Consider the following 210461-nt stretch of genomic DNA (forward strand, 5'->3'; position numbering starts at 1 on the left):
TAATGTTAACGGTACAATAAATTGCACCCATGTAGCACAATTATACGTCAATTAATTTTTACATAAAAGTAAATAAATTCGTAAATTCAATAGTATTTTATTTTTATTCATTCGTTTTGTAGATTATCCAGAAATTAAACAAAATTCAAAATCAATCTATAAAATTAACTTGCATATTAAACATCCATAATATCGTTTGTTAGGTATACCTTACATATTTCTACCAAAAAATATTTTCAAAGTATATACGTTAAAGTTAGGTTGTCTGAACACAATATCTATGGTCTACGTATATTATATTATAATATAATAGATTATATTATATTATAAATTTAACCTTTTTACTTCTCTTCACTTATATCTCAAAAAAATAAAATAATAATAATAATAATAATAAAATAAAAATGTTTCGTTTCACATTTATTTCTTCATCTAAAAATACCCGTTTTCATATATAATAATATTATATTATATTACTTAAATTGTTTGAACCTAGTCCGAGAAAAACCACATAATGTGTACACTATGCTATAAATTTGGGTTACTCCAATATCATATAGGTAGTAGGTACAGTAAAAAAATGGACGATTTTCATTAATAAAAATGTGTGTTTTGTTATGATTACTTTGGAAAATGTTTTCTCCGAATTAGGGTTGAGGCTTGTAGCTTTAACCGTTCGCATTCGTTTATTCGATGGTATCGGGATATACAATAAAACTATTTAGTATAGAATTGTATATCGACCGAAGACTCCTGCACCATAGGAATGTGTATTTCAATAAAATTCCGAGCGTGTTCTAGGTCATATCGAAATAAAAAATCTGTTATGTTTCTTTGAATATCAGGATAAAAAGGATAAAGGGTAAATCCGGGGTATAAAATATTGTATTATATATCTACGAATAGTAATTAATGGGGACGTTTTTATTTTTGAATAGGTACAGCATTCCGAATACTTACTTATATATTATTATATGTTATATACCTATGTATCATAACACTTATTACATTATGTATCTAACTTAATTATTACATAAAAAACATTTTCACTCTGAAAATCGTATTTTATTACAATTTTTTTCCAGGTATTTAAGGACATTTATACTATAAATATCGATTTTCAGTGGTTATTGACTATGTAAAAATACGAAAATATTTATGTGGTTCTTAATAAATTATGTTATCGAAGTCAGTTATTATTGTTTGAAATTCACCTGTATAAAATAATACTATTACAGATAATCTAAGTACTCTTGAAACGAAACATAAACGAACATAACTTGTAACGAATTTATAATGTATTGTAATGGACACAGTACAACAGTACTTACATAATACAGTTTATTTAAAACAAAAAACGGTGGGAAAGTAGATAATAATATCACCACTGCATAGTAGTGTAACTTATAATTAATTAAGTCACCATAATACATATTATATTAAATTTGAATTTATTGAAAAGTCGTTACACACGAAAAACGATTCTGAACGAGGACGGGCTGTCAGCCTATACCAAGTAATTGTATGATGTATTTAAATTGCTATTATAATTAATTATTTTACTAGCAGTAATACGGAAAGTTTAGTTATTTTTTTCCGAAAACGTTACATTTATTTTATTATAAATTTTTAATTATAATAGTATTATTCATAAATATTATTATCAACATATCAAAAAATAATTATTGTTATTATCTTTTGAGTCAATACCTACTTTCTGTAAAACGAAGTGTAAACGTTTGAGGTAAAAATAGAAAATAGCATAAAATGAATCAAAAATTATATGTTATTGTTTAGGTATAAATATATTTATAATTAATATTATTTATATTTACAATTTTATTATTATATATCAAATAATACATACAGTTTTCAAGTTCCTAAAAATAATATTTTTAAAATCCAACAAAATAACTAAATTCGTTCTTCTTGATTTAAATAAGTATCTAATCTAGTTTAAATTTTTAAACTTCAAAGAGTCTATAAATGTTATTATATATTTTTTAGAATTGTTGGTTTCCATATGGCCTATTTATGAGGAACGTTGAATACAATTTTCAAACTTTTCATGGATTTTTAAAAAAAATTGAAAGATCAAATTTAATGTCTATAAATAACTCAAAAAAGTCATAATACTTTGAAAATTAGAGAATTTATAAAGTTCTAATATAAGCATTTTTTGAAAATTTCAAGTGTCTGCAGCTATATTTTTCGAATTGCAACACAATAAAAAAATCAGTTTTGCGTAAAAATATCTCCCCTTTCCGATTATTATAAAAAACTTGAAATTTTTCACTTTTGGCTCACCAAAGTACCAACTAAATTCATTTTCTTTCTATAAAATATGCTGAATTCGAAAATTCAAACATTTTTACTACTCCAAAAGGCAACGAAAGCCACAATAAAAAAACATACACACAATACAATATACACCATTGTAAAATCAATATTTTCATCGGTCCATTCAAATTCTAAAATGTGCATACGTTTTAATCAATTATGATTTATGGTTTATATTATTATTTATAACTTATACTGTATAGTATATTGTAATGGTATCTTATGCTTGTACCTGAAAAACATATTGTTTTATTTAATGGTCGACCCGTAATTTATTGTGCGTTGTAAGGTAATAGTTGCCCGACTTAATATTATCGAACTAGTCTATCGATCAATGGCATTTTTTTACTTAAATATTATAATTTACCGTTAGAATATTATGTTTTTAAAATTTCCGGATTGATTGATATAAATGTTATATATACAGATTACATAAGGAAATGGGAACGTTGATGGGACATCTCGTGTTATTATACCTTGAATAAATTTACATATCACACCTTTGGTACGCAGTTATCGAGTAAACTTTTTTTTATTTTTATCGAGTATATTATGTTAAAGTATATTAAGCATACATTATTCGTTTATAGACTAAAAAAAAAAAAAAACTAGGTCATATTGTAAACGAAATATCTTTATGTTTCATTATAATTTAATACGTATAATATTATTTATTACTACCAGTACGTTACTCAATTTTTTATTTTTTTTTTGTTATTTCATCGTTTTCTACTCTGTTCTTATCAATACAATAATATGCGATGTAGCTTAAAATGTAAATCGACCATGTGGCAATATTAATATCTGTTATATTTATTCGTTAATGTTTTAAATTTCGTTACAGAATTCGGATATTTTATCGATGATATTGTCAAAAACATTAATTTTTTCATCCCTATCAGCTATCACTCTAATCACTACAGCATAAAACACAGTTGAAATGCACTTATTTTTGGATAGGTTTCAATTCATATTTTATTGTTAAAATAATCGTGATGTATTTATTTAAATATTTAAAAACTATAAAATGTCCAGAGTAAATTAATAGTTAATATGTCATATTAAAAAATAAAGCCGAGGAAACCTCTTTGTTGTATTATAGGTATGTTCCTGGTCATCGAATAGCCACTACCCATTGTGCAATGAAATGTAATAAACACTTATGCTATACATTGAATTAGTCTAACTGGAATCCGATTTTCTACCATAAATTGTTCTCAAAGTTTATGACTGAAGCATCCTTTTGACTATAAAAAAGTGTCTTGATAAAAAACGCATACACGTAGTTTTAAAACCGACGCATTTAACACTCCACTCATAATCTAAAAATCAATATTCAGTACATTATATTATTAGGAATCATCATAGAATAAACCCGTATGCGCTTATCATCACAACATAATTTAAAAACGTTGCAAAAACTGACAGGAAAATTATAGAAAACAGAATTGCACACGCATTTGTCATATATTTCAGCATCAACAATATTGTATACGCATGTTGACGATGAAATAATCATCTTATGTCTATAGAATTTTAATATTTTATGGTTTATAGTTATTTATGTAGCGTGTTTTAATGATTCTCGTCGGTTCCCTTTTGTATACACTGTTGTACGCGAATTCGTTGACGTGTGTTAAGTACGGTCTAAACCGTCATTCATAAATGAGAAGTGCCAAATAATATTGTCACACAGAAATTACGTCATCAATAAAATAAAACCCATTCGATTTATAGTTTTTTTTTATACTCCGTTATTATTGTATTATTTAATTACACTTGAATATAAATTGTGACGCGTTTTATACACCTTCTGCGCTCTTTTCACCCCTAACGCATTCAATGCATTCCGCGGTTCGATTTATACGTCACATTCCCAACAAACAGCTGAATTATAATTTCATATGAGTTGGGTACGTCACATGTTTTAGCGGTTTTCAAATTCGCCAGTGGTTATTACTCACCAAAGTAAAAGCAGTATTTAATTGGTTAAATGGTCAGATACCTCTTTTATTGATTCGACTTATTTGAATTTATTTTAGAAATCCCCTTATAGATCAAATAATACTATGTAGCTTTCCCATTAAACTTATGAGGCCAACAATTATAATATTTCGAACAATTAGTGTATGAAATCTTAATAACTGATGCTTGACCGTATATCTTCACTGTAGGAGAGGTTAAGTTATATGTTATATTTGAAAGGTTGTTTTGACTATTAAAATTCATGAAAAATGCTACGAAAAATTATGGACATTTAAAAAAAAAACCGTTTAACCACTGTGATAAATAGTAGATGTCAAAAAAACCTTGTCATTGAGTTGACACTGTAATAGATATGTCAAAATTAAATTCAGTGGTAAATCATAGTATACTATTTGTTATTTTAACAAAAAGCTTTTATTTAGTTTTAGCTTGAAAAATACAAAAAATAGAATTTTATTCCTTTTCTGAAAGTCAATATAGTCACTTTGATAAAATAAAAATAATCAGTTATATACTTATATTCTGATAATTACGAGAGAAAAGAATTCAAAATAAAGTTTACAATCATAATGATAAAAAACTTATATTTGTAAAGAATTACTTTTCATCATACTCCCCATCAAAAATAGTCAATCGAACATTTTATACTTTCATCATTTTCCCGTGTAAACATAGTTGGACTGAAATTGTTCAAAAATACGATTTTTCTGACTGTAAAACTAGGGACTGCCTTTATAAAACATGCATCCTCTCATCTACACACCAATTCGCTGCATTACTGAGTGTGTTCCGAAACACATAATGGACAAAATGCCTGTAAGCCTGTGTTTTTATTAGAAATTTCGTGGAAAATACAATATAAACTCACTATTTATTTGTTTTAGTACTAATTTATCTTTTCATATATATATGCATATTATACTTACATTCAGAGTGGGCGTGTATTAAGATGGCTTTTTAAATTATCAATTTGTAACTGCAATAATTCCGTACGTGGGTTATTAATATCGCGCGTATAGCCAACAGACTCCCACGTATCTAGTGTACATAGACGAAAACGCGGTAAAATTGGCTAGACCGTACACGTGGGTCGAGGGGGATGGTTCCCGTTGAAAGTATGTAACATAATATTATGTAATGTTATATCTAATTTAAAACGTTTTATTCGCACAATAGTCTTGATTTTTTGTCAAAAAAAAGGATTTATTATTTATTTGTAAGAAAAAAAAACATATAAGAATTGAAGGAAATCTACTTAAAATAATCATAATCGACGTTCGAACTTAACCTTCACCGATACTATTCAATAGGATACATATTGTACGTTTTGTTGAGAAAAAACTAGACGCTCTTACTTGAACTTTAAATGAACTTATTTACTTATAACTAGACTGTATACAGTATGTAAAATAATTTACTAATATCTATACGTTAGGTATATTACGTATATATTACGTCACATATATTGTATAATATAATATCATCTAAACAAATGATTTTTATTTAAAAATAATAGTTTTTTTTTAGTAAAGCATACGCGTTGGTCCAACTAAAACTTAAACAAAATGTACGTGTAATTTGGACATTAAAATTATTTTATTATTATTATTTTATTTTTTATTTTTACTTTCCTAAAGACAAATATATAATAAAAAGAAGATGTTCATAAGTACATAAAGTGTTTAAAAATGCAAACGTCTAAATCAAAAACATCATGGAGGGTTCGGATATTCATAAATACGATAAACTACATTATATGAAGTGTGCTTTATGTATTTCAATAGTTAATGAAATTTATAAAAGTTAAAACAAGCTTTTATGTTTTAAAATAAACGGTTTAAACCTGATTGATAATAAATATTTTATAAATTACAATTTTTCAACCAATAAAGCTGGAACAAAATGTTACTCTTATTATTGTATTTAAAGTATTATTTTTAATAGTAATATTATGAAGTATGAACCATTCTAGCTCAGAGATTGATACCAATGAATTATTAATTAACTTCTCAATGGCAAATTAATTTTTACTCTCTGAGAGTATATATTACAACTTTCAGGTTTCACTGTATTTATAGGCAATATAATATATTATATATGAAAAACATTATCAATAAGACATAAGTAACCTAAAATAATTCAGCTATAACAAAAGGCTAAACGTACACGTTACAACTGACAGTTGTTGTGAATATTATGATACATTTAAAAAATATACATTTGAAAAAGTACGTTATATATACCACACTTAAATTTAGTTATTACGATAATAATAATTAATTTTAAAATGTTTAAGACTGAACTCTTCTACTTTTTGCACAACCTTATATATTATAATGTTTCTTTAATGTGTATGATTGATTTATATCATAAAGTATATAAGTACAAAAAAGGAAAATTCTTTTTCCTGAGTAATAATCAAATATTTATAAATAAAAATATTACGTGGAAAAAATCACTATAACAATATAATTGAGTTTGTTAAATTTAATTTCATATTATTATTGGCAAAGGACAAACGACCAGTAACAATAGGTACCTATTATTTTATGTATTTTTTATATTTATTATACAGTTATAATTGAATTTATTTTATCGAATTTACTAAATCAACATATTATTAATAAATTAAAAAAACTAATAACATACTACCGAAAAATTGGAAATTATAATGCTTACTATTAATTTATTAAAGTGCGGCAATAGAAAAATTTAACAAAAACCTACTAAAGAATTCTGCAAATTTAATCTGTCGTATCAATTAACATTGATGATTTTCATTTTTTTTATATAAATATTTTAGCTATATAAACTATTAGAAGGTATATTATAATATATTCTACACAGTATAATTAATAACTCGAAGGTTAGATTAGGATATGTATAGATAATGTTAATGACGTTAATGTATTAAATATAAACGAATGTAAATTTGTATTCATTGCTGTGTATATTTATAATAATTCCTTGTAAGGTGAGTAAGTCGACTTACAAACTTTTTCACACTCGAATCACGTTTTATTTTATAATCTACCCACAATCCCACATTTTTAAAATCTGAAATTATATATTATAATGCCACTCTAAATAATTTTTCTTTACAAATTAGAAAAATGCATTATGCACTATTGCACTATGCATTATTAAGTATTACTCAATATCATACTCGAGAAGGCATTATTCACTGGATACAAAAAAAAAAACAATTTATTTTATTTATAGTTATTGACTTATTAGTTGAATTGAAAGTGTATAACAAGAAAACGTAATTTGATAAATAATATTCTATTACCTCGCATATAATTAACCTATAGGTAACAGGAACAAATTTACTTATGACATCTTGTTTTAATAAGTTAACAAAGCACTGAATTTGTCAAGTATAATAATTTAATACGATATTTAGAATTAAAATAAATTTTTAAATATTTATAAAATTACTTTCTACTTATATAAATGTAATGCCAAGGTTTAATATTATATCATAAGATAATATTTTAATCGATTGATTAAGAAAATAAAAATGATTTACTTTAAGAATATAATAAAAAAAAATTGACTAGAAAATATTGTGATGAGACGTTTTATAAATATTAATAATTTGAATTTTTGATCATTATTTTAAATGAATTAATCTACATTTTGTTCGTCAGTAAAAGGAAAAGGTACCTTAAAATCAAAAAATTAATAAAAATACTATTTCATTCAAAGTTTACTGAATAAATTTAAAATTGCTTTGATTAAAGTCAAAACAATACTATATAGTATATTTTAATATTTCATTATATATATAGGTAACTATTTATATGAAGTAAACACCTAAAACATCTGAAAAAAATGAAATTTTCAATTTCATAGTGTGGACATTCAATTACATAAATTATTCTACATCCTGAGAATTCTTAAACAAGTTACTACAGTGTGACCTCAGCAAATATAATTACAATTATTATACATTTGCAATACATTTTGACTTATATTTATAAAATTGTAATTATACTAAATTAGTATAATTATTTTTAATCGTTTAGTTCATGCAATATATATCATTATATCCATTAGTGCAATTTTAATCTTCATATGTTTGTTTTGTACAATTATGTACACAAATTAAACAAAAATAAAACATAAGTAAATATGATTTAATCTAATACAGTTATAGTTTGAGATATTCAGATAAAAAATAAAATAACGATGACTGCAAAAAATCTATAATAAGAGATGATTTTTTTTTTTAATTTTCATTAGACCAAGTTTGTACTCCATATATAATATAATATTATATTAATTTGTCTAGTAATCATGTTTTTATAAGTATAATTGGTTTACGATAACGTGAAAATGACCAGTAATATTATGTATAATAATATTTGTTGACTACCTACCCGTTATCGGACAAAAATACTAGGTAGGTATATTGAACATTTTAATAATATGGTCGTTACCGAACTACGATTTATTTATTAATTGATAATAATTATCAACCGAGCGAAAAAGGCACGTCAAGTGCCAAAGGGTTCGGAATTTTAATCGACAGCAAATAGGACACTGTAGAGTACGTAGTTCGTGTATCAATAATAAATAATGATTACCTACACAATTTAATAGGTATATTATATTTTATTATATTTGTTAAAATAGATGAAATAATAAAACAGATCCAAACGATTTATTCGTCGATGGAAGGAAAAAACGATGAAGTATAGTGCGTATTGAAAATTTAGTAGCAATGAACATCATAAAACCACGTAAAACATCTTACTAATAATAAATAATATCGCTGCAGCGTGCGTTTACTAGCCGTTTAATCGAGACCGATTCTTTGGCCGGCGTTCCGATTAGGCAATTCAGGCACGACAATGTCAAGGGCTCCTGGCGCCATTAACTCACTCCCACCCAACGCCACGCAGTACACGCCTATACCTGCAAAAGTACAAAACAATATAATATTGTAATTTATAATAATAATATAATTATTGCAATTATAATATATTATACTATTTTGCGAAAACAAACGATTATTGTTTATGTTATAGTTCGTTTAAACGACGAATTATATAATACACAGTAGGTATTACGAAAGTAAGCTGGAAGTTTGCCGTAACGATAACATTCAGGGCCAAATTAATACAGGTGATAAAAGAGCTGCGTTTGGTCCAGGACGACAACTTTTGAGGGCCACGAAAATTTAAACTACCAATTCGAAAAATATTATTTAATTATTATTATTTCACATTTAAAAAAATAATTTATAATTTTAAATATGATGGTTAATTATTTTAATTTCAATTTTCTATTTTTACTTCTAATTTAGATTATGAATAATAATATTAATACAATCTAAAATCATTGTATTTCCCATCTGAAGGAATATTATCATTTTCTTTATTATATAAAACAATCTTCACGTCGTTTTTAGTGACATCGTTACCTATTTTAGAAATAGTATTAAGAGGACGCTTCACCCGCATGCGTCGTCTCTGTCTTACAAAAGTACAATAAAGTAAAAAACTGTTATACGCGGGTAAGGACCACTTAGGTTGTAGTCCGAGTTAAACAATCAAATTTTCAAACTAGAAGGGGAAATTTTGGACTGTGCTACATCGGCTTTATTCTTTCAATATCAGAACTACAAACAAAGTCATTCAAATTTAAAAAACACATAAATAATGGATTTTTAAACGATATGAACTTTTTCCGTATTGAATGGTAATATCAAAAAATTTAAAACGATGTTACACTGCCAATGTTTTCCTTTTTATAGTGTGAAATTTGGGTTGTTTAACTAGGACTACAGCCCCTAATAGTTCTTGCCCGCGTGAAACGGTTTTTACGATGTTGTACGTTTGTAAGACTAAGACAACACATTCGGATAAAGCGTCCTTTTTAAGAACTATACTAGTATACTCTAACAGGTATTGTACCTGCTATACAGTATACTTGTGCAGTTAGGTGTTCCTTAACTATAACAGTTAACAATCGATCACGTAACGACGTAACAATGATAAATTTATTGATACCGCTATCGAATGTATGATCGACAAAATTTTTTATTATTAATTAGTGTTAGTATATAATAATATATATTATATTATTAGTCTGACTATTATAAGTTTTTATAAATAACACCTTGTATTTTATTATTTATTTTCAGTATAATTAATTTCTTAATAAATAAAAATCAATGAAAACTAATATATTATTTTAAAAAGATATTGTATGGTGAATTGGTGAACGGTTCGAAAACCTTGATGGATCAAAACCCTCCCACGGATTTTAGTTTAGAAACCCTTGCTCTACCTTATTCAAATGAAAGTGTATAATTATTTTTGTCTGAAAAAAAATTACTTGATTTCATCATTAAATTCATGAATAATGTCAAAATTCACGATATTGAATATTGAATTTGATTTGGTTAAAAATATGAAGCGAGTAAAAATAGTACACTTTTCCATATTGATTTTTTTTTTTTTTTAGCGAGGATATCAAGGAGTGGAAAAACATATTATAGAGTAAATTATTGATACAATTTACTATATATTATGTTTGTTTTGTTTATACTAAATTTGCATACTAATCATATTATTATGTATACAATATATAAACTGTGTTACTATAAATCATAATATACATTGATCAGCATCTTGGCTATTCGTGCAGACGTCATATTAATTAATAATTTTTACCGATTTAGCCTTCCCAAAAATTTAAAATCATATTTAACATTAAAATAGATAATAGTATGAAATAATATTAAAAGCAAATTTAATAAAAATATTATAATTGTTCTATTATAACTTAATATTTAATGTGTATAAGTATATTTTTTATTGTAACTAGTAGATACATTATTTGTTTTTGGTAAAAAAAAAATATAAATATTGTATATCTTAAAACATAATATAGTACTACTAATTCAAGCAGAGCGTGGACATTATTTCTATAAGTTATAAAAGTTTCTATGATATATTTGACTGAACATGAGATTATTGGATTCGGCTAAATGATTAAGCGGAAAAAATTCAGGGAATTCATAGTCATAATTCGCTGTGGTCATACGAAAATAAGCCATCTGGAAAAAATAAAATCATACCATTTAATCAATCAAAAACGACTTAATCAGAAAAACAATTACGCCTCGTAGAATAGTTAGATTTTGAATATTTTAAAGAGAAAATTAAATCCGGGTCATATTTGACTCCGAATATTGAACTGTAATTTGATTATAAATTCTAATAATCGACTATTTTAAATCGGAGTCATGAACAACCTGTATAAAATCTTCAGAAAAAAAAAATTAACAAAATTTGATTATTCCATGAGACTTGACAGAGTTTTTCTATGAGGTCAGTTTATGTATTAAAAATGTGTTAACTCCAACAGTCAGACACCCTTTGCAGCCACTAAATTAAAACAATATTTACACTAGGCAGGGTCGTTCCTTCGTTCCTTTTCTCCGACGCAGATTGTTTTGGTATCGACGCGAAAGGTAGTAAAAAACGTAGGTAGTCATTAACCGGGCAGGTAAAAAGAAAGAGACGTAGAGAGAGAAAAGTGTATTCCGCTGCTCTCGTCGAGGATATACGCGAGCATTTTTTTTTTTATTATTATTGAAAAAGCACGACGGTATACGTACAACGAAAATAAAATATTGATAATAATAATGAATTAGACGAGTGTCAGCGTGCGGAGGAGTAGAGAGAAACGGAAAAATAAAAAAATAAATAAATAGAAGGTAGTGCTGTTCGTCCGTTGCCGGCCTTCGTCGGCCCCACTCGACCAGTCGATTCCCCCGTCGCTCACGACGTGCCGCCGCCGCCGCCGCCGCCGTGCCACCGCGCGACCGCGTTTTCATATCACAGTGATCGCTCCGTGTGCGCGCCGTGTCCGACTAACCACTCGTTCGCTTATCGAGTACTCGAACGGTTCCGACGAAATATTGTTAACCGTTTAATTATTTATATTACATTATTATTATTATTATTGTTAATTTATTTTTTCGCTTAATATACTCTTATTTCAAATAATATATTTTCATATCATCATAACATACATTTACCATAGTGTTTAATTAATTATTTATTTATTTATTATTAAAAAGTGCGTTTTTCTGTGTTTTTGAATTTCGCCAGTGTTGTTTTGTATTTTTACCAGTATATTATTGTCTCTTTTTTAATTGTGCGCGGTTTACGACCACCCGCCGTTTGGATACAACACTCTCTGCAGATTCTACACACATTGACCGGATCTATTATCTGAGTAAGTTTCGATCTTTCATATTATTATAAATAATGCTCGGCGTAGGTTTAAGCTCCGTTAGGGTGTGGATATTTTAAATTCGAAATTACTTTAATAGTGTATCTAGTGACAACAATTAATTGATAAATTGTATCGTTTCTCTAAACTATGATTATAAAATTGATCGAAACATTTTTCTAAACGACGACGGTGAACATTTTGACCGACAAATGTCGGTGCCACCGAGGGGTCAAAATCTCGGAAAACGTAGTAATACTCCCTTAATATCCAGTTGTCGTGTCTTAGTCAATAAACCCTGACGAGTCAATAACCTTTGAAAATGTAGATAATTACGGTGTAAGTGTATGCTTTTGCGTATATGTGTGTGTGTGCGTGTAGTCTACCATTCAGTCGATTTTATGAATACGTTCGAGTCATTAGTGCAAATATTAATTAAGCTGTTTGATAACGACAATGGTGTGTTTTCCTCACGCGCACGCGTCTATGATAAGAGCAGTGCATGAATGGACTCAGCCGTACTCAGGAGTTCTAGAATTAGTTTTTCTTTCTATCTTTTTTTTTTATAAAGTTTGAAGTTTGTTGTTCTTGCGCATAGACATAAAAACAAAATAAAAACAAATGAGTGTTTGGCGGCAGCGATCGTCCTTGAGCACAGTAAACCATATTATTCTTGTATAATCATTTTCCCTCGTAAAACGGTTGTCTTATATATATATATATATATATATCGCGTATTTCGATCGCGGCTCGCCTTCGTGCTGAGGGTGCCTTGAACTTCCAACCGTCCAAGACCTTAAGACGCACACACACGTGTGAGACGAATATACACAGTTAGCGGCAACTAGTAGGTACACTCATCAGTGAATTCGCACCCCAAGGTGGTCTCCAAAATATCCATGTCCTTGGGGGCGATTCGTGTGCTCCATGAGATTTGGATGATAGAAAAAGGATCCATGACGTCACTGATGTAAACAACAACTAGTTTTCAGTGCACAATATTAATCGAATTGATATGTGCTCGTAGAGTGGATATTTGAGTCACGCACTTGGACGTGTGTGTACCTATGTATATTATTCGAGTACATAAAAAAAAGCACCGCGTACCTATACCTCCGCTCCACCTCCAAGCAAGTTTCACAAGGTTTAACAACGCGGAAGGAATGGTCGCCTTGATGATAACTCGAGTTCTACCTTGAACATTACCTTGATTACCACCATCGCTATACAATTTTTACATTTTTATCATTGATAGATAGTCTATCTCTTATTATATGGGTTCGAGAGTGTGAACAGAAAAAATATATACAAACAATACGACGCGATACCTATTATATACATATATAGGCACATAATATAGCACGCATTAGTAATAATTACTATTATAATAAAACACGAATGTTTATGTTGGTATAATAATATGTATAGCATAAAATAATATATAATATGTATAGTATATTATAATAAAGATTCGTTAAGAGCTCAAAAGCGGCAGTGTTTGACCAACGCGGGTTTGATTTTTAGTGTCAAGGTCATAGCAATGCATTATCGATGTTTTCGCGTAATGTAGACCGATACAGTTTTATATATCCCGCGCGTTTTGTTATCATTCTGTCTTTGTCAATGTTTGTAAAAACAATTCAATTTTCACAGAACGTGACTATAATATGGGTTCGAAATGTTCGATCGTACGTATATTGGGCCTTGAGCGCGTTATGAAGACGCATGACACACTTAAAATAGACAGTTTTTAAAATTTAACGAATTTATTTTTTATTTGTGGGGGAGGCGCATGTACCAACTTAACAACGGTTATAATAAAAATTATGTTTTGAAAACAATACACTAAGTGTAATCGTTTCGCCGTGTAGAGCCTCTTTTCGATATTTTCATTCCATCGGCCTTGACAAATACGAGACCTTGCTCTGTATCGAATTATGTGTGGTGTGCATTATTTTTCTCCGATTAGCTAATTAAACGATGTCACGAACGAAAATGGTTTGATGAAAATATAGGTACTCTCGATACTTTTGTTTTTGGTTGTAAAATCTGACCTATTTTATTATAAACCCGGGAAAGACGTAATATCGATTGATTTTGTTACCGAAAACACTTATATTATTCCTGTCATCACTCCCTTAACGTCTAACACAATTATATTTTGGTCACTTCATACCTGCACGACGTGATAACAATATACTATGTATTTTCTTTAAGTATTGAAAACATAATAAGTGGTGCTAATGTATGGTCTATGTTGTATCTCCGGTTGTGTATAGGACGATATCTTTGATTCGTTTTTCAGACAGTTGTTGTTTTTTCACATTTTTTGTATTACCGTTTCAAGACGTTTTGACGCATTGAAAATGAGCGGAAAATACAAGTTTAAAATGCAGTATGCACAATGACGGACGACCGATGCACCAAAAGATGTTCAAAGCGATTTGTACAAAATGCATGCGTCATATTATTTTAATCACACGATTTCATAGGTGACGGATATAATATTATAAGCATCTAACTTCTATGACGTATACTAAATACTTGGTGAAATTGCGGAACCGTTTACGGTGCACACTGGTTCACTCACGGATCGAGAAACTGTGGCCTAGAGACCACGTTACTGTCACGGTGATTGAATAAATAAATGGAATATAAAAAACCAACAAATAAGTACGATGCGAGGTTTTTCATTTTGTCGTTTTAAAGTTAAATACAGACAACGCACAGGAATAATTTCATGTATAAAAATACCTCTTACGTCATTTTCAAATTGGAGGGTGCGTAATACAAATGCATATAATATGCGGTTGGTTAACATTGGCGTGCAAACAAAAAGCAAGACGTCGTTTGATAAAAGTATACATAATCCTTTCGTTAAGTGACGGTGGTATATAAATAAATAATATGCTGCATAAGTACAATACACCACCTTCGGGGTGGTAAAATCATTTTTTAAATTGACCTATTTTTGTTTTAATTCTCTTATATTTATATGGAAAATTCTATTTCTGTTTGTCTTTCTGTTGAATTTCCATGAAAACTGATATTGAACACCATGACGTGCCAGATTTCACAGAAGTACGACGTGGATTCCCCGTTAATATAAATATAAATCAATCCTTATATAAATGTAATATTATGTTCCATATAAATATACATATATCCGTATGGCATAGTACAATATTTGGTGTTGTTAGCTCAACCGTAAAATATGACTATAGAGGATTTGACTTCTGTCCGTTAAATTACGATTTCGTAAATTCAATTAGGTACTGCAGATCATTATATAAAACAATATTAATTAATTAACATTAACATTTATAAATTAACAGATATATAATATTGCAATACAGTATAAACAATACCTCCATCGTTGTTATTATTATTATTGAAACAAAATTTATTTCGAACGACTAAAGTCAGTATATTATAAAAGTTTTAAAAGTTATACTAGAGCAATAATCGAATTACGTCATATTGTACAAAAGTCTTAAAATTGTATTGTAAACAGTACAACTTCAACCACTAATACCCAACTAATCTGCTTTCATTCAAACTACTTAATAATATTATACATTCCACGGCATCATTTTTCAAAATTATAATTCAAAACTATTTTTATAAAACATATCGTTTTCAAGCGATTTTTCTATAACAATTTAATACCAACCAATCGAATGTTTACATTTAATGCTTTTACTCTACTTTGTTTTACGATTAATATATATATATTCTAATGTTCTATACATCGAGATCAATTGTCGCTTCTTCTTTAAATACGTATAATGTCGTGCGCGTGAAAGTATCACGAATGACTTATCCGCCTACCTTTTTTATTGTGTATATTTGCGAAGACACGAACTTGTCTAAACGTTAAGCACACACGATTTCCCTCGTTATTTATTATTTTTAACGGTTATATATCGCCATAAACTATCGCAAAAGTCGAATCGTAAATATGGATAAAAAAAATTAATTCACTCTTTTGTTGATATTTATATTAACCTAAAACACATACCTGTATACATTACTAGCTCATATAAACGATTATGTATAAACTTCGAGGTTGATATTATTAATTAAATCTAAATATATTTGGAGTGATTATCAAATCAATATAGTACGTAAAATCATTTAATAATGTGAAATAAATTGTTTACTTTAACCAAAGTTTTAGGTAATACATAACACGTTATTAAACCACTAATGTTGTTATCACGATCAAACATAATATACCCGTAATTTATATAAATTACTATGTAAGTACATTATAAAATTGTGTTTCTAATTTAATTACTAAAATCAATAAACATCATTATAGTGTAAAATAAATGAACTCGATAAATGTCTGACAACCACTCTTAAATAATAATTATTATTATTATCATGTATAATAATATTTTAAAATGTAGGTATACACACTATACACGCTATATAAACTTTAACGTAAACATGTGTTTTATACTTTTATCGTAAACAGCAAGTATCTATTCAACAGTAAATTGAAGTGTTTCTTACACAACAATGCATTTAAAATATATAGTTCACCAAAAGTTTCGGTTAGAAATTAATAATATTTCTTTTTTGCTGCACTATTTGATATGCCTGGAAGACCTTAAAACGGTTTCCTCGATCATGTGCTGAAAAAATATGTTCTTGGCGATTACAAAATTATTTTCTGGGCCACGTTATACTGCTCATATCTAATCGACAGCACGGCCGCAAAGACGTCGCACAACCACGTAATGTCCTCCAAACGTGCGCGAGATAAATCCCGATCGATACGAATAGGCGCCATAGATCGATTAAAACCGCGTTTATTTCTGGTACAAAAATTTTAATAGGACGACAATATCATAAGTGCCAAGACGCATAAGTTCCACCATATCATTTTTACAATATACAGATAATTCAGTGTAGCTACTCTATACAAATGATTATACTACTCTCGCGCCATATCCATCCCGCTGATACCGAATAATTGTTGACTAAGTCACATATATTTTAACATAACATAGTTTAGTTATATATGTTAGCGTCTAGACATTTTTAGGGTAATTTTTTTTTTTTAGCGGTGATACGTTCAGTTGTCCGATTTATCTAACTATCTGCAATAAATATTACCAAATATTATGCTAAATAGTTATTAGATACGCCAATCATAATTAAAACAGAAATTCTCGCCTTTGTCGAAACACCGATGGCGCTCCGCCAAACACCTATATAGTGCCTATACATAACATATGAATATTAAAAAATATTCTTAAAATATTCTTAGAACATTCAATAAAAATCAGATTTAATATATAATAAAGTCTTTGTTTTAACAATATTGACGATTTTCGTTTGCGACACCCGAGTCTCCAGATATTAGGGTTATTGGGTGATTCATCCAAAGTAATAATGTTTAAAATATAAATAATAACCTTAATTTATTTTTAAATAAGTATATTGTGCCTATTTAAACGCACACAATTGGACGTTCTGACACACGTAGAGCTTATTTAGTATCTATTTGAATGTATATAACAACATGTATACACATATAAAATATACATGCATTACACATCATATTATACAAAGCAATCCAAACTCTCATTTTTCGTTAATTTTTTTTAACCGTTTTACCGATTTTTCACACGCCATTTTCGTTTGGTCGCTTTTCTTCGTACGTATTGCCTATTGCCGTTTACACCTGTTTTACACTCACAACCGTGTAAACGCGTTTCTTTTTATATAATCTACACGGCGATCTATAACGGTGAACGGGCGGCGGGAGAAGCACACACGCGTGGCGAGGAGAAAGATATACGGCGGCGGACTCCGCTATAATATAGCCGCGATGGATCGGTCTCCGTCGCGGACGCGCGCTCGACCGCGTGTTATTTAATTCTCTCGAAAGACGTGAAAGCGAAAACGCTAATAACACCGTTAAAAATGCCGATTTAACGAGATGGCGTTGTTGAGTGAAAGTTGGCTCGCCGCTACGCAGAACCACCGGGAACATCGTTTATATATTATTTATATATATAAATAGTTAGGTATAATAATATACGTATATAGTCGGTAGAACCGTATATTTGCCGTTCATTGTGCGATTTTTCTTCTTCTTCTTCTTCTCATTCTCGTCAACGTTTTTTTTGGCGAGAAAACTGAAACGCTTCGTACGTCCCCGATAAAAAAAAACACTATTTTTCAATTTCCATCGTTTTTGATCGATATACCTAAACAATTTTCCGTTACTCGTTGTAATATGTTCTATATCCTTGGCGCATAAAAAAAAAATACCTATAAAAATATAGTTTGTACTGATATAATTTACCGCAGATTCTTTTAACTAACCACACTAATATTCAAAGTCAAGTTTTTTAATTTTAAAAATAATTTCTTGCATATTATTATACAGAAAGAATTTATAATATTACATTTTTACAAAGAAATAGAGTTTTTTTTTTAATTTTACTCGAAAATGAGTGTAGCCATGTAAATGGATCACCTTTTTTACGTCAAGGACTATGGTAGCCTTACTCAATCATCACGATCTAAGGACATTAATCATACGACGCTGTACCCGCGCGCATATGTTATCTCCGTTTTGCTAACGCATAAGATGAACGATTTAACGTTTAAAAGAATCCGTTTTACTCTATCTTATCTTATTTTTAATGTTAAAGTGAATTGCCCTATTATAAAATTTAAAGGTACAGAGCACCTCACAGGTCTTTTTTTATTTTTCAATTTTGAAGCAAATTATAAGCATTTTAAAGTTCACAGTCATACAGGCGTGCAGAATCGCGTATAGATTGTAATATTGCAGTGCAGACATCACACACACAGAAAAAACCTCATCAGTCCGCGACCTCGTTAATTTCATTTATTTACTATAAGTTTAATATTAATGGTTTTTTCGTTTTCTAAACACAATTTATTTATTTCAACTATCTATAATTAATCATTATTATACGAGTATTATTATTATTATTATTATTATTATTATTATTATTATTAATACAGTATGTACAGCATATAGATAGTTATAATATATAGTAAAATAGACAATACTACGAAGATTTATAACTCACGTGCACATTAAACGGATAAATTACAGTCGCTAATAATAATATATATATAGTGTATTACTATTTCATAAATATATAAATTTATATATATATAGGTACGAAATAAAACCATAAAATAAACCCGAATGTCGCCTTACAACGACTACCTCCTACCTACTGTTATTACTATATTATTATATACTGTATACACATATTACTGCTATTGCCGCGTCGTACAAAAATATGATATTATATTATATCGTTGTATACGGTCGTGTGTGGACTTCGAAAATAAAAAGCTAAACATTCGTGAGAGTAAATAAATATTTGTTTCCCTTTTACCAGCCCTCGTCGGGCGTACAGAATCGAGAAATATTATTATATTCTCGACGTCGGGTTATAAAATTATTGAATACTTTACTTATATAGGTGCGTGCTATGTATATGTTTATACCTGCTTACAGTATGAGTATACGAAAACAATATGCACACAACAATAATATATATTAATACCACTTTAATATTGACACCGTATTCGTTGCAAAAATACATTATAATTATTTTGTATATGTAGGTAGGTACTATTCGAGAAAGCAGTCGCGACGATATGGTCGACAGCGTTTATTGAGCGGTTTTTGTTTTGTTTTGTTTTGTTTCGATAGTCTTATCATCGGTAAATGAATGTCTGACTTCGTGTCTAAATGTATTGAAATGGATTTCTAAAATACAAGCCGAAGATTGATCGTCACACAACAGCAAACATACGAGTTTCGATTACGATCGCATATAATATTGAAAAAATTAATTCAGCAGTTCATCCCTCGGTTGCATATCACATTATATATAGTATATCAATAGTCGTAAATATTCTGGAAAATCTTGAAATAGGTCGTCACTTTCAACAACTTCGAATGAATTCTCCAGTATTATATAGGGTGGAACCCCATGCATACTCAATCCCTTTTTCTTCAATAACGTAGTTCTAAGTATTCTAATTCTGATTTTTAAAATTCTTAAATATACTTAAAGATCATATTTTAAATTCTTAAGATTTTCGATGTTACTAGGGGGTATTCTATAGAGATATAAATTTCTGTTTTTCAAATTAACGTCTCTTCCTTTCCTAAACTAGAAATTATTTTGTAGATTATTTTTCTGAAAAATATGTTAAAGCAACAAATCAAAAATCAAAAAAATGTTGTTTTTGATGTATTTTACTTTATACCCTAAGGATAATATAAGTTTATGATAATGGGCTTGAAAGATTAAGAGGTATAGCGAATTGAAAATGTTAGCAATTAATATTAATCAATCCTGAGTAATTAGTATAACAATTTTAACAACTGAGAAACTTGTCATTCCAATTTTGAATTACACATAACATTTTTCAAAAAAAATTATTCACAAAATAATTTACTATAAAATGGGAAATTTTAATTTAAAAACAGACATTTTATCGTCACAAAGTACTCCTTAAGTAGTAAGGTTTTTTAGCATTTAAAATTATGGTCTTTACGTATATTTAATATTTCTAAAATTCACAATTTGAATAAATTTATTATTTTATGAGATTTGAAGGACTTGAACATGTTTTGTGAATCACCCTGTAAATGTGATGCGAAGACTAATAATATATGCGTTATGTATACCATAAATTAATGTATTATCGGTTGTTATGAATATTATACACTTCGACCGCGGTTTACAACGACACCATACTATATAATAATATATTATCAAATCATGTGGCACGTTAATACGCGATACAATATCGATGTGTAATGTTTATTGGTGCCTAATGCGTATCGATACAGCCAGCCGATTTGCTGTTTTTTTATGAAAAATTAAGAGTAACTGAAAGCATCCGAACTCGGAATCATTTCGGCTTATCGAAAATAAGATAACGTATACTCGTTGCTGGTTACAAAATAATATTGATGAATAGTTCGCGGTGGGCGTCGCGTGACTTATGGTATTCATCATGAAAACACCATCATGGGTATATCATTATGTTATTCTTTGCGCTTTGCCGATGGCTCACTGCAATGTGCAATATGATAGACATAAAATTATTTTGTAATACGGTCGTCTGTAAATTTTCGTGATGACGAAATGAAAAATATATCCTCTTTTTAAACTAAACTATGATACCTACTGCCACTCTACGTTGGACACTCAACTAAACGGTTAATTCCACGCATCCGCCTCCGCGTATTTGTTTCACGGTGGTAATAAAATGCACGATAATGGAGATAGTATTATGTACAACCGAAAATAAAATAAACATTATAATATTATATTTTAAATGTGTAATGTTGTTGTGCGGAAGACGAGAGCTCATATTATGATAGCCTAGACCCCATCATATGGTGCATCCGTTACGAGGTATGATATTATTGATAAATATTCCGTTTCCATAAAAATCTAAAAGTGGAAATTATTATAAGATTGCACAACTTTAAACATCGCCACACGCAAATTTCAGACTGCACTGCACAGGAAAAATATATCCTTTCTTATAATATTCACATCGCACGAGTGCATGATGCATGTTATCGTATTATGCAGTATGTCTATCGTAATATTAAAATTAATATTATGCGCTCATATCGCGTAACAAGTATATATTATAATGTTATCAACAATGACAATAACAATTGCGCAGAAAGTAGCTATTATTATTATTATTAAAGCTGTTTTTTTTTCAAAACAATTATAAGCAAAAATAAAAATAAAACTGTAAACATCTTAGCGATTGTAAGTGCCAGGTAGATAGCACGCGTATATAATAATATAAACGTATATTATATATATATATATATATATATATATATTTGGTATATATCTCACGGAGAAGATGAAAACACGTGGACGAGAGTGAAAATGAAAGTATACAAAATGCAATTAAAACTCGACCGTAACCAGAATATTGTTGGCTACAGTAAAGACGAAGACTTGCGCTTTCACATTGAACGAATCCGATTTGCGTATATATTTAAATATCATGTGTTTTTTTTCTTTTTCTTTTAAACTGTACTCGTATTTATATGATAGATTAGTCGCCGAAAGTAGTCACTATATGTATCTTTATTATGTGCATAAAATATTCGGAGTGATCCATTTATCGTAAGACACTAATTATTTCAGAAAATATCAACGTTTTTGAAAATATTTCTTGTACATAATTTTAAGTTGTTACAAAACAAAATTTTTGGAAGTTTTTACTATTTTTATCATTTTCATCTTTTTAAGTTCTTAATCTTTTAAATGACAGCGTATATTTTTAATACCCTAAGCAGAAAATTTCGACGTATAAAAATCAAATTTCGGACGAGTAGTTTCTTAGTTGTAAGTATTAAAAATTTAGATGAGCGAAGTGTAATATATAGAACCAACATTTTGTGAGACACCCCTGTACTAACTGTACTTTACTAAGTTCAACTAAATTTTAAAAATTTTTAACTCGTAAACTACTCATACGTTTTTATATAGTATATGTACTTCAAAAAATATTCTGCTTTGGATTTTAACAATTCAAAATAATGTAAAAAAAAAAATTCAAAATCGTTCATAGATTTTGAAATAATCAGTGTCTTGCGTTAAACGAATCTCCCGTGATATGTAGGTCTTCGAATAGGGTCTTTGAGGATTTACGCGTATTGTTTGTGGACGCATTGTTAAATGTATTCGATGACCGAACAAAAATCTTAATTCTACCACCGAAATCAATCGATATAATTCTTGTTACAACAATGCCCGAACAATCGTCATTTTTATACTTTAAATTTATTATACGTACCACCCACCTATAAATTATTACGGTATATAACTATTACAGCTGTACGATTTCTTATAGGGTAATGACTTTTGAACCACGCGTGTCTCGAAAATTGTTTTCACTCGAATAATACAATATATTATTATATATTATACTATATTATATATTCTTTCGTCACTCTACTCAAAACAGCGATTTTCCGGGTTCAACTCCCCCTTCTCAGAAATTATTTTTGCAGTACCTCCCTCCCACCCAACCTAATAGATGGTTTTTAATAGCCAACAAGTCAATTCCATCGTCCTATAGCATTTTGTCACTTATAATATTATTGTATAGGTATACGAATGCCTTTGGGCCGTTAACACACTTTAAAACGCATAGATCGCCTTCGCCCCACACTATCAGAACGGCGAAACAATAATATATTAGCAAGTACACGCTGTGTCGTATATATACCTAATATAAAGCGCTGCATTGACGGTTTTGAATTTTAAGAAATAATTACTGCACGCGTTTCGGGGGGGGGGGGAGGCGTAAAAAGTTTGATGATAGATACGAATACACGAACACGCCGGGGAGACGGGTGCGTGGGCGTTTATTATAAACTTACTATTTTTCTGACACCAGTATAATATATTATATTATCATAATTAAACACGACGGAGGCGTGAAATATGTGTAAACGGACGCACGCACACCATAATAGCGACAAGCATATACACGTGTATATATAATATATAATACCGCCGCTGTTGTGATAACCCGGAGTACACAATGCACAATCGTAGGCGGTATTAGAGACGATCTGATATATTATTTTATTAGGAAAAGAATATTATTTACTGCCTTCACGAGTGTAATAAGATGAGATGACTAGAAGGTGACAAATTGAAAATTAACTTGAACGGGAATACATCCAGCATTGTCACTCGACCAAGGGTATTTTTTAGGAATACGATATACGGAGGACAATTATTGCTCGATTAAATGATTGATGTGTGCGTGATTAGATTTGAAAGATATTTGGCCAGTTTAGCGAGTGAATTAGTATTGGTGGAAGTTTTCATCAAGGGGCAGACTCATTGGAAGGTTTGCAAGGTTCTCATGTAGGACGATTTGGTGCAATACCCCAAAGTCGGATTCCGTATAACCAGGCCTGGTGGATTATTGACATTATATAATTATTTCAAGTTTGTTAGTCATTGACGGTATATAGACCTTAAAAGAGCCAAGAGGCTTTAAGATATTGCATTATATAGAGAAGAAATTTTCGCGTGCGTTATTATTACACATTATAACATATATATATATACGCGTCGTGTGAAATAAAACAACGTTACTCTAATCGAATTACCATCTAATGCTAATGACATTGTTCGGACGACGACAACCTTCGGCGCGTTCATGGCGGCGGCGGCGTCTGTTCGACGCGCGTCACCTTCACATACACCTTGAATTTTGAGGCTACATTATTATTATTATTATGTACACGCAACATAATATATACCGGACAATGACGTGTATGTGTGTGGATCGTGTGTGTGTATATTAATGTTAATATCATATCTTGTGAGCGTGAAATATTACGTACCAATATATATATATATAATATATTTGTAGGTATATATTGGTACAGCTTTAATATTCTGCAGCCCGTATATAATACGTGTAGCCCGGTTTTATACCATAAAATTACGCGTTCAGTTGTAATATACGATAGCTATACATATAAAGATTATTATACGTATTTGGTACTATTATTATTATTATTATTATCTTCTTTGCTATGGTCGGGGGGATGAGGACATGGGGTGTCTGTGCCGGGTCGTCACACACACATTGCACTCTATGTACTTTTTTTCCATCTCTGTCGGACTCGCGTGTGTATTATATTATTCTACACCTCTATATATATATATATATATATATATATAACGTCCGGATTTTGCCGTGGTGAATTTATCGTAAGTATATGTATATAATATCGTACGAATGTGTATAGTGTATACACTAACGTAAGTAAACGTGTAATAAAAAACATGTGTGTGAGAGGGTGCACTATATATGTGATGGCGACTTTATACGTCGCGCACGGTACTGTATTATATATCGACTTGACCCGATTCGCGAGTTCCGAAAAACACGTACACGCGGCTATGGAGTACCTATATATATATATACGTATACGCGATCGTGTTTAAGTCGTATACATGTGTACAGGCGAAGAAGACGTCCGGATAATATAGTATAACGGTCGCGAATTAGGTGACCTACATATTATATGAGAGGATATATCCGAGGATGGTGTCCACCACTGCCCGTATATACCACCCCAGCGGTTTACGGTTGCACGGGGACCACAACCGCGGATACCGCGCACGTCTCGTCCGGTGGAGCGTATATATAAAAATACGGTAGTGAGTCGGTAACGCTAAACAGCAGGCATGTTCTACACCTATAATATATATGTATAATATGCGACGACGGAAAAATGCATTTACGCCGTTAGTATACATTATATTATATAGCTATACCACACCGCGACGCACACAAACTAGCTAAGTCCTGTCCCGCGTGATTACATTACATAATATTATATGTTGTCTATGCAACTATATAATAATATAATATCACATATTATTATATGGCTTGTTGCGAAAACCTTTTGTAATTGATGGATACCCTACATTTTTATATATTGTAAAGAAAATTATTTTTCATAAACATAATATTATCATCGGACATTATTATATCAACTCACCGGTTCGACGGTAAACCGTGCGCCACCATCCGCGGCCGAGTCTAAATAATAATAATAATAATAATAATAATAAAATAAAAACGGTAAAAAAAGAGAAACGCGAAAATATAATCGAAAAACAGTTGTCCAGTGCGTACGAGTAAACGTAGGTACTTTCACCTTCGACACGATTTTGTTTTCGGTTCGGCACAAGAGTCTCAGGTATATACATATATATTATATTATACACCTTTCCTTTTACTCGTACTCACGCGCACAACTGCAGTAGTGCGGCTGACGGAAAATTTGCTTCTCTGTTTTTAATTTTTTTTTTTTTTTTACAAACGAATGTACCGTTGCGATTATCGCTTTCGTTTTTTGTTAATTTTTTATACATTTATTTTTTGTCTCCGCAGACGGTTTCGTTGGTGCGACCTCTGCGGCATCGCGGCATCTCTAACCACCACCGCAGCGTCGGAATACAGTTAACACTAAACAGTAGATATACAAATACAGTAATTGACGGGCGAAAATCGCAAAAGATATACGTCTATATTCACAACGTTTTTGTAATTATGTATGTATATATTACAATAAATTCGTCGATTATAATCGTCAAACGGTTGATCGAGTACCTGTTGGTGCAGCCCGAAAGATGAAAAATGTGGGTCTCGGACGAGACGTTCAATCGGGCTGAACCACGTCTGGGGACACGGCATCCGCGACGACGAGGACGCTCCTTCGACACCATTTCTTTTAAAACGCATATCGGAATCTCGGTTAATAATAAATTAATTAACATAAAAACGCGGTCATATTTTACTAATTTTTGGAAGTTTCCAGACGGTTGCCAATGTTTTCATGAAGGCCTTCGCAAAAAGACATCCAATTTTTTTGATATTTTCACCGATACAACAATGTCACGCTATATAATATGTAGAGGGTTCATATACTTATTTGCATATTAAGATTTAAAAAACCGGAAAATATTGATTCAACATTTAATGTTTGTTTTTCAATTTTTTACATTATATGGTTTCGAATTACAGTTATTTTGATTTGAATCAATTAAACACATTGATTCAACAATTTAGTTGTGCTTATTTATACAAGGTTAATTAATTAAATAGGTATAAATTAGTCAATTATTTATTTTATGTTTGTGTCTAAATATCTCAAAAAGATTCATAATATACTTACTTAAATTCTAACAATGTGCTCTCGCGATCGTTCGATATTATTGTATTCGTGGAGTTGCTCCCTTTATTCTTCGGTCATCATATCTGTTATAGATCTGCGCCCAGGTATGTACACTATAGTGCATAACCTATACATTATGCCTATACTTAACCTAACCTCACCTATAGCCATAGGTATTTTGACATCTAATATCTACTACAGTAGGTATACCGCCCGATGTTTATAATACATAATTTATTACCACGGTTTAACGCGTGTCGTTGTCGTCGTCGTCGTCACCGAGGACGATATATAAATCACTCACTATTATCAAAACAATTATATACGTTCGTCGCGACAGCGCATGGTCATAAATTGTAAATATATTTTTTATCTACTATATAGTTGTCGCGAACAAACCAAAAAATTTATGTTCGGTTTCGATATTATTTTTAATATACCTATATGCGTACAACTTACTGCACTAACAGTGAAATCGTCATGACGTATCAACTATAAAACGTCGTGAAAATTAAAAAAAAAAACTTTTTATTCAAAATGAAATATCCAAGTATCCATGTATAATATATATTTTTTTAAATTGAAAGTAAAAATAAATTATTAATTTTATCTAAACATATGATTCAAGATAGATGTATATCAATTTGTTACATGTCCCGTCTATTTTAGTCGGACGAAAGATGGATATAATTATTAATTACCATTCGTCTACAAACTATAACTTGTTATAATATATATTATATAGGTACTATTCAGACCGTCGAACCGTATATTTTGATTTTCTTTTTACTCATAAGAGTTCTGTCCTTGGAATTATGAACATTTATTTTTTTTAACATTTTAAATTGACTTCTGTCCTTTTGTCCTTTCGTTTTGTTATCTATACTGCAGATTCATGTTCTGTATATCTCGTCAAGCGTATCACAGTCAATCCGTAAATATAGTTTTTAGACTGCTTTCAAAATTTGCAAGTGCTTTCATGATAATATAAACCGACGCAACTGTACCGCACTTCTCTTTATTGTCAGAGAGGACCGTTGTTATGTTAAGCAGCTAACTATATACATGGTTAAGTACAAGTAGTTGTCATACAACAACCAATAGCGATTATTTATACATATATAATATGTATATAATATATTTTCATAGTCTGTACCGATTTAAATACTGCATCGGCGTAGACCACACTGGTTTAGTACTGAGACTTTGTAAAGAAATTTCCGGACCTTTACTTACATAAACTTCGAAGTTCTGCAAGCCTAATCTAAGTTGGAAAATGCAATTTTTTGTAAACCGTATAACGTATATACCTAATACAACATGTTCAAGGCCCGATAATACAATATTGTTAAAAAAGAATAGTAAAAAGTAAAAACTATAAAATAAAAAATAAAAATAAAAATTGTAATATTTAAACGTCTATTATTAGTCGTGTCTGTGTAGCACGGAGGCGATTATTATATTTTTATCGACGTACGTATATTATTTGATAGTATTGACGCTATAATATAGCTATATAGCTTTTCGGTAAAACTATATATGTAACAACATGTAGGTACGAGACACGATGCGTCATCCCGACGTCCGGTCTAGACGAAGCACGTCAAATAAAAACCATTTAAACGTACCTTATATATTAAATATTAATTATATGATATAATATATAGATTATGGAACGACAGAAAAATAAAAACCAATATTTATACGGTTACAAAAATTATCTTTGCAAATTATAAAATAATATGTATAAATTTATTTATTTAATGCATTGTAAGTCGTTCCCGTTTCGCCGTTAGTGAAAAAAAAAAATTTCGAATTCATATTCAAAGACTAATACAAGGAGAGTATAAAAAAAAATCGCAATAACGATAGTGGTAATTATAAATAATATTAATAATAATACGAGTATATTATAATATACCATATGTGGAAAGAACCTTTATAATATTATGAATTAGGAAAAAAATGTATCTCCGGGCGCGTGCGAATAGTGATATTATAATTTCGGCATAGACATTGAACGAACAAGGACGCGGACCTCGACGAACTCTCCCCCCTCCCCCGTACATTTACCTTTCCACGCACACGCACCCGCACAGGTACCCACACTATAGCTGCCGGTTTTTCGAGAGCCTTCGGCGCCAAACGCGTATATACGAATCTTCGCACGCGCGGCGGCGGGGGACACCCTGTATGGTAATTCGCGTATGTGCCGCCGCCGCCGCTGAATCTGACGAATATTCACGACCGTCACCCACACACACGCACGCACGTCCTCTCACCGCTCTGCCGCCGACACCGAACGGCCTTGTCCACGTGAAAGTGATCCGGCCGAAGGCTGCGACCTTCTTTTGGGGTCATCCGTTTCGAAAATATCAATTTTATTCTTTTTTTTTTTTTTTGTTTAGGAAAAAAAATAACATAATATTTCGGTTTCTTTTCGTCCGCCGGTTTTTTCATTTTATACTATAATTGCATGCCCCGTGGACAAGCAAAACACAACGAATTTCAGCCACCCGTATGCGTTCAATATAATATTTAGTATAGTTTATGAAAAATATTTTGAAGTTAAGCTATAAATATACGTCACCTACGTAAAATTTGAGTTTTATGTAATTGATTTTAAGGTGACAAGTAATTTATTTTTAAACGTCAGTTTCAAACTCCACAATTTTGTAAACGACCCTCAAGTTTTTGAACGAAAAACAACTTATAGAGACATGTATTCTGCTATTGTAATTATTCGCACCGTTTATATATTACATATACAGAGAATGTATTTTATTTTACAAATGGCAGTGACGCAAATTTTCTCCGGAAAATCGAGAACATTTATGCACCGTGAGAAAACCCACGCCGAACAGCCTGTACAGCACCAAACTTTGTTTTTCGACAAACGCATTTATATTGTTATGTATGATACTCACATAGATATTATATTATATTATCATATTTGATTTTCAAAAATTATCAATTGGTATGGGCGGCGAATTCTAGTTTTCAGCATACATTATTATATTAGACTTGCTATACAGACATTTGAATACAAGGTTATCGTTTCACGAGGTTAATAACAATATAATGTTATGCTGCATTTATATATATATATATACTGCACGATAAGTACTATGAAAATAATTATATCGTTAATTCACCGGGCGTTAATTAATATCTCAAAAGCAGTTTTTTTTTATTTAAGAAACCGATCGGCTTTATGGGGTTGCGTGATTGCGACATTCGCAGATATTATTCTTATTTTTATCATATTATTTTACGATACCTATACCGGAATCACTACAGCGTGAACCGTGAGCGCAGACAGTCGTTGTGACTTTTTATACAATAATAATGTATATTATAAAATGTATAATTGCAACGGTCTGCCGCACGTCAAAAGAGCTACTCTTTGCCGCGGTAGTGAGCATAATACACTCTTATAATACATTATACACGCACGCACCCTTGTCGACGCGTATAGGAATAATAATTTTAATAATATAATAACAATATTTTTATATAATATCAAACTCTGTTTGTCCAACGTCTCGTCGTGGTCGCACAACCGCTGCACCGCTTCATCTAAAAGTTCAATGGCTTATCGTAGTTATTATTATTTTCTTCACCACCGCCACCACCGTTTTTCCACACCCGTCTGGCACGGTGGTGTGTACAGGTGGCGCGACAGCGCCCACGGCCGCCGCCACCCCCCTTTGCCGGGGAGGGTCGTCGAACCTTGCAACATCCCTTACTCAACACAATATATATATATACATGCACTATTTTACTACTACTACTACAACTACCAGTGACTACTACATAATATACACCCATTACACCCTCTTGACAGACAAACGACAATAAAGCGTACTCCCTGCGCACCTCACGCTCACACTGTAGAGGTATTTTAATAATATACATATATACTATGCCGTGTACCTTGTTTTTCTGTCTGTTAATTATTATTATTTTCACCCTCTCACCCTTCCATCCAATAATAATTAATATTATTTTTAATACATTTCATTGTGGCTATATAATACTATTGCACGCGCGACGATTGATTAACGCCATTGCCGTCGTCATCAGTGACAAAAATAGTAATATAAAATACGTACGAAATATATTATTACATAAATAAGGGTTGAACGAACTCGCGGGAAAGTGTTGCGCCGCGGTGCCAGCTACTTACGGGAGCGATAACCGCGGTTAGCCATACGCAGAATATTGTATTTGGGGGTTGCAAGTACTTATCATTATCCCTTATATTGTATGTAATTGGCACCGTACATAACAACACGTATATAATTATCTACACTCTACAGTCTACACCATTATGTGACTTGAAACCGATACGAATTTTAATACAAAAAACCGCGCCGCTATATGCATACTTTATACATATAGATAATATTTAGGTACATAGGTAACAGGTACGGCGTATACCCGTTTTTAACAAGTGCACCGTACACTTATATTATTTATACCTATTATTTTAACTTTATGGAAAGGTTCGTTCACTGCAACCGGAACAACTTATTCAATAAAAAATGTATTGTATTGTTTTTGATTGAAATTTAATTTAAAACTAATCATCAATAGTTAAAGTGAATATTTTTACGCACAATTTATTCAAATAATAAATATAATGTAAACGTTTCTTTATTATGCTTTTATCATTATATTTTCATCAATTTCGACTTTTTAAAATTAATTTGTTGTTTAAAAGTTTTTATTTTCTTTCCGGAAGTCTGTATACACAAAATATATTTGTTTTCATTCTGTTGCGATATAAATCAATCCACATATATATTTATATTATATTATACCAATGACATTATATGGACGGTCGCAGACGCACAAATATTTGTGTTTTGTACCTAAAAATCACAAGAGTGTTTGCACTGACTCGTAATATATATTTCTTTAGCTGTTCAAACTCTCAATAATGAGAACGATACCTACTATACTTATTATATACACATACACGATTGAAAGACACATATCGAATAAATGCAATCGAACACGATCGAGTAAGGTGATTGGACTGTCATTCACATTAATTAGGTGCTCATAGACCATGTTTCAATGGTTGTGATTGTTATTGTAATTTTTATAGAAAATAATATATGTTTCTAATAAAAAGTCGATATTTTCCCCAATGATAAAAAGCAGAGAAAAAATTTGAATTTATAATAGAAATGTAAAGTAAATAGAAATCAAGCAAAATATCACAACGTGATTATCTGATAAACAAATGGATTCAAAACTCAACCATTATAAATTATAATACAAATTAATATAATTTTGTTATTATTATTATTATTATTATTATAAACTCGTAACTTTTCGTACGTCAAATTTAAATTACAATTTTTATCATGTAGTAATAATTATACGTTATTCGTATTTTCTACCGTTGATATTGTTCTTTTTTATTTTTATTATTATTATTATTACTATTATTAATATCATTATCGATAATTTTATTAATTTAGCGTACTTTGATTTGTTTATTTGTTGTAATCAAATAAAATGTCTTTAATATGTTATTCGCGGAATGGCGGTTTTCTATACCGGTCGAAGATTAAACGTAAATTAATAACTAATTATATGTGTTGATCGATTTTTGCGCGATCGTTACGATGTTATGAATGTTTTAAGTTATTTAGTTTCTAGGACGTGCATTATACATGTATGTAATAAAATATTTATGTTCTATAGATTTTATATACCTAAACTTCTTGTCATCATAGCCGTGGTATGGCTAGAGAGAACTGAACGGACCGGACTGGCATAATAATAACAACCATAATCGTATCGTACCTATCGTAATTTATCGCATTTTTTTTTTAACTTGCGTATTAGAAAACACTGGAAATCAGTGTTGTGATTATAAAATATAAAATCACTTAATTATTATTTATCACCCAAGCGGTTTTACTCGCGTCAAAATAATGATACACACACACACATATTATGTATTATATAGCTGCAGCCGCGAGCCGCATGCGCACACTCATACTGCCCCACTATGTACCACCCTAGATCGAAAACGTTTCACCAAAATATTAAGATAAAACATATTCCGAGTAAACTCTATCCCCTTTGCGTCTGTAACTGTTCTAATTATGACTTATGAGTTATGACGTATACACGCCCACACACGCGCATAATATGGGTTGATCCATATTAAGTGTCTATGTACACATTTAGTACCTATACTTCCTACTTTAAAAACTGAACTTTTTTGACAATATTATTTTCATATACGTAAACTGATGTTATTGCAAAAAACGTTTTTGAATAATAAATTATATTTTTACAATATTTTATCAGTATCATTTTTAACTTTTTAACTTTTTTCAATAACACGTACTTACACATTTTTAATTTCATATTACGAATGAGAATGTATTTTCCAGAGCACTTTGACATAAAAACAAAATATTTGTTTTCGACAAGCAGTTTATTTATTATTTAAGTAATTAAGTTAAAATTAACGGATTAAAGAACAAACATTTTTCGACGTGCCCTCTTCCCTCATGTGCCACACTACACTACTCAACTTAACCTTAAATACTTAAGACGTATTAACTACTTGTAAGTAAAATATTTTTTGAATATAGTGAAAAATAAAAGAACAGTGGACCACGAATGTTGCGTTACACAAAAGTCGATAGTGGGTTCACCCGTCATCAACAGACTGCACTGGGTTAGAAAGAAAAGTCAAGATAAAATCTTTATTACATTTTTCGAATTTATAATAGCCACAGAAAAGTCAATAATATAGTTATCTAAAATAATGACTGTTTACAGTTAAAATAACCCAATTACCTATGTGATAGACTCGCACTTCACTCGCGTAAGGTACTCACGTTAAATTATTATTATAATCTATGATTTGAGGTATACTTTAATAGTGTGCGCTCACGTCAGTTTGCGACGATGAAACAGTTTTCGGATTTGTTATTGTATATTTAATTTTCGACCGTATCGGAATAATGGCCAACTTAAAATGCAAGTCGTTCGCCCAATTTATTAAAACAATAATATCGACCCGATGACTAAACGCTGCAGACTCGAGTGCGAATTCGCATCGCAGCTAAAAAACAAATACAATATAACAATTTGAAATCGTTTATGAATATTTTATAGCGGACCTATCTATCACGACATGTAAACATGGTAATATGGCGTAATGATGTTACGAATATGACGTGCCAGACGAGTTAGGTTGGGTTGACGAGTTCTCCACGATTATATTATTATTATTATGTGCACGCGTAGAAATTGATTATCGTTTTATAATACAAGTTTATACATCCCGGCCAAAATCGAATTATATGTCGTATAAATGCACGTTAGTTCGATTTTCTCACCTGTCCGGGAAGCGTAAAACGCTTTCGTTTCTACGATTCCGAAACCTGCAATCATAGGAGATCCCCACATTATATTATTATCTATAGTTATTAAATTATTAAAATTTATTCATTTTGCGGAGATAAACGTGGTTAGATAGTATACTATATACAGTACACTCTACCTAAACCTCAGTTATTTATAATATTATTAACATTTATGAGTGTACAAAAAAAACTTATCTAATGATAGAATGTAATAATACACGTGTATTGATTTGTATGATGAGAAATCGGTTCCAAGAAAACGAATATTAACAAAAAAATTATTTGACAGTCGAACGAATTATGAGACATGTAATGGATAACAATCCGTTTTCTTTTTCGCGGCATACGAGATGCGACGAATTAGACATATTACTTGGAATCATTTTTTCCATCGGTAGGTAATCGCAGATCGTCGACATTGACAACATAATTATTTATTAATTAATTCGCGCCAAAAATGATATCAAAGTAATATAACATTGTCGTTGTAGTCCTCATAATAATATTATTTTGAACTGTCGACTCTCGTCATCAATAATGCAATAGGCCAATAAATGAATAGGCATTACAATATTTTGCATAATATCCTATTATTTCAAACTATTTACTATTTACGCTAATTATTAAATATTTTAAATCTGTGTGCACACAAATTACTAAATACACTAACCTTACCTAACCTAAATATTAATTACACTAACCTAACACATATGCATGGTACATGTAAGACATAATATTATGCAATATACATAAAATAATAATATTATGAGTTGTTAATTTATTATGACTATAAAACTGTATCATTACATACTAAGTCAATAAGTCATCATAAAATTATTCGTGATGTTCACGTTAAGCGTTAAATAATAATAAGTATATACTCGTACTTACATATAGCGCGGAGCATCACGCACGCAATCACGAAGATTTTTTTTCTTCACTCATTTATTTCGCGCGAGACGATACCGTATCGTATTTTGAGGTGGAGTTAAATTTGTATTTTTACACAATATACAACAGTCCAGTACAATTTTTCTTTGCTCTCTGATCAATTTGAATATCTAACAATTATATTCAATAGGTACTCAATATTATATTGGCACAATAGAGTTGAATAAAATTGTGCACTTTAAACACTTTGGATAATAAATATAAACTATACATATATAGTTAAATGGTTTTAGTACTGAAGGGTATACACTAATACTAAAATATTATACTAAAGCAAGTCACGATTGTTTTGAATATTTGTTTTTATTAAATAATTAAAATTATTGTATAGGTACTCGAGGTACCTATTATTTTATATGCATAGTTTAAAAAAAACCCGTCTGGTATCCCTTGACACTCCGCCTCTTCGTATCGTTGAATAAATACGTCTATAAACTAAGTAGTAAAATTAAATAGGTACTAAAAACTAAAAAGTATTATAAACAATATAAAGCACAATAGTAATATAATTAATAAATTAATATAGAGTATAGACTATACTATTATAATAATATAGATATGCAAATATACAATCGGTATTCGATATCAATATAATTTGTAGGTAGTTTTTATTCAACGTTAAGACACTATATAATTGTGTACAATATGTGTTTTTCAAATTAAGTACCGGAAAAAAAAATAATAATAATTTTTTTCTAATTTTTTTAGATTTTTACAATAATAGATTTTTAATTCTCATTTTATTTAACTAAAATAGATCCATTTTCCACAACTCCCCCCCCTAAATTTAATATTCAATTTTTTCTTCAACCCTCGTTTGTGAAGTTTGAGTAAATACGTCTGACCAAGACGATAAATTAATAAAACATAACTTAGCCTTAGCTAAATAGACGAGCCATATATAACGTACCGATATATAAAAATAATATCGTTGTTTCTCAAATATTATATAATATTATAGTACATAATATTATATTACAAACAAATTACATCTGTAAAAATTCAGTGACGACAAAACCGCGCTCTCGAACCGCGATGACTCGCTTCATATTATATATTATAGCCCCGTTGTCGCCATGGATACGCGTGCGCGCTTTATAATAATAATAATAATATAAACGTAGTATACCGTTTCCGACGACCTCGGTCAAAGGCATTCGTGTTGCGACCGCTGCCGCCGCCGCCGTTGCACCCACTTGATGATATTATATTATTTTTGTATAGGCCATAGCACTATATACGTATACTATCAGACACCGCTTAATACGCCGTACGGGCGGTGTTGAGGTCGTCGTAACCACTCGCCGCCATCTTTTAACGACATTATAATATATTATTTTGGCTCACTTTGTCAACTTTTCATCACTACAGAGTAAAGGTACTCAACGTAAACTTTATTATACGTCATGGTATATAAATATGGCCCTTTATACTTAACTACTCAAGTAAGGCGCCAGTGCGTCACCAATTCGACCGACGGAATCCTTTTTTTTTTTTTTTTGGTTTAATTGTTCACGAAAATTGACTCGCCGACAATGAATATTTGAGTACGGAACCTTTTCACTTGCACTAAGTTACTGTGTACTTAATATTAAATTACCTATTATATTTTATATTTTTAACCGTATCACATCCCCCGATATTTAACATGGAAATACATTTTTTAACAATTTTTTTAAACCTTGACCTACATATTATTATTTTTAAAGTGATGTTCCTGAGCAGAATAATTTTCTTGGAATTTCGGAAATCTAAATATTGACTATCGAACCAATAGTTAATTATTTACCTTCGGTAATTTAAAGTTAAGTCAAAGCGAAGTGTAGAAGTAATGTTTAATTCCCCACAACCGTTTTGGAACACCACACTCACTTTAAATGTTTATAAATAAAGATGCGGGTTCAATATTCGTTATTTGTTTACGGAATTTCTCAGAAAAAATATTCCACTTTCAAATTGTTTATTAAATATTAGATAATATAAAGTGCTAGAGATTGGAGCATTTGAATAAAAATAAAAAAAAACTTTAAAAATCATTATCTACGTCAAATGTACATATACCTATATAATATAGGCGAATACGCGTGCGCTTAAGGTAAAATTGTTTTATAGCAGATAACTCGCAGTATGTAAAATAATATGGGGGTACTTTTTGTTTTGTTTTGCAAGTATGAAATATTTTATGTTCAGTTTGTAATTTTGTTGTCAGTTGCATTAGTATTTGTATGATATAATAAGTATGTAATATATTAAATTAGAATACCTTTTTTTATATAAAAATTATATAAAGTTTGAACGGTTTTATCTTAAAAATGGAAATCTGATTACCTATAACAACATTTAACATGCTTATATTATATACATAATAAATATACCTATTTGTAATGTTAGGTGTAACATAGGTATTATATTAATTATTATTTATTATTAATATGAAAGCTATACGGTCACACAGCATTGAGTCATAAATTATATGTAATCATTTTTATATATTCTGCGGTACACGTACACTCATTATAAGTCATTAAGTTGAAAGAAACATCTTGGAAAGTTTTTTTTTTATACAAAATGTACAATATTTATTTAATATTATTAACTGCCCTGTCCCATCCTTGTAGGATGAATTTAAATTCGCAGGTTAAGAGAATTTTCGACCATTTGGTTTTCATTCATAGAAATAATTAATAAGTAGGTCAAGATAGGTATACCTACGAGAGAGGTACAAATGCACTTTGACGATATAAATTATTGTAAAACAGACACGGAAAAGAAAAGAGACGTGTTTGTGCCTATATTTATATATATATTATAATGTAGGTTTACATTTTTTTTTACACGCAGTAAAACCGTCTCATTGTACTTAATAATATAGTTTTATGTATTAAATAAATATGTGATAAAAACATTTTGGCGCTACACGCTTAGAAACGTATTTCTCGATTAAAAAGTTTTTGCATGCGTCCGCGAGAGATTAATATTGTTGTGATTATAATTTATAATATAGGGCATATTATGACATGGGTATTTCCTATGGTATTTCTATATAATGCAGAATACAATTTAACTTATTTGTTTATGATATATAAACGTTATATCTCATTCCGTATATAAAGAGCTAATACATTATTTAACATTATAGAATATTAAACGCGTACGTGGACGTATCAAACGCATCGCACAGACTGTTTTTGAGATGTCAGTACCAACTCAATATATATTGTTTACTTTTAGATCAGAGAACGAAGTACGTTTGGTTTTTTTTTTTTAACGAAAATGGTATATGAAACGTTTGTAACCGCACAAAGGACTCTGCATGGTGTTGTCATTTGTTATAAATTATTAATTATTCCGTCAATAATTGTTTATTCAATCGGTTCGTATGATATTATCTTATGGTGGACAAGAAATCATTAAGATACCTATACGAAACAAATGGAAACATCTTGCAAGCCCTTGGTAATTAGATAATAATCATAATTCATAATACAAATACAATAATACAATATTATTCTTGTATTATCACCCGGCCAGGATGTTTTTCATTAACCGACGCATTATCGACGTTGTAGGAACGTGCTAAATAAATTTAAAATACACACGTTGATGGACGGTCGAGGGTTATCGGGAAAGGCTAATTATTGGAAATCAGCAGCGGCGATTTCAAACGGATATGTTCACGATTAAATGTTTAGGCATATACTCGTATTATGTAATCTTCGCATTCTCGAACTTTATCCTGTGAGAATAACGAGAGTAATATTAGTATAAAAACATTTTTTTTTTTTTTAATTCATTATTTTACACATGATGCGTAATATACGTAGTCTTATACCTAAGAAAACGATAAGTTATCTGAATCTAATTTCTATATAATGTTAATTATATTATTGTTATTATATACCTACTAATGTATTACCAATCAATAAATTGCGAGAATGATAATTAAAGTATAGGTATAGGCAAAACAAAATAATATTGAGTTGCTATTGTAGTGTGCCGTTATGTAGAAAGTCAGTAAAATTTGTTTCGATTTCGTTTACGCGTATACGCGTATCGTGGAGAGAAAAAAAATAATACGGTCGGTCGTTCATCGGATTTTGTGCCGGGGGATGCTGCAAGAAGAGGCGGCATTACGCGCTTGCGTTTCTAACTGTTTTCTTAGTTTTCATGTTTTTTCTATACTAATTTTCGTGCGGTAAAATACGTGACGAATTTTTTCCCACTACAATTTCAACACTGCACTATGATAATATAGATACAATATTCCGCCGACGCATTAAACAAGCAACGTGATCATCCGCCGGATTTATTATAAAATTGAATAAGTTGCCCGGCGGCGGAGATCTCGGTTTTTTTCTTCCCTGAAAACGATTCGCATATTATATGTATACCAAATATTATGTATTATATAATCTGTAACCTACCGAATGATTTAATATTATAAGAACGTTGCTGCCACATCTGCACAAATTTAGGTCAACCGCAGCTACAGAATAGACCCACGGGACTCCCGCACTCGGCGATATATTGTCATAAGTATTTCAACGAGCGACCACCGACTAATTAACCATCCGAATAATTGATTATTGTTCTCCGTACAAAAAGAGAATATATTAAAATAATATTATATACCAACCAATAATGCATAATAATTATATTATATCGATAATAAAACAAGTAACAACACGCGTGAATGTGTACAATGTACATATTATTATAATTGAATGCGCGACCACGACCACAAATTCTTGAAATTTTTCTCAAATGAACCACGATACGCCTGCTTTATAATAATTATATTCACAAGATGGTAGTTTTCTCATCGCGATTCTTAAAACCTCCCCTGCAATGCATATAATATAATAATATAGACAGCATCATACGGATCACCAAAATAAAATAAACCTAATTTAATTCACCAGAAAAAAAATTATTTCTTGTCAGCGTGCCAGATAAAGTTTGTCCGCGGACTTTTGGTAACTTATCTAATATAGGTTTCTATACTGTAGTAGACGATTATTTTTTAGAGCGACTTGGGTACATATGAAATCTCTATATATGTTTCTGGTTATGTTGTCATAAAAAAGTACCTATTAACATAAAATTTAAAAAAAAAATCATTAATTATATTGCAGTGTTTCCTGAAACAGCTCAAAAGTCGATTGTAAAAAAACTATTTATTTTTCCTAATCTTATATTTCGAATCACCTAAACAACATAAACAATCGGTCTGTACATATAAATATAATATAAATGACTGTAGTACCTATGCCTACATATGATAACACGCAATAGTGTGTATTGTATAATATATTATATTCATTATAATATTATAATGATGATGACGATGATAACAATAATAGTCTGGTCGAGGGCCGCACGGGTCATCTGGCGGGCGATTTAACGGGAAACGTCTTTCGCGCACAGCCAACGGACCCGAGTAAAAAAAAAGCTCTTCGGACCCGTCCGGTTCGCGGCATCATCACTTATCGCGAGCGCGCGCGTGAGAGAATATTTTACTAAAAAAACAACTATAACTATACAGCATTGTTCTAATCTATATTGTACATTAAACATTTATACAATTAACTTAATTGGGCCCCCGGCATCGTTATAAAAATATTATGTTATATACCTCTTTTATTTCCATTATTCGCGGTGCGGCACTCAGCTTGTAGTATTTAATATTATATTATAAACATTAACAACAAATACAACAAAACAAATCATATTATAAAGCAACGATTTTGGGACGCTCACATGCAATGCTTGACATAATTAATATATTATTAAATTGTAATTTCGTAAATAAGCTTACGAATTGATATACATAATATAATATGAATAAACACATTTAAAGCAAATTTGTTATAGGCGCCAGTTTCCAAAGGATTTTTACCATAAATTTACCTATTCAGTACTTTATTAAATACAAATTGAATTTAAATTTATACTATTTAAAAAAATCTTTAGTGTTAGAAAAACATGCGTAGGATCAAATACTTACATTATTTTAAACGTCCTCTTTTTCTTGTTTTTTAACTTTAGTAAGCATAAACTCATTTAAAATGCATTTATAGGTATCATTTTATCTAAATCAGTGGTATATCTATAACCTATAGTAAATCATAATAGGTGAAGAAAGGTGCTCGATCTTTCATCTGACATGTATAGACGCATATTATAGTGAATAGCTTCAAATATTATTAGTTAGTATGAATATGTATCAGGTATACGAGGTACCTATAAGCATTATGATTTATAAATAAGGTTATTTGTTAAAACGATTTTTAATTGTATGTTATTATATCACTAATATTATTAGATAATATACTACGATTGGTATTATTACTTATTAGGTACCTACACACAATTTTCTATTGCAGTATAAAAAGGCTATGGTAGAAATTGGCTATTGATAAGCTTCAGCTTAAAACGAAAACAATATTATACTGAATTTTGAAGTACCTATTATTTTATTAATTATAAAATAATACTAGAGAAAATCCCCCCTCCTCATTGCATAGTCCTAGGCACGTGCCTTCCTCGCGTTAATTTTACAGTATACAGTAAGTTGTTGTCGCAGTTAGGGACAATAATCGAAAATCGAAATCAAAGGCTTTCCATAATATCGTTTTTCGTGGTATCTATTGCGAAAAATCATCTTTGAAAAATATATAATATATACGTCAAATTTTGGAATAATTAAAGTCACGAATATATCCAGTCATCACACGGAGTATACGCTTAATTAAATTTCGTTTTCGAATAATTAGTAGGAAAACAAATACCTTCAATTCACTACGGTCGTATTGAAGGTACCGAGTGGCAGTAGGTATGTATATTTCGTTGAATCTCGTTCCAGTTATCCGGCAAATGTATATATATTATTATAGGGTATAAATGTATAATCGACGTTTAGTGTGAAAACCGTGAATGCCGTTACATTAATAATAATAATAATATGATATCACACCAGTTATAGTAAGACCGAAACCGGTGAAAGTTTTAGTGCGTTTACTTTCACTGACGGTCGCCGAATAATCCCAACTGTGCAGAATGCGAACAAGCGGCGACGGGCATATTATTCTGGTTTATTTTCTTCTTCTGCAGCGCGCGGAGAAAGTACCGTTATTCAATTTTCCGCCTATATATTATAGGGGTCCGACGACCATGCCATTTATATACTATTATTATAAAAAGCGGTTTACCGTTTACCTTATACTGTTTTCATCGTATAGCCCCCTCCCCCAATGGTGCATTTTCTCGGTTGACATTGCAACAAAAACAATAATAATGCACAAAATTCAAAAATTTTCATTCAACAAAATATTGCGACATCTGAAATATACGTATATTTTCGTTTCTTTCGTTATTCTACTATACAATATTTACAATCTGCATACGATTTATCGCCGTAGTTTATTCTCTTTCCACCTGGACTAAAGAGATAGGTTTTCGATGGGATTTATTTTGTTTTTTCGTCCCAAACTTAAAATACTGTAGTACTGTACGCAAAAATAAAAAATATACATTTATTTTAACATAATCATATTGTTGTATAGTATCGTTATTCAAGATCGACATTTGGCCACTAGAACAATCTGCTCTCCACGGACCAAAAATCGGGGTACGTGCCTCCGGCACACTTGGTGTCCTCGAATCCTCTTGACGACTGCGTACGGTTTCTCCACGGGATCAACAAGACTTTTCGCGTCGCCTGTACGGGACGAAAACAAATCCCATTATTATAAATATTATTATAAAACACGGTACACAATAATAAAAAAAAAAAAATACAATAAAATCCAACGCGCAATAGGTTAACGCTATCGTTTTAAAATGCTATACTATAATATTACCATGTATCGAGTGCGAAAAAAACAAACGGGCATGCACGATACAGGTAGGAAAAAACCACCTACAGTTTTTAAGGTCGACTACTGTGCAAACTGGATACAAATATACTGCGACTGCAGTATATAATATGTAATTAAAACAAAACTGTCCAGCCAACACTGTCAAGGTATTCCGCGGAAGGTTAACGATTGCGGCCGTCAAAGTGACGGAGTCGTTGCGAAAATAATTATAATATACTTACTTGATATATATACTAATATACATATTATACGTACGCAAGGCATTTGCGCGCCAAAGCGGAATAATAATAATATACCTAATATAATTTCGCCCGTGAAAATGTTCCGAAAAAAATCGTTGGCCGGGCAAACGGTTTTGAAATATTATAATATACCTAATAAAAATAATATGTAACGTAATTCGCGAGACAACGCCGCCGCACGTCGTTGTCGTCGTCGTCGCCCGTAACCTACGCACTGTGTCAAGGTCGACGAAGGATTTCTAGAAATCGCGTGTACGTTGTACACATACAACAAAAAAATAATAAAAAACATCACAAAAATAAACCCAAATATAGGTGTACACCCGGCGCATGCATACCGTATATTATTATTATACTTTAGTGGTAATATACATTATACAGGGTGGTCACCATATTTTCACTTTTTTTATTTAGCTAACACAGGAAAATCCAATGGACCCCTCTGTATAATACTATGTATGTATGTGTAGTGTTGTTTTATTCGCAATTCCAGGACGATGTACATTGCAAATAAACACCGCATTACAATAATAATATAACCGCCGACGTAGCATTCCGAAATATTAGATTCAATAGCAATTGTATAAACAAAAAAACGGTCGGTACGCGTAAGACCATAATTTTGTATACGATGTTTTATAACTATTACAAAGAGTTAAAAAAAAAAACCAACAGATTCGAAATTTAAAAACAAGTGATATTCTACAGGCAGAAATGAACGGATTCACTAGGTAATAGTAGTAGTGTAGTACTAAAGATTATATACGATAATAATATTATTTACTATTATTATTATCATTATGAGTTGAAGATGTGTCTCAAGAAGAGAGACCTCTCTTTATCCACACATGCAGTATACACATATTGTATTATTTATATAGTAAAAATTTTACGGTTTTGATTGAAAAAAATAAAATGTAAAATACACGCGTTAAATATATGCCTAAGAAATAGAGTATTTATATTATAAAATAATTATTCATTTTACATAATTATACACATAATATTTACGATATTTTTACTAAAACTTATGTCTTGAATTTGATAACTTTTTTTACGGTCTGTGACCACAAATTTTAATTTGAGCTTTAGCTGCTATTATCAAATAGTAACATGCAGCGCTGGCACATACCACTGTGGCACTGTCGCCTAAATTACTATAATAATAGTATGTAATATAAAATATTATATTATAATATTATAATTTGTTATAAAAAATATATAAATATATATTACCAGATATTTTATCATCAGAGTTGTGGTTATCATTTAGTAGTTTCTACATAACAGTCATTATGTTTTTAAATCTAAAACCGGAGTAAACAACAATCATACCTAATATTATTATGTATGCTATACCGTCGTCAAGCAGTATAACATATTTTACTACAACGTATAACGTATACTTTTAAAGTCATACAGATATAACTTCTGATCTAATGGTGGATTATTCTGCAGGTCTAAGCTATTTCACTTTAGAACCGTATTTAAGTATCATAGCAACAAGTGATACATTTTATATTTTATAATTTTGTAATAGAGGTATTAATGTACGTTGTATAACTTGTGGAAATAATAATACTATTTACCTATCTATGGGTACAAAAAAAAAATGTATAAATATATTATCCTCCTCAGAAAATGTAAAGTTACGCTACTGGTCCAACCTACTTCCCATATTTAGGTAGTTAGGAATTATAGATATAGTACCTAATGGCGAGTAAACACAGTTCAACGTCGTTTTATAAAATGTACAAAACAATATTATTATAATATAATGGGCGAAGCGAGGGCCACTGCACGTGGCACACATAAGTCACAACAATTATTATTATTATCACTATTTATTCTAAACCCTTCCCCGCACCACCACCCTAGAATTTGACCTAGATAATATTCATGAGTAGTTTTCACGAACACAAATACGGAATATCTTACCGGAAATCGGTAGTGCTTATAATAAATAAATAATGATATTATATATTACTATAATACTATAGATATAATAATAATACGTATACTATCATCTGCAGCTACCTTGTAGATACCGTGCGGTTAAGCATATAATGGTATATGATATTTGTGCTGATACAATCGAGAATCTATCGTATATTATAGTCGTCTCACTTGCATATCGTCAATGTTAACGACGTTCTGTGAACGGGTTCGAGCCCCGCGGGCCGCGCTTAATGTTATACTTATAGCCTTCAAGTTCAATAGCGCACAAAACTCACATTATAATCGTTCCCGATCGCCGACATCCAACATTACGTTTCTAACTTATTTTATGTACCTTTGTACACGCGCACAATAAATTGTGTACCGACCACAGACAAACACAAATTTATTCTTCACGCAGATTAAAGAAACAGTTGCACAGCTAACCACGCGGGCATTAAAACGTTTTAAGTTTAAATTCAGTTTCAATATTATTATATTTTATTATTAAATGAAAAATATAACCTATCTTGGAGTTGTGTGCCTATAATGTATCAGGTGATATTTTTATAATTGAAATTTTTTTTTACTTACAAATTGAATTTTATATTGTCACTGTATTATACATAAAAATCGATGATAGAAGTTATTTTTAAAATTAATTAATATTTACCACATTAAAGAAAGTTTGTGTTTATGAGTACAGTTATAACTTGTCTTATATTGTTTAAATTAAATAATCTAAAAATATATTATAAATTAATTTTTCTCATCAATGATCACTTTTATATATTATTCATAATATATGAAATAATTAGATGTACCAAAGTAATTATTTATAAACATTTAAAGTTATAAATAATTAACAGTATTGGTTCAATATTCGATTTATTTACACACATTCAGAAAAAATTTTATAATTAAATACCTAACATAAAACAAAAAATATGTTGCCGTTATAAAAAAATAGTGAAAAAATCGCCTTGATAAAAAATAAAACCAACAAATAATATTTTGCTGACCATATGCTTATACAATTTTTGTAATACAATATCAATTGAATGTCGTTAACAACTACATATGTCTTATTGTATATATACATATACAATAATAACAGTAAAAAAAAAATGTGTACATACACAGGATATAGATGAATTTCAACCTTTCAAACACAGTAATTATGTCAACCTACTCAGATTGAAAATGTGGTGTTGTGCATTACCATTTTTTTTTTAGAATGTAAACAGTGAATATATTTTTAAAAATCCAAGCCAATAAATCTTAATTAAACAGCATTCCTACTATATTACTATTATTATTAAATATTAATATTATAACAAATTGTTAATTCACTTGGTCATACGAGCAAGTGCAAGTCATCAATGTTAATGATAATGTTTAAAGCATTCTATTTTCAGTCCCATTCTATTAAGCTACCAAAAGGTTAAACAATCGACTCAATTTAAATGCACTATGTAGATAGAAGCAACTATAAAAAAAAAATACACACATAATAAATTATAAATAATGCATTATACCCTAGTAGAGTACTGTAATGGTAATTTTATATTTTTCGTCGGCAACTCAATAGGGCAGTGATCTGAATTTAGGTGAACAAGTTTGTAATGCATATTTTATACTACTTATAAGTAAACAAAAGTTTATTGATAATTTTTAAATGCAGTACCAGAATACTTCTAATTTACTGATTTATACTTTATATGAATTATTATATAAGTAAATGCAAAATTTCAGATTATCATAAAGGTAGTAAATTTATTTAATATATGAAACTAAAATTAGTTTTATGTAATAACGATAAAAAAAAACAAAATTGTATTACTGTTTTAAAAAATGTAATTTTGTGAACATTTTTAATGTATTTACAAAATACATTTTATTATGTAAATAAAATTAAATGCTTATCATTTTGAATGCATATTAAAAATCAAGCACTTTGTTATAATTTTGTTGTATATTCTTTAAATAAAAGTATTTATCCAAATGTTGTTAGTGAATAATAATTTCTTAACAAATAGTAAGAATATGGAATACCTAGTTCAATAATTCAATCAAAATAACAATCAGTATAAATCTTAAATGTCATTAATCTTAAATTAACCAAGCATTTTTTCAATAAACCATTTTAGGTATAAATATTTTAAAAATAGAATTATATTCTTCACACAATTTTATGTGATATACCACTCCCCTATTAATACATTGAAGCTAGTGCATAAAGCACATATAGTGCCCATTAAATTCTGCCTTACTAATGCATATTAAATTACCAACAAACTCTTCTTATTAGTTACTAAGCATTTGAGATTCATATTTTAAGTCTTGATTATTTGTATTTTGTATTACTACCTATGCATTTAATTTGAAAAATAATATTTTGCCACAATTTAATATATAGTTAAAGTTTAAAGTATAGTTGGTTATTATAAGTTACATATTAAATATTAATATGATAATGAATATTAATTTATTAAAATCAGATATAAAAAGTTCAATATTTAGTATAAAGTAAAAAAAATGATAATTTAAGCATTATTATTGAAATGTATAATGTAGGTGGGTAGTATACAAAAGAAAACCTTACCGAACGCTAATGATTTGTATTTGTTTTTTCTCGTCCATACTTCATCTACATCATCCATCACTAAGTTCCAATGTTTGTCATAAGCAATAATGTATCCTTCACAGTGACCTCGGACAGACACAGCCGATCGTATGTAGACTTTGACACGTTGTTTTGAGTAACAAAACGTTGCAATACGAGATAGTGGCCCACGAGATTTGCTAATTTCTGACATACGTGCCAATACAGTTCGTCTCTGTTTAATAATCCGTTGAACTAATGATACTTGAGATGTGCCGGCCACTAAAACAAACTATCTGCAGTATTTTATAATTATTGATATTTATTGAGAACTTACCTCCACTTAAATCACGTTTTATTGGTTTGATGTTATATTCGTTAACTTTCTGCAAAATTCAAGTGTTAAAAAGAATACTAATTTGTTACGATATAGATAATACAATTTAAAATTACTCTGATTCTATCAGGTTTGATTAAGACTTCTCCTGAAGGAGTAAGTTCAAATTTTGATATATTGTCTAATGGTTGAGCAGTCGTGCTAGGCACCTTTACGTCTTTTGCGTACAGAGCTTTGATCGGATTGAATGAGGGCGACAACATGTCCAATTCTTCATCTGTACTAGATGACATTGCGTTTTCGTCTGAAAATAAAATTAATGTATTATATAAAATTTGTCCAAAAAGACATTGCGTTGTGTAGGTGTCTAAATCAAAAAAAAAAACGGATTACTGTTCAGGGTATATAAAACTGTTTACTAACCAGTTGAACAGGAATTATAATACTTTGAATATTTCAAACAGCAATTTATTGTAGACAGAAGCGTATAATTATTATTTAATATTCATTCGTATATGAAACGATTTCAAAAAAATAAAAATTACAAACGTTTAAAACGTTTAAAACTTTTTTTAACAGTCCGACAATTATAGGTGATAACAGTGATAACGATTTATCATGTAAAATATTATGGAAAATAAAAAACACAGCTGACGTTTTGTCGAGACACCCGAGAGCGAGATCTACACGGAGCGTTCAGTACTTCAGTCTCAGGCGGACGTCCGTGAATGACGGACCGTTAGAGCACGTTATAGTGATAAAAATTAAAAAATTACATTTACGTTTTTTTTTCTCATTTTAGACACGAAAATGTACTTGAAAGAAAAATGGAAACGAATCTCCGTGAGCAGACAATGAACCACAACGGAAGTGGAACATCGCATAAGGTGAGAAACTATTTATTTATAACATTTTATACTACAGAAGTATCTGTACCGACGGAATTATAAACATTAACCCTTTCAGTCCCGAATTCTTTTTTTTTGTAGCTAATATTTTTTTAATTAATATCGCAAAACATTTTATAATACGTAAAAATTCTATCGTTCGACTACCACAAAATATCTACCCAGGTAGATACATTTATACCACAATTGTATAGAACTACAGAATATAAAGTTATCTATAACCGTAATGTTTACTTACTATTTATATATTATTTAACATATCTGATCGTTTTACGTCGATCGGTATCGTTCTCGAACACGATATTTTCTACTGATCTTTTTTCATCTAAAAATTTGCTAGTTTTATGAAAAATTGGCCAACAAACTATAATTATCGGTACCAACTTACAGCGAATCGTCTAGGTATGTCAATGTTGATAATTATATTCATGTAAAACTATAAACTCGAATATACATTAAACCACTTTTAATACGTTTATTATATTAGTCTATGATTCGTGTTTAAAAAAAAAAACGCGGATAGATAACTATAGATATTAGAATATTATAGTATATATTAGCCTTGAAACGTTTCACGAAATAAAATATATATTTTTTAAAAAACACGTTTTAAACACACCGACCCTGTCAATTACCATGATCGTAGTTTTTAAAGGGACATTTGCGTTCTGGCAAACGGTAATTACAATATTGTTTAGCAGTTGGATTGGTTAACGCGTTTCATGTTCTTCAATTCTTGGCTAACATCCACGCGTATTTCATTGAAATTTAATTATGAAAGATTTGTGTCAAATAATTAGCATCGGTACAACTACTATATAAAACGGTTAATATAAATTACAATATCAATCCGATGAATGTTTGTTAAAATTCAATCAACAAATGTTTTGATATTTTTATTGCCTTAATATTAAATTATAATATTAAGTAAAAAAAACTAATATCAAAACAATAATACGTAAAACGTAAATTATTTTTATCAAACAATATTTCCGAGATAAAAAAATTATTTTTTGAAAGCGGTATCTAATGTATCTTGTACTTAAAATGTTTATATATGTACGAGTATTACGTGAAAGTAATAAGTAATAAATTACTGTTGTATAAAACACATATATTTATATATGCAAAATAAAAAATCATGGTTGTATTAGGCGAGTACGAAAATATCATGATACCGGTTTCAAAATATAAAAACTCACAACAATACTATATAAATAAACTGAACGATGAAAATATAGACATGGGCATCGTGGGTATATAGTCTGTGCATTATATATAGTATATTTTATATAAAAATATATTATGTTAATACAAGTAAACATAAATTATTGAAATGCGTGTGGAGGTAGTTTATTTTTTTATTTAAACTAAAGGAGTCCATCGGCTAGATAAATTAACTACTGATTGATAATTTAAATATTATTTTTATCTTGGTAATTTTATTTCTCAACAATTATTATTATTTATTTATAATTTAAAGATGAGTTCTTACTTACTGTATTATACATTTAAGACATGAAATACAAATTTTTGGAAATATATAAATATTTATATTACAAATGACTAATTAATAAAAGTAATTTAATTATAATATAAAATTAATTATTTAACAATTGTGTTTAAATTTCTTATTATTGTTGTAGATTATCCATTATATTACTTAATTAAAACCGTATAAAGTCCTTAATGAACAATCACAAACATAATAATTTACTCTTTGTTGTAAGACATCAAGCCAGTTTAGGTATAGATTAGAGAGTAATCAAAATTATATATTTATTAAAAAATAAAATGTGTGAGTTTTAATTTATTATTTGAAAAATAACCAAGCGGGTCCAAGGTTACATACATTATTGTCATTACTATTTTAAAGTATATTAAGTTCTTAACTTCGAAATTATGCAAATCAAAAATTAATTTACTATAAACACTATAAAGTTTATCTATAATTTAATTATTTCAGTCAAATAATGCATTCTTTGATGGGATTTTTTTTTTTTTTAATTTTCTAGATTATATTATAACGTGTAGATTTATTAGTAATAGCCGAGGACGCTCAAACGTAAAGTTTTAATGTTCTTAAATTGAATAAAGATAGTAAGTAGTATAATATACTAAAATATACCAACATAATATTATGTTGGTATGGTAATCTTCCAAGGTAAACAGCTGGATATTCGATGGTCCAAATCGCACAGTTAATAAAACTAAAACCAAATTTTAAGTAATTTTATGAATACTAACTTTAATGTTTTTGATAATATTTTTAGAACTTAGAAGGCAAATAATTTTAAAAATGTATATACCCGCCAATCTGCTGGTTAGTAGTTACGTTACACTAAAAATAATAACTTTCAAAAACAAGGTAATATTTTTAAAATTAAAAAATCATGTTTGCAATTTATTTTTAATATTTTCTTTAAATATTTTATTAATACTTGTACTGTAATAAATTTAAAAAAATTATGCATGACTATCTAATCATGTATTGAATGAACATTTAGGTTAGTCTTTTATATGGTCGAGTTGATCAAACAATTACAGTTTTATTTTAAAACTGTGAACATGTTTTGGAATTAAACAAATTGAACGTTAGTACGTCACTGCATTATTCATTTTTTTTTATTTCCTGTTGTTATTAAGTTGATAAATACTACTTAGTGCCAAACATGTTCAATATTTGTATTGTATATAAAAAGCGTTAAAAAAAAATTATATTCAAAATGAAACTGCCTATAATATTTAGTATTATATAATAGGCAGTAGACGATTTAAAAATATATGCATGGAATATTCTATAACTACATACAACCTATCTATCTTTAAAAACACATAGATTGTTTGTAAATTTTATATTTTTTTATAAATAATTTAATTGTTTACAAAATAAATAATAGTAAATAAATGTTTTTACACGTTATTGATCTATTGTGTTTTATATTACCTATATATTATGTATACTAAGGATTTATATTTATTTTATTAAAATAATATTCATAAATAATAATCTAATGGACCAAAAAAATTTTAAAAATTAAAAAAATCAATAGATTTGTTGAAAATATTATTGTTATTTAGTAATATAATATTGTCGTGCGTTATTATAAAATTAAATAGAATACTTATAAATTGTACATGTACACTTATACTTAATCGTATTATATTTATCATTAAATTGAATTGGTTCATAATATAACACTTATTTGAATATATTGTGATTTCAATTTTAGGTATCGAAGAACCGTGGGTCCACAACTCAGTAATAATCATCCTGGCTTTTGTGAAGCCAACACTACCCGATCCACCACTGTCAGCTGGTGTAGTAGTTGCTGGAAGGACATCGGTCATCTCAGGTTCAGGTATGCCTTTCATGGACGATGTGTTACTCTGGTGTCCAGAGGCCGAGACGAAAATTGACGATTTTACCGAATGTCTTGTAAGTAGTTAAACACCATTGTAAGGATATATCTAACGACGTTATCGATGTATTAGCTGAATTTCCATATTTGTTTTAGGGTAACGAGGTTTCCAGTCTCGGCGAACTACTCCAATCGGAAATATCCAGTGAATTAGACAATGCTTTGGACGGAGGAGGAGCAAGTAGCCAGGATGGCGGTGAACACTCTGGCGATGATGACATTTTCAAGCAGCTATCCGACTCGTCCGCGTTACTTGAACAGTTTTTCGATTTTGTTAATTGTGATATAAAGGTAAACGGCGGTTCATTTATGTTAAAACGTTCATCAAATATTCGATCACATTATCATTATTGTATTAACATCTTAATAATTTTTATATTTTCTGTTTATTTTTCGTTTTTATTATTAGCTATTTTTTATTGTATTATTTAAACACCAAAAGTACAAAATAGTCAAGTCGTGAAATTGCCTATATTTATACCTTATTATAAAACAATATCTCTTATAATTATAAATTATTTATAATAATAAAGTACATATTACCCAGATATTAAAAAAAAAAAAAAACTTAACTATTATCTTTTAATTACCAATCATACATTTTTTTTACTACCATTAATGATGTCTAAAAATTAAAAGTATATTAATACATTTTTATTGTTTGTGTATCTTAAATTGTCTATACCCGACGCCTGACTATTAAATACAGTTAGTATAATTATATGCTTCTAATTCGTCAATTGAGTAAAATACTTTTAACTTTGTATACCTATTTAACAAATTTAATATTCTTCGCATTAAAAGATTTTAGATTATACAAGTCTTATATTTTGAATCTTATTATTTTTAAATTTATAAATAGAAAATAAAATATTTACAATTAATATGAGTAATATGACTTTTCAGTGTCAAATCTTCTTATGATGTCTCCATCTTATAAATATAAAGCATAGACAATTTACATCCAACTGTACAAATTTTATGTACTATATTTAATAAAAAATCTATTATAAAATTAAAAAATGAGTTTATTACCTGTTGTAAGTTAGATTTTTAAAATTTTCAATTGTTTTTATTATTTAAGTAACAATTATATGTATGTAAAATATTAAAATTTTAAAATACTTATAACTTATTTAAAAATTTATATTGTAAAAACTGACATACAAACAGATAATATTCTCATCTTTAAGTTTAATAATACTATAGATTAACTTACTTTAAAAATAGTTTAAATTATAGCTAACAATGAAAATTTGCTATATTGTTCAATGAATACATGACTACATGGCTACATTACTTATTATGTAATTATTACTCTTCTATAAAATATTTTAGATTTTAAAATAATATGATTTATTTTCACCTCTCTTAATTGTCAATATTATTTCCTGTATTAATTTATCTAGCTTTCTTATTTTAATATTTTATCACTTTTATAAATTGTTAAATGTAGAATCATATATTTTTTACTGTGCCATTATATGTAATTAATAAAGCAAACTATTTATGTTTTGGAATAAAATTAAATAAAATATATTTTTAATTTTACAGGAAGAAAATAACAACAATGTTATGTCAACGGGTAACAAAAACCATGCTGCAGTTGCATTACTTCAAGAACTACAACGAACAAATGCTGGCAAAAAATTCAACATAACCACTGCCAATCCTTTGCTTGCAGGTACATATTCGAATATACGATTATGTAATATGTACCCATAAATTAAAAAATTAATTTTTGATAAAGAAAAATTCAAAATTCAAATCTACAATTTGAAACCTATGATGTACCTGCCAGTAAATATATATGTATAACTTTAAAAAAAAAATGTATCCAACTCTAATAAGATTTACTTATATAAGTAATTTAGTCTACTGTTTATTTTTGTGGAATCGATGACTCATATATTATGTTTAAACTTACATTACTATCCCCAAAAATAATAATTAATAATTCAAAAGGTTAAGAGCAATATGAATAATATAGAAAATAAAACAATAATGCAAACAATTATATAAGATAATTATAAAAAAAACTTGGTCAACACTTATGTATGTAAAATAATTACCTATTGGCTATTACTATAATATATTATATCTAATAGATATTAAGAAAACATAATTGTTATGTAATAATTCTAAGAATTGTTATTTTTGTTTTGTTTGCTGATCAGAAATTTAATAGGTAGGTATATAGTTTTGTAATGAGTTCAATATTCTAAAATATACATTATAACAGTCAACTTTGAACTTAATGTATAATAATAATAATAGCATAGCATAGCATAATAACATGTCCTAATCATTTTTAAATTGTTAACTACCTATGCCTGCCATAAATTTAGTAACAACGGGGAGAATTTTTTAAATACTATTCACTAAACAGTCTAAACATATTATTATAATAGGTAGGTATTTAATTTCATATTTATTAATTATAATAAGTAGTATTATATGTATAACTAAAAATTAAATTATAAACATGGCTTTAATTAAGTGCTCACTTTTTGCTAGTAGTTAATTTGAATTAATTACAACTTTTTATAATACCTACCAAATTTAATAAATTTAAAAATGGTTTAAAATTTTTCAATTTCAAATCATTAATCTTCAAAACATCAGGTATAAGTATATGCCTAACTATAGTACATATTAATGAAAGGTAGTTATATTTTTTATACTAGTCAAGTTTAACACCACCATTTTATACGGCATTTATTCAAATTCTGATATTTTGAATTTTAAAATACCTAATTAGATTTTTATATTATATATAATGTTATGAATTGACACAAACTTCGTTTTTTTAATGAGAATAGTTCTTTTATTGTGTGGTTTGTAGATGATCATAGATTTTGTAATTTAACAGATTCAAAATTTGTACAATTACTTACCTATTTTCTGAATTATTAAACTTTATATTATAAGGATTAAGAAATATAGTCCTAATTATAAATTATAAAATACATGTTATTTTTAAACTAAGTACTTATTATTTTCAGAAAATGTTTACAAATAAAAACTTACATAAAAGATTAATCATTAATAATATTATTTACCAATCAACATTTTCAAACCCTCATATCTAATTCCAATATAATAATATTATCTGCTAAGCATTATCATTAACCTATATATAAGTAAAATAAATAATAATTCCATAAATACTTGTTCAAATTTTGATTTACATATATAAACATTATATGCTTAATAAATTACAAAAAAAAAGAATGAAAACAATAAATTTGTATTGCTACAGCAGTACAGTACCTACATCCTACATTCCTAAAATAATAAAAAATCTTAAGTATATAAAAATAGGGAATTAAAGGATAAAATGGGAGAGCATGGTTATTGAGACATTGTATAAATTATTCTGATATAGGAGGTAATAATTGTAAAACATAGTTAATTAATTAGACATAGCATTGTTGAACTTTAATTGAATACTTGATGTTAAATATATTTAATTACATATAATTAAAAATCATTGTCACATTAATGTATATTGCAATAATGCATTGTCATTCATCAACTAAATACTGGATACTCGTTATAGGTACTTACCTAGATTTTTATTGTATACATTTTATATTATTATGTAGATACAAATAGCAAATAGGTATTTATTCTTCTCAGTTACTATAAATTAAATAATTTATTAAAAATATAAAATTAAAAAAACAATTGTAAATAGTTAAGTACTTTTAATTTAAGTATTAGAATTATTATTGTATGGTCATATAAAATTACAATTTATGAAAACAGTCATTAAAAATTATTTTAGTTAATATAATAATCAATATATTTTAAATTAAATTAATATGTGTATTGATTTATGTTTTAGAAAAACTTTTGAATCCTGTGTCTCAGCTGAATCCAAGTTTAAACCAAAATTCAGATATGTTTATCAATCAAAACAAGTACATCAAGACAGAACCTTCAATAAATGATACAGGTACAATTTATTATATGTTATAAATGATTGAATGATTGTCTTGATCAGTAAGAATTTAAATATTAAAAATTGGTTAGAAAACTTATTTTAAGAGTCTCATCCTTAGACCATTAGTGTAATTATCTTATTTAACTTTTGAATTACAAAGATAATCCTCTTTTTGTTAAATCTGCTGAAAAGAAATTAGAAACAATAATAATATATCTAACAAAATCACAAAAATATTGAATTAGTAGTTAATAACAGTTGGTTATAATTTAATAACGTTTTAATCGTATTCAGTAATAAAGTATAGATAGCGCTAGTTGTTCCAAAGTGTATTAAAATCTGTAAAATACTTCAAAATTATGTATACATGTTTTTACAAAATATTCGTTTGTTAGATTTATCTATTTATGGGTAAAATTTTTAAATTATCTGAAGCTTTAGAGGTAGTTTCTATATTCTATATATTAAAAGCTTATTTTGTTATTATTAACATTAAATAAAAAATATTATAATTTATTAGCGATATAAAAAGGTTGTTATTTGGGAAGTGAGAAGTTTTTATGTTATTTACCAATCATAAATAATTAAAGATGTGTATTTATATTTACAATTAATTGATAATATCGTTACATATATGATAATAACCTACACGCCTATGTATCATGGTAGATTATTGATAGATAAACTATTATCTACAGCGATACATACTTATAGGTTGTAATAACATATACCTAAATAAAATACTGATTCTTTATTTTTATTTTATTTATTAATTTTATTAATTAAAATCTACTCTGCTTATTATGAAATAATTTATTAATTATATGATTATTATTATGGCAAATTATAATTCTTCTTCTTCCTGACTAATTATTAGTATTGTACGAAGAATAGACTATATAACTATGTACCTACTATTGATTGATATTATATTAGAATTTACCAATATTGGAATATAAAAGCGAGGAGTTCAATAATAGTCAAACCTATAGGTTTCATTGGTATTTGTACAGTATGAAAATTAATTATTGGTAGATTTTTAGAAGTATGGTATTTTTTTTTTTTGCTCTTGTATTTTGATACATTATATATTATTCATAGGCGTTGCCAGGAATTTTGTCAGAAGGGTGCATCGTGCATAGTATACGCTGACTTCTAAATAATGCTTAAATTATTTAAGTTAAATACGTAGAAATATTTTTTTCAAATTAAATGACGATAAAAACTTATTTTAGTTTTTTTCAACGGCTACTAAGTAATGCAGGCTAATGGCTACGATTAGAAAAATATGTAAAATAAGTATTATAATAAATATAATATAGGTAATTATGCAAAATTAAATAATTTTCAATACCATTTAATTTAATATATTTTTTTATTTTTTTGAAAGGCCAGGGGGGTAAAAGTTCACCCCCTTGCACCCCCCTCGCGGCGTCCATGGTTAGGTTCAGTATTTATCTAATAATCATAACCTTTTTTTTTAGTTCTGGAGTGGGAGGTCTTAACCTCAAAACATCCATCGTATGTGCTATGTATATATTTATATACATAAACTCCTACATTATTTCGTTGCAAATTGCAATACTGATTATTGATTACCCCGATATGAGAATTAAATTAATAAATTATAGTTATATGTGATTAAGCTAATAGAAAATTATTTCAATTTGTTTATTTGAAATTGATTTTAATTTAGATTCAGTTAGAAGTTTAGTTATAAGTTATGATACACTGATGGCATTTAAACAAAAATAAATATTATAATGATTGTGTACACAACTAATATTTGTTTGGCTATGATTGGGTTTTAATGATTGTTCTACTAAAATCAGTAACATTCGTTCTATAATAAAGAATAAAGCATATAAAAAAAAAACATTCGTCCATAATCATAAATAAAATAGTATAATACACTCGAAAATTCAAAGTATATAAATTTATAGTATATATTTTGTGATAATAAAACGTTTAGTCCATATAAATTAAGAATGAATTTCGATAATAGGTACAATACAGTTAATAGTTTATTATTCCTAACAAAGATTTTAAATAATTCTCGTATTTCCGATTTGAATTAAATCGGCTACATGATATTGGGCTCTTACATTGAAACATTGAATTTTGTATTTTCTACTATAATTTCGTATTCTCATCAGAGAATTGTAATTTATAATATTATAAAATACAGGATAACACATTAAAAATTATAGTATTATATAAATTTCCATTAGTTGCACGAAATTTTTTATTTAATATTTAATAATATACTACCTAATATCTATAGATAGTATAATAGTGTACGTATATTTCCTACTCGTGAATTATATTCAAAATATTGTAAAAACTGTAAGTGTTGATTACTAACATTAAACGAAAATGTTACACGAATGTTTAAAAAAAATCGACTTGGTCAGTATTAAAATTAAAAATATAATGATAATACCTACACTCTACAGTCTATTACATGTTGACATTTGCAATACTTAAATACTTAATATACATTTATAATTTATGATAATATTATAATATGTTTATAAAAAGACGGGCTAAGTGCCCCGACTATAATATCCGCTTAATCCTTTTAATCATTTATTATTTTAATAATTTCTGTTTCTATATATGATTTATCTCATCTACATAGTTGTTTTATACTTTATCGTTTAAAAATAAAAATTACGGTCTTTAAATAAAAACCCGTATCTATTATATACACTATACGTTCTGGAATAGATTTGAACTAAAATTATGAGGATTTTGACGAGCGTTTTAAAATAACAATGTTTTTAAGGTTTAACATAATATGCATCATCATTCACAATTCATCATCACAGCTAAGTAGCCGGCACGCGCAACAGTCATCTGGTGCATCATTATCCGAGTATATATAACTATAATATATATTATACTATTACAGTATTACCAATGAGTTTATTATGAATTTCAACAAGCCCGTTGGCCAAGTTTAATAATGCGCTTAGCTTTTTCCACGTATATAGTTAATAGTAATACATTTGTTATGTAAACTTATGTATATATATATTATATATATATTTCCATATACTATATTATAGTATAATTCAAACAGATTTTTATATCGTACATAAAATCATCATATATTTAATATTATATTATTATAACACTCGTACATTAGGTATACATATTTATCGATTATTATTAATAACTTCTTAATTTAATTTTTTATCTATAATCGTGCGTTACTTATAACTTGTTTATTAAATTTATAGAGTTATCGTGAAGATAATAACTGGGAATTATGTAACGATATTAATTTAAAAAATAATTTCTTCCCTTACATTTTTATCATTTTTTAATCAGCATGAATTATTTTAATAATAAAAGTATGTGAATAAGGTGCACCACACATTTATTTAATTGATACTTTATTATCCGAAAAATCTTATTTCGTCACAGTTGAATTATATACGTTATTGGCCATGGGAATTGCATGAATTTGTCATTTTAAGAATATTTTCCTAATACATATGTACAAGTACTGTAATACATTATCCACCATTAAATAAATGTTGATTTATTTAACAACCTCATATTATGTTCGTATTTATAAGAATTATTTTCAGCGTATCCTATCTTTTTACTTCGTACCTTTTTTACAATGATTTGAAATTATAATACATAATAGTTACATACGATTATTTTTATTTATTCATTTATTGTTAGTAACACCCGTTAGCGCGAAGAATACAGTTGATACATATAAGATATAATATAGGTTAGAAATACAATAACCATATACATATAGTATAAAACTAATGAACAAATAATAATTTTTTTTAACCTATAACGGTCATCAAAGAAAAGTTCAATTAGATAAATGTTTTTATTATAATGTAAAATTTTATTAAAGGGACTATGAACAACAAAATTACGTTTAGTTGGTGCTATATAGAATAAGCTGTTATGCCTAGTTTTTGTCAGAAGTTTGGAATAAATCTATCGATAAGACGCGCGTAAGACTGTTCATTATTATATAACGCATAACGATTCGAATAAATCGAGATGGCTGGATTGCAAAATTCTTCCGCGCACGTTGCAGCTCTTTGTCTGCAAATATCGTCTATACAATACCTATGTATGTGCACATGCAGCCATTCACCGGAACTCGCAGTGCGCCGGATCTGGCGCTAACGACTTTTCGTCTGGCTTCCGATTTACGTCCGGAATGTTTCTCACTGCAGTGTATGATACACGCGCCACTATACAATATACAATAAATAATACGACTATTATATTCTACACTTACGAAAAATATATAGGTGGTATACCTACTTATTACTTATACCTATCTGATGCTTACAGACTACAGTCTGCTAGACCGAGTGTATTGAAAATGTGCAGCGTATCTATATTTTTCGTACACGTTCGTCATCAGTTCATTCATCTTGAATTTTCTATGTGCAATATACACGCCATGTAAGAATAGTGGCGTTCGCGTCGGGTTTAATTAGCGAGTAATTCGCCTCGGGGACGGAATCCATTTCAATCGGGTGGACACAATAGGGACTCTGGCGGACAATGGGTTTCGTTCGATTTCGATTTGCCGCACCGTCGTGGAGCGATTATTATTATTATTATTTCTTGTGCGATGGATACACATTACGACGACAACGGCTGGCGGTGGCGCATGCACGTGATTAGATTCATGAGAAACCGGTTGCCAATCAACGGCTGCTGCATATTACAATCTTCTTTGCTTCTTCTTCGTCGTCTATTCGTGTATGTGTCTGTGTATGTGGTATATAAAATATAATATGTTCGCATTGTGTATCGCGGTAACACGCGTTTGCGCGGGGGCTACCAGATGCCCGGGTGCCGATGACCCTGCAATAAACCAAAATTCTATTCGTTGCCTGGGGGTCTGCTGCTGCAGTAATCGAAAGAATACAACATCGAGTATACACATAGGTACACACACGTGCGCGCATAAATATGAGTTTGATCTTGTCAGGTTCTTATTAACGTCGTTGCATAAAAAGGCGAACAAATCGATGATATAAACTACGGTGGTTATAAAATAATCTACTCGCTTGTAGTTTATTTGTAAAGAGTTTTTTGTTGTTTTGTTTTTCGATCGGTCAATCTTTAAAACAGTAAAACAATTTACTTTGTGGAAAAAATAGTAAAGGGTGACAATAGCCATCTGAATTGAAAGTCGTCTCACAAAAAATGTTCGGTACATAATCACGTATACGTAAATGAGATACAACATATAGCATAGCTGCTATTAGAGAAATTAATAATTATATAGATAAAATTCGCATTACTAAAATTGAAGATAATAACCTTTTGAAAGGTATCTCTTCTTAATTTCATGGTATATTATTATACTTTATTTAAAAATTATGTTAAATAATATTGTACAATTTAAAAAAAAATTAAATAACATAAAATAAATATATTATTAAGTTTGATAATAGATCAATTCACTATATTATGTTATTAGTACGAGTGTGTGTGCATCCTCTTAAATAATTAAATACCGAATCTACCTCCGCAAATTGTTTCAGGCACTTCATCGAAATTCGCACGGAAAAGTCGGACTCGATCACGTGCACAAATATTGCAAGATTTCGGCGTGGTGGCGAAAGAACTTTTTATAAAATTCTATAGCCGGTGTTCTATCTTAAACCGGTCCCATAAATTTTGTGTAATACATTTTTGATCGTTTGGGCTTTACAGTGGCTGTATTAGCAGTAACGCCTATACCTATGTTTTGTGTAATAATGTGGCATGCGTATATACTGATATAATCGAACTCACATCTTAGATAGGCGTTACATAAATTTAGCACAGCTGTTAAAGCGAATATTAAGAATACGAACCCTGTTTCATGTCTACCGAACGTGCGTATAGTGTATACACACGATAAGGCACCAAGTCATTTTCGAGGATTTTATAAAAATGTATCGTACGCTATATGACAGCTTGCTTATGTATACACAAATATGTGATTATACAAGGCTTACGAATGCCACGAGGATTAGTAAGCTTTTAGAACGATACTAAACACTATATATGTGTTATATCTTATATATATATATATATATATTGATTCTGTTTACGCTATATACAGAGATATTTGATTTATCCAAACTGTTCAAAAATAATATAAATATATATACATTAATTTATCCGAATCTCCTTGATCTGTGAGATTTGTGTTTCACGTCAAACCTACTGGGTGTATACTTCTCGTTTATATATAATATATATACAAATTATTTGTTTAATGTTAATTTCGTTTTTTTATCAAATATTTAAATTACACGTGACGCGTGTAAAATTAAGATAAATCCAAACTCGCATATTCAAGAATAATATTATGTATATATTTATGCAAATATATACATCTATGCCAACGCGTCTGCAGCAGCGTTTAATTAATATATATGTTACATTCTTAAGCTCCGTAGCGGTCGATACGTTGTTTTAGTTTTTACAACCTGCGCGATAATACCTACGTCATCTTATTTAAACCCTCGAACCGGCAGTGTAGTTGTTTATTCAATGGACCCGGTCATTATCAATATTTTTTACGTATCGCACTGCAGCAGACATCTGCAGCGGGTTGTTCCGGTCTGTTTCCGTTTGTTCTTCATGACGCATGTTATGTATTATTCATATTATACCTATATGACTGTATACTATGTGTATATTGTAGTGGGATTATTTTGTTTCGCGCATGCTGCCTCAGGAAGGACTTCGCGGCGCAAACGTGATTAATAGGCGTAAAATCCGCGTGTGTTTGCACAACACCGACCGACATGCATTACATTTCCTAAAATAACGATCACCTTGAGACTAATGGTGAAAGCCAGCAGATTTTGGGGCAAGGATAACTACAGTTGATTTTTTTTAAAGACTTCGGGTTCTTGGTTCTTGCGGAACTTTTTTGTTAGTTACAATAAGTGTATATTCTTTTACTATACCTATACCGTTCGTTACCTCCTCGTCATCCAAAACGATTATTTATTGAAAATAATATATCCTTTCCCTTTCATCTGGCCATTTTGCGCGTTCACTAAGTACCTACACCTATTATGTGCCTATCCGTAATTACGATGGTAATTTGATTGTTGTTATTATTATTGTTCAATTCAAAGACAAAAGACTACAATATTTGCCAACATATCAAACATATGATAATTTTTAAACAACATTATATACTAGCTAGTTATGTAGCAAACCTACTATACAGAAATTAAGACTTCGGTAAATAACCTAACCGAATTATCGTATAGTAACTATACTTTTGATGTTTAATAGTTGTTGTCATTTTTAATTTCAAATCCATCAAAGTGTATTTAATTGATACTATTAATCTCAATTATTTAACTACAGATAATATTATAATATTCTTTCACATACTATATTCATACATTTCTTTCTATTCTAATTTATAATCTTGTCATATTTTCAATGATTTACATTATCAATAATACATTATAGTCATTATACATTTAAAAGCAGCATTGCGTCAATGTTAAAAAGCGAATTATTAAAATAGTAATTTTTTCCTTTTATTAGTATCAGTGAACTTTCATTTTGTTTTTATGCGTTTGTTAAAATAATTAATAATGTTATGAAGGAACTTACACAATTTTTTAGCACAGGTTTAAGCACTTTGAGTTTGTTATCAGATTACTTGTATAGTTATATACGCGCCTTAGTGTAGACATACCACGTGTTTGCGAAAGTAATAAGGAACTGGTTTCTATATGGTTTCAAAAAAACAGCTTATATTATATTATGCATGTATAATGCATGAAATATTATTGGGCACATGGCCGACTGTTTTAATATTACTAGACTAGATATTTAAGTTAAATTTTTGTATTTCGATTGTTTACGCAATGATAAAAAGTGGATGAATTAATACTTGTATGATTTTTAACAAACGATATTGGATTTTACAATTTGTTTTTAAATTTAAAATTGTTATAATCTTATTAATTATATCATGTTAAATTAAATATTTAAATGTTATAGTTATATACTGACATAGTAAAGTAGCACTAAAATAATAATAACTAAGTAGGTAGTAATTTACATACTGTGTATAATTATTAATTATGTTGGTATTATTATCGACGTAAATATTAAAAAAAATATTTCCTATATAGTAATAATACCTATGTAGAAAAAAATTATAAGCTGATGTTAACTTCCTCATTTTTAAAACGTACTTATCTTTGTATCCAACTACCTTGAATAAATAAATAGTATTTTAATAATTTAAATATTTTTATCATTCTAACATAATATTTTAATACATTTATTTGTTTTGTTACAGGTAAGAAAAATCGAATTGAAAATTTTTTGTACTCACGCAGATCCACCTAATTAGTAAGAATCTGTATGTATACTATTATTAGACTGTTCTCTACAACAGTTCCACAGACGATAAACACGTGTGGAAAAATAGATAGGTAAACCATCAATTATTTTATGACAGTGACGTGCTGAACCATTTTCAGACATGATGCAAACTATCATTTGAATCACCCATACACCCACAGCTTTTAATATACATTTTTTTTATTTAATAGTACCTACAAAAATTATTATTAAAATCGTTTTGTTATACTAAATCCGTTTTCCGGTTCCCACTCCCTCACTTACCTGCCCATTTAGGTTTTTAGACGATTGCTTCAAAAAAACCGCCACTGTTAATGGTATCATTTACTTAATTACATTTTGATAGCTATAAATGTATTAAAATCATATATTTTGTACATGTTATTCATGATTACTTTGTCAGATAAAATACGCGTGTTTTTACATTTTTGAAGAAGCTTAAGAAGCCAACAGAATATTATTACTTTTCAGACATTTTATCTTCAGTCAATATTTTAACAATGTATTTTGTAGGTTATATACATATTTATATAGGTTGTTTAAATATCAGTCATCACACACACTTTTAAAAGCGAAATAATACATATTTTAATAATAATAATTGTCTTAGTAAATTGTTTTATGATAAAAATGCTATTTTGCTCATATTTTTTGAAAAATTTTCACAAAAATTATTTGTGATAAATTTCCATGAAATTCCTAAATACTAAGCTATAATTTCATAAACCATATTGTATGACTGTTAACAATGAAACGTTCGTTTATTTTATTGCCGTTATTTCATAATCCGATAATTTTGTGTTATTACAGAATAATTTAGTCTATATGCATATTATACATAAGATATAACAATTAAATAATAAACTTTGGTCAAATTAATAAAAAATATCATTATCATGTAAATAATAGTTTTTATTGTAAATAAATTAATCGATAAGTGTGTATCGTAAAGCTTTTTTTTCTTACAATTAAATAAAAAATAAAAAACAAATATTTTATCAACTGAAATGAAATTAGCGGGAACTTTCATAATCATTTATTTGTTGGTTATCAAAAAAAAGTATAAGAATCGTGTTTATAAATATGATTTTTTGTTGATTTATACACAAATACGCACAGTTATGTTTTTATAATTTTTAGTTGTTCGCCATTTGAAACCTAAAATAATATACAGCATATTCAATAATCACACTACCCAGATGTTTAGAGTTAGACAAGTTTATATGTTTTTAACAAACGCTTAAAGACCAGATACAAAATATTTTTTTCTTGAAAATCCAATAAACAAAATATATATTTTAATTTTATATTATGTTGCATTTTTATAGTATGTAGTTTACGCATACAAAATCATGTGCTGAGAAAAATAAAATATTATAGATAATGTAGTATGCGAGTACGTGCACCATGATATATTGCGTACTGAAAATTCGGTGAAAAACTTTTAAGTCCCATACATAGTGTACCTTTAATATAGTGACTATTGAATAGTATTTACTACAGTATCCAATATTATAGAATATTATATATTATAATAATTATTTTGAAAAATATTAAAATCTCATGCGACGTGTTAAAAAAACAGTAAAAATGTTTCGTGTATTTTTTTGATTAAAATATCTATATTTATTATTTGATGTATATTCTATAATATATCTAATAATTTTTTAAACTTTTCAAAAAATTAAATCTCAAAATATTATAATATAATCGGGTTAATTTTTATTTTTTGGAAAACGCCAACGTACATCAAAAACCGGTCGTGTAATCATGTCTAAAACCCGCACTGTATAATTTATATTATATATTATTATACATCGCAATTTATCACCACTTTGGGTCGTTTGCGCAATGCGTGAACAGATGGGGATCCCTCTATATAAATTCACGTCACAAACAGCCAAAAAAAACTAGATACCTAGAGTAATAGTGAAGATTTAGTGATAACCATTATAATTTTCGAGTGTATTATGCAAACCAAGGATAACATTTATATTACGAGTATATTATAATAAATTAGTTTTAGCATATTTTTTTTACATTTTTCTTATTAAGTACCTATGATAATATACGGTATATTGTAATTTTTTTTTTTTAATTTCTATACAGTTTTTGGGTTCTACTACCGCACTTATAACAGTCATCAAACGTGAATCTAACTAGAGTTTTACTTATAATCGAAAGGATAGTATTATGATCGTATGTTGGACTATAATATTTTAAACATGTAGTTTTATAGGAAAAAGTTTTTGTAACCTAATTATTTGCGGCTTATACTCTATAAGGTTGAATAAGAAATTTAATTAAATTCGCCGTCCCTGCATCGCTTATTATCACGACTGAAACCCATGTGACCGTCGTAAAAATTTCTGCAACGTAACGTGCACATAAAATAGCAGTATATTAGCATTTGTCAGAAATACATAGATGAAATTATTTTTTTTGTAGAAAATCGATTTAAAAAATTGACAAAAAAAATCTTAAAATTTCTTCAACATCACACTTCCCTTGCTACATCCTGCAGTAAGCAGTTCGGTCGCCTACCCACATCTCTGACTGCAGCCTCCACGTTAACGAGCTTTAGTGGAGATGACATTGACTGAGTTATACAATATGTATAATACTGATTAGTGGAATCATCAACAAAATTTATACGTTTTTCTATTATGCAATCTCAGATCGTCCGAAAAGTATTCAAAACTCTACTTTACACCTTTGCTCATCGTCTCCCATATTTATGTATTGCGAGGTACATTGTCATCGCCGTCTTATTACCGTGTGGCTGGTCCGCGGTTGGAAATGGTTTTTTATTTTAAATTCGCTTATTTTTTTTCTCTCTCTCTCAATACCACACTACCACTCACATGTATCCCATTATTATAACTATATATTGCTATACATACGCATGTTATTGTGTGTGGTTTTTATTGTCACGTCGTCTTCGTCGTCGGCCACATAGCGACCACCTCCGCCGCCCCTCATACGTGCACAACCGGATCATGCACTCAGACCTCTCCTCTTCTTCTCTTCATCTTCGTTACATACGCTCGCACCTCGGTCATTACCCTCCTCAGATCTATAGAGGTGCACAAGTGCATGCAGGTTTTCCGACCAGCGATGAAACCGAGAATTTTCACCACCTGAGCTGATGTTTCGAAAAACGTTCCAAGTCAATTATTGATACTATTATGTAATAATACATCATTTAATAATTTTGCAATTTTCAATGTTATCAAGTAATCATAAGTACAATATAGTACAGCGAATTGCGTCTGATAAGATTCGTCATAAATCTCTACAGTTATTAATATTATATTATGTTTTCATCGTTTTTAAAAATTCCAGCTTATTCAAACATGATATTTATCGATAATATAATAATTGTCTTAAGCTGTATTGAATGTATTCAGTATTCACAAGATGTATTTATTACTATAATACTATTTCAAACAGCTAACATTTTATTTTTATGCACAAATAATTTAAGTCTCTTTGTTAAAATACATATATTTAGCAATTGGAATTATATTATGAGTTATGAAAATGTGCGAAAATGAACAAAATTATTGACAATAGTAAAACTGTAATACGCTTAGAAAATTCGTCATATTTTATCAGTTCGCAGTGTTAATGTCATAAAAGAAGAATATTATTATAAATTATAACAATATTGAATTAGTAAAATATATTTTATTAATTCGCAATAAATGTAATTAAATTCCACTGGATAAAAGTGATAAATCAATATAAGCAACAGCTATATTATGTATGATATATAGATATATTGTATAATTCGAATTAATTCATTATTGAATATAAAATCACATATTATTATATTATAAGTATGCATATAAAATCCGGGTAATTAAATTTACTGAAATTTTAGAGACAATTTCAAAGATACTTTTTATTCAATTGAATTAAGGGCGTCTTTTTAGTTTAAATATTTATATCACAGACAAAACATTCAGGTTTCTTAAAATAATCATATATTAATAATTTTTTAAAGATTTATATAAATCGGATTTCGACTGAAAAATCCTATTTTCAGATGTTATAATAAAGTTTAAATGATCTCATATTTTGATAATAATAGTTAAATGCAGTTTGAATTAAGTTTTTCTCTTTTAAATAAAAAAAAAAAATAATAATTAAAATCTGACAATACTACGAGGCATAGTCGTTTAGGCTAGAATATCGTTTTTGATCGCTGAAACGATTTAATTTTTTAATGGCATGTATTACCGCCATGTAACTTAACTAAAAATTTTCCGAATTTAAAATAACGGTTTTGATACCCTTAAAAATATATTTAAAAAAAAAGAGAGAAATTTAAAGTCAATCGATTGAACAGCTGTCGGTATAACACCTCGTGCGTATACCGCGAGTTGCAAGTTTCCGCGCAGAAAAGCTTTTGATCAATTTCTACATCGCAAGCGAAAGCGCACGCTCAGGGTCAAGGCCTCGGCGCGTTCGTCATTACATCATTATCGTTATATATTGGACCTGAGTGCAATCACCTCGGCTTCGGGTAGTTTGGGATTTTTCGATTGCGACCGTGCCGCGCTGGTTTGCCATCGCCATGACGACAGCTCCGAGCGCGGCTATAGCAACAGCCCTGCAGGATGAAATTTCACTAATGTCAATACCAATTCTTTTTCTTTTATTTTCCATCTCACTTTTTTACCCTATTTTTCCATATTTTACATTACAAATGCAAACGAATATTGTTAGTATCTTTACTAATATAATAATACGTAAAAGTAGGAAATAGGTATGCTATTATTATTTGCTTATAACTAATAACTATTATAGACGTCATTCCTAAAAACATTTATACATTTTGTCTTGAGTAGTGGTATTAAAGTATCTTGTCTATTATTACACATTTATACTGTATTTCAAATAATATAAAATAGTTTTCGATATTGTGTGAAACATACAAATTGATTGATGATCCAACTTGATAAATATCCAAACCAATCTTAATATTCATGTCTATTTATTTATATCTCGTCCGCAATTGAATTTAACATGATAATTATTGTAGAATGTTTTTCCATCGAATAATTTTTTATGAAAACCTATAAGAGTGAAACACTCAAACGCCCAGAAATCAGGATATATAGTTATCCGGTATATATTTTATGAACACTTGTTGAGTATACTATGATACGAGTATTACCTACTCCTAACGATTTGCCCAATTTACATTTAAATATCACGTCATGATGGATATATCAGCTGACAGTCAGTGACAGCTGATTTATAAAATGTATACGTACAACGTGTCTATATATCTGTGAATTATTCATCTAACGAATTAAATATTGATTGTATTTATATGGAGATTAAACAAACACATTTTAAATATCAAACGATATCTATATATAGGTAATATATCGACATGATAAAATAACAATATACCCATTTAATACATTTCTGAACTTCATTTATTTATAATAGTTTAAGACTATCGAACATTTTTTTATGTAAAATAATTATTTTTGTGTATGATTATAATACCATCGCGAAAAAAATCGCCGAGGGTGTGTACTGCATAGCACAGAAATTTTCAAATCAATAATAATATATAGTTTCTTCTCATTTTTACGAATCTATAATATATTATAAAGTGTTATACGCTTTTATTGTCCAATATTACCTTGTTACAATCTTCATTAATTTATCATTATTTATTCTTTTAAAACTATTATAGTTAATGACATTAATCTTTATATAATTAATATACAATTATACTCATAACTATTTAACTACCCGTCTAAATTAAATATTTAAATCAATTTTTAGTTTTTAAATAGACACGACCATTTTGTTTAATGTATTACCCCACATTTAAAACAGTTCTGCATTTCTGTATTTAAAATTAAATAATTTGTTATATCCTTTATTTTAAGCTAGCTGCTATTTTATTGTATAATTTGCACTTATATTAATTAAAATTCAAACCCAGAAAATACTCGCATCAAATAAATTTATTTTAGGTTTAATAAAATGTATATTATAAATCAACTAGGTATATAGTACGTATCAATGTGATAGAATATTGATATGTACCTATATAAAACGTGTAAAAGTTACCTACTATAATAGACATTAAAAATAATATGTATTTTATACAATTATATCGATGAAGTTTCGATGTCACATCGTAAACGTGTCTAGTTTTGGATGGTATGAAATATATTTATACCATGAAATATTGTTGAAACCCTTCTTGTGGTAAAGTTAAATACCTATATTTATTTTTCAATTTAGCTCTTTCGCATTTGTACATATTTTATGCCTTAAATTCATAAAGTCTGCAAATGTTGTGCTCACGTAAAGATTATGTCTGAATTGTTTTCGTCATTCAAAGATGGTATTGGGGTTGATTCTGGGAATTTCTTAATATTAATGACGTGTTCAATGCACACATGGTGTTTATAAAAGACAATGTAAGACGATTTATCACAATTTACATCTCACGTACGGGAGTGTATTATGGGTGTATTTTTTTCACGTACCTAATTAAAGAATAGCAAAATAATAATATACCAATTGACATTGGTTCTAATGGATGAAACTATTTAAATATTTCGATAAAGTTAAGCGTATTTTTTGCTGAATTTTTATAATATGAAAATACATTCAAATAATTAATATTAGTATTTATAGAACTACGATAACATTCAAAAATTTATATCGTTTAGTATGACGAATTTAAATATTAAACATACAAGTATGTTTATAATTATTAGTTTTTTTTAACAAATAAATAACGTATATATATATATACAATTTAATACATCATCCAAACCATTTCCTGGACAAAGTCCATGGTTTTAGTCAACGATGATTTTTTTTCAAATACAACATTTATAATTATTAGTCGAATTGACATTAATTTAATTTAATTTTTTTACTTGTTTACGTAATACTATAATGTATTATTTTTGAAAACTAAAAAAAATTAATGTTAGTTTGTTTTTTATTGTCAAATGTGTTAAATATAAATTGATTCTTTATTTATCGGTATTAAAATAAGCTTAGGTATATATTATTATGCTATATGAGTATTTTTCTGCACTCACTATAAAATTATATTTATGATATAAATATATAATAGTGCGTAATTTTACAATAAATGTTTTGTATGATACATTACAAAGTATAAAATATTTAATGTACTCGTATTAGACTATGTGTCTATAAAAAAATATATTTATTATACCAATTTATATATACCTCCATAATATAAATATATATCATGTTACCTTAGGTAAATATACGTATATTGTACGTGAGCAGCTTTGTATAGATTCAAAAAATATCCCTAGTGGAAAAAAGCAAAGTATCAGAGGTTCGCATTGTTTCCCGCGAAAATAATTCAAACCAAGCCCGATTGGAAAAACATTTTCAAATGTATGAAAGTTTCCAAAAGATGGACAGTTTCAGTTTTAAATATTTTAAATATATAATTTATATATTGCAAACTACAACTAGTCGTAGCTTGATACTTTATGCTGTAGAATCTACAGTGTAGATAGTATTCTTCAAAATGATTTAGTATGTATTTCGTTTATATTATGTGTTATTTTAATATAATTCTGTTCACTTCGCTACTTTATAAATAATATTACTAATATTACTTTAGAACAAGCTTGAAGCATCTAGTACTTCTACAAGTACACTCGTGTATATCAATAATAATTATAAATTAATTACTTTAAAAATTAAGAGGACGTCTCACCCGCATGTGTTGTCTCCGTCTTACACACGTACAACATAGTAAAATTTCGTTCACCAATTTCAATAGTATGCTTTTAGTTTTAATATTATAGTGAATTTACCTATTATCAAACTTAGGCAAGAACATTATCTGTGTTCTCTCGTTGGCTTTTTACGATATTTTAATTTTTAGGTGAGTTATGAGTATGAAATTATTAAATATTTGAAAATGATCATAATTCACTTAAAAATTAAAATATCGTAAAAAGCCAACGAGAGAACACAAATAATGTTCTTACCTAAAAAATTGATAATAGGTAAATTCACTCTAATATTAAAACTAAAAGCACACTGTTAAAACTGGCGAACGAAATTTTACTATGTCGTATGTGTGTAAGATGGAGACAGCACATGCGGATGAGACGTCCTCTTAAATGGAATATTTTAAAAATTTTAAAGGAGCTATTGCTTGAAAAAATACCGTGATTGTACGAGTTAAATGTAAAGCTAGAACTGGATTTAAAACGCATCTCATAACATTAAGACATTAACAATGGTGTATATGTGTTAGGTTCCTACTATTATACATTTATACGTATTTATATTAAACGCGATAATTCCAAACCGACATCATAATGATAATCATTACGGTGGATAACTGAATAACAAACATAATAACCATTATCGATATACATACAATCAATATATCGTGATCTGAATTTCGAATTAGAATTAAGTGATTCGCTTGAAATCGTAGTGTAAAATACGATTGAGAACAGAATTTTTGGTAACATGATTGAGAACGCTCGATTTTTATTTTTTTTCCAACGTTGCCTAATTTAATAATTGTAGTCGACCGATAATTTGAGCACGATAATGTGTTATTGATATTTATCTTTTTTTATTTTCCTGATGTATTAGTCTTAAATACCAAGATACGATATGATATACCGTAACTCATTTGTCAATAATTATTTATTACGTTTTTATACATATATATTACATAATTTACATTTTTTTATGAATAATATATATACTAAGTACATATTTTTATAAGTTCATAATTATTAGTTATAATAATGGATACTGTTCCAAATCTTTTTATTTATTAGATAATACCCATATATTTGTATAAGATTATTATAATTATAATTATTAATTTATGATTTCATTCAAAAATATTTATTTTATGTTTATATTAATTATTGAATCGTTTAATAATAGTCAAATAAATTATATGGCTAAATTCGTTGTCAATCGTATTATTTTTGGGCGAGCGGTTTAAATTCTTTGATAATTTTAAGTGTTCTCAATCGTTCGGAAAAAAAGGTATAACGTTCTCAATCGTTTGATAGTCAAATCATTCACTATTTATCTATCTATTTTCTGTTAATATATTGACTCGCTCAAACATCATTAGACAATAATAATGATAACAAGGTAATATCTTATGCGTATAATTATAAAAAACGGCGATAAAATATAAAACAACAAGGTTTTTTCGCAAAAGTAATGATTGCTTATAATCTTATCGGTTTATACAGAAATGGATAGTATTATAATAGAATAAGAGCATCGGGCATGTATCATGATTGAGAGGACGATCAATACGAAAATCGGTTTGGTTAGGTATAATAATGTCTTAAAAGTTATTGTGCGGGGAGTGTACCTCGCGTGAATATATACTATTTTCCGTAGATCGGGAGCGATGTGGAGAGCGTTTTACGTAAAAACGAAAAAATTCGCGAAATACGCATTGCCGCACCCCCTGTCCAGTTAAAGAATCCTTGGCTTGAGCGAAAGCGTAAATGGATGTAAAAGGGTTGAATCCTCGGATTCGGAAGAGAGCGCCGCCTCGCGCTCGCACACACACGCGTACACGTGCACGTATGCCGAACTTACACATACACATACACGCGTCTATTACTATGGTAACACTCGAACGAACACTTAGAACCACGGGAGGGGTACGACGGCGACCTTGAATCTCGCGGGGAACGTCGATATAATTGCCGGGCGCCAGGCCGGTCGTTTGTCTGCGCGCGTTATTACACACACACACACACGCGCGCGCACGAGTATAAATTATAAATCGCGAGCTCGATCGGCTTACGGCGTACCCTACGCCCGACAGCTTTGACCCATTTCGCGGCCGTCATCCCTTCGCGGTCGTGTAGCAGAAGCACGTGCCCGGCTCGGACGGCGGCGGTGGCGCCCGCGGACTACTATGATATTACGCAAGTCTATATTACACTATATACACTACCGCCGTACTTCGCCGGATCATCGTCGCGCGTCGTTACGTATTATATATAGTATAATATCGTCGTTAGACACCGTGAAAGTTTTACTAGACTAAAAAAGTCGTAAAAAATTATAAAATATCAAGATTCTTATTGTTGAAGAACACAACATAATACTACTTGAGAAATTTGCGCAGCCACTTAATTTGACATATCGCTGTGAAAACATTTTTTTTTTAATATATTGGGTTATTCACCCCCTACATGCTCACCCTATTTTTATCTTCAATAATACAGTTATTCATAATCTGATTTTTGATGATTTCAAAATATATACCTTATTCAGACTAAAATTTCAAATTTTTGAGGTTTTCGGTACTATAAAAAAGGAGTGTCCTGTGGGCTGTGGACAAACTTCAGTTTTTTAATTGAAACTCCCCTTTTCTACTATAAAGTATTTAGCAGATATTTTTACCCAAAACGTAGAAGAGTGCTTTTTGAATAATTTTACTTTTTGTACTAAGGATAAATGATAATATGTTCATGACAAAAATGTTTGATGTATTCAGGGATATGATTATTTGAAATTTTTAATAATTAATAGTAATTTATAACATTAATTATGATTTGTAAAAATCTATTTCCCCTATAAATATATATATATATATAATATATATAATATAAATTTTTGTAAGATTATTTTTATGGACTACTTATGGAATACTTTCCTTTGGATAAACATTTTAATAACTAAGATACTAACCGTTCGAATTTTAAATTAAGTTCATCAACATTTAAAAAAAGAATTATCTACTAGGTAAATAAGTTATAGTTAAATACGAAATCGAAAGTAATAGATAATTAAATTAACTTAATAAACCAGATGATCGAATGTTTCTTTTTATAGGTAGTTACGTTATAATGAGAGACCACTTGTTGTATTTTTACGGTCTTGTGCATTGTATTAACTATCGAAAAGGGGAAATATTCACGTGATTTTATCTGATAGCGTTAGATATCCGATATCGTATGGTTTCATCGTTTAAAAAAAAACACCTATATAATATTAAGTCAATTAAAATAATTGATTATTATAAATTAAAATTTCACAGTTGTCTTTTTTAGTTATCTTATTATTTATAATGATTATATAGTTATACAATCATATTGTTCTAAATTCTGTTCTTTTATGCATTAAAATCGAACGAGGTCTGAACGATCGGCGGTTATAATATTATACATTTCTCTCACTCATTCACGCCCATATAAAATATTGAATATTATTAAATTTACGATAACTTTTGTTCATCAAGTGCGCCTGTCCATTATAATAATCCCGCAGGTCTCGAAACGAGTTAGGTGCAATCTATATGTCATCGCGTTTCAATTGTAGCGCTTGGTCAATTCACGCTATTTATCATAAATGTATAACCCTCTAATACTGTTTTTAGTATATGTTATATGTTTGACGCGTCAATACGAATTAAAGTAATTTATAAAAAAGATTAAGTGTGGAAATCGTACAAATTAAATAAAAAAGATTACTATCGTTTATTCTTATTTGCTTAGAATATAATATATTATATTTTATATCCCATTGTCCCATTAAGTAAGGATTTGTTTGTTATTTTAAATATATAATATTTGTTTTAATAATATTTTAATGTATATTTAATAATTTTCTTGTTAATAAAAAATCAAAATTGATAATTAATCCTTAATAACAATATTTTATCCTCAACATAATTGTATCGATATTAAACAATAATTGAATATAAATGTATTAAATACATGGTATTTATTATTTTTCGTTTGTTTCAGGTAAGAAATAAAAACACGTCATTGTGTCATCTACTGTGTTTGAGTAAGAATTTTGGTATTTATATATTATGTATATTGTTATAATAGTTTTAAGCAATCGTGTATGTTATAATAATGTGGTACGCGCATCGCGCATGCCATTTATTTGGCGAGCTGACATTTTATTTGCGCGCGCGGTTTTAAAACCTGATGATGATGATCGTGTGTGCCAAAATAATACGTTATTACATACAATTCCCGCAAATCAAAACGCCTATTTTTATTTTCTCAATAAATTGTATGCACACGCAATCGAGACTATTAATATACAGTTTGGTATCTAATAAATAAGTATCTAAACACAGCTGCAGCAGGTATTTAAATGTTTTAGGCATTTAGCTGATTATAATACAATGAAACCACTATATTATTGTAAAATATATATTTAATTTTTATGTTGTACGGACACAGTCAAAATTATAATTTTCAAAAAGCAGCAACTCATAATTTAATCATTTTGTATTACAATAAATTAAAGATAGTAAAATTGTTAGATTTTAAAAATATTTAAAATCTTAAAAAGTTATCGGCTTAACTTCGTTAAAAAAACAACTACCCTTCTCACAAATATACCTAGGTTAGGTATCTGTAACAATTTTATAATTTTAGTTCAAAAAGTAATACTTGTTTCAATACAGATTAACGTGGAACAAAAACCATGTACAATATTCGTTGAGAACATTTTAGTGTTTTAATTTCGTTTTTGTTGAAATTATTCGCAAAAATGTAATTATTATGTCGTTTCCTCAACTTCAGTATCGGTTGTGCCATATAAAAACGTCGTTGTGCGACTGTTCCATTCATAAACCGGTTTAATTTATAACAAACTAATGAAGGATTTATAAGCATTTGTTTTATAGTACTATATTTTGACGTTTAATTGACACTGCTAAAGCGTAAATAGGTAAACTTGTAGATCACGTGACTGTAAAGTTTAATATTCTTCACACGTGTGACGACGTGTTGTTGGGAAATGTCACGTTTGCTGTATAGCCAATTAAATGTCTTAGTAGTATACCATTTTTTGGCGTGTTTACGTGTGTATATTATTGTATATTTACTTATTATTAACTTTATATAATACATCATCATATTGTATCTTGTGATTGTAATTGTGTTGGTTTTATATTTCCGTCTACATATTTGCAATACTCTTCCGTTTTTACACTAAACACAATACATAAATAAAACTATTAAAAAAAAAAATATTATTATTCTATTGATTTATAGTTTCTGTTTTTATATTTAGGTTAAAAAAAACGATAAAATTTAATGTTTGTGTCGTTTTAATTTTTGTTCCATACAAATTTAAAATACAAAATATTTTCTCCTCAATATTTGAATTTCAAAAATAATAAAATTAATTTTTTTGGTTGAAAAACAACCACCTATATTCAGTGAAAAAACTGTTAAATCCAATTTAATATATTTATTTATTTGTGGTAACTGCTAAAACGATGCCAAATTTACGTTGGTTTATTTTATCGGTCATTGTTCCAAATGTTTTTTTTCTTCTTTAAATTGTGTACAAAATAATTTATTAATTTCCACCATAATTATACCGTCAAATCAATAATATGATATGATAAACTATTATAGTATCTTATTTAAATATTTAAAATATGAACCATAAAAGTATAAATATATGTATATATATAATAATTTAATAATGTTATATTAATTATAAATAACATACCACTACACCTTGGGTTTTTTTTTGTTTTCATATAAAACTGACACAATAATAATTAAGCTTCAATCGTAATTGGATGATTGATACACCTATAGTACGAATTATAATGATGTTAATAATTGACTGCCTGAACATAATACTTATACAATATATTAAAATACTATAATATAGGTAGTCTACATATTTTTAGCCACGCGCTTTTTACTTTTATGGTTATTTTAATATTCGTACGTGCGCACTGCGTGTTGTTTTAAAATTATATATCGCTTGGACTTGGATTTAATCATAGAACCGGATACGCGCGAACGACAAAGTGTTGAATTTCGAGTTAATTTGCTATTTTTTTTCGTCACGACCAATATAGTACATTGTACGTTTTAACTTTTAGTGCAATAATTTTACAGATATTTACGCATTTGTTGATCATTTACTACAAACATTTTCATTTTCGCAATCATTCATAATGAATCATTAACTAATAATTAATAATATACCTACGCAATCATGGGTCCTAGTGACTTAGCCTTAACATTGGAATGGTAGTGCTACTCTGCTACAATGACGAATCAAAACAAAAACACTACATAACTGTAAGCCGTTGACATCATATATTATAATATATAATATTATTATGTGTGCACGTGCTCGTTGAGTTTAATTAGGTACTGTCTTAAATTTTGCGTTTGTTCACCGCAAACATGAACGACGGGGAAGCTTAAATTTAATATCCACAACACGCGTAAATATCAAATGATTTTGTTTATCTACAAATACATGAGTGCGATTTTCTCGGGCTTTCCCGACTTTGCACAATGTACACCTGTATTATAGGTATATGTATGTATACAAATACGTACGCGTCAAACTGCCTGTCTAACTGCCGCAGGAGGAGAAGAAAATCGTCTACACTTGTTGGTGTTGTTGTAATATGATCGAATATAATAGGTATTGAATAACCGTATTGTGTACAGCCCAGCAAACTATTGTCGTTCTCAACTGACTGACTGCTACAGCGACCAAACAAAAATTATATTTATTATTATAATATTGTGTACGTTAATATTATTATTATTATTATTATTATTATTACTATTATATACATCGCTAGTGTATATACACATATATATAATATATATACGGTGTATTATATATTGTACGCATGTATTGGAGACGTTTTCCTTTCAGGATGCGTTCGGTGTACGACGGCTGAATTTTCCACCCAACCGGTCGTCGTATACTTTGCTTCGTGGTATTGACCGCTGCAGCGGCGGCGCGATCGCATTAATAATTTCATTTGGTCCGGCGACGTACATATAATAACGCGTATGCTTCAGCATATTATAAAATACATATATATATATGTATTTACTTGTGTGTTGTATGTGTGTAAATTTGACGAGTAATATGTACGCCGGAAATTTTAACAAAAAAGAATGAACTTTTATCATAAACCTGCTGACAATATCTTAGGAAATACATGGAATTTTTAATTTTTTTTTTAAATTTAAAGAACAATTAATACTGATACGTAATCATAAAAAAATGTCAAATACGTCGTAGTTTATAATATTCTTAAACGTTTAAAAAAAAAATTAAAAATTCCCCGTGTTTCCTATCAGATTTCGCCTGGTTTACGATAATAGTAGAATTACTTTGGCAGTCGTTTACCTGGCCCTCATTGCATGGTATATTATCTTATAATGCATATTACAATATATCAAAACGTTCCTAGTAATAATAAAGTTTAAGAACTCGATGACGGGTTTCCTCCTCAAATTTGAGATTTTTAGTTACACACACATAAGGTTATTCAATACATTTTCATTATATAATATTATATATCCTAGATGGTACGGATCCGCAAAACTCAACGCAAACAAATGTTAAATGTTAAATGTTTGGAAAGACATGCATCAGTTCAAAAAAAAGGTGCCCTCATTCTGATTAGGTGCTATTCATCTATAGCAGTCCACTACTGTGTGTAGAATTTAATTGGGAGGGGGGTGACTAAGTCCCAGAAATAACCCCTATACCAGTCAATTATCATATATTATTATTGTTGTTGGTGAGATTTTCTCATCAGCTTGGACATATAATATTATATTGTGAAACAGCATGATTTTTGAAAATTTAAATTTTTAAAAAATATTACAGTTCACACTAATTTTATTTTAATATACACACCATGTCGCAATCCGATTGCGTCGGTGGCGCTCGTACGTTGTAACAATATTGCTGGCATCATAGCCGTATAATTTATACAGGTTAATGAGTGCGATTTTTGTCGTTTAAACGTTTCGTTTTTTTTTCATTAACTCCATACGTCCTATATTCAATTATAAGGAAGATACTACGGGTATAGTATAATATTGTTATTTATTATTATTAACGCAGACGCGTGTGACGCATTTCAATCTCGCGCGTTCAGATGTCCGGATAGGGTCACATTCGTCGTCGCGGTTTACAAACTCAGCGGTGGCATAGTAGATTATTATTATTATTCCCATTATTATTATATATATATAAATATAAATACACGTGCGATGTGTGTGTGTGCGCCGTGTACGCTATAAACCTTGGCATACTTAAATAGAAGCGAAAAAAAAAGCTACACCACGACTGTGCAGCTCACGTCCGAACACACTACACCGTCGTCGCGGTACTTTCACTTTTACAACGTCGCCGTATAAACACAAACGGGACGGATATTCGCACGCCGTCTGGTGTATTTTAAAACGCGCGCGCACACGACACCGCAGTTACACAATCGCACAAACGTGTACTCCATCGTTCTAATAGGTAGCAGGCAAGCGGTTGTATATAGGGCGATCCGCGACCGGAAAATATCTTTATTATTGTTAAGTATACATGGTATGTATAACCAACATATTTCTTCGCAGTTTCTTGCTTCTCACTTTAGTTAACTCCTCAAAAATTGGCAAGTACATTTTTTCAACTGATTTCTAACAATGTCTGTATACAACAAAATCGAATTTGTTTATGGCAATTATTATTAAACGAAACGAACATCATTTGGTGTTATCATAATATTATAATAACGAGAAAGAACACGACTTTCATTATTGATTATGATGTATTCTTCAGTGTTTTGGTTAGGGGTGACATTAAAATAATTAAGACCACGTGTGGTACATCACCCATGTGTTCGTTAATGTAATAATATAATATATAGTAATAGACGAGAAACGATAAAAATTTATGACCGGATTTCTTCCGTTCGCTCGTCCTAGTTTTCGGTTTTTGTTTTGTTTCGTTTCGTTTCGTTTTTTTTTTTTTTTTGTTGTTTCCGCCGCCACGGTTTTTTATACGCGTTACGGACAACAGCGTTCCATCTTATAATAAAAAAGCGATTTCTTCGCGACCTCGCTGTACGTTGCACCGTGACAATGTACCGGGTGAAAAACATATATTATTATGCATATATATGTATATAAATATATATATGGGTATTGAATACGATGTATCAAAAACTGCAAATGATTAGCGGACAAGCGAACATAATATTGCAATAAATAATATTGTTACATTATTACATCATTGTAACGATTATAAGACTATTAAACATATTATAATATTTTATAAAATATTGTAAACACAGAACTTTCGTAATAATACGTTTGTTCACGCGAAACTCGGTCAGTGTCCGTCTGCGGTTTTTGAGCGTAGCCTGCCGCAGACTCCTGTATTATAATATGTATATATCACGCATAATAGTATAGTATTATATACACTATATATATATATACTCGAAACAGCGATAGTGAAGTATAATTATGACGTATATTATGATAATATATACACGCACAAATAGTTACGATCCGTGCGGATTATCGTATTAATACTATTAATATACAATCGCGTGTAATCGTGTGTACGAAATTCGCGAGCCGCATTGAAATCGAACACTCCGTATGCGTGCTGTGTGGGTAGGTGATTCCGGTGCGGTGTACCTGTATGCCTCCTGTACGCATCCTACTCACAGACTGGTGCACCGTTAATGTTTTACACCGCACCACTCGCTGTATGATGTATATTATTATTATTACAATAAATTTACAATGTGGCGGGCTGCACGAGACGTCGATGACCGCAATGCCTTTGTCGAGTGCATTCGCGTCTATAACCCTATATTTGCGTGTAAACTGGTTGCACAGATAAAATATAAATAATTGTCTATTATATAGTGAGACAAGTGAGTAGCTATAGGTAGGATTTTTTTAGTAACGTGTTTTAATTTTTCATTTAAATATAATTTTTGGGGGTTTTACATACGCTCTCCGCTAGCCATCAATCTGTATACTAATAAGTGATAATATATATTAAACACGATCGATAGAACTATATTATGACAACATATCTTACAGAAATCTGAAGCATATTATATGTATTGAAAGTATATTTTTTACATAAATACTCCCCCGATTTCATCCCTACCCCGTCTCATTTATAATAAATTTTCTATACATATTTCTTGATCATTTTTTTTTTGGTTTATTATTATTTCGTTTTAGCATTCATCCAGTACAATTTCTGAATATATTGGTAATATAGTGCTGAGGTTTTGAAAATTCAGACCTTAAATGCGATATTCAACAACCTAATATTATTCGCATCACACGTTTTTGTGTATGCCCGTCCCCACTACTTGTTCTCCTAACCACCCGCAGAAGCCACAAGCATTGCACCCTTCCGCAAAGAACCCGCAAAACTCTGTCGTTGCGCAAAACCGCACGTCTCGCTCTCGTTACCGCGCGAAGTTAAAGGAAATATATACAAATAATAATTTATTGCGTGGCTAGACCCCGTCGCACGCGATATTATTATATTTACACGCACATACATAATTGGCGGAGGTTTAACACTGTACATTACACATCATATTATACAGTATATGTGTCACGGTCGATTCGCTTAATAAAAATTATAATTTTTCTTCTGTGATTTTTTGGTAACGTAAACACGATTCCCCAGCTAAACCGACAATTATTATATCATAATATTATATATACAGCGCTGCAGCGTTCCGCGTTTTGATACGGCGAGAATACAACAATATTATAATAATGTATTACCCACCTACATAGCAGATGAGGGCACACCCGAAACGAAACATACGCGATAAACTTGATTTTTTCTCGATTTCTTAATCAACGTCAACGGTATAGAGAGGAGGAGTAACTACACAAGACATTACTATCGTACCTTTAATACTAAGTCTCGTGCATTGTGTATATTATAACAAGAGACCTGCAGCGTGCGAGTATTATAACATTCACTTTTACGCGTAGTATTGCTGCACATTGGCAAATCGTAGTACACACATTCAGGACGACGTCGTCGCGTTTTATGTTATCGTAATTATGTCATTATTATGATTATGATATTTTCGTGATGGGCATATTGTATTACCTATATAGTATATATATACACACACGACATTAATCAGTAGGCTAATGATAGTTGTACCACATGGGCAGGACGGGTAGCAGCAGAGACCATTATAATAGTATTTGGTGCTTATTCAATAATTCATTACTATGATAGTCGATATATAGGTACGATAAATGTACAGCATCAATTTAAAACTGTAACAGCTTAAAATTTATGACTTCTGATATTTAATTACATAAAATTATCGTTATACACCTATATATTGTAATTGAAATGTAGAGAGTATATTATAGTTATAGTGATTGCAACTTTACATTTTATTGAAATCGAAGAAATTTCAATAAGTTTTATGAAGTATTTGAAATAATTTTCAAATATGAATTATGGATGATAACCTCTTCGTAAATAATCCACTGCAAATTTATAAAAATAATATGGTTATACTACTGCAGGATGACATAAATTATTATTACAGTAAAAATAGATAAAAGGTCCGCGCGGGTCGAACGAATATTATTATTTTAAACACGGTCAAGCCGCGCGAACATAACCTTCGTACGGAGTAGCTATTACTACAGCAGCTTTCATTTCATAATTTCAGAAATCCGTTATACTTTCAATTTTGCGTCCAAACAATATATTATATTTACGCTATTTAGTTAATGCCAACGTCCTTCGCGCCCTACAGTTGATGTGAAGACGCGCACCGTCTGTTCTCAATTTACCTAACACATAATGCACTGCACGCGCAATTGCTGTTTAAAGTCGTGTTTTTTTTAAATTTTTCTCCAAAATGCGTTGCGAAATATATAGGTAATAATACATTACGTACAGAGTAAAATATGATTATAACATGATTGGTGCAGTTTAACGACGGCAGTAGCGACTCGCCCAAATCACGTTTTTTGTAATCAACATTATTTTCCTACGGTTGTATGAGGATTATAGTAATTGTACGCTGATCTTACCCCACAGCTGATGGCAACTACAAAGATATTTGCACATGACGTATATAATGAGCCACTGTCGGCATGATTAAAATAACAATACTATCGTAGCAGTATCGCACATTTTCAGCAATAAATGATGACGATCTCGTGTGTAGAATGTATTTTAAAAACAATATTATACATTCATACGCAATATTAATATGATACATATTACACCTTTACGATTTGACGACGATTATTTACATGTTACGTGTGCACAGTTTCAGAATGAATACAGAATAATACTATAGATGCCAACAACTAATTAATTTCTTAAGTATGACGCCGTTGGCGCTGGAAATTATTATTCCAATCGAGTTCGTCTGAGGATTATCATAGTTTGTTTATTTTGTATTATTATATGTACTATATATACGATCTGACCAAATATTATTTCGAGCAAAATATTATAATATTATATCGCATATGCACCACGGCGCGATCGAATGAATACCAGTTAGTGTGGGTGCCTAGATATACGCAGTGTTTATCACATATTCGCTGAACATTTTAACACAGCCGCGGTATGTCATAAACTCATGAATCATAATAATTTATAATATCCTCGTGCTCAACCCATTATGTAAGTCATATTATTGTGAATAGGGATATTATTTTTGCGACATAAACCGCGGTGAAATACCTTGGAAATATGACCATTTAATGATCACGCCAAAAAGTTAAAATATAATATTTTAGATCCTATATGTATAATATTATATTATATGAACATTTCTGTCGAGATTTAATAGTTATTATGATGTGCAAATCAAAGCACTACGAACTGCAACGGTCCAGTCCACAGTATAGCCGCGGGCAGACTTACGCGACAACTGCAAACGAGATGTGTGAAAAGTAATCGAAGACCCAGTCGTCGACATATGTGCAGTGTGCGTACGTAACGGCGAGACATTTGCAGTATAGGTCCTAAACTTATCTAACCGGATTATATCAATTGCTCAATAATTTCGTCATTTTAATCGATTATATATAGAAAATAACGTATTATACACTTCATAATAATTAAATCCATCATATTCCATCACACATTCAAACATCACCAGTGTATCATCAAAAAGAATGGTAATTTCAATCCCTTCTTATCTATTTATTCAAATTCTAATAATTTCAGAATTATTTTATATTATAAATACTTTAAGTAAACTTAAAGATCATATTCTAAAATACTTAGATATCTTATACCCATTTAACATTTTCTGCTGTAACTTAATGATTTATATTTTTCAAATGAAAACCGCCACTTTTTATTATGAATTATGAAACAGATTATTTATTTGTACATTTTTGATGCGTCTAAATAAAAATACGAATAAGAGCAGTTTCTGAGTTATTAAAATTTATGTATGTATTTACTTTTAATAGTTTTACATAAAATATAAATAATTAATAGTCTGAAACACCTTTAGAATGCATTTAATTGCATATTATATATACAGCGTGTGTTTGGCGTGAATCGAATATAAACTCAAAAGAAACTTTGATAATTACGCGTGTATTTTAATAATATCTACAGTACGAACCGTAGCTGACGATCCGATTCGAAGGATAAAGATTACATTTTAAATAATTTCCGTAGACTGATCACATGTTTATGTATGTGATACTAGTTTAATGTTTTTACTTTTCACTCGGTCAACACAACTCGTGCGGGCGACGCGCGCACAACGCGTTCCTTTTTCCGGTGAGTGTGTTGCGGCGGCGCACGCAGTTTTTATATTTGTATACATTTTTATTTTTCCCATTTCAATTTCATCGATGTCATAATCCGCACGACGACTTCCTGGCCTCCACGGGCCAGGTAGTTTCCTAACAATATTATACATATATATACGGTACGCGCGCTCCATACCTGCCGACCGAGCCGGCGCGCGCCCGTGTCAAGGTGTACCGGTCGCCACAGTCGTTTTCACTATATAATAATAATATGAAATGTGTTTGTGTGTGTATGTATTACCTATGTATACATTCTCCGCGCACTAGGAATTAGCTTGTCGTTCATGTATTATTTATACACATACATATAAACATAATAATATTATCATTATAATATCGTCGACTATAATTAGGTCGACTCCTATATACTACCTACTACAACAACTATTACTACCTACTACAACTACTACTGCGTCAACTATACTATTACTATTATTATTACTATACGGTCTACGAGTTGCGACTTGCGGGCTTACGGCTAACCGTCGAATGAACCAAATACTGCGGGCGATCTGCGTATAGTAACATAAAAAACAAGAAATAAAACAAATCTTTGTGGAGAAAGAAAAAAAACACGGCCGGCTGTAAATTTATATTTCATTGTACGCATAGAGCGTCTCGATGAGTTTGTCACAGTCTTGATAAAAAAAAATACGTTATTCTTATCCAAAATTTATGAAATCATACTAAGATCTGGTGTATCCATATATCACATCAGTTACTATAACGCTCAAACAGTCATACTCTCGATACCAGAAATAAAAAATAAAACAAATATATAGCTGCCTTCGGACGTTCCTCGTGGAAAATTCAGGACATATTTCACATGAATCACCGATTATACTTTTGAGTGTGTTTGGTGCGTGAAATGACCGAAATGGTCGAGAAAGTTTTAAAAGTCTATGTTTTTAATGATTACATAATATATTATTATCAGTCGGACATTGGGTTAGGTTAGGAGACGAGCACCACGATAGACAATACTCTGTAGTATACACGATGATGATATAGTTTTCCCTCTCTGTTTTTTTTTTATTTTGCGACACCGAAACCAATAGCGACGGAAATTGACGCGTGCGTATAATTCGTATACATTAAGTAGGTACTACTTTTACTGTACGCGAAAGAAATCGCTATTTGTTTTTGAGTATTTTTTCCACGGTCAGGAAATGCGCACTGCAGTGACCTATATAAATAAATATAAAAAAAAACATTTGTGGTAAAAATATATACGCGTTCTGGCGTTCAATCCAATATAATATCATATTGTATAGTTTGTAATATCTCGTCGAATTGTTTAAAAAATAACATGGAACATTGCGCGTCGGTGATTTTGTCGGTGATCACGAAAAACACGAATAATAATATAATTTATACAAAGCATAATAATGGTTATATTGATTACGTATATGATATTGATTATTATTATTTATTATCGCGATTTACTGCAGTGAACTGGTACATTATGTGATATTGTATAAAATATGTCAAATTGTCGACTGAGAATATATACATAAAAAAAATATATCAAGAAAATACAGAAAATTGGTAAAAAAATCGTAGACCCCTTTCTGTCAGTCAATGGGGCGGGCGATCTATTATGTTCATACCTATAATACACGATATTCCCTCTTATGTGTCCGTTTCGAATTATCAAAGTACAACAATGCGATACCGCTCGAAAATATTTTCACCCTTCCCGAGTACAGTTGTAAATCTTTTTTTCGGCGTCCGTCGTGTTTACACTCTCAAACACCGTTTTATGGTTATTCCTCATATATGTAGGTAATAGTTGGGTAAGGTCACATGCAATAACAGTACAACTTCAAATGCCGCTCACGGTAAAAGGATACGCGTATGCCGTATTTATAACCTATATACGCTTATACTCATTTCCTTTTATTTACTAAAAGGTATATGCGTATATATTACTGTATCATACGTTACATATTGTTGTATGTGAATTATCTTTACGCGTTTCCTTGTTGTGTTCAAGCCTCACGTGCTAAACACTATTATACTACGTATACAAATACAACAGTATACGTTCTCTAATCCTTATCTTTAAGTTTTGAATGCTACAAAAAAATAGAATCGTTTAGACGTTATTAAGAGGCCGCCAATATAAATTAAAGGTGTCGTACAATTTCAATAATAATAAAAAGAACCGTTTAGTGCCACTCTGTTTTCTATATTACATATACTTACTGGCAAGTCAATGTAATATGTGGTATTCCATCGGTGTATTGTTCGACATTCGACGCGTTAATAACTATATTATAATGTACTATAATAATATATTGATTCGTATAAGATGTAGTATAGGTATATTGTGTATGCGAAACCGTTTGCTATATCAAGTTTTTTTTATCATTACTGCTAAAAGAGTGAACACATTAATGAATCACTTCATATATATATATATTTTTTTTTGGAAAGAGTAATAAGTACACTGAAAGGGAAAGACTATGCTGTACAGAAAAGCGTACGTGAAATGTTGAAAATCGATACGGTGAAAAATGTATGCGGCGAGCGAAACGAGACCCGTCGAATTCATCGAATCACGTGACGTTTTTTCAAAGTCTTGCTTCACGTATTAGAATATACAGCTGTAGAAAATTATGATAGGTGGAAATGAAACATATCACCGACTGCTTTGCTACACCAGCTCCGAGAGGGACGAGTGTTAATTTTGCCGTTTGTTGCATGATTTATTGATGTCATTCTTTCAAGAAACAAGGCAAAGCTTACATAAATAAGGTGGACTACCTAGATATATTCTTCATCATGTTTCCGTATGGAACCCACAAAAAAAAAACGGGAAAATACAGTGGCTCAACCGCCGTATGTAGTATATAATATTAAATTATTACACTGAAGGTCCTTGAATATATATATATATATATATATATAATATTTCAACGAAGGAGGTGTGGCGAGTTGACAATGCAATTATATAGCGACGACGAGTGAAAAGGAACATTTCCAAAGGTACCTCCCGCTATAATAGATACATATTACATTATATATTATTATTATATATATATATAAATGTGTGTGTACGCTAGACGAGTTATACCTATGTTACATCGACGATGACGATGGCGATGATATACAATACGATTTTTCTCGCCACCAGAAAATGGATATATTTTATTATTATGAATCGCAACTGCTTTTACACGTAATACGTATATATAGGTACATGTTATAAGTGTATAGAGGCGTGTATACAATAATATTATGTGCACTTCGGCAGTGGCGCGATTGTTCGACTCCCGAGTCCGGTGTATTGTTGTCTCCGCAGCAGCAGCAACAGCTCCTACGGACTAGACACACTGCGGACACGGTGTGTGCGGCGGAGGCGATACGTTATTGTATACATATGTATTGGTTTATAGAATAGCGACGCGCAAAACTACTAACGAGTGTACAATGAGAAAAATCGAACCGGAGAGTCGCGCGCTTGTGCGTGTGTCGATGCGAAAGATCACAGAACTCGTTCAAGGCCAATAGCACCTTAACGACGACCATATATACATAAATATATTGTATAAACATACCACATACGGCGACAGCGGACGTTTCATTATTTTTTCTTCAACCCTCACACACGTGGGAGGAAGGGCGATCCGGAGGAAAAAAATTTCCATGACCGCGGTCAGTGGGCGGTACATTATGTCGTCGTCGTCATCGTCGTCGTTTGGGATTTTATTCGGAAATATGGGGTGCATGTGGGCGCTGGAAATAAGGGATGAGAAACTCTGGGGTTTCGGTAAACAGCCGGCGGTTGAGGGAACCGATGAAAACCCGGCGCCACGCGTACGCGAATCAAATCGCGTGGTCGTGTGGTCGCGCTGCGTGCGCTTTATAGGAAGAAAAAGAAAGTGTGTCTGTGCGATGATTGTGTGCGTGTGTGCGTATCTATGACGACGACGACAACGCGAGTGTAATATATAATATTATTATTATTATTATTATAAAATAATATAATGTATACAAATACAACGTTCGCGCACAGTCTTCCGCCGACCAGATTTCCTTGACACGAAACCAGATTTCCAGAGTCGTCGTCGGTTCGCACATATTAATTTCATACCTATAAAAAAGTATGCTATATGCGTACACCCCGCGCTTGCAGCACATATTGCGATGATAATATACAACAACGCGTAACGACGGCAACCTAGTTTTTTACTATATATTATGCAAAAGTGTTATCCGTTTTTAAATATTATTATACTGTAATTTCGCGATATCAGCACCTACCTATATTATTATTATATTCGACGTACACATATAATATAGTGATATCATTTATTAGGTAAACAGAGATCGCATTCAGATACTACCCACCTATAGGCTGTAGCCAGTAGCGTGTGGAATGATGAGGGGATCCCCATGTGCCATTTTTTTTTATATAGTTTAAACATGATTTCGATATTTAGACCTCCAGTTTGTCTACATGATATTTAGTTTGTACGTGCTTATTAAAAATGAAATTTCTCAGCAAAAACGTTTGCTGTAATAATAAATGATAAGTTATCTCAATGAAAAATGACAATAATTATAACTTCTGGTCCACAAATATAGTTACGTATTTCATTATTAATAAATACGTATTAGTACTTAGTAGTAAATAAAAATATTTAATAATTACAAGTTTGTTAGTCAAAATTAATAAATAGGTACCTACTTATAACTACTGGTTACACTACTATGTAACGAGAATTATAGTAGGAACAAAATAAGGATAATATTAATAATGAAATATTTTTTTTTAAAACGTAATAAATATTAGTGTTTAGCTTAATGATATCCCCAACACTTCCCATTTCACCACCATATCAAGTCGTTGCTCACGCCACTGACTGTACTAAATAACAAATATTACGGATTGGATAATAATATTATCAATTGTGTATGTAATTATATATAAGAATTAATATACCCAATTAATTATCGATTGCATGTTTATTGTTTAATAATAATAATAATAGTGTCATAGTGAGTATCGCACCGGCGGAAACGATGTAAAATAATAACAGTTTAATAGTATTATATTTGTATATTGTATTTTAGCTGCGCACAATATGATATTATTATTATATATATAACAATAATACCGTTTGCGGCGAGTTTAGAGCGTCAAAAATAAATGAAATAAAAATAAATCGGATAAACAATCGGCAGTGAGGGCGTGTAGTATGCAATAGTGTATAATAATATGTGCGCACGTCTCCGGATTTCGCTGACGGTCGATAATAATAATCACAACGGTTGTTTACGCGATACGAACGGAATGAAAAAAAATTCGTACAAAACACAATAAATAATTACCGCATCAACACGTTGTTTACGCTGGGGCGATGGCGTGTACGCGTCGACGACGTTTGGAAATCACCGCACAGCGACTTACACACATACACATAGTATTTTTTAAATGTTACTACATATATTATTATAATATTATATTATTATTATTATTGTTATGTTTAGTGTAGACCTGCGCAACGGCAGTGACGTTCGATTTTTCGAAACATCGCGTTAACTACGCGTGATGTGTATAATTTCGTGCTTGCCTCGAAATATGTAGAATAACCTACCTACTAACAAAATGTATACGCACTTAAAAAATGTCGTATTATACATGAAAAAAGAATTGGCAATTGTTTTCCAATAATGCTAGTGTGAACTACAACGTTATATATGCCGTGTGGTGTTGATGTAGCGATCGTAGGATCTAGACTCGTTAAAATTTGCTGACCAAATGATATATGATGTTGACCAGAAATATTTTGTATTTCGTTAAAACGCCTGAAGTACGCGCCCTAAATGAAACATGCCAAAAAACAGTAATTTAATCACTATGCCGTGAAACTTGTAGAATATACATAATTTAATGGTACAACTCGGCACTCGCCGACTTGGCATACACTATCGTAAATAATTTGAAAAAGTATGCAATAAATGCATATAGATGTGGTGGACTCGAACTTTAAAATAACAATAAGTATACGTTTTTATAATAGTAATAATATTTTATTTCTAGAATTATATGTGTTTTATTCCAAATAAATATCATTATACAAATAGCAAAAAAAAAAAATATTGCATTGGTCACCATCAAGGTAAAACCTCTAAAATAAATAATAAGTGATAACTGCAGTAGGTACACACTATTAAAGTATATATAATATCTTAAGTACGAACTTGCAAGCTCTCGTGAAAATCTGCAAATAAACGCAGCGCGTTACCTGTAATATTATTGTTTCTAATATTTTGAATAGATGCGCACGGTGACGTCATGGAACTACGGCGCGTTTCAAACGAATATGGGGGAATGCCGATAGGTATATAATGCGTTTTTTTGTGTCTTTTTACCCTTTTTCCATGTGAACGACTGACTCGGGGTGTGTACGTACGTCATCACACCAACAATATATATATATATATATATATATATAATATGTATATAATAATAGTATAGCTTATACGACGGTCCGCCCGAAACATTTCCCTCGGTAGGTATACAATATATTATATACATGTATATCGACTCGTTTTTGACGGAATAATCGGTAACAATGCGCGTTCGTTAAGTCCAGCGCGATGTGTGTGTCGTATAATAATAAGAAGAATATATATTATGTACATATACCGTGTGAGCGATGTATATATTATAAACATAAACTATATAATGAACGTCTCTCGCGCCACGATTACTACAGTATTATATATTATATATGATGATAATTAGCGTGTTAACAAAATACATAAATGACAATAATATATTATAATAATCGTAAATATAACAATTATTAATGTTTTGGTTTTTTTTTCATCTGTTTCAGGTAAGCAAACCATCCAACCGTCATCATTCCCACCGCCCACCACCACTACTGTCGGTAATTATTGTTTTTGTATATATTATCATCTCGACCTTTTTTCCCCTTTTTTCGTTTCACATATTTTATTACTCGTATTCGTATAATACTGCTTACGTAACAGTATATTTATTATACTTTATAAGCGCATACGGTAGGTGTAATCGCATACGTGTGCAGCGACAAAAGATTATTTCGTCTGCAGCGCATCGTGTCCGGGTCGTCGGCCGCGTCTTTAGATGCAACGGTATAATAGTATTTATTATGTATAGGTATACTGAAATATAGTGCTGCAGCGTGAATAGGTATATAACAGGGTCTTTCAAATTTCGTGAGACCTGAATGGTGTGGATTTTGTTAGTTCTTACGTGATCCCCACCATTTTTGTCACTCACAAATTGGAAGTCACTATATTATATATATTATTATATATTTTATGCATACACAAAATACATTATTACTAATATTATTATTTTTCAAACGATATCTTAAATCAATTTCCTAATGATTAAGTGCGCGGTTTTTCAACAAATATCACAATCTAAATTCCCTACAATATACTGTTAAGGAAAAGAAAAAATGTAATAAAATATCTATAGTATTTATAAGCTACCTATAATATATTTTGTACAATTAATATTAGTCTAAAATATTATTATACTCATTTAATTGGTCTGAATTTCCTAAGCTTATTTCGCACTTAAAGCGCTATTATTAAATTATTAATATATAAAAAAATAAACAAATTATCAAAATTTTTTGAAAAATATTTAGCTTCTGATTATATATAAAATTAAAAATACATAAACTGTAATTTATATTATTTATACAATTAATAAAAAAAACACTATAATAAAAAATAGAATCATTTTTATGATTTATTGGCAAAAATGTTGTGTTTTATTTAAACATATACTTTAAACTACCTATATAAAAACATTTTTTTTTTCAAAAACAAAAATTGATTGAAGATGAATGTAACCATATTAAATCACCCTTTCTAACCGTCGATGTTGGGGTGAAATGAGTGAATACGACCGTGTCGAATTGTTGCAGCCAAAAAAAAGTACGATATCGCCGGCAATATAAAAAATATAATAACTGCGCATACAAATCTATGGGCCGAGGTCTTAAAAAATAAAGTGCACCTACGGTTTATACACAACACTCGTATATTAATATATTAAAGTATGTATGATGAACTATGGTGGTCTGGCACAATCCGAAATTAAATTTTTCAAATACTGTCTTAAAACTATAACGAATTTTTCGATTTAGAAACGATTTATATTATCATAGCGTATGTAAAAAAAGTTATAGTTCACGGACACCATGCTTGATTTATATTATTTATTCTTTTTTTATTATTATTATATTTAGATTAATAAATATAAACGTTCTTCCTGATAACATTAATATTTTTTTTATTTAATACAATTTACAATTCGTTGGCTATAATAAGCCTATAAATAATTGTATATACACATTGCGTATCTACCTTACATATAGGTCGGAGAATATAATTCGAAAATCTAACGATTTTTTTTCTGCCAAACGGCATTTATTTTTTACGTCTGGTATTAATTATATTTATACGGCATTTTTAGCGTGTAATAATAATACGCGTGTTGCGTGTATTGGATATCGAATATTGTTTAGTATTTTAGTATTTTTTTCATTCAGAAAACGCGTATTACGGGGTTTGCCGAAACATTAGTCATATTAATAATAATAAAAATATTAACAACAATAATATGGGCCTAATTTTTTTAAACTCTCGTATGCCTAAATCGATACCACGTTCGTCGATTTTCCCATGGCGTAGACATGCTATTTATTATTTTTGTTTATATTCCAATATCGCAGGAAGTCGCACATATTTCGTACACCGTAGGAGAAACAAGTCGTAATAAATACAAATATATCATATTAATACGCATTACGTAGGTATACAGGTTCTAACTTCTAGTGTATGTTATTGCAGATTTCCATATAACCGTACAGTGTTTGCATAGGCAATGATTGCATTTTAGGGGAACTAAAATCTTCCTACACAAAAAGTTCCAATCAATAACATAAAAAAATTATTATTATTTTAATTTTTGGAGAACTTTGAATGTATTATTTGGGGTCTCGGTTTTTTTAATCTCTACCTATGAATGATGTTTAACCGTGTTTCCCGTGCAATAATTTGGCGGATAATGGTGTAGTTGCTCGATTCCGAGGAAAAATCTCTTGAGCATTCTATGATTTTTTTTGTGTGAAAAATGTTACACAGCAGCTATCATTATTTGCAACGCTGCTTATTGAAAATATTATTGAGCCTGATGTGTGAATTGTGTGATGTCAATCAATCTAGCCTATTTCCTAGAATTATTCTAACATAAGATTACTCGAAACAATCTGTCTCAATATCTGTTCTTTATAGGTCCGTTTCCGTATACGAACAAAACCACGTGTAAACCAAGCATTGTTCGATACATTGTTTTGAACAAAAGATATTATCATTGAAATAATTTCATAAATGTTCAGAACATTTTTTGGAACACAATCCAATAAAAATTGTCATTGAGGTACAAATTTACATTAACCTAACCTAGGTGGGTGTCAATAGTTTATGTAGAAGTGTCTAATGTCATAGGTTAAATTTTGGAGTTCGGTGCCACTGAATATAATATTATAATAGAATGGTAATTTTTTTATAGATATTTGGTAATTTTTATAGAAATAGTATGACTGCCTCTTTATTTTTCAATTTTGATCTAAAAATATACATCGATGAGGAGCTTCTTTTTTGACCATCATGGATTAGTCAGAAATGTTCTATTCGGATGTGATTTATATTAATTTCATTTTTCTTTTGGATTTGAGGTTTTACAATCATGTGTTTTAATTTAGTTATATGTTATTTTCCTAGTTTTTTATTAATTTGTTTGTTCGTAGGAAACATAACCTTAAGGGTATTTACGACGTGTGTATTTATTATTTTCGTGCGCGTCCGCATAGTATATGATAATGTTATAAAATAATATAATGCAAATCGACGTGAGCCAATTGCACATACTCGTATTTTTGCTATTATTATTTTAACGCGCGTGCGCTACACAAGCGATAATAAAATATACACTATTAATGGAAATAAAAGGGTTAAATTAGCATATTATTATATATGTGTACAATCTATTATAACTTAAAACGAATATCGTTCGTGGCGGAAGAGACGCCCGCGCCCGGCGGGGGCAGGAAGACGCAACCGGTTTGTTTTTTGTTTCACCTCCATATACACTTATATGCACACTATTTTCTTCCCCCAACGCAATAAGTAAAAAAAAAAAAACCAAAACAAAACCCAAATAACACATTATAATAATTTATACGCGACTATTATACATTTATAAGCGTACATGCACACCAAACCTATCTACCTATACAACAGGTATATAATATGACGTGCAGGTCGCATAATATAATAATATATACGTTCACATATTATTATATTGTAACAATGCATATTAAATGAACGCGATCCCGTGCTGCGCTGTTGTACCTATACCTATGTCATAATAATAATATGTAGCCGTTCATTTAGTATCCCTTTACCGTCCGGGCCCTTTTTCGTGAATGATTCAGACGGTGGTGCGTCGGCGTATTACGATTTTTTTTAATGCTCTTATTTACACGCGTTATTTATAGAAAATTATCCGCTCTATTGTCTCTCATTTTTGTTTGTGCGTTTGTTTGTTTTTAATATCCCGCACCAAAAAGGCGCACTAGAAATAATATACTGCGAACGAGCGATATTATCAAATAAACATGCGCGCGGTCATTAGGAAATATCGGTGTGAATAATAATAATAATGATAATTACGTGACGTGTATATATTAAGCAGTACGATGTCGTGTACATAATATTATTATTATTATAATCGTCGAACGCAATGTAAACTGCAACGAGCCGTTTTCAGCCATTATGCACGCACTGGCGTCGTTTCCGTCGGGGGTCGATCGTTCTAATTTTTTTTTAGTTATTCGCTACTCGTCCGAAAACGATTATTGTTTTGATTTTAATAATAATAGTTATTGTTTAAAATCGCGTTGTCCGATATCTCTGCTGTCGTACGTTACCTATAGCTAATCACGCGTATGTGTTACGCATTTGAAGATTGAATTCCTTTATACTCGTACGTTGAACAACCAACGCGTCGTGTAAAATGTTTACCTCTATAAATAATAATATATTATTACACTACTATCATAGTATCGTACAATATTTTGACCGATGGCGGTTGGCGAAAATTTAATTTTATTTGGTCCGTATAAACGGAGTAAAATCTAAAAATATAAATAAATTCGAATGCGCGTTATCGAATCGATATGCGTATAATACATTAATATATTTTCATTACGTATACACAGGGCAGCTTATGTACTATTATTTTGTACAGAAACAGCTTTTCGATGGCATAATTACATAATGATATTATTATTATTAAGTATTTAACATTGCGAGCGCGAATACACCGCAGCAGAGATAATACTATAATATATTATTATACGTAAATAGCCTTCCCGCGACGACCGCGATGCGTTTTACTATAGTATACATTATTTACATTGTTTTCAACAAACGACCACGGAAATGTGTCGATTCCGAATTAGCTGCTGCTGTGAAGTCGCGCGCGTTTAACGACTCGTACCTATTCCTGTCGAGATAATATGCGAAAACGAGAACGAACGAAAAAAAAGTGAAATCCCAGACGAGATCGACGACTCTCGTTGCGGCGTTAATGCTTAATAATTAATATTCGTTACTCGTTTCGTCGGTCTGACGTACACTCTGGGATGTCAAAATAATAAACGCATAATCTACAATCCGATTAACACGGTTTAACGTGGTACCACCAATGGGACTCGCGACCAGACGTATATTATTATAATTGTATGTATATATAGTTATGGTTGGATGTAAATCCGTGCGCGAAATGCAACGATGATTCGGCCGTAGATCTCTATTATATTGACCTAGTTTCGGACTAAATGAGAGCGAGAACGAAATACTTTAATCGTATATAATAATAATATAATCATTGGTTTATTGGTTCTATACTGACCGCAGGAGGTAGCCCGAAAATATGCAACCGCTGCAAAATCACTATACTCTGGCCCTGCCGCTATGATTTATGATTTATATAATACATCGATCGTTATTAATTATCAATATTTTAATTTGTTCTATGCATTTACACCGAATATTGTTCAAAAAACTTGAAAAGAAGTACATAACATTTTTGAACGTTTAAAATGTGTGAACGCACATATTATACATAATTATACGTGTTTTGTGTATAGTGTGTCAAGTTGAATCTATAGTAAATGGCAATAAACTAAATAATTTTGATATTAAAATTAAAAATAGGAACAATCAAACATTTGTTTTATTTAAATATATTCTAGTTGTTACCTTAATTTATAAAATACTTTAATATATTAAGACAAATCAAAAATAATTAAATAATAAAAACTTAGATATAACACTTCACATACATTATTACTAATGATAAAGAATTCTTAATTTTGTACTACAATTTTTTTAATGAAATATAGTTAATACAATTATTAATGTGTATAGATAATAAAGTATTTTTTTTTTTAAAAAAGCGATTTGATTTTTTTTTATTAATATATATTATAACCGAAAAATCAAAAAATTTAAATATTTCATATTTTTTATAATAAATAATAATATATCAAATTTCAAACATACCAATCATACACATCCTGCAGGAATCTTAACTATATGCACCTAATAACAAATGTAAAACCGTTGAGATACGATACAATATTGATATTGTATTTAGAGATAGTAATATATCAGTAGATGATAATAGGTGTTTAATGGATCAATTTTTTAAATTTTTTTCTCACCATTTGGTACTCAGTTGAAACAATACGATAAAGTTTTATCATAGTATATATGACAAGCGTTGCACATATCGAAATATGTAATAATATCAAATCGATATAGTAACGATTATTATAAACGAATCGTAGAACACGTGTGCCCTTGTACGTGTTATTATTAATTAATGATCGGCTGTCTGTACGTTATTATGCAGTAGACACCCATTTTGGACGAAATTATGAGATAATTATTATACGTTTTATCGTGTACTGCACATTACAATGATATTATTTTGTGTACGTTATGTCGTTTGGAAATAAAAAATGACATTTTAAAAATAACTGGCAGGTCGGGTGGTCGGCGGCCCTTCCGCAGCTATACACTACGTGTACATGTGTTCAATGAAAAACACTGTTCATTGGTCAAATTGCAACATCACACACGTTTATTATTATTTGAATAATATAATACGATCATCGTGAAACAACTCGATAATTTTTTATCTTCCTTTCTTCTTATTACTCATAATCTGGTGATGTGTATGATTTATAAATACTATAATTTATCCGATAATTTGCTACAATACTTACGTACTTAATATAATATATAATATCATATCTATGCGAACGAAATCGACAGTTAATTATTAAAATTATCATATTATTGCATTGTATAATATTCATTGTTTTATATATATTTATATTTTATATATAATATATGTATAACACAACTACACGAATTACGTATATTTTTTAATATCGCGTTAAGCGATAAATATAGTATTTTTATTTTGTATAAAAAAATGTATATTAGGTACATTGTGCGAAACCGATACCGCCGAGAAGCAGTGGATACGATAATTACCGCGCGCATACGGTGTTTTTAGGTCGCGCCGCCCGGTGCACACTGCTCGGGGGGGAAACGCCGCCGTCGCCGGCGCTGCCGCCGGTTGCCCGTGGTCTTGTATAGCTTCTCATATTCCGGCGCTGGCTCATCGACGTCGGGTACCTACCGGCTGGTCATGCGTTGTAGTACGTGAATTTATTGGCGGTGCTCGCGAACGTAGTAGTATTTTATAATATTATAATTTTGTTTTTCGGTTTTTGATTTTTTTTTTTTAGTTTTCGCTATTGATTTATATGAATTACCGCGTACGATAAAGAAAAAAAATTATCCAGAGGAAAATTTGTTTTCGTATTTGTATTCAAATTTTTTTTTAATTCATTTTTCGTCGGAAAATTTTTTAAAATATATAATACCGACTTTTATTGTATTATTAATAATAGTATTATTACTATTGCACTTGCGCGCGCGTGCTACATACAGTGACCGTTTTTCGTGTGTTTTTTTTTATCAATCGGATATCGGTTTACAAATTGTATTAAACTCGAGAACGGATAAAGACGTAATCGTCGCGATGATTAGTGAAATCGAGGCCAAACCTTTGGACCTGCGGGTAAAGTGTGAACCGGACGAGACAAATTCCGAATCGGACGATACTGAAGATATTAAGCCAATCTACAAAGGTTACAAAAAATGCATTATCAAACAATTCCGTAAGTCTTGCACATGATTTTATGATATTGGACCTTGAGTGCTCCTGATGACTAGCGTTAACTCGTCATCTGGATTTCGCGAATAACATATAATAAATAAAACCGGAAATCATTTTTGTATTATACCAAGTCAAATCTCCGATTCTATTTATTATATTATATCGTTATACCTGTTACCCTCAACTACAGCGACGGGAGGAGATAAAAAAATAAAAAAAAATGTATTAAATAAAAGGATAAAAATATAACACAACGACGCAAAATTCTTTTGTACCGCCGCGGAGAAAGGCGAAAACAAGGTAACCTGTTAAAGTGGGTCAATCGCGTGTGCACCCTCGTCAGAACCGCGTATATATACGCACTCATCATCGATGTTTTGTGCGAAATCATTTCCTACACATCTGCCTCTTCGCCTTCGTTTTATTTCATACAAATACATTATATAGGATTCTTTTTTGGGGGTAAAAACACCTTTTACCCGACAAAAACGTCCATCCGTTCGTTTTACCCCCATCGGTTTCTCACAAGGATTACGTGTCATCATCGCGCCACGGTTTTTTTTTCTCCGTACAGTATGCTAGCTAGCTGTGTAGACATCTACGCGCGGTATATAGTAATCGTAAAAAATATTTTGCCGAAGACCTCGTAGGCATGTATACGAGCCGCGGCAGCTTCAATATTGCAGCGGCGTTCCGTCCCGTTTATTATTATTTACGCCTCCCCGAAGTTCTTTTGGCCCCGGGCCAGACGGTTTTCGCGACGTTTCTCGCGTCCGTTTATCAAACACGTTTTGCTCAAAAGTCCCTCGGACGACGTAGTTTATCTCGACGGCGTTAATAATATTAATATAATGTTCTGAAATGTGGTGCATTTGCGCGGTTTGTTGAACCGACGGCGTATCGCGTATGTCATATATGCGGATACGAATTTTATTATAATTAGACGAGCGCGCACGCGTCAAAGAGAATCCAAAATAGTGAAAGTACAATAACGAAACCGTCGCCGTATACGCGCGCGCGCATGTGTGTATGTGTACGTGTATACGAATATAGCTGACGTATAGTGGCGGGGGCGGGGGTCGATGGGGTACCGTCGGCGGAGAAATCGCTGTGGCCTTGAACAATCGGGCGCGTGAAAGTTCACGGCCAGTCGCCCAGGCGTCTTCGTGTCCGCCTCTCGTCCAGGAAGTGTGTGTGCGCTCGTACATCGGGTCCCGGAAATAGGTCACGATTATAGGCAACGACTGTGGCTGTGGCGGCTCCCCTTCGCATCGCATCGGTCATTGTTTTTACACGCGTAAAAAAATTCCCCGACCGTTTATTGTTATCGTCGACGTTGTCTCTCCGCCGGTTTTTCGAATAGGATTTCTAAAGAGTAAAACAAAAAAAAAAACCTTATATTATAATATAATATATACGCCCACGCGCGTCTGTCGCATTTTATCGTTATTAATTTATTATGTAGACGGTTTCGGCTACGGTGCAAGCTTATTTCGAATTCGTTATTCGTTCGTCGGATCTTCATACAACAAAACCAACATTTATTTTACCATGAACTCCGTTTATAATACTTCGACTCGAAGAGGTTTTTTACGACTAAACGTAATATTATTGAGGATTCAATTTTTTTTTAATCCAATTCGAACGAGATCATTTTTTGAGTAACAGTTCTATAAAATATACACAACACTGAAAATGAACACATTATTATATAACGTATATTTTATTATTTTATTATTACGAGCACACTGTAGTAGTTGCTGTCAGTTGCAAAATATTTTTCCTCGAAACTCGTTATTGTATAATATATTGTATATTTGTGCTGAAGTTTATTTAGATAAAGTACTTTTGCGGCCCTACTTGAGTATTTATTACGAAATTGTATCGTTCTCCATTTCCAACCGACAAGAGTGTGCAGATTATATGGTTTTTTTTCTCAATTTTAGGAAATAACTAATATATAATATATTCTGTGTGTTAAAACAATCGAATAATTCAATAATATATAGCTTATATATTTTAATTAATAGACGTATTTATGCCGCATAAATTATGCGATTATACACAAAAAAGCTAGAAAAATATACGTATATAATATGTGCAATGTGCTTACAGTTGTTTCTCAGAATCATTAAATAGTGAATATAAATTATAAAAGATACTACGGATCGATGTATAATAAATTGCTGTAATGATAAAACTTCGGAAATGCTGAGCGGTATACTACGACTCGTGATATGCAGTAAGTCCGAATTTCTTCCCAGAAAATATATTAAAAGGCGAGGACCACAGGAAATATCCATTTTGACGTACAATGTTCCTCGCGCGCACTTATAATAGATACATATTATATATAAAAGGAGTCTCGAAGGGCTTCCTTCCATTTTGAGCGGACGGGCTTGTAGCGGGTGCGGGGAGACGCTCGTGGTGACTTAAAGTCAAAGGAGAAGTAGGAGAGAAGTGAGGGCGTGAGAGAAGTGAGGGCGTATATATATAACATACAAGCGCATATATAGGTCGTTTCGGTCGTGGCAGTAGCGGGGGTGTGCAAGAGTATAAAGTGAGTAAACGACCTTTGTTCGTCCCAGGGCCACGAGCACTTTATCAAGCACACAAAACGTGCGGCTCGTGGCAAACGTAAAAGTCTCCACCACCGCCGCCCCGCCGACGTACGACGTTAACGCGCCGGGGTCGTCATCCCCGGCGGGCCCGACGCCGCCGTCCGCCGGCGCCCGGCTCACACCCCCTTCGTCCCGGCCAGCCACCACGCTGCCGCCGTCGACGCCGCTACAGGGATCGATCACCGGGCGTCTACCCCCGCGTCCGGACCGACCCGTCATCGTACGATGCCTATATAGCGTTTTACCTCATCCACATATATATGTTACGCTGTAACAGCTTGCGCGACACCGCACTCGATATAATATTATACCTTCGCGTTCACATTGACGTCATCGTGTGACTCGCCACTCGCACCGTATTGTACATCGTATAATATCGTCAGTTCACTTTTATTGTCGCTGTACACAATATATTATAGTATTATGTAAGAGTACAACATATATTTACTTTTCTTCTTAAATCAAATGTACACAGCATTATATACGCGTATAATACTATTATACCAACATATATAATAATATGTATATATCGCATATTCTAACATATCACGCGCGTATCTGCGGGCGCCGAAATCCGAGAGAATTATCGCCGAGTTGACGGATTCCGTCAATTCCGCCACCATTGGCTCATCGCCGCCGTCGCGACTAGCGAAACAAGGTCGTTTTCACTTTTGCTCCAATTTACATAAATTATTGTATTATTATAATATATTTTATCACAATTATTACGACCCCGCGAATTCGTTCCTTTTTCGTGATACGATATCGACGACGTACGATGGCTGACGCGGGTATTAATATTATATATATATATATATATGTGTCGTACGCCCTCGTCCAGATATCATAGATGAGCGCTTATATCGTATATATATATATCACGTATAAAATATATAATTTTATTCGCCGGCGGCCTCGTCGACGTTTTCCGGGCACCGGTTGAATGGGCCGGCGCGTGGCGCGGCTGGCGGACGAACCGGAATCAGCTGTTATCGATTGCCGGCGAAAAAAACGCCTCGGTCGAAGGGTAGGTACCGGTGGCAGCGGAGGCGACGGGGCTGGCGGCGGCGTCGGCGTCGACGGTTACCCACACACCGCGTCTGTCTCCGGTACGTCTGACCCGCGCGCGCGAAAATAGGGCGAGGGCGGAACGCAGCCTTGAGACTAGCGTCTGCCCGCCGTCGTCGCCCGTTCGTCCGCTCGTCCACCCCGCGGCACGCGTCTACTCGCGCGGGCGGCGGGGGGCGCTTGCTCGCTGAAAACTCCCACGCAAAAGTCGTTTCAGTGAAAGTCCGCGGACCGATTTATATATATATATATATATATATATATATATATATAGATTGTGCCATTGTGGAGATATGCGGGGTTATTGCGAAACGTCGTCGTATGACCCAGTCGGCATTTCCGATTTACGACGACGATAGTAATACTATAATAACGTCGTAGTTATTATTACGATATATAGCTGTAGTAGAATCGTAGCGCGTGTATATTATATATACACTATTTCTATAAATAATATATATATTGTGTATTATTATAACAACATCGATAGTTTTATTGAGGTACAGCACCGCACCGAGTTTATAATATATATTGTATAAGTATGAAACCATTTTCGGAAACGTCAATATTATAATGAAGTCGTTTTCCGGACATTTCGGTCGATTAAAATTCGCAATAATAATTTTCAAATACAAATATACATAATATCTACTTTAATTGCTTTATTTAACGGACTTGGCACTATGTGCGGTGCGGTGCGTTTTGTCTCGCGTCGACATCTCGACGTACGTACATAATATGTCGAAAATATCTACATATATAACGTAACGATAACGACGACGACAACTTGCTTACTGCTGTACGTGTATATATTATAAATTATAATACATAATATTTTAATATTACACATATAGGTGTACGACGGGGCGTTTCTTCGTGTTTGCGTATACATAACGTCCTATCACATAATAATATACGAGATAGAGAATTGGGTCAGCGCGCGCACCATAAGGTTTAATTTTTTTGCCGTCGCGTCCCTCTTCCCGCGTGCGGCAGCCGGTCCGCGATCCTTCCTAAAACACCTATAATATTATAATTCAAACGTGATGTATATATCACTGTTATATATCGTTATTCGCGTGAACTACTTAGACGCCACGACCAGGTGGTTATGTTATACAGAACCTTACGTAAGCGCATTGTCAAAAAAAAATCAACTAACACCATTAAAACAACACGATCGTCGTATAATCGACGTGCTCGGATTGTGTCGTGTCGTGGTCCGTCGCGTCCCTATCGTCGTTGTCGTCGTCGTCGTCGTCGTCGTCGTCGTCGTCGTTGGTGGCGTGTCGCAACGTCATAATAACCGATCCGTTATTATATAACGTCATCGTCTTTTTAGCACTACAGTATAATAGTGTTATTATCTCACCGCGGCTATGCCGTGCAATGCTTCGTATTATAATAAATTATTATATTCCTATGCGACGCCACCTCCAACAATTATAGAATCTCTACGAAAGAAAAAAAAACGCTTAACGCCAAAATATATGTAAAGAAATACCTACCACCACACTATTTTTTTCATAATACACTGTCGTCCCACGACGTTTTTCGGATCGGAGTTTCGGTTTTTTTCGAATACACACGGGTTAGTTACATAAATCCATAATATAGGTAATATATGTTCAGATATATATAATATTATGTACAATAAAATAATATACCCCTACAAGATTTATTATTATGTTTATCGACGTTGTGGTCTGCTTCAGAATTCCCAAAACCGATATCCTTTTCAACCCCAAGGCCGTGGCAAGACATTTACGAGCATGAGGCCGTAGACCTCAAACCCCAAACGACGGGACTATTATGTTATATCGTCGACGATCGTAATATAAAACAAATAGTATACCGAGATAATAATATATGGGTCATACTCGCACGACAATTGGTCACATCCCTTTATCTCTCTTATACGTTATAATAGATATGTGGTATCCCATAATATGCGTGTATTCTTAAGATTTCTTCTTCAAACACTCGTTTGTTCCGGTCAATTTAACCGTTTTAAGAAAGAATATTATATTATATTATATTATACACACGTGTTACAACAGTTTAGTGCACGGAGAAAAGAGTTAAAAAAAAACTGTCTACAATGATGATTTAGCCCCTTACGTGTACGTGACCCAATTCCGAAACAACAGTTGGTCACGGGTATTTTTTGTATAGTCGGCCTCTTTCTTTTTTGGGTCTAAGGGCGTTTGACCTAGTTTTGTATTCGTCGTGTACCGCGCGTTGATGGGTCGTCCTCCCGCACGTTTATTTTCGGAGAGAATCAGAATTTTTCTTTCTTTCATTCTTTTTTTTTACTCTTCTTTTTTATTCGTTTTTTTTTGTTTTTTTTTCTTCATGCCAAAACACACGCGCTGACCCGATTGCCGCGAGAAATTGTGTTCACCCACTATTTTCTGGCATAGGTTTTCCGGTCCCTTATAGGTGGGGACTATAGTGCTACACAATAATAGATACATAATGCAATTATATATTTAAGCCGTTCAAGGCTAAGACGCCGGGGAACATAATATACGCTTTATTACGAAAAAAAAAACACAAACACAAACGCGCATGGACAATGTTTTATAAACGGCAATGGCCGCAATTTTACAACCTCTTGATGTAATACATAGATAATATTAATATTTAATATTTCAATTTACAACCAATGTCACGACGTAATATAGGTAGGCTAGACGACAAATTAATAATAAAAAAAAATCACACTGAAAAACAAAACGTTTAACATTGTATCAACTTCCGACACCGACGGTATAATAATCTATACATATAATAGATTGAAAGGATATAATATAATGACGTAGGTATAATATACTCGATAAAATACGTGCCAGTGGAGCGGACAAAAAGTGCGCGTAGTGTGAGTTATAAACATTGAAAGTGGATTCGTTTTCAAAACGACCGCCTTATGCGGTTTCAGTGTGCGTTAATACTGTATACATATAAAGAGGTATACCGGAACAAACGCGAAATTCGACGTCGTCACTTTCTTTGTTCCGGATCGTATATACGGGGCAACCAAAAAAAAAAAAATCGTCAGCGATCTAATTTTCACCATTGATAATAATAATAATAATATAATCATGGTCGATCGAGTTATTATAATATAGCGTATGGAGTGGGGGTGATCTATATCGATTGTTCGTATAAACATTCGATACTGTATGTTATATACTATATAGTGTACTCGCATGTATATGTATATAATAACTGGTTAAGTACTTTATAATAAAACGTCCGACAGTAGTGTATATGTATTATTAAAATATGTACGCTCGTGCGTTTGCGGGGGAGACGTGTCTTTTGGGAAGCAGGTGAAAATGTGGGTCAAGGAAACGATGTGGCAACCGTGCGGCGGTTGCGGCGGCGCCTCAACCCACTTTCCCTTCCGGTGCCGTATCTGCCGGTCAATTATTCCCCCTCGTACCGGCGGCCCCACCGCCACCACCCATCCCCCGGCCATAAATCCTGGCAGTGCGGTGAGTGAGGGTCGCTACGGTGCCGGGACCTAAGTGTCTACGATTTATATGACGTCGGCGGCGGTGTCTATGTACCTATATATTAATTATTTTTATCGAATCGAATTCGATTTTATATTTTATTAATCGTGAAATTTATTAAACTTAACCTCATCACGCAGTCGATGCAATACATATACATTATTAATCATTTAATTGGTATACTAACGGGTTATTTATACGAAAAACGCCGAGAATAAAAGATGTGATCAAATATTAAATCGGTTGCTCGAACAGCACAACAAAAATTATAATTATATATGTAGCCGATTTCAATAAAATATCATCGATATTTTATTATATACGTATTGTAGATCACCGCAGCATTTACATTTCTCATAGCATCCTTCGACTGCATGTATCATATGATATACTATAATCATTATTCATGTGCACGTTTGTAATACCTACCTAACGTAAATGTTCTTTTGTTACAGGTAATGAAAAGGATGAGAACATCGACTTCCTGGATCACCTCCGGATCGCCGGCAACGGCGGTGTAGGAAACCCGGGAGCGGCCGACCATCTGCCGCCCAGGCAACAGTTGTCGTTTGCCCTGCCGCACGGATTCCATCATGCTGGTGAGTATTTAATGATCATAATTTAATAGTGTAACAGCAATCATAATCCCATAAATAAAATATTTCTTAAGTAAATATTATTATGTAGGTCACTAGGCGTAGGTCACACGGAGTATATAGGTACTTTTACGGTTTAATAATACATACATTAATATTTTAATAATAATAATACATTATCGTACCTACATTGTTTATGAAGGTGCTGCAGAAACCAAAACTGGTGCTCGCACAGCAGCATCAAATCTCAGTTTATGCATAAACTATTACGTCGGGTCGTCTATCACAATGTAATTCACTATCTCGGCGGACGGAGTATTCGCATAATATTATATATATGTATATTATTCTACAGCATTATTACGATTTCGTTTCGTCAAAACGACGCGCTGCTGTGTCGTCACGACGTCTCGTCATCGTGACCTAAATCTGCCGGGCGAAGCGCGTGCACACCTATAATAAATAAATGCATATGTTTAAGCAATATAATATATATATACCCCTTCGATTCCGACCAGTGACTTTCTATTGTTTACACCGCGGCGATGGTGTTATCCTGACTCTCGCGCATAAAATTATATCTATTTATATATTCCACATATATAGCTAAGGCTGCCGCGTCACGAGACCGGAAGAGCCGGTTCAAAGAAAGTCCGTTTTCACTTTGCGATTCGGAAGTTTCCGGTACGTATGTACATCGACGCGATCTTTCGCCATTGGCTTTTTTCGGAGCATTAAACCCGTGACGACGACAATAAAAATATATTAGATATACCTATATGAATAACTCGTTCGCATTATTATAATGTATATTTTATTCGTCTGGTTGATTGCCATTAGAATTTCATTCGGACAGATAATTAATATTATAATACGATATACGCATGCATCAATATTCAATATTATGATATAGCAATAATAATAATATATAATATGATCTTTGACCGTATTCAACGAATTATATTGTATTATAATTTATCGCATCATATAGCTCTATTGTCCTGCGGATGGCATTATATATTTTATCAGGAAAATTTCCATCGGTACTAAATCATGATTTGATAATACATAATTTTTTTAATTTATAATAATATATTAAACGTATGTATGTCAAACGTCACGTTCAATATAGAATATAACGCGTTAATACAGCCAATTATATACTCGAAACCTTGAAACCCAAGACACCACGAATCGTATACATGATTTTCTCGCCAAATAGTTTCGTAAAAATAAAATTTCACTTTTGCATCGTGTATTTTTAACGAATATTATAACGACGCGCGATGACTACAACACAGGCGTTTAATGCCGATTTCCTCGACCCCGTCAACCGTTTATTAAATAATATTAGAAAATAGTTTATCGTTAAATTCAGTTCCCATCGGTGCGCTCCCGGGAAAACACTATTATTACCCCCTGTTCTTGACCACATCGGTAATATTCGTCCGATCGACGGAAACCACTGCGTATGTATATGTTAAATATTATTATTTCTATTATTCGCGGGGTCAATCAAAAATCGTCTTCTGTAGCACACACCCCTGCTGCTTGTAACGGCGATTATCGTGGGTTTGCTTGCAATAAAAAATTCTGACCACTGGTCATTCCTTGGGAATCGTCGGTTATATATTACAATATTGTATGCGTACATTATATTTTGCGTGGCGGTCAAACCCGTTCGACCGCTGGACGATGGTCAATATCGATGAGGGATATAGCCAGCCCGTGATATCGTTTCTTCGCTATCCCCACCACCGTGGTCAGCGGACCATGTTTTGGTACACGATGTGGACATCACCGGACACGACCGGTATAAAAATATAAGTATACACCCCGGAAACCGGTTCGCCTCCCCCTGACCATTGTCCGGTCGCGGAGCGCATAAAGTGCGACAAAGTTTGTGTGTAAAATATGCGATTAAATTATAAATGTGCGTGTGATGTCGTGTACACGACAGTGTGCAGATCGCACACACCTGGTCGATGAATAAAATTATTTTTCGTATTGATTCAATTGCGAAACGCGCTGCTATATAGTGATTTAAAGTAAAAAAAAAATCGTATTACACCTATATATATGTAGCCATGTAGAATGTAGATAATCGAATAGGATTATTAATTCCGAATGCGTGCAATTTATTGTAATCATGATGACATTCCGAACGTTCATTATACAATCATAATATTATAACTGTTCAAATGGTCTGCAACCATATTATAATTATAATTAATATAAGATATAGGTACATGCAAAATAACAATTATAACTATTATTATATTTATGTGTATAGGAAAACGCTAAATTATTATTATTAAATTAAACTATATTATATTATTTTCGAAAAACGTTGTTTTCCGCATAAGCTATCATACAATATGAAAGTTCTTTTACTATAATTTAAGCACATTAAACTTGTAAAATACTTCTTCATGAGTGATGTTTGTGTATAATAGTGCATTGGTCAGTTTGATATTCGGTTACGACCTTTGACATAACGGACGTACAAAATAATAAATTACTACCGATTTATTTCCAGTCGTTCAGCTGTTGGTAAAAAAAAAAAAAAAAAAATCGGTTTTATAGGTATAGGTTTATGGGAAAGGTCATCGGTCTCCCCTTATACGTATATGTAGATGACCGATGGTCAGTCGTCGCCGACTGACCATCGGAACCAACGCGAAAAACAGGTTCCTATTATAATCCCTTAGGATTGATATATTCAACGACCTCAGAGAATCAGCTTTTTTCTTTATCCTCCAAGGCGAATTGTCGGCGAGAAACACGTTAAACGGAAAAAAAAACTATAAAATCGTGTCATTGTCACCGTGAAGACGTGGAGTAAAACAATATACCCCCCGGAATCGGAAACCATATATAATACACAGGCATATATTATTCTAAAGATAAAAAGTCAATAGATCGTACTGCAATCTGGGTCGACAAATATCATAACGTAGGACATAAGCACTCGGGAAAAAAAAGCCTCTAAATGTTCAATGTAAAATCCTTTAGATATTGGTGATTCAGGTAGAAAAAAAATTCCAACTCAACGATTATATTTATTATATGTGTACAAAAATAAACCACGTCATACTAATATTGTTGTACGTGTCGAATTTCAAAACACGTCATTATATTAGGTTTTAAAAAAAGTATATGTTCACTGTTTTGATAAACTCTGCCAGTATAGGTATAAACTATAAACGCGTATGGTTGATTTTATATATGATATAAATACAAGAAATTGCAAACAGTATAACGTATATAGTATACATACGATTGTGGGCGTATTGCCGGAACCGGATGTCCATTGAAATTAAAGAACATTTATTATATCATATAACGACCTACGTACCTGCAGTGTATAAACTCTTGAAAACGCTTTATATACCTACCTCAAATTCTGTGTATAAACAACTTGTACGAAAACTTATACCTATTTAGTAATTAGTTTAGTTTACTCATTCATTATTATTATATTTGTTAACTTACAAAAACTAACAAGTAAATTTGAATAGTTTTCACTTTTTAGTTTCGACAGTTTGTTTAAAATTGTGTATTAATATTATAAAATAAGATATTCTCGAATTTATGAACGGTTTTATTGTTATCATATCGTAAATTGTATTTAATCTATACATAATCATATTATGCGATGTGAACTTCAATAAATATAAACACAGTATAAAAATGATTATAATATTATAATATACATTAATGTTAGTATACATACCTATAAATCATAAATCATATTTTATTAGTTTTTAATGTTAAATTCTATTTTAAAACTGCAAATAATATCAATATTCCATGATATTATGTAGTTCCGTGGTTAGTGTTTTTATCGCTGCAGCGACTTCAAATGTTTTTCATAAATAAACGAATCTGCTTTGGTGATATTAGCATATAATATAATAGTATAATAATGGTTATCTTTATTAATATTAATATTTTATAAAGGTATCTTAGTAACTATAAAAGAAGAAACTCTTGCTAGGATAATAATAACAATAATTTAAGAACTTAGCGATTTAACATTGTCGTCGGTTGGTCTTGTAAGTTGAAATCGTATATATTATTATTATTATTGCAACTATTGCACGGCGATAAAAATCTGTCTACGTCCCACAAACACAACTATACAATATTGTCGTCATTGCGGTCGTTGCGCACAACTACCCATCGTGACGTAATATACTCAGCAGGATGAACCGCGGGGGCTGTGCAAGCACATCCGCAAGTTTTTTTTTCTATTCGTTCTTCTTTAATTTATAGGTCATGTTTGTTCGCTAACTATTTATATAATTTTTTTTTGTTTATACCGCATATTTCCTGTCGGCGGTCGCGAAAAACTCGTCGTTAATAATAATAATAATAATAATAACTTCTCTTCGGTGACAACCCTTGCGTATTATATTTCCGTCGAAAACATCAGAATTATGGAAACATCTGTGTGTTTACGTGCACGCGCATTGTCCGCGAAGTTGTTTTCGTGATCGCGCGCGCCAAACCCTTTCGTTGCAACCGTATATAAATACAAATAATAAAGCCGCAGCAGCAGGCATCGGTCCCATTGAAATTGCGCAAAGAGCGACACGCGCCACCGGTTTCCACAAAAGTGTCAAAAACCCTATGCCGAACGATAAAACCCTTTTATACAACACTATACTGCTGCAGTGTATTATATTATAAACGCAATAATTGCGTCGTCGAAATTACGGCCGGCTAACCCTTTGCACAAAAAAGGGTGGAAATGCCCCAAAAATCACACCGACCGCGTATTATATGACGGTGGCTGCGAGTGCACCGCGGGGACGATGAGGGACTGTTGCAGGTGAACGTTATGATGGTTGCCGTCGTTCAGCTGTATATATAAAATGCACGCGATTGCACAACGACCCGCGCAGATGAGGATGTGCTCGCACCGCTGATGACAACAAAGAGAAGAACCTACGTCACCCTTTTTGGGTTGAAATTCCGCGTTTTCAGCACAAAAAAAATAATAATAATAATAATATATTATATTGTATAATATCTTTGACGCGGCAAAAAAAATTAATCGGAAAAGAGGAAAAAAAGAGTTGTACGCACATTATATACAGTAGCAGCAGCTGCTCCGCAGGGTACATTTCCCTCATGGCCCCTTAAATAGGTATACACCGCGTATATTTGATATTCTATATTATTGTTATTATTATAATCCTAAGGATTACGCCTTTTCGCGCGGTCCGCCGATGAGTTATTACCGTTTCCTGGGGACGCGAACGACCGTATTTTATATATTATATCATTTTTTTTTCACTTTTTGGAATGCTTTCCGCCGTTGCAGAGTAAAATTGAAAGACTCGTGTAAAACCGATGAAAAAAATAACCGGCGCGATGTAGAGAAACTCCCAAGGTCTCGGCGCGGGGTCAGTGAATTTATACGCTCGCCGAACCGGTTTCGCCGTTGTCGTCAGACTCTCCTGGAACGGCGAAGACCTGCGCGGGCCAGAAGAAGAGGCGTCGTACCTATAGGAAGCGTATACACTATACAATGATGATGGTGGTGGTGGTGGCGGTGGTCGTCGTTGTCGTCGTCATAGTCGTCATCCGGCTGCTTCTTCCTGCTTTTGTCTGTAACGGTCGCCGCCGTTTCCTATACAATATAAAACACTCGCGCATAATAATTATTATACTTAACATATCAACAATATCGTCACGGTTCGTACCACCACAGTAAGACTGATAAATAGCCTCTGCTCGGACGTATCACGAAATTACAATATTATACTGTATAATAATAATATTAATGATATACGGTGTACGCGGATATAGAGAGGAATATAAAATATAGAAGGGACGCGCGTATATTATTATCATTGTCCGTCATCGGCCGTCGTCCGGGGGACCGACTCGCGGACACGATGACTAATGGCGATGACCACCGCGTGTGATTTACACCTGTGCGCGGACGTGACATTTGCATGAGACCCGGTCAGTCCGAGGTCTGGCTAGTCGACGCCCGTCAATCCGCCGCAGTGATTAATGGATCTCTATTTCGCGCGTTTAATCGGCCGAAACTCCTAACCTTTTTCTTTCTATAAAAGTAATACATCGTATACACCCAACGGTCATAACTGACGCGCGTATAATGATGATAATATATTATATGTATACGCGTTATGCCGTTATATATATGTATAAATGTTATAATAGATAGGGACTTTCCGTCGACTATTTTCTCAGCCTAACGTTTCCTTTCTAAATGCGTTTCTAGTCACATGATTTGCATGAACACATTTACGCCACAGAAAAAAACAATAATAATGTATCGGGTGATTCACCAAGCATGTTCACTCTTTTTTTAACATTGCAGTTATTCAAATTCTGATTTTTGAAATTTATAATATATTTAAAGACTATTTAATTTAAAATACCTACTTGAAATTTACTTTGCTAAGTGTATCCTAAAGCGATACAATAAACTTCTGGTTTTCAAATGAGAACCACTCTCCCCTTTACGCTTAAAATTATTTAACGGATATTTAAATATTCTAAAAAACAGAATATGAATAAATTCATTATTAAATGAAGAATTGATTTAAGCATATTTATTGAATTATACCCTGTACATAATATACAATATGGTAAAACGAGAGTTATTATTATTATATTTATACTTTATGACTCCGCCCGGCCGTTGACTCGTTAAAATGTTGCTACGTCGTCGAAAAATTAAAATTGTTCAATATTTGCTCGTAAATTTGACGTATCGTTTATACTATACATATTTGATATAATGATCCGTTTGTTTACAAAAACCTCGTGTTCTATCTCTGCCGGCGGAAAATAGAAAAATAAATAATAATAATAATAAAACATCGTCGGAAATTAGCGGTGAACCAGATATCGCGATCGTACATAGTCATATATATTCACAAAATGTGTTTATTAAACAGCTGATGTCGTGTATAATGTACGGACAATTTTCTAACGCGTTTCGTAACGCCAAGTTTTACGACACTGTTTTGCGCAAAAACCTACTTCGATCAGCACGATTGACCATTGCCGCAAACGGGTGAACAAAACAACTGATTGTAATATAATACTTAAAACTACCCATACCGCACCCGTAATAATGATAAATATAATTTGCAATATTATATATATGTAATACCTATAACGATATGTATTAGGTATGTGTGTTATATATATATATTATGCGCATTGCCCACGACACGCGCCAAATATTGTATATTAGGTTATAACAATAAGTTACGTTACGTGTCGGTATTATATACACACACACGTTGATTAAATATTATCACACCGCATATTGACAGCAAATCGTGGATTTAATCTGCTGGTCAACGAAAACCCCGGAAACTCGGCGTCATCGGCGTGAAAAATAAAATGACTAGGTACTCGAAAACCTGTAACAATAAGCTACCGCGGTGCGACGATCACATTTTTTTCCCGTAAACAATAATTTATTGTTGTGACATAATGTTATTACTAAAGTAAGAATTGACCTGTAAAACTATAATCACTACGCGAATACAATAAATTATTAAAGTAGGTTATAATAATTAATATATCTATAAAGTTTTGTATTGCAATTTGCAGTTTATAGTGTTTATACCACCTACTTAGTTAATTTAACAATTAAGTTCTTATAAGTTAACTAAAAATGTATTAACTTGTTATAAAAATAAAATTTTTCCTACTTTTGTATATATTATGCAATATTGCAATACTAAATGTATATCTACTTAGGCACGCGTACATATATTTACTTATACTACCATACTTAACGTATTACATGTACACAATATTGTGTATGATATTATATTATATTGTATAAAACCCGTGTGGATCTCGTATGAATAACGCGCCATGTATATAATATATTATTATAATGTATGAATATGTGCATAAATTAACGTGTTTTCTTGTTTCGTTTCAGGCTCTCTGCCACCCAGCCCCGCAGATTCCGGAGTGTCCGACGTGGACAGCAGCAGCAGCGGGCACACGTCCACCGATACCGAGCTCAGGGCTCGGCTCCAACCGCACCAGTATCACCACCAAGGTCAGATTATGTTCACATTAATAACCGAATATATTATAATAATGATAAGTCTTTCCTCTTCCTCTTCATCCACACTTCTTACGATACTATCGAAATAATGTCTATAAAATACAATATTTTATAATATTGTAATGACTTAACCCATCCAACTCTCGTCCTCAATCATTTTTAACTCTGAACACTTCTCAATATCCACCTTAGTTGTTTCTTTAACTCCTTAACTCATTATATTATTCTGAAGATAGGAGATTAATGTTTTTGGGTCTTTGGTTTTTTTCATTGTTTTCTGTACGCTGTATCAGTTTCTTCTTGCGGTCGTCGTACTAGTCCGGACCCGCCGAGTATCGCACAATGTCACCAGCAGCAACAACAGCAGCAACAACAGCAACAACATCAGCAACAACAGGACTTGTTCTCCAGGATATATGGAGTGAACGCTCCGCCACCAGGCGCTTACCATCATCCCGGTCCCGCGCCTCCATCGCCCAAACATCCGCTTTTCATGCGAAACAACCGTGAGTGTTATCAATATTATCATAGTTACATTTCACGGGTACAATATTATTATTTTACTTTTTTCGTATTTCATAAAATTATTGTTAAAAAAAGTAAAAACCGTTCACAGATAAAACGACCACTTAATACGTGTGTAATATAGTTGAATGCAGAAATCGGGTTAACTTATATTTGCTATGCGGGACACGCATAAATATATTCCTCGAAGTTAATAAAAACAAAGATTACTCGAAATGACTCATTCCGAAAAATATTTTTACAATTTCGTTGGACAATCTATATTTTATCTCTCTCTATCTCGTCGTCTGTGTGTCTCTTGTATTATTATACTCTTTCGCAAACGTTGCAGAAAACGATGACAATTTTGTGTGCTTGCTGGAGGAGAAGGTAGAGGAGAACATTGTAAATTTATTGGTCGTGCGGTTGGTCAGTAATAGCCGTTTTGGCGCAAGTCGACCGCTCTCTGTGTGGGTCGTGAATGTGTGTGTGCGCAGTTTGTTTATGTGTGAGTTGAAACAATATAATAAATATGTATAAAAAAAAAATCTTTACGATGAAAACGAGTTTACACTCGGCAGTGTTGCCAATGCGGTCGCGGTGGCGCGGCTTGAGGACGATTGGTGGTTTTTTATTTCGTTTTCTATAGCGATTTGCGGAAAGGGAGAACCGGCGCTGAGCATTGGTCACGTGACCACCTCGACTCGAATGCATGTGAACTCGTGTAACGCGTAAAAGGAGAGAGAGATACACTGATCCATACATATTATATACATACACACACGCGCGCCGACGGACATCGAAATGAGTGCAGAGGTGGATATATCATGTATTCATGTACTTATATACACAAAAGACTGAGAGCGAGAGAGTATTATAATATATATATATATATATTTATATATTTATATATTATAAAACCTAATGATATGCAGATGTGAGCGAGACGGACTCATGGACGCGTAAGAGAGGAAAGAGACTGAGATAGAGAGAGAGAGATAGAGCAATGACATACTAACACTTCAAGGTTAACTCTCACTCGCGCGCACACTATAATAATAGCAATACAATAATACCCGATACATGCACTATCATACTTGGAGATGGATATCTCATACAACATATAGCTAAATATAAAAAATGATCCATCATTTACGATTTTCGTACATCGCGAAATGCTCAATATGCGATTGCCTCGCGTGACCTTTCGCCGTATCGATAACGCACGTCTATTATGTTTTAATATAATATGTTTATAATAATATAATATTATCGTTTCCGCTGCCTTATCTCCCGCGATCCCATGATGTATATCATTCAAATTAAAACAGTTTTGTAGGTAGGTAGTAGGTACGCACGGGCGTGTTTGTCGAAATAATGTGATTAATAAATTATACGCGTTTATAATATCGCGACGTGCGCGCTCTCGATTTGAGATAACAAGAAGCGCCGCGTGCAATTATATAATAATAATGTTGCGTTATCGCATTCAGGAAGTGTACAACACGTAAACACACAAACACAGCACGAATGCACGATGATAATATTAATAATAATATAATCACCGCCACCGTAAAGGTTGTAGACGTTGGCCAGTGACTTATAATTTTTTTTCGTCTTATTATTATTTGTCGTCGGGCACAATAGAAGCGGCGTCGGTGGTGGCATAGAGTAGGTACTCAGATAAAAAGACACACGTCGTGTGCGTATAATTATTATGATGAAATGAATTATAAAAATTATTAATACTATAATACGCATATAAAACGCATGCACTTACATATTACTTATTATACTTTGTCTACTCGTACGCACGCGTTCATTTGGCTCGAGTATGAATTTTTGCCAAAATAATAATAATTTAGGTACGACGACGATGTTGTTATTCAAAAAACGCGCGAGCTAGTGTTCGCTTCGCCCCTCCCGTGGCTGTTGCGTAACGCTTCGTTGCCGGCACCGCCGCCACTCGTCGCGAACCCATCGGTCACGTGGTCGCCGCCACTGCCGCCGTGGCCGACCTTCGACGATGCTTCACGGGAGTCGTCGTCATCGTCGTCGTCTCACATGCGCAAATTCCGTTCCATTCGATAGCGATTTATATTTTTATACACGAAATGACTTCCGCGTTCGTCGCCGAGTGTTCTCTGGTTTTTTTTATTCCTTCTTCACATAATAACACTATAGGTACCTACATACAATAATAATATCGTATACCCGCGCGTCACTCCCCCTCATCATGATATCCATTATTTTTTTCCCTACGACCAACGATACCTATGAATACAATATTATTACGTCGACAATTATTGTTCAAGTACGAATTTGTTGTGACGATTCGGCGCCGCTAAAACCAGGAAGTAAAATATAATATTTTTTATAATATTATTATGATTTGGCGGGTTGGTAGTCGAAAACGTTTAATAAACGCTGTCGAAATCGACTACACCTACACCGACACACAGTTTTTATTTCTAGCAAATTACGTTTTTCGTCCATCGCAACGATAAACGTATTTATTCAGTTTAATCGATTTTGGTTTCTTCCTGTATTGGTTGGTACACTATAATACCATAATGACAACTTATACTATTGTTATAATGTAGGCACCGATATTATAATTAAATATTAAATTGATTTCTTTTATTGAATTAAAATGTCAAATAGAAAAATAAATATAAATTGCAAATATTTACAATACGATATTTCTTTTCGATTATATTCTTTGAGTGTATTGTTCGTGCCGACATCGGACATTATAAGGCGATAAAATACAAAATTTAGACAACTTGATAATATTGTAATAACTAGTGATATCTATTATAGATGGGTAATGACTATACTAATGAATAATACAATTAACGAATAATAAAATATATAAAAACTTAATATTCTATATAATATTCGAAATAATCACCATCTTTTTTGGTTTTCGGATTATCATTTTTTTTTCTAAATAAATATATTTATATATTTATAAAATATTAGGCTACAACTTTATGCGACTTATCGCTAGAGACGTACAAGACGAACGGTGCACGTAAATCGCTGCGCGGTAGGCTCCGGCACAGTTGCGGCGGCCATCCGATTCCCGCGGAATGCGAATAACGGCGTTGGGGGCCGGGCTCGTGCTTATGTCTGAAAATAGCACTCGTGAGCCGCAGGCGGATGTATTTAGCGACGGCAGCTGCAGCAACTATTATATATTATATTATATATGTGCGAGGCGGGCGCGAAACGCGGAAATCGCGGACGCCACGCGCGCGCAAGTCGATCGTTTTTCATTCCCGGAAAGACGATACGGACGGTATAATAATTATAATATATAATACACCGCTGTGGCTGTGGTATAAACAATAGACTGATTTCGAATATCATTAAATATTATAAAAATGAATACAGCATGTTACTAAATACTCTTAAAAATGTTGTTATGTGTCATAAGTGGAGAATTGATTGGATTTTAGCGGGGAAGGGACTAAATATGCAAAATGACAACATAAACAAATTATTATTTTAATTTTGAGGTAAGCTTTGAACTATTTTGTGAGTGGCTTAAAGACGGCTAAGAGAAGCATTCCACAATCACTAACTATATCCCCCCCCCCATTACCACACGAACGATATATCGAAACTGTTTCAAATTCCTATCAAACTATATTGCTAGCTATTTTAGAGTAGCAAGAATGAAATAACAAAACGATATTCGATAAAATTGATTTGAACTTCTCAGAAGCTTCTAGATCTAGATCCATCCTCTGATTTTTTTCCTATACGTCTGAAACGAAAATAAAATCGGGAAGAACGTCTACAATTTAAATATAATTCGAAAATGTATAAGCCACCAAATTCAGTTTGTCTATCATTTTGCTTGTAATCGTATCATCAATCTTATCGCAGGCAAGTACCTATATATAGTTTAAACAATCATTTCACATTTCCTTTTCCTTGTTCACGTAACACGCGATTCGGTTTTTCGCGGATATATTATTAAATATAATATTAGTCGCACGTACGAAAACACTGTACTGTGGCGTGCACACAAACACACACACGCCCGCGATCGCGCCGAGCGTGACGTATACACACGACATAGGTGTGTGTTAAAGAGAGAGAGATTGAAATTGAGAGAAGGATAGGTCGATCAAGTTCAAGGTGAACGAAAAAAAATACATTTATATATATGGGTACCACCGTCTGGGTTTCGACACCGGTTCGTCCATCGCCGTAATAGTTAGTGAGGGATAGCGCGGGGAAGCGCCGTAGCCACGTATATATAAACCTGTACGATCTGCCGTTTTAAACGCCCGTAAAACAATATTATACTATTATACATGACATGCACACGATATATGTCGTTACAATTACGATTAATAACGTTTTTCGTATACCTAAGCGCGATCATCCGTATAGGTATCTGAAACTGGTCCACGAATAAGCCTCTCTAGTCCGGGCGGACTGAGGTATGATACTCGACAGAAAAAATGAAAACACCGACTGGACGAAACGGAAATCCGTTTGCGGAACGACGGTGGCACAACAATAATATATTAATACACCCGGACGTATATAATGTACACCTATATATATAATAGGAAATAGAAGACGTTTATTATAATATTAATAATATAATAATATTTTAATCTCCTTTTGAATGAGAAATTGCATCGTCGTCGTCGGCCGTTCCCACAACGGTTTCCTGCTCTCTTTAGTCTACGCAAGCGGCTCATAATATATACTCGTATATAGTAAATAATGAGATTGCGAAACGCTTCGTTTATATTATAATATACACATCATAACGTATTGTAAATTACAGCACACAGAAGTCTGAAACGTATGTCAAAAATCATACATTGTAAATATTGTCGTGATGCGAGCCCTTCAGATTTCAGAAATTTTCGAAATTGTCGCTTTTTCCCGGACTTTGGTGATCGAAACGCACGCGATAAATTTCTATTGGCGAGTTGCTGCGAAATGACACTACCCAAGTATTATTATAGCCACTTTGTGGTATACGCTGTATGCGTTTTGATAGCGTCCGTCGTCCGTCCGTCTCCTTTTAAGGACGTCTCGTGCGCAAAACCGGGAAAAGTATTTACGTGCTACGTCATTACATTTATTATACGACGCGATCTGTTTAAAATAATAACGAGTAATGAAGTAACTATACTTATATCGTGTACACAACAACCGTACTTGTTTTTTTGTGCGGAAACGCGTTCGGAATGTTTAGAAATTGTTATCGGGAGTTAGGTATAACGAGTTGAACGCAAGCGAAATATTATTAATACACGTTTGTAATATGATAAAAACAATAATAGCGCGCAATCGAACAGTTGGAATATTGTATCTGATGAGTGGATAGTTAATTCTGGATATGAGTAAAACTGAATACCTATAGACTATATTTATGCAGATTGTTCTTCAGATTGACACTTCCGCCGTACCGTGGTATTATATATCTGTAATAAAATCAAGGTCGAGAATGCTGCACAACTGTATAATATTTTAATATAATAATTCCATGAAAATCAAAAATTTAAGTATTTTTTTATTTTATTCCGTTACTCCTTAATTATTTTATAGTCTGTATAATAGTATGTCACTACCAGACCTGCAACTTTTCATCTGCGACCACGCGCTGCAACGCGCGCGCTTGTTTTTCACGTACGCCCTTGAAACGACCGCTACATAATATACTTACGTATGGTCGCGTCTATATAGCATCATGTTGTAAATAATTAATACAATATAATTTTACATTACAAAAAATAAAAATATTGTATCAAATGACGTGTACTAGCTAAATTTATATTATTATTATTTTTTACTAAAGTTTTTCGTTTCTTGTCGAACACAGATCCTTATGGGGGTGGCGTAGCTGGTTACCACCCGTCGGCCGTCGGCGGCTACGGTTCAGCAGTCAGCCCCACATCCGGCGGCCATTTCGCCATGCCACCGTGCCCGCCCACGGCCGCGCTTCCGGGCGCTGGCACCGTGGTCGGTCGCGGGTCTGTCATCCAGGCGGCCGCGGCCAACTGTTACCAGCCCAACGGCGCCGGGGCGGCCAACCTCAATGACCTATACTACATGGACTTTGGCGCCCCAACCGCGGCTGCGGCCATGTACCACCAGAAGGCGGTCGGAAATAAGAGCGGCAGCAACAAGAAGCCCAAGAAGTACGGCAACGTCGGACGGCCGTCCGCGGCCGGTTCCCCCGGAGCCATCCAACAACAGTCCTGTCCGGCCACGGGACCCAAGCGGAAGAGCAGAGAAGGTAAACAATTATTTCCTAACGATCGATTCACGCACAATAATTTTTGCCGATATGCAAAACAAACCTTGATTTGTGTGCAGCTATAATGTTATATTATTATTATATTATATTAACGGAGCACGTTTTTCGTGTACAGGTTCCACGACGTACCTGTGGGAGTTTTTGCTGAAACTGTTGCAAAACTCCGATTACTGCCCGAGGTTCATCAAGTGGTTGAACCGAGAAAAGGGTGTTTTCAAGTTGGTTGACTCCAAAGCGGTGTCTAAACTTTGGGGAGAACACAAGAACAAACCCGACATGAACTATGAGACGATGGGACGTGCTCTCAGGTACGAATTAATCTCATCATATATTGTTATTATAGTTTGTATAGTCTACAAAAACGGTTTAAATACAATAATGCGATTGTAATAATAATAGAGTATAGAGAACGGACGATGAAGAATATCCAACTGGTTAAAAAGACGTTTAATTCGTTAGCGAATAAGCGTGAGAAATATTTTTGATTTTGCGATACAAAAAGTTTCAGTAGTGATAAAAAATACCCTTTTTTTGCATCGGTTAAACTCGTACCATAGGCTGGGATAAAAGAACAGATGCCGATATTTTTCATGCGTATAAGAATATCTTAATGCATCAAAACATCTTACTTTTACCATTTTAACCTAACCTTTCTATTAAAAATCCTGTCTCTGAAGTTTAAATTAACAAGTAGAAAACCATTTATGCTGTATTTTATGTTATATTCATTAGGTACTGCTCACCGGCGGTATTCTATTAGAATATTCGTTGGATTATATATTATACTTTATCGGTACTGCCGCACGTGCAAGGCGTGCAACGTTCGTATAAATCAGTAATGATCGGTGTGTAATAAATAATAACATTATAAAACATTTAAACATTAGCTGCATCGGTATACCGGCTTCTTACCTACATGATATGTAATAAAATCGATTAATTCGCTTTCGACGATGACCAGACGTTGTTTGTAAACACCGTTGCGTTTATATACCTACAACGGTCTGCTGCTATGCCGCAACAGATAACATAATATCGTAATAATATTATAATAAAGTTACTTATTAATTTATGCTGCGGTCAGCAAAAACGCGTATAATGTATTATTGTACGTTATATATTATTATAATAATATGTTCGTTACGAATTGATTCTTTTTTCTATCGAAATATACATCATTCTGTTATCGGTTCGTTTTTTAATTAATTTTTTTTTTTAATTAACTAATACGCTTACATTGGGTTATTTATATGTAATTAATTGTACCAATCGTACATATTGATATTGTATGATTTATATATTAATAGTTATAATATATATATATTATAACATTATTTACTTTACATATTATTAATATTATAGTAAATTATAACATGCCAGCTATGTAGATTCCAAAGTCTTTGCATTTCCGGATACTTAAAATATAATACGCATAGGGACTATATACACATATCCCGTAAGGCCGTAACGTCACTGGACACTGATGTCGTTTAATCTTTGATTGCAATGTTTGTTTTACGCGTGCCCTTGTACACATTAAACTATTATAAATAGTTTTAATTATTAAAGAATAAAAGGATCAAATTTAAATATTTAACCATCGCCAACTCACCCCGCCCTTCAAATGAATCGTAAATAAATAAAACATTAAAATATCGTTTTACTTAATGATACACCACCTATTAAAAATGTAATATTTCTCTGTTATCGCTTACCAGCTTAGATGTTTTTCAATTAAACAAAATAATAAACAAACAAACTGCGATTATAATATGCTCGTTTATTCTTATTTGACCATCACGATCATTGATTGAACTTTGAACTCGCATTGTCTCGTATAGGTACTTGGAACATAAAACCATCCTTTATAGTGTTTAAATACCAAACTAAGTTAAAAATCGTACCAATACTCAAAAGTATACTACACTCATGTATAGAAAACTGAATAAATTTTTATTATTTTTAAAGTCATTTTAACTTTAATATAATGTATTCACATCAATAACCGTTCGTTTATTTGTTTGTTCACAGGTATTATTACCAGAGGGGAATTCTGGCCAAAGTAGACGGCCAAAGGCTGGTTTACCAGTTTGTCGACGTTCCCAAAGACATCGTCGAAATCGATTGTTCCGGCGCATAAGGATTATGTAAACCCAAAAACGACCAAAGACCTCATGATAATAATATATAAATATATTGTCATCTTCATCATCGCAGTTGCTATATTATAATTTATTCTTTCCGCCTTGGGTGCAGAATCATCGTCGTCAGTCCGTCGTCATATTATTATTATTATTATTTTTATTATTAATATTATTATCATTACTATACGTAGGTAAAATTCAACTTGCGTATGGTGTGTATAACACGTAAATAAGATGAATGTATGTGCGTGCGTGTGTTATTATATATTGTTAGTATATAGAATACTGCACTATTCGAGTTCAAACTCGTCCGCCGTGTAAATATCGCGAAAAAACTTGTGTTTCTTTTTTTTCATATTATATTTTTTTTCTCGTGAACGAGTGCTGCCACCATCGTTGCTGCTACCGTTTGAACAATGTATAATATTATAATAATATATTTTGATGTACTCCCTGCTGGTTGTTGTAGCTGATGCTGCTGCAACCGTCGTCTGTGTGCATGTGTATATGTGTGTGTGTGTGTGTAAAGACTGACAATAATTAACCGAGAAGATATTATGATATAATATACTAAAAAAATAATATATATATTATATTTAATAACATTAAAAAAAAACAAAAAAAAAAAAAAACAGAAATATATATAATATATATATCATATAAATTAATTATTGTTAGTTTGACCGATCTCTACGTTTTTAGTATATATTATATATATTTAAAACAAATCTCGAAACGTGTACAAAATTTTAATTATTATTATTATTATTAATATTTTAATTAGGAAAATAAATTCGATTCGGAACAAATAAAAAACAAAAAATAAAAGATGAAAACTTTATTATTATATGCACACGGCGCATATACGTGTGTGTATAGTTTCATTTTTACCATTTATCATAAATATAATTATTACGATTGTAATTTTTTTTTTATATATACATATATTATTTTTGTTCCGAGAACGCGTTTTTTTTTCTCAACTTAAGTCAACGAAACCCCTTATTACTGTACATAACCATAATTTATAAGAATAGCTTTAAGGTCATAATATATTATATTGTTGGTGTAAGTTTTTAATTATTCAAGTGCATATATATATTATATATACACAATATATTACATAATATAGGTACTAATGTTATGTGTAATAATATTTCTGTGTAAAATTTTTTTCGAACTATTTTTGTATGCTTTTTTAAGTTAAAATTATTATTATTTTTTCCTTTTATTTATTTTGTTGTTTTGTATGTAATTTTAAGGATTTAATGTGTTTGTGAATCATTAACGTGAACAAAACCGTTGGCACCGGACGTTTATGTATCGAATATCTTACCATCGCGTCGCCTCAAACGAAACCAAACGAATAACAAACAGACTTTTAATATAATCCGTACTTAAACACATTTAATAATAATGCGATAATATATTATGTATATTTATATATTTTTATTTTAATAACGCTCGCGAAATTACTCGATAAAGCTCAAAAAATAGACACGACTTTATTATAAAAATTTTTACTACTATACACGGTCTATATAGTGGTAATCACAACGAAACTGTTTACCATTATAATTATTACGTCCTTTAAACAAATTAATAAATAATAATAGTAATGATTTAATAAATATTTCAATGTTATTTGTATGAAAAAAAAAATTTTTAAAAAAAGAGAAAAATGAATTTAATCACCAAAAACGTATCTACATAATGTCGACGCGCACGGCGCGAGGAAAACATACAATATATTATTATATTCTTAATTAATTATTATCACTCGTCTCGTCAATTTTTCGTAACAAACGCGTTTTTGAAAAATCTCAAATTATACCATTTACTTAATAATATACAGCACCGATATTATACGATAGCGAATTATTATTATTATTATTATTATTATTATTATTATTACTATCATTATTATATATTTTGCAAATAACAATAATTTTGTTAATATTATTGTTATTACTACTATAAATAATTATACCGTCGTCGGTTTGCTCGTACCTATATTATATATTTCCGATGTTGCTCAAGTAAATACGAAATCTACGAAAACGAAATTTTTTCTCTGCCTCTTTCACTCTAACTTTTTCATGTTCTGTTTTTACTTCCTTCGTTGTTTTCTGTATATTATTCAATATTGTATTATTATATGCTCGCCACTTGTCATTTAACGTCGTATTGTTAGGATATGTAATTTTTTTTTTTTCGGTCAACTGATCACAGTGTGCTGCAGTTCATTATGTTTTATGCCGTGTCTGTTTAGAACCAGTTTAGCGCATACGTTTGTCGTGATGTTGTTGGGGTATGTCGGTTTGGAGGGTGAAGTATTTGTCGGATGATTGTACATGATTAATGTTATATGTCATATACGTATTATATGCAGTATAGAAACCAGACAAAACGAACAATTAAATCTTGATCGGAAAACAGCAAGGCCTTTATTGTAATACATCGATATGTGATTATTATAATATATCTTAAATTATTATTATTATTATTATTATTATTATTATATATATATATGTGATATATATATAATGCTGGTGACGAATTTGTAGGAAGGTTTTTTTTATGTTTTTTTTTTTGTTTTCTCCTTTTATTTGTCTTTAAATTTTACGTTCCGTTAGAGACTGTGAACCGGCATGTGATTGAATTAACGAGAAATCGAAAGGAATTTATTATATACATAGGTATATATAGATAAGATGTGATTTATTATAAAAAACTAATCGAATAAATGTTTTTTTTTTAAAACAAATTTTCTATGAAATTGTTATAATATATACTGTGTACCTATAGGGAAGAATTGATTATTTAAATATTATATTATATGTTGTAAAATACACGAAATATGTTTTTTTTCATTTCTTTGTTTTTATACTTAACAACGCCCGCGAAACGGCGTTTGAAAAAAATGATACATACGTCGTATAGTTTAGCATACTTTTAAATTATATATACATGATACATATATATATATATATATTATATATGTGTGTAACATTAGCTTAATATTTATACAAAAAAAAAAAACCAATAAGTCTATTAATAATATATTATTATTATACGTGTGCATGTATATGTATAATATTTATATATATATATATATGATAAATGTTTACTGTTAGGAAAATGTTCGCGATTTTTATAAACATAAAAATATATATACACATTATAATAAAATACGAAATAATAACAGAAAGATTATTGTTGTATAATGTTATTATATTTGCCGCAGTCCCTGTCGGTGTTGTATACTGTCGTGACATGGTCATAATATAATATATTACGACCAAGTCTCGCTCCACCACAATTTTGGATCCGGAGCGATCATTTTTTTAACGACTCTTTTTACGCAGTCTCTGGACTATATATAGATATTACAGAGGTTTATAATACTCGTCGTGAAACGCGATGACGTTTTAACATTACATTATTGTGAGGATTCGTCAGTAAAATCTCCAGCTGATGTGTGTGCAGTGCCGTAAAAACCGGGTGTTCAGAGTGTGCACCGCCACAAGCCACAGGCCTCAAAAAAATTTATAATATGGCCACACAGGGCCTCTAGATTTTGGTTTGCGCGCAGGCCTCAAAGTAGTCTAGTCATGGCACTGGATGTGTGTTATAGCACGGAGTGCTGAAACTTACAACTGTAGCGGCGAAAAACCACATACTTTCGGTCGATTTTGCAGGACGGTTGAAAATAGTCTACAGGTATATGTGTAATAATAATAAAAATAATTTACTAAAATAAATTAGTTATAACGCCAGGTGGCTGTTTGGGAATTAATTGGCGGCGGGACGGGATACGACTAAAAAACATGTTCCCTTTTCCGCCAAAATGTATTTGTTCGAATCTATGACTATGAAATTATTATAGTTTTTAAAAAAATCACACACGTGATCATTTGCACTTATCGTTACGGTTTTGAAGCTGATTGTTTAATCAGTGGTCGAGTTATGCCGGCGTTATAATATTTATTATAATTTAGTGCCTACCTTTATCTATACATGTAAAATTCAGTCATTAACTCGATTCGTGGGCTTATGATTAATATCGTTACAATAATTGATAAATAATCGTCATCAAACCGTATTTAATAATATTATTTAATAACTATAATAATGTAAAGATTAAACATTTTTAATTATGTAGTTTAACAATAATATAAGCAATTAAAATAAGTCTATTAATTAAATATTAAATTATTCTAACCATTCAAATAAGTTAACATCATATTGTATGGATTGCTTGGCCTTATTTATTGCCTATATTGCGTATTTCAGGCGTTTTCGTTTACTTTAAGTTTCAGACATTATAGTACATTACTACGAGTCATATTTTAACGTTTCATTTTCGCGATAGTGGATTACAGCAATTTAAATATACCTGCAGAAGCGGACGCCAGATAGAGCCACCATTACCGAGTACTTGTTACACACGCAGGTCACATGTTATGTATTTTTATACTAAAAAATGAAAAAATGTATAAGGTATATTTTTTGTATTTTTTTTTTATATAAGAATAAGTGCGTTTTTTAATACAATCCACGGGTCATGGTTTAAATTTAATATTCTAAAAAGTAGAAAATAATTTTATAAAAATGTTGACGTTCATTAAAAAATATACCAGCTACAATACATAAACCTTTAATATATTATTATTATACGCGTGCATGTATATGTATATATATATATATATATATTTATTTATTTATTTAATTTAATTTCATATACATATGAATACTGGGCCCCACTGAGATGACTCGTGTGGGGCCCAGGAGTTCAAAAATATAATAATTACATATAAATTACAAGTATATAGTTAAAACGAAAATATATAAAAAGAAATAAGCGTATGAAGATTTAAGGTGTATACAAATTGAGTTAGGTAACTTATAATAGAATTAACAATTGAAAATAAGTACAGAAATATTATTATAAATTTAATTCGTAAGGAGAATCCAATAGCCGCTGTAGAATGTTCCTTTTAAATAAGTTTATTGGGAGGTTTGTTATATAAGATGGTAATTTATTGTATAGTTTGGTACCAATTGTTTCAAAATATCTGCTTGTTGTGGTTTTTTTACTTTTTTTTTATGTAAAAATGATTTTTTGCGTATCTAGTGTTGGCTCCATGCGTTATTGGTTGCAATAAGTTATGATTTTTTATGAATATATAGCTGTTATTTTTAAATATATTTTTTTAATAGGAAGTACATTTAATTATATATTATATATATATGATAAACGTTTACTGATAGGAAAATGTTCGCAATTTCTATAAACATAAATGTATAACAACTCGAGTGTTTATTTTTTATTAATCAACGTCCATATAATTTTAAATGAACCTAGTTTTAGTGCGCCGTGTAGCAAACATTTTGCTATTAAAATTTTTGTTAAATAAATAAAAAAAAACTTTATTGTTAAGTATTTGATAATTGATATATACACTGCAGTTCGCAGCAGACTAAAATATGTCCATAAATATATTCTGCTTTAGCTGTATAATGATTATTAAATCATAAATATGGGGGCTACCATCATACTAATGAAAACTGTAGATTATCATTACGTAACATCACACAGTCTTAAAAAAATACTACGAAAATCGAAAATGTCTTCAACATGGCCTTAGTGTTTTGGAATATAAAACCTAATGGTAACACTATCCGAACTATGCACAAACACAAGATTGGTTCCACCGAACGTTTACTGATTAGACATATTTTATTCTGTACAACACACGTGTCTGTTCCTATTCGTGGATTGCAGCAGCCGATGCGATGCATTATAAAAATGGTATTTTTGAAACTTCCCATAAACGGTACGATCATAATATCTTAGATTATTTATATAAATACTTTTATTCAAAGAAATAACCATCAGCGGCATGCAGGTCATAAGGAGTTCGTTAAAATATTTCGTAATAATAATATAATTTTACTATGTATAGATAATATTATTTTTGAATTTTAGCTTTTGAGTGGAGAAATGAATTTCAATTATGTGTTTTTTGTTTGTGTGACATCACTTATTAAGTTAGTGAAAATGCTTTAATTTTTAACTTTGGGCGTGGCTTTTGGTAGCGAATTAAATTTAGTTGGTACTTTGGGTAGTCAAGAGTAAACATTTTACATTACTTTATTTAAATTTTGGAAAAATTAATTAAACTTAAAGAAAAACGAACATTTTTATATTAAATACATTTTTGAAAATATTCATTTTTTATTTTTATGATTCAAAATGAATAACCACAGAAACTTAAAATCTTAACTAAAATATTTGAAGATATTTATTAATAATCATTAATACGCATAAAATATTATAAAATAATATCTTTGTATAGCCAATTATAAATATAGTGTTCAATGTATATTATTATCAACAGTAAAGTATTAAAAAAATGAATAAAAATAAACATTTATTAATAATTATATTTAACTTAACCAAATAAAAAAATATAATAATTTAGTCATCCATGCCAATTTTAAAAATTCCTACAATTTTCCAAACTTTTGATTATGCACGCGTACACGCATATTATTTCAGGAGTGATCGTGTAAATTTATACGAATTTTCACCGTAATAAACATTGGAAATTTATTAAAACCATTATTAAATTTCCATTTTAGACTATTGCGTCAAAAAATTAGATTTTCATATTTTATATATATGTATGAGTACATTATAACATATTACATAAGCGTATATTTGTTAATATCGATATTGTTAATATAAAATTTCGTTTATTTTTTTTATTTTATAATAATGTAAAATAAATGTATATAATGATTTTCGTTATTTTTACTAAACGCTTTTATAAATATCCAATACATTTAGTATTTAGTATTTAAAAATCGAATCAATTTACTGTAAAATTTTAATATTAAGCCTGACAATAAAAAATGGATTCTGATGGACGCAAATTGTATATAATACTTTTGTATGAAAGGCAAAGACAACACATTTGGATATCTCACATTTCGTTCATAATATTATAGATACAAATAATAAAGTCATACAAATTTATTACAATATGTTTTAGGCATCATTTGAGAGTTTGAGACGTTTTTTGACCTAAACTCAACTTGAACTCTAGTGCCTTAGCTTCTAGGTTAACCTAACTGTGAATATTGACTATTGTTTAAAAATGATAAAGTGATATAACTGAGTCTAGATCAGCGGTTCTCAAACTTTTTTTTTACGTACCACTTAACTATATTATCAATCAGTCGCGTACCACTAATGATTAAAAATAGAACGATCCAAATTCCAAATTGTATAGTTAAATACATTTATTTTAAATAATAAATCAGTAAAATACTACAACTGCAGTATAATTATTTTTTATTTATTAGTTTTTTAAAATAAGATATGAATTGGAAGAAATAATTGAATGGGTTTATTATCCAAAAACGGCCCTCCGCGTACCACCATGAAGTCTTTCGAGTACCACTAGTGGTACGCGTACCACAGTTTGAGAACCGCTGGTCTAGATGAATGCATTACAACATTTGGGACATATTGTCTCCATAAAAAAATATTAATTTATTGAAAATTATTTATTATCAATTGCAAATTATAAGACTAGGCAATATACATAATGACATAAAATCATATAATTAATTTTTTTCGAAATATTTTCAAATAATAGAGAATATTTAAATATTTAATTAACTACATATCAACAAGACATCATTTAAATAGATAAATATACACATAATACTTTATGGAATGTAGTATTAAAATTTAAAATATTATATAATCTTTAATCGTCTTTATTTTTAAACTTATATTTATACAATACAGTTTTTTTTTCATTGGCTTGGATCACCGTTCATTTATTTACTTTGTGAGTCACCGTGTTTGGCCCAAACTATATAATATTGAATAAAAATATTATGCATTATATTAAAATAATACAAACTTGTACCCATGTACCAAGTTTCACGTGTTACGATAAAAAGTTTACAAAGTAATAATAATAGTTTGTTATTACTCATTAGACTACGACGAAAAAAACGTTAAACGGTTTATGATTTTTTTTTTTAATAGCAGTAGATTAATTATTAAATGACGTTGGATATACATCATTCATAGACACGTAATATTACAATACGTAGGATATAAATCAATAATAAGAACAAACTGCAATATCTTATTATGACTGTTTAAGATTAGAAAAATACATTTGAACATTTCTACAAACTTTATATTTTATCAAATAAGTACATTTTTTATAGTCATTAATAAGTGAAAATTATTAATATATAAATATGGATGAGGGAAACTATTCCTTATAATAGTAGGAAGGGCATATCCGGTAACATTTTTAACATGTAAAAAATACGTATTATACAATCAGTGGTTTGACTTTAAGAATTTTAAATTCTGTCAATTAATGGGAGGGATCCAGACACAAACCCCACCTTGGGCACGTCCCTGATAATAGAGACATCTGAAATAAATAGTGAATATTATAAAAGTTATATTATCCGTTATCATTATTTGGCATTTTTCACTAAAATTGTATTGATGACTGTAGTATAAGTTATATGCTTATATGGTTGTTAGATTTTTAAAATCGGTAGATAGTTATTAATCGAGAAAATAGATAATTTGTCCTTTCAATAGTTAAACATTTAAAAATATTACGTTTGGTATATTGGATAACAGATGAGTATGAATGTAACGTGGTTTTAGGACTTATTTGAGTTATTCTAGGAATACTAATTTAATAGTGTTACATAATATAATATTCGAATTTTATGTTGCTAGATCTGTTATTTTCTAAGCTTTCATAATTTTTTTTAAAGATTGTATATTCTTGATAGTTGACTTTGACTATATGTGATAATTTCCGCAAAAACATATTTAGACGAAAGTTCCGATTTTTTTTCACACAATCTTATCCTGTGATTTTCTTCACGCTTAGCACGAAAACTACCAATTCACTACCAACCACTTGCTTATATTATGTTTTATGTTATACTGCCTTGTATTATAATAATTTATAATATTATCACACTAATTTACTGTAATTAAATTTTTAATAAGCCAAAATTGTAAAATACCGGTAATATTGACTTCACGACGGTGGTGTAGCGAAATAGCCTACACACAACGCCGTGTGGACGTAATTGTGTTTTTGTATAATACGCCAATAAGTAATATTATCATAGGTATATCGTATATTTTTTTCGTCATGCAAAAGTGTTTGTGGGAACATTTTTATAATTTTATATTAAAATTTAAAAATTTTACAATCAAATGGTTTTTCCCCCATTAAAACACTTATCATAACAATGATGATATCAGTGACTTATGTATATACCTGTATATAACCTAGTACAGTATTATTGTATTATTAGTGTTTCTTATTATGTGTTAAACGCTAATTAAATTAACAAAATAAATTATTTTTCATGTCTCCCATTTATACTCAACATAGTAGAATATTAACTTAAGATAATAGACATTAACAATTATTGTCCGTGACTTTAACTAAAATATAGTTGGTAAATAGTGATAAATTACTAATTAGTAATTACACGATATATAATATCTTTCTCGGATGATTACGATGACAAGTATTGTTGAAAATTGATAGTTATTTATCAACATGAATAAATTGGTCATATATTTTTTCCAATATCAAAATGCGGTAGGTTCACTGAGTGGAAACCCAGTGGAGGCTCAAGAGTTATCTTTTTTTTCTAACAATGTTGTTATTAATATACACACAAAAGTTCAAAAACATAAACTAGCAACATTTTTAAGACTCGTGAAATAATAAGGGAAATTATTATTAAGAAATCTGATATTTTAACATGATACATAATTTTAGTCTTAATTTCTCCGAATTGAATCCACAATATTTTTTTTAAACATAGATAGTAGAGACATACATTGACCACATTATTGGATATTCAATTATGTATCTAAGTCCCTACGAACTCGAACACTTTACAGCAGCCTACTTTTATGGCCGTTCTGAGGACAAGTTATTTACAATAGTATAATATATTCCAGTACTGCAGTTTTCATGTATTTATGTATACATATATCGCATACGTAGACATAATGCGTGTCGTCATATTATAACGATAGGCCTGCAGTTTGCGTTTTACCATATTAGTTATTCAACCCACGCTATAAACAGTCGCTGCAGTCACATAATTGTTATTATCATACGTAAATTAGTCTTAAAATTGACTTAAATTGTTGTGGGCTTCATGTATCTGATTTTCAGTTCCCGTTTAACGGTGTAGCTATTCATACATACCTACATCACATACGACTATTATATGAATAATAATTGATTTTTTAGTGCACATATTTTAGCAGTTGATTGGACAATTATTATTTCCCGACGACATTCGTGGTTAATAATAATGTCATGTACGCAGACAATTTTGATGTATAAGATATTTAATATTTATGATTGTCTTCATACAATAATTGTAAAGAACGATCGAGTGATTCACCAAACTTGTACACTCCCATTTTCATCTTGTTGATTCAAATTCTGTTTTTGAATTTTTAAATAAACTTACTTACGGACCATATTTTTAAATTTATTTGGATAAATTATATTTCCATTTTAAATTGCACCAAAAATCCCAAGAATTTGGGATACGAGTATGGTATTTAAGTTCACTTTTGAATAGCTGCATTATTGAATAAACAAATGAAGTGAACATATTTACAGGTTAATCATCTTGTATACATATACGTATAAAGACTATAATATTATATTTTAGCGTAATGCATACGCCATACACTCAAGACGGTATATTATATATTCTAAATTAATGTCAAATAAAAATTATTATTATTATTAGTATGTATATATGAGCAATGTATTTATAAATTATTATATAGTGGGGAACTTTTCGCCGATTAGCGACTTACTCAAAAATAAATGAAAAATATTTATCGTTACAGAATATAGAATTCGATAATTCAGCACAATACACTCATTCAATGTGTGATAAATTCATTCGATATCAGTTTGATTATGATCGCCGAGTCAAGTGGTTTATCATAAACTTACTTTACAGTATAAGTTATTACCAGGGCTCGGGACATTATGCATTTGCATATTTGTTCGGAAAGTAAATAGAATAAATCTGATCCGGTACAAATTTGTGTTGTGGTGTTTGGAGTTAAAGTTTAAAAGTTTATTGTGCATATGTTTGCATATTTTGGAATTTTTTTCTACAAATGCATATTTTTAAGATTTATTGATTTTTATTACATATTTTAAAATAATTTTTAATTATTTACTTTTAAATCATATTTTTAGTAAATTAATCAATTTTATCTACATGATTTTTTCGACAATAATACCGATAAGGCGATAATCAATAGCGTTATGGGGAACCCATTTTATTTTTAGCTCTGAAGACAATATTATTTTTACTTACCTAACGCAGGTAAGTACATAATTAGAATTATAAAATGATTATTTTTTAATACATATAAATTGTAATTGCTAAATATAGAAAATGCTGAATGTTAAAAAATCCAAAGACCTCCCATTCAATAGTTTAACATTTTTTTTTTAATAATATATAGTATGTATAATATATAAATTTTTAGTCATATGTACAAGATATGTTTTTTTTAAAATTAAATTTGAATAAGTATGTATTTTTTAATTAAAAATAAATGCATATTAAAGCGCATATTTTTATATTTTTTAGTGCATATGTATGCGCACATAATTTTAAGATTTTAAGCACATTAAGTCCCGATCCCTGGTTATTACAATCACATTTTTTCATTTTTACCTAACAAATGTTTAATATTTTTTTTTCGAGATTTTAACTTTTAACATACATTTTTAGTGTGTACTATCATTAATCATAAATACTATTTACCATGATAATTATATAGTATTTATAATCAATGGTAGGTACTATGTATATAATATTATAATATTACACACGTTTTAAATTTTTAAGGGATACCTATACACATCATTTGTTGATATTTCATTTTTTAATTATATCTTCTCTTATAATCTATACATAAAACTAATATTTAAGGTATATTTATGTCAAACAATTAATTGTTATTTAAAAGAGGTTCGAATTTAGTTCTGTACCAGGGCCAAAAATATGATGTGGGTGTCTGGGTTTATGTATCATTGTTGAAAAATCAATTTTTTTAAATTATACATTTAACCGTCTATTTGATTATTCGTTATGGCTTTAATCTGGCGTTTTACACATAATTTAAGTTCCACTGTATTTTATACATTATGTATGAAAACATTGGAAACCGTTAAATAAGAAATACTTATAACTATAAGAGTTCTGGCGAGTATTTAAGAGGACGTCATACCCACATGTGTAGTCTATGTCTTACGAACGTAAAACATAGCAAATTTACGTTCAGCAGATTCAATTTTATGGTGTGAGCTTTAATATTAAAGTCAATTTACCTATTATCAAACTTAAAGATAATAATATTATCTAGGGCATCTCATAGGCTTTAATAATATCTTAATGTTTAAGTGAGTTATGTAAAACGTTAAAATTTTAAAATGCTCGTATCTCGCTTAAAAATTAAAATATCAATAAAAGCCTATGAGATGCCCTTGATAATATTATTATCTTTAAGTTTTATAATAGGTAAATTGACTCTAATATTAAAGCTAACAGCATAAAATTGAATCTGCTGAACGAAAATTTGCTATGTGTTATACGCTCGTAAGACAGAAAAAACAAATGCAGGTATGACGTCCTCTTAATATTTATTAATGAATATAGAGTGAAGCCACGATAAGTCGAAAACCCGGATAAGTCAAAATAAATGTCATTCCTTTGAAGAAACCTCGATTACGCGAAAGAAAAATTATAGATAACTCGAATGTTTTGAATTCCGAATATAGACAGATAATGACGGAAAATTTTTATAATCATTTGTCTAATCTGCTTTTGCATTTCGATATTTTAATCTAATTGCGTTTATTATGTTTATTATTATTGTATTTTTCATTCGATTTATTTTCACTACATTCAGTATTGTCAGTTGCAATCGATCGGTTAACACGTACACGGTGGTTTCGAATGTAAAAATTATCAATTATTTAATCACATTTTTTTTTTATCATCATTTTTAGTAATAATTTTAAAACAATAACAATAACAATACACGGTGTAATTATATGTCTAAACTATAATTATTATATAATAATTAAAAACTATAATTTACGTACATACAGTTTAAAAACTCTGTAAATCGAATTTTTTTTCTAAAACCTTGATAACTCGAAAATCTTAGGTAGTCGAAAACCTCGTTAAGTCAAAAAAATTGCATTTTCTTCGAATTTCGACTTATCGAAGTTCCACGGTATTTATTTTATAAGTTTACATAAATAACGAAGGTTTTAAAGATACATTTTATATCATGAGTTTTTTTTAATTTAACAACTTTTCTTCGATTTTGTGTAACATTAATCAATGTGCTGTCGATAAAAATTAAAAAGTATACTTACCTATCGGCTTTTTGCTATCTACAGCTACAGTTATAGGGCAGATTTCGGTTTCATGTATGTATACCAAGCATTACCAACATACTTACATATCCAATTCAATATTATTATATATAAATTAGTATTTAAAAATAGTTCTAGAGAAACTGTTCGTGATTATTAGAAACGTAGAAAGATCAGTTTAACAGCGTTCAACCAGACTGAATATCGTGTATTCGCGTAATATATATAAATATAACTAAGTGAGATCACTGAACCGACAATTTTTCGACAATTTCCCGTATGTGTCCAATTCTACTCACCGATTTTACGGCTTACGTTGACTGGGTTCGTCTAGTGGCGAGAACCATCATAAAGTAATCATTAAATGGCGAATATACTACTCCATGATACATACACGTTTGTCGATTGGTATTATTGATCCACCAATGATCTTTCTTTAGTTGTAAACGCTTGTGAATTTGTTCTTATTAAAAATACGTTTGACATATATTTTGTACATTTACACCGGAAAACTCCAGTATACAATCCCATCCACCTTTGGATTTAATTTCACTTTGACCATATTTTTAGCTGATAACTGAACGGGGCAATCTCCAGTTTCTTGAGTTGCTGGTGTCCAATTGCCTGCCGAGTTACCTATTGTTCATCGTTTACTAATCATAAAACAAGACTTACCTGGCTTCACACCCGTTTTTGGTTTCAAACTAATTGATAAAAGATTCTACACAGCTTGGATCAGTCTGTTGTGCATTATTTTTATTATTTAGAGACGTTACATCGTTTATGATAAAAATTATTTTAATTCGCCTAAGAAAAATATGTATAATATATCTTATTCAACGAAATATTTTCTTATTAACGAATGTCAAATTATTTAAGAAACGTATACGAGTACATTTAATAATAGGTTGTTACTTGCTTGAAATTTTGGGAAATAATAAATAATTAGAATAATATTAATGTTTAAAAATTTTAAACTCCTACATTATATAGTAAAGATAGTATAATATTTATTTAAACGCGTTTTTTCAATTAATTGATATAAAAATGATTAATAATAAACTTTGAAAATTAAATAAGCCCAAATTGTACAAAAAAATTTTTTATTAGAAATAAATCTAGTTAGTTAATGTTGAATTATTATAAACTTAAATATTAAATGTTCAAAAAAGTTAAAAGTTAAAAAGGTTAAAAATTTAAAATTTAAAATGAATTTAAATAACCATAATATTATAGTAGGTTTATAATAATACAATACATATCTTATAAATTATTAAATTAAATAATATATTCGTGAAACATATTTTAGTATAGATTTACAATGCACAACATGAGTTTTAAATGTCCATGGTTTTTATAAAATTATAAATTCTTGAATTTAAAGAAAACGTTTGGTGTTTAGTATATATAGATACTGACCACAGTATTGCAACGCAATGCAATCAAGTCCTATAGAAATGTTTAATATTTTTATACATTTTTTAAATTGTCACGACTTGCGAGTTCAACAGCATAAAAATACTATATATTATATATCTATAAGATAGATACAAACAATGCAAACACGTTGGTTTTGCGCAGTTATATAGCTACGCATCGGAAATATATGCACATGCACCGTTGCAGTGATGCATATAATGTTAATGCAACTGCAGTAGAGCATTACGCTTTTGTCCGCAAAACGGGAACAATAATATACGTCTATATACGAAAACACGTTTTTTAGTGACAAAGATGAAGTTCATTATTCTGCATATACTAAAACAAAAATCATAGCATTTCGCGTTTCGTTGAGATAAATGTGTGCGTATCATATAATTATACGCGAGTATGCGTTATTGTTTGGTCTACGTATGTTTAATCGCATTGTTATTTTTTTATTTAATTTTTTGCCGTTCTTCGCTATGTTACTGATATTATTTACCGCGGAAAAATTGTGAATAACGATTTGAATTAGGTTTTTATTTGTTTTTGTAAAGTCGCTCAAGGCGTATCAAGGTGGTAGTATACCTATTTATAGAAACGAATTATATAGGTATGAATGGTATGATCTATACTACAACTATGTACAGAGTAATTAACATTTATTGTGATGATTATATAATATTATATATTTAAACTAATAATCAGTCTTACTCATTATACATATTTCATTAGTCATTAGCCACCTATTGGTTATACCAATAATTACGGTTAATTACATTTTTAAGTGATTTATGTTACACACTCTGTAACGCGTATGGATAAAGCTCTCTGTGCGGAAACGTCTCGTTTTTTCGACCGGTCCGGTTGCTGCCGCGATGGGAGTCACGCCCGCGAACCGGCTTATAAAAACTGTATCGCTAAACCGTCGTCGTCGCCCAGTCTTTGTCTCATTGTCATCCGTCACGCCGCCACCTCTACCGCCGCCGCCTACCACTACCACTATTACCACTAACCGTGTTCATGCGTGCGTCTTCGTGTGTGTGCGTGCGCGTGTATATTCTTGAGCGCCGCGTGCGACCGCGTCAGTCGATCGTTCGAACGCGCGCGTGTACGTTTGTATTCTAATAACGGCAATAATATTTATGATAACAATATTATTGTTAAATTTTAACGGGTCGACGGCAACGGGATTTTTTATTTTTGCTGTGAACATCAAATTTACGGACAACATTTTTTCGTCCCCACGATCTCGCGCCACAATCGGCCTGAGCCTAGCCGTGTTTGTCACACCGACCGATTTAAGGTAAATACTTTGGTTTATGTATTATTATTCACTGAAACTCTTATAGAATAATACAGTCGAGTCACGATAACTCGAAAAACTTGACAACTCGATTTTTTTTTTATTCTCCTAGAATTATAAATTAATATAAATTCGAGTTAGATATCTCGAAGTGAATTTTTATCTCCCCTCAACTTCGAATTATCGCGACTCGACTGTAATATAAAAGTCGTGCTTAATATGCTGTGGTACATTATATTTGATTCAAATTTTGTCATGCTGATAGTATTAGTAATAAATCGTACTTATACAGAATTAGGATATTTTATAATGCATAATACTGTGTTAAAAATTAACGAGGAGTTAGCTTCTTATAAATTTAATAAATTGCGATGATGAGAATGTATTTATATACTGCAGTTATAGCTTGCATAGACCAAATCACGATTTAAAAAATTTTAAAATTATTATTAATTATTATTTCATACCTGATCGTTGTTCGGTGCTGTCTAGATCTGCGATATAAACATACGCGCTCGTTAAATAGGTATTTAGTTATTTAGTATAATATGTTGTTAATGTTATTCAACTATTATTAACATTTTTCGGAACTCGGAAGTTACAAACTGTATGGACATTAAACTTGTAATGTACTAATGAGTATACCTACTTTACTGCAGGCTCGAGGTATTTCTTTTCAAACCTGCTATTTTAGCTATTGAAATGTACGTACAAAAATATTTTGTTCTTTACCACCTGCGATCGTAACTGTTTTTACGTGTCTTTTGTTTAGCCATTTTTATCTCCCACAAAATACATCAATACTATTAAATTTTTTTATTTATTAGTGTTCAATCTATAATAGGTATCAAACAGTTTTTGCATAAATACAATATTAATTTAAACAGCATAATTATTTTTAACGTTTATGATCTTGCTCTAATTTTTTTTAGCTAAAAAAATGATTTTATAACTTGATTTTATAACTATGATTTTACATAACTATTTAAATAATTATAATGATACATTAATTGTATTAATAAATATAAAAAGTAAGATATTAGGTATTTTTATAATGGCAGTTTTTAAGATTTTAATTATTTCAATGATAACTTGTAATTATAATTTCATAACCTGTAACAAAATATTTTCTATTAATTTTAAAACATTAAATATTTAGACATTTTTTTTCATATATACCTATAATTAAATATCAATCATGCAATTTAAATTATAGTTTTAAGTTAACAACAGTTGATAACTCAAACAATTTAGTCTGCTTCGTTAATTTTAACTTTCAGTGATGTTATTTATAAAAATGATACCCTATATGCTTCAATATTTGACATGTTATATAAATTAATAACACTTTCACAACAGTATCCATCTGTTTTGTTTTCATGAAATATACAAATATGACAAATATTGTCATTAAAAGACTTATAAAATTCACAATTTTGAGAAATTGTTAGTGTTAGCGCATGTTTATTATATAATATATAATTTCATAAACCATCATCGAACGAGTTTTTTCTACCGGATCAAGGAAAAACTGTTTTTTTTTTCGAACGGGACTTACAAACGCGTTCTAAAGCAATAACTGTCGTAATTACTTTTAATTGTTATTTGACGTGTACTTCGCCACAGATGATATTGGCTGCTCAAAGACTCGGCCAAATGGGTCGAAACGAACTCGCAGGTCATAATAATAATAATATAATACAAAAAGCGTAATTGGACTATCCCCAAAATACATTATGCTACTGCATTAGAGTATAAGACACGAACGCTTGTTATATCAAACGTCCGTGTGTGGCTTTTTCGATATAGAAAATGATTTATTATAGCTTTATGATTAAGATTCACGTCGATCGATTAGATTTATATATATACTCATATAACGTTACAGTAATATTCGTGTATAAGACTTATATGCAATAAATGTGACTTTTTTGAAACGTCAATTTATATTAATAACGACGACAAAATCGCGTGTTTATCTTCTCACTGTTGTGATTTTCGATGACAAACAATATATCTATATAATTTAACGACAATATTGTACTGTATTTGTAAGATTTTTTTCTATAAATATGTCAACATTATTGTCCGCAAGATTTTACAATTATTTTTGTACCATGCTTTCTTTCAATCTTATTCAGTTGAAAAATTTTAATGATTTTTTCTCGCTAAATTTTAAACAAGTCGTCGTTCTTTATAGCGAAGTCTCAGGCTGAATTTTAAATAATCTCACTTTTTACAACAAAAATACGATTTTTGATTTATAATAATGATTTATAACGTGTGTAAGTAGCATGTTGTAGGTATTTTTTATTATCCTACAGTACTCGTTTTTAAATGCATATATTAAGTGTTTGAACTCTTGATACTACCATCATAGTCACCAGAAATTGTTTAGAATTTATATCTTAAACGATTTGTAAACCGATATTGAAAGTTAATGACGAACAGACAAACCACATACCTACATTTAACAAATTAATATAATGATACAAACACTTTGTATCGACATAATAGTATTATGGCTTTTAAATATTTTAAGACACCGATTCGGTGGTAAAAGTTATTGCTTGGTCGTTTTGGATGATTATCTCTAATCGTATGTTTTTAAAAACATTTTTTTTTCATTTTACATTGTTTGAAATTTAACGACAGTTTTGAAAGTTTAGAACGTTTAGATAAAAAAAAATGTACTCGTATATATTAGCATTTGACATAATAATAAATACTCCTGTGCACTAGCTGTACTCTATTTAACTAAAATTTAGAAGCTTATACGTTCAATTAACTAACGTTTACTAAATTAATTAACTAAATATTAACTAACTTAAAAATTTATAATAATTTAACTACCAATTCGATGTTCAATTACTATAAATCGGAAATAATAAAAAAATGTATATTTTTTCATTTAAAAATATAATATTAATTTCATGTGATCTGAAAACAATGATTTTAAACCATAAACGTAGTGTAGATTAAATGAAAAATTACTATGTATGTGCTGTATGATGATAGACTGAAAGAACTGACAAATTGTATTGACTAACAAAAATTATTATACACATTAATTAATTTCATTTGTTAGCTCTTTCTGTTACACAGTGTATATAAAATATACAAGTGCATTTTGTCCAGAACTATCGTTACAAAATGTATGTTTATGGGGGAAAAAACGATACGAACTTCCGTCTCCTCCCAGTATATACATACAAACTATTATTATACAGCTGCGGTGACTGTATTTTTTTTTTTTTTTTTTTTTTTATGGAAATTAGTAATTTATGTATAGATATCGAACTGGTAGGTAGACTATGCGTAGAGTAAAATACGTGAATTTCAATATTCTCATCGGTAATATTCCAGTTAAGAGCATTATTATGCATATGATATGTACATTGTTGTACTGCAACAATAACAATACAACGTGCGCGGTCAATGTGCTCTGGTGGTCGCATATAAACATTATTGCTTTACAACAGGAGCGTATCGTCATCGCGTGACCTATACAAACACATTTTAGGTGTAGTATTATTATTACAGCGATTATCTGTCAATATGTTAACACAGAATTGTTAATGTTGAGACCATCCAGGGAGATATCATGTACTCATATCATTCATCATGTAGATTTTCGATGGCGAAGTCGAAATTGAACTCATTAACGGCAATGAACACAATATTACGGTTATGTGTTGTCATAAAACCGTTTTGATTATATTACCTATTTATATTTTGTATGGAAAACAATTCGTTCATTTTTCCGAGGAGTCATATGCAAACGCATCCGCAGTAAACATCTCGAGCGATTTATTTATAAACTCTGCTGTAACCGCACATCATCATCGTTACATTTCAGAGCGCGCGAAAAGTGGTAATTATAATAAATAATATAATACCATTCTTCTATCTGCTACATTATATTTAAATGTTAGAGATTATTCATGCGTGTATGATCCACGAATGAAACAAAAAAATTATATACAAAACTACTGTTGAGTGATGACATAATGACATTATACAATGTAACAACTATCAATATACCTAATACTACAAGTTTATAACAAATTAACAATTAAGTACATTTATTATTTAAAAAAATGTAAAATCATCATTTCGTTGATATTTATTGTCCCGTACGTCAAAGTTATTTTACTAAAAGATTTAACGTAGAGATTTTTAAAAAGATTTGATTATAATTTATAATACATAGTGAAATAATATATATAAAAGTTATTTTTAATCGTTGGCAGTGGTGGATTGCATGCTCACTGCAACCGCGATGACTTTTACAAACGACTATACAGGCATTATATAATAATAATAATATTATATATTACCTTTTATTGTCTAGTATAATAGTATTAATATAATGCATACGAAAATAATATTCTGCTAAGAATAGCAGTGAATATTGTCAATCGCCGGTGAATGTTGACATTCACCACCATTGTTGGCGAGTGATGATCGTTTGCAGTTTTACTAAATAGTAAATAATAATATAACAAAATACGAACATTTACCGACGTTTGTTGACTTAACAAGTACAATAGGTTAACAAATAAAATAAAATTATAACTTTGATATTAACAATTAGTTACATCTATAAGAATACAATATAATATGAAAAATAATCTCAAAGTGGACATACATTATTTCCCATTGGCCGTTAGCTTTGCTACTAAGTAACTTAAATTTTGACTTTTAACACGTGTCGATTATAATTTAAAATACGTACATATTTTAAATTAAATATTAATACCTAATTATAATCTGTAGACTGTAGTATAAAATATTTAAATATATTATTGTTATTTTAAATATAACCAGTCACGTACATATGGAATTATATTTTGTAAATTTATTAGTGTTTTATGTTTTTACTTACTAGTTTTTATACTACAATATTATACAATATACATATTGTCCGCAATAGTAGGTATATATTTTTTAAATTCATATTTTGTCTATTCTATAATTCTAAATTTTATCATAATTTTATTGTTATGAAATAGTTTACCAGCAATTGTAATGTCTACATATATTATGCACTCGGTGGTGTTTTGGTGCCTCTTTGTGAGGTGTATATATATATATAATATTATATTGACACACGTGCAGTGCTGTAGTATTTGACAGTCAGTGATGGTGGTAGGTATATACTATATACACTATATATATCGTTACATTATCATATGGTATAGACCGTCCATGCGCGAGCGTTCAATTTCTTCTTTACGTCTAAACAACTAATTAGTAACATGATCAAACCACTTTTACATTTATATTAGTTAAATTATTTTAGTGGTATTTATCTAAAATTTGTACACCAAAATACTCAAAATTCTTTAAAGAATAATGCTACAATCGTATACATCAGTTATGTATGTAAGACTTGACAGTCAGAGGCGGTGATAAAAGTTTTGCTGTCTTCCCCTTCAAAAAATAAAATCGACAAAACTATAAATTCTAAATTCTTGTATGTATTGTACACACTATTTCACTACGTTTAAATCAGTTCAAATATAATTTATATAATTACTAGTTTGTAATAATGTATATTATATTTATTTAATGGTTTTGTACGTTTTGTGACTTTTTTCGTATTGATGAAAATAATAAAATATACCTATTAAAACAATATTATATTATAATTGCACATACGTACCTATATAATAAAAATAGACATTTCTACGTTTATATAAATCTATATTATACCATGGTCGGTCATTCAATGTAAAATTTTTTTTTTCATTCGTGATAAAAATGCTGCCACATTGATTTTAAACAATTTACTACTAGGTATATACTAATGAAACGATGTATATGTATAACGTACGTGACGTGTAAATACTGTAAATATGTATGAAAATGTATTGCCGAATTTTTCTCCCCCACATTGTAATATGTGCTAACAGTGTTGATACACACACTGTAGCAGAAAATATCGATTAGTGTTTTATTATCGTTATATTGTGGATTGTTTTGGTCAGCAGACCGCACAGAAAACACTTATTCGCGTTATTTTACATATACGCGGGACAGAATTATATTATATATATGTGTGTGTGTATAGGTACTCCGCTGCAGGTTTCGTGCTTCCGTATATTATTTCTATAGTCGGGCAACCCCTTTTAGACCTTAAAACTATGCCTAACGCGCGTTTGTGTGCGTGTGATGTGTTTTGCGTAGAGTGACTTATTATATATTATTTTATGTGTAGGGTCCCCCGGACATGCAACGGCTTTGGAATCGCGACGACTTTCAGCCTATTTTATACAATGGTAAATCGCCACAGTCATTTGCGGCGGTGCGTGCGTATAATTAAACGCTGGATTCGCGATGATAGAAACAGGGTGGCGACGGTGGTAACCGGTAGGGAGAAAGTCTAAAACGGTATTTTTTCGAAAAAACTAAACTCATCGTATGAATATTTTAACCGAAATCGACTGCACACATATACATATATATATATATATATATATATATTTATAGGCTTGTGAACAGGTGTAGTATATACATGTAAGGTGTACACAACAAAACTATATACCTACAAATAATAAGGGACTCGCTGGAGGGTCGCTGGAACATTGATTTTTTTCCCCTTTCTTAATATGTTTCATACGCGCGTCCTTTATGCGTTTTTTTTTTTTACTTTAATACCCTCGGGGGCAAGTTATACGTGTGTTGGAATTTCTACAATAATATGTATTCAATATAAACGAGCAGTAATAAATATCAACATAATTATCGTCAATTTTTGTTTTGAATCAAGAAGGTGTTTTCTGATGACATTTTTTTCCGTTATTGTCGTTTCGAAAAAATGTATCACTTCTATAATATATGTTTAGGATTTTACACTATAGTATGGGTAATTACCTAAGCGTGGTAAGCTGTAGCCAACAAACCAGTCGGATCGAACAACTATTAACGTATTGACATCGTATATACAACGGTATAACGATTTATGATGTGATTAATATTATATACATAATAATACATGTAGTATACCTATACTGAGTCGTTGACATTTATGTAAATAGAAAATGTATGTGTAACAGACACAATAGATCGCCTTAGAAATTTGTTTTACTTTCCAACGCGGTCATGTATTGCACAGTTTTACAATGATAAAAAAAATTATAATAATGTATTAATATCGCACGTGTCGCATTTGACAATAGGTAGGTAACTAGTTCTATGCGATTAATAGTCACCAACGGTACACAATATACGCGTATATCATTTAATCAAAATAATACCTAGTCGAATTGTTATTATATATCATATATTATTATTCATTATTCATTTATATTGATACCTTGTAAATGTAATAGGAATAATATAATCTTTAAAACGAAATAGGATCGCGCACCAACAAAGTTCGGAACGGTAGAGGTATAATGATAAGCCTTCGTACCATATATCTAAAATATAATATACAATTTCAAAAAAATCTCAATTTCCAACAATCCGTATCTACAAAATAACTACTGCAACTAACGAAAACTAGGTATTACCTTTTTATTCAAGTTGTATATGATAATATTATGTATAAAACAATTAATGTACTATATAATAATCGATAGTATAGGAGAGGAGGTAGCGTCTTAAAATAAAATCAAGTTTCTGCATATTCTGTATATATTGACGCAACTTGTGAACAAAAACAACAAAAGCCCTGCCCTTCACGTCGGACCAATACATTTTCTATTAGCGTCGCTGCGGTCATATACAAGTTGATTCAATAAACACGTTCGTCTTCTTTTTTCTTCAATAATGCAGTTATTTAAAATTAAAGAATTTTTCACCAGATTTTTTGCACTACTTAAGTGAATTTTAATATTTTCGAGGTACAAATATCTGTTTTCAAATAAGAACCGCTTTCTTTTTCGACAAAATTATTTAACAAATAATTTTTCAAAAAATGTTGGTGTATCATTGTATCAAAATAAATATTTAAAAATTCTAGTAATCAATATTATAATCTACCAACATTTAAAATTTGTAAAAATTATTCGAGTAAGTTTAATGAATATTAGATCTAATATTATTAAATATATTTTGTATTTCTTTAAAATCATTTTTAAAGATCACCTATATATTATCGAATCGTGGACATTTTCCTTCAACTGTTTTCGGTATAGTAGGACTTTCCCTCCTTCCACCGATATATTTTTTATGTGAACATTTATCCCCAATTTTTATTTAAAGCTTACTATTTAGAAATTAAATGTTTTTTTTTAATTTATCATTTTTATGTCGAAATTTTTAGCCATTTTTATTAATAGTTAATATTATTATTATTAATTATATATATTATATTTTGACAATATTTTAGCTAACTACCTACTATATTTATTTATTATTTTAATAGCAATTTTTATTAGTTCAGTTAATCAAAAATAAATTATACATACATCTATAGTTTATTATATTTATATGAAAATAAAAAAATATTGTATATTTTATATTTTATTAAAAAAAAAAAATTATATTAAATAGTATAACCTTTTAAAAAAATGGGTAGACAAGGTCCGCATTAAAAATATATTGAGGGGGATCCTCGACTACATTGAAAACATTAGGGGGGGGAGGTTTATGTCCATTTACCATATTATTTATTTATTACAAATATACAAATTTCCCCTTTAACATTAAAATAACAGTACAACAATTAGTATAATAGTAAGACATTAAATAAATTATCTTAGTATAAAATATATTTTAATAACCGAGAAACTACTCGTTCAAATTTTGATAAGCATAAGTTTGTATCGTTACAAGATACTATTCTTAAGTAATATAAAAAAATCTCGAGAATTTGAAATATGGTTTAAGTATATAATCAAAAATTACAAAAATCATAATTTAAATAAATGTATTATTTAAAAAAGATGAGGGCGTGCAATGTTTAGTACCTATATCTAGTATGAATTACTCTATATATTATCAACACGTACAGCATACAATAGTATAATACGCAAATAAAATAGTATTTTACAAAATAGTATTAAACATATATTTTTTCACCGTTATTTAGCTATATAATGTAAAACTTAATAATAATTACCGTATAACACGCGCGTATTGCAATATGCTTATACAGTGAATCCGCGAAAATGTATCGATCAAGCTCGCAACTACGATGGGGTTACGATTCGATTCGAAACGAACCCACGACTGCAGCGTGCAGTTTGTGCTTATGTTTTATAATCATGCCGAGTCGATAATAGCTGAAATACAACGGCTCATATAGGTAAAAACGATAAAATTAAATCACCTGCGGAAACTTTAACGCGCATACCGACTCATAAATCAGTCACTGACTATACGAGTTTAATATTATTGTATAATTTGCCTGCACGTGTCTCCTGCTATGTACGAACGTGACATAATACGATATAATTACAATATAATAACAATGGAACAGAAATATTTTACGCTAGTCGAATGTATACCAACCAATTTCAGACGACGCGTGTCGTTTTGGTTTTCCAAGTGATATGACTTAACATGTATTATAATATTACTAATATTAGTGTAGAGCATGTGAGTTTATATTCTACTGCCAACTAAATATTTTTTATTTTTCGTATTTTTGTATTGCTGCAAATAGTCTACGAATCATACTAATTAGTAATTGCAGTAACTACAACAAAATGATAGTTTGATTTAAATGATACGATTAAATATTTGAAAAAAATTGCATATTTTACTGAAAATTATAGTCAAAGCAAAGCGATAATACACCAGTTATCATAATTCACTTTTCAGATATAGCAAGTTTTTCTAATTAAGAAATTAGAAGAAAGTATTTAGATTATTTCTGATCCTAAACTCTAAAGAACCAACTTTTAAAACAAAATGTCATGATATTTTTTCTAAAAAATAGAACTAAAAGTAATACTCAAAATTAGGTGAAAGGTTAAACTTAATGAAATTTAATAAGACCCAGTAATATTATATAAATATTATAATTAAAGTATGTTTCATTAACTTCAGTTTATGTTGAACAGTCATATTTAATTTACAACAATTTATTCAGAGACAATATTATAGCTTCACCGATATAATTATTGAAGTCTTTCGACTATAGTTTATTATTAGTTATACCTATATATTAATATATAATTATAGTTTCTTTGAGTGGTGTAATGGTGAAAATTACAGTTATAATTGACAAAATATATTCTTCCAAAATTCGATTTTTATACATCAAAGTACTCCAAATAAAATTCTGCTTTGAAATAAAGAATTTTAAATGTATCTTATTAATAAAAAAAAAGATAAAATATTTTGCAAATAATAACGATAAATAATATTAAAAAATATAATTTTTTTAAAATTAATTTTCAATGATTTAAAATTATATAAAAATAATATTTTCAAAAACATTAACAGTTTTTGAAATAAAATGTTCCGTTAAATTAATCAGCCGGTAGTATATATATGTTTAAATACAGCACGTTTCAATCTCCTATGGCCTAAGCAAAACCCGTTTTAGTTTTGGATGTAATTATTATTTACATCCGTAATGAATACGTTTTCTCCGAAATCCAACACACGCCACATACTGTTGCGATGACATTTCAAGAACAGCCATTATACATATTACACGTATGTGCATCACTGTATACGAACAAATATTGTGAAATTCGAAAGTTGGGAATTTGAGACGTCTTGAGAGGTACTATAATAAGTTCTCGTACATAGATGTAAATTGATAGTTGTGGTGAGGGGAAGTTTAACCCTCCTTCCCCTCCACACCAAAAAAAAAATCAGGACATATAATTTCAAAAAAACGTATTAGTATATGTTTATATAATTATATGTACTTAATTTGTTAATAAAATAATAAATTATTAATTTTTTTTAACAATTTGTATCCCTTACCCCTAATTTAAAAATCAATTTGTGTCTATATAACCCCAATTTCAATTTAAATGACCATAATATCGTATTATAATACGCAACAATATTTCATTGAAACTAAAACGTCCACCGCTTTTCTCCGATTACGATTTTCTGTACGTTTCCGACCGTTCTGTAATGTATGTCTATTATGCATTATACATGACTCGTAAACACTACACACGCACACACATTTATATAAAATACAATAATATACAATACTTTATAGTAACGTAGTAGCGTCATACTTTATTGTCATGGATAGAGGCAATGTGTGAACGGCAGTGTGGTGTATATAAAACTGAACGTGCTGCGTCGTCGTTTCCTTCATACTGTTTTGTGTGTACAGGGACACAATCGCGTCCAAGGATTATTATTATTGAATATCTGTGAGTGTGTGTGCGTGTGTGTGTGCGGTTACTTACAACAATAAAGAAAATAAAACGAAGACCTATTCTAAGGACACGCGTATGCGTTTCAAAGAGAGCATAGTGCCGCCGCCCGCCACCGGTCGCCGAGATTGTTCAACCCGACTACGACGACGACGACGATGGTCCGCGTGAAATCGGTTTCCTCGTTCCGGACGGAATATCGTATTATTACCGTGATGTTTACATTACAATATATTATTATATCGTATATTTTGATAGTTGTGGCGGGGGTCCTTTGCCTGCAGGATGTTCGGGTGATTCGTTGGGTTTTTTCGTCATTCCATTGTTTCGTTCAACGAAATTTTTCACACTAATATTAAAAAATAAACCGTCGAGTAGTATTTAGATAAATTACGTGTACGTATATACGACATAATGGGTAGTGCACGGTGAGTGTGTTGAAAACGTCGTTTATTTGTTGTACCTAAATCTAGTATCGGTCGCATGTAAATTCCACTAAATTCTTAGTTTCTACGCACACTACAAATTATGGCAAAAATAATCCTATTGATCGCATGATGCGGCAGGTCAATGAGAGTACCATTTATCATAATATATTTTAATATTGAAATACTGTTAATAAGAAATATTGTTCTACCTTACTATTACTAATTTATATTACCTATTATTATTATTATTATTATTATTACTATTATTGAATTATTATCATGTTTAAACTTATATAGTATTTAAATTTGTATTGTCCTGTGTTCAATTGTTGTAAAGGGCTTTGCCCGTAAATATATATAAATAAATAAATAAATAAATAAATAAATAAATTACAGGTCGTCGAGTAAGGGTTGGATTTACAACATATAAACTCCACTGGTATTATAAATTAATGTAAATTTTAAGGATATTAAAAAAATAAAATCAAAATTTTTATGCACAATTAAATGTTCAAATATATATGTACAATAAAATGTATACAATAGAAAATTAAAACTAAATTTTCTTATTGTGAATAGATATAGTTGGAAAAATATAATATTACGCTTTGTTCGTATTATCAGAACATTCAGAACAGAATAATATTATAATTGCATAATATTTTATTAATAATATGATATATAAATTAAAGTTTTGTCCTGTAACCGTTTATTATTATTATACATTCCTGCAACCGATATTGTCAGTATCACCGTGAAATCGCTATTACTTGAATGGATTATTTATCAATTTTAAAATAGTATTTAACAATGATTAGTTATAGTAATACTATTTTAACCAGGAACGGTATTCAAAGTTTTACATTGATGATAAAACAATGTGTCTTGATATCATATATGGATTTAATATTAATTTAAAATTCCATGTTACAATTTATTACGCCTACATGTTGTATTAGTACACATTTTAGTACTATTCGCTTTTTTAATTTTGATTTTTCTTTAACCAATATTGTGTTAAAACGTGCCGACCTTTAAAAATTGTTATTGTCTTTTCCAAGACACATCGTTTGGTATACCTATTTGGCATATACATATCATTATAACAGGTATAATGGTGTTATAATGTCGTATTTGATTTGATGACCTTTTTTTTTTGTGAGGAAAATTACGTCGAAATAATTGTTTTTCATTAGCTACTACATTAGAGACATTTATTCGCGAGTAATTAGGCATGAATGCCAATCTAACTGCGATTTTCGAACAATAATAACGATAAAAAGTTGTTACCTTTATCGAAGACGCGTTAATCGAATTTCGAAACACTATAGTCATATACTATATCGCATGATTCGCGATATAGCAATAATACGAGGTCACAATAATATAATATATATATAATTATTTACGTCTATATAGTCAATAATAATAAACAACAACAATGATAATAATACGTCATAATAAACTAAGATATCGTAAATTTGTCGTCTGTTGTGTTATATTACCTATATATTATTATAATCATTGTTTTTTCAAAAAGTATTATTATACCACCCACTATTACGATATCGATTGCGTTGACTAATTATTGAAAAATAATTTCGTAGACAGCATACTTTATAATAGGTGACTTAAACCTTGTTATATTGGATGCATTATTATTGTTATATATTTTCACGACGTTCTGCCTCGCCGTCGTGCGTCCATCGAACTTTTCGTGACAGTTTTGATGTTTTTGCAGGATGTCACGTAAGAATAAATACTACACGATATACGTTGCTATGTGTATTCACTGTATATGCAATATTATATTATACATACTATATATTATGATTATTACGAGTATAAGACATATATAAAATAGACTTCCTTGTCAGCAGTACCGTAAATATATTTTTTGTTTACGGTGTGTCTGTATAACGTAGATACATAATATCTGACAAAGAAACGAAAAAATATATACTAAAATATTAATGGTTTTAATTTGATGATTTTTCGTTCGCCAGTTATGGAAAAAAATAATAATAAAGATTACAATATTAATACAATAATTGTTTTCTTTGCAGTTATAAAAAATAAAAGTATGATAATTTTTTTTATATGAATAAAATTATAAAAAAAATATTAATTAATTTAGGCAATAACGATTTGACTATTTTTTTTTCAACTAAAAATATTTAAAAATACAACATAAGATAAGAATAATTGATTAAATAATTAATAGGTAATTAAATAGAATATAATAATGTTATTATTTTTTACTTATTTTATTTCCTCTTTGTTATGGCTTCTAAGGTCATCACCTTAAAATTGTTTTTTTTTTTAACTTATTTAGAATAAACGCACTCAAATTAAGTTGTATAATTTAGTTTGCTCTGAGAAATTGTTTATATACATTAGGTTCCGATTAAAGATCCTTATGCAACGCTTCTTCTGTTGTTTATTTCTTATACCTTCATATTTTTGGTACCTATTAAGACCTTCTTAACAGTATAATCCACTGCACATGATCCACATATGGGTGGGTCATTTTTAGCCATGAGATAATATTGTGTGTTGTGAATGTGAGTCCTATTCGAAGGCGAGTTGTAATAGTTTAGTCTATCCATTTTAGATCTGGACAGTAGTTTATTATTCCATGTTTGAATATTCTTTTGTACTGTTTTTAGTTTTGTATTGTAGTACAATGTTTTTGTCATTTGAGATTTGGTACTTGTTGTAATATTAATAATAAACAATATAGAGCGATAAGTGGCCTAACCTCCACAAGACACTTCCTCGATAATACAAACAAATCTCAAACATTTAAAATGATGTCCTACAGATATATTTAAAATGTTCGAAAAATCAGATTTTAAATAACTGCATTATTGAATAAAAAGTGGTTGAGCGTGTTTGATTAATCAACCTGTATGTTATGCGTTATTCTCGTGTACATATATTGGAATACGAAGTGTAATATAATAGTTTATACGAATATGATGATTGGAAATTTCCGACAATCGCGGATGAATCACTCAATCGCATTGATGTAGTCGGAAGGTTGCGTATACAATATGTCATTGTAGGTATACTATTCTCGCAGTAGCCCGTGGTTCTAACGAGGTCGTATTCATTGCGATTCAGTAAACTGATAATAACTATAACAGTATCATATGATGTTATTATATTATTATGCGTACGCTTATTTGATGTCCGAGTAATAAAAAAAAATCATCGATCCTTCGTTTCTGCGGGTGACCCTGAAAACACAAACCTGGCGAATGTTCTTTCCGCAATAACTGTTGATCATCGTAACTGTATAAATTAATAACACGTAATATTATTGTAATATAAAATAAGAGTCATGTGGTTTTTATGACAAATCCCCGGCCCATTCGGTTTTTGTTTTTTCCTACTGGTATTTTTTTTTTTGCGCCGATCAATAGTGATGCATGTGGTTGTTTGATGACCGGTCTACCGCTTAAAGAATAACGCTATGCGTTATGGTCACCTTTAGAGTTTGTTTATTTTTCACGTCTCGAGGTCAATTTAAATGTTACGATTTATTATTGCAGGGCGCTGTCCAAAAGTCAACGCTTATTTTGTATTATGTATAAAAGCTATTTACTGAATTAAAAATTTATTATAAATCAGATAAACAAAATAATATTATTATAAAAAGTGTCAAAATATGAAAAAATTGTTTTAAACTATTTATTGTCTCATAGGTAATAAAAAAAAATACGATTTAAAATTATTGAAATTCGTGCTGTATATATTATGGTATCTGAAAAAAATGTATATATATAGGTACAGATTAAACATCAAACATATATAGCTATTTCATGCTGAAACAAAATGAAAACCCAATTAATACAAGTCTGGACGAATGTATAATGAAAAGGTCATAACATTCAGTTGCTTTTTGATTAATATGAAAGCAGTGAATGTTCGAAATTTGTTGGTTAAATTTTAGTATAAATAAATATAATAATATATTATTATCTCCGTCGCACAGCAGAAATATGTTAAAGTCTCCGTCTCAAATTTGCTTATGATATAAAATAAAATATGGCAAGTCTGATTTAGCTGCGTGTATCGTACGATCGATGTTGATGACAATATTACTATAGTTAGATTAGTTCGTGCAAATATTATTAAGAACAATAAATATAATGACTATAATTTAATATTTTACAAATGTCCCATTTGATTAAAGTTATCTTATGATATTTAAATTATATAATAAGTTATAAAAATATTTTTAGAATAATTATATATATTTTTTTGTGTTTCAAAGTGCAATTATACGGTTTTTATCTTGCAATTACAGTAACGTATTTAAAAACTGATTAGATTTAATATAATTATCAATTATAATATTTCATTATGCAAGTGTTCACATACTCGTATTTTGAATGCAATCAAAATCAATATTTAAAATAGATTAATGCATCTTGTTCATTTTAATATCACATAGTAGGTGCAGTGAAAGTTTTATTAAAATTGAAAACTGCATAAGGCTATTAATAGGTGTCATTTATTCTACATTTTACGTTCTCGCAAAAAAACCATACCTACTCTTGTCTCTTATATAGTATGTATATACTAGGCATTTCGGTTATATATCGTGTAGTTTTAAAAACTTGATTCCTAATGAAAAAAAATGTCACATGGTGCTTTTGGGTAATAATTGAACGCCCACAAATTATATTTTCAATGTAGTTATTATCGTTATTACGGGTTTTGGGTTTGTGACGTAGGTAGATGTATGTAGATGTGTTTAATATATTAATATATATTATATTAAAGTACGTATATCGTAAACCTACGCTCAGCGCACGCGCGTGAGTATATTATTTTTTTGTGGTTTTTCGTTTCGACTTCACCATCTCACAGCTGCTAACAAATCGTCTTTTGTTAGTTTTTTTCACGCAGTCTCCACCGCCGACCCGTCGCAATAATCTGTATGAAACATATCGTCACACCGCCGATTCCGTCTACTCTTTGCGGTCGCCCACGAAACCCTTACCTTGTGACTTTGTTGGCATCAGGCACTGCGGTGTTGCTGATGATATATTCGAGAGTTTTCAAAAGGGACTTAATGGTAAGATGAACGATTTACCGATTGCATAAATGGCATAGTAGCCTATTATTAATAGATATAACAATATGCGATTTAATTATTGAAATATTAAGTAAATTATAATAATAAAATAATGTACATTAATTGTGAATTCAATGTGTGTGACCCACAATCCCCTACCAATATTCAATTTTATGTATAAAATGCAAAATATAATTTACTTTACCATCGTCGATTTCTTATTGCATGTCGTCACGCATGGATTATGTTTAAGTGTGCCAACATATGATTTCAAAACGTCAGATCTTAAAATTCCAAAACTAGATTTCAGATTTATCTAACCGCCGAAATGAAGATTATGGATTCAGTTTTAAAATATTTATTTTTATTGATTGTATATTTTATTATTTCAATTGTATTTTTCTACTAAATATTTTACATTTTATTATCCAGTGAACCATATCCCCCCTCAGTGGTGTACGCAGGATTTTACAATGCGCCCCCCCCCCCCCCCGCGGGCTTGAGAATAAATAATTGCTCAATTTTCACAGGCTTTTTGGCTTGAAAATAAAATATTTGCTTTTTATTTTTTAATTAAATTAAGTATAAAATAAACAAAAAAATATACGAAAACAAAATAAAAGCTCGTTAGCGCCCCTTCCTGTGTACGCCACTGTCACCCCTGTTCATTATCATGTGGATTATTCGAAATCAGGATTTTCGAAACCCATGTTGATTTTTAATGAAAATTAAGTCATAGTGAAAAATGTATTTTTATACATTTTATCTAGCTGTTTAATAATTTACCGTTATATCGATGCAATATTATTAGGATAAAAATTATTTTCGCAAACCATAACAATAACAAAAAAACATTTCCCAAATCTTTATCGAGGCCAAGAAATAGTATTTCATACGCATGATAATATTACTACGAAGTAGTAGTAACTAGTAAGTATTTAATATAATATTATAACATCTGAATAATGGTCGAAAATCTACGAAATTTAAAAATGTTTTCAAATAATTGTCGAAATACATATACGTTGCTCAGTTGCTGTTACAGCTTTAGGTTATTAAATATTTTATCTGCGTGTTACAATATAATATTATACATTTATCTTTTGTACGACAGTATAGGTTAGGTACTGCAACAAGATCCGTTCGTTCCACTCCGCGCGACCGTCTACTTTTATTTAAACCCCTTTATCTTCTTCTCATAATCCGTATACGATATGTCAACACCGCGTATACCTGCCTATTACCTCTATATAATACAATATCATACAATACACACTGTACCTACCTACGGTTTCCGTTATTTATTCCGTATAATATAATTATTATTACACTGTGAACCATATAATATACAATACCACATTCTATTATATATATATATATCTACACTGAAATATCAAACAGTGCAGGGCGTGTGTCATCGTCGCAAACACCACAACAAAATAAAATAATGTGGAACAAAACAACGCGTTTAACCTGCAATATAATGTTGCCGCTGCAGGTGACGACAATCACCAGCCACCAGAGTATTGCAGACATTTCGTCATATTTTTGTGATTTCGTCGTACGCTATAATGTGTAATCAGTGTAATTATTGCGCGCGCAGGTTGATAATTGAAAAAAATTAAAATCGTGGTATGTCGTTTTAATAATATTATTATAACGAGCATAAGTAATATAACACGATGACAATACGCTATAATGCCGAAAACGATAACGACTATCGCAGTTATATTATGATTAATAGTTTTTTACTGCAATCGTTGAAGAGTGGGAAAATGATTTTTGTCTCACGAACCCCAGTCGTTGCTGATACATATAATTATATCAGTAAATAATATTGTTATACATATTATGTGCGCGGACGGAAGCGTACCTAATAACCGCCTTCGAAATCGTTTATAATTTCGACAAGTTTCGTTGAACCGTTTTTCAATTATAGTGAAGATGTGTGTTGTTTATCAATTATCATACATGTATATTATGCGTGTGTGAGTGTACCGCGATGATTCATAAATAATCGTAATAGTCATATATATATAATTACGTGCTACAGTTTTAATCTGTTTTATTGATTTACTCGATGATTAAAAAAACAATTAACTTTTTTTAAATATATATTATATAGTATTTTTCGATCTTATGTCCGGACATTTTTGCATGGAATCTTTTTTCGCGGAATTTTTATATCTTTACATCTCAACATTTTTATACGCTTCGTAAGTAAAATTACAAAAATATTTTTTAATGAATGTATATGTATTTAAGTACAATTTAAAAAATATTTTTCACAAGACAGATCTTTTTAACGTGTACCTATTGTAGTTTATATACACTCATACTTAATAATAGTATAAAATAAATATGAAAGTAACTTAGTTTGTTTATTACATTTCCACAGTTAAACAGCATAATTCGAACAGAATTGTGATTATTGTCAATATATATATTTTATTCATAAGTCAATAAAATAACATAAAATATTTAAAAACATTCATTTACTTAAAATATGCGAGAGTTTATAAAAATAAATAATATGTTTTTTTTTTATTCAGGTAGTTATTTTATTTTTATGTTAATTTTACGGGGAAAACCTTTTACATATAATAAAATAATAATCTAGAACAAACAAAATAAAAATATAAATACATAGTATAGATTAAATTGGTACTAAAACATAATAAAGTGAACATTTATAAACAATTAAATAGGTATCTGTTTGAATAATATATAAAGCTTTCGTTCTACAAAATTCGCGCGACATGTTATGAAACGTAATAACTCGTTTTTAATCAGAATGAATAAATCTATATTCAACAAAATTATGTGCCTATTTACATATAAACTTAATGCCTACTTATAATTATATACAGTGAAGCGTTTCCTGCACTATATTTCACTGGACACTCTGTATTCTTACAAAATTATGGTCAAAAACTTAAAAAAATATATATTATATGTAGATACTGTTTAGGTTCCAGGGTGAGTGAAAATTGAATTTTTAAATTTCAATCTAAAATCTTATCATTTGTCTGATTATTATATTCATAACAAATTAGTGATAGATACCTTAAGGCTTAAAGTTATAAAATGTCTTTTGTATTTATAAATTATATACAGTAAAGAGAAAGATGCTCGGAATATTGGTACGGTCCATACATTTATAACAAAAGAAATAAAAAACGCGGAAAACTGGTACAAAATTTAATTTTCAGGGGTCCTAAAATATTTACAATGTTTATAATATAATTTCGATAAATCACCATCCTCAACAAGTTAAATTTAAATAATACTTAAAACGAAAAAATAGTGTTAGCAATCAAAATTAACCAAAAACACAAATAAGTACATACAAAGCAGCAGGCAGGTAAAATAAATATAAAATATAGGTAGGTACAATATATTTAATATAATATAATTTATGATTAATAATAATTATTTAGTATACTTTGCTATATTATTTAAAAACTGTCCTATTTGAATTTCTTTATTTAAGAAGCTCTCATATTCGTTGTGTAGTTTGTCTTGCAAAGTATTTTTTTTTTTCTTGAACTTTTAGGCGGTAAGGTATTGTTTATATTTGATTCAAAACGGGTTCTTAAAGGTATTATTTTCACTCGCAGTCACTCGTGAGTCGTGGTTTCCCATCGATCGTCGGTAAAATGAAATTAAAAATAATTTGTTGATATTTTTTTTTTTTTTTTTTTTGATAAAAGTTTGGGAAACCTTGACTATTGTGTACCGTACCAGTATTCCGCGTTTATAAAGACCGTACCAGTTTTCCGTTTACCAAAGAGAAATTTTCCCAATTTGCATAGTGCTTGTATTTTGATACTATTTTACTTTTTATATTAACTTTTCATTATCCTACACGGTATCGACTATCGATAATAAATATTTTAAAACGTACCGCGTGTTAGCAGCTACCTATAAAATCGATAAGAAATATTACGGTTTTTTTTTTAGAAATTTTTTCAAGGCAAAACCACACCAGTCATGAATTGAATGCTATCCTATGTATTGGTACATATATGTATACTAAAGAAATTCTAGAACATTGAAATATTATATTTATGTAGGTAATATATAATATTGCTAACTTTTTTCCAATATTTATAAACATGTTGTGTGTGAGTCATATTTAATTAAAATTATAATTTTTTCCTTATTTCTGTGTAAATAAAATATGATATACATTATACATATTATATCGATATGGTAAATGCGTTTTAAATCAATAATTACCAACGATAGTGCTGTTAATATTTTGATTTTCGAATAGGTAAACATATAGTTCAAAGAACCTTGATATCAGTATAAATGTGTATTGAATCGTGGTTTTATTTATTTTTTAAATTGTCGTCATCTCAGCATTCTTGCTCTCATAAAACATAATATTATAAATTACCTAGTAGTTAGTAAATAATATTCAGTAAAGAACAAATATCGTATTGGGTTAAAATTGTTGTATTCAACTCTTATTCGCTTTGTTAAAAAATGTACGTTTTATTTTATTTTTTATTTCAATTTAATAAATCAATTATAAATATTATATCGTCGTTGCGGTAGACATGCAAATTTGTGACGTGAAGGGGGGGGGGGTGGATCCAGGCCATCCTAGGAGAGGTGTGTCTAGATACAAAATATTTACATTTCCATACGTAATTTAAAGATTAAAGTAAATTAAAAAACTACCGTATAGAGCTATAGAAGATGATACACATATAAAATATTTAAGGCACTGTAAATAAGGAGATATATTATAGTTAACCTAACCATCAAGTGACATAAAATATACAAACACAATTTCAGGCTCCGTTGTCCGCCCTCTAATACATATTCACTCCGGACGTAATATTATAGTGTCTGCGCAAAACATCTATAATAGAACCGTATACGTATAGTCGTAGCATAATTATTATAAAATCGAGCTTATTTGAGCTATCGAAGTTTAATTATTCATCTACAGCCTCGCGATTTCACGTGCGTTCTAATATATGAACACATTATATTATATAGGGTGAGGGTCGTAAGTATTTTATTTTGGGCTCTCAACAGGTAATATTACTTTCACGCGCAAAAAAAAGTCCCCTACACCAACACAATATAATATAATAATATTAAATAACGCATACACGATTACACGAGTACCTTAAATTTATGTCTACTATATTTATGCAGCAGGTATATGCATTATTTACCGTATACAATTTACTGCGATATATACACACGCGAACCATCCGCACAATCCCTTCCTTTATAACAATACGACGGGCATCATATCGTATTATCACGTTGTGCGATACACAATGAGATTATGAATTATAAGGAAAACAACTTGCCACGACGTTGTGGCTGAGGTTGTGTTTTTTTTTTATTTTTCAAAGGGTCCGCTATGTCACATTAGATAATAATGTAACATGCACACAGACGGATATGTATAAGTATCGTATGAAATGCATACGAGGGTACAGAGAGGTGTTATATATAGGAGGGTGCCCACAAGCGTGCGAAAACCTTGCTGGCAGGGGAGAAGGATGTAGTTTTTTGAAGCACAAATATAATCCGTCGTCAGTATTATAATTGTATTTCCAAGTATAATTTTAATAAATTAACAGTCATGATTCAAAATCTAAAAATATCTAATGTTTGAAAGTTATATAATATATGTACTTATACTACTCATGTATTTTCAGAAAAGATTTTTTCCCGTTGTAAGAGCTAAAAATTCAGCTGCCCCTACTATACCTGTACTGTTTACATGCCCACAGGGGTGCCGCGTGTCAGTATTTTTACGATACATTATATACAGCATTATGCTGACAATATTGTAGCAACCCAAATACCAATCCTTAGAATCAAAACTGTAGTAAAAGAAGAATATGATCAATGTGCTCAACTGTTGAGCGTGTGTGTATACACAATATAGTTAACAGCTACAAAGATATGCAGGACATTAAGTACGATGTTAGGCAAGACGCGTGCGCCTGTTACCCCTATTATATATAACACATAAATTGTGAATTTATAAAAATAAAGATTATTTTTATCTTACTATAAAATATATAGTTTCTTTAATAGAACATAAAGTTTGAATTAGATACAAATGCATTCAATTTTAAATTTTAATACTTTTTTGGAATTTTATACCTACACTTTGTTGATATTTTTTATTTATTTTTTAATTTTTTTAATAATTTATTTTAATTGGAAATTTTTACACAACATTCTATGTATTATTTTTTTCTTTTCGTCTTATAATTTATATCTCATGCGATCTATATGTACGTCGTACTTAATTAATCATAGTTTACACTTGCAAGTGTAAATTAGAGATTTGTATACTTTTTAAATAATTATGAATCATTTATAAAGTATATTTTATACTGATTATTTTTGAGATTTCAATACATTTATTATCATTTTTTTAGTACATTATTTGAATTTATAAACTGATTTTTTAAGGTTACTTAATGCATTAAATTCACAGTCTTATGTGAGATATAATATATGTATACGGGTATACGGTGTTGGGCATCTTCTTTAGGGGCAGTAAAACTATAGGGAGCGCAAAAACAATACAGGTAATTATCTATTGGTGAATCAATCTATTGTACGCTTATTATAACACAGCTATTATATTATACTATAATAAAATATTGTACAAATTTGTACCGCTCTAATAACAGTAATAATACCGATAACTACGAGTATATAAGCGTTTACTCGACATATACGAGTCTATTAAGGTTTAATCGTCGACCAAAAAACAAAACGATAATTATTGAGGGCACCCCGTTTATGTTTATTTATACCGTATTACTCGGGGGCGATATGCGTATACGGAATGAATTATGGATACTTCTATTTCAGTAAATATATTTTACAGTATATATTACAGTAGGGAGGTCTTCAACTCTGCTTGGATCTATCGTGGTGATTTGCCTTTTGCCATATTTTAATTTGTAGGTATTTGTGAACTCGGACGTGTCGTTTTTGGGATTTTCAATTTCACCTATATAAATATTTTTGTACACTGCTGTTAATGAATTTGTTTAAATTATATATTATACAAACAAATGACTATAAATACTTATCACGTATAACGAATAGTATTTTCAATGCACGTTATGCACTTGATACAATAAACATCAACATGTATTCAAATGATTACATTTACTGCAACGGGGCTGGGCTTTACGCTAGCCTCATCTATTAGTCCCTATAAATGTCTGACGATACATTTTGAGCAGATAATCGTATAACACTCAAACACTCAAGATGTAGTGTGATGTATTATAGAATGACACATACAATAGATTGTCTATACAATATAATATTATTACATTATATGTCAATAAAAAATGCTTTTTGTCGATTTAACTCATTCTTTTTTGATAAGAAATACGATAACTACATTATATACAGAATATATTATATAGGTTTGTCTAAATTTATACAAATATTGTTTTGTAAAGTTATTAAGTCAATAATAATAATAGGTATAGGCACTTAGAATTAACTCTATAAAGATATTTTATATGTATAAATGTATAATAATATTATTTTATAATATAATATTTTGTTGCCGGTAAAAGTTATTCGCACATAGCCATTTTGTAATACTTACAAAATAAAAAGGAATAAAAGCCGTTTTTCTTGGTTGTAATAATATAGTATAATATAATATTAATATTAATATATAAGTAAATACTAGGTGATACTACGAAAATCACCACAAAAGTAAACACGATAAGATGCTGATTTTTGATATTTAAAAAAAAAAACTATACACCCCTTCCCCCAACCATCAGGTAAAATTTCAAAGACACCCTTCTCGTTTGTTAGTTGATTTATGAAGAACTATATTACTTAGTTATAACTAGTCCTCAACAAATAATAACATCTAAAATATTTTAAGTATTTACGGTTTAACACTTTTCAATATCACAAGTATTTCAATTACCTAGATTTATGTGATGGTACGACGATAAACAATATAAATTATGTTAGTATATTTCGTCTTGTACTCATGTGTCGATTCAAAATCGATGTCTATAATTCATCTAGAAAACGGAAATAAGGGTAATGTGATGTGACGACAGTTATTCGGATAGGGTCATTTAAGGCAATTATGCAAAAAATATTCGTTATACTAGTGACTAGTCGGAAACATAAAATAACAACTCTCGATATTTTTATATACCATATAATAAATAGGGATTATATATAACATAAAAAACCACTGTACACGTGATCTTCACTGTCGTTAATCTGTTTTTATTGTGTTTGCGATCGTTGTACACATATAAAGCACTTCTTCTACAGTTCTTCATGAAATATATAATATAATCAATAAATTGACCAAAATGTCAAAATATTATAAACGTGCGCATCAAATCGGTGGTAAAAAATATGATTAATGAACTAATTGTATGATGTATATGTATTGCAGGTGTACCTAAATCATAGTTTTTTCACGGACACGTCACTGGTGTCACGGACAGAATAGGTTTTTCGATTTCGGAACAGAAAAACTAACACGTGCAAACAGACGTTGATGAGTATGTATGACACATTTAGAACCCCGTTGTGAGCCTTTTAAAATGTACAGACAATTTATAATTTTTAATTGCTCATAACTCACTTTAAAATTAAAATATAAAAAAAAAAAACTATAGAAGACTTCACTAGATAATATTAATACTTTTAAATTTGATAACACTAATTAATCATAACAGGGTTATACATAGGTATTATTTAGAACGCATAATTTGCTATATTATATTATGTGTTTCTAAAATGGAGACAACGCCAACGTCCGTTTAAATTTGTTCAATTATATGTTCTCAAACGTTGCACTGAAGATATTTAACATAATATTTGTATGATTCTAATGTGCGATTTTCGTTTAACTTATTTTCTAGTTTTTAATTTAGTTCGTGCAGTTATATAATATGTATAGTTATGCTGCGGTTGACCTACAAACCAACGTATTTTTTAAAAAAAATATAAACAATTCCAATATCGAGATTTTCTCTTAGTTGTACATATATACAAACGAATTAAATGAAAGCCGTGGCTAGAACAAAATATAACCGATTTTTACCATAATACATATAATTGTAAAAACGAAGTTTAGTCCGGAGTATAGATTTTTAACGCGAATAAGTGAGAAAACAATTTTTACTTTGACGTAGTGATTATATCGTAATAATCATAATATAGATAATTATAAAATTAATGTTTTTTTATATAATTTGTAAATTATGTTTTTATTATAATACAAAGTTTCTTTTCTTCTTAGATTCAAATAAGTATTTATCTAATCACTAATGACAATTTCACAATATACTATAATGTGTAGTTATAAGTTAATAACGTAATTGAAAAATGAAAATATATTTATAAAAAGTACTAACATTGAATATAATATACAAGGTGGTCCATTTAACGTAAGACACTGATTATTTAAGAAAAGACCAATGTTTTTGAATATATTTATAATTTTAAATCGTTACGAAACAATGTTTTTGGAAAAAAATTATTTTATACCGTTTTTTAACGTTGTAATTTTTTATTTTTTTCACCCAATTAAATGACAACATACATTTGAAATTTCATACGTTGGAAAAAATATTATCACATATAGGTACTTGTATATCGAATTAAAATCAAATTGTTGACAAGTAATTAATTAATTTTATTAAATATTTAAAGATTAGATTAGCGGAATAGTGGATTACAATTTAGCGAAATACCGTTGTGCCAATTCACTCTATACTTAACCAAAATTCAATTTGCATATTTTGCATATTAGTAGTTCTATATTATAATAGAGTACTCCAAAAACTTTACTGATGATTTGGAATAAAGAATTAAAAATGCATGTTGATGTAAAAAAGTTAAAAAATGATAGTGATAAAAAATATTAAAAACATATATGTAATTTTTTAACGAATTAAAATTATACACTAAACTTTTTTTTCAAAATCGTCAATAGTTATTAAAATATTAACTTTCTTACGTTAAACGAAACACTCGGTATTATTCCCATACAATAATTATAAATTATAATTTATACCTACTAGGCATTCAATTTCTGTTGAAGATCATCGACTTTTTTCACTATATGTGATGTCCTATACTTATATTTGTTTTCGGAGGGTTTTAACTTGGAATTTCTATTGTCATTATTTATATTGGCTCTGTTTGGAATATTATAGCTATATGTGTACATAAGCGCCCGTAAATGTATAATGTACTGACTTAACATGGCAATGTTTTTATTATCTTTTCGAGACGTGCAGACACCTGCTCACATAAATCTTTTGGTTAACAGTATATAAAAACAACTAACAAGTCAAGAAGCGAAATATATAATACGGTATTTATACTCATTTAGGAATGATTTTTATTATTCTTACAATCAAACCGCATATTTTGATCATTTATATTATAAAACAAACACGTGAGTTATAAAAATATACCTACTTTGTGGTTATTCTAAGTTTATTAATGGACGTCATAACGAGATTAACCTAATGACAGTGACTTAAGACTTAAAATACCCATGACATTTATTAAGTTTATGTTTTAGTCGTTATAAATAATATGAATATAGTATAACTATATAATACGTACTTATACTTATGCTAAGTAATAAATAATATGTTGTTTCTATGGTTCAAAGAAATCTGTCTTAGAATTGAAAATATTGTCTAATTTTAATCTTTTAAGTTGCTTGATTTTTAAAAAAAGTTTAAATTATTAATTTTTTTTTTTTTACTTATTTGTAATATTGTTCTTAAAATTTTTCAACTGTTACATAATCGTACAAAAATTAGTTATAGTAGTAGACGCGCGAAATAGCCAGTATATTATACATACAAAGATATTGATGTAGGTACTACGTAAGTACGTAACAATAATAATAACAATAAAAAGTGTTTTACGCATTTATAAACAAGAAACAAAAAAATTGTATGTGTTTAGCGTAATGTAACAATATTGTTCTCCTTCCGTGATTTTCTCACCGTTCAGCAAAATGACGCACCGCCACGCGGATTAACGCGGTTTTCGTTTTTATAACAGTAATAGTTATCTTTCGTATGACTAAAATTGTTATCTCTTATTCGAGTGAAGTACTTAATGACTGTACATTACTAACTTATTGCAGTCGAATCCGCAGTCGTCACAATAAAACAGGTACCTACGCCGTATTATTATTAATTATAAATTGTCGTGTTTGGTAACATACTATTATATTTTACGAATTTCTTTTTTTCTCTAATTCTCTATGTTCATACGTATATAACGTGATTGATTTCTTTTGTTCGATCGAATGTTCGTTTAATTCTAATTTAATTGTCTTATACAGTGCGCGTTATACATATAAGCCACTCAAAGTATCTGAGCTAAACAGCACAAGGTGGATGACATATCGGTTTTCTCGTACGTAATAACATGATATACATGTATAAATGTCACATTTTTAATTCACGAGTATATCATTTTATAGTGTATGTATTAATTATATTGTAGTATAATATGTATGGATATAACAATAATATTTCACGTGCGAATCTATGATATATTGTGTGTATAGTTGAAAAATGACCAAAAAAAAAGGGTAGGTAATGTTATGAAATATTATGTTCTACATCCAAAAACCAATGTAAAATTCTACGTGCTACTACGAAATAAAACGATTAATAGTATGTAATTCACGCCAAATTTGATCTTAATAGACACGTATTTATTTTAAAATAATCATCTTGTAAGCTTTTTTATTTTAGATACATTAAAGCTTATATTGATTCATTGCAAAATTGAAAGACGTACTACTTATTTTGTATACGTATTGCCATGTAGTTAAGTTAGGTATACCTACTTTATGCATTTTATAAATATTAAAATATTTTAACTGTTTAATTAATTATCATTGAATTTTCAAGTGTAGGTATATTCGTCATATTTTATTTAACTACGCTATTAAACGATTCATTTCACAATATTTTTATTGTCGTAAAATCACTATTTTGGCCGGCCACAAATATCACTAAATACATAATATATTATTTTATCTACTTATAAGAAATGTTAGAAATACTAGAAATATTATGAACTACCACCATCGTCTAATAAATTATTAAATATAATGTATCAATTAGGTAGATTTTCTCTTATCTTCTGTATAGAATATGGTATTGATTTTATAATTAATAATGATTTATCGATATACTGCCATATATTATTTGTAATAAAAATATAACAATGCAATGGCATTTAAATATTATACCTATATTTAAAAATTTAGTTATTCGTTATTAAGTCGGTATTATATGTGTATAATATTATGTACGTGACATAGCTAGTACTCGTCATTCAAATAATCCGTTATTTATTTATCGATAAGTATTATATCATGCGACAATAGCTGCAGCAATAAATTGCATTATTAAATTCAATAATTTATTAAGGTGGTTATTTTCCATCTTTATGTAACACAGGAATTTATTTAGATGCATTTGTTCTCAGTGTAGGTACTAATTTTTCCATAAAAAAAAATAAAAATTCTGAATTTTTAATTTTGTCATAAAATCTACTGAAATCAATTTTCAGTAATTTTTTTATTTTTCTTCCATTTTAGTGTAGAAAAACATTAAGGAAATCTTATTCAGACACGAGAAACAAGATCACATTGAACAGTATGGTATAGCGTACAATGCGACTCAAATATATTACGAATGAATGAACCAACACTTTAGATAATGAAAAATATGTATGAGAAATCAACATTTAAAATTATAAATTGCTCTTTTCCAAACGCTTTGATTCGATTACTTTATAACCTAAATGTGAGGATGTAAACCGCATACTTTTCGGTTTCTGGCTCATTTTTTTCTTCAGTAGCAAAATCTGATTCTTATTCCGATTTTTTCAATACATATAAAAAAATAAAAATAAAATCACATTAAGATTCGGTAAAACCAATTACTATAAAAATGACGATTTATTTTAAAATCTATATTTCAATAGAAGTTTATTAAAGGGACAGTCGACTAACCCAAGATATGCTTAGCCGTGTTAATTTTATAACTCTATGTTCTCAGTTTTGATATTTGTATCCTTTTTTTGTACCTCATTAAATCACCGATTACTCCCGCACGTAAGACGTAACTGACCAATTTAAGGGATTTATTAGGACCTAGGTGAATACATTGACCCCCCCCTAATTTATAGTTGTAATGTTTTCTGAAATACTTTTTTTGTTTAGTTAAGGTCATTAGTTTTAATTTATATATTTAAACCCCTACCCCAAATGTAGGCTTAAATACACTATACTGGTTAAAGAAAATCCTGCTGAGTGATTTTGTTTTGTCTTACGACGACACCTTGTAGTATATTTTAGTGATCGGTCGGCGAATGTAATATCCAAAATTGAATTCGATAAAAAACTGATGAGATCATAATATATAGTCGATTGATTTCAAGTCGTTGTTATTTATTCCACTCAAATTATTTATATTTATTTAATATCTTTATCAGTTGATTGCTTATTAAAACCGTAAAAATTACGTTTTATTACTAACAATTTTTAAAAGGTTCTCGATGACTTTGGCGATTATATCAGTAATACGTAATTTTTTTATAAGAAAATTATACATTGGTCTATAATAAGCACTTATTCCAAGGAATTCTTGAGTCACCGGGTTTATAAAACATTACATAACAACTTTTGAGTATTACCTATTATTTCTTTATGTACAAAACAAATTTATTTTTAAATTGCTCAAACAAATAGACATTGACTTATATAAAAAATTTTAATTATCGTATGTTTTATCTAGTATTGTAATTCATAATAGTATTTAAATGTTATCCTAGATTAATAATCATTGTCATTAAAGCTTAAAATTAAAAAAAAATTTACACGTATAGCAAAAAATTAGTTATAAATTTATAATGATACGATAAACGAAAAGATTTTATTACGTATACTCGTTTACATGTAGACATAATAATTATAATATACATTATTCGTGTATATTAAAAATTATCTTAGAAAATCGCGTTATTTTAATGGTTTTGCACATTTGTATTGACGCATGACGTATATTTAATATTTAGTTTAATAGGTATTGAAGTACTAAAAATAAAAAATTTACTTAAGTATATTAAATCAAAAAGTATGTTGTCAGTAAATAAAATTGAGAGCTTAAAAACAATTTGGAATTATGTAAAAGAAATGCTTCAAAAACGTTAATAGTTTTTAACATAATGAATGTCTACCGTTAAATGGATTACTCGATACAGGTATTTTTTTAAAAAGGCATTTGAATGAAAACGTCTACAGAAATGTCCATATACTTGTACATAATACTAACAGCGTGCTGCTTCTGTGTCCGAAAACGTTGTTCCAACGAAATTGATGAATATAATATTAGAATTAGATCTTTAATGTACAGTCACGTAAGATTTTTGTTTTCTTAGTAATTTATGCTCGGCCACTGCTGATAATTATTATTGTTGACCTAACACGTGCCATTCCCGCGGGCAACATGACCCCAGAATTAAATAAGCTTTAATTTGTATTTCCGTTCTACCTCGTCGAAGCAATATCGGCGTGCTGCAGGAACGATCCTTAAATACAACATAATTCGCACGACGCATTGCCGGCCGCAAAGCTGTAATTACTATACTATTAATAACGGCTAAATTATACGCATTCACTACAATAAATGTCTACATCATGACAACGTCTATTGAAATTATGACCGTACTTGTCTATATTAACTAACGAGTCTTGCGAGGCTTTATTATGTATATACGTTGAACTTCTCTTCTTAATCTTTTTGTTTGTGTCATAGTTGTTTGTATCGTTATATTATATTCGTTACAATATTCCTATCGCCTTCGTCGTGGTAGTCGTTTAAACTTTAAACTACAATACCTTTAATACTCGTATATTATAGTTACCTATTTACAGTTACTTACGAGCGAAAAAGATTTTTTTTTGATTTTTTCATCGTTATTGAAATATTAGCAAGCAGCTATATTAATAAATATTATTCACTAAAACATAAGGAGAGAATATAAGGAAAGGAACTATAGTTGACGAAATCAGTAAATAAATTAAAGAAAACACTGAAACGATGATGGGCCTTATTTGATGAGATATCGTATTAAGGGTTAAATATTATGTCTTGAAAAAATGGATATTACCTGTTGTCGGGCAGTGGCCAGCAAGACTTTTCGAATACCGGACACCAAATTTATAATTATTTATTAAACCATGATTACGACTACAGTGTAATAATTATTTTATTTATTTATTTTATTGGGATATATAAATCCCAAACGGTAGATACATAATAAACGAATACAAACATACAGATTGTTCATGGAATATAGAATTTCAGTGTGCGGCGAAGGGGTTGATTATGGACGTACTTAGTGATATGATTTGAGAAAGAAATCTGGTTGGAAGTAAGAGAGTAAGAGAGACACTACAGACGTGATATTTCCGAGGATATTTGGAGTATCCAGAGACCCATTTATAAGGCAGTTATTAACGTATTAACACTGTTGGTCGGCGGTCAACTTTAATGCGTCGCGAGATGAAAATTTAAATAACATGATTTATGTGTATTGTAAACTGTATATATATATATATATATTAATATTTCAGAGCATGCTATAAATATTCAGAAAGCAGGTAATATAATAACGCACTGTATTTTACTAAGTTTACGTTACATTTCCACTGCACAAATACACATTACCCCATTGAACTTACTGATAATGACCATACAAATTCACGTTAATCGCATACTAATTATTTATTTGCATATATTTTAAAGTCATTGTTTAGTGAGAGAGAGAGAGGAGGGGAGAGTGAAACGTGAGTGTATGGAACTTCTTTGTCATCAAAGGCCAACAGCGTGTATAATAACATAATTGTTATTTAATTGCTATTATTTCATATTATTAATTTTACGTGTATAGAAAGATAATATGTCAATATGATGTTTATTATTTCGATTCTACATCGCATCCATGGCATATCTGTTATCCGCATTGTAAATTAGACAAACTATCTGTTGCCTAAAAAATAAACAAATATAGTGGTACTGTAAATAGGTATATTTAATTAATCGACATATTTTATATATTAGAAGTATCGCGCATAATCGATTATGAAGAAAATTTCGAAGGCCGTTTTGTACAAATGTCCCTGATAATTTAAGCAATTTTCGGAAAGTAAAACATAGAAAATTTCTATATTTGCAATTTATTGAATACTGCCAAAATATAGGATAAATATTAAATACGTGTAACAATGTAATTATAATTTAAACTGTAATAAACGAAAGACGCATAGCTAGCAACTTGCGTGTTAATATAATAAAATTACTCTATTATGCGCATTGAGAATATTTTAATGACAAATTTACAAATTGAAACAAATTATTCGTATTTTCTTATCGATAAATAATTATATAATTAGTTTGCATACTAAAACAATAATAAATAATAACTATTGAACTTTATACATTATACATATTTTCCGAAATGCAATAATTATGGTCGACTTCTAAACAAAGGCACGCGACAAAGAACAATGCACTGACATTTAATCGTCTTATCAATGACCTTCAGACTTAAAATAAAATTAAAATTATTTGATATATTTTATTGAAAAAATATATTAATATTCATTTTAACACATACGACGGTCGAGAGAGGTATTGTGTATCGTGTATGTACCCGTCGTTGAGAAACGACTGCAATAACGTAATAATAATTAAAATAATTTATCAAAACTATTTTTTCTCGTTAAGGTTTTGTTCGAATTAATTACTTTTTTTTCCTTCAATAATGAAATAAATTAAATCCGATTAATAATCGAGTGTTTTTATGTCCATTGCACCATTGCATTATATAAGTAATATAATTGAATTGTAAAAGTATTTAATACAATAACAATTAACGAAACAACGAATATACAATTACCAAAGTAAAGATTTTTTTTTAAAAATTATAAATTATATAATAATATTTAATATAATAAATAACGATCTTCAAAAACCGTGAAGAATTTTTCAATTGGACGCCACCGACAAAAACATCATATATATAAGTATATAATATAGCTGTTTATTATTTCTCCTGGATGTATGATAATATGATTTAATTACTAATAGCATGTAATAATATAACACATCGAATAGGTATTAATAGTACAGCGTATAATAATAGTATATTATAATTTATTATAATTTTGACTCGCGTAACTTTTTTTGAGTTAATTAGTATAGGTGAATTCGAAGTAAACATCATATTTGAAATTTAACTCTTAAAAAATTATTCATGTTTATATTTAAAATTTGATTTTGTTGGTGTTTTGGAATATTTTTGTATAGAGTAATTTTCCGTTTTCTTGTACGAATTTTAAATTTTGTACGATTTTCCAATCATGTCGACTGCAGCCGGGGAAAACGCCCTAATAGTAAATCAAATACACGATCATTCCATTCCTATAGAGTCGTTATTATAATAACTGTGCAGCGGCCACACTTTGAAATTGAAAGTGTAGGTACCTACGTATAATATGAAATGTAATATCTGTCAAAAGTTCTAAACGTTTGAAATTAGTGTAATAGCGTACTATGTTATATTATTGTACGCTCGACGGATCGACGAGGTGCGACAATACGTTTAACTCGACACGAAACGAGAATAATAATGGTCGACAGCCAAAATATTTTCGTTTCTTGACGGACAGGTATATATAGACGTTTCCTTGAAATCATCCTCTATAACTACGGTATATAGTTGATTCGCGGCATACACTACTACTACGCTGTACATTACTGTACGAGTTTGACGTATAAATCGATTATATTTTCTGGATTACTCTTCGTTCTGGCACGCGGTCAGTGTCTTCCGGAATACGAAACGTATTGTATAAACTCTACTCTGCGGGACATTTACGTAGGCTTTTAAGCGTTCGTTGAATCCGTTTCCGGTTTATTCTTGCGTTTACATCAAAAATATGTTCAGAACTGAGAAGTGAAAATTCATGAATTTATTATAATATTGTAATGATTGCAATTCGCAGTGCTTGTACGGTTGTATAATATGTATATATTTTATTTTCGACCGAAGCAAAACGGAAAACGATAGATTAATTTTAACCCGAACGATGTCGGGTAATACAGCAGCAAATTGTTATTAACCTAATAGCAATAAATAATAATAATATATATATATATGCATATATTGTACAGCCTGCACTGACGCTAAAGAGTCCATTAAAACCAATAACAATATTAACTGTAGCGGCGTATTAATCGTACTGTGCCGTGTACACGTGCGTTTAACTGTACTCATCGCGTAAACACATAAATTTCTTTACACCGTTTGAGTTGATAAAACGATCGTGATGTATAATCATAACCTGTTAATGAATCATTCATCGCCGTGCAATATAAAGTATATCAGCGTATATTAGGCCGTGTCAGATATTGTATTATTTATTGAATGTCTCGAGCGCTTAAATATTCCGACGAGATTATATATATTACGAAAAAAATTATAACATTAATTAGATGTTAAATTTTACACGCGTGTATACGGAGTAGCGCTACTGCAGTGGACCTCGTCGTATATGAATACGGTTATCTGTCTATGATAATATTATTATAGTAATGAGAGTTCTTTGCAACAGCTGTCCGACGAATTCGTCCGTTTAGTAAAAATGTGCCGCTATTATTGATGTGTAGTCTTTGCCTGCCGCAGTAGCTGATCGCGGTACGGACGTCCCTATATGATCGTATTATTATTATTTTCGCATTTCCGCCGGTACCTCTCATACGGTCATCGCGACGCGCGATGGTGTAAAATGTATTAATTATTTGGACTCGTCTCCGGTGACGTCTTAGCAATTAAAACTATCGCAACGATTGTGATTAGTTATACGTTATGTACGACGCGCAGACGAATGGATGCGTCGCGAGTCGTTGTATGGCAGTCATGCAAAGCTCCAGTAAATGTTTTACAATTTTTTATGTTTGTGTGCGATCCGTTCGTTAAATTAAAATTATTTTATATCATATCAACATCGTTTACCGATGTCGTGCGAAATAAAACATATTAATTCTTACACGAAATGCGTGATTGCAGGACAACCGTGGGCTAAAATTCAAAGAGCCTCTGAAAACAACATGCCGATGAAAGTCAAAAGCTAAAGAACGACAGCGTTAAGACAGAGAAAAAATGGACCAAAGTAAGTGTTGTTGTGCGATAATACCTATAACTCTAGAACGCTGTCCATCATATTGGCGACAGAATCATATTTCATACCAAACGGGGCAGTACGGGGGGAGGGGTATTATTTTTATGAAAAACACAATTATTTTAACTTAAAATCCGTATATTTTTATTTCGTACTTAAAATGTATTTAGTTACAAATAGTATTGCGGTAACGTTTACAACATACAAAAGTTTAACTTTCTGACAATTAAAAAAACAAACTGTTTTATTGCTATCCGAATAGAGGTAGTTATAACACAATAAATTATGTTCATACATGTATTATCAGTCTATAATATAATAACATAACGAATTTGACTAATTGTATGCGGTGATTGCGTTATTTTGCAGATTCCTATAGTCCAAACAGGAAGAAACCTCTCGAGAAGAGATCGTGTACGGATTGCTTGTGCTTCATCGGTTTCAGCTTGTTCATAGCTTGCTGGGTGGCGTTGGCCAGTTATGGTACGTATACAGTTTGCATTATAATTAACATTATGTTAACCACCCGAAAACCGCATATGCTTGAGCTTCGTTTTTAGCTTTTAAACTAAAACTTTGAAATATAGAATCGTCATTTTAAACGTAAATAAATATGTTAAACACGGCAGATAAATTGTAATTAAAAAAAAAAAAAAATTGATAAATTAATAAATTCAAAAAATTCAAACTACAAATATTTATACTGGAAAATATATTTATAGTAATTTTCGTCCCAGAAATCTGTAGCTTATTAATAATAGGGAATTTCATTTGAGAAAGAAGCGCAAAAACCTCAACAAGCAGTTGTAAACTACGTATGCTTTTATAAAAGTGCATTATACATCAGTAAACATTTTAAATCGAACTAATCTATTTCATATTTTTATGTCTATTTTTGACTGTATATATTATTAAGTTATATAATCTATGTTTAACTTCAATAATTTAAAGTGGCACGCAGATGTCACTCAACCGCTCATAATAAAATATAATAAGTTATATGTGTGTGTGTCGTATGTGTATATATTATTTTAAATAATTCGTCTTATATTAACGCTATTCTATCATTTGCAGCTTATCAAAACTCAGACCTAGAGCTGTCGCCGTCAGATTCAAACGGTCAAGTATGCGGTCGAAACAAGAACGTGTCGAAGAATCCATACCTGTTCTTTTTCGACATAACCGAATGTACGTCGCCGATGATTTTCGTCCACAGGTGCCAAACTCCTCAGGTATAAATAATTGATCATTCGACACACGCGTTATTTTAACGTAGTATTTTGTGTCTTTAATTATGCGATTCAATTAATAACGTAACTACCTACCCAGTTGTAGCCAATATCATAAATTGCTATATCATTACCTACTAAACGATATTTTCAATGGCTAAGCATTAACAGACAATAATATTATACCAATGCAATTTTTTAAAAATTAAATATTTCGTTAATACATTAACAACTATATACCTGAGATATTACTTTAATGTCAGCTACTACAGGTGGATAATGTTGACAATTTTGTTTACACAGAAAAATCGATTGATTATATTGGTAGGTACCATTAGGTATTTAACAAAAAAAAAAAAAATTTTATATGGTGTTCATTAAAATATATTTTTAAGTGCGATATTAAATGGTCATTTTTTTTCGCAGGGTGGGTGAATTCTAGTCGTTATATCATCGGAATTTTAACTGTGTTTTCAAATCATACAACATATATATAATACGCATTAAGTGCACAACAATTTTTTTTAATGAGAGATTGGAGAAATATCTGTCATCTTAAGCGAGAAATTAAACATTTCTAAAAAATATTTCATTTTATTATTATACGTTACATATAAATTAACTAAAAAAAAATACCATTCATATCCCACCTTAAAATAACGTTAAAATTTAAAATTTTTATATTGAAATTTAATAAGAATTGTTGGTTCATTTTTAATGGTTAAAAAATTAATACGAAAAAATTATGCTAAATTAAATTTAAGATAACGATATCTTTATTTTATTAATATGATGACACACTAACATTAATGACCGGTATTCCCCGTTCTCCTCTAAAAATGCGTATAATATAATCAATAATCATCCTCTCTGTTCGTGTTAAGGTATGTGTGGAAAATTGTCCAAACACGGATTGGTCCGTCAAAGAAGTGTTGGACACCAAAGACTCTCAAGTCGACTGGCCGGCCGTACAGAAGGCTCTGATATGCGTATCTCCTGATCTCAACAAATTGGTCAATTCGAAGGAAGTGCTGAAAAACTTTACATCGTCCAACCAATGTGCCAAATATTACACTAAGAGTGAAAACCGTGAGTATTAAGTACTAAATGCATTTATTATATATTACACCAGCTGTACTGTGTGTTTTCAAATTATATGTATTATATATTTTATTTAGTGTCCAGGTTAGGTTTAGTACTATGCGCCAAATTTTATTTAAGATTTTTTTAGGTCATTTGATTATACATCTAATAAATAAATAAATATTGTTGTCTTCTGTACTGAGTACCTTTGTACTTTGAAAATTTGGAATTATTACTGTTACCTAAAATGTGTAATGATGTCCCCTGCAAATACACGTTGTAGATATGAAACGTGATGTGTATAGCCGCATTTTTCGATCAGATAATTATTTATTTTTTATGGATTGAGAGCATTTTTGTTCAGTTTCACCTGCATATTTCAATATGACACTAATACTATACATATATATAATATATAATATTTTGTTCATATAATATTTAGATCATTTTCAAGCGCATAACATTTTAATTCCATTTTATACAGTGTCCACACAATAACAACTAAGTATTCTTAGAAAATTCGGCGAGGTCTTTTTGACGAGTATATTGTTACTTACTAATAACTTATTAGTTTATTTTTCAAATTATTTCAGTGTTTAATTATTGCATTCCTACGCTGAGCGGTGACCCGGAGAGTCTGAAACAAATTCTGAGTTCCAACAATATCATGATGAGCAATTTCATCGACGGTACTACTATGGTCGATTTGTTAAAAGTATCGAAAGAAGTAAGTAATCGAAATCATAAGACTATACGACTTTCCATATCTAAAAAAACATAAATAAGAAATCCATACAAAAAAATACAGTCAATATTTAATAATAATTACGATTTATTTTAAATTATTCGTTGTACGCGTAGACCAGTCTACACATAATAGAGGATTTGGAAAAAAGCTATGAACACATTTTTGTTGGTCTGCTCATTGCCATCTTCTTCAGTCTCACTTACATTCTGCTGCTAAGGTGGTTCAGTTGGATAATGGTTTGGTTGTCATTGTGGGCTATCGTGGGTCTATTAGGTTTTGGTGAGTATAGATTTTCAGTGCACTTTCAGTTTATTGTAATAGTATATCTATAGTTCTATCAATTCACTTTTCACGAAACAAAATACTAATTTAATATTATTTAGGAAAATTCTCGGCCGTTAATTTATTATTTAAATGTACATAAAAGCAACCATTCTTTGCCATGGCTATGTATAGGTTTATTTTACTAAATGTAAGTTATGAGTTATAACCAGGGCTCGGGACTTTATGTATTTGCATATTTGTTCGGGAAGTGAATAGAATAAATCTGATCCGGTACAAATTTGTGTTGTGGTGTTTGGAGTTAAAGTTAAAAGTTTATTGTGCATATGTTTGCATATTTTGGAATTTTTTTCTACAAATGCATATTTTTAAGATTTATTGATTTTTATTACATATTTTAAAATAATTTTTAATTATTTACTTTTAAATCATATTTTTAGTAAATTAATCAATTTTATCTACATGATTTTTTCGACAATAATACCAATGAGACGATAAACAATAGCGTTACGGGAACCCATTTTATTTTTAGCTCTGAAGACAATATTATTTTTACTTACCTAACGCAGGTAAGTACATAATTAGAATTATAAAATGATTATTTTTTAATACATATAAATTGTAATTGCTAAATATAGAAAATGCTGAGTGTTAAAAAATCCAAAGACCTCCCATTCAATAGTTTAACATTTTTTTTTTAATAATATATAGTATGTATAAAATATAAATTTTTAGTCATATGTACAAGATATGTTTTTTTTTAAAATTAAATTTGAATAAGTGTGTATTTTTTAATTAAAAATAAATGCATATTAAAGCGCATATTTTTATATTTTTTAGTGCATATGTATGCGCATAATTTTAAGATTTTAAGCACATTAAGTCCCGATCCCTGGTTATAACGAACACGAAAAACTGTTATAAAATTAAATGCAATTTCATACGGTTATAAAACATATATTTATTATGTTTATACAATATTTTATAAGAATAGTGGCCGTCTTTATCCCGAGCAAACCATACCGATAGCATTACGGTTATCGAAAAAGTATACCATGACAAAGGGTGACTGCAGTTACTATATAATACGCGTAAAATGATACTTTAAAAGTGTTGTAAATAACATCGAGTAGATTTTTGTTTTTGATTTTATAAGCTATATAATGCATCTGTTATTATATGGACTTCAGGTAGCTACGAATCGTACGCGAGATACGTGGCTTTCGGTGACGCCGATTCTGTTTCTACGATGACGGAAGACGGAGAACCGACCGACATTGCTACTGGCGGCGGCCGGCAGAGTTGGTCCAACTACGCAAACGCTAAACTGAACAAAAAGTCCACTTGGCTGGTGTTCACCATCGTGTCGACCGTCGCGCTGGTTATTTTGCTGTTGATAATCATATTCTTACGCAAACGGATACGGCTGTCCATAGCGCTCATCGTGGAAGGAAGTCGGTGAGACGATAATATAATAATAATAATAATATATCATCGAATTTTACAATTTACATACTTATAGTTGTTTGTATAATCAAAACCGTGACCGGTCGTGACGCGAACAATGAATTTATTGGTTTCAAAAAATATTATTAATATTTGTATTTTTATTCTTAGAGCGATACTCGAGATAAAAACATCACTGGCGTTCCCGATTTTTCAGTGGCTTTTATACTTGGTGGTGCTGGTTTGGTTTTTCGGTGTGGCCATTTATCTGTCGTCCATGAAGTTGTACGTGTTCAAAGTCAAAGGCCTCGCCAACGACCACCAATGTGTGTGCAACAACAGTTACTACAAGGTATAATTAATATTAGCGTTCTATATTAATATACTTATGTGTAAATAATCCATTATAATTTATTAAATAGCGTATTAGCGCGTGACAGATGATCGTTAATAATTTATGTATAAGAATAAGTAAATAATAAATAGCCTCACTAGAAAATATTATTACGATTACAAGCTTGTGTGTCTATACTTTAAAACGGATCAACGTGGTTTAAGAAATTTCGAACTCAGTTATTACCTCTCGATCCTTTCCTTCCTATCCTCACTCGCTGCCGGTCGCGATTTTGTTGTTTCCGAGATATAAAATAAATAATTAACTATTTTATATACTTATTACCTACATATACATATCACAGTCACTGTATAGATACATTTTGCTTATAGGTAATACAATTAACTTAACCTAACCGTCCTAACCAATAATCATCCATTGCTATGTTATTGCGATATTTAAAATCTGTTGTTTACAAGGACGGTGACTGGTGCACTGAGTCCAAATGGGAATGGTACTGCAGCGCAACCGGCCAAAACAAGACCATGTGCAAACTGGCAAAATGTGCATACGACCACAGCGTGTCACAGGACTTCATCACTGGACTTCAGCTGTTTAACGTGTTCGGAATGTTGTGGTTGATGAACTTCGTGTCGGCCTTCTCCCAAATGGTGCTCGCCATCACGTTTACCTCATGGTACTGGACGTTCCACAAGAGGGACTTGCCGTTCTTCTCTCTCACGAGTTCCTTCTATAAAACAATCAGGTGCGTGCCGTTTACAATTCATATATTCATATCTCTCCACGATCAGTGGTACTTTTAGTACAGAAATTGGATCGAAGTTAGGATATTGATATTATAGATAAGTTTTATAAATTAATGAAATTATAGCTTATTTCTATAAAACCCAACCACCCCCCTTCCACGTATAAGTGTATTTCATATGATCGCTGTTGCTAGTGTTAACGATATGCATACCCATGCGGCTAACATATATGTTATCATTAATCAAAATATAGGTGTGAGAATAAGCTAATAATACTATATTCCGTTTATAAAGATTTTAACGCCAACAGATATTTTTATTTTATTTTTTTAGATTATAATGATAATTTTTGGCAGCTAAATTGTGGAGCAATTAAATAGGGGAGGATAACGTACACTTTACCTGAATTTTACTCATACCTATAAGCAACTAACATGAAAACAATTTTTAACCTCTCCCCTCACAAAAAATAATAAGTCCTATTTAAGTCATTATACTTAGATTTATACAAATAATATATTAACAAAGTGAAATTTAATTAATTCTTATATTTATATTTTAGTTTTATTCTATTTATAATATAGAATTTAAAATTTAAGTTTCAGACTATCTATAGACATGTACAATTTTTTTTATGTTGAACTATTCATCTATTATTACATTGTCTACGACAAGTATAATACTGTAATATATTTAAGTATACTTATCGCCCTCCTGCATTGTTTGTTATATCTGCGTAGATACCACTTGGGAACTGTCGCTTACGGGTCTCTGATCATCGCCATTTGCAACTTTATACGCGCAATACTCGAATGGGTGGAAACCAAACTAAAGAAGTACGACAATTCATTCACTCGAGCCATATTCACGTGCATGCGGTGCTTCTTTTGGCTACTGAACAAGTTCTTGCGGTTCGTCAACCGGAACGCGTACATCATGTGCGCCATGTACGGGAAGAACTTTTGCACTTCGGCAAAACAGGCGTTCGACCTGTTGTTGAGAAACGTCATGCGATTAGTAGTTCTAGATAAGGTAATGTATTGGTTCATTTCAGTTATAAATTATAATATTGTGGCTTGGTATGGCGCAGTGCGTACACTCAACTACAAAAACGCACTGAGTGTATGTAACGGCCGGCGATGCTCTGGTTCCCGAATGGGCGAGGGTGACCACCCGGGATTTTTAGCGACGAATTCTTGCCACACATACACACACGTGTTTAAAAATCTATCCCGAATAAAAACCTACAGTACTCTCCCCCATAGTTCCACAGGCTAATGACCTGAGTTGTCAAAACCTTAACCCCCCCCCCCCCCCAAAAAAAAGAAATTGGAATATTATTATTAAACGAGGATGCGATAATCATGTACATAACATATTTGAACATGTTTGGGGTGAGAGGGGAGGTGTAGATTCCAGATTCTAGCACAACAAATAATATTATTAAAAAATTGAGTTTAAAAGTCATAAATTACTATTTTTTAAAATACAAATTATCATATTAAGTATTTTTAACCCCCCCCCCACGGGTTTCAGAAAAAATTCTAAAATACGACACTGTATATGTGCAATGCACACATTGTGCATATATCCATATATTATATTATATAGTATATCGCCACGTGTTATTGTTATTATATTTAAAATATATGAGTTTAAGGTGTATTTAAACGGACGAGCGTAAATTCCTATATAAAAAGTTTAAAAATATATACTGATTTATTATACCACCTATAAGGTGTTTTAATAAAATTAACATTTTTCAATTTTTTAATTTATGTGTGATGCTATTAATGATTTTTAAGTCACATTATCTGATGTGACTACATATTTTTTTATTCGAACGTACGATTTATACATCGGTTAGTACAATAATAAACGTAGATTTTTACGATAATAATTTAATTTTTCATTTTAACATGTAAAGAGTTATTCTATTTAACACAAAATATACGTCTATGTATAATATTTAGTAATTTATAGTAATTTATTTTAAGGAAGTAATACTCACCTGATTGCCTTTCATGCAATGGTTTAAAATAAGAAAAAAAGTACCTATACCGATTTTAATATTATAACATACTGTCTTAGGTGACTGATTTCATATTTTTCGTCGGCAAAATCGTCATCATGGGCACCACCATCGCGGCATTTTATTTCGGGTTCTACGAACCACTAGAGCCGATCAGAAAGTTTGAGTTCTTCAACCAGCCCGTCCTCAATTACAAGTGGCTTCCAATGGTCATCATAGCCGCAAGCTCTTGGGTGATATCGTCCACGTTCTTCCACGTGTATTCAATCGCCGTCGACACTTTGTTCCTATGCTTTTGTAAGTTCAATCATAAACATATTTTAAATACTTATTCATTCTGCCCTCAACAATTATTAAACTAAACCACAATCGAATTGATAAAAAACGAGTGTGTTGTAATTATTGAATTGTTTTTTCTCAGTTCTCTTTATGTCGTTAATCAATAAAAGTGTAAAAAACCAAAAATAAAAAACCTCTCTAAAGTACAATCCAATTATAATTTGCTATCGAAAACAGTACAAGCTTCACTGACATAAAATCAATAAAAATTTACGAAATTTACGAAATTTAATGCAAATATATAGCGCCAATTAAAATGCATTTATACACAAGTTCATATAGTATTAGTTATATCATGCATAAATCGAGACAAAACTTAGATAAAGACGTTATAGCTAGTTTGCTGCACGTTTTTAAAATTTAAATATATTAAAATATTACATTTACAATATTTTTTACATAATAATAATAATAATAATGTGTAAATCCGTTTCATCTCTCTTTCTGTTGCAGTGGAAGACTCTGAACGAAACGATGGATCAGCTGATCGTCCGTACTTCATGTCACGGAAATTGATGAACATACTGGGAACGAAAAACGTGCTGTAATTTTCAACGCGTTGACAACACGATATGATTTATATGTTTAATATATCATCTATTGTACATGCGATCGTGTAATATACATAAACCCATATATATATAATTGTGCTACCCACCGCTGACGCCGCCACGTGTGTTCGTAAAAAATATATAAATATTATTTACCCTAAATAATATATTATAATATACATGTACGACATGCGTATATGTCGTATACGGTTTCCTTCCCCCGCCAACCATGATAATATTATTATTATTAACTACATTTTATTTAATAATTTTTGTATTTTATTGTAATATAATAATTTATATTATAAGCATGAACACTACACAGAGTGATTATTTTGTCGTGGACCATCATGCTATGTAGAATATACTTAAAAAATCACAACTATTATTATTATTATTATTATTAATATTCAACAACATATTATTTTAGATTTTTTTATGATTATTATATTATTATTAGTATATTTTGTTCTTGAATGTTAAAAAATCCCTATATTTTCTAACATACTACCAGATGGCTCACGATAAAAAAAAACATTACTGTGTAGGTTGGCGTGTATTGCTTATCACGTTATTCTATAGTAAATAATTTTAATTTTACACTACAGATAGAACACATCGACTGTGTGTGGTGATAATATATACCTATTACCTATAAGTCCTATTCGTACCAAACTTTAGTATAACAATAAAAAATAATTTCGGGGGAGAAGGGCCCCTCCGAAAAACGACGAGTCGTTAAGAATGTAGTGATTGTATTTAATCTACCTATATATAACTATATTCTATTACCAAACAAATTAGACCATATCAATATTATGATCATCTATTCGTCTCCATCCCCTCTAGTCTGCAGATCACACTCTAAACACCCCTTTTTATACAATTTAAACAGTAGGTTTAAAGAGGTAATGTGATATACTAAGTGTGTGTATTGTGGTTTGTCGACATTTATATGAAGGATGTATGGATTTCAATGCAAAATTTTCGACGTTTAAGAAACGTTTCTGCAGCTGTGTATCGTTATTTTAAGGTACAACGTTATATCTATCTACACTTAGACTTAAAAATAAAATAATATAATGTTATTATTTTACTTTGTTTTTTTGGTCTAACTTTTATAAATGTTCAAATGTTGGCTATTATTTCAACGTTGTCAAAATCTGCGCCCCGCCCCCACGTGATAATATATATTAGAATCTTTTATACGAATTAATCGACGAGCTTATTTATATTTATATTTATAATATACTGTACGCGCTTGATAATTTTTTAAAAAAAAACAAACAAACAAAATGTTTTAAGGCTGTTATATATTGTAGTGTACCATAAGAAATATTATATTTATACAAATTTAATACAATAAAAATCTATATAATATGAATTATTTCTACGTAATACCTGTTGTGTATGTTTGATGATATTATTTAGACCAGTGGTTCTCAAACTTTTTTTTACGTTTCAGGTATATTATAAATCAGCCGCGTACCACTAATTACTAAAAATAGAACGACCCAAAGACCAAAATCCAAATTTTACAGTCGAATACGGTTTTTGAAATAATAAGGCAGTAAAATACTACAACTACAGTATAATTATTTTTTATTTATTAGTTTAATATTATACTCACCATATAATATCTTTGCCTTAAAATTGGAGAAATCTATCTCATTTGGTTTAGACCTTTTTTTGTATGTTTTTACTGATTTTGGTATTTGGCCATGCACAGAGACCATCTCTGTACCAAAATGCAGGCACAGCAGCAAATATGCTGTCAGCTTCAAATAATACAACTATCCACATTCTTTAAAACAGAAATATAAATAGTAAAATATATTATTTACATTATATTTATACAGATACCTAAATATATTTATCATTTTATATATTTTACTACAACAATAAATCTAATACTTAATCAATGTTATATATAAAAATATGACATATACATGGTTATAATATAAATGTATCATAACTTATCTAATTATAGGTATGGATATGAAATTATTATTAAAGTGAAACATAACAATTTTTTTTTTTTTTGATTTCAATTATCTTCCACTCTTTTGTTGTTTCTTAGAGAGTTTTAACTAAAAAAATATCTAACTTTGATGTTTTTAAGGGTTTATTGAACAAATTTTTTTTTATATGAAAAAAGCCTACCAATAACAACATTATTCTGTGACGCTATATCAGTTATTTTAACTATTTCCCCTCCTGTAGTAAGAATAAAATAATCTGGCTAGTTAGTTGTAAAATTTAATTGATCGTAATTATTGTATGTGATGTTTTCGTTATCACACATTTCTTTATATCTATTAACCACCTGTTGTAAAGGTTTATTATTTTTTCGTATCATTCGTTTCAAATATTTCGTATAATTCTCAAAATAAAAACAGCTGCAATTATCTAGAGGACCATATATAGGCATAAAGCTTATAGTCGTCGTCAACTAAATGCAGTAATCCTTGCACATTGTACGATATAAATGTAATACCATAAACTTTTTGGAAAGTTTTTATAAGTTGATGAGTATAAATATTTACAGTGATCTGAACTCAGTAAAATTCTCATTGCAATACTGATGGTCATAAAATTGAGGTATTAATACAATAATACCTATAACTATACAAATATTATAAAATGAAAATAGCAAGCATAAGTAGGTATATACACTATACTTATATAACATTGTTAAAATACACAATAATACATCGGTACATAAACAAAATATAAAGTCCGGCGCAAAGTGAAGCTAACAACGGGTCACGTGCACAAATAGTTGCATATACCCAACGAAAATTTCAAAGTGCGGCGAGTCGCTACCAGCAGCCGACCGCGCACCAACTACCAAGTAATCGAGTACTTACGGTTACCGGTTACCTATACGGAAGTTGTTCCTCGGACTAATAATTACCAACGACCATTACTATGTGCCGGATATCCGCCCAGTTTCGGATGCCTACTCGGCAACTATAATGACACCAGTGGTTGACGGACATAATCACTCACCGATCTCACGAGAGCTTAAATCGACAAATATAAACTTGATCAATTAACGAAAATACTCTTTTCAGAACGATTATCGTGAAGACCCACACGCGACGCACCTGTTCAGGCAATCGCCTCCGCATCAAAAATTATCCACCGCCGCCACTTACTTAAAAGGGCACGGCAAGAAATGTAATCCAATTTTACCATTGTACGGATGCATTATTTCGTTCGATAACATTATAAATAGAGTTAAAAAATTCGTCTATGCTGGCCGGCTAATAGACCTCACCAGTTAGATCCCCAACCACGAGGCCAGACTTTTTCTTCTGTATACAGTTTATAAGTATAAAAGTGACAAAGATGAGTAGTTGCGATAACAATAAACACGGAAATCGTTTCAAGAGGCGATGACATCACACAAAGAGTACACACTCTACACTCAATGTGAAATATAAATATTTATTTATTTGGCTTAAATTACCAAACAAAATGGTAATTAAATATGATTTCATTTTTCATCAAAATGTCGAGGACACTTCGAAAAATAGAAAAATTTTTCTACATAAATATAAAAATAAATATAATATAAATTATACTAACCATTAAACCAATATTTTTACGAAGTCGCTTGGTTTTACAATAATCTGTAAATATATAGTAAATTTACTGGAATATTCTTTCCAAATGAATATTACAACACACCTTTAATTTCTTATTATACTCGAGATTTTTTTTTCCTTTTTCATCAAATAAGTTTAGCTACTCTTGTTATGTGTACTAAGATTTTACTATAATTTTTATGTCTCTCCCTTCTCTATTGTTACTAAGTTAAAGTACTATAAAATAAGTATTCTTACTCTGCGACACGAGGTTCCATCTCAGTGTAGACTGTAGAGTATAACCTCAAATAATTATATATATTTGTAAAATATGTGTATTATTCTAAACTAGAATTAAATGAATATTTATATATATATATATGTATATCAACTGTGGTTTATCTTACATTTTTTTTATGCTAAAACTGATTTTAGGCTGAGTGTAGTGTAATGAATGTATTGCCTCTTTTAATATAGAACTCGTTCAACCTTGGTTCTAGACTAAAATATATACGTGTTATAAAAATTAAAAGATGACAATATTTTGGATGGTAAAACGATAAGTTTTCTCCATTATTACCAATATAACGTTCATTATATCGTTTAGAAAAGGCGAAAATTTCAAAATTTTTAAATAACTTTTTATCCCTAACCTTAAATTTTAGTTTTTTAAAAAACTCGTACTCTTGCCCTTCAAAATATTGTAATCTTTTAAGAGGCCGTTCTGGTAAAAGTGAAACGTATACAACGCTCAAGAGATGGCGTTGAATTTCATATCGCCGCGGCGGCGGTCACCCGTAACCACGCCCACTTTTACCAAAGAGGGGCTACGCGCAATAGTCTCAGGAGCGGCACATTATTATTTCTCGGACCGCCGTCTAGAACGTTTCGCGTCAATGCTATTTTGTATTTATATTACTGGGGTAATTTGAAATTTGAATTTGATAAGCGCGCGCTCGCTTGCGCGTTCATAAACTAATTTTACGATATTATTTATCGTATTATTGATTGAAGTTTCTGTTCCCTAAATATGTATGGAAATACTTAAACTAAATTATAAAAGCTATTTTACAACATATAGTTATTATTTAAAAAACTATCAGTAACAATTTAATAATACTAATAATTTATAAATTATTGCCATCGATTAATATAACGTTATGAATAAAATATAATTACAATTTAATTTATAGTTATAAATATAATAAATGTACATACAAATTAAACAAATCAATATATTAATCACTACATTCATTCATATAAATAAATACATACATTATTAATTTTGATGGTTTTAAACCATTTCATGCTACAAATTCGGATAATTATTGTTTTTTTTTTTTATGACACTGAAAGTTTATTATTTCCAACGCATCAAACTCTTGATTTTTAATGTACAAGTACCTATAGCTGTGTTTATGAGACCGAAGTATTAAATTATATGGGTAGGTAATGCTAGAAAAAAGTCTTGCCAAAAAGTTTGATACATAAATGTGTCCACAAGTATAGTTAATATAACTATTGCAACGAAGAATATCCCCATCATTAGCCCCAACACGCCGTAAATCAACCCCATAATTTAAAAAATTTGTCTTCCACCATTTTTCCAAAAATGTTTTTGTCTATCAAATATTTAAATTGAATACCTTGGTATTCTCTGATACTAAACCTAAGAAAATACATTTTATTTATAAATATATGACCCGGAAATTCATGTATTAAAAATTAGTTAAAAAAGCATGCACTAATACACACTTAAAATCGTCAAAACATGTAGATAATATGTCTTTAATAAATATAGATATCGAATCGAATTAAAAAAAAAAAATACCTTTTAAATAATACGATTTTACTTTCAATTTATGTTTATTTAAAATGTAATATAATAATATAAACATTTGACAATTTTATACTTTTTACCTCGTACATTTAAAAAAAAAACTAAACATATTATAGTTGAATAAAAAATGTATAAAATAATATAAATGAATGTACTATATGTATTCATAAATTTATCTCAAATATTAGATACCAATAGACGAAATTGGTGTGTATTTAAAATATATCAAATCCTATTTAAAAAAAAATATTTATTTTTTCATTATCTATCGAAATTTGGTAACAAAAATTTATTGTAATTGCTGAAAAAATAGATTACCTATTATATACACTAAACGATAAAATTATTGAAAAATATGCAAAAAATTCAAAATAAAATGTCGTATTACGATTATGTTTGTCGTTTTATTTATTTACAGTTCGAGTATCTAAGTAGGTATGTACGTGTAAGCAAGTAAACATGAATCACTGTTAGGTATACTAATTTAATTTTGTCACACTTATTTTCTCATTAAATTTTTATTTTATTATGTTTACGTACGTATATGAATGTTTTTATTATTTTTATTTTTGTGTCTGTCATCACGTTTTAGAGTAGTAATAGTGCTTTGATTTTTGACTTCAGTCCCTCTTTGAAAAGGAAATTGAATCTAGTTGGTACTTTGTGGTCAAAAGTAAAATATGCTGTGTAGTAGTTTTCAAAAGCGTCAGGAAAAACCTTGAAAAAGTAACGGAAAAAACGGGAATTTTTTTCTTGAAATATCGATAAAACAAATTCGGCTTTCAAAAAATCTTTAAAATTTAATATAATGTTTATTATAAGTTGTTCTTATGGTAGTAAAAAAAAAAAATCAAAAATCGTTAGTCACATTTTTTGCTTATAACTTATAAGCATTAAAAGTTCAAATGTTTACAAAATATATCAAAATTGCGAACATTTGCAAGGCATTTTGAAGTTGAAAATTCATAAAATTTTTGTAATAATTTATATCTAAGGTTAAAAAAACACAACAAAAGGTTATCCATAACTTTTTCTTCAAATGACTATAAAAAAATTCCAGCATCAATATAGAAAAATTTTTATGAGCATATGAAATTAATTTGTTTACGAAATCAAGTAAAATATTGTACATCACAATTATTTAAATATAAGTTATCATATAATATATCCTATACTAATTATCCTATAGACTGACAAATCATCTCCGTACGTAAAATGAATATATTAAAAACAAAAACCGATATCAAAAAAAAAAAATCAGAGTTCTTGAATGAGGACATTTTAGCAATTCGTATCCAAAACAATATTTTTATAAAACACGAATATTTTTTTTAATAATTAAATAAGGATTATATAATTTAATTCGTTTTTATTTTAATTCAATCCTCAAGGCACAATTCCAAGGTATAATCACAGAATAGATAAAAGAATTTTCTGTGGTATAATCAAACCTGTTGTAGAACCTTTTTCTTAGGTGCTGATCAGCCCTTATCTTTGTGTGCAATAACAAATGACAAATAGACGAAAAAAAGTTTATCTTTACTAGTGATAACCCTGATATTGTCTAGATATGCAAATAAAAAAAAAAAAGTGTGTAGTAGCAAAATTTACAAAAAAATAGTGACTGGTGCTAATAATTAATTATCGTGCGTTCATCATGGGAAACAATTAGGTAAACTTTAAATATTTTTGGGATTATTTAGTATTTAAGTCGATTAAATGCATAAACACAATTAAAGGGACTAAAATGAAGCTTAAACTTCAAATGCATTTATAAAAAATTGCGCTTATGTATTTTATATTTTTATACACATAAAAAATTAAGTTATTTAGGATCTTGTATTAAATGTTTAAAAATGTTGAACCATTTATGGAAGAAAAAAAATTAAATAGATGAATATTTGTCACGCCTATATAAGTAGTTCAAAAAGAGTTAAAGAATTTTGAAAATTGTATTTTATAATAAAAATAATAATATAAACATTTGGTGAAAATTTCAAGTATACATATATAGGTACCTACTGTTATTTTATTTATTTACGAGTATTATTTATTTTAAAAAATGAGTATTACAAAATATCAAAATTGTTTGTGAAGACATTTTTATAAATTTCTTATTATATAGTTTATATATTTTTGAGATTTTAATGAATTATATCAAAATACTAACTTAAAACACTAGTAAAAAAATTCTGAAAATACATTTTTCGATATTTCGTAATTGAGAAATAAATAACTTATAAAGAGCATTGTTTTAAATTGTTTAAGCATTTTTACTTTGCGAATAAATTAAATTAAATAAATTCACTGACCAGGGCCTCAAAAAGGCTGAAAACGGCCCTGTGTAGAGCTTAACTTCAAATACATATTAAAAAAAAAAATTGTGTCTAAGTATTTTTTTATAATAAATTGTATGATTATTATTATATTATTATATTATTTTGTAAAAAGTAATTCAATTTTAATTTAATCAATTTATATTGATTGCACAGTTAAATATGCCAAATTAACTTGTTTATATTTTCTATGAAGTTTAATTTGTATATTGTATTTGGTTTTCGAAGAATTTATAGTTTGTACCTAACTAAATTTTCATATGTGATACCTATTATTACTCTAAAAAAAAATTACCAAAAGCCAATAAAATAAGTCAATGTGAATTACAATATGACATTGTGTTTCTTTTTATAAGTCCAGTGACTTCAGATTGGTATGGAGTTTTTGGGAGGAGATAGGTAATATCTAAATACACATTTTTTGGTAATTTTCAAAATTTTAGATCCTCAACATATTTTGGAAAATATAAAAACAAAAAAAGCGAAAATTAAAAAATGAAAGTAATAAATGAAAAATAAATAAAACCGTTTCTAATATTTAAAAAAAAAATATATTATAACAATAATTAGTAATTACTACTATATATTATCATATTATGATATACATATAATATTCTGATATGTTATAACTACATAGCTTTATTATTTTAATATTTTATACGATTTGACGATTTATTTTGTACTCGAGTGCTTCTCATTCTCGTATCAAATGTACTTATAGTATATTATATTGGTTGTAAATATAATTATTTAATTAATAATTTAAAAAAAAAAAGTATATTGGTGTCAACTAGTTTTGTCATATTTTGAATTGGCTTAAATTTGTTTATTTGTTATTATTAAATTTAATAAATAAATAATCTGTAATAGACGTACCTACTAATTAAAAATAATTACAGTATTTGACTGATTTATGTAAATAATTAATATAATTAGGGATTTAAATCACTTATTATTTAGACTATTATAAGTTATCGAGTTATATCGTAAGTACATTAATTACATTTGTCACTTTATTCAACAGGCTATTATTTATTCATATGTAACCGTGCAGATTGTAGGTACCTAAGGTGTTTTTTTGTTATATCGATTTAAATTTCATATTTTTTTTTTCATATATGGTTCAGCGTAAATAAAATTCAAGATTAAAAAAATAATTATTCAAATCGTACTTTTATTAAACAAATTATAATAATTTTATGATAACGTGAGATCTTTAATACGGCGTGCAGAATAATACACGAAATATAAAATTCAATATCGGTTAAAATATTATTCGGTCACCAACATAATTGTTATCGTAATTGACAATATTTATTTATAAACTGCGATATGAAAACCAGTTTAAACCTATGGTGCGGTACGGCTGCAGTCGCGCGCGGGGTGGTGGCATGAACACTGTTCTCGAACGCTGCCGCTATACTTAGCAGAGCAGCACATGACGACTGTAAATTTATGATTTTTTAACCAAAAACATGTTTTCGTACTTCCCATTTTCCTCAGCTCTCAGTAGTCATAGAAACATGATTTATACACCAAAATAAACTTGAGAAGTTCCTCTAGATGATCTCGTTCCAGATTTTTGATATCTTTTTTTTTCTATTTTATATGATTTTTTAAAAATGTTAAAAATTTTGAAAATTTCAAATGCAAATATCTCCGGTTTGAAAAAAAAATTCAAAAATCTGGAACGAGATCATCTAGAGGAACTTCTCAAGTTTATTTTGGTGTATAAATCATGTTTCTACGACTATTGAGAGCTGAGGAAAATGGGAAGTACGAAAGCATGTTTTTACGGTCGATTTTTCGCTACCAGAACGGCCTCTTAAAAGTAAAAATTCCCAAATTACTATAAATTTAACTAAATGTCTTTAAATACTTATACATTTATATTATATGATTTATATCTAAAAAATGATAATGTAAATAATTGGTGTTAAGTTCAATGTTCTACAGTAATTTATTTTTAAATTAAAACAAAAAAATAAAAAATTAAAAATTAATTTAATGAACAATAAATTTCACTATTCCTTAACTTTATTTGGTTTTCCCGATATTTTTGAAAATGAATACAAATTTTTTACGCTTATCCTCCCATAGTACTAGTTGATGGTTAGATCCGATTTACTACCACAAATAACTTTAAATGTTGCTAATCGAAGAATTGTTACTACTTCAAAATATGATAACTCATGACAAACAAAAAAAAAAAACAATTTTTTTAAGCTATTTTGATTGTAAAATCAATTTATTACATCACTGCACTCAGGTTCTATAAATAGTATAAGTATGTATTTGAATAGTTAAATAAAGAAAGAGATGGAGTACAACAAAAAATAAAATATAAACCCGTGGCACCCACGTATGCGCAATATAATAATATGCGTACATCGCAGCTCGTCAGTACTCGTTTGAACTTCCACATGTGAAGACTACGGCCGTCGTATATTTTGTCGATAAGCGTTCGAATCAGTGACTCGACTAGTCTCAATCATGTTATCGTTTCTCGCTGATTTGTTGTTCGACAACGTCACTTATATTAGCTTGATCGCCGTGTTCACGGCCATCTACTACTATTCCACTTCGACGTACGATAAATGGCGGAAATTGAACATACCGCACGAACCGCCCGTGCCGTTTTTCGGCAACACATTCAAAATGTTGACGAGACTCGAACATATGATTGACATGCTCGAAAGGTTGTACTACCTATATCCGGACGCCAAATTGTTCGGGTACTACCAAATGAGAGATCCGGTACTGATGGTCCGCGACCCGGAGCTGATCAACACGATACTGGTAAAGGATTTTTCGTACTTCACCGACCACGGTGTAGAACTGGACCCGTCCACGTCCGTGTTGGCCAAAAGTCTGTTTTTCACCAACGGCCAGAGATGGCGGACGATGCGCCAAAAGCTGAGTCCGGGCTTCACGTCCGGCAAGCTGAAGGACACATACTGCCAGATCAACGAGTGCAGCGACGAAATGGTGTCCGGCATCGTCGAGACGCTCGAGAAAACCGACCGAATGGACGTGAAAACGATGACTGGAGCTTTTTCCACGGACGTGATCGGTACGTGTGCGTTCGGCCTGAAGCTGGATGCGATCAAGAACGTCGACTCGAAGTTCCGCCGGTACCTCAAGATGATTTTCCAGAACGCCCCGAGACAGGTGCTAATGATGATCTGCCCTATAGCGATGAAACTATTAAAAATCAAATTGTTTTCGGAAGAGGCTACCAACTTTTTCTATGACGTGTTCACCGACGTCATCAAGTACCGCGAAGAGCACAACGTGGTCCGGAACGATTTAACACAGACCCTTATGGAGGCGCGTAAAGAGCTGGTGTTGAAGGAGAACTCGAATATCGAAGGTAACAATATTATTGTTGTTATATATTATAGAATGATCAATGAAGTAGTGATAAATAATTGAAAAAATCGTCCAGTTTTACAATATTAGTCGGATGATACGAAAACCCTACAAACAAACGACTCATTTAAAATAGTTAAATTATTTACTGTTAAATTACGTAGCCAAAAAATATCAAGCACTAAGTTTTTTATAAATTTATAAAAACAAGTACAATATTATTTATATAACCATTTAAAGTACTTAAAAAATTGTAAAAAATATTTAAGTATATTTTATTATTATTATTTTTTCAAGATTGCTTTACTTTAACAAAGTTATTATTTGTACAAATTGTACATTTTTGTGCCTTTAATATGTGTGTTGGTGTGACTTGTGACTTGTGACTATAATAACAGTATGAAATAACTGTTTATTATTTCGAATTTTGATCGGATATATAAATATTTTATGAACCACTGAAACTTAAATTCAATATTCATGAAATTATAATCAAAAAATAAAACAAATTTAAGCAATCAAAAATTAAAATCAAATCAAAGTATATAAAAATATACAAACAAATATAATACTCATATGTAATTGAAATACATAGCGAATACTGCGTATATATTAAATATATATCGGAACCTACACGCGTTGACGTCACCATAATAATAGAACCAATTGATATTTATGACGGTCAATGGTGATATTGCAGATGTACAATAATAATAACTGAAATAATAATATAGTCGTGACGATTTAGGACCTCTTTTTTAATATTTAATATCTCGTTTGCAGAAAAATTCACTGATGCTGACATAATCGGAAACGCTATTCTCTTGTTCGCCGCTGGTTCGGAAACCGTGTCGTCTACGCTGTCGTTTTGCCTGTACGAATTGGCGCTGAACAAGGAAATCCAAGACAAGTTACGTGCGGAAATATGGTCGGCGAAAGCAAAACACGACGGACAGTTGAACAACGATTATTTGATGGATCTCCATTACACCAACATGGTGTTGGAAGGTATGGCATAATATCATGAGTTGTTGTATAAACGAGGCGATTCGACATCCTCGCCAACCTCTTTTTCATCCCTAAAATGTTCAAGGTACTTGTAGATGACACATAAATGCCATATTTTTAATACTTAGATTTTTGTACCACATCAAGAGTACACTGAAACGAGACATAATAAACGTCTATTTTAAAATTAAGAACCTCCTTTTTTCGCTGTATAAAATATTTAGTGGATGATTTTTTGGAAATCTTAAAGTATCAAAATTTAAATGAGTGCTCGAGTACCCATTTCGCAGTTTTTTTTATATTCTAGTAACAAGAAGATATAAATGGTATACAGTACATGAATAATTTTACTAGAAGATACTTCACACTGAGGAAAAACCTTGTGTCGTGGAGTAAGGGTATTTATTTGTCAGTGCCAAAATAAAGTGGATTAATAATAAAAAAAACTAATGATAATAAGAAAAAAACCAGAGTTTATCTTAAAATAGTTGAATATGATGAGCGATTTGTAAATGATAATATATGTATATAAAAAAAAAAAATCAAATTTTAGTATTATATATATTTACAGATTATTGTAGTACCTTTTTTTAAATTTAAATTTAAAATTTTTATAACTATAACAAACCAGTAATTTCTTTGGAATTGTATTTAGGGACCTTAATCCAATATGTAAGAAAGATATTAATGCTTTTTTGGTATTGACTAACGGTATTTCAAGAATTTTTTTTCTTAAGTTATACATATTTTGATTTTTGATATTGAACAAATTATTAGTTATTAAACGTTACGCATTGAAGATAATGATTTTAAAATTAGAAGTTATACTAAATACTTCAATTATCCATCTCTAAGTATCAAGGTCGTTATAGCATGCGAAATGCGTCGTATATTTTATAATAATGACTGGCGAGTATTGCGTGCCTAGAGTAATCCATAAGTTCGATTAAACAATAACTATAATATTATTATATATTATGTCATGCAATTATTAATAGTAATTCTTATCAAAATTGGCGAGGTAAAAATCAGTTTTCAACAGTTTGTAATTATCAAAACATCATATTTTTGCATCTTTTATGCACTTCAACAAATGAAATAAAAACAATACCTAGAATCTAGATAAAAGTCGATTTTGTAAACAATTGATATTGCGTATCGCTTCGTTTTTTTAATTTATAGTCGTTTATCGTATTTCAGAGACTTCTCGCAAGTACTCCATTGCTGTTAACGTAATGAGAGTGGCTACAAAAACTTACACTCTGCCCGACGAATCGTTTGTTATCGAAAAAGGACAACAGCTTATTATACCCATGTTCAACATACATCGTGATCCAAAATACTATCCCGACCCGATGAGATTCGATCCGGAACGATTTTCTACGGAACAAAAATCGCAACGACCCAATGGCACTTACTTGCCGTTCGGCGACGGGCCTCGGCTGTGCATTGGTAATAATATAATATTATAAATAATGTACTCGTACTAATATTATTTTATCATATTATTTTGACATTTACATTTCAGTCAATAAGGCATGGCTATAATATATGTATAACAATATGACATAGGTATCGGCAGAGTTGGGCAAAACCTTTATGTAGACTAATATTATTCGAATGATTTATTTTTATAATTATTATTCGGATAAAAATTCAAATAAATTTCAAAAAATACAAAATGTACTATAGAATAATTTTAATTACTATTATATACTAGGATGTTCTTTTATCACAAACCACTCATTATTTCAAAAAGTATTAATGTTTTTTAATTGTATGTTTGAAAATTAGTCGAATAATTGTTTATTCGAATAAAATATTAAGTAAGTATCACAATTTCTAAATAATCATCTGAATAAAATTGCATTCGAATGACGCCCTACTCTGCAAATATCGGTATGATAACGTCGTATTTAATTTATTTACAACTTGTACGTACCTACATAATATTATATACCTTTATTTTATTTACGTATAGGCAAACGGTTTGCGGAATCAGAGATGAAATTGGCCCTGTCCAACGTATTGTCAAAGTTCGAAGTTTTACCGTGTGAACAAACCGAAATTCCCGTTAACATAAGAAACGGATCGGGAGTTATTTCACCGAAAAACGGAATCATCTTAAAATTTAGACCGATCGTTGAACACTGAATTTGAATTATAGTATTTTATGCTCTCATAGTCTCATAAAATAATAATATCTATTATCATACTACTAATTTCATGTGTGTATGTGCACGTTGTGTGTGTGTGTGTGCATAACTAACAATAAATTTATTACGTATCTATACTGCACATGGCCAACGTTAATATACCCAGTAATAAATAAAATAATAATAATAACAATTATACCCACGCATCACAATATATACTAGGTAAATATCTTATGAGACCGATTGACCGTGATCTTAAGTAAGAACCTATATATTGTTACATATATAATTATTCTGTCGATATTTCAAATTGTTCCGTTCACATTTATATTTGAAATGTTTTACTTTAAAACTTGTTTGATTTTATAATGTCATAATTATTATTATTAATGTACCTTAATATTAAAATAAGTTCATATACTTTGATAGCCCATAAGTATATAACTACATTTATTATAAATTGTAATGTAAATACATATATATAATGTACAAAGACGTAATTTGTGGAATGCATGGGTGTGCAATTGTATTGAAAATTCAATCAAAAATCAACTTATATTTTATCATTGTTATATTCATGGTTTTATTTGTATAATAACCTTGACTGGCTTAATTTGAACTCACTGTATCCACTTCTTACCATTTCGTTATATTATTATGTTCATTAAAAATATGTAGTTTTGTTATTTCTCTTTTTTTATAAAATTAGAATGACAGAATAATACTTAGGTATTGTTATTGGCAAATAAACGTTTGTTATTGTTATTGTTAAATATCATAATTGCGTATCGACGACCCTCATCGAAACTCTTCCCCGAGTGGCTGAGTACTTACGGAACCATGGTGAATAGTAAACGTTCTTCCTTTGTGGTCCCACGATCTATAATATAATACTCCTATATATAGTGTACAAATATTTTAATATACAAAAATCGCATATATTAAAATTATATAATTCCGCCAAAAAATACATTAAAATTAAATAATATATTTTGCTATAAAAATTCAAAAGTTAAATAATAAACTTTAAATTCTTGATTATAATTAAATTAATAAAAATAAAAATTAGATGACTGTTATTTTTTTAAATTAAAATTGATGATTAAATATATTTCCAAATTATGTTCATTAAAATTAAATCTTCTATCACTTAAAATATGTTTTAAACAAAGAAAAGCAACGTTCTACACTTCAGTTATTGGTGATGGCGAATTGGTGGAATACCTATTTAAAACAATTCAATAAGGTAGGCGTTATATCAAAATTAACACGTTTTATCTAACTTCCTAACATAACTTTTTAGTTCATAGTAAGATTTAATAATTTTAAAGTTTTTTTTTTCAATTACATACATAAATTTATCTTTTAACGAGGAATATTTGTTAATACCTATCTTCAATTTTTCTAAACACATTCATACATTCAAATAGTTTGTTATTCAATTATTCCAAATTTTTAACTTGTAAGATTAATGGGTAACTCAGATCAATGTAGAATTTTATGAATGATAAACCACATTTGACTGCATTAATTCGAACAAACTTTTTCACCTTATCCACACTAATAGCATTGTCTTTTAAACTTTAAATCATCGGAAAACTTCAAAATTAATGAACCTAAGTCGAACGTGAACTTCCTACTCTTTTCCTTCGATTTCTACATTTTCTATATATATATATATATATATATATATATATATCATTAAAACCATTTATTAATATCAATATGATTATTTTCAAACTATTAAATTATAAATTATAATACATGTGTTATAATTTATTTACTTCTATATCTTCTTTCTTTTGCAGTTCACAATCATCGTCAGATAAATTGTTTAACTTTAGGCCTTTAGGCTTTTCTCTCTTTCTATTGTTACTAAGTTAAATTAATATAAAATAAGTAATCTTACTCAACGACACGAAGTTCCATCTCAGTGTAGAGTAACCTCTAGTAATTATATCTATTTATAAAATATGTGTATTATATATTTCTAAACTAGAATAAAATAAATATCTAAATTTATATATTATATAATTCTACTGTAAGTGTGTATGTCACTGAACTCCTCCTAAACGGCTGGACCGATTTGAATGAAATATTTTATATTTCCCTTATTCAACAATTATAACTTATTTGTTATTTTTAATTCAATATATTAAATATGATATTTCTATTTAAAAATACCTAACTAATATATCTCTATATAAAAATTTGGTGTACGACGTGCGGGTATGACGTTCTCTATGCATTCCAAAACTACTCAACTGATTTTGATGAAATAATGATCAATGTGTGTAATTTTGTCTCCGTCATAAGAATGGATAGTTTTTATCTAGATTAATGATATCAATAAATTACCTATTTATTATGTTTAGGACTGTGCCATTATTAAATTATATAATCGATTATTTGAATAATAGATTGTTTTCGAAAAATGATTGATTAATCGATTGAAAAAATACAATGCTTGGCGGGATATAAAGTTGATATGCCTGAAATATCGTCTATAAACCAAATCAGAAAACCAAAAATAGTATTTATCCTCACGCTAAATGTTAGCATAAGGCTACCAAACTTAACACGGATGCATTTTGTACGGGCAACGAAGTGCACGGGGACAGCTGTATTCTATAAACCGTGATTCATCCTACATTTTTTTTATGCTAAAACTGATTTTAGGTTGAGTCTAGTGTAATGCCTCTTAATATTTCTATAACCAATCGCTTAAAAGCTAATTATTATTATTTCTGCAATGAAAAAACTACAAGGTCAGTGTCCTTTTCTAAAGGTTCTTTAGAACACGGTGAGCAATGGTTTTTAACTTTAAGAGTACGTGGTACTCGCATGTGTTGTCTCCGACTTACACGCGTACGACATAGAAAAAACGCGTTTACGCAATACGCAGTATGAGTAAAACTCGTTCAATTTTGGTTCTAGAGTAAATTTACGTAAAATAAACGATGACAATATTTTGGAGGGTAAAATGATAAGTTTTCTCCATTATCACCAATATAAGTTCATTATATAATTGTATCGTTTAGATATAGCAAAAATTTCAAAATGTTTAAATATCCTTTTAACACTTTATAACCTAAAATAAACTCAAACTCTTACACTCCGAAACATTGTCATCTTTTAAAAGTAAAAATTTTCATACGACTATAAGTCTAACTACATGTCTTTAAATACTTATAAATGTATATTATTTGTTTAAGCTATTTTGATTGTAAAATCAATTTATTACATCACTGCACTCGGGTTCTATAAATATGATAAGTATGTATTCGAATAGTTAAATAAAGTAAGAGATGGAGTACAACAAATAAATAAAATATAGGCTCGTGACATCAACGTGTGCGTAATAATAATATGCGCACATCGCAGCTCGTCAGTACTCGTTTGAACTTCCACATGTAAAGACTACGGCCGTCGTATATTTTGTCGATAAGCGTTCGAACCAGTGACCCGACAAGTCAATCATGTTATCGTTTCTCGCCGATTTGTTGTTCGACAACGTCACTTATATTAGCTTGATTTCCGTATTCACGGCCATCTACTACTATTCCACTTCAACGTACGAAAAATGGCGGAAATTGAACATACCGTACGTACCGCCCGTGCCGTTGTTCGGCAACTCTTTCAAAATATTGACGAGACTCGAAGATCAGATTGACATGTTCGAAAAGATGTATTACCTATTTCCGGACGCCAAATTGTTCGGGTACTACCAAATGAGAGATCCTATACTGATGGTCCGCGATCCGGAGCTGATTAACACGATACTGGTAAAGGATTTTTCGTACTTCACCGACCACGGTATAGACGTGGAATCGTCCACGTCCGTGGTGGCCAACAGTCTGTTTTTCTACAACGGCCAGAGATGGCGGACGATGCGCCAAAAGTTGAGTCCGGGCTTCACGTCCGGCAAGCTGAAGGACACATACTGCCAGATCAACGAGTGCAGCGACGAAATGGTGTCCGGCATCGTCGAGACGCTCAAAAAAACCGACCGACTCGACGTGAACACGATGGCTGGAGGTTTTTCCACGGACGTGATCGGTACGTGCGCGTTCGGCCTGAAGCTGGACGCGATCAAGAACGACGATTCGAAATTTCGCCGATATGTCAAGATGATTTTCCAAAGCACCCCGAAACTGCTATTCTTACAGGTGGTGGCGATGATCTGCCCTCGAGTGATAAAATTATTTAAAATCAAAATGTTTTCGGAAGAGGCTACCAACTTTTTTTATGACGTGTTCGCCGACGTCATCAAGTACCGTGAAGAGCATAACGTAGTCCGGAACGATGTAACACAGACTCTTATGGAGGCACGTAAAGAGCTGGTGTTGAAGGAGAACTCAAATATCGAAGGTAACAATATTATTGTTGTTATATATTATAGAATGATTAATGAAGTAGTGATAAATAATTGAAAGAATTGTCCATTTTTTCAATATTAGTTGGAAATTATATGAAAACTATTTTAAACAAACGACTGATTTAAAATAATTAAATTAAAGAGCAAAAAAAAACAATATATTTTTATACACAATTTACAATGAATTAGGCAAACACCAAGTTTATTATAAATTTATAAAAACAAGTACAATACTATTTATTTGGTCAATTAAAATTCTTAAAAATTTTAAAAAGTATTTTAAATTTTTAAATATATTCTATTAGAATTTTTTTTTTTTTTTAATTGCATAGAAAAATTATTATTTGTAAAAATTGTAAATTTTTGTACATTTGTACCTATAATATTTGTATTATTGTAACTTGTGACTAAAATAACAGTATGAAATATTTGTTTATGTTTTCGAATTTTATTTGAATATATCTTATGTAAATATTTTATGTACCACTGAAACTTAAATTCAAATTTACAAAATTATTATCAAAAAATTAAGCAAATTTAAACACTCAAAAATAAAAAATAAGTGATAAATGATAAAAGTGTACAAAAATGTACAAACATTTAAATAACATTGATATATAATTAGAATACAATACGAATACCTATTTTTTTTTTTTATATAAAAACGATTACCTGGGAAAAATATAAAGTACAAGGTAATATTTCTATACCAATTTCTGCACTGCGTATCAGGATGATTCTTTTATCATATAACAATCATTATTTCAAAAAATATTAATTTTTTACAAAACATTTTTTAACATAGTTTCAAGTTACTACGTTTTTATTAAAAAATTAGATTTTTAAATATTTTTTATCCTTATATTTTTTTAAGTTTTTTACTTTTTTTGTATGACAACATAGAGTTTTAATTTAATATTCCACAGCAGAATAATTTTCTGAGTATTTTGATACATAAAAATCGAATTTAGGGAGAGTGGTTTATGAGTTATACGTATTTAAATTTTTTACAAGTGGAGTGGAGTGGTACGGGGTCACTCCGCAAAATATTTGTCCCCTACTCCGCTTGTTAAAGTAAATATTGAAACCTACGTGCATCGACGTTGTCAACAAAATAATAGAATCCATTTATGACAGTCATGCCGCAGCTGTACAATAATCACTGAACTAAATATGACTAAGTATTTAGTTCAGTGACAATAATAATAACTGAAATAATAATATAATCGTGACGATTTAGGACCTCTTTTTTAATATTTAATATCTCGTTTGCAGAAAAATACACTGATGCTGACATAATCGGAAACGCTATTCTCATGTTCGCCGCTGGTTCGGAAACCGTGTCGTCTATGCTATCGTTTTGCCTGTACGAATTGGCGCTAAACAAGGAAATCCAAGACAAATTACGTGCGGAAATATGGTCGGCGAAAGCAAAACACGACGGACAGTTGAACAACGATTATTTGATGGATCTCCATTACACCAACATGGTGTTGGAAGGTATGGCATAATATCATGAGTTGTTGTATAAACGAGGCGATTCGACATCCTCGCCACCCTCTTTTTCCTACCTAAAATGTTCAAGGTACTTGTGGGTGACACATAAATGCCATATTTTTAATACTTAGATTTTTGTACCACATCAAGAGTACACTGAAACGATACATAATAAACGTCTATTTTATAACTCAGAACCTCCCTTTTCCGCTGTGTAAGATATTCTGTGAATGATTTTTTTGGAAATCTTAAAGTATCTAAATTTAAACGAGTACTTAGGTACTCAGCTGGCCAGCTATTAAACGTTATTCATTAAGGATAGTGGTTTTAAAATTAGTGGTTATGTTATACTAATATTAACTATCTCCAAGTATCAAGGTCGTTATAGCATGTGTCTTATATTTTATGATAACGACTTGTCAGATGTCAAGTATTGCGCGCCTATAGAGTAATCCATTATTTCGATTAACAATAATTATAATATTATATACTTTTGTCATGCAATCATTAAGTATACTCCTTATAAAAATTGGCGAGGTAAAAATCAAATTTCAACAGTTTGCAATTATCGAAACATCATATTTTTGCATCTTTTATACACTTCAACAAAAAAAAAATATCTAGAATATAGATCAAAGTCGATTTCGTAAACAATTGATATTGCGTAATGCTTCGTTTATTTAAATTATAGTCATTTATCGTGTTTCAGAGACTGCACGCAAGTATTCTACTGCTTTTAGCATACTGAGAAAGGCTACAAAAACTTACACTCTACCCGACAAATCGTTAGTTATCGAAAAAGGACAACAGCTTATTATACCCATGTTCAACATACATCGTGATCCAAAATACTATCCCGACCCGATGAGATTCGATCCGGAACGATTTTCTACGGAACAAAAATCGCAACGACCCAATGGCACTTACTTGCCGTTCGGCGACGGGCCTCGTCTGTGCATAGGTAAAAATGTACTTGTACTTCAATATTATTTTATCATATTATGACATTTACATTTCAGTCAATAAGGCATGGCTATAATATATGTATAACAATATGACATAGGTATCGGCAGAGTTGGGCAAAACCTTTATGTAGACTAATATTATTCGAATGATTTATTTTTATAATTATTATTCGGATAAAAATTCAAATAAATTCCAAAAAATACTATACAAAATACAAATGTACTATAGAATAATTTTAATTAGTTTAAATACTATTATATACTAGGATGTTCTTTTATCACAAACTACTCATTATTTCAAAAAGTATTAATGTTTTTTAATTATATGTTTGAAAATTAGTCGAATAATTACTTATTCGAATAAAATATTAGGTAAGTACCTATCTCAATTTCTAAATAATCATCTGAATAAAATTTAATTCGAATGACGCCCTACTCTGCAAATATCGGTATGATAACGTGGCATTTAATTTATTTACAACTTGTACGTACCTACATAATACTATATACCTTTATTTTATTTACGTATAGGCAAACGGTTTGCGGAATCAGAGATGAAATTGGCCCTGTCAAATGTATTGTCAAAATTCGAAGTTTTACCGTGTGAACAAACCGAAATTCCCGTCAATATAAAAAGTGGATCAGGATTTATTGCACCGAAAAACGGAATCATCTTAAAATTTAGACCGATCGTTGAACATTGAATTTGGATTATATTATTTTGTACATTCATAGTATAGTCTGATAAAATAATATTTTTTATCATATATTCATATTAATACTAATTGTAAGTGTGTGTGCGCACGTGTGTGTATTGTATTAACGAGGTATCAATGAATAAAATTCGAACATAACTAACAATATTATAATTATTTGTTCGATTGTTCCTATATTTTACTAGAAAAGTAAAAAATGTTGTACAAAATTATCAAAGTTTATGAAATCTATGAAATATTCAGTTTTTATATCTAACACTTGAAGACTTAAATAGAAGGTTTTCTATAAGCATTTAATACAGAACTCATAATTTATAATCATAATTTTTTTTATAGCAAGGTATTTAAAATTCAAAAAAAGACAATAATAGATATTTTAACAAAAACTATGGATTTTAGTTATTTTAATTAGAAATATTTATTTTCATCTATACCTAATATTTTTTTTCTCTTTCGATAAGCTTGAAAATTTAATACAAGATAAACCCCATTAAGCTGTTCTTAAATAGCTATAATCAATAACTATTTAAAATACCCAGGCATAATTTATTTTCATGAGCAATGAGCATTTTAAGTTAAAGTTATGGCAACGTTTTCAAAATCACAAAAGACTGTAAATTGTTTATGTAAATATTCATAAATTGGAAAAACATTTTTCATAATTTGTATTTGTATTAGTTGTTCATGTGAAATTCATATTAAAACTAAAAATCTAAATAATATATTCAAAGCACAATTTTATTTTAAGATTAAATTTGGACGAAATACATACTTAAACTATGAATAACGATTTTCATTGTTTTTATAGTAGGTAGGTACGTAACTAATCATTATTAATATTGTGGAACACTTAAATTTTATGCTGGTATATTATTATAGTTTTTGTGTCTGATAATATTTTTAGTTATTATTATACTGTATCGTGTGTTGAATTTTATGCACTCAAAGCTGCTAATAATTTAAATCGTCATAATTATTATTAAATCTAAACCACTTATTATACTGATTAATAATAATAAAAAAAAAAGATTAACAGCCTTGCTTTTAACTTTTATTTTGATAACGGATTTAAACTTCATATTTTGAATAAAAAATAACTGCAGTATTAAGGTAAGATTTAATTTTAAAAATTCTATAAAAATTGTTCTTTTCTGTATAATTATTTTTTCCTTGTATTT

General features: G+C 30.1%; 4 protein-coding genes across 9 annotated transcripts; 3 read left to right on the top strand and 1 right to left on the bottom strand.

Annotated features, from left to right (window-relative positions):
* The first annotated feature begins 12190 nt into the window (after positions 1 to 12190).
* LOC132923164 (ecdysone-induced protein 74EF) lies at positions 12191 to 129110 on the top strand. Of its 2 annotated transcripts, XM_060987007.1 has the most exons (13): positions 12191 to 12585; positions 49523 to 49607; positions 52862 to 53067; positions 53147 to 53341; positions 54605 to 54734; positions 56901 to 57011; positions 93913 to 93966; positions 109068 to 109211; positions 117160 to 117282; positions 117585 to 117797; positions 123656 to 124072; positions 124209 to 124401; positions 126125 to 129110. In XM_060987007.1, exons 3-13 carry the CDS (start codon positions 52993 to 52995, stop codon positions 126231 to 126233), a joined length of 1764 nt encoding a protein of 587 aa, XP_060842990.1. In that variant the 5' UTR covers positions 12191 to 12585; positions 49523 to 49607; positions 52862 to 52992; the 3' UTR covers positions 126234 to 129110. The 2 variants fall into 2 exon arrangements, with proteins under 2 accessions (XP_060842990.1, XP_060842991.1); XM_060987008.1 differs by lacking the exon at positions 93913 to 93966.
* Positions 43240 to 49291, bottom strand: LOC132923165 (small nuclear ribonucleoprotein Sm D-like protein). The gene is made up of 5 exons (XM_060987009.1): positions 49144 to 49291; positions 48837 to 49024; positions 48721 to 48769; positions 48384 to 48665; positions 43240 to 43438 (listed from the first exon to the last, which is right to left on the bottom strand). The coding sequence occupies exons 2-5, from the start codon at positions 49011 to 49013 to the stop codon at positions 43293 to 43295; spliced, it is 654 nt and encodes a 217-aa protein (XP_060842992.1). The 5' UTR covers positions 49014 to 49024; positions 49144 to 49291; the 3' UTR covers positions 43240 to 43292.
* A 13130-nt stretch (positions 129111 to 142240) lies between the features above and the next one.
* Positions 142241 to 188820, top strand: LOC132920080 (choline transporter-like 2). 5 transcript variants are annotated; one of them, XM_060982143.1, is made up of 14 exons: positions 142241 to 142488; positions 167764 to 167872; positions 178500 to 178602; positions 178981 to 179094; positions 179686 to 179843; positions 180725 to 180929; positions 181517 to 181650; positions 181785 to 181950; positions 183144 to 183411; positions 183571 to 183751; positions 184213 to 184499; positions 185241 to 185532; positions 186592 to 186829; positions 187325 to 188820. In XM_060982143.1, exons 3-14 carry the CDS (start codon positions 178593 to 178595, stop codon positions 187417 to 187419), a joined length of 2148 nt encoding a protein of 715 aa, XP_060838126.1. In that variant the 5' UTR covers positions 142241 to 142488; positions 167764 to 167872; positions 178500 to 178592; the 3' UTR covers positions 187420 to 188820. The 5 variants fall into 5 exon arrangements, with proteins under 5 accessions (XP_060838126.1, XP_060838129.1, XP_060838128.1 ...); XM_060982146.1 differs by lacking the exon at positions 167764 to 167872; XM_060982145.1 differs by lacking the exons at positions 142241 to 142488; positions 167764 to 167872 and adding an exon at positions 170425 to 170516.
* An 8741-nt stretch (positions 188821 to 197561) lies between these two features.
* LOC132919203 (cytochrome P450 6k1-like) lies at positions 197562 to 209428 on the top strand. The gene is made up of 8 exons (XM_060980588.1): positions 197562 to 198564; positions 199347 to 199571; positions 200772 to 201023; positions 201553 to 201708; positions 205265 to 206098; positions 207381 to 207605; positions 208312 to 208563; positions 209099 to 209428. Exons 1-8 carry the CDS (start codon positions 197685 to 197687, stop codon positions 209269 to 209271), a joined length of 2997 nt encoding a protein of 998 aa, XP_060836571.1. The 5' UTR covers positions 197562 to 197684; the 3' UTR covers positions 209272 to 209428.
* The last annotated feature ends 1033 nt before the right edge of the window (positions 209429 to 210461 follow it).

The sequence above is a fragment of the Rhopalosiphum padi genome, chromosome 2 (assembly GCF_020882245.1).
Source record: "Rhopalosiphum padi isolate XX-2018 chromosome 2, ASM2088224v1, whole genome shotgun sequence".
Lineage (NCBI taxonomy): Eukaryota > Metazoa > Arthropoda > Insecta > Hemiptera > Aphididae > Rhopalosiphum > Rhopalosiphum padi.

Coding starts and splice junctions, on each gene's coding strand:
- LOC132919203 (XM_060980588.1), top strand. CDS start 197,685: ATGTTATCGTTTCTCGCTGATTTGTTGTTCGACAACGTCACTTATATT. Junction 201,709..205,264: donor AATCATCTTAAAATTTAGAC/CGATCGTTGAAC, acceptor TTAGCTTGATTT/CCGTATTCACGGCCATCTAC. Junction 207,606..208,311: donor CACCAACATGGTGTTGGAAG/GTATGGCATAAT, acceptor ATCGTGTTTCAG/AGACTGCACGCAAGTATTCT.
- LOC132920080 (XM_060982143.1), top strand. Junction 180,930..181,516: donor TTACACTAAGAGTGAAAACC/GTGAGTATTAAG, acceptor AAATTATTTCAG/TGTTTAATTATTGCATTCCT. Junction 181,651..181,784: donor TGTTAAAAGTATCGAAAGAA/GTAAGTAATCGA, acceptor TTGTACGCGTAG/ACCAGTCTACACATAATAGA.
- LOC132923164 (XM_060987007.1), top strand. CDS start 52,993: ATGCCTTTCATGGACGATGTGTTACTCTGGTGTCCAGAGGCCGAGACG. Junction 109,212..117,159: donor GCACGGATTCCATCATGCTG/GTGAGTATTTAA, acceptor GTTTCGTTTCAG/GCTCTCTGCCACCCAGCCCC. Junction 124,402..126,124: donor ACGATGGGACGTGCTCTCAG/GTACGAATTAAT, acceptor GTTTGTTCACAG/GTATTATTACCAGAGGGGAA.
- LOC132923165 (XM_060987009.1), bottom strand. CDS start 49,013: ATGTCATCTAGTACAGATGAAGAATTGGACATGTTGTCGCCCTCATTC. Junction 48,770..48,836: donor TCAAACCTGATAGAATCAGA/GTAATTTTAAAT, acceptor TGAATTTTGCAG/AAAGTTAACGAATATAACAT. Junction 48,666..48,720: donor AAAACGTGATTTAAGTGGAG/GTAAGTTCTCAA, acceptor AGTTTGTTTTAG/TGGCCGGCACATCTCAAGTA.